Raw genomic sequence first — 281648 nt, forward strand, 5'->3', positions numbered from 1 at the left:
CCTCCATATTTACTTAGGCTCTGTATGTATGGAGGAACAGGAAAGTATAGCCATCACATCATGACCCATCATAAAGGTCTGTGATCTGTTAATTTAGGTTCAGTTTCCGACACCCGAAGTCAGTACAGAGAGAACAGAGTTGGACAAGTAAGGTATTAAAATGTAATACCCAATCATGGAGGGTTCTCCAGAACTTGTGCTGCCCTTCTTAGGGACAATCTGAGGTTTACATCCACACCCTCCTAGAAAATGTGCTCTTAAACTCATACTTTACAACAAGTTTGTTGAGGAAAAAGGGACTTTTAAGTCCAACTCGCCAATCACCCATAGGGACGCCCCTGGTGCTCAGGGTAATGCCCCAGCCCATCCTGGAATGCCCACATTGGGGAGGAGTGTACGGAAACTATCATTACTTTGAGGCTGGGGAACCCCACATTTGTGAGGATTGTGTCTAACAGTTAGGGACAGTTGGCAGATGGCTGACGTCATAGCGCACGTGGATGTGCTGACTAGGCCTTGGGCAACACACTTCATGACATCACCACATGCACCTCAGCGTTAGAGGCCTACTCAGCAAAAGAGGGCGGGAGAGGATAAAAAGCGATGGAGGAAGGCGAAAAGAAGAAGATGGAAGAGCGCATCGGATGAAGGGATGCAATGGAGGTGAGACCAGTGAGCAGTGAGGTGATGCAAATCCAATTTCCCTGACAAACTCGAGTGACTTGCAGATTCACACATCTCTGGTATTAGCCCCTTAATGCACCAAGATGTGTAAATCATTTATGAATAATGAGTTCCACCATCTGAATTCTCCATAACGGATGTACTGTATTCTTCATGATGGTCAGACTGGGAATACCTGTGATCCTGTGTAATCAGTGTCAGGGACCTCACTGATATACGTAGTGTAGCATGGCTAAAGGGTGTGTAGTCGACGGGAGGTATGTGCCACATAAGTGCCTTGTTGCTGTAATGTAGCCCGGAGTATTTCTTTGTTGTATATAACCATGTATATATGTGTGTTCCAGGACCTGTGGTGATGTCAGACCACATGGCTAATCATGTGATGGGTTACTGGGTGTGGTTAGCTCTGTATTAGACAGGCTAATGCTTAACACAGGGGACATGTGTGGAGGTGAAACCCTCCTGAGTGTGTTAACGCTACAGGACTGAGCCTGGTGGACTGGACACTTTGTTATGCTTTTCCTGAACTTAAGGGTATTTTGTTTGCTGTTATTTTTCCATGTGGTTTATGCCGTAATAAACCCTGTGAACTTTAAAGGAACGTGCCTCCTGAGTGTCAGCCGTCGCACCTGAGTGAGTGGAATCCCTACAATTGGTGGTAGACGTGCGGGCAGCGTTCCCAGCGGAGACGAAAGTCTGTTATTGAATGTCCTGGGTCAAGTCTGTTGTAAGCCAGCCGGGGAAAATGGAGGAACTGCTGAAACACTTGGTCCAGTTGCAATCACAGCAGGAGCAATGGCAGCAGGTACAGCAGGAGACCAACAGGCTGTTGATGCAGCAGATACAACAGAGCCAGCAGGAGCAACGGCAGCAGATGCAACAGAGCCAGCAGGAGCAACGGGAGCAGATGCAGCTTCTGGCAACCGCCATCCAGGGCAAGATGAGTGCCCCAACCCCAGGTCTGGCTGATGACACCCACGTCCGGAAGACGGTAAGACGCGCATTGCAGAAAATGACCCCCGGGGATGATGTTGAGGCCTTCCTGACAGTATTTGAGAGGGTCGCTGAGAGGGAAAAACTCCCGCCAGAGCAGTGGGCAGAGGTACTGGCGCCATACCTGACGGGAGAACCCCAGAAGGTGTACTATGATTTGACCTTGCAGGATGCCAAAGAGTATCATAAATTGAAAGTCGAGATTCTCGCACGTTTGGGGGTGACACTGACTGTCAGGGCACAGCGAGTTCACAGCTGGGCCTATCACCGGGACAAACCGCCTCGCTCTCAAATGTTTGATCTATTGCACCTGGTCCAGAAATGGCTGCAGCCAGAGTCATGTACACCTGCACAGATGGTGGAACGAGTGATGATGGATCGGTTTGTGCATTCCCTCCCGAGGTCCATACAGACTTGGGTTGCCCAGGGTGATCCCCAGAATGCCGACGAACTGATCGGACTGGTCGATAGATACCAAGGGATGGAAGGCTCCTTTGGGAGGCAGCCCGTGCCGTACTGGGGGTCCCAGAAAGCTGCTGAGTCCCAAAAAGGAGTGGCGCATCCAAGGTCACAAAGGGTGGGGGAGGTGGTGCCCAAGGTCCCTACAGGTGATATTATTTGCTGGAGATGCCACAGGCCAGGACATATAGCTGCCCGTTGTTCCCAGACCACTGAGCAGATGGACTGCAGCATGGGACGCCGTTGTTCATACTATGCATATCCAGCCTGCAGTGTGAACTCTCCGCCCAACGAGGGACCTCAAGCATGTCCCGTAAGGGTGAACGGTCGAGCAGCAATGGCGCTGTTAGACTCAGGGAGCTTAGTGACCCTGGTGAGGGCCACTTTCCCTCTCCACCTGCTCCCGGGAAAGAAGGTCGGCGTGCGGTGCATACATGGTGATGCCAAGGACTACCCTTTGGCCAGGGTGGACATTGAAACGGCATGTGGCACTGAGTCCCACATAGTCGGCGTCGTGCAGGACTTATTGCACCCTATAATTATTGGCCGGGATTTCTGTCTGTTTTGGGATTTGTGGGAAAAGGTTCTGAGCTCCCTAGCAAGAGTAGGGAACCAGTGAACCCTGGAAGGGTGTCACCACACCCAGAGACAGATAGGTTTCCTTTTTGTGTGCTGGTTGGGGATGAGGAGGAAGTATCCCCTGCATCTGACACTATGGAGTTAGAGGTAACCGGTGAAAATTTTGGAACTGCCCAACATAGGGACCCCACTCTGAGGGAAGCCTTTAATAATGTCACAGTTATTGACGGGGTGGTACAGGAGCCGGGGGCAGACACAAGGTTTCCCCATTTTCTGATGAGTGGGGAGTTGTTGTACCGGGTCACGAAAATAAGGGAGGAGTTGGTAGAGCAGTTGCTAGTGCTGGGTCCTTATAGACGGAAGGTGTTGGACATGGCCCATTCACACATCTTGGGTGGACACCTAGGGGTGGAAAAAACGCAGGAACGGGTTGTGCAGAGGTTCTATTGGCCTGGGTGTCACCGGGAAATAGTGAACTACTGCAGGTCCTGCCCTACATGTCAGCTAACTGCTCCCACTCCTCATTTCCAGAACCCCCTTGTGCCCCTGCCCATTATTGAGGTGCCGTTCGAGAGAATTGCCATGGACTTGGTCGGTCCCTTAGTTAAATCAGCCCGGGGCCATCAGTATATATTAGTCATCCTGGACTATGCCACACGCTATCCTGAGGCAATTCCTCTGAGAAATTCTTCCTCGAAGAGTATAGCCCGCGAGTTGGTCCATGTCTTTTCCCGGACAGGTCTGCCGAAGGAGATCCTGACTGACCAGGGGACACCTTTCATGAGCAAAGTGATGAGGGAGTTGTGCAAAGCCCTGAAAATCTCCCAGTTGAGGACCTCGGTGTACCATCCCCAGTCAGATGGCCTTGTTGAGAGATTTAACAAGACACTGAAGAGCATGCTGAGAAAAGCTATAGAGAAAGATGGTAGAGACTGGGATTGTCTCTTACCCTACCTGATGTTTTCCATTCGTGAAGTTCCACAGGCCTCCACAGGATTCTCACCGTTTGAGCTTCTATATGGCCGACATCCGCGAGGACTCCTGGATATAGCCAAGGAAACCTGGGAAGTCGAAGTCACGCCCCACAGAAGCGTCATTGAGCATGTGGCCCTGATGAAGCAGAGGATTGCAAAGGTGATGCCTATTGTGAAAGAACACCTACTCCAGGCACAAGAAGCTCAGGCCAGAGTCTACAACCAGTCTGCAAGAGTGAGGCAGTTCAATCCGGGAGACCGAGTTCTTGTGTTAGTTCCGACGGTGGAGAGCAAGTTCTTGGCCAAATGGCAAGGGCCATATGAGGTTGTCGAGAAACTTGATGAAGTAAATTATAAAATTCACCAACCAGGAAGACGGAAACCATTCCAAGTATACCATGTCAACCTTATCAAGCCGTGGCAAGATAGAGAGCCGACAGTATCTCCATCGTTGTTAAGCAACCCAGAAGGTGAGGTTGGAGCGGTTACTATAGCGGAGACGCTATCGAAGTCCCAGAAACAGCAGTGCCGGGAGTTACTCCAGAAAAACAGGGACCTGTTTTCAGAGTTGCCAGGACACATGAAGGTCATAGAGCACGAGGTCCTAACAGAGCCACATGTGCGGGTGAATGTGAAGCCCTATCATATTCCTGAGGCTCGTCGAGAAGTTATCTCCAAGGAAGTGGAGCGTATGTTGAAGCTTGGCGTCATCGAGGAATCCAAGAGCGGTTGGTCGAGCCCAATTGTCCTGGTCACAAAACCTGATGGAGAATGGAGGTTTTGCAACGACTATCGGAAGTTGAATGAGGTCTCCAAGTTTGACGCTTATCCCATGCCCCGTGTTGATGAGCTCATCGAAAGGCTTGGGCACGCCAGATATATATCCACCTTGGACTTGACAAAGGGGTATTGGCAGATCCCCATGGCACAGGAAGCCAAGGAGAAGACGGCCTTTTCGACACCTGATGGATGCTTCCAGTATGTCCGTATGCCGTTTGGCCTACAGGGAGCTCCGGCGACCTTCCAGAGGGCTATGGATAGAGTCCTTGCACCCCATAAGGCCTACGCTGCTGCGTACCTAGATAATATCGTCATCTTTAGCCCGGACTGGGAGAGTCATCTGGAGAAAGTCCAAGCGGTGTTTGATGCTCTAAGAGAGGCGGGGTTTACAATAAACCCGAAGAAGTGTGCCTCGGGTAAGGAAGAAGCTAAATACCTAGGCTATATTGTGGGTCGTGGAGAAATAAAGCCCCAAATCAGGAAAGTGGAGGCAATCCAAACATGGCCGAAACCACTCTCCAAAAAGCAGGTTAAAGCCTTTCTGGGAATCGTGGGATATTACAGGAGGTTCATCCCGAACTTCGCCACAGTGGCTGCGCCTCTGACGGATCTGCTAAAGGGGACAAAATCAGTGATGGTTAAATGGTCCGAAGAGACAGAGTCAGCCTTCCAAGAGTTGAAAGGGGCTCTATGTAAGCAGCCCGTTCTGATGGCCCCAGACTTTAATAAAGAATTTATTCTTCAGACAGATGCCTCAGATGTTGGGGTAGGAGCAGTCCTTTCCCAAGAGCTACATGGGGAGGAGCATCCTGTCCTCTATCTGAGTAGAAAGCTGTCCTCATCTGAGAAGAACTACTCAGTCGTGGAAAAAGAGTGTTTGGCCATAAAGTGGGCGGTGGATACGTTACGGTACTATCTGCTGGGTCGTAAATTCAGATTGATATCTGACCATGCCCCACTAAGGTGGATGAGGGAAACAAAGGGTAGAAATGCTAGGGTCACCCGTTGGTTCTTAGCCCTGCAGGACTTCAGTTTCCATGTGGAACATAGGGCCGGAAAGCTGCACGGTAATGCGGATGCCCTATCAAGAATCCCTTGTTTAGTGGGGAAAAGTGCCAAGCCCCACGGCTTTAGGCAGAGGGGGGAGGTATGTAGCATGGCTAAAGGGTGTGTAGTCGACGGGAGGTATGTGCCACATAAGTGCCTTGTTGCTGTAATGTAGCCCGGAGTATTTCTTTGTTGTATATAACCATGTATATATGTGTGTTCCAGGACCTGTGGTGATGTCAGACCACATGGCTAATCATGTGATGGGTTACTGGGTGTGGTTAGCTCTATACAAGACAGGCAAATGCTTAACACAGGGGACATGTGTGGAGGTGAAACCCTCCTGAGTGTGTTAACGCTACAGGACTGAGCCTGGTGGACTGGACACTTTGTTATGCTTTTCCTGAACTTAAGGGTATTTTGTTTGCTGTTATTTTTCCATGTGGTTTATGCCGTAATAAACCCTGTGAACTTTAAAGGAACGTGCCTCCTGAGTGTCAGCCGTCGCACCTGAGTGAGTGGAATCCCTACAGTAGCCATAATCCTGCTGACACTGTTCGGATCAGTGAGAACATAGACCATAGCAGCTAATCACAGCGGTTAACCCCTCAGATGCCACAGTCAATAGCGACTGCAGCTTCTAAAGAGTTCAACAGATGGAGAATTCTGCCTCTGTCAGCTGATCATCCTCCCACCCCACAGCGTAATCGATCAGCGTAATCGATGGGTGTCGATAAGTAGCTATGGCAACCAGAGAACTATCAAAGGCTTTCATCCGGGTGGGGATTCGAGTTTTACATAGAGCAACGCCCATTACTCCCGAAGTAATCAGTACATCCAAGCTCTGTGATACCTGAGTAATAACTGCGGCACCCCAGGGTCTTGGTCATCGCAGTGGTATTGCTTTCCTCTCGGGGAGAGTGATGCTACGTTTGGAGGCAAAGAAGGATAACTGCATCCAGGTATCACAAACATGCAACACATTTCACACTCCAGGCCACCAGGGGGAGCTCCTGCTCCTATTTATTAGGTCACTCCCCACATAGGTAAAACTGGTCGCCTGTAGGGAAAGTTAGTTAGTTGCTGGCTGAGCTCAGCTCAGTTAGTTGGTCCCTGACAGGGGTGGGATCCTGTCAGAGAACGAAGGAGAAAGGACATTGAGCTGTGCATGCCCTAAGAGCTGCAGCTCCTAGAAAGAGATATCGAAGGCAGAACTGTATTGCAGCGAGCGTGCATGGAAGTCGTAGCAAAGGAGAGGATATCAGAAGCGGACCAGCCCTACACAGGCTGCCTTCTTCTGAGGCGCAGAATCCCGGTAGCTGGAACACCGAGGGAGTAACGACCTTTATGATTTGCTCCAGAGACCAGCAGGACAGCTAATTGCAAGTTACCTGTCCGCCCTACACCCAGGAGGCACGGTGGCAACCTTTGGAGACCGGGGCGTGCTAGAGTCCCTATAAACAGCCTCTAGCCACCAGTCATACGGGTTTGTCCTATCCTATATGGGGACAGAGAGAGAGACATTACATCTGTGAGGACCTTATGTGAAGCCATAGGCAGTAAGGGACTACAACACCGCAGCGCAAGAGAAGGCTACTGATTTCCACCTGAATAAGGGAACTCCGGACTTGCCTCCAAACCGGCCGGACTCTGCCTGCCCTGTGATCTGGTGCCCTGGACTGTGGATGCTGAACTCTTCAGTAAAGGTAAAGAGACTGCAACCTTGTGTCCTCGTTCTTCTCTCCGCCTCTCACCATCCACCATCTACACACCGGGAAGCCCTGGGGATATACTTCACCTGTGGGAAGGTATACCATCTAGCTGCCATAACATCACCCCAGCGGACCCCTTAAAGCAGCGTCGGTCACCCTGACCGAATACCACAGGTGGCGTCACAAACATTCCCCTTAAAGACCTTTCCCTTTTACACGGACATCCCAGGGCCACGGACCGGGTCAGCCACCGTGACATCCCCCCTGTTAACCGTAGGACCCGGTACCGAGTACCCCATGGCCCCATGGACGCAGCTGTATGATGTCGTCATTATACTGAGACCTGTGTGATGTCATCACTATACTGAGACCTGTGTGATGTCATCATTATACTGAGCTCTGTGTGATGTCATCATTATACTGAGGCCTGTGTGATGTCATCATTATACTGAGGTCTGTGTGATGTCATCATTATACTGAGCCCTGTGTGATGTCATCATTATACTGAGGTCTGTGTGATGTCATCATTATACTGAGCCCTGTGTGATGTCATCATTATACTGAGGTCTGTGTGATGTCATCATTATACTGAGACCTGTGTGATGTCATCACTATACTGAGACCTGTGTGATGTCATCATTATACTGAGGTCTGTGTGATGTCATCATTATACTGAGGCCTGTGTGATGTCATCATTATACTGAGGTCTGTGTGATGTCATCATTATACTGAGCCCTGTGTGATGTCATCATTATACTGAGGTCTGTGTGATGTCATCATTATACTGAGCCCTGTGTGATGTCATCATTATACTGAGGTCTGTGTGATGTCATCATTATACTGAGACCTGTGTGATGTCATCACTATACTGAGACCTGTGTGATGTCATCATTATACTGAGCTCTGTGTGATGTCATCATTATACTGAGGCCTGTGTGATGTCATCATTATACTGAGACCTGTGTGATGTCATCATTATACTGAGCCCTGTGTGATGTCATCATTATACTGAGGCCTGTGTGATGTCATCATTATACTGATCCCTGTGTGATGTCATCATTATACCGAGACCTGTGTGATGTCATCATTATACTGATGCCTGTGTGATGTCATTATAATGAGACCTGTGTGATGTCATCATTATACTGAGCCCTGTGTGATGTCATCATTATACTGAGCCCTGTGTGATGTCATCATTATACTAAGGTCTGTGTGATGTCATCATTATACTGAGCCCTGTGTGATGTCATCGTTATACTGAGGTCTGTGTGATGTCATCATTATACTGAGCCCTGTGTGATGTCATCATTATACTGAGACCTGTGTGATGTCATTATAATGAGACCTGTGTGATGTCATCATTATACTGAGCCCTGTGTGATGTCATCATTATACTGATCCCTGCGTGATGTCATCATTATACTGAGACCTGTGTGATGTCATCATTATACTGATCCCTGTGTGATGTCATCATTATACTGAGCCCTGTGTGATGTCATCATTATACTGAGGTATGTGTGATGTCCTCATTATACTGATCCCTGTGTGATGCCATCATTATACTGAGCCCTGTGTGATGTCATCATTATACTGAGGTATGTGTGATGTCATCATTATACTGATGCCTGTGTGATGTCATCATTATAATGAGACCTGTGTGATGTCATCATTATAATGAGACCTGTGTGATGTCATCATTATACTGAGCCCTGTGTGATGTCATCATTATACCGAGACCTGTGTGATGTCATCATTATACTGATGCCTGTGTGATGTCATCATTATACTGATCCCTGTATGATGTCATCATTATACTGAGCCCTGTGTGATGTCATCATTATACTGATGCCTGTGTGATGTCATCATTATACTGATCCCTGTATGATGTCATCATTATACTGAGCCCTGTGTGATGTCATCATTATACTGAGCCCTGTATGATGTCATCATTATACTGATGCCTGTGTGATGTCATCATTATACTGATCCCTGTGTGATGTCATCATTATACTGATCCCTGTGTGATGTCATCATTATACTGAGGCCTGTGTGATGTCATCATTATACTGAGGCCTGTGTGATGTCATCATTATACTGAGGCCTGTGTGATGTCATCATTATACTGAGGCCTGTGTGATGTCATCATTATACTGAGACCTGTGTGATGTCATCATTATACTGAGACCTGTGTGATGTCATCATTATACTGAGGCCTGTGTGATGTCATCATTATACTGAGACCTGTGTGATGTCATCATTATACTGAGGCCTGTGTGATGTCATCATTATACTGAGGCCTGTGTGATGTCATCATTATACTGATCCCTGTGTGATGTCATCATTATACTGAGACCTGTGTGATGTCATCATTATACTGAGCCCTGTGTGATGTCATCATTATACTGAGGCCTGTGTGATGTCATCATTATACTGAGGCCTGTGTGATGTCATCATTATACTGATCCCTGTGTGATGTCATCATTATACTGAGCCCTGTGTGATGTCATCATTATACTGAGGTCTGTGTGATGTCATCATTATACTGAGGCCTGTGTGATGTCATCATTATACTGATCCCTGTGTGATGTCATCATTATACTGAGGCCTGTGTGGTGATGTCATTATACTGATCCCTGTGTGATGTCATCATTATACTGAGCCCTGTGTGATGTCATCATTATACTGAGACCTGTGTGATGTCATCTTTATACTGAGGCCTGTGTGATGTCATCATTATACTGAGACCTGTGTGATGTCATCATTATACTGATCCCTGTGTGATGTCATCATTATACTGAGGTCTGTGTGATGTCATCATTATACTGAGGTCTGTGTGATGTCATCATTATACTGAGACCTGTGTGATGTCATCATTATACTGAGCCCTGTGTGATGTCATCATTATACTGAGGCCTGTGTGATGTCATCATTATACTGATCCCTGTGTGATGTCATCATTATACTGAGGTCTGTGTGATGTCATCATTATACTGAGGCCTGTGTGATGTCATCATTATACTGATCCCTGTGTGATGTCATCATTATACTGAGCCCTGTGTGATGTCATCATTATACTGAGACCTCTGTGATGTCATCATTATACTGAGACCTGTGTGATGTCATCATTATACTGAGCCCTGTGTGATGTCATCATTATACTGAGACCTCTGTGATGTCATCATTATACTGAGACCTGTGTGATGTCATCATTATACTGAGCCCTGCGTCATGTCATCATTATACTAAGGCCTGTGTGATGTCATCATTATACTGAGCCCTGTGTGATGTCATTGGAGCGCCCCCAGGCGCAGGTAGTGGGGTACTCGGTACCGGGTCCCTCTGTGTCATTTCGGACGCTGTTCAGACCAGGTCGTTCGACAGACAGCGGTAATTCCGCTTTTGCCCACTATGCGCTCAGTGGCGTCGGCTAGATTTTATCTAGCTGGTCCGGGGTTAATTTAGATGGTGCTCGGATTGGAAGCTGGGCCATGCCCACTGCCTTTAAATTGTTCTTCTGAACATTGGGCGTCGCCGATTATAGCTTCTGTCTTGTGCGTTGTTATCTCGGTCTGGAGTGGTGAGCTAGTAGTTGGAGTATCGTTGCTGGTGGTGTATTTCCCTTTGTCTTATTTGCTCCTTCCTATATTTGTATTTGTTTTGCCCTTTGCATTTATAGTGTATTCCTGAGTGACTGCGGCGTGGTGTTTATTTTTCCGTTATCCTTGTCTGTGCTAACTGTGGGTATTGGAGTGTGGACTCTTCACTGGGTGGTGGGCGGTGGTATCAGCCTAGGGTTGAAACAGGAGATAGGGCGAGGGTGGAGGCCCAGACATGCACACCATTAGTGTAAACTCTGGGAGAGGGTCAGTCAGGGTTTCCCTAGTCTGAGGGAAATCGCAGGGGCCCGAGTTATTAGCTCTTGCCTACCTAAGTTTCCCGTGACACCTAGGTTTCCCGTGACACTCTGTCTCAGTTCTGGAGATGTCACGGTGGCCCGACCCGGTCCGTGGCCCTGCTAAGGGGCGTCCAATTAAAGGTATAGTTTGTCAAGTGTTCGTGACGCCACCTGTGGTATTCGGTCAGGGTGCCCGACGCTGCTGAGGGGTCCGCTGGGGTGATGGAATGGCAGCTAGATGGTATACCTTCCCACAGGTGAAGTACCTCTCAACTGTCGTGTATGTTTCTTATGTTCTCTCTCTCCGTCCCCCAGATGGTATGGATAGGACGCCCGTATGACAGGGTAGGCCTGGAGCTATTTTATAGGGACCCTAGTGATGCCCCTCTCCCACAATTTGCCTCAGTTGTCTTCATTAGGATAAAGGTTGGGCAGCCAACTTGGAATTAACTGTCCTACCGTAGTTCAGAGTAATGTGTAGAGCCAATTACTACCTCGGCGTTCCGGCCGCCGGCTACGCGCCTCAGAAGGATGTTGCCGATCTTAAGGCAGGACTCCTCCTGGTGTTATCTCCTTGCGCTGTGATCTCGTTTCTCACTTCTCCACAATATACTTCGCTTCGTGTCCTCTCTTAGGATGCTGCTGCAGTGGGGTGCAGGCGCAGCTCCGTAACGCTCTAACTCGTGCTAGGCCACTGTCAGGATCCCACCCCTGACAGGTCCTCCCTGGGTCTCCCCAGTCAGCTTTCTCCCTAACTTCCTATCCGACCCCCAGTTTTACCCGAGTGTGAGGAGTGGCCTAATACATAGAACCTTTTGCTCCCCCTGGTGGCCGGACTGTGAAGTGTAGTGTGTGACTGTGATACCTGGTCAGGTGAACTCTTTTAGTACCATCAGACGTAACATCACTCCTCCTGGTGGAAGAGCGACAGTACTGCAACGACCAGGACTCTGGGGCGCTGCACTATCATTATACTGAGCCCTGTGTGATGTCATCATTATACTGAGACCTCTGTGATGTCATCATTATACTGAGGCCCGTGTGATGTCATCATTATACTGAGGCCCGTGTGATGTCATCATTATACTGAGGCCTGTGTGATGTCATCATTATTCTGAGGCCTGTGTGATGTCTCCTGCAGTGTCTTGCAGTAGAGATGGTAGACAGACAGTAGAAGGTTCTGGTTGCATCAACGTTGGAATATCGGTGTGAAACCTATGAAGCCTGTAAAGAGCACCATGAACATAACCCGTTTTCCTTTTTCTTTACCGTCTGTTCACATGGAGCCATATTTAGCAGTATGTGAGCAGAACGATTCTTACTACGATCAGTCTGTCCCAAAGAGCCTGCAGACAGTCGGCAGCACATCCAGGGTTTTCATGGAGAGATGTGCTGCAGACAGCTAGGACTTTTTGGCCAGCATCAATGTTCTGGTCAACTTGTGAATGAGACCAAAGATGGTGAAGGATCGTTCTTAGTAACATTCATCCTGATTATAACATTTATAACTGAGCTGATGAGAACTGATCCAAAATTACTGGTGCCACCAGGTCCAGGAGGTCGATGACTACCAAATCTTGTGGCTCCTCCAATGACCTGTGGTAATGATGAATGTGAGATAAGAGCCTTGACAAGGTGATAATGACTTTATTACAGAGTATTATCACTCATTCTGAATATAATTGGCTTTTATAAAAATACTTTACAATCTCGGTAGCCAGCAATGTCCATGTTGGCCGAGACGTATTCTACTGGAGGCGAGTACTATTGACGTTCATACATTGGCCATGAAGCAAAGTCAGCCAGTCTTCAGCTTTTCCCTATGAACAGAATTCATTAGTGATAAGTTGGTTATTTGGCACAATTCTCTCTTTGTTTGGATGTTTAGGTGGACATCCACCTCCATTATAAAGCTGTGTGTTCCCTTTTTTCCGTCCTACACCTAACTGTAGATTTGCTGAAGGTTCTTTGTAGCCTTCAGGTTGAGTTACCGTTTTATGGCATTTTTACATCTATTTCAAACTTCAAATACTTTTGGGGTATGTTACAGCAAATGTGGCCATTTATATAAAAAATGTTGCAAAAAAATTAAGACTTGTTGAAAATCACGATTATCTTTTTGCGAATTTCCTTGGTTCTTGCCCCGTAGATTATTGGGTTGCACATGGGTGGAATAAGAATGTAGAGATTGGCAAAAATAATGTGAATGTGGATAGGAATGTTATGTCCAAACCGATGTGTGAAGAATGAGAAGAGAGCCGGGGTGTAAGAGATGAGGATGACACAGACGTGGGGGGCACATGTGCCTAAAGCCTTGTGACGAGCCTCCTTGGAGGACAATCGAAAGACCGCCCTAACTATGGCCGAATAGGACACCGTTATACATATGGTATCAACCGCTATCACCAGCAGTGCCACTGTCAGGCCATACACCTGATTTATGGTTGTATCGGTGCAAGCGATCTTCACCACAGCCATGTGTTCACAGTAGGTGTGGGAGATCACGTTGGTTCTGCAGTAGGACAACCTCCTGATCAGGAATGGTGCTGGAGCCATGAAGAAGGAGCCTCTAATTATTGCTAAAACCCCAATTTTGGCAATCACTGAGTTGGGAAGGATAGAAGTGTATCTGAGCGGATAGCAAATAGCAACATAGCGGTCAAACGCCATAGCCAGTAGGACCGTAGATTCCATCATGGAAAGGGCATGGATGAAGAAGAGCTGAACCAGGCATGCACGGAAGTCAATCAACTTGTCATCAAACCAGAAGATACTCAGGATTTTTGGAGTTGTGGTTGCTGATGCCACTAGGTCAATAATAGATAACATACAAAGGAACAGATACATTGGTTTATGAAAGGTCTCCTGGGGCAAAATGATGAGAAGCATGGCACTGTTCCCCAGAATCGTCACGATGTACATGAAAAACATGGGGATGGAGATCCAGATCTCGGCCACCTCGAGGCCGGGAATGCCAATCAGAATGAAGGTTGCGGGTTGGTGAAAAGATTCATTTTGTGTTGACATTGCTTGACGAGGTTCTGTAAATGCAGAAAACCAAGGGATACATTATATCACTGTATGACCTACAGTATAACAACTTCTTTTTAACATATTTATTAATGACCTTGTAGGGGGCATTCAGAGTAGAATTTCAATATTTGCAGATGACACTAAACTCTGCAGGGTAATCAATACAGGGGAGGACAATTTTATATTACAGGATGATTTATGTAAACTAGAAGCTTGGGCTGATAAATGGCAAATGAGCTTTAATGGGGATAAATGTAAGGTCATGCACTTGGGTAGAAGTAATAAGATGTATAACTATGTGCTTAATTCTAAAACTCTGGGCAAAACCATCAATGAAAAAGACCTGGGTGTATGGGTGGATGACAAAGTCATATTCAGTGGCCAGTGTCAGGCAGCTGCTACAAAGGCAAATAAAATAATGGGATGTATTAAAAGAGGCATAGATGCTCATGAGGAGAACATAATTTTACCTCTATACAAGTCACTAGTGCGACCACACTTAGAATACTGTGCACAGTTCTGGTCTCCGGTGTATAAGAAAGACATAGCTGAACTGGAGCGGGTGCAGAGAAGAGCGACCAAGGTTATTAGAGGACTGGGGGGTCTGCAATACCAAGATAGGTTATTACACTTGGAAAAACGAAGGCTAAGGGGTGATCTTATGTTAATGTATAAATATATGAGGGGACAGTACAAAGACCTTTCTGATGATCTTTTTAATCATAGACCGGTGACAGGGACAAGGGGGCATCCTCTACGTCTGGAGGAAAGAAGGTTTAAGCATAATAACAGACGCGGATTCTTTACTGTAAGAGCAGTGAGACTATGGAACTCTCTGCCGTATGATGTTGTAATGAGTGATTCATTACTTAAATTTAAGAGGGGACTGGATACCTTTCTGGAAAAGTATAATGTTACAGGGTATATACACTAGATTCCTTGATAAGGCGTTGATCCGGGGAACTAGTCTGATTGCCGTATGTGGAGTCGGGAAGGAATTTTTTTCCCCATGGTGGAGCTTACTCTTACCACATGGGTTTTTTTTGCCTTCCCCTGGATCAACATGTTAGGGCATGTTAGGTTAGGCTATGGGGTGAACTAGATGGACTTACAGTCTTCCTTCAACCTTAATAACTATGTAACTATGTAACTGCTCTCGTTCTCTGCCTCGTTTTGGATTCTGTGTGACTATTTCAGCCTGCTGTGGCCTGCAAACCAATGTCAGTGATAGTTCATGCTCCCAGGCTAGAGCAGCTGACCCCTTGATACCGTGTTTTTTCTTCTGCCCGTTTACTTTGTTCTTGTGACTTCCCTTTCCTGCCTCCCCGCTTGTCTTAGTGTTTGCTCCCCATTCTTGGACCTTTTGGTATGTGACCCATCTTGTCCTCTGACCTGCTTGACTGTCTCTCATCTCTGTTATTCCTGCTCCCGTCTGGCTCTGACTTCTGGCTTGTATTTGACCACGTGTATTGCTGTGACCTCTGGTACTTGTTCTCCTGACCATTTCTGACTCGGCCCGTCTAACCACTCTTTTGCCACCAGGTGGCGCTTATGCTGCTGCTCTGAGGTGTTGCGCTGTGTGTAACCTCTCTTCCCTCACCAGCATCCCCTTGTGGAGGTTGCGCTATACTGCACTGCAGCAGCATTACAATATGGAAGAAAATTGTCAGGCCTTCCATCCGCGCAGTAATATGGCACCCGTGAAGGAGCCACACTGAATCAGTTGTATGTTGACAATATAGACATCCTCGTGATGCAGCGTTCTGCTGCCAACAGTGGCACTAGATAGTATGGAGGTATACAAGAAGATCAAACAAATCAATTTTAGAACAAATCGAGCCAGAAATATCACTGGAGGCAAGGATCACCAAGCTACAACTTGCCTAATTTGGACACATCATATAAAGAGAGCAATCACTGGAGATGGACATCATGGTTGGAAGTACAGAAAGAACAAGGCGAAGAAGAAGACCAGCAACGCGATGGCTTGATACTGTCAAGATAACAACATAGAAGACCCTAGTGGACCTAGAAGACCCTAGTGGACCTATCTAGGCTTTCACAAGATTGATCTTTCTACAGTTGGTTCTTTCATCAAGGCTTGAGATGAAGTCAAAGGCCGTTAAAAAAAATACATAGCTGTGGAAGCAGAGGATGACCCCAGGGGCCAAGGTTCACACTACTGACAGCAAGTATTAGTTTACGTAGGATTTTAGCATTATACCTACCTGATATATAATGATTATTGATAATATTTAGGAGAAGGGAACCAGCAGAAAGGTTCAAGACTCTTCCCTCTTTAAGTCTGTGGCAACTTTAACCCCTTAAGTGCTGAGATATTGGGTCTTGCATACCTCCCAACATTTGTTCTCTTCTCAATCCCAAATGCCCAGGAAACCCTACAAAAAATCCCACTTTGGGAAACGTTTGGATGTGCCAGGTCTTGCTCTCTAGCTACGATTATACAGCAGTGAAGGGGCAAATTTAATTAAAAAGAAAAACTGAAATATCACATGGTCATAAGTCTTCAGCCCCTTTGCTCAGACACTCATATGTAAGTCCCATGCTGTCCATTTCCTTCTGATCCTCCTTGAGATGGTTCTACTCCCTTGGAGTCCAGCTGTGTGTAATTACACTGATAGGACTTGATTTGGAAAGGCGCACACCTGTCTATGTAAGACCTCACAACTCACAGTGCATGTCAGACCAAATGAGAATCATGAGGTCAAAGGAACTGGCCAAGGAGCTCAGAGACAGAATTGTGGCAAGGCACAGATCTGGCCAAGGTTACAACAGAATTTCTGCAGGACTCAAGGTTCCTAAGAGCACAGTGGCCTCCATAATTCTTAAATGGAAGAAGTTTGGGACCACCAGAAGTCTTCCTAGACCTGGCTGTCCAGCCAAACTGAGCAATCGTGGGAGAAGAGCCTTGGTGAGAGAGGTAAAAAAGAACACCACGATCACTGTGGCTGAGCTCCAGAGATGCAGTAGGGAGATGGGAGAAAGTTCCACAAAGTCAACTATCACTGCAGCCTCCACCAGTCGGGCCTTTATGGCAGAGTGGCCCGACGGAAGCCTCTCCTCAGTGCAAAACATATGAAAGCCGCATAGAGTTTGCTAAATAACACATGAAGGGCTCCCAAACTATGAGAAATAAGAAGATTCTCTGGTCTGATGAGATGAAGATAGACCTTTTTGGTGATAATTCTAAGCGGTATGTGTGGAGAAAACCAGGCACTGCTCATCCCCTGCCCAATACAATCCCTACAGTGAAGCATGGTGGTGGCAGCATCATGCTATGGGGGTGTTTTTCAGCTGCAGGGACAGGATGACTGGGTGTCATTGAAGGAAACATGAATGCGGCCAAGTACAGAGATATCCTGGATGGAAACCTCTTCCAGAGTGCTCTGGACCTCAGACTTGGCTGAAGGTTCACCTTCCAACAAGATAATGACCCTAAGCACACAGCTAAAATAGCAAAGGAGCGGCTTCAGAACAACTCTGTGACCATTCTTGACCGGCCGAGCCAGAGCCCTGACCTAAACCCAATGGAACATCTCTGGAGGGACCAGAAAATGGCGTCCACCAACGTTCACCATCCAACCTGACGGAACTGGAGAGGATCTGCAAGGAAGAATGGCCGAGGATCCCCAAATCCAGGGGGGGAAACTTGTTGCATCATTCCCAAGAAGACTCATGGCTGTACTAGCTCAAAAGGGGCTTCTACCCAATACTGAGCAAAGGGGCTGAAGACTTATGACCATGTGATAGTTCAGTTTTTCTTTTTTAACCTCTTTCTGGCCTCGGACGGGATAGTATGTCCGAGGCCAGATCCCCTGCTTTGATGTGGGCTCCGGCGGTGAGCCCGCATCAAAGCCGGGACATGTCAGCTGTTTTGTGCCCGCAATAGCGACGGGTGGAATCGCGATCCACCCACCACTATTAACTAGTTAAATGCCACTGTCAAACACTGACAGCGGCATTAAACTACCGCTTCCAGCCATCGGGCCGGAAATTAGCACATCGCCGACCCCCGTCACATGATCGGGGGTCAGCGATGCATCGGCATAGTAACCAGAGGTCTCCTTGAGACCTCTATGGTTGCTGATGCCAGCTTGCTGTGAGCGCCACCCTGTGGTCGGCGCTCATTGCAAGCCTGTAATTCAGCTACATAGCAGCAATCTGATGATCGCTGCTATGTAGTAGAGCTGATCGAGTTGTGCCAGCTTCTAGCCTCCCATGGAGACTATTGAAGCATGGCAAAAGTAAAAAAGATGTTTAAAAAAATATGAAAAAAATAAAAAAAACATATAGAATATAAAAGTTTAAATCACCCCCTTTCGCCCCATTTAAAATAAAACAATAAAAAAATCAAACCTACCCATATTTGGTATCTCCACGTTCAGAATCGTCCGATCTATCAATAAAAAAAAGCATTAACTTGATCGCTAAACAGCGTAGCGAGAAAAAAATTTGAACCGCCAGAATTAAGTTTTTTGGTCGCCGCAACATTGCATTAAAATGCAATAACGGGTGATCAAAAGAATGTGTCTGCACAAACGTGGAAACATTAAAAACGCCAGCTCGGCACGCAAAAAATAAGCCCTCACCCGACCCCAGATCATGAAAAATTGAGACTCTACAGGTATCGGAAAATTGCACATTTTTTTTGTTTTTTAGCAAAGTTTGAAATTTTTTTTCACCACTTAGATAAAAAATAACCTAGTCATGTTAGGTGTCTATGAACTCGTAGTGACCTGGAGAATCATAATCGCAGCTCAGTTTTAGCATTTAGTGAACCTAGCAAAAAAGCCAAACAAAAAACAAGTGTGGGACTGCACTTTTTTTGCAATTTCACTGCACTTGGAATTTTTTTCCCGTTTTCTAGTACACGACATGGTAAAACCAGTGAGGTCGTTCAAAAGTACAGCTCGTCCCACAAAAAATAAGCCCTTACATGGCCATACTGACTGAAAAGCAGAGGACGGGGCAGGGGGCGAGCAGAGGACGGGGCAGGGGGCGAGCAGAGGACGGGGCAGGGGGCGAGCAGAGGACGGGGCAGGGGCGAGCAGAGGACGGGGCAGGGGGCGAGAAGAGGACAGGGCAGGGGGCGAGGAGAGGAAGGGGCAGGGGGCGAGCAGAGAACGGGGCAGGGGGCGAGCAGAGGACGGGGCAGGGGGCGAGGAGAGGAAGGGGCAGGGGGCGAGCAGAGAACGGGGCAGGGGGCGAGCAGAGGACGGGGCAGGGGGCGAGCAGAGGACGGGGCAGGGGGCGAGCAGAGGACGGGGCAGAGGGCGAGCAGAGGACGGGGCAGGGGGCTGGGAGGCTGAGGTGACCCTAGAACAGGTGAGTATAATGGGTTTTTATTATTACTTTATCACCTTCCTGGCTCAATAAATTCTAGAAACATGCCGGCAGCCTTCTTCCATTTTGAAGACTTTGTGTGAATGGAATCCCAAATATTGCAGTGTGAGGCGTTTGTGAAGAGTTGGTGATCACTGGCCTCATCCCTGCTGTCACTCTCATTATTAGTAGTTTTATTAGTGATATTCTCTGGTATGGTTATTCTCCTTCCTTCGTGCTCTCCGCAGTGATGGGACTTCTCTCAGACGCTGATGACGTCCTCTGACCGGGCCTCGTCGTGTCATCATTCGTCGTGTGATTATTATTTTTATTTCTCCTTCGCGGACATTTCTCGGACCCTTCATGTGTTTCTCTGATTAGGGACCATCGTGTCATGGGAGGATCCATGGGGCCGGTCTCTGGTACTGAACACTACATGATAACGACCCTGCTCTCGTGTCCTCGGTGACCAGTGCTCCTAACGAGCTGTGTGGCCCCCGGGGGCCGCTCTGTAAGAGAACGCTTCTCCAAGAGATTACATAGGAAAGTCTATAGTCAATGAGAAAATCCATACAATCCATAAAATAGCCAGCAAGCTCTTACTCTACAGGACCCCCGGATAGGAGACCACCTGGATGTTACACCATCATCTTGGTATTAACTAAAACCTCTGTAGAGGGAGCCTGTCACATCGTACGTGACATCTGATTAAAGAGCAGGAGGAGAGGAGCAGATTCATAGACTTTCTTGGAGGAAAAGTGTCAGTAAAACTTTCATTTTATTCCTTGAAATCCCTGCCGTTTGTAGGCAGAAGTGTCCAGTGGGCGGTCCTACTCAGTGATTGACAGTCTTCCCGGTATGACTGTGCTTGCAGAGATAGCTGTCAATCACTAGTAGGACCGCCCACTGGACACTTCAGTATATAGACACCTGGGATTTTAATGAATAAAATACAATTATACTGAATCTTTTCCAATAAAGCTATATATGATTCTGCGCAGCTTCTCCTGCTCTGCATCGTGTTGCCCACAGATCAGACGCCATGTACAACGTAACAGGTTCACTTTATAATGAGCCAAACAATGCCATCAGACATTATTGAACGTCCTCCATGTTTGTGGTCAGTAAGAGCGGAAGAACATGAGGTGGATCATCTCGTCTGCTGGTAACCCGACCAATACCTCATATATTATTTAGATATTTGTTTTTTGCACTTCATTTTTTCAGGGTGCAGCCAGGTCCGGCATTTTTGGTCCTGTAACTAGGGTGTCTGTCCTCATGGGGTGCTCTTAGATAGTGCTGGGCAGTCCGCCTGATCTAATAGTATGGGGGGCACTGATAGGCTGTGAGCATTACCTGTGTGTAACCAGCGCCCTACACAATCACCCCTCCATGTATTGGTAGGTTGGGAGTGGGGGTCTCATCAGTATTTTGCTCCTGAGTTGCCGCCGTCTTTACTACATGGGTCTGCCGCATCCTGATGCACCAGTTCTCAGGCCTGGCAGGTGAGCACTGCTGCCCCTGTGTGCTGTGTTAATTCTTGAATTTTTAGAGGATTTTTAGTCCTCTTTTTGTGGCTTTGCTATCAAGTTTAGTGTGAGGACCTTTGACGCGGGTTGCGAGCTTCATATCTTGGCCAAATATCGACCTATAGTCTGGTGACTCTCAAGCTCCTCATCATGGAGGACATGACACTCATGTGAAGGTTAAGTCACTATCTCCAGGAGAACATCTCACATTGTTTTACAGAGTCTAGCTGGGAACAATGATAGATGGTTTTTGGTGGTTTCTGTGTCTGTTTATCAGATTTCAATCTGATTTTCTACAAAGAGATTGTAAGCAACAGAGACGACCTACCTCCACCATGGACGTCATGAAGGAGCAGAAACTTCAAGACAGCAGCAACACGTCCAGATCAGGCAGATGTTGAGCTCTTCTGCTCCTCGTCTGTCTGATATGTGGGGCATTTATCTCTCAGTCAACAATAAGCCAGAGAGATCCCAGAATTCATCTTGGTGTTTCCTCAGAAACTATCTAAACTCCCTAAGGCTCAGTGGAAGGACCCCTCAGGAGCGGAGCTTCAGGACAGCAGCGATCTCTTCACTGTATGAGCCTGGCAAATACCGGATATATTTAGAAGATTAATGAATTATTTGCGGAGATATTTAGATAAACAATTTGGTGAGAGATTCTGATGAAATGTAACATGGACTGAGGTGATAGCCGTGGGTGGGAATCCTGTCTTCCATGTCCACTCTACAAAAGACGGGGTCTGGATTTGGTGTGTGAGAGCAGCCATGTTTCTGCTACGGACACAGTCCGGCTTGCACACATAGAATAGCAAGGCTTGCAGTTGTCATGTTCTTTTGTACGATACAGTGGTTAGAGAATTGACCTCCATTTTCCCAGTACAGTGTCAATATGTTGTGCGGTTACTGCTACACTTCAGCCTACTTCTAGGGAACCACGTCATGGTCACCTCTGTCACCTCACTGAGCGTGCCCCCCGCCTCCCTGACTGTGTCTCTAGCCCGGACCCCAGCTTACGAAGCCTGGCAAGCACTATTTTGTCCCCTGTAGTCCCTTAGGGACCCATGAAAAGTTCCTGACTGTAGTTTTCCCCCAGACTGGCCTGCTCACAGTTGTCACCAATGGGATGCTATTGCTCCCTATTCCCTTCGCCCACACACACCCAGTCCTGAGCACCTTTTTCCCAGTATGTCCTTACTTCTTCCTTTCTCTCATTTCTTTCTAACTGCCTACACAAAACTGAAACTGACCCATATGTCCCAAATACCCCAACCATGGGCCGGCTCTACAGTTAACCCTAACATGCCTGGCTAGTAGGAACTGCAGCCTCCAGGAAGATAACACATAAACAAGTACATTTTCCATGCATTAAAATAATAGGAGTTTTCAGAGATGTAAAACGTCACCCTCTCCACCCTCACAGAATGAAAGGAGAAACAGATATTTTAGACTTGGCTGTCGCTTAATTATAAAGTGAAAATCTGCTGCCAAAAAATCTTATCAAGTTTTAAAATAAACCAAAATGTTTAATCCGGCATAAGATTCTGGTGAACGTTAAAATAAAATGGGAACTTGTGATCTGAGATGTAACATGTAGACCGCTGATCGCAGCCCACAGTCCTGCCGTAGAGCAACTGGTGAGGGAGCGTAACCCTTACGAGAGGCAATAGGCTCCCGGTGTCCAGACAGGAGTAGTCCATGTAAAGGCACAGGACATATCCGCTGCCCCGTCCCTGTTGACAGCCCACAATGCAGGCTGGAGAGGCGTAATACAAACTGTGCCACCCTAGGCTGCTGTCCATTGGCTCAGTGGACTTTGGATGCCACAATTTGTGGCTCTAGTACCCGTTTTTTGAGAGTCAGTCTCTTTTTTGCGTACCCCAGTAGGAGGATGTTGTGACACCTGGTTTCCCTAGTAACTTCTCGATCACCTGGTACCTTTCCACTAGGCCCACCAGGTTGTCTACATTCTGAGGGTCTGCTTGGGCAACCCAGGTCTGCACTTGTCTAAAAAGGGTGTTAATAAATCTGTCCATAACCATGCGCTCAACCATCTGGTGGGTGAGAACTTTGGCTGCAACCACTTCTGGACAAGATGTAGCAAGCCAAACATTTGAAAGCGAGGGGGGAGTTTGTGACAGAAATGAGGTGCTGGCCCCCCTTAGTGCCCTGACAGACAAAGTCACTTTCAAGCGTGCCAATATTTCTGTCTTTAATTTGGAATATTCCATTGCTGTTATGATCTGGTGGCCTAGGAGCAGCATGAGACATACTCTGGAGAAGGTGGTACCTGTACTGACTGCAGACCCTGAACTTAACACCACAACTAGAAGTAGCCATGGAATGTACCTAGTGCTCCCTGGACATCTCGACACAGCCGGAGGACTAATTATTCCTAAAGATAGAAAAGGGAAAACTATCTTGCCTCAGAGAAAATCCCCAAAGGATAGACAGCCCCCCACAAATATTGACTGTGAGAGGAGAGGGAAATAACATACGCAGAGTGAAAACAGAATTTAGCAAAGGAGGCCACTCTAGCTAAATAGAAAGGATAGGACAGAGTACTATGCGGTCAGTATTAAAACACTAGAAAATATCCACCACAGAAAATACAAAAATCTCCACATCTAACTAAAGACATGGCGGGTATATCTGCATCTCCAGAGATACCAGCTTGGCTGAGCAAATCCTTATACAGACCAAGCTGGACAAGACAAAACATGGAAAAGCACTGAACGATCAGGCCCACAGCATGTGGACTGCAAAAAACAAAAACAGAACTTATCTTTGATGAAATGAACAGCAAAGCAAGAGAGACCAGGCAGGGAAGTGAATCCTCCAGGAAACAATGGACAACTGGCACTGACTAAAGGGTAAAGCAAGACTAAATAGCCCAGTCAGAATTGCAATAAGTGGACACACCTGATGAATGCTGCGATCCAAAGACAACAGCGCTACCACTTATAACCACCGGAGGGAGCCCAAGAGCAGAATTCACAACACATTGTATCCTGTAAGGTGAGGCCATAATTAGCCTTTTGGGGCTCGCCAGTTAAATAGGGCGCAAGCACCTGTGCGCACTGTTCTGGCGGTAGCTTTTCCAGCTCTGCAACCTTTTTGAATACCGCCAAAAATGCCTCCCCATCATCCCCCTGGTCATCTTTTATATGGCACATCATCATCTGGACTTGGGGGTGGGCAGGTCACTCTGCCATGGACTGCATCTTCTAGGAGTTCCATCTTCCATGTAAGCATCTCCTGCTGCTGCCGCTTCTGCTGCACCAATAGTTTATTCAATTCCTATTGTGCTAGCTGTTGTTGCTGCTGGGCTTGCTGCTGTTGCTGAATTTGGACCAGGTACTTGATCAGCTCCTCCATTTTGTCCGACCTCTGTTCTATCCTTATTGCCGCCTTCACCCAGGACATGTAGTTTGTCCACATACTTGCTTCCTGGGGATCTTACCCATATTCTTCACCAATTGTGGTAGATTGGCTCACTCAGCTGCCTAGTGAAGTAATCAAATGAAAGCTTTTTGCTTAAATATTCAGCTGGTTCATTAAAGCATGGCTTATAAACCAGTCAAAAAATAGACATATTCAGTCTTGGTGGCCTAAACAAACAGCACTCATTACAGGGGGACCTCATATTATATGGGGGTGCTGTGGGGGATATTAAACTTGGGATGTGGGGACATTATACTGTATAGAAGTATGTGGGGACATCATACTGCATAGGGGGACATTACACTGGTGTCTGTGGTGACCATATTACTGTATATTGAGCACTTTTGGGTACACTAAACTGGGGTCTGTGGTGCCCATGATGTATTGTGGCTGTGGTGATCATACTATATATCTGACTGTGGGGGACATTACACTGGTGTCTGTGGTGACCATACTAGATAGTGGTTTGTGGGGGACATTATACTTTATAGGGGGCTGTGGTGACAATACTCTGTAGGGGCTATGGGGGACATTATACTGTATATCAGGGAATGTGGGGTTCATTATACTGTATCAAGGGCTAGGAGGCCACCACACTGAATAGGGACTGTGGGGGCCACAATACTGTATGGGATGCTATAGGAGCCATCGTACTATATATGGGGGGCTGACCATATATATAATGGGGGACTTTGGTAGACACCATACTGTATATTGAGGGGCTGTTGTGGATATCATACTTTATGGGTGGCCATCATACTGTGTTAGGGGATGTGTGAGGAGGCGGAACAGTTTGGAGAGGGTAGAATTGTGAGGACACAGTGTGAAGAGGAGGAACAGAATGGATATGGAGAGGGGGCAGCATGAAATGGGGGCACACAATGGAGAGAGGTTGGCATGTCCCTGCGACAGTGTGGAGATGTAGAGAGTGTAATGGGAAGCAGTAGAGAGCGGACAGCCATGCTATAGGCCATGGTTCACACGGGCGGATGGTGTGGTGATTACAGCTTATAAGGACCTACAGTGTTGAGGCCACATGCCATAGGCGGCTTATGTAGGGCATAGGGTGGACAGATATTTTTAGTTGGAGGGCATTATAATAATACTCTTATTTTTAAAAAGGGCACCATGTGAGCTTGTGCTGCAGAAAAATGGAGAAGATGGAAGTCCGCAGAGACGAGCTGTGGATGTGATAAGTCATCATGGACTCTGATCAAGATGGAGATGAAAAGAAAGAGACGAGTCCAATCTGAGAAGATGTCGTCTGTAAAGTACATGGCTGTAAATGTTTATTTGTGATACTGAGTCTGTCTCATCTGTGTGTTCTCAGTACTGTGGTTCCCGGACGGTCCTCGGTCTGATGGAGGATAGTAAAAATAATGATGAGCGCCAGCGTATGGCAATATACGAGAATATACAGATAAGGAGGATGTGCAGATAATCTTGGCTGCTGGTATCCCATAAATCCAGACAAAAAGTATATGCCATTATTCTATATTTGGTCAACGCGTTTTGAAGTACTACACAGACTTCTTCATCAGAATTAGAAAAGCAGCACTCACCACAATGCAGATACATTTATAGTGATAAACGTTCAAGTCTTGGAGCCAAATGACCACATGATGGACACCTGATAGACACATGATGGACACATGATGGACACCTGATGGACACATGATGAACACCTGATGGACCCATGATTGGACACCTGATGGACACCTGATGGACTCATGATGGACACCTGATGGACACCTGATGGACTCATGATGGATACCTAATGGACACATGATGGGCACATGGACACATGATGAACACCTGATGGACCCATGATTGGACACCTGATGGACTCATGATGGACACCTGATGGACTCATGATGGACACATGATGGACACCTGATGCACACATGATGGACTCATGATGGACACATGATGGACACATGATGGACACCTGATGCACACATGATGGACACATGATGGACCCATGATTTGACACCTGATGGACACCTGATGGACACCTGATGGACACATGATGGACACATGATTGGACACATGATTGGACACATGATGGACACCTGATGGGCATCTCATGGACACATGATGGACACCTGATGGACCCATGATTGGACACCTGATAGACTCATGATGGACACATGATGGACTCATGATGGACACCTAATGGATACATGATGATATAATAATATACAAAAAACATACAAACTATTGACGTCTAAATTATATATTCGATTTTACTTATTTATAGCTGAAGACAAAAAAAGATGCATTTAGAAAGTAAATGTATATATATATATAGAGAGAGAGATAGATAGATAAAATGAATTTGAATTTAAGATGTGAAAATGTTCTAATCTTATGTTGCACTGAACACAGCGCCATGTTAGATGAAATTAACACGAATAGTGGAGACACGTGCTGCAGAAAGTTAGGATTTTTAGACCAGTGTAAATTATCCGGTCAATTTGTAAATGAGCAATTTGCTTTTCAATTGTTTAGATGGACCAAAGATCGGAGATGAACATTCATTCAGACTATGATGGGTCCCTCTGAAAGCCGTTTACAAGTCAATCAGTATATTTGCAACTGTGCTGATAAGAATTGAGCCAAATTATTGGTCCTACCATGTCTATGAAGTCGATGACCACCAAGAAGGGCAAGTTTAAAATAATTCTTTAACCCAACTGCATCGTCGGGTCTGAAAAGTTTTCATTGATTCTTGTGACTGATTGAACCCAGAATTTCTCCAAACTTCTTAAAATAGAAATTTCCCATATCTTTATTGTTATGCTGACAGCGCAACTCACAGAAAAGAACTTAAAGTTAAAAAAATCACAGAAAAAAGGCAGCCATAGCTACCAACGCTAGGACACAATGTGAATGCCCTGCATGGTGCAGCAGGACCCCATAATAAAGGCGAGGCCTAGACCGGTGCATATACTGATATTACAACCACTCACACCGACCGTTCATGGAGGAATTTTCCACGTGTGCTGCCCTCGCCTGCATTGATTTTTGTGTCCTCGGGGTTTTCGGCCTTTTTCCTATGATGTTTTTTATGGTGCCATAAAGTAAAGGTGCCAGAAGCCAAACGTTGGAGCTCCACCATAGACCAGTGACAATAATAAATGTGAATTAAGAGTCTGGACAGGTTATAATGACTTTATTACAGCGTATTATGACTAATTCTGAATATAATTGACTTTTATAAAATACTTTGCAATCTCGGCAGCCAAACATGTCCATTTGATACAGCTTCTACTAGAGGCAAGCGCTATTGAAGTCCATACACTGGCCATGGAGCAGTCACCCGTTTAGGGACTTTTCCTTATGTACAGAATTAACTAGAGATAAGTTAGTTATTTGGCACAATTGTCTCTTTGTCTGAAGGTTTGGGTGGACATCCACCTCCATTATTAGACTGAGTGTCCCTTTTTCTGTCCCAAACCTCAATATAGAGTTGCTGAAGATTCCTACTAGTTGAGATATCATTTTATGGGAATTATTAGGTCTGTTACATCTTCATACTGCAAATACTCCTTTAAATTTAGCAGATAATGTGGCCATACTATATAAATTTCTGCAAAAAGTTAAGACTTTTGGAAATCACAATTATCCTTTGGCGTATTTCCTTGGTTCTTGCCCCGTAGATTAGTGGGTTGCACATGGGTGCAGCAAGAACGTAGAGGTTGGCAAAAATAATGTGAATGTGGATAGGAATGTTATGTCCAAATCGATGTGTAAAGAAAGAGAAGAGAGCCGGGACATTAGAGATGATGAGGACACAGACGTGGGGGAAACAGGTGCCTAAAGCCTTGTGACGAGCCTCCTTGGAGGACAATCGTAACACCGCCCTAACTATGGCCGAATAGGACACCGTTATAAATATAGCATCTACCACTATCACCAGCAGTGCCACAGTCAAGCCATACACCTGATTTATGGTTGTATCGGTGCAAGCGATCTTCACCACAGCCATGTGTTCACAGTAGGTGTTGGAGATCACGTTGGTTCTGCAGTAGGACAACCTCCTGATCAGGAATGGTGCTGGAGCCATGAGTATGGTGCCTCTAAATATTGCTGAAACCCCAATCTTGGCAATCACGGAGTTATGAAGGATAGAAGTGTATCTGAGGGGATCACAAATAGCAACATAGCGGTCAAACGCCATAGCCAAGATGACCGTAGATTCCATCATGGAAAGGGCATGGATGAAGAAGAGCTGAACCAGGCATGCATTGAATTCAATCTCCTTGTCATCAAACCAGAAGATGCTCAGGATTTTAGGAGTTGTGGTTACCGATGCCACTAGGTCAATAATCGACAACATACAGAGGAACAGATACATTGGTTTATGAAAGGTCTCATGGCACAAAATGATGAGAAGCATGGCACTGTTCCCCAGAATCGTCACGATGTACATGAAACATATGGGGATTGAGATCCAGATCTCGGCCACCTCGAGGCCGGGAATGCCAATCAGAATGAAGGTTGCGGGTTGGTGAAAAGATTCATTTTGTGTTGACATTGCTTGACGAGGTTCTGTAAATGAAGAAAACCAAGGGTTACATTATATCACTGTATGACCTACAGTATAACACCTGCTCTCCATACTTTTACCGTATGAAGTTAAGGCTGCTTTACGCTGTGGGAAGATTTCTGTTTCTAGAGTATATCTACCTTGCTGCTCGTGATCTGCAGGTTCAGTGCTCAGTGGGCATTCCCTATGCAACCTGACGACTTTCTGCCTGTTTGTTCCTCTCTCACACAGTGATATGGTTGTGGAATCGGTATAACGAGGCCTCTACAGGGCTCGAGGGCTCAGGGTCACACCACATACTACAAGCATTAGGTCTATGTAGGAAATGATGCATTTTACTGCTGCAGTTTATACTATACTGAGGAGAAGGGAATCCACAGAAAAGATCAAAACTGTTCCCTCTTCAGGTCTGTGGCAACATTGCCCCCTTACCAGCTGAGTCAATGGGTCTTGTATACCTCCCAATACAGGTCCTTCTCAAAAAATTAGCATATAGTGTTAAATTTCATTATTTACCATAATGTAATGATTACAATTAAACTTTCATATACTATAGATTCATTATCCACCAACTGAAATTTGTCAGGTCTTTTATTGTTTTAATACTGATGATTTTGGCATACAACTCCTGATAACCCAAAAAACCTGTCTCAATAAATTAGCATATCAAGAAAAGGTTCTCTAAACGACCTATTACCCTAATCTTCTGAATCAACTAATTAACTCTAAACACATGCAAAAGATACCTGAGGCTTTTAAAAACTCCCTGCCTGGTTCATTACTCAAAACCCCCATCATGGGTAAGGTAAGACTAGCGACCTGACAGATGTCAAGAAGGCCATCATTGACACCCTCAAGCAAGAGGGTAAGACCCAGAAAGAAATTTCTCAACAATTAGGCTGTTCCCAGAGTGCTGTATCAAGGCACCTCAATGGTAAGTCTGTTGGAAGGAAACAATGTGGCAGAAAACGCTGTACAACGAGAAGAGGTGACCGGACCCTGTGGAAGATTGTGGAGAAGGACCGATTCCAGACCTTGGGGAACCTGAGGAAGCAGTGGACTGAGTCTGGTGTGGAAACATCCAGAGCCACCGTGCACAGGCGTGTGCAGGAAATGGGCTACAGGTGCCGCATTCCCCAGGTAAACAGCGGCAGAAGCGCCTGACCTGGGCTACAGAGAAGCAGCACTGGACTGTTGCTAAGTGGTCCCAAGTACTTTTTTCTGATGAAAGCAAATTTTGCATGTCATTCGGAAATCAAGGTGCCAGAGTCTGGAGGAAGACTGGGGAGAAGAAAATGCCAAAATGCCTGAAGTCCAGTGTCAAGTACCCACAGTCAGTGATGGTGTGGGGTGCCATGTCAGCTGCTGGTGTTGGTCCACTGTGTTTCATCAAGGGCAGGGTCAATGCAGCTAGCTATCAGGAGATTTTGGAGCACTTCATGCTTCCATCGGCTGAAATGCTTTATGGAGATGAAGATTTCATTTTTCAGCACGACCTGGCACCTGCTCACAGTGCCAAAACCACTGGTAAATGGTTTACTGACCATGGTATTACTGTGCTCAATTGGCCTGCCAACTCTCCTGACCTGAACCCCATAGAGAATCTGTGGGATATTGTGAAGAGAAAGTTGAGAGACGCAAGACCCAACACTCTGGATGAGCTTAAGGCCGCTATTGAAGCATCCTGGGCCTCCATAACATCTCAGCAGTGTCACAGGCTGATTGCCTCCATGTCACGCCGCATTGAAGCAGTCATTTCTGCCAAAGGATTCCCGACCAAGTATTGAGTGCATAACTGAACATTATTATTTGATGGTTTTTTTGTTTGTTATTAAAAAACAGTTTTATTTGATTGGGCGGGTGAAATATGCTAATTTATTGAGACAGGTTTTTTGGGTTATCAGGAGTTGTATGCCAAAATCATCAGTATTAAAACAATAAAAGACCTGACAAATTTCAGTTGGTGGATAATGAATCTATAATATATGAAAGTTTAATTGTAATCATTACATTATGGTAAATAATGAAATTTAACACTATATGCTAATTTTTTGAGAAGGACCTTTATCTGCTCTCTTCTCAATCCCAAATGTCCAGGAAACCGCACAAAAAATGCCGGTTTAGTGAAACATTTGGATATGCCGAGTCTGGCTGTGTAGCTAATATTATACAGCAGCCGTGATAGTGAAGGGGGCTGGCTGGGCTACCTAATGAGCCTCATTACAAGTCACCGATGGAGAGAGAAGGTAGACATCTGTCTGTACCGAAATGAAAGCAGACAATGGGGTTAGGAACAGAAGAAGTCATCTGGAATCTGGAGAATGGGGCAGTCTCTGCAATCGGAGAACATTATGTAGTGGCTCTAGCAGACTCAGTCCAAATTGAAAATGACCCAAATAATGAAAAGTCTTTTATTTTGTACCAAGATCTCTCCAGACACCAAAAAATAATAAAAAGTAAATAAAGGGGTGAAAAGATAATAAACCGTGATGCTCACCAGTCTTAGGCCTGCCCTCACCGGTTCTGGTGCCACCGCTCCCTGCCTGGTCCTATGACCGCGTCAGATATTTTGATGTTTTCTAGACCTCATGTCGTCACATACAGGAATCTCGCCCCACATGAAGACCGGAAGGGGCGAGCGGACGACCTGGTGGGGAGCTGGGCTGGCAGAGGTGGGATTAGGACCGGTTAGTATAATGGTTTTTTTTATTTTATCACCTTCCTGACTCTGAATGAAATCCTGAAACATGCCGGCCGCCTTCTGCCATTGTGATGGATTTGTGTGAATCGAATCCTGAATATTTCAGTTTCAGGAGTCTGTAAAGAATCGGATTGTCATGAATCGCCTCTTCTGTGATTGGTGACTGTATTCTCACTCGCATTATTATTAGTTCTGTTAGTATTGTTCTCTTATATTATTATGGTTATTCTCATTCCTTTGTGATCTCCGCAGCCGTGTGATGGGACTTATCTCTCACTTTGTGGCTCCGACGTTCCTGCAGCTGATGACGTTTTCTGATTGGACCTCGCCGTGTCATTATTCGTTGTGTTACGCGCGGTCGTGTGGTTATTATTTTGCTATTATTATAATTTCTCGCTATTATCGGACGCTGTCTGACTTACTATGAGACGTGGTGCGGGCATTTCTTGGACTCTTCAGGTGTTTAGTGGAACCATCGTGTCATGGGAGAATCCTTGTACTGAACACTACATGATAACACGCTACTGATTTTTACTGGCTGGATCCGGGGGGCCGACGGAAGGTATATAACTATAAATATAACTATTTTTTATTTAAATTATTTTTTTAACAGGGATATGGTGCCCACATTGCTATATACTACGTGGGCTGTGTTAGATACTGCGTGGGCTGTGTTACATACTACATCTCTGTGCTTTATGAAATGTGGGCTGTGCTATATACTACGTGGCTGTGCAATATACTATGTGGCTGTGCAATATACTATGTGGCTGTTCAATATACTTCGCGGTTGTGCTCTATACTATGTGGCCTGGGTTATATACTGCATGGGAAGTGTTATGTACTACGTCTCTGTGCTATATACTACATGGCCTGTGTTATATACTACATGGCTGTGCTATATACTACGTGTCTGTGCAATATACTACGTGACTGTGCAATATATTACGTGGCTGGGCAATATACTACATGTCTGTGCTATATACTACGTGACTGTGCTATATACTACGTGGCTGGGCAATATACTACGTGGCTGAGCAATATACTAAGTGGCTGGGCAATATACTATGTGGCTGGGCAATATACTACGTGGCTGTGCAATATACTTTGTGTCTGTGCCATTTACTATGTGGGCTGTGCTATATACTACGTGGCTGGGCAATATACTACGTGGCTGTGCTATATACTACATGGCTGTGTTATATACTACTTGGGCTGTGCTATATGCTACGTAGCTGTGCTATATGCTACGTGGGCTGTGTTATATACTACGTGGGCTGTGTTATATACTACGTGGGCTGTGTTATATACTACGTGGCTGTGCTATATGCTACATGGGCTGTGTTATACGCTACTTGGTTGTGCTTTATTTCTCTGCTGTATCTGTGCATCATGAATCGTGGTATGTGTTAAAGAGGGGGGCCCACTGAGACTGTTTTGCCCGGGGCCCTCAAAAACCTGGAGCTGGCCCTGGCTTCACTGATTGGTCACGCCCCGCCGGCCGTGAACAATCACTGACAGTCGCAGTCCGCCTGCGAATTGGCGTGGAATTTGAACCACACTTCACTAATTGGTCGTGGCTGGCCGGCCGAATCCTTTGTATAAATTGCATTATTCTGAAAACTTCATAAATAAACTACATACATATTCTAGAATACCCGATGCGTTAGAATCGGGCTACCATCTAGTCAGTATATAAACACCAGGGATTTCAATGAATAAAATACAAGCTATACTGAATCTTTTCCAATAAAGCTATATATGATTCTGTGCAGCTTCTCCTGCTCTGCGTCATGTTGTCCACAGATCAGACCCCATGTACAACGTAACAGGTTCACATTATAATGAGCCAAACAATGCCATCAGACATTATTGAAAGTCCACCATGTTTGTGGTCAGTAAGAGGGAGCATTGATGGCAGAAGAACTTGAGGTGGTTCATCTCGTCTGGAAACTTCCATCCTCCTCACCATGTGGGAACACGACACGTGTTTTTACCCTTCTGTAGGAACCCTCCAGTTGTCCTATGCATCATCTAAAGAGTAAATCACTGTCTCCTGGAGAACATCTCGTATGGTTTTAAGGTGTCTCTAGTTGAGAACCACTAATGTTGAGGAAGATGATAGTTTTTGGTGGTTTATCTAATCGTGATTCCATTTCCTTTGCTGGGATAAAATAACACAGTGAGATTGAAAGCATAGAGTTGGGCACAATGATAGATAAAGATAGTTTTGGTGGTTTATGTGTCTATTTATCACCTTCCAATCTAAATCCTTTTCTAAAAGAAGATAATAAAGAGATTGTAGGCAATGAGACGACCTACCACCACCATGGACGTAATGAAGGAGCAGGAACGTCCAGACATCAGCGACACATCCGGATCAGGCAGATGTTGAGCTCTTCTGCTTCAGATCTGTCTGATGTTATTTATCTCCTAGTCCTCAGTAAGCTGGAGAGATCCCAGAACTCACCATGGTGTTTCCCCAGAAACGATCTATGCTCCCTAAGGCTCAGTGGAAGGACCACTCTATTCTAGGCTTCGGCTGCGCCTCTGAGACATCCCCCAGGAGCGGAGCTTCAGGACACCAGTGATCCCTCTAATGTATGATATTTAGTGACAGGAATGTTTAGAAGATGAATGAATTGTTTTCAAATATCTAGACATAAAATAGACATCAAATTTATGGACTTGACGCTACATTCTGGACCGGTCACTTGAGATGAAGGAAGGTCCAGTTATCTGGAGAGATTCTAGTGAGTCCCATTTTGATGAATGACAGATATTTTAGGATTGTCTTGCTCCTAATTATAAAGTTGAAATCTGCTGCCAAACATTTTTACCCATTTTTTTAAATAAACCAAAATATTTCATCCGGCGGAAGATTCTGATGAACGTTGAAATAAATCTGAACTTCCAATTTATAATCTTATTTTTTTTTCATCCTGGGAAGTCTTCCGTCAGGCACCAGTCCCGGACGGCGTGTCCTCCTGCAGTCATAGCTCCGCGCTTCATTCTCAGCCATTTTCAGCCTTTCTGTGTGTTTTCGGGCTGATACAAAGGATCAGACGGGATCAGTAAAGCAGCTCCGGGGCCGGAGGTCTCCGATAACGGTATCCAATCTCCATCAGGAGATATCCCAAGTCGTCAGTGACTTCACTTCATATGGAGATGATTCCGTAATAGATGAATAATAATCTTTTATGTAGCACCAACATACTCCACAGCGCAGCATCATTCTTCAGCAATGCAGAGTAATATGCCACCTATTAGGCTCTCCTAGGACAGGCAGAGAAAGACTAAGGGCCCGAGTCACATAAAATGGTATGGATTAGATATAAAATGAATTATCATATGTATATGGTAGTAAAAGCCATAAAAAGAAAAACATAAATGTCAGCGATGCGGTTCACCAGTTGCAGTAAAAACATAAGAAGCGATCAAAACATTGGATCTACCCCAAAGTGGGATCAATAAAAAGATCAGGGTGCTGCGCGAAAAACAAGCGGAGCTCCATCATCATAATCATCAAAATGTTACGGGTCTCCGTAAGTGGAGACTTTTTTTCACTACTTAACCCCCTCACCCCCATCCTGTTTTCACCATCGTCATCAGGCCAAATGTTTCAGTTCTGACCAGTGTCACTTTATGAGGTAATATGATATGGTAATTACTCTGGAACTCTTCAACTTTTCCCACTGATTCTGAGACTGTTTTTTCTTAACACAATGTACTTCATGTTAGTGGTAGATTTAGGTTCATATGATTCGTGTTTTTTTGTGAAAATATTGAAAATTTGACAAATATGTGGAAAAATTCACAATTTTTGAAATTTGAATTTTTCTGCCCTCAAAACAAACAGTCATCAAACACAAAATAATTAATAAATGACATTTACCACTTTAGGCCAGCACCACTTTTAAAACCTATTTTTCCCCTTAGGAAGTTAAAAGGGTGAAATATTTAGCAGTACCGTAGTTTTTCATTTTTCCAACAAAAGTGACTTTGAGGATCTCAGAAATCCCCCAATACAAGACCCCATTGTAATAAGTGTATTCAAATCCGCATTTAGGGCTGTCCCACACGTCCAGATAATTCCGGTACCGGAATAAATCGGTACCGGAGTTATCCGTGTCCGTGTGCCTGGGAACTCACGGAGGCCATACGTGCGGCACACGTGTGCCGCCCGTATGGCGAGTGGGTACCACACGGAGCGTGTGGTACCCACTCTGCATGGTGCTGAAGCTGCGATTCATATCCTCTCTGCAGTAGCGTTTGCTGCAGAGAAAATATGAAGAATAGTGTTAAAAATAAAGATTTAGGTGTCCGCCGCCCCCCCACCCCCTGTGCGCCCCCCCCGCTGGTCAGAAAATACTTACCCGGGTCCCCCGTCGGCTGTCGCTCCTTCCTGGTCTGGCCGCGGCTTCTCCTGCATGCGGTCACGTGGGCCCGATCATTTACAGTCATGAATATGTGGCTCCACCTCCCATAGGGGCGGAGCCGACTATTCATGATTGTAAATGATCGGCCCCACGTGACCGCATACAGTAGGAGGCGCGGCCAGACCAGGAAGGAGCGAGGGAGCGGGTAAGTATTTTCTGACCAGCGGGGGGGCGCACAGGGGGTGGGGGGGCGGCGGACACATGGATCTTTATTTTTAACACTATTCTTCATATTTTCTCTACAGCAAACGCTGCTACAGGGAAGATATGAATACCGGCTTCAGCACCATGTGGGGGGGACAGCGCTTACTGTAGCGCTGTCTCCTGCACGCACACGGACCCCAGACGGAGAATGTCCGTGTGAGGTCCGTGTTTTACGCGGACCCATTGACTCTATTGGGTCCGTGTAAAACGTGCGCTCCCACGAACACTGACATGTCTCCGTGTTTGGCACACGGAGACACGGTCCGCAAAAAATCAATGACATCTGAACAGATGCATTGATTTTTATGGGTCTACGTGTGTCAGTGTCTCCGGTACGTGAGGAAACTGTCACCTCATGTACCGGAGCCACTGACGTGTGAAACCGGCCTAAGAAAGATCGCTCACCCTTCAGGTGCTTCACAGGAATGATAGCAAAGTAGAAGAAAATAATGACATTTTTTTTTTTTCATTAAATGTTGCTTTAGCTCCAAATTTTAACTTTCACAAGGGTAATGGGAGAAATCAACCACCCAATTTGTTGTGCAATTTCTCTCGAGTACGCTGATACCCCACATCTACGGCAAAACAACTGTTTGGATGCTTGGTAGGGCTCGGAAGGGAAGTAGCGCTATTCGGCTTTTTAAGGGCAGATTTGGCCCAAATAGACTGTTGACGTCATGTCATATATGAAGAGCCGCTGAGGTAAAGAAGCAGCAGAAAACCTGCACAAGAGACCCCATTTGGAAAACTATGGGAAGGTGGAGAAGATGATGTAACACCTCTCTGAAGACCCCTCTCCTGCTCTGTGTAATTCCTGGTCCGGCCCTCTAATGCTCTGTGTAACTCCTGGCCCGGCCCTCTCCTGCTCTGTGTAATTCCTGGTCCGGCCCTCTAATGCTCTGTGTAACTCCTGGCCCGGCCCTCTCCTGCTCTGTGTAACTCCTGGTCCGGCCCTCTCCTGCTCTGTGTAACCCTTGACTCGGCCCTCTCCTGCTCTGTGTAACTCCTGGCCTGGTCCTCTCCTGCTCTATGTAACTATTGGCCCGGCCCTCTCCTGCTCTATGTAACCCTTGACTCGGCCCTCTCCTGCTCTGTGTAACTCCTGGTTCGGCCCTCTACTGCTCTGTGTAACTCCTGGTTTGGCCCTCTCCTGCTCTGTATAACTCCTGGCCCAGCCCTTTCCTGCTCTGTGTAACTCCTGGTCCGGCCCTCTCCTGCTCTGTATAACTACTGGCCTGGCCCTCTCCTGCTTTGTGTAACTCCTGGCCTGTGCCTCTCCTTCTCTGTGTAACTCCTGGTTCGGCCCTCTCCTGCTCTGTGTAACTCCTGGTTCAGCCCTCTCCTGCTCTGTGTAACTCCTGGTCCAGCCCTCTCCTGCTCTGAATAACTACTGGCCCGGCCCTCTCCTGCTTTGTGTAACTCCTGGTCTGTCCCTCTCCTGCTCTGTGTAACCCTTGACTCGGCCCTCTCCTGCTCTGTGTAACTCCTGGTTCGGCCCTTTCCTGCTCTGTGTAACTCCTGGCCCAGCCCTCTCCTGCTCTGTGTAACTCCTGACCTGGCCCTCGCCTGCTCTGCATAACTCCTGGCCCTCTCCTGCTCTGTGTGCCTCCTGACATGGCCCCTCCTGCTCTGTTTAACTCCTGGCCTGATCCTCTCCTGCTCTGTGCTGTTCCTGGTCCGGCCCTTCCTGCTGAGTGTAGCTTCTGACATGGCCCGCTTCTGTTCTGAGTAACTCCTGGCCCAGCCCTCTCCTAATCTGTGTAACACATGGCCTGGCCCTCACCTTCTCCGTGCTGCTCCTGGCCTGACCCTTGACTGCACTGCATAACTCCTGGCCTGGCCCTCCAAAGCTCTGAATAACTCTTGCGTGGCCCTCTCCTGCTTGGTGTAACTCCTGGTCTAGCCATCTACTGCTCTGTGAAACTCCTGGTCTGGCCCTCGACTGCTCTACATAATTTCTGGCCTGGCACTTGATTTATCTGCATAACTCCTGGGCCAGCCCTTGGCTGCTCTGAATAACTCCTGGCCTGGCCCTCTCCTGCTCTGTGTAACTCCTGGCTCTGCCCTCTCCTTCTCTGTGTAACTTATGGTCCAGCCCTCTCCTGCACTGTGTAACTCCTGGTCCGGCCCTCTCCTACTCTGTGTAACTCCTGGCCCGGCCCTCTTCTGCTCTGTGTAACTCTTGATCCGGCCCTCTCCTGCTTTGTGTAACTCCTGGTCTGGCCCTCTCGTGCTCTGTGTAACTCCTGGCCCGGCCTTCTCCTGCTCTGTATAAGTACTGGTCTTGCCCTATCCTGCTTTGTGTAACTCCTGGCCTAGCCCTCGTCTGCTCTGATTAATTCTTGGCCTTCTCCTGCTCTGTGTTAATCCTGGCCTGGCCCTCTCCTGCTCTGTGTAACTCCTGGTTCAGCCCTCTCCTGCTCTGTGTAACTCCTGGTCCAGCCCTCTCCTGCTTTGTGTAACTCCTGGCCCAGCCCTCGTCTGCTCTGTGTAACTCCTGGCTCTCTCCTGCTCTGTGTAACTCCTGGCCTGGCCCTTTCATGCTCTGTGTAACTCCTGGCCCAGCCCTCTCCTGCTCTGTGTAACTCCTAGCCTAGCCCTCTCCTGCTCTGTGTAACTCCTGGCCCTGGCCTCTCATGCTCTGTGTAACTCCTGGCCCGGCCCTCTCCTGCTTTGTGTAACTCCTGGCCGAGGCCTTACCTTCTCTGTGTCACTCCTGGTCCTCTCCTGCTCTATGTAACTCCTGCCACAACCTACTCTTGCTCAGCATGACTCGTCGCTGGGCCCTTGCTTACTCAGCGCTGCTTCTAACCCTGTCCCCGCCTGCTCAGCATTGCTCCTGGGAGGGATCTTGCGTTTCTGCAGTTTTAGATTAAATTTATGTATATGCAGCGCCCCAGAGTCTGGTCGTTGCAGTAACGTCGCTCTTCCATCAGGGGGAGTGATGGTACGTCTGATTGCACTAAAAGAGTTCACCTTGCCAGGTATCACAGTCATACATTACACTTCACTCTCCGGCCACCGGGGGGAACAAAAGGTCCTATCCACTAGGCCACTCCTCACACATGGGTAAAACTGGGGGTTGGATAGGAAGTCAGGGAGAAAGCAGATGGGAAGAGTTAGAGAGAGGTCCTGTCAGGGGTGGGATCCTGACAGCGGCCTAACACAGACAGATCATTACGGAGCCGTGCCTATACCTTATAGCGGCAGTCTCCTAAGAAAGGACACGAAGCGAAGTATATTGTGGAGAAGTGAGAAACGGGATCACAGCACAAGGCGATAGAACCAGAAGGAGTCGTGCCCCGAGATCGGCAACTCCGTCTGAGGCGCCTAGCCGGTGGCGAGCACCGAGGAAGTAATAGACTCTACGCATTACTTTGAACTACGGCAGGACAGTTAATTATAGGTTGGCTGTCTCACCTTTTACACCTAATGAAGACAACGGAGGCAATTGTGGGAGAGGGGCGTCTCTAGGGTCCCTATAAAATAACCCCAGGCCTACCCCGTCATACGCGTGCGTCCTATCCATATCATCTGGGGGACGGAGAGAAAGAACAGAAACAGACACGACAGTTGTGAGGACTATACCGTGGTGCTCAGCAGGGAAGTACTACAACACCCAGGTGCTGGTAGGAAGGCTACTGATTTCCACCTGCAAAGGAAACTCTGGATGTGCCTTCGGACCGGCCGGTCTCAGCCAGCCCTGTTAGCAGTGCTCTGGATTGTGGATGCCGAAGCCTTCAGCAAAGAGGTAAAGAGACTGCAACCCTGTGTCCTCGTTATTTACTGCAACCTACACCACCACCTTCACCTTTTATTGGGCGCCCCTTAGCAGGGCCACGGACCGGGTCAGGCCACCGTGACATTCCTAGAACCGAGAGACCCGGTACTGAGTACCCCGCTGCCCTGCGTTTGGGGGCCGCTCCATATATAACAAATGACTAAAGGGAATAATATAAATCTATATTTAGTGAGTTTTTTTCCTAATTTTGAATATTTTTTTTTTTTTAGCCCCATAGTGGATGTCTGTACTGCGATATACAGTATAGTAAGTTTATTACTTGTCCCAGAGGGGCCAAGGGGGGAGACAGAGACAATCGTTTGTTTTTCATGTTTTGTTCTTTCGTTCCGTTCTTGTTTGAGGATTCCAAACAGTTGATATTGTGTTTCTGCAATCTTTCATTAATGAGCATTTGCAAATGTTTAAGCTTGTTCAAAATAATGTTTTATTGTCATTGTTTGAGGATTTTTCATAAAATAATAAAAGTCTCCTCATCTGCTCTTACCCGACAATTACCTCCTTTCAAGTGTGAGCAGGTTGCAAGATGCAGTAATGGGTCGGAGACAGCCCGACAGTCTTCTCCTTACACAAGGACGAATCTCGTTGTGACTGCACTAAATTAGTGGCATGCCCAAAGACCAAACTGAGGACCAGGAGGCATTCATTACAGGTGGAAGAAAGGCGATTCCGGCAGATTAATAGAAAAGGGTTCTAGACTGTGGAACGCCGACCACCAGAGGAGGTAATGGCCGACACTATATCAGCTTTTATACAAGGGCCGCATGATTTCCTCAGTACACATAACATTGTGAGTAGGGTTGAGCGACTTTCATTTTTTTAAGATCGAGTAGGGTTTTGGGAAACCCGATTTTGTCCAGAGTCGAGTCGAGTGCAGTCGGCCGATTATCGCTAAAAGTCGGGGATCGACCGAAACACGAAACCCAATGCAAGTCAATGGGGAAGCATAGTCGGCAGTGAGTGGAGGCCAGGAAAACACCTACAGTGCCCATTTTAATGCCAAAAACATCCATTCTTGTTTCTGAAGCTTGTCAATCTTAATTAACTGTATAATAATAGTTGGGCATAGGGAATTGGGGGAAAGTTGTGGGGGGAGTAGGGCTGGCTCAAGTTTTTCGTGGGCCCAGGAAATGCGGACTACGTCACGGCGGTGTTGCAGGGAAAGGTAAGTATTTAAAAGTTGCAAGTGCTGTGATCCTGAGCAAGCAGGGGGGGGCCCACTCGTTCGCATTGCCACTGGCACAGGGCCCCTCAAAGTACGGCGGTGTGTTTGCATGGCGGGGGCGCCTCCCACCAGCAGCGACACTTTTGCGTACTCTGAGGGGCCCTGTGCCAGTGACGTCGCCAACGAGTATGCCCCCCCACCTGATGAAGGAACCTGCACTTTCATCTGCACCTTCCTCTTTGTCCCTGTGTAAGGTGGTATAACATGCGGGAAGGGGAACCTTACTTTCAGCAGGGTCAGATTCTGGCTGTGTAGAGTACAAGGGGAATGTAGTGGTCTAGGTCAATGTACCAGCAGACTCATTTAGCAGTGGCTGGGCAATGGGCAGGATGAGGAGGAAACAGATATAGGGCCAAAGAATAAAGTAGGCTACATGCAGTTCAAAATTGGTAACAGGACTAAACAGGCGGCATTGCTTTGTTCAGTGGAGTAGCAAACCCAAGAGCAGCAGACACTGTTTCAAGGGCCTAACCACACTAGTAGGCCAAATGCAGTTTAATATCTGATAGTATAGGGCGAAAGCCAGAATGTGGAAGCTCAGCTTTGTTCAGTTGAGGACAACACCAGGGAGGGGCAGACACCTTTAGTAGGCCGGAAAAGCCTATTGCATTTTTTAAAATGGTAATTTGGAGCAGAAGGTTGAAGCTCAGCTTTATTTAGTTGAGGGCAACACCAGGGAGGGGCAGAAGCCGTTAGTAGGCCCTAACCACCATTTTTTTTTTTTAAAACCACTTAATGAGAGCCGGAAGGTTGAAGCTCAGCTTTATTTAGTTGAGGACAACACCAGGCAGGGGCACACAGACAGACACCTTTAGTAGGCCGGAAAAGCCTATTGCATTTTTTAAAATGGTAATTTGGAGCAGAAGGTTGAAGCTCAGCTTTATTTAGTTGAGGGCAACACCAGGGAGGGGCAGAAGCCGTTAGTAGGCCCTAACCACCATTTTTTTTTTTAAAACCACTTAATGAGAGCCGGAAGGTTGAAGCTCAGCTTTATTTAGTTGAGGACAACACCAGGCAGGGGCACACAGACAGACACCTTTAGTAGGCCGGAAAAGCCTATTGCATTTTTTAAAATGGTAATTTGGAGCAGAAGGTTGAAGCTCAGCTTTATTTAGTTGAGGACAACACCAGGCAGGGGCACACAGACAGACACCTTTAGTAGGCCGGAAAAGCCTATTGCATTTTTTAAAATGGTAATTTGGAGCAGAAGGTTGAAGCTCAGCTTTATTTAGTTGAGGACAACACCAGGCAGGGGCACACAGACAGACACCTTTAGTAGGCCGGAAAAGCCTATTGCATTTTTTAAAATGGTAATTTGGAGCAGAAGGTTGAAGCTCAGCTTTATTTAGTTGAGGACAACACCAGGCAGGGGCACACAGACAGACACCTTTAGTAGGCCGGAAAAGCCTATTGCATTTTTTAAAATGGTAATTTGGAGCAGAAGGTTGAAGCTCAGCTTTATTTAGTTGAGGGCAACACCAGGGAGGGGCAGAAGCCGTTAGTAGGCCCTAACCACCCTTTTTTTTTTTTAAAACCACTTAATGAGAGCCGGAAGGTTGAAGCTCAGCTTTATTTAGTTGAGGACAACACCAGGCAGGGGCACACAGACAGACACCTTTAGTAGGCCGGAAAAGCCTATTGCATTTTTTAAAATGGTAATTTGGAGCAGAAGGTTGAAGCTCAGCTTTATTTAGTTGAGGACAACACCAGGCAGGGGCACACAGACAGACACCTTTAGTAGGCCGGAAAAGCCTATTGCATTTTTTAAAATGGTAATTTGGAGCAGAAGGTTGAAGCTCAGCTTTATTTAGTTGAGGGCAACACCAGGGAGGGGCAGAAGCCGTTAGTAGGCCCTAACCACCCTTTTTTTTTTTTAAAACCACTTAATGAGAGCCGGAAGGTTGAAGCTCAGCTTTATTTAGTTGAGGACAACACCAGGCAGGGGCACACAGACAGACACCTTTAGTAGGCCGGAAAAGCCTATTGCATTTTTTAAAATGGTAATTTGGAGCAGAAGGTTGAAGCTCAGCTTTATTTAGTTGAGGGCAACACCAGGGAGGGGCAGAAGCCGTTAGTAGGCCCTAACCACCATTTTTTTTTTTTTAAACCACTTAATGAGAGCCGGAAGGTTGAAGCTCAGCTTTATTTAGTTGAGGACAACACCAGGCAGGGGCACACAGACAGACACCTTTAGTAGGCCGGAAAAGCCTATTGCATTTTTTAAAATGGTAATTTGGAGCAGAAGGTTGAAGCTCAGCTTTATTTAGTTGAGGACAACACCAGGCAGGGGCACACAGACAGACACCTTTAGTAGGCCGGAAAAGCCTATTGCATTTTTTAAAATGGTAATTTGGAGCAGAAGGTTGAAGCTCAGCTTTATTTAGTTGAGGACAACACCAGGCAGGGGCACACAGACAGACACCTTTAGTAGGCCGGAAAAGCCTATTGCATTTTTTAAAATGGTAATTTGGAGCAGAAGGTTGAAGCTCAGCTTTATTTAGTTGAGGACAACACCAGGCAGGGGCACACAGACAGACACCTTTAGTAGGCCGGAAAAGCCTATTGCATTTTTTAAAATGGTAATTTGGAGCAGAAGGTTGAAGCTCAGCTTTATTTAGTTGAGGACAACACCAGGCAGGGGCACACAGACAGACACCTTTAGTAGGCCGGAAAAGCCTATTGCATTTTTTAAAATGGTAATTTGGAGCAGAAGGTTGAAGCTCAGCTTTATTTAGTTGAGGGCAACACCAGGGAGGGGCAGAAGCCGTTAGTAGGCCCTAACCACCATTTTTTTTTTTTAAAACCACTTAATGAGAGCCGGAAGGTTGAAGCTCAGCTTTATTTAGTTGAGGACAACACCAGGCAGGGGCACACAGACAGACACCTTTAGTAGGCCGGAAAAGCCTATTGCATTTTTTAAAATGGTAATTTGGAGCAGAAGGTTGAAGCTCAGCTTTATTTAGTTGAGGGCAACACCAGGCAGGGGCACACAGACAGACACCTTTAGTAGGCCGGAAAAGCCTATTGCATTTTTTAAAATGGTAATTTGGAGCAGAAGGTTGAAGCTCAGCTTTATTTAGTTGAGGGCAACACCAGGGAGGGGCAGAAGCCGTTAGTAGGCCCTAACCACCATTTTTTTTTTTTAAAACCACTTAATGAGAGCCGGAAGGTTGAAGCTCAGCTTTATTTAGTTGAGGGCAACACCAGGGAGGGGCAGAAGCCGTTAGTAGGCCCTAACCAAAGTTGAAGGCCAAATGCAGTTTAATTTCTGATACTATAGGCCGAAAGCCAGAAGGTGGAAGCTCCGATTTAGACAGTGGAGGACAATTTGAATTAGGGACTGCAGACAGACTTAGTAGGCTGTCCCCTGTGGACCATGCATCCACCACATTAACCCATTGCGCCGTAATGGACACGTAATCTTCCGTGGCCATGCCTACAGGTCCATGCGTCTGTTGTCAGGTGCACCTTTGTACTCACAGATTGCCAGAGTGCATGGACAATGCGGTCTTCTACATGCTGGTGGAGGGTTGGGATGGCTTTTCTCGCAAAAGAAGTGTCGACTGGTTAGCTTGTAGCGTGGTACAGCGTAGTCCATCATGGCCTTATTAATAGTAAATAAAATATATAACTAGGCTCTATGAACTTTTAAATAGGTTCCAGGGGTACACGGGCAGCATTGGTGTGGTCAGTGGAGGAGTATTGCAAGTAGGGGCTGCAGACAGGCTATCAAAGGCCTAAAATAACAAACAGTAGGCAGTCATGGCAGTTTTATATCGGTTACATGGATACACAGGCAGGCACTCCAGGCAGCATTGTGGTCAGTGGAGGAGTATTGCAAGTAGGGGCCGCAGACAGGCTATCAAAGGCCTAAAATAACAAACAATAGGCTCATTGCAGTTTTACAGCGGTTACATGGATACACGCGCAGGCAGCTTGGTGGTGAGTGGAGGAGTATTTAAAGTAGGGACCGCAGACAGGCTATCAAAGGCCTAAAATAACAAACAATAGGCTCATGGCAGTTTTACAGCGGTTACATGGATACACGGGCAGGCAGCTTGGTGGTCAGTGGAGGAGTATTTAAAGTAGGGACCGCAGACAGGCTTCAAAGGCCTAACATAAGAAAATGGGCTGGCTGTAGGCACTTTATAATTGGTTCCAGGGGTACACGGGCAGCAGTGGTCTGGTCAGTGGAGGACTAGTGGAAGGAGGGACCGCAGACAGGCTTCAAAGGCCTAAAATAACAAACAATAGGCTCATGGCAGTTTTACAGCGGTTACATGGATACACGGGCAGGCAGCTTGGTGGTCAGTGGAGGAGTATTTAAAGTAGGGACCGCAGACAGGCTTCAAAGGCCTAACATAAGAAAATGGGCTGGCTGTAGGCACTTTATAATTGGTTCCAGGGGTACACGGGCAGCAGTGGTCTGGTCAGTGGAGGACTAGTGGAAGGAGGGACCGCAGACAGGCTTCAAAGGCCTAAAATAACAAACAATAGGCTCATGGCAGTTTTACAGCGGTTACATGGATACACGGGCAGGCAGCTTGGTGGTCAGTGGAGGAGTATTTAAAGTAGGGACCGCAGACAGGCTTCAAAGGCCTAACATAAGAAAATGGGCTGGCTGTAGGCACTTTATAATTGGTTCCAGGGGTACACGGGCAGCAGTGGTCTGGTCAGTGGAGGACTAGTGGAAGGAGGGACCGCAGACAGGCTTCAAAGGCCTAACATAAAAAAATGGGCTGGCTGTAGGCACTTTATAATTGGTTCCAGGGGTACACGGGCAGCAGTGGTCTGGTCAGTGGAGGACTAGTGGAAGGAGGGACCGCAGACAGGCTTCAAAGGCCTAAAATAACAAACAATAGGCTCATGGCAGTTTTACAGCGGTTACATGGATACACGGGCAGGCAGCTTGGTGGTCAGTGGAGGAGTATTTAAAGTAGGGACCGCAGACAGGCTTCAAAGGCCTAACATAAGAAAATGGGCTGGCTGTAGGCACTTTATAATTGGTTCCAGGGGTACACGGGCAGCAGTGGTCTGGTCAGTGGAGGACTAGTGGAAGGAGGGACCGCAGACAGGCTTCAAAGGCCTAACATAAAAAAATGGGCTGGCTGTAGGCACTTTATAATTGGTTCCAGGGGTACACGGGCAGCAGTGGTCTGGCCAGTGGAGGACTAGTGGAAGGAGGGACCGCAGACAGGCTTCAAAGGCCTAACATAAAAAAATGGGCTGGCTGTAGGCACTTTATAATTGGTTCCAGGGGTACACGGGCAGCAGTGGTCTGGTCAGTGGAGGACTAGTGGAAGGAGGGACCGCAGACAGGCTTCAAAGGCCTAAAATAACAAACAATAGGCTCATGGCAGTTTTACAGCGGTTACATGGATACACGGGCAGGCAGCTTGGTGGTCAGTGGAGGAGTATTTAAAGTAGGGACCGCAGACAGGCTTCAAAGGCCTAACATAAGAAAATGGGCTGGCTGTAGGCACTTTATAATTGGTTCCAGGGGTACACGGGCAGCAGTGGTCTGGTGTCATGATCTCTGCAGGCAGAGATCATAGCAAGCCTATAGAGGGACAAGCTCTCGGAAGATGGAACTATACTGACCATGAACTAAGCCTGCCGCGCAACTAGAAATAGCCAGGTAGCATTTCCTATTTATCGCTAGATGCCCAGCTCTGGCCTAAGACCTAAATAGCTAGCAGAGGGAAATATAAGACCTGGCTCACCTCTAGAGAAATATTCCAAAGAAGACAGTAGCCCCCCACATATAATGACGGTGAGTTCAGATGAAACAACAAACGCAGCAGGAAAATAGTCTTAGCAAATTTGAGGTCCGCTTACTAGATAGCAGAAGACAGATAGTATACTTTCATGGTCAGCAGAAAAACACTAACAAAACACCATCCAGAGATTACCTTAAACTCTGGCATTAACTCATAACACCAGAGTAGCAATCCCTGATCAACGAGAGCTTTCCAGACACAGTAACAAAACTTCAGCTGTGAACTGGAACAAATAGGCAAAACAAAACATGGACAAAAGTCCAACTTATCTAGTAGTTGTCTAGAAGCAGGAACAAGCACTGAGAGGCATCAGATAACATTGTTGACCGGCAAGAAACCACCAGAGAAATGAGCTTAAATAGCGACACCCACTACTGATGGAACCAGGTGAAACAGGAAAGAGGATGACAAGTCCAATTCCACAAGCGGCCACCGGGGGAGCCCAGAATCAAAATTCACAACAGTACCCCCCCCTCAAGGAGGGGGCACCGAACCCTCACCAGATCCACCAGGGCGACCAGGATGAGCCCTATGGAAGGCACGAACAAGATCAGAAGCATGAACATCAGATGCATTGACCCAAGAATTATCCTCCTGGCCGTAACCCTTCCAGTTGACCAGATACTGGAGTCTCCGTCTGGAAACACGAGAGTCCAAAATTTTCTCCACAACGTACTCCAACTCACCCTCGACCAACACCGGAGCAGGAGGCTCAACTGAAGGTACAACAGGTACCTCATACCTGCGCAATAACGACCGATGAAAAACGTTATGAATGGAAAAGGACGCAGGGAGGTCCAAACGGAAAGAAACAGGATTAAGAATCTCCAATATTCTATAAGGGCCGATGAACCGAGGTTTAAACTTAGGAGAAGAGACCCTCATAGGGACAAAACGAGAAGACAACCACACCAAATCTCCAACACAAAGCCGAGAACCAACACGACGATGACGGTTGGCAAAACGCTGAGTCTTCTCCTGGGACAACTTCAAATTGTCCATAACCTGCCCCCAGATGTGATGCAATCTCTCCACCACCGCATCCACTCCAGGACAATCCGAGGATTCCACCTGACCGGAGGAAAATCGAGGGTGAAACCCCGAATTACAGAAAAACGGGGACACCAAGGTGGAAGAGCTGGCCCGATTATTGAGGGCGAACTCTGCCAATGGCAAAAAAGCAACCCAATCATCCTGGTCAGCAGAGACAAAACACCTCAGATATGTCTCAAGGGTCTGATTAGTCCGCTCGGTCTGGCCATTAGTCTGAGGGTGAAAAGCAGATGAAAAAGACAAATCTATGCCCATCCTAGCACAGAATGCCCGCCAAAATCTAGACACAAATTGAGTACCTCTGTCAGAAACAATATTCTCAGGAATACCGTGCAATCGGACAACATTCTGAAAAAACAGAGGAACCAACTCAGAAGAAGAAGGCAACTTGGGCAGAGGAACCAAATGGACCATTTTAGAGAAACGGTCACAGACCACCCAGATGACAGACATCTTCTGGGAAACAGGCAGATCTGAAATAAAATCCATCGAGATGTGTGTCCAAGGCCTCTTAGGAATAGGCAAGGGCAACAGCAGTCCGCTAGCCCGAGAACTACAAGACTTGGCCCGAGCACAAACGTCACATGACTGCACAAAGACTCGCACATCTCGTGACAGGGAAGGCCACCAGAAGGATCTTGCCACCAAATCCCTGGTACCAAAAATTCCGGGATGACCTGCCAATGCAGAAGAATGTACCTCAGAGATGACTCTGCTGGTCCAATCATCCGGAACAAACAGTCTATCAGGCGGACAACGATCCGGTCTATCCGCCTGAAACTCCTGCAAGGACCGCCGCAGATCAGGAGAAACGGCCGACAAAATTACTCCCTCCCTAAGGATACCTGTGGTTTCAGAATTACCAGGAGAGTCCGGGTCAAAACTCCTAGAAAGGGCATCTGCCTTAACATTCTTAGAACCCGGTAGGTATGACACCACAAAATTAAAGCGAGAAAAAAAATAAAGACCAGCGCGCCTGTCTAGGATTCAGGCGTCTGGCAGTCTCCAGATAAATCAAATTTTTGTGGTCAGTCAATACCACCACCTGATGCCTAGCCCCCTCGAGCCAATGGCGCCACTCCTCAAATGCCCACTTCATGGCCAAAAGCTCCCGATTCCCAACATCATAATTCCGCTCTGCGGGCGAAAATTTGCGAGAAAAGAAGGCACAAGGCCTAATGACGGAGCAGTCGGAACCTTTCTGCGACAACACTGCCCCAGCTCCGATCTCCGAAGCGTCAACCTCAACCTGAAAAGGCAGATTCACATCAGGCTGACGCAACACAGGGGCAGAGGCAAAACGGCGCTTAAGCTCCTGAAAGGCCTCTACAGCATGAGGGGACCAATTAGCAACATCAGCGCCTTGTCTGGTCAAATCAGTCAGTGGTTTAACGACATCCGAAAAACCAGCAATAAATCGGCGGTAAAAGTTGGCAAAGCCCAAAAATCTCTGAAGACCCTTAAGAGAGGAGGGCTGAGTCCAGTCACAAATAGCTTGCACCTTGACGGGATCCATCTCAATGGAAGAGGGAGAAAAAATATACCCCAAAAAGGAAATTTTCTGGACCCCAAAAACGCACTTAGACCCCTTCACACATAAAGAATTAGACCGCAGAACCTGAAAAACTCTCCTGACCTGCTGGACATGAGAGTCCCAGTCATCAGAAAAAAATCAGAATATCATCCAGATATATTATCATAAATTTATCCAGAAAATCGCGGAAAATATCATGCATAAAAGACTGGAAAACTGAAGGGGCATTAGAAAGACCAAAAGGCATGACCAAATACTCAAAGTGGCCCTCGGGCGTATTAAATGCGGTCTTCCACTCATCCCCCTGCCTGATCCGCACCAAATTATACGCCCCACGAAGATCAATTTTAGAGAACCACTTAGCACCCTCTATACGAGCAAACAAATCAGTAAGCAATGGCAATGGGTATTGATACTTAACAGTGATCTTATTCAGAAGCCGATAATCAATACATGGTCTCAAAGAGCCGTCTTTTTTTGAGACAAAGAAAAACCCGGCTCCCAAGGGAGAAGAAGATGGACGAATATGTCCCTTTTCCAAAGACTCCTTTATATATTCCCGCATTGCAGCATGTTCCGGCACAGACAGATTAAACAAACGACCCTTTGGATATTTACAACCCGGTATCAAATCTATGGCACAATCGCACTCACGGTGCGGAGGTAACGACCCAAGCTTGGGTTCGTCAAAGACGTCTTGATAATCAGAGAGGAACTCAGGGACTTCAGAGGGAATGGACGACGAAATAGAAACCAAAGGTAAGTCCCCATGAATACCCTTACATCCCCAGCTCAACACAGACATTGCTCTCCAGTCCAAGACTGGGTTGTGAGACTGCAACCATGGCAATCCCAGTACCAAATCGTCATGTAAATTATACAGCACCAGGAAACAAATAATCTCCTGGTGATCCGGATTGATACGCATGGTTACTTGTGTCCAGTATTGTGGTTTATTATTAGCCAATGGGGTGGAGTCAATCCCCTTCAGAGGAATAAGAGTCTCCAAAGGCTCTAAATCAAAACCACAACGATTGGCAAAGGACCAATCCATAAGACTCAGAGCGGCGCCAGAGTCAATATAGGCGTCCGTGGCAATGGATGACAAAGAGCAAATCAGGGTTACAGACAAAATAAACTTAGACTGAATGGTACCAATGGAAACAGACTTATCAAGCTTCTTTGTACGCCTAGAGCATGCTGATATAACATGAGTAGAATCCCCACAATAGAAACACAATCCATTCTTCCGTCTAAAATTCTGTCGCTCGCTCCTGGACAGAATTCTATCACACTGCATACTTTCTGGCGTCTTTTCCATAGACACCGCCAGATGGTGCACCGGTTTGCGCTCCCGCAGACGCCTATCAATCTGAATAGCCATTGTCATGGACTCATTCAGACCTGCAGGCACAGGGAACCCCACCATAACATCCTTAACGGCATCAGAGAGACCTTCTCTGAAAGTTGCCGCCAAGGCGCACTCATTCCACTGAGTAAGCACAGACCATTTACGGAATTTTTGGCAGAAAACTTCAGCTTCGTCTTGCCCCTGAGATAGTGCCATCAAAGTTTTTTCTGCCTGAAGTTCCAAATGAGGTTCCTCATAAAGCAAGCCCAAGGCCAGAAAAAACGCATCCACATCGCGTAACGCAGGATCCCCTGCTGGCAATGAGAAGGCCCAATCTTGAGGGTCACCCCTGAGCAAGGAAATCACAATCCTAACCTGCTGAGCAGGGTCTCCAGCTGAACGAGACTTCAGGGACAAATAAAGCTTACAATTATTTCGGAAATTCTGGAAGCTAGCTCTATTCCCTGTGAAGAACTCCGGCAAAGGAATTCTCGGCTCAGATACCGGAGCATGTACCACAAAATCTTGTAAATTTTGTACTTTCGTGATGAGATTATTCAAACCCGCAGTTACACTCTGGAGATCCATGATTGTCAGGTGCACACAGAGCATACAGAGATTAGGAGGAGAGAGAGAAAAAAGACTGCAGCAAGGCAGACTGGAGGAAAAAAAAAAAAAAAAAAAAATTCCAGCAGACTTCTTATAACTCTCCTTTCTCAACCTGGGTCTTTAACACTTTATTGGCCGGTCAAACTGTCATGATCTCTGCAGGCAGAGATCATAGCAAGCCTATAGAGGGACAAGCTCTCGGAAGATGGAACTATACTGACCATGAACTAAGCCTGCCGCGCAACTAGAAATAGCCAGGTAGCATTTCCTATTTATCGCTAGATGCCCAGCTCTGGCCTAAGACCTAAATAGCTAGCAGAGGGAAATATAAGACCTGGCTCACCTCTAGAGAAATATTCCAAAGAAGACAGTAGCCCCCCACATATAATGACGGTGAGTTCAGATGAAACAACAAACGCAGCAGGAAAATAGTCTTAGCAAATTTGAGGTCCGCTTACTAGATAGCAGAAGACAGATAGTATACTTTCATGGTCAGCAGAAAAACACTAACAAAACACCATCCAGAGATTACCTTAAACTCTGGCATTAACTCATAACACCAGAGTAGCAATCCCTGATCAACGAGAGCTTTCCAGACACAGTAACAAAACTTCAGCTGTGAACTGGAACAAATAGGCAAAACAAAACATGGACAAAAGTCCAACTTATCTAGTAGTTGTCTAGAAGCAGGAACAAGCACTGAGAGGCATCAGATAACATTGTTGACCGGCAAGAAACCACCAGAGAAATGAGCTTAAATAGCGACACCCACTACTGATGGAACCAGGTGAAACAGGAAAGAGGATGACAAGTCCAATTCCACAAGCGGCCACCGGGGGAGCCCAGAATCAAAATTCACAACAGTCTGGTCAGTGGAGGACTAGTGGAAGGAGGGACCGCAGACAGGCTTCAAAGGCCTAAAATAACAAACAATAGGCTCATGGCAGTTTTACAGCGGTTACATGGATACACGGGCAGGCAGCTTGGTGGTCAGTGGAGGAGTATTTAAAGTAGGGACCGCAGACAGGCTTCAAAGGCCTAACATAAGAAAATGGGCTGGCTGTAGGCACTTTATAATTGGTTCCAGGGGTACACGGGCAGCAGTGGTCTGGTCAGTGGAGGACTAGTGGAAGGAGGGACCGCAGACAGGCTTCAAAGGCCTAAAATAACAAACAATAGGCTCATGGCAGTTTTACAGCGGTTACATGGATACACGGGCAGGCAGCTTGGTGGTCAGTGGAGGAGTATTTAAAGTAGGGACCGCAGACAGGCTTCAAAGGCCTAACATAAGAAAATGGGCTGGCTGTAGGCACTTTATAATTGGTTCCAGGGGTACACGGGCAGCAGTGCTCTGGTCAGTGGAGGACTAGTGGAAGGAGGGACCGCAGACAGGCTTCAAAGGCCTAAAATAACAAACAATAGGCTCATGGCAGTTTTACAGCGGTTACATGGATACACGGGCAGGCAGCTTGGTGGTCAGTGGAGGAGTATTTAAAGTAGGGACCGCAGACAGGCTTCAAAGGCCTAACATAAGAAAATGGGCTGGCTGTAGGCACTTTATAATTGGTTCCAGGGGTACACGGGCAGCAGTGGTCTGGTCAGTGGAGGACTAGTGGAAGGAGGGACCGCAGACAGGCTTCAAAGGCCTAACATAAAAAAATGGGCTGGCTGTAGGCACTTTATAATTGGTTCCAGGGGTACACGGGCAGCAGTGGTCTGGTCAGTGGAGGACTAGTGGAAGGAGGGACCGCAGACAGGCTTCAAAGGCCTAAAATAACAAACAATAGGCTCATGGCAGTTTTACAGCGGTTACATGGATACACGGGCAGGCAGCTTGGTGGTCAGTGGAGGAGTATTTAAAGTAGGGACCGCAGACAGGCTTCAAAGGCCTAACATAAGAAAATGGGCTGGCTGTGGGCACTTTATAATTGGTTCCAGGGGTACACGGGCAGCAGTGGTCTGGTCAGTGGAGGACTAGTGGAAGGAGGGACCGCAGACAGGCTTCAAAGGCCTAACATAAAAAAATGGGCTGGCTGTAGGCACTTTATAATTGGTTCCAGGGGTACACGGGCAGCAGTGGTCTGGCCAGTGGAGGACTAGTGGAAGGAGGGACCGCAGACAGGCTTCAAAGGCCTAACATAAAAAAATGGGCTGGCTGTAGGCACTTTATAATTGGTTCCAGGGGTACACGGGCAGCAGTGGTCTGGTCAGTGGAGGACTAGTGGAAGGAGGGACCGCAGACAGGCTTCAAAGGCCTAAAATAACAAACAATAGGCTCATGGCAGTTTTACAGCGGTTACATGGATACACGGGCAGCTTGGTGGTGAGTGGAGGAGTAGTGCAAGGAGTGTCTGTCCCAGTACTCCCAAAATATAAATAGATGTTAATGTCTCGCAAAACAACCAAAACAAAAAAAAAGGTGGCATACTTAGGTACAGGGGTGGGCTCATCTGCTGAGTTTCTGACATAGTAATTTGGCAGTAACTATTTAATGGTGCCAATATAGGACACAGACACAGACTACTTTAAGTTGCATCGTAGATGTCTACAAATTTGTATTGTCAGTGCCAGACATTGAATGATGTCAGCGAATAGACTAAAGATTGGTGGAGCTGTGCGACATAATTTTGCATGTGGTAGAGCACATTTTGAGCTGGGGTAGGGGGGAACTCTCTAGAGGCCGGCGGGACCACCCCAGGGCCCCTCATGTTACAACGGTGTGTCTGACGTTGGGTGTGCACCACCACCGCCAGAGACACTACATTGTACTATGAGGGACCCAGTAGCAATGCCGTCAACCAAAAGCGAGCACACCCACCTCTTCAGACAAACAGCAGTCTCACGGGTGCTTGCGCCAAGTCGCGATACCACGGCCCCGTGTGGGGAGTTTGGCCATTTAGGGAGGTGTAAACATGTCGTATGCTGTACAATCAGCTGCAGCAAATTAGACATTAGAAAAGTAATTCACAGGCAAGAGCCTTTCATAGGAAAGCTAGGTGTCGGCCGGGCAAGGTGGGGCAAAAGATTTCGAAATCCAGTTGTGGTTCATTTTAATGAATGTTAGATCGTCAACATTTTGGGTAGCCAGACGAGTCCTTTTTTCGGTTAATATTGAACCTGCAGCACTGAATACTCTTTCTGATAGGACACTTGCTGCCGGGCAAGCAAGCTCCTGCAATGCATATTCTGCCAATTCTGGCCAGGTGTCTAATTTGGAGGCCCAGTAATCAAATGGGAATGACGGTTGAGGGAGAACATCGATAAGGGATGAAAAATAGTTAGTAACCATACTGGACAAATGTTGTCTCCTGTCACTTTCAATTGATGCAGCAGTACCTGTCCTGTCTGCGGTCATAGCAAAATCACTCCACAACCTGGTCAGAAAACCCCTCTGTCCAACGCCACTTCTGATGTGTGCACCCCTAACACTCCTAGTCTGCTGCCCCCTGGAGCTCGTGTGAGAACGATCACGTGCGCTGTGTGCTGGGAATGCCTGAAGCAAACGGTCAACAAGAGTTGATTGTTTGGTTGCTAATATTAGTTCCAAGTTCTCATGTGGCATAATATTTTGCAATTTGCCTTTATAGCGTGGATCAAGGAGGCAGGCCAACCAGTAATCGTCATCGTTCATCATTTTCGTAATGCGTGTGTCCCTTTTTAGGATACGTAAGGCATAATCCGCCATGTGGGCCAAAGTTCCAGTTGTAAAATCTCCGGTTGTGATTGGTTGAGGGGCAGTTGCAGGCAAATCTACGTCACTTGTGTCCCTCAAAAAACCAGAACCCGGCCGTGACACGCAACCAATTTCCTGTGCCCCCGGGAAAGGTTCGGCATTAAAAATATACTCATCCCCATCATCCTCCTCGTCCTCCACCTCCTCTTCGCCCGCTACCTCGTCCTGTACACTGCCCTGACCAGACAATGGCTGACTGTCATCAAGGCTTTCCTCTTCCTCTGGTGCAGACGCCTGCTCCTTTATGTGCGTCAAACTTTGCATCAGCAGACGCATTAGGGGGATGCTCATGCTTATTACGGCGTTGTCTGCACTAACCAGCCGTGTGCATTCCTCAAAACACTGAAGGACTTGACACATGTCTTGTATCTTAGACCACTGCACACCTGACAACTCCATGTCTGCCATCCTACTGCCTGCCCGTGTATCCTCCCACAAATAAATAACAGCACGCCTCTGTTCGCACAGTCTCTGAAGCATGTGCAGTGTTGAGTTCCACCTTGTTGCAACGTCTATGATTAGGCGATGCTGGGGAAGGTTCAAAGACCGCTGATAGGTCTGCATACGGCTGGCGTGTACAGGCGAACGTCGGATATGTGAGCAAAGTGCACGCACTTTGAGGAGCAGGTCGGAGAACCCAGGATAAGTTTTCAATAAGCACTGCACCACCAGGTTTAAGGTGTGAGCCAGGCAAGGAATGTGTTTCAGTTGGGAAAGGGAGATGGCAGCCATGAAATTCCTTCCGTTATCACTCACTACCTTGCCTGCCTCAAGATCTACTGTGCCCAGCCACGACTGTGTTTCTTGTTGCAAGAACTCGGACAGAACTTCCGCGGTGTGTCTGTTGTCGCCCAAGCACTTCATAGCCAATACAGCCTGCTGACGCTTGGCAGTAGCTGGCCCATAATGGGACAACTGGTGTGCAACAGTGTCATCTGCCGATGGAGTGGTTGGCAGACTGCGTTCTGTGGAAGAGCTGTAGCTTCTGCAGGAGGACGAGGAGGAGGAGGAGGAGGGGGTGCGAACGCCTACAGCCAACTGTTTCCTAGACCGTGGGCTAGGCACAACTGTCCCTAAATTGATGTCGCCTGTGGACCCTGCATCCACCACATTCACCCAGTGTGCCGTGATGGACACATAACGTCCCTGGCCATGCCTACTGGTCCATGCATCTGTAGTCAGGTGCACCTTTGTACTCACAGATTGCCTGAGTGCATGGACGATGCGCTGTTTAACATGCTGGTGCAGGGCTGGGATGGCTTTTCTGGAAAAAAAGTGTCGACTGGGTAGCTCGTATCGTGGTTCAGCGTACTCCATCAGGGCTTTGAAAGCTTCGCTTTCAACTAACCGGTAGGGCATCATCTCTAACGAGATTAGTCTAGCTATGTGGGCGTTAAAACACTGTGTACGCGGATGCGAGGATAAGTACTTCCTTTTTCTAACCAGAGTCTCATGTAGGGTGAGCTGGACTGGAGAGCTGGAGATCGTGGAACTTTCGGGTGTGCCGGTGTACATGGCAGACTGAGAGACGGTTGGAGACGGTATTGTTTCCGCCGGTGCCCTAGATGCAATATTTCCTCCTACAAAACTGGTGATTCCCTGACCCTGACTGCTTTTGGCTGGCAAAGAAACCTGCACAGATACTGCCGGTGGTGCGGAAAATGGTGGCCTTACAGTGACGGAAGGGATGTTGCGTTGCTGACTAGCTTCATTGGCCGAGGGTGCTACAACCTTGAGGGACGTTTGGTAGTTAGTCCAGGCTTGAAAATGCATGGTGGTTAAGTGTCTATGCATGCAACTAGTATTTAGACTTTTCAGATTCTGACCTCTGCTTAAGCTAGTTGAACATTTTTGACAGATGACTTTGCGCTGATCAGTTGGATGTTGTTTAAAAAAATGCCAGACTGCACTCTTCCTAGACTCGGATCCCTTTTCAGGGATTGCAGACTGAGCTTTAACCGGATGGCCACGCTGTCCTCCAACAGGTTTTGGCTTTGACACGCGTTTTGGGCCAGATACGGGCCCGGCAGATGGAACCTGTTGCGATGTTGATGCCTGCTGCGGCCCCTCCTCCACCTCCGCTTCTGAACTACTGCCGCCTGCACCCTGTTCCCCCAATGGCTGCCAATCGGGGTCAATAACTGGGTCATCTATTACCTCCTCTTCGAGCTCGTGTGCAACTTCGTCTGTGTCACTGTGTCGGTCGGTGGTATAGCGTTCGTGGCGGGGCAACATAGTCTCATCAGGGTCTGATTGTGGATCTGTACCCTGAGAGGGCAATGTGGTGGTCTGAGTCAAAGGAGCAGCATAGTACTCTGGCTGTGGCTGTGCATCAGTGCACTCCATGTCAGAATATACTTGTAATGGGCATGGCCTGTTAAATGTTTCACTTTCTAAGCCAGGGACGGTATGTGTAAAGAGCTCCATGGAGTGACCCGTTGTGTCGCCTGCTGCATCCTTCTCTCTTGTTGTAGTTTTTGCTGAGGAGGACAAGGAAGCGACTTGTCCCTGACCGTGAACATCCACAAGCGACGCGCTGCTTTTACATTTACCAGTTTCGGAAGAGGAGGCAAAAGAGCTAGAGGCTGAGTCTGCAATGTAAGCCAAAACTTGCTGTTGCTGCTCCGCCTTTAAAAGCGGTTTTCCTACTCCCAGAAAAGAGAGCGTTCGAGGCCTTGTGTAGCCTGACGACGAAACTGGCTCCACAGCTCCAGACTTAGGTGGAATATTTTTATCCCCACGACCACCTGATGCTCCACTACCACTACCATCATTACCAGCTGACAATGAACGCCCACGACGACCTCTTGCACCAGACTTCCTCATTGTTTTAAAATCTTAACCAAAGTAACTTTATTTGTTGCTGTCAAACAACTTACACGGTGAGCTATAACTTCAGTATGATTTCAATATCCCTTAACAGGTTGGTGAGACCACAAGGAAAATCAGGCACAATGTTACACACTCTGTTTTCTGTGGCACAAAATCACAGAGATGACACACACGCAGGACTGTCACTCAAGCACTAATGTCAATATTAATCTCCCACCTAATTTATTTTATTTTTTTTCTCAGGGAGACTTTAGAAACCAAATAATATTAAAAAAAAAAAAAAAAAAAAAAGGCTTTCTATGGCCCACAATTAGAGAGAGAGAGGTGGCACACCCAGGAGTCAAGACTGGCGCACAAGCTGAAAGGGCAATATTACTCTCCCACTGTTTTTTTAATTTTTTTTTTTATTTCAGGGAGACTTTAGAAACCAAATAATATAAAAAAAAAAAAAAAAAAAAAATAGGCTTTCTATAGCCCACTGAATGAGAGAGAGAGGTGGCACACCCAGGAGTCAAGACTGGCACACAAGCTGAAAGGGCAATATTACTCTCCCACTGTTTTTTTATGTTTTTTTTTTTTTTTTCAGGGAGACTTTAGAAACCAAATAATAAGAAAAAAAATAAATAAATAAATAGGCTTTCTATAGCCCACTGAATGAGAGATAGCACACACAGCAGTGGCACACAAGCCCTGACTGAGGCCAATATTTTTCTCCCACTGATTGATGTAGTGTTTTTGTGTTGAGGTAGATTTTAGAACACAAATCAAGGAAAAAAAAAAATGCTTTCTATGGCCCACTGAATGAGAGAGAGGTGGCACACCCAGGAGTCAAGACTGGCACACAAGCTGAAAGGGCAATATTACTCTCCCACTGTTTTTTTATGTATTTTCTGTTTTTTAAGGGAGACTTTAGAAACCCAATAATATTTAAAAAAAAAAATAAATAGGCTTTCTATGGCCCACTGAATGAGAGGGAGAGAGGTGGCACACCCAGGAGTCAAGACTGGCACACAAGCTGAAAGGGCAATATTACTCTCCCACTGTTTTTTTATGTATTTTTTTTTTTCAGGGAGACTTTAGAAACCCAATAATATTTAAAAAAATAAATAAATAGGCTTTCTATGGCCCACTGAATGAGAGGGAGAGAGGTGGCACACCCAGGAGTCAAGCCTGGCACACAAGCTGAAAGGGCAATATTACTCTCCCACTGTTTTTTTATGTATTTTTTGTTTTTTAAGGGAGACTTTAGAAACCCAATAATATTTAAAAAAAAAAATAAATAGGCTTTCTATGGCCCACTGAATGAGAGGGAGAGAGGTGGCACACCCAGGAGTCAAGACTGGCACACAAGCTGAAAGGGCAATATTACTCTCCCACTGTTTTTTTATGTATTTTTTGTTTTTTAAGGGAGACTTTAGAAACCCAATAATATTTTAAAAAAAAAATAAATAGGCTTTCTATGGCCCACTGAATGAGAGGGAGAGAGGTGGCACACCCAGGAGTCAAGACTGGCACACAAGCTGAAAGGGCAATATTACTCTCCCACTGTTTTTTTATGTTTTTTTTGTTTTTTAAGGGAGACTTTAGAAACCCAATAATATTTAAAAAAAAAAATAAATAGGCTTTCTATGGCCCACTGAATGAGAGGGAGAGAGGTGGCACACCCAGGAGTCAAGCCTGGCACACAAGCTGAAAGGGCAATATTACTCTCCCACTGTTTTTTTATGTATTTTTTGTTTTTTAAGGGAGACTTTAGAAACCCAATAATATTTTTAAAAAAAAATAAATAGGCTTTCTATGGCCCACTGAATGAGAGGGAGAGAGGTGGCACACCCAGGAGTCAAGACTGGCACACAAGCTGAAAGGGCAATATTACTCTCCCACTGTTTTTTTATGTATTTTTTGTTTTTTTAAGGGAGACTTTAGAAACCCAATAATATTTAAAAAAAAAAAAAATAGGCTTTCTATGGCCCACTGAATGAGAGGGAGAGAGGTGGCACACCCAGGAGTCAAGCCTGGCACACAAGCTGAAAGGGCAATATTACTCTCCCACTGTTTTTTTATGTATTTTTTGTTTTTTAAGGGAGACTTTAGAAACCCAATAATATTTTTTTAAAAAAATAAATAGGCTTTCTATGGCCCACTGAATGAGAGGGAGAGAGGTGGCACACCCAGGAGTCAAGACTGGCACACAAGCTGAAAGGGCAATATTACTCTCCCACTGTTTTTTTAGGTATTTTTTTTTTTTCAGGGAGACTTTAGAAACCAAATAATATTAAAAAAAATAAAAAAATAAATAGGCTTTCTATAGCCCACTGAATGAGAGATAGCACACACAGCAGTGGCACACAAGCCCTGACTGAGGCCAATATTTTTCTCCCACTGATTGATGTAGTGTTTTTGTGTTGAGGTAGAATTTAGAACACAAATCACGGAAAAAATAAATAGGCTTTCTATGGCCCACTCAGTGAGAGATGGCACACACAGGGATGGCACTGTAGCAGAAATGCCAATCTTAATCTCCCACAAAAAAAACAAAAAAAAAACAGGGACTGTCCTACAATTACTATCTCCCTGCAGTAATGTAAGCCAGGTATGGCAGGCAGCAATAGGAGTGGACTGATGCACAAATTAAATAAAAAGTGTGGACAAACAAAAAAGATAGCTGTGCAGAAAGGAAGGAACAAGAGGATATGTGCTTTGAAAAAAGCAGTTGGTTTCCACAGTGGCGTACACACAGCAATACAGCTATCACGGAGCCTTCTAGGGCAGCCCAATGAGCTACAGCGCTGAGGGGAAAAAAAAAAAAAAATAGCTTCCACAGTCCCTGCACACCGAAGGTGGTGTTGGACAGTGGAAATCGCTGCAGCACAAGCGGTTTGGTGGTTAGTGGACCCTGCCTAACGCTCTCCCTGCTTCTGACGAAGCGGCAGCAACCTGTCCCTAAGCTCAGATCAGCAGCAGTAAGATGGCGGTCGGCGGGAACGCCCCTTTATAGCCCCTGTGACGCCGCAGACAGCAAGCCAATCACTGCAATGCCCTTCTCTAAGATGGTGGGGACCAGGACCTATGTCATCACGCTGCCCACACTCTGCGTTCACCTTCATTGGCTGAGAAATGGCGCTTTTCGCGTCATTGAAACGCGACTTTGGCGCGAAAGTCGCGTACCGCATGGCCGACAAGCACAGGGGTCGGATCGGGTTTCATGAGACGCCGACTTAGCCAAAAGTCGGCGACTTTTGAAAATGATCGACCCGTTTCGCTCAACCCTAATTGTGAGTTATAGATAATATAGTGATAAAATGAACAATTGGTGGAGAAGGATTGATCTTGATGGACTGAGGTCTTTTTTCAAGCTATGTAACTATGTAACCAGTGGCATCGGTTTTCACTTTGTCTTGTGACAGCGATTTTAGCTTATTGTACATTATTTTATATCCCTGCATTTTGAAAGATAGGCAAAGTCTAATGTCACAACAGGATCTCATGCCGTGTAAGAAATCGGCATAATGGGGCAGATTGGACATGTGTGATCAGTAGTGTCTGCAGTAAGGTGCCGTCTTAGTGATGTTGGCTCTGTAGCTTGTACTTCTCGGGATCTCAGGAGGATTCAGCTGCTGATTATAATATTAGTAAAGTATTTTCTGACTTCTCATTTTCATTCCAATGTGTGCAGTGAGCAATACTAGATTTAGATTAGGAATTTTGGACTTTTTGCGCTAATATAATCTATCTATTGGATTTGTTTCGGCTGACATTGATAAGATGATGTCCAGAGTAAGAAGGGATCGCTTTGTTTCTTTTACATTATCTGTTTCAAGACATCTCTATATACACGTGGGCTCGTAATAAAATGGATGCGAACCCACAACAATATTTTTCAGTTAATTGAAAGTATAACTATGTTTCTTAGATACGTCTACGAAGCTCCACAGTCGAATGAGTCCATCCGACAACCAAAATCTAAAAATAGTCTGTGACTTGCCATGTTGGAAGCCATTAACACCAGTAATGTCTTTGACAAACAGACGGATAAGTATGTTCTGGGTCCACGCTTTACAGGCAGTCAATAGAATAGGATAATTACTAATGAGAATGTAGATGATTGAGTAATCCAGCCACCGACAATCCTCAAGGTTACAAAGTTCTACATTCGTGAAGCAGTTCACCTCTTGGGGAATTTGTGTTCTTGTTCTTGTAGTTTATGTACAGCTCATTGTAACAGTTTTTGGACCTTTTTTATATATTTATGACTAGAGGATTTTGGTAGGAATAGAGATATAAAATTATGGATGAAGGTGTAAATATGAGATGGGAATTGATGGCTGAAACTTGCAGACACTCCCTAATGATAATTCAACAACTCTCCTCACAGTGAGACCTTGAGCTTGATGGCTACTAGTTCTTACATGGGGTAATGAGTTTCACAGTATCCGAAATATAGAAAAATGTTGGGCTGATACACAGTGCCACTTTAGTGACTATTGGAACAATTTACAAACATCTACGACCATTTGCTGGCAATCTCTTCAGCAGCTCCTCCATCTGGTACAGTCTGTGTCACTTTTCATACAGACCACACTTACGGGACTTGTCACAACCCCTTTCCTGGTCACTTCTTGTAACAGCAACTTGTGCTCTCTTGAGACTTCGTCAGTCTCTGTCAGTCACAGTCCTCATACTCAGATACCGGTCACCAGCCATCTAGACTGGTGCAATGTTCTTCACACTCAGGTGCCAGCACTCAGATTTCTGTGTGCCATTCCTCACAGTCAGACTTTAGTAGAGTTAGTCTTCACGTCAGCAGGTCTTCATTCCTTCATTTTAGATTTTTCTCTTATGCATCATTAAGGGGCGGCCATCTTGCCCGAGCTTCTACTTTGCTTTGTAAACAGCAGTTCTGAGTTTTGATTTGTGGAAACCTGGAGTCCATTGACTGCCACAGGAGATTATTGCGAGAAAGTTGTGTTATTTGCAGAAGCCATTATGCAGGGATGGGTAGGAGGGGAGCTATAATATCACCTATTTATCAATGATTTATTATATGTTGTATGTTGTAATAAACAAAATAATAGAAAGAACGAGCAGTTGGCAAACCAAGGTTTCATGACATTCTCAGCCAGAAAGAATGAAATCTTTAACATAAAGGTAATTACCTCATTCCCATGAGCTGGCACAGTCCAGGTTTCTTCAACGTCTACAGAAGCACTTGTGGACAAATGTCAGAATCACACTGGTTACTAGGACAATTGCTCACTCATATTCATGGGTGGATTCACCATCCCATTAGTGTCCACTAGGATGTGATCTTTGCAACCCATAGAAATCACCTTTCTCAACAGATCACCCAAAAATTTGGTTTAGGTCTCAGTCTGCCCCGACACAGTCGCCTGTGGCCCACCATCCACTGGTGTCAGGAAGACTGCTGATGCCCTCTCATCTGGTTCTTATCCCAGTTCTTTGGTTATGGGCAAGACCCCAGGAGAAGATAATGCACCCACATTTGGGATAGTCCCAGTCCTCGACTTCTGCACATAGTTTGGTGGGAGGTCTTTCATGTAGTCAAAAACAACAGCATTAAACCACCATCAACATGTGAGGGATCAGTCCTATCAGACTCATCTGATCAGCTTCTATGAGGAGATAAGTTACAGATTGGACATGGGAAATGCAGTGGATGTTGACTATATGGACTTTTCAAGGCGTGCTATACGGGGCCACATAATAGGTTGGCATATAAAATTAGAGTAAAGGGACTAGAAGAAAATATGTGCAACTAGGTGAACAACTGTGATAAGAAAAAAAGCGTAGTTATCAATGAAAGAGACTCGGGTTGGGTCACAGTTAACAGTGGGGTACCAAAGGGTCAGTTTTGGGCCGTCTTCTTTAACATATTTATTAATTACCTTGTAGGGACATATAGAGTAGACGCTCAATATGTGCAGATGACTACTATTATTTATTATTAATTTTATTTCATGGTGCTGTACATGAGGAGAGGTTACATACAAAATACAGATATAAATTGCAATGAACAAACTAATAGTGACAGACAGGTACAGAGGGGAGAGGAGCCGGCCCTTGCGGGTTTTCAGATGATGCTTAACTCTGCAAGGTAAAATTACAAGGCTCCCCCAGACTGGTGTTCCACTGGTTAGGCCCAGTCCTTTTGTCTGCCCTTATTCACACTAAGGTGAACATTGACACATGGTAAGGTTTTTAATATTAGACAGTGTAGGACCGTCCCGATCAGTGTTACCTCGTCGTGGTGGGATGGCTTTTATGTTATTTTTTATCAAAAACAGTATTACTAAGAACGCTGTTATTTAGATACACTTTTTGCTTTTTACGTAGTTACAGCAGGGTTTTTATTCATTTTTTCTCTTGTAGGTTTTATAAGGTAAAAATACATATATCTCTGAACTAATCTCCCGATATCTTCCCTCACGTACTTTCAGGTCCTCCCAAGACCTACTTCTCTCCTCCACACTTATTCGCTCCTCACCCAACCGCCTCCAAGACTTCTCTCGAATATCCCCCATCCTCTGGAATTCTTTGCCCCAATACGGCCGACTATCAACCACATTCAGATCCTTCAGACGGAACCTGAAAACCCATCTCTTCAGGAAAGCCTACAGCCTGCACTGACCCCGCTGCCTCCTCCCAACTACTGAAGCTACCTCCTCACCAAAACCAGAGCTCCTACAACCCTCAACCTATTTTTTCCATCCCCACCATCCTGTAGAATGTAAGCCCCCAAGGGCAGGGTCCTCGCCCCTCTGTATCAGTCTGTCATTGGTAGTTTGCTTACTGTAAGTGATATCTGTTATTTGTATGTAACCTATTCTCATGTACAGCACCATGGAATCAATGGTGCTAGAGAAATAAATAATAATAATGACAAGTACTCCTGCCTGCACATTTTTTATGCATTTGCTCCTCATAATGGCTCCTTATTCACATCAGAAGTCCATATTCTGATAATACTTTTTATAATTCCCTATGCTATCATTTTAATGTTTTATTAGGAGTTTCCACATTTCCTCACGGATCAGGCTTGCTTTCAACCCATAGACAAGCGGGTTGAGTAAGGGTGGAACCAACAGGTAGATGTCAGAGAAGATAATGTGGATGTAAGGAGGAATCTTCTTGCCAAATCGATGTGATAAGAATGAGAATATGGCCATGCTGTAGAAGCTCAGAAACACACAGACGTGAGGAGTACAGGTGTGAAAAGCCTTCAGACGAGCGTCTTTAGATGGAAGAAGAAAAACAGCATTGAAAATCATGACATATGACAAGAAAATAAAGAGCAAATCACCACCAATGATAATGAAGGCCGATATCAGGCCAAATATACTATTCACCCGGATGTCGGTGGCGGCGAGCTTCACCACTGCCATGTGCTCACAATATGAATGTGCAATTACGTTGGTCTTGAACGCAGGAAACTTCTTTATCAGAATAGGACAAGGACCAACCATAACAACCGCCCTGACCAGAAGTGCGAAGACCAGCCAGAATATCACACTGCTGGTTATTATGGCGTGGTACCTGAGAGGCTTATATATGGCAACGTAACGGTCAAAAGCCATGGACACCACGAGCCCAGACTGAATGCTAGAGAAGGCGTGGGTGAAGAACATCTGGAGAAGACATCCATTAAAGCTGATGACTCTGTCATTGAACCAGAATATGGACAAGATTTTGGGAGCAATGCTGGTGCAAAGGAGACTGTCATTAAATGCCAACATGGAGAGGAATATAAACATCGGTTGGTGCAGTTTCGGAGACATGCGGATGATAGCCATTATCAGAAGGTTTCCGAGCAAAGCCAATATATAGATGATACAGAAAGGGATCGAGATCCAGAAATGCTTGTGTTCTAATCCTGGAATACCAACCAGTAGGAAGTCGGTGGGATAGAAGGTAGAATTCAATATCGTCATCTCCTGCAGGACGCGAGCTCAACACATCACTTTCTGCTCTGTGGTTCTTCATTAGTCACGGGTGGCCCTAGAAATGAGAGAAATCAGATGGATAAGTAGAAATAATTACCTGTGCTGTAATCACTGTTATATCTCTAGAACATAGGTTCTAACGCAAACCTTGCAACCATCTGGAAATCTTGTGAAATGTGAAATCAATGGACTTTCGTCAGACTCAATGTACTAGACCTGCTCCCATATGATATGGATTCTTTAGCTGCACAAAGTATGTTGTATTCTGCCTGTGACTATAACGGTGCACACATACAGTGGGGCAAAAAAGTATTTAGTCAGTCAGCAATAGTGCAAGTTCCACCACTTAAAAAGATGAGAGGCGTCTGTAATTTACATCATAGGTAGACCTCAACTATGGGCGACAAACTGAGAAAAAAAAATCCAGAAAATCACATTGTCTGTTTTTTTATCATTTTATTTGCATATTCTGGTGGAAAATAAGTATTTGGTCAGAAACAAACAAACAAGATTTCTGGCTCTCACAGACCTGTAACTTCTTCTTTAAGAGTCTCCTCTTTCCTCCACTCATTACCTGTAGTAATGGCACCTGTTTAAACTTGTTATCAGTATAAAAAGACACCTGTGCACACCCTCAAACAGTCTGACTCCAAACTCCACTATGGTGAAGACCAAAGAGCTGTCAAAGGACACCAGAAACAAAATTGTAGCCCTGCACCAGGCTGGGAAGACTGAATCTGCAATAGCCACCAGCTTGGAGTGAAGAAATCAACAGTGGGAGCAATAATTAGAAAATGGAAGACATTCAAGACCACTGATAATCTCCCTCGATCTGGGGCTCCACGCATAATCCCACCCCGTGGGGTCAGAATGATCACAAGAACGGTGAGCAAAAATCCCAGAACCACACGGGGGGACCTAGTGAATGAACTGCAGAGAGCTGGGACCAATGTAACAAGGCCTACCATAAGTAACACACTACGCCACCATGGACTCAGATCCTGCAGTGCCAGACGTGTCCCACTGCTTAAGCCAGTACATGTCCGGGCCCGTCTGAAGTTTGCTAGAGAGCATTTGGATGATCCAGAGGAGTTTTGGGAGAATGTCCTATGGTCTGATGAAACCAAACTGGAACTGTTTGGTAGAAACACAACTTGTCGTGTTTGGAGGAAAAAGAATACTGAGTTGCATCCATCAAACACCATACCTACTGTAAAGCATGGTGGTGGAAACATCATGCTTTGGGGCTGTTTCTCTGCAAAGGGGCCAGGACGACTGATCCGGGTACATGAAAGAATGAATGGGTCCATGTATCGTGAGATTTTGAGTGCAAACCTCCTTCCATCAGCAAGGGCATTGAAGATGAAACGTGGCTGGGTCTTTCAACATGACAATGATCCAAAGCACACCGTCAGGGCAACGAAGGAGTGGCTTCGTAATAAGCATTTCAAGGTCCTGGAGTGGCCTAGCCAGTCTCCAGATCTCAACCCTATAGAAAACCTTTGGAGGGAGTTGAAAGTCCGTGTTGCCAAGCGAAAAGCCAAAAACATCACTGCTCTAGAGGAGATCTGCATGGAGGAATGGGCCAACATACCAACAACAGTGTGTGGCAACCTTGTGAAGACTTACAGAAAACGTTTGACCTCTGTCATTGCCAACAAAGGATGTATTACAAAGTATTGAGATGAAATTTTGTTTCTGACCAAATACTTATTTTCCACCAGAATATGCAAATAAAATGATAAAAAAACAGACAATGTGATTTTCTGGATTTTTTTTTCTCAGTTTGTCTCCCATAGTTGAGGTCTACCTATGATGTAAATTACAGACGCCTCTCATCTTTTTAAGTGGTGGAACTTGCACTATTGCTGACTGACTAAATACTTTTTTGCCCCACTGTAGACCATGACATGAACAAATAATTACACTGCCAGCTCCAATCTAACAATTCACAGCATGTCTGGAGCCTTTTCAGGTAATACTATCTGTGGATGGAGCGTTTTTGCATTAAGGTAAAGAGCAAGTTCCACAATCTTGAAACTAAATATGTGAAAGGTCAAATTCAAAATCATTTTTGTATCAAGTACCACCTCATAGATGGTCCAAGAATCTCCATCAATGGAGAAAATAACAGTTCACCAATTTATCTGCAACTTGACAGATGATGGGAATGATCCCTCTAATCACTCAGCTGCAATGTTGGCTGTAAATGTGCGAGAGTTGTGGAGTTTTCGTGGTGAAATGCTCAGTTTCTTCGTATTGAAGTTACTTGGTGGCAATCACCTATTTTTTCTGATAAATTTCCAACCACTTAGGAAGCAGGAGTGAAACAATGTTTAGATTTCTCACCTTATATATTGAGCTCACGCTTCATCCATTGATTAATAGGAGGAAATCCCCGGTAAATGAAGACTACACAGACAAGAAGACAGAAAACCTTGCACATCTTTTAAACAAAATCATAATTTTTATTCTTCAATCCCATAACTTGAAAAGAAGAATCTAGAAGAGTGAGAATGTCAGAGACGATGGTCCCCCATAAAAGTATCAGTCACCGTCTCTTCATAGAGGCACCTAAGTGCTCCATACCCAGCAATGTTGGGGCTTCAGCTTTCAGTTATCCATTAATATGATGTCTAGTGTATATCGGTTTGAAAGGTTATAAATGTGAGATTAGTGGGAGTTTTACAGCCAATTTCCCACCACTACTGAGGACAAGGTGTCCAGTTTCTTGTATAAAGAAGTAGAAGAACCAGACGCTCTGGAGATGGAGAAAGTGTGAAGGAGAACAGAACTGATGGAAGGTCTGAAGAACGTCAGTGATGGGTAAAGCTGACAATGCACACCAGATAGTCGCCGACTGAATGTGTATTCTGTTAACAGCTACCTCTCCCGATTTCCCATGCACAGAGATGTTCTGCTTGGTAGAATGCTGCTGTGTTTTCCATGAAAGAGCTACTGCCGGTCTCCTCTGTGAGCCTCCTATCTACCGAAGAACAAAAACATAGGCCATTGAAATTCAACAGGCCAGATCCTTCTGTTCCCTAATATCGTCTGTTGGGGGAGACTCTGAAGACCCCCATACACATGGTTGGACATCTCTGCCGAAATCTGTTTGAACAGTTCATTCTTGAAAGCGTCCCATGTGTACATCGACCACTGATATGAGTTGGATCGATGTGAGTGGTGCTCATCTCAGGTGGTTGTGCTAACCATGCACAAGCCTTGACAAAGCATAAGAACTACCCTGGACCTCTGCTGCTCCGATCTACAGACACACAATGCTCAATACAGTCCGCGGCTTCCACAGCTCTGACATTGATGGGCTCCCAGAAATGTCCGAACCGTAGAAGCAGAGGACAGCTGCAGGACACAGAGCCACTGAGGTCCACCATGTGTGACTGACTGGTCAAGGGTGATCTCCTGTCTGTACACACCTGATAAAGGGACCACATTGTCCGATCTGGATCCAGCCTGTCTCCTCCTTGCACGGCCCAGTTGATGCCACCTTTCCTTGTTAAGAGAAGAGGCGTCTTGGTCCGAGCATTGCCAATATTTTCAAAGTAACAAAGTGACCCCCACAAAACATACACAAAAGCTGAAATAATAGGAGCGCCTCCTATTGCAGGAGGAATGAGGGTTCAGTCTATCGAGGTGATAGGGCTTCTTTACTGGAGCTATGGAGCAGTCACTTCAGGATGCGATCATGATACAGAAGGTTCACTCTCCACCATCCACGCTGCTGCCAGTGTATAGTATATACCCAGTGTGTGGTTATGTGCTGTTTATTACAGATACAGCAGTTCTGTAGACAGCTCAGGTCTCCTGCTCATCATGTCCGGGTATTCAGAGTCACCCCGATACGTGTAGACGGGCAGCACAGATAAGTGACATATATAGCAATGGTCTTATTATATGGGGCAGAGAACAATTCAGGCCTCAAGTTCTCCAGGATGCCGGTAAAACCACAACTAATGGATGAAACAGAAGAGTCATCCCATCTGTCTCCTAGTCCCACTGCTAACAGGTCAGGATGCAGAAGGTTCATGTTTCTGTGGTCACAAAGTCACGACATTTACATCTGTTTAGAGAAAGGACCTGAGGACAACATACAAGACCTCACAATCCAGGAACCATGGCTCCATACCACAGTCAGCTCGTACCCTGAGGCCCACAACATTAACCCTCGGCAACCTGACACATGATATCTGGGTTTACAGGACAGTTGCATGAAAAAAAACATCTGTGGCCATAATCGGGGAACTGCTATCGGAGGTCCACAAGGCGACCCACCCTCACCTCTCATATGGTGACCCGGTCCCTGCACCTGAGTTCCTCACTCCAGCCTTCTTCTGTGACAGACTCACCTGGTCTCTGTGCAGATCTGTTGTCCTGTCTAACAGCAAGACTTTATACCGGGCGAGGATCTGAGAGACGTCCCGACAGGATTCTCTGCAGAGCTCAGTACACAAAAACGGAGCAGAGGACAAGAACGCGGAGACCATTGAGGATTATTATAATATCTGCTCCTGGAGAAGATTGTTATAGAGGTCATTGTCTCTGTACATGGAGGAAAAGAGACAAAAGTGGATTGTTTTCAGATCAGGGGATCAGGGACAGGACGGGGTTTCGAGTGGGACCAGATAGGATAAAACAGACACTCCATTTGCAGATGAGTTTTATGGTGTTTACCCCTCATCAGTGCAAAGCAGGAGGTCTCTAAGATAAGTTTAAAGGGGAACGTCTCTCCTTGTGGAGAGCGCAATCCGGCATTAGGAGACTTATCAGCCATGTAATGCTCTTCTGGGAAATTAACTATGCAAATGTCCTCCTCAGAGAGGAAGAGAACAGGAGCTCTAGTGCCACCTATTGGAAGGAGCAATCCTAAAAGTCAATATCGACCCTCTAACGAGCCGGGTCACAAGTCATGATACTGAGGGCGAAATGTCACCAGTGTCCTCTCTGTAAGACAAGTGCGGTGGGGAACCGAACAAGATGAACTCCAGACAGCCTGACCCTCAGCTTTCTAGTTCAGCAGGACATGTACGGAGTCTAAACAGGTCCTATAACCCCTTCATGAGCCCAAACCCCTAGGACTGTTCCAGTAAACCCTTCAAAACCTAGAACAACAAGTGGATACGCACCCTATCCATATATCTATCAATAGATATATCTATCCAGTTATATGAATAGATAGATGTATGCATCCATAGATCTATCTATCTGTAGCTCTGTCTATCTGTAGCTCTGTCTATCCATCTCATCTGTCATCTATCTGTGTAATGGAGTGTGGGTTGGACAAATGTAAAATAGTCCATGAGCCAAGAACCAAATTTGACGATATCGGTACCAAGCGGAGTGACTAATTCTCTTTGGTATTTTTAGGTAGATGCATGTCTGTAGTTTATTTTTTGATATGATAGCCCTTACATATACGTAGCTTATTAACCCCTTCAGCCCTAGGCCTATTTGTACCCAAGTGCCTAAGCCAATCTGACCTGTGCCACTTCATGGGCTAATAACTTTGGAACGCTTTCACCTATCCAAGCCATTCTGAGATTGTTTTCTCGTGACATATTGTACTTCACGTCAGTGCTAAATGGGAGTCAATATATTTTACCTTTCTATATAAAAAAATGCTAAATATTCGGAAATTTTGGAAAAATCGGCAATTTTTTAACTTTGAAATTCTCTGCTTTTTACAAAAATACTGATACCCCCCATAATAGTTATTAATTTACACTCCCCACATGTTTACTTCATATTGGCATCATTTTGAAAATGAAACCTTATTGTTTTACGACGTAATAGGGCTTATAGTTTTATGCGCAATTTTTCACATTTACAGCAAAACCCACTTTTCAAAGGACCAAGTCACTTCTGAAGTCACTTTAAGGGGCTTACATAACAGAAACCACCCATAAATTACCCCATTTTGCAAACTACACCCCTCAAGCTGTTCAAAACTCATTTTTAAAAACTGTTAACCCTTTAGGTGTTCCACAGGAATTTTAGCATGAGCCAAGAACCAAATATGACGATATCGGTACCACCCGGAGTGACTAGATGTAGTATTTGTAACAAAATTTAATCCAAGTTATGTAAATACACACTGAACATGTCATGTGCATATATATATATATATATATATATATATATATATATATATATATATATATATATATATGTTACTCCATAATATCTTCAACATCGGACTCTGAATCTGACTGTTGTTCTACTGGCTCGTCTTCAGTACCCTTGTTCTGGCATGTCTGTAATCTGCACATGTCTGTGCACTTCAGGCCATTGCTGAGGCAAGTACACTGAGGAAGTTCACATGACCGCACACACTTGCAGGACAGTAGCTGTATAATAGCTTCTGGTGCTGGTGCCCCTTGCATCCACTTGACAACAAGCTTTCCGTCGTTATCTATCATCCAACCGCAGTCTGTTGGGTTTGCAACCCATGGCTGGCTCTGCAGACTTCTCCTCCAGATCGCAGCCTGGTAGTTTGCACGCAGTGCATGCATGAAAAGGCAGTCCTGGCAAGGAGGGAGTTGACTTGACTCTACCACTCCACGTCTGGCACAGAACAGCTGATAACGGAGCCTGTTTACCTCAGTTGTTTGGGTAGTTGGCAGGTACATGTGGCAGGTGATTTCCTGTAACTTCTCAAAAAGTTCGGTAGACACTTCCCATGAACGACCAACTTCCTGAAAGGCATCCTGGTATGTCTTGTTCATCTTCAACTGCTTGAGTGTCGTCATCTTCCCACGGCCAGCGAATGCACTGACGGTGTCACAGCCTGTAAATGCATGCATACCAATCAATGAATCACATACGCTGCCTCCCAATGTTCGGCTCAGAGTGGTGATATCCAGGAATCTTGTCCGGTTCTGTGTACCGCATTTCTGGAACAGGTGGGATGGGATTTTGTGGCACATGCCCAGACACAGGACCATGACATCAGTATCCTCCGAAGTGATGATGACCGACTTGTAACCAGATTCTGCTGCATGAAGAGCATGGAGAAGGAGGCGTGTGTCTGCTTCTTCTTGATTTGACTTAAGGTCAGCAGCCTCTTCCCACTGTTCTTTGGTGATCTTAAAGCAGAGCTGCTCACATGTGACATACAGCTCCTTCTCCTCAAGCTTCTCCCTGTGGTGTTTCGCCTTCCATTCTTCTACCAGAAACTTTATGAGACTTGCCTTGTTGGAGGAACTACTTAGAAGCTTTTTCCACTGCTGGATGTTGTGCCCATGTTGAATGTTCTTGAAATGGATCCCTGTGCCTTCATATCTGTTGACTCTTTCTGTATCTTTGATGGATGTCTCCTTGTAGACGTCAAAGACAATATCAATGCGCTTGCTCTTAGCACCCTCATGGATAGCGCGACTCATTGCTGTGCCTGCTAGCTGGCCAAATGTTGCATTGTTTCCCTTCAGTTTCTGAACCAGGCTCATCCCATCAATGATGGTTGCAGAGGGCTCGGGGATCACTTCTGCAGGACGAGCATTCCTCTCCAACTCCCTTGCGAGGGCAGCCTTGTTGGTCTTGCGGATAGACCCATCACCATTGGCAAGTGCCCATGGCAATGGACCCAGGGGATGAGTCAAGACATCACTCATTTGTAGCTTTCTGTTCTCAGCTACAAGTATCATCTGGCCAAATAGGTTTCTGTCAGCCTTCAAAATTACCTCCTTGCCAAGACCTTGTCTGCGTGTCTTCATTTGGATGTTAGAGAACGTTTTAAGTTTGTTCTTCGTCATCTTGTCATGAAACAATGTAGTTGGCTTATCGGTACCCAAACGCTCATCCTTGAATGTTTGATATGCATCCTCTCCTATACTGTATGCCCCTTGAAGGTCTTTGGCTACATCTGGTGGTGCTACAGTCGCTGTTGACAAACTGATAAGTTCACCATTATGCTCTTTGTTGAAGGGGTTCACCCAACCTGTCTCCAGCAGTTGAACGAAAGATTGGACATCGGCTTCATCTCTTCTAATCCTAGACACCTGTAGGTCTGAATGGCTGAAGTCAGTATATTGTTGGCCTACCAGGGCCCTCAGCTGCCTCAAGTACATACTGCGGTACTCTGATGTCAGGTAGAACCTGGAAACAGCTCCAACTTTGAGGCTGAAGCCTTTTGTGCCCCCTGGTGTCTGGGTGTCTTTGTTGATTGTCTCTTCAATGGTCTGGTCCACAGGAATTCGTCCAAAAGGATTCTTGCTACCGATCTGGACCGAAAAGCCACCTTGCATGAAGTATTCATGGACCTCTGGGTGTTCTATGGGCAGCCGAGACATTGTGGCATAGTAATAGGTTAGGTATCGGGCATAGTTGACCTTGTCATAGGCAAAACACCATGGTATCATCTGTCGGATTGCTCCTAGGTGAAGCATCCAGTTGCCTTCTCTTGAAGCTCGAACCAGGGCCAGCATGGTCTCGACCATGTATGTGTCAGTGTGTACGTGTATGTGTCAGTGTGTGTGCGTGTGTTGGGGCACCTCAGGGTGTCTTCAAATGTGACATAGCCCCCTAGATTTCTTCCAGTAAAATTTGCACTCCAAAAGTCATTTGGCGCTCCTTCCCTTCCGAGGCCTGCCGTTCCCCAATACTGCAGTGTACGACAACATATCGGGTGTTGTTGTGTTCGGGAGAGATTGGTGAACAAATAGTGGGGTGCATTTTTTGCTGGTACACCTCTTAAAAATAAAAAAATGAGCCTAAAATGACACCTTCATGTAAAAAATGCACTTTTTCCATTTTCTCAACCAAGTGTTTCCAACTACTGTGAAACACTGGTTGGGTCAAAGTGGTCACTATACCCCCTAAAAGATTCCTTGGGGGTGTAGTTTCCAAAATAGGGTCACTTTTTGGTGTTTCCACTGTGGGGGTACCTCAGGCAGCCTTCAAATGTGACATGGCCCCCTAGATTTCTTCCAGTGAATCCGCCACCCAAAAACCACATAGCGCTCCTTCCGTGTTGAGCTGTGCTGTGTGCCCATACTTTAGTTTACGAGTACATGTGGGGTGTTTCTATAAACTGCAGAATTAGGGTAACCAAGTTTGGGTTTGCCGTTAACCCTTGCTAGGTTGCAGGTAAAATTGGATTACAATGTAATATCTGGAAAAAAAATGAAATTTTGAAATTTCGCCTTCATTCTGCTAAAATTCCTGTGGAACACCTAAAGGGTTAACAGTTTTTAAAAATGAGTTTTGAACAGCTTGAGGGGTGTAGTTTGCAAAATGGGGTAATTTATGGGTGGTTTCTGTTATGTAAGCCCCTTAAAGTGACTTCAGAAGTGACTTGGTCCTTTGAAAAGTGGGTTTTGCTATAAATGTGAAAAATTGCGCATAAAACTATAAGCCCTATTACGTCGTAAAACAATAAGGTTTCATTTTCAAAATGATGCCAATATGAAGTAAACATGTGGGGAGTGTAAATTAATAACTATTATGGGGGGTATCAGTATTTTTGTAAAAAGCAGAGAATTTCAAAGTTAAAAAATTGCCGATTTTTCCAAAATTTCAGAATATTTAGCATTTTTTTATATAGAAAGGTAAAATATATTGACTCCCATTTAGCACTGACGTGAAGTACAATATGTCACGAGAAAACAATCTCAGAATGGCTTGGATAGGTGAAAGCGTTCCAAAGTTATTAGCCCATGAAGTGGCACAGGTCAGATTGGCTTAGGCACTTGGGTACAAATAGGCCTAGGGCTGAAGGGGTTAATAAGCTACGTATATGTAAGGGCTATCATATCAAAAAATAAACTACAGACATGCATCTACCTAAAAATACCAAAGAAAATTAGTCACTCCGGGTGGTACCGATATCTGGCCCGGCTCATGGACTAAAGGACTTTACCAATAACTTTTTCCATCTCCTGGACCACCAGAGACATTATCCATAATTTCTCCACTACAATCAATTACCAAGGGCTTTACCAGTAAACTCTTCACTGCTCTAGGCCACCAGGGTCTTTACCAGTAACTTCACCGGTCTCCTGGACCACCAGGAGCAATATCAGAAGCATTTTACTATTCTGGACCTCCATGGACTTTACCAGTCACTTCTCCAGTGTCCTTGGCCTACCAGGGACAATATCGGTAACATCTTCACTACTCTGAACCACCAGGGACTTTACCAGTAAATCCTTTAATGCTGTAGACCACCAGGGACATTATGAGAAAACCCTGCACTTCTCTAAGCCATAAATAACACCATTCGCTGGCTTAGATGAACCCAGATGTTGATGAGTGATGCCTTCACTACCCCGGGTCGTCAGATCTTGTGTTCCTGATTGATGGATTTGTGCACCACCAGAGTTTGATGCATCAACCGAAAAATTAAATTAGGTATTGGAAAATGTCAATACAGTAAAAAACTTTATTTTTTTTTTACAAATTTCAGATTTTCTTACCACTAAAATAATAAATAAAAGTAGACATATTTGGTACCGCCGTAATCGTACTGATGAGCAGAATCATACTGTGAGGTCATTTTCACCATACAACTTACTCTGTAATAACAATTCCTAAAAAACAATTTCAGAATCGTGGTGTTTTTTTTTCGCAATTTAACTGCGCTTGCATTTTTTTCCTGTTTTCCAGTCCATTGCTTGGAAAAAATGCATGGTGTAATATATAAGAGCAACTCATCCTGCAAAAAAACCTAATATGTCTAAGTACAGTAGATACAAAAATAGAAAAGTTCTGGCTGTAGTTAGAAGGAGAGAAAAAAACTAAAGTTCAGACACAGAAATTAGCCGCATCATGAAAGGGTTAAAGTTGACCAAAAAAAAACCAAACTTTGCAATTTACTGTGACCCAATTGTCCTCCATGGGGTTCACAATGTAACCTCTGCATGGTCCTGGTGGACCTGCACTTATGTGCTTGTATCGTCCAATATGTCGGCAGATCATCCAGACTGTTATGACCCCAATGGCGAGGGTCTCAGAGGAATAAGTAAGTCTGCGAAGTACAAAAATCCAGCTCATAGGGCAGTGGTAACTGGGTTGACCATATAACTACTCCTAACGCCAACACTAGAAGTAGCCGGGGAACATGCCTACGTTGGTCGCTAGATGTCTAACTAAGACATCTAACTACCCCTAGAAGAGGAAAACAAAGACCTCTCTTGCCTCCAGAGAAAGGACCCCAAAAGTAGGATACAAGCCCCCCACAAATAATAACGGTGAGGTAAGAGGAAATGACAAACATAGAAATGAACTAGGTTTAGCAAAGAGAGGCCCACTTACTAATAGCAGAATGTAGTAAGATAACTTATATGGTCAACAAAAACCCTATCAAAAATCCACGCTGGAAATTCAAGAACCCCCGAACCGTCTAACGGCCCGGGGGGAGAACACCAGCCTCCCTAGAGCTTCCAGCAAGGACAAGATACAGATTAAGTACAAGCTGGACAAAAATGCAAACAAAAACAAATAGCAAAAAGCAAGAAAGCAGACTTAGCTTAATCGAGCAGGAACCAGGATCAGTAGACAAGAGCACAACAGATTAGCTCTGATTACAACGTTGCCAGGCATTGAACTGAAGGTCCAGGGAGCTTATATAGCAACACCCCTGAACTAACGGCCCAGGTGAGCATACAAGGGATGACTGACATACCCAGAGTCAAATCACTAGTAACCACCAGAGGGAGCCAAAAAGCAAATTCACAACAGTACCCCCCCCCCTTAGTGAGGGGTCACCGAACCCTCACCAAGACCACCAGGGCGATCAGGATGAGCGGCGTGAAAGGCACGAACTAAATCGGCCGCATGCACATCAGAGGCGACCACCCAGGAATTATCCTCCTGACCATAGCCCTTCCACTTGACCAGGTACTGAAGCCTCCGCCTGGAGAGACGAGAATCTAAGATCTTCTCCACCACGTACTCCAACTCGCCCTCAACCAACACCGGAGCCGGAGGCTCAGCAGAAGGAACCACAGGCACAACGTACCGCCGCAACAAGGACCTATGAAATACGTTGTGAATGGCAAACGACACCGGAAGATCCAGGCGAAAGGACACAGGATTAATGATTTCCAATATCTTGTAAGGACCAATGAAGCGAGGCTTAAATTTGGGAGAGGAGACCTTCATAGGAACAAATCGAGAAGACAGCCATACCAAATCCCCAACACGAAGTCGGGGACCCACACCGCGGCGGCGGTTGGCAAAACGCTGAGCCTTCTCCTGTGACAACTTCAAGTTGTCCACCACATGACTCCAGATCTGCTGCAACCTATCCACCACTGAATCCACCCCAGGACAGTCAGAAGGCTCCACATGTCCCGAGGAAAAACGAGGATGGAAACCAGAGTTGCAGAAAAATGGCGAAACCAAGGTGGCGGAACTAGCCCGATTATTAAGGGAAAATTCAGCCAACGGCAAGAAGGTCACCCAATCATCCTGATCAGAAGAGACAAAACACCTCAAATAAGCCTCCAGAGTCTGATTAGTTCGCTCCGTTTGTCCATTAGTCTGTGGATGAAAAGCGGATGAAAACGACAAATCAATGCCCATCCTACCACAAAAGGATCGCCAGAACCTGGAAACAAACTGGGATCCTCTGTCCGACACAATATTCTCAGGAATGCCGTGTAAACGGACCACGTTCTGGAAGAACACAGGAACCAGATCGGAAGAGGAAGGCAGCTTAGGCAAAGGAACCAAATGGACCATCTTGGAGAAACGGTCACATATCACCCAGATGACAGACATGCCCTGAGACACCGGAAGATCAGAAATGAAATCCATAGAGATGTGTGTCCAAGGTCTCTTCGGGACAGGCAAGGGCAAGAGCAACCCGCTGGCACGAGAACAGCAAGGCTTAGCTCGAGCACAAGTCCCACAGGACTGCACAAAAGACCGCACATCCCTTGACAAGGAAAGCCACCAAAAGGACCTGGCGACCAGATCCCTGGTGCCAAAAATTCCCGGGTGACCTGCCAACACCGAGGAATGAACCTCGGAAATGACTCTGCTGGTCCACCTAGCAGGCACAAACAATCTGTCAGGTGGACAAGAGTCAGGCCTACCAGCCTGAAATCTCTGCAATACACGTCGCAGATCCGGAGAAATAGCTGACAAGATAACTCCTTCCTTAAGAATACCCACAGGTTCAGCGACTCCAGGAGCGTCGGGCACAAAGCTCCTAGACAGAGCATCAGCCTTCACATTCTTTGAACCTGGTAAATACGAGACCACAAAGTCAAAACGGGAGAAAAACAATGACCAGCGGGCCTGTCTAGGATTCAGGCGTTTAGCAGACTCGAGATACATCAGATTTTTGTGATCAGTCAAAACCACCACACGATGCTTAGCACCCTCGAGCCAATGACGCCACTCCTCAAATGCCCATTTCATGGCCAACAACTCCCGATTGCCCACATCATAATTTCGCTCTGCAGGCGAAAACTTCCTAGAGAAAAAGGCACAAGGTCTCATAGTAGAGCAACCAGGACCTCTCTGTGACAAAACGGCCCCTGCCCCAATCTCCGAAGCATCCACCTCAACCTGAAAGGGAAGTGAGACATCAGGCTGGCACAAAACAGGCGCCGAAGTAAACCGGCGTTTCAATTCCTGGAAAGCCTCCACGGCAGCAGGAGCCCAGTTAGCTACATCAGAGCCTTTCTTGGTCATATCCGTCAAAGGTTTAACAACGCTAGAAAAATTAGCGATAAAACGACGGTAAAAGTTAGCAAAACCCAAGAACTTCTGAAGACTCTTAACTGACGAGGGTTGAGTCCAATCATGAATAGCTCGGACCTTGACTGGGTCCATCTCCACAGCAGAAGGGGAAAAAATGAACCCCAAAAAGGGAACCTTCTGTACACCAAAGAGACACTTTGAGCCTTTAACAAACAAAGAATTTTCACGCAAAATCTTGAAAACCATCCTGACCTGTTCTACATGCGAGTCCCAATCATCAGAAAAAACCAGAATATCGTCCAGATAAACGATCAAAAATTTATCCAGATACTTCCGGAAAATGTCATGCATAAAGGACTGAAAAACTGAAGGCGCATTAGAGAGCCCAAAAGGCATCACCAAGTACTCAAAATGACCTTCGGGCGTATTGAATGCGGTTTTCCATTCATCTCCTTGCTTAATGCGCACAAGGTTGTACGCACCACGAAGATCTATCTTGGTGAACCACTTGGCACCTTTAATCCGGGCAAACAAGTCTGACAACAGCGGCAAAGGATACTGAAATTTGACAGTGATCTTATTTAAGAGCCGATAGTCAATACAAGGCCTCAAAGATCCGTCCTTTTTGGCCACAAAAAAGAATCCCGCACCAAGAGGGGAAGAAGAAGGACGGATATGCCCCTTCTCCAGAGACTCTCTAATATATGAACGCATAGCGGTATGTTCAGGTACCGACAGGTTAAATAATCTTCCCTTAGGAAACTTACTGCCTGGAATCAACTCTATTGCGCAGTCACACTCCCTATGAGGAGGCAGTGCACTGGACCTGGACTCGCTGAAAACATCCTGATAATCAGACAAATACTCCGGAACTTCCGAAGGCGTAGAAGAAGCAATAGACACGGGCAGGGAATCCCCATGATTTCCACGGCATCCCCAACTTGACACTGACATGGCCTTCCAATCCAAGACTGGATTATGGGTCTGCAACCATGGCAACCCCAAAACAACCAAATCATGCATTTTATGCAAAACAAGAAAACGTATAACCTCCCGATGTTCAGGAGTCATGCACATGGTAACCTGTGTCCAAAACTGCGGTTTATTTTCTGCCAACGGCGTAGCATCAATACCCCTAAGAGGGATAGGATGTTCTAATGGCTCAAGAATAGTGTTGAGCGATACTTTCCGATATCGGAAAGTATCGGTATCGGAAAGTATCGGCCGATACCGTCAAAATATCGGATCCAATCCGATACCGATACCCGATCCCAATGCAAGTCAATGGGACGAAAATATCGGAATTAAAATAAACCCTTTATAAACTTGTAGGTTCATTCTACATGAAGGAAAACAACTAAGAATAATGTAGGATGTATTGGGGGACGTGGCGGAGACATTAAAGGCACAGAGGTTTAGCCCAATGTAATAGAATAGCAGGATTTTGGTTTTTTTTTATGACGTTCGGCGGTAGAAAGATTTTGACTATGTTATTTTTTTTTTTATTTTGTCAGATATTGATGTTTCACTACTTCCACGCCCTTCACCTTCTTTTTTACTTCTCCCACACTTTCTTCTTCATTATCCTCATCATCAGCTTCTTTGACATCAACTTCTTCACCTTATTCATCTTCTTCTTCATCTTCTACCTATTATTTTTTTTGGGTTACATTGTTCATATTCTTTTTATTTTACTATTATCTTCATCATATTCTACTTCTTCATCATATTCTTATTTGTGACAGGCATTCCCATAGTTGTTATCTATAAAAGTTTGAAGATTACACCTTCCGTTCTGCCTGTCACAAAAGAGTTACATTTGTCCGCGTTCAGTTTGGCCTGCAGCATCAGGCTTTATCCAGGGGCACCACGAGGAGGAACGGACTCACCCCCATACACTGCTTAGTCTTCTTCTGCTTATAATTTAGATAATATTTTTTGCTCTGATATTTAGTGTTATGCTTAATGTTCTTCTGCTCTTTGTTCTGCAGCCTCTTGTTCTTCTGCTTCTCGGTCTTCCAGGTCGTCGTCGTCTCCAGGGTCGTCGTCTCCGGGGTCGTCGTCATCGGGGTGGTCTTCAGGGTCGTCGTCTCCGGGGTCGTCGTCATCGGGGTGGTCTTCGGGGTCATCGTCTCCAGGGTCGTCGTCATCACGGTGGTTGTCGTCTCTGGTGTCGTCGTCATCTTAGGGGTGGTCTTCCGGGTCATCGTGTTTAGTCTCTTGAACTTGGAAATGTAGCAGAAGGTACAAGAAGGCTGAGAAAATGCCGAGAACCAGCTGATGGAACTGGAACTCGGATGGCTACCCGAAGGTCCAAGAGCCAATGGAACTACCGAGGACCAGCTGACGTTACTGGAACCCGGTTACTAAGCAGGAGGTACCCGTGCCTGAAAGCACTACCAAGGACCACCTGACGTTGGTGGAACTCGGATACCCAGAGGGAGGCACCTAAGCCAAAGGCTCTGCCCGGAACCAGCTGACGGTACTGGAACCAGGATGGGGAGCAGAAGGTACAAGAGCAAAAGACACTGCCGAGAACCAGCTGACGGTGCTGGAACCCGGATGGGTAGCCGAAGGTCCAAGAGCCAATGGAACTACTGAGGACCAGCTGACGTTACTGGAACCCGGTTACTAAGCAGGAGGTACCCGTGCCTGAAAGCACTACCAAGGACCACCTGACGTTGGTGGAACTCGGATACCCAGAGGGAGGCACCTAAGCCAAAGGCTCTGCCCAGAACCAGCTGACGGTACTGGAACCAGGATGGGGAGCAGAAGGTACAAGAGCAAGTGTCTGCGTGGCTTTTGCAGGACACGATGCCGGCTGCACAGCAGGGGAACAGCTGGCGGTGCTGAACCCCACTGACACATTGGCTGGTGTTTTTCTCTGTGCAGCTAGCAGTACCGGGCCCCAACTGGCGGTGTTGGAGCCCGGGGTCAGCAGGAGGAGGAGATGGAGCAGAGTGTAGGCCGAAGCCTGCACTGGCGGCAGCTTTTGGGTCTGTTGTGCCTGCGTGGCAGTTGCAGGACACGTTGCCGGCTGCACAGCAGGGGAACAGCTGGCGGTGCTGAACCCCACTGACACATTGGCTGGTGTTTTTCTCTGTGCAGCTAGCAGTACCGGGCCCCAACTGGCGGTGTTGGAGCCCAGGGCTCTGCAGGGGGAGCAGAGTGTAGGCCGAAGCCTACTTGAACCAATTTCAAAGGTAACCTTTAACCCCCCCTCAGGGGTTACAAAGTAGAAGAGCCACAGCTTATGCAGCAGTAGTGCTGCACAAGTCAAAGGTTGCTCTTTTAATTTCGCTCCTTGCACACGCTGAATGAAACACGTATAACATTTAGCCCTTTAAACAGTCAAACTGTGTTGGAGGCGCGAGTTCCCTTTGTAATGAGACGCAGCACAGATGTCAAGAATCCCACCTTGGTGCTGGGTGCAGCCTCCTGAGCGTTGTTATTTGCTGTACAGGAGTCTGCGCTGTCGTGTGATCCCCTGGCCTAGCGCTGTTAGCGCTGCCCATGTTCTGGCATCATTTAATGTCGGCCGGTGCGGTTCGCGATGACCATGAATCCCAGCCCCGCAGTGTCTTAACATTGTTAAAACACTGCGGGGCTGGGATTCAGGGCCTGGCGCAGCACATATGTTCGCCTCTCACACTCGGGTCCTTACACCCGCTTCAGACTGTGCGGCGTCATCTGATCCCTTATCGCATGCCACGGCCATGAAGCCGCACAGTCCGCAGAAGGCGGAAGGAGATGAGGGACAGGCGAACTGATGCACTGATCATGCCCGTCAATCACACCCTCGCAGTCCAAATAAATAAGACACCGAGGGGCGTTGTGTGGGTCAGGGCGGCCGCAGAGGCGCAGCCAGCCAAACAATGATGCCAGAAGACGGGCAGCGCTACCAAGGGGGTTGCAGCGTGTCATTACAAAGGAAAGTCACACCACCGGGACGGTTAAATGGTCACACAGAGGACACATTTTAGACGTGATTTCAGTTCCACATGTGCGAGGAGAATACGTTTCTGAGCCACCTTGCACACATGCAGCATTACCGCTGTACAAGGTGGCCTTAAAAACGTACAAACGCCTGGGGGAGGGGGGACAGGTTCCCTTCAATTTCAGTTCTTGTGTCTGCGTGGCTTTTGCAGGACACGATGCCGGCTGCACAGCAGGGGAACAGCTGGCGGTGCTGAACCCCACTGACACATTGGCTGGTGTTTTTCTCTGTGCAGCTAGCAGTACCGGGCCCCAACTGGCGGTGTTAGAGCCCGGGGTCAGCAGGAGGAGGAGAGGGAGCAGAGTGTAGGCCGAAGCCTGCACTGGCGGCAGCTTTGGGTCTGTTGTGCCTGCGTGGCAGTTGCAGGACACATTGCCAGCTGCACAGCAGGGGAACAGCTGGCGGTGCTGAACCCCACTGACACATTGGCTGGTGTTTGGCTCTGTGCAGCTAGCAGTACCGGGCCCCAACTGGCGGTGTTGGAGCCTGGGCTCTGCAGGGGGAGCAGAGTGTAGGCCGAAGCCTACTTGAACCAATTTCAAAGGTAACCTTTAACCCCCCCTCAGGGGTTACAAAGTAGAAGAGCCACAGCTTATGCAGCAGTAGTGCTGCACAAGTCAAAGGTTGCTCTTTTAATTTTGCTCCTTGCACACGCTGAATGAAACACGTATAACATTTAGCCCTTTATACAGTCAAACTGTGTTGGAGGCGCGAGTTCCCTTTGTAATGAGACGCAGCACAGATGTCAAGAATCCCACCTTGGTGCTGGGTGCAGCCTCCTGAGCGTTGTTATTTGCTGTACAGGAGTCTGCGCTGTCGTGTTATCCCCTGGCCTAGCGCTGTTAGCGCTGCCCATGTTCTGGCATCATTTAATGTCGGCCGCTGCGGTTCGCGATGACCATGAATCCCAGCCCCGCAGTGTCTTTACATAGTTAAAACACTGCGGGGCTGGGATTCATGGCCTGGCGCAGCACATATGTTCGCCTCTCGCACTCGGGTCCTTACACCCGCTGCAGACTGTGCGGCGTCAGCTGATCCCTTATCGCATGCCACGGCCATGAAGCCGCACAGTCTGAGGAAGGCGGAAGGAGATGAGGGACAGGCGAAGAAATGTACCGTTCATGCCCATCAATCACACCCTCGCAGTCCAAATAAATAAGACAACGAGGGGCGTTGTGTGGGGCAAGGCGGCCGCAGAGGCGCAGGCAGCCAAACAATGATGCCAGAAGACGGGCAGCGCTACCAAGGAGCTTGTTGCGTGTCAATACAAAGGAAAATCACACCTGAGGGACGTTTTAATGATCGCAGAGGACTCATTTTTAGACGTGTTCACTTCAACATGGGCAAGGAGATTAAGTTTCTGAGCCACCTTGCACACATGCAGCATTACTGTCGTACAAGGTGGCTGTAAAACGTAAAAACGCCTGGGGGAGGGGGGACAGGTTTCCTTCAATTTCAGTTCTTGTGTCTGCGTGGCTGTTGCAGGACACGTTGCCGGCTACACAGCAGGGGAACAGCTGGCGGTGCTGAACCCCACTGACACATTGGCTGGTGTTTGGCTCTGTGCAGCTAGCACATCTGGGCCCCAACTGGCGGTGTTAGAGCCCAGGGTCAGCAGGAGGAGGAGAGGGAGCAGAGTGTAGGCCGAAGCCTGCACTGGAGCAAGTTGAAAGGGAAACTTTAACCCCCCCCCCAGGCGTTTGTAGCTGAAAGAGCCATCGTATACAGCACTAATGCTGGAAAAGGTAAACTTAGCTCTTTTAATTATGGTCCTTGCACATGCTGAACCTAACACTTATAAAAAGTGTCCCCTCCTACCGTGATACCGTCCGGTAGGTGGAACTTTCCTTTGTGATGTGACGCAGCACAGCCAACATTCTTACCCCCTTGGCGCCGTGCGCCGCCTCCTCAGCGTTGTTTGAATCAGTCCCGGAGCCTGCGCTGTTAGGTTAGCCCTTGGCCATGCACACATTTTGCGCTGCCCGTCTTCTGACATCATTTGGTGTCAGGCTGGCTGCGCCTGTGCGGCCGCGATGGCCGAGAGCCCGCCTCGTACTGTCTTCTGATTTAATCCCACTGGGGGCCAGAGATCCATGGACATGCGCAGTGCATATCTGAACCTCCACCTCTCACTCATCTCCCTATGGCTTCTTCTGACTGTGCGGTGTCACGGCCGTGGCATGCTATTAGGGATCAGCTGACACCGCACAGTCTGAATAAGCCGTAGGGAGATGAGTGAGAGGTGGAGGTTCAGATATGCACTGCGCATGTCCATGGATCTCAGGCCCCCAGTGGGATGAAATCAGAAGACAGTACGAGGCGGGCTCTCGGCCAGCGCGGCCGCACAGGCGCAGCCAGCCTGACACCAAATGATGTCAGAAGACGGGCAGCGCAAAATGTGTGCATGGCCAAGGGCTAACCTAACAGCGCAGGCTCTGGGACTGATTCAAACAACGCTGAGGAGGCGGCGCACGGCGCCAAGGGGGTAAGAATGACGGCTGTGCTGCATCACATCACAAAGGAAAGTTCCACCTACCGAACGGTATCACGGTAGGAGGGGACACTTTTCATAAGTGTTAGGATCAGCATGTGCAAGGAGCACCACGAAAAGAGGCACTTTTTCCCTTTGCATCATTACTGCTGCACAAGGTGGCTCCTTCAGTAACAAACGCCTGGGGGGGGGGGGGACAGGTTCCCTTAAATTTAACTTGTTGTGCCTGCGTGGCGGTCGCAGTACACGTTGCCGTATACACAGCAGGGGAACAGCTGGCGGTGCTGAACCCCACTAACACATTGGCGAGGTGTTTGGCTCTGTGCGTACAGCACTTCTGGACGGCAACTAGCGGTGTTGGAGCCCAGGGACAGGTGGAGGAGGAGGAGGTAGGAGGAGGTAGGAGGGATTGCCACACACACAGCAGGGGAACAGCTGACGTTACTGAACCCCAATAACAGAGGAGGGACTGTTGACTGTGCGTACAGCACTTCTGGACGGCAACTGGCGGTGTTGGAGCCCAGGGACAGGTGGAGGAGGAGGAGGTGGAGGAGGTAGGAGGGATTGCCACACACACAGCAGGGGAACAGCTGACGCTACTGAACCCCAATAACAGAGGAGGGACTGTTGACTGTGCGTACAGCACTTCTGGACGGCAACTGGCGGTGTTGGAGCCCAGGGACAGGTGGAGGTGGAGGAGGTAGGAGGAGGTAGGAGGGATTGCCACACACACAGCAGGGGAACAGCTGACGTTACTGAACCCCAATAACAGAGGAGGGACTGTTGACTGTGCGTACAGCACTTCTGGACGGCAACTGGCGGTGTTGGAGCCCAGGGACAGGTGAAGGAGGAGGAGGTAGGAGGAGGTAGGAGGGATTGCCACACACACAGCAGGGGAACAGCTGACGTTACTGAACCCCAATAACAGAGGAGGGACTGTTGACTGTGCGTACAGCACTTCTGGATGGCAACTGGCGGTGTTGGAGCCCAGGGTCAGGTGGAGGAGGAGGAGGTGGAGGAGGTAGGAGGGATTGCCACACACACAGCAGGGGAACAGCTGACGTTACTGAACCCCAATAACAGAGGAGGGACTGTTGACTGTGCGTACAGCACTTCTGGACGGCAACTGGCGGTGTTGGAGCCCAGGGACAGGTGGAGGAGGAGGAGGTGGAGGAGGTAGGAGGGATTGCCACACACACAGCAGGGGAACAGCTGACGCTACTGAACCCCAATAACAGAGGAGGGACTGTTGACTGTGCGTACAGCACTTCTGGACGGCAACTGGCGGTGTTGGAGCCCAGGGACAGGTGGAGGTGGAGGAGGTAGGAGGAGATAGGAGGGATTGCCACACACACAGCAGGGGAACAGCTGACGTTACTGAACCCCAATAACAGAGGAGGGACTGTTGACTGTGCGTACAGCACTTCTGGACGGCAACTGGCGGTGTTGGAGCCCAGGGTCAGGTGGAGGAGGAGGAGGTGGAGGAGGTAGGAGGGATTGCCACACACACAGCAGGGGAACAGCTGACGTTACTGAACCCCAATAACAGAGGAGGGACTGTTGACTGTGCGTACAGCACTTCTGGATGGCAACTGGCGGTGTTGGAGCCCAGGGACAGGTGGAGGAGGAGGAGGTAGGAGGAGGTAGGAGGGATTGCCAAACACACAGCAGGGGAACAGCTGACGTTACTGAACCCCAATAACAGAGGAGGGACTGTTGACTGTGCGTACAGCACTTCTGGACGGCAACTGGCGGTGTTGGAGCCCAGGGTCAGGTGGAGGAGGAGGAGGTGGAGGAGGTAGGAGGGATTGCCACACACACAGCAGGGGAACAGCTGACGTTACTGAACCCCAATAACAGAGGAGGGACTGTTGACTGTGCGTACAGCACTTCTTGACGGCAACTGGCGGTGTTGGAGCCCAGGGACAGGTGGAGGAGGAGGAGGTAGGAGGAGGTAGGAGGGATTGCCACACACACAGCAGGGGAACAGCTGACGTTACTGAACCCCAATAACAGAGGAGGGACTGTTGACTGTGCGTACAGCACTTCTGGATGGCAACTGGCGGTGTTGGAGCCCAGGGACAGGTGGAGGAGGAGGAGGTAGGAGGAGGTAGGAGGGATTGCCACACACACAGCAGGGGAACAGCTGACGTTACTGAACCCCAATAACAGAGGAGGGACTGTTGACTGTGCGTACAGCACTTCTGGACGGCAACTGGCGGTGTTGGAGCCCAGGGTAAGGTGGAGGAGGAGGAGGTGGAGGAGGTAGGAGGGATTGCCACACACACAGCAGGGGAACAGCTGACGTTACTGAACCCCAATAACAGAGGAGGGACTGTTGACTGTGCGTACAGCACTTCTGGACGGCAACTGGCGGTGTTGGAGCCCAGGGACAGGTGAAGGAGGAGGAGGTAGGAGGAGGTAGGAGGGATTGCCACACACACAGCAGGGGAACAGCTGACGTTACTGAACCCCAATAACAGAGGAGGGACTGTTGACTGTGCGTACAGCACTTCTGGATGGCAACTGGCGGTGTTGGAGCCCAGGGTCAGGTGGAGGAGGAGGAGGTGGAGGAGGTAGGAGGGATTGCCACACACACAGCAGGGGAACAGCTGACGTTACTGAACCCCAATAACAGAGGAGGGACTGTTGACTGTGCGTACAGCACTTCTGGACGGCAACTGGCGGTGTTGGAGCCCAGGGACAGGTGGAGGAGGAGGAGGTAGGAGGAGGTAGGAGGGATTGCCACACACACAGCAGGGGAACAGCTGACGTTACTGAACCCCAATAACAGAGGAGGGACTGTTGACTGTGCGTACAGCACTTCTGGATGGCAACTGGCGGTGTTGGAGCCCAGGGACAGGTGGAGGAGGAGGAGGTAGGAGGAGGTAGGAGGGATTGCCACACACACAGCAGGGGAACAGCTGACGTTACTGAACCCCAATAACAGAGGAGGGACTGTTGACTGTGCGTACAGCACTTCTGGACGGCAACTGGCGGTGTTGGAGCCCAGGGTCAGGTGGAGGAGGAGGAGGTGGAGGAGGTAGGAGGGATTGCCACACACACAGCAGGGGAACAGCTGACGTTACTGAACCCCAATAACAGAGGAGGGACTGTTGACTGTGCGTACAGCACTTCTGGACGGCAACTGGCGGTGTTGGAGCCCAGGGACAGGTGAAGGAGGAGGAGGTAGGAGGAGGTAGGAGGGATTGCCACACACACAGCAGGGGAACAGCTGACGTTACTGAACCCCAATAACAGAGGAGGGACTGTTGACTGTGCGTACAGCACTTCTGGATGGCAACTGGCGGTGTTGGAGCCCAGGGTCAGGTGGAGGAGGAGGAGGTGGAGGAGGTAGGAGGGATTGCCACACACACAGCAGGGGAACAGCTGACGTTACTGAACCCCAATAACAGAGGAGGGACTGTTGACTGTGCGTACAGCACTTCTGGACGGCAACTGGCGGTGTTGGAGCCCAGGGTCAGGTGGAGGAGGAGGAGGTGGAGGAGGTAGGAGGGATTGCCACACACACAGCAGGGGAACAGCTGACGTTACTGAACCCCAATAACAGAGGAGGGACTGTTGACTGTGCGTACAGCACTTCTGGATGGCAACTGGCGGTGTTGGAGCCCAGGGACAGGTGGAGGAGGAGGAGGTAGGAGGAGGTAGGAGGGATTGCCACACACACAGCAGGGGAACAGCTGACGTTACTGAACCCCAATAACAGAGGAGGGACTGTTGACTGTGCGTACAGCACTTCTGGATGGCAACTGGCGGTGTTGGAGCCCAGGGACAGGTGGAGGAGGAGGAGGTAGGAGGAGGTAGGAGGGATTGCCACACACACAGCAGGGGAACAGCTGACGTTACTGAACCCCAATAACAGAGGAGGGACTGTTGACTGTGCGTACAGCACTTCTGGACGGCAACTGGCGGTGTTGGAGCCCAGGGTAAGGTGGAGGAGGAGGAGGTGGAGGAGGTAGGAGGGATTGCCACACACACAGCAGGGGAACAGCTGACGTTACTGAACCCCAATAACAGAGGAGGGACTGTTGACTGTGCGTACAGCACTTCTGGACGGCAACTGGCGGTGTTGGAGCCCAGGGACAGGTGAAGGAGGAGGAGGTAGGAGGAGGTAGGAGGGATTGCCACACACACAGCAGGGGAACAGCTGACGTTACTGAACCCCAATAACAGAGGAGGGACTGTTGACTGTGCGTACAGCACTTCTGGATGGCAACTGGCGGTGTTGGAGCCCAGGGTCAGGTGGAGGAGGAGGAGGTGGAGGAGGTAGGAGGGATTGCCACACACACAGCAGGGGAACAGCTGACGTTACTGAACCCCAATAACAGAGGAGGGACTGTTGACTGTGCGTACAGCACTTCTGGACGGCAACTGGCGGTGTTGGAGCCCAGGGACAGGTGAAGGAGGAGGAGGTAGGAGGAGGTAGGAGGGATTGCCACACACACAGCAGGGGAACAGCTGACGTTACTGAACCCCAATAACAGAGGAGGGACTGTTGACTGTGCGTACAGCACTTCTGGATGGCAACTGGCGGTGTTGGAGCCCAGGGACAGGTGGAGGAGGAGGAGGTGGAGGAGGTAGGAGGGATTGCCACACACACAGCAGGGGAACAGCTGACGTTACTGAACCCCAATAACAGAGGAGGGACTGTTGACTGTGCGTACAGCACTTCTGGACGGCAACTGGCGGTGTTGGAGCCCAGGGTCAGGTGGAGGAGGAGGAGGTGGAGGAGGTAGGAGGGATTGCCACACACACAGCAGGGGAACAGCTGACGTTACTGAACCCCAATAACAGAGGAGGGACTGTTGACTGTGCGTACAGCACTTCTGGATGGCAACTGGCGGTGTTGGAGCCCAGGGACAGGTGGAGGAGGAGGAGGTAGGAGGAGGTAGGAGGGATTGCCACACACACAGCAGGGGAACAGCTGACGTTACTGAACCCCAATAACAGAGGAGGGACTGTTGACTGTGCGTACAGCACTTCTGGATGGCAACTGGCGGTGTTGGAGCCCAGGGACAGGTGGAGGAGGAGGAGGTAGGAGGGATTGCCACACACACAGCAGGGGAACAGCTGACGTTACTGAACCCCAATAACAGAGGAGGGACTGTTGACTGTGCGTACAGCACTTCTGGATGGCAACTGGCGGTGTTGGAGCCCAGGGACAGGTGGAGGAGGAGGAGGTAGGAGGAGGTAGGAGGGATTGCCACACACACAGCAGGGGAACAGCTGACGTTACTGAACCCCAATAACAGAGGAGGGACTGTTGACTGTGCGTACAGCACTTCTGGACGGCAACTGGCGGTGTTGGAGCCCAGGGTCAGGTGGAGGAGGAGGAGGTGGAGGAGGTAGGAGGGATTGCCACACACACAGCAGGGGAACAGCTGACGTTACTGAACCCCAATAACAGAGGAGGGACTGTTGACTGTGCGTACAGCACTTCTGGACGGCAACTGGCGGTGTTGGAGCCCAGGGTCAGGTGGAGGAGGAGGAGGTGGAGGAGGTAGGAGGGATTGCCACACACACAGCAGGGGAACAGCTGACGTTACTGAACCCCAATAACAGAGGAGGGACTGTTGACTGTGCGTACAGCACTTCTGGACGGCAACTGGCGGTGTTGGAGCCCAGGGTCAGGTGGAGGAGGAGGAGGTGGAGGAGGTAGGAGGGATTGCCACACACACAGCAGGGGAACAGCTGACGTTACTGAACCCCAATAACAGAGGAGGGACTGTTGACTGTGCGTACAGCACTTCTGGACGGCAACTGGCGGTGTTGGAGCCCAGGGACAGGTGGAGGAGGAGGAGGTAGGAGGGATTGCCACACACACAGCAGGGGAACAGCTGACGTTTCTGAACCCCAATAACAGAGGAGGGACTGTTGACTGTGCGTACAGCACTTCTGGACGGCAACTGGCGGTGTTGGAGCCCAGGGACAGGTGGAGGAGGAGGAGGTGGAGGAGGTAGGAGGGATTGCCACACACACAGCTGGGGAACAGCTGACGTTACTGAACCCCAATAACAGAGGAGCGACTGTTGACTGTGCGTACAGCACTTCTGGACGGCAACTGGCGGTGTTGGAGCCCAGGGACAGGTGGAGGAGGAGGAGGTAGGAGGAGGTAGGAGGGATTGCCACACACACAGCAGGGGAACAGCTGACGTTACTGAACCCCAATAACAGAGGAGGGACTGTTGACTGTGCGTACAGCACTTCTGGATGGCAACTGGCGGTGTTGGAGCCCAGGGACAGGTGGAGGAGGAGGAGGTAGGAGGAGGTAGGAGGGATTGCCAAACACACAGCAGGGGAACAGCTGACGTTACTGAACCCCAATAACAGAGGAGGGACTGTTGACTGTGCGTACAGCACTTCTGGACGGCAACTGGCGGTGTTGGAGCCCAGGGTCAGGTGGAGGAGGAGGAGGTGGAGGAGGTAGGAGGGATTGCCACACACACAGCAGGGGAACAGCTGACGTTACTGAACCCCAATAACAGAGGAGGGACTGTTGACTGTGCGTACAGCACTTCTTGACGGCAACTGGCGGTGTTGGAGCCCAGGGACAGGTGGAGGAGGAGGAGGTAGGAGGAGGTAGGAGGGATTGCCACACACACAGCAGGGGAACAGCTGACGTTACTGAACCCCAATAACAGAGGAGGGACTGTTGACTGTGCGTACAGCACTTCTGGACGGCAACTGGCGGTGTTGGAGCCCAGGGACAGGTGGAGGAGGAGGAGGTAGGAGGAGGTAGGAGGGATTGCCACACACACAGCAGGGGAACAGCTGACGTTACTGAACCCCAATAACAGAGGAGGGACTGTTGACTGTGCGTACAGCACTTCTGGACGGCAACTGGCGGTGTTGGAGCCCAGGGACAGGTGGAGGAGGAGGAGGTAGGAGGAGGTAGGAGGGATTGCCACACACACAGCAGGGGAACAGCTGACGTTACTGAACCCCAATAACAGAGGAGGGACTGTTGACTGTGCGTACAGCACTTCTGGACGGCAACTGGCGGTGTTGGAGCCCAGGGACAGGTGGAGGAGGAGGAGGTAGGAGGAGGTAGGAGGGATTGCCACACACACAGCAGGGGAACAGCTGACGTTACTGAACCCCAATAACAGAGGAGGGACTGTTGACTGTGCGTACAGCACTTCTGGACGGCAACTGGCGGTGTTGGAGCCCAGGGACAGGTGGAGGAGGAGGAGGTAGGAGGAGGTAGGAGGGATTGCCACACACACAGCAGGGGAACAGCTGACGTTACTGAACCCCAATAACAGAGGAGGGACTGTTGACTGTGCGTACAGCACTTCTGGACGGCAACTGGCGGTGTTGGAGCCCAGGGACAGGTGGAGGAGGAGGAGGTAGGAGGAGGTAGGAGGGATTGCCACACATACAGCAGGGGAACAGCTGACGTTACTGAACCCCAATAACAGAGGAGGGACTGTTGACTGTGCGTACAGCACTTCTGGACGGCAACTGGCGGTGTTGGAGCCCAGGGACAGGTGGAGGAGGAGGAGGTAGGAGGAGGTAGGAGGGATTGCCACACACACAGCAGGGGAACAGCTGACGTTACTGAACCCCAATAACAGAGGAGGGACTGTTGACTGTGCGTACAGCACTTCTGGATGGCAACTGGCGGTGTTGGAGCCCAGGGACAGGTGGAGGAGGAGGAGGTAGGAGGAGGTAGGAGGGATTGCCACACACACAGCAGGGGAACAGCTGACGTTACTGAACCCCAATAACAGAGGAGGGACTGTTGACTGTGCGTACAGCACTTCTGGACGGCAACTGGCGGTGTTGGAGCCCAGGGTCAGGTGGAGGAGGAGGAGGTGGAGGAGGTAGGAGGGATTGCCACACACACAGCAGGGGAACAGCTGACGTTACTGAACCCCAATAACAGAGGAGGGACTGTTGACTGTGCGTACAGCACTTCTGGACGGCAACTGGCGGTGTTGGAGCCCAGGGTCAGGTGGAGGAGGAGGAGGTGGAGGAGGTAGGAGGGATTGCCACACACACAGCAGGGGAACAGCTGACGTTACTGAACCCCAATAACAGAGGAGGGACTGTTGACTGTGCGTACAGCACTTCTGGATGGCAACTGGCGGTGTTGGAGCCCAGGGACAGGTGGAGGAGGAGGAGGTAGGAGGAGGTAGGAGGGATTGCCACACACACAGCAGGGGAACAGCTGACGTTACTGAACCCCAATAACAGAGGAGGGACTGTTGACTGTGCGTACAGCACTTCTGGATGGCAACTGGCGGTGTTGGAGCCCAGGGACAGGTGGAGGAGGAGGAGGTAGGAGGAGGTAGGAGGGATTGCCACACACACAGCAGGGGAACAGCTGACGTTACTGAACCCCAATAACAGAGGAGGGACTGTTGACTGTGCGTACAGCACTTCTGGACGGCAACTGGCGGTGTTGGAGCCCAGGGACAGGTGGAGGTGGAGGAGGTAGGAGGAGATAGGAGGGATTGCCACACACACAGCAGGGGAACAGCTGACGTTACTGAACCCCAATAACAGAGGAGGGACTGTTGACTGTGCGTACAGCACTTCTGGACGGCAACTGGCGGTGTTGGAGCCCAGGGTCAGGTGGAGGAGGAGGAGGTGGAGGAGGTAGGAGGGATTGCCACACACACAGCAGGGGAACAGCTGACGTTACTGAACCCCAATAACAGAGGAGGGACTGTTGACTGTGCGTACAGCACTTCTGGATGGCAACTGGCGGTGTTGGAGCCCAGGGACAGGTGGAGGAGGAGGAGGTAGGAGGAGGTAGGAGGGATTGCCAAACACACAGCAGGGGAACAGCTGACGTTACTGAACCCCAATAACAGAGGAGGGACTGTTGACTGTGCGTACAGCACTTCTGGACGGCAACTGGCGGTGTTGGAGCCCAGGGTCAGGTGGAGGAGGAGGAGGTGGAGGAGGTAGGAGGGATTGCCACACACACAGCAGGGGAACAGCTGACGTTACTGAACCCCAATAACAGAGGAGGGACTGTTGACTGTGCGTACAGCACTTCTTGACGGCAACTGGCGGTGTTGGAGCCCAGGGACAGGTGGAGGAGGAGGAGGTAGGAGGAGGTAGGAGGGATTGCCACACACACAGCAGGGGAACAGCTGACGTTACTGAACCCCAATAACAGAGGAGGGACTGTTGACTGTGCGTACAGCACTTCTGGATGGCAACTGGCGGTGTTGGAGCCCAGGGACAGGTGGAGGAGGAGGAGGTAGGAGGAGGTAGGAGGGATTGCCACACACACAGCAGGGGAACAGCTGACGTTACTGAACCCCAATAACAGAGGAGGGACTGTTGACTGTGCGTACAGCACTTCTGGACGGCAACTGGCGGTGTTGGAGCCCAGGGTAAGGTGGAGGAGGAGGAGGTGGAGGAGGTAGGAGGGATTGCCACACACACAGCAGGGGAACAGCTGACGTTACTGAACCCCAATAACAGAGGAGGGACTGTTGACTGTGCGTACAGCACTTCTGGACGGCAACTGGCGGTGTTGGAGCCCAGGGACAGGTGAAGGAGGAGGAGGTAGGAGGAGGTAGGAGGGATTGCCACACACACAGCAGGGGAACAGCTGACGTTACTGAACCCCAATAACAGAGGAGGGACTGTTGACTGTGCGTACAGCACTTCTGGATGGCAACTGGCGGTGTTGGAGCCCAGGGTCAGGTGGAGGAGGAGGAGGTGGAGGAGGTAGGAGGGATTGCCACACACACAGCAGGGGAACAGCTGACGTTACTGAACCCCAATAACAGAGGAGGGACTGTTGACTGTGCGTACAGCACTTCTGGACGGCAACTGGCGGTGTTGGAGCCCAGGGACAGGTGGAGGAGGAGGAGGTAGGAGGAGGTAGGAGGGATTGCCACACACACAGCAGGGGAACAGCTGACGTTACTGAACCCCAATAACAGAGGAGGGACTGTTGACTGTGCGTACAGCACTTCTGGATGGCAACTGGCGGTGTTGGAGCCCAGGGACAGGTGGAGGAGGAGGAGGTAGGAGGAGGTAGGAGGGATTGCCACACACACAGCAGGGGAACAGCTGACGTTACTGAACCCCAATAACAGAGGAGGGACTGTTGACTGTGCGTACAGCACTTCTGGACGGCAACTGGCGGTGTTGGAGCCCAGGGTCAGGTGGAGGAGGAGGAGGTGGAGGAGGTAGGAGGGATTGCCACACACACAGCAGGGGAACAGCTGACGTTACTGAACCCCAATAACAGAGGAGGGACTGTTGACTGTGCGTACAGCACTTCTGGACGGCAACTGGCGGTGTTGGAGCCCAGGGACAGGTGAAGGAGGAGGAGGTAGGAGGAGGTAGGAGGGATTGCCACACACACAGCAGGGGAACAGCTGACGTTACTGAACCCCAATAACAGAGGAGGGACTGTTGACTGTGCGTACAGCACTTCTGGATGGCAACTGGCGGTGTTGGAGCCCAGGGTCAGGTGGAGGAGGAGGAGGTGGAGGAGGTAGGAGGGATTGCCACACACACAGCAGGGGAACAGCTGACGTTACTGAACCCCAATAACAGAGGAGGGACTGTTGACTGTGCGTACAGCACTTCTGGACGGCAACTGGCGGTGTTGGAGCCCAGGGTCAGGTGGAGGAGGAGGAGGTGGAGGAGGTAGGAGGGATTGCCACACACACAGCAGGGGAACAGCTGACGTTACTGAACCCCAATAACAGAGGAGGGACTGTTGACTGTGCGTACAGCACTTCTGGATGGCAACTGGCGGTGTTGGAGCCCAGGGACAGGTGGAGGAGGAGGAGGTAGGAGGAGGTAGGAGGGATTGCCACACACACAGCAGGGGAACAGCTGACGTTACTGAACCCCAATAACAGAGGAGGGACTGTTGACTGTGCGTACAGCACTTCTGGATGGCAACTGGCGGTGTTGGAGCCCAGGGACAGGTGGAGGAGGAGGAGGTAGGAGGGATTGCCACACACACAGCAGGGGAACAGCTGATGTTACTGAACCCCAATAACAGAGGAGGGACTGTTGACTGTGCGTACAGCACTTCTGGATGGCAACTGGCGGTGTTGGAGCCCAGGGACAGGTGGAGGAGGAGGAGGTAGGAGGAGGTAGGAGGGATTGCCACACACACAGCAGGGGAACAGCTGACGTTACTGAACCCCAATAACAGAGGAGGGACTGTTGACTGTGCGTACAGCACTTCTGGACGGCAACTGGCGGTGTTGGAGCCCAGGGTCAGGTGGAGGAGGAGGAGGTGGAGGAGGTAGGAGGGATTGCCACACACACAGCAGGGGAACAGCTGACGTTACTGAACCCCAATAACAGAGGAGGGACTGTTGACTGTGCGTACAGCACTTCTGGACGGCAACTGGCGGTGTTGGAGCCCAGGGTCAGGTGGAGGAGGAGGAGGTGGAGGAGGTAGGAGGGATTGCCACACACACAGCAGGGGAACAGCTGACGTTACTGAACCCCAATAACAGAGGAGGGACTGTTGACTGTGCGTACAGCACTTCTGGACGGCAACTGGCGGTGTTGGAGCCCAGGGTCAGGTGGAGGAGGAGGAGGTGGAGGAGGTAGGAGGGATTGCCACACACACAGCAGGGGAACAGCTGACGTTACTGAACCCCAATAACAGAGGAGGGACTGTTGACTGTGCGTACAGCACTTCTGGACGGCAACTGGCGGTGTTGGAGCCCAGGGACAGGTGGAGGAGGAGGAGGTAGGAGGGATTGCCACACACACAGCAGGGGAACAGCTGACGTTTCTGAACCCCAATAACAGAGGAGGGACTGTTGACTGTGCGTACAGCACTTCTGGACGGCAACTGGCGGTGTTGGAGCCCAGGGACAAGTGGAGGAGGAGGAGGTGGAGGAGGTAGGAGGGATTGCCACACACACAGCTGGGGAACAGCTGACGTTACTGAACCCCAATAACAGAGGAGCGACTGTTGACTGTGCGTACAGCACTTCTGGACGGCAACTGGCGGTGTTGGAGCCCAGGGACAGGTGGAGGAGGAGGAGGTAGGAGGAGGTAGGAGGGATTGCCACACACACAGCAGGGGAACAGCTGACGTTACTGAACCCCAATAACAGAGGAGGGACTGTTGACTGTGCGTGCAGCACTTCTGGACGGCAACTGGCGGTGTTGGAGCCCAGGGACAGGTGGAGGAGGAGAAGGTAGGAGGAGGTAGGAGGGATTGCCACACACACAGCAGGGGAACAGCTGACGTTACTGAACCCCAATAACAGAGGAGGGACTGTTGACTGTGCGTACAGCACTTCTGGACGGCAACTGGCGGTGTTGGAGCCCAGGGACAGGTGGAGGAGGAGGAGGTAGGAGGAGGTAGGAGGGATTGCCACACACACAGCAGGGGAACAGCTGACGTTACTGAACCCCAATAACAGAGGAGGGACTGTTGACTGTGCGTACAGCACTTCTGGACGGCAACTGGCGGTGTTGGAGCCCAGGGACAGGTGGAGGAGGAGGAGGTAGGAGGAGGTAGGAGGGATTGCCACACACACAGCAGGGGAACAGCTGACGTTACTGAACCCCAATAACAGAGGAGGGACTGTTGACTGTGCGTACAGCACTTCTGGACGGCAACTGGCGGTGTTGGAGCCCAGGGACAGGTGGAGGAGGAGGAGGTAGGAGGAGGTAGGAGGGATTGCCACACACACAGCAGGGGAACAGCTGACGTTACTGAACCCCAATAACAGAGGAGGGACTGTTGACTGTGCGTACAGCACTTCTGGACGGCAACTGGCGGTGTTGGAGCCCAGGGACAGGTGGAGGAGGAGGAGGTAGGAGGAGGTAGGAGGGATTGCCACACACACAGCAGGGGAACAGCTGACGTTACTGAACCCCAATAACAGAGGAGGGACTGTTGACTGTGCGTACAGCACTTCTGGACGGCAACTGGCGGTGTTGGAGCCCAGGGACAGGTGGAGGAGGAGGAGGTAGGAGGAGGTAGGAGGGATTGCCACACACACAGCAGGGGAACAGCTGACGTTACTGAACCCCAATAACAGAGGAGGGACTGTTGACTGTGCGTACAGCACTTCTGGACGGCAACTGGCGGTGTTGGAGCCCAGGGACAGGTGGAGGAGGAGGAGGTAGGAGGAGGTAGGAGGGATTGCCACACACACAGCAGGGGAACAGCTGACGTTACTGAACCCCAATAACAGAGGAGGGACTGTTGACTGTGCGTACAGCACTTCTGGACGGCAACTGGCGGTGTTGGAGCCCAGGGACAGGTGGAGGAGGAGGAGGTAGGAGGAGGTAGGAGGGATTGCCACACATACAGCAGGGGAACAGCTGACGTTACTGAACCCCAATAACAGAGGAGGGACTGTTGACTGTGCGTACAGCACTTCTGGACGGCAACTGGCGGTGTTGGAGCCCAGGGACAGGTGGAGGAGGAGGAGGTAGGAGGAGGTAGGAGGGATTGCCACACACACAGCAGGGGAACAGCTGACGTTACTGAACCCCAATAACAGAGGAGGGACTGTTGACTGTGCGTACAGCACTTCTGGATGGCAACTGGCGGTGTTGGAGCCCAGGGACAGGTGGAGGAGGAGGAGGTAGGAGGAGGTAGGAGGGATTGCCACACACACAGCAGGGGAACAGCTGACGTTACTGAACCCCAATAACAGAGGAGGGACTGTTGACTGTGCGTACAGCACTTCTGGACGGCAACTGGTGGTGTTGGAGCCCAGGGTCAGGTGGAGGAGGAGGAGGTGGAGGAGGTAGGAGGGATTGCCACACACACAGCAGGGGAACAGCTGACGTTACTGAACCCCAATAACAGAGGAGGGACTGTTGACTGTGCGTACAGCACTTCTGGACGGCAACTGGCGGTGTTGGAGCCCAGGGACAGGTGAAGGAGGAGGAGGTAGGAGGAGGTAGGAGGGATTGCCACACACACAGCAGGGGAACAGCTGACGTTACTGAACCCCAATAACAGAGGAGGGACTGTTGACTGTGCGTACAGCACTTCTCGACGGCAACTGGCGGTGTTGGAGCCCAGGGTCAGGTGGAGGAGGAGGAGGTGGAGGAGGTAGGAGGGATTGCCACACACACAGCAGGGGAACAGCTGACGTTACTGAACCCCAATAACAGAGGAGGGACTGTTGACTGTGCGTACAGCACTTCTGGACGGCAACTGGCGGTGTTGGAGCCCAGGGTCAGGTGGAGGAGGAGGAGGTGGAGGAGGTAGGAGGGATTGCCACACACACAGCAGGGGAACAGCTGACGTTACTGAACCCCAATAACAGAGGAGGGACTGTTGACTGTGCGTACAGCACTTCTGGACGGCAACTGGCGGTGTTGGAGCCCAGGGTCAGGTGGAGGAGGAGGAGGTGGAGGAGGTAGGAGGGATTGCCACACACACAGCAGGGGAACAGCTGACGTTACTGAACCCCAATAACAGAGGAGGGACTGTTGACTGTGCGTACAGCACTTCTGGATGGCAACTGGCGGTGTTGGAGCCCAGGGACAGGTGGAGGAGGAGGAGGTAGGAGGAGGTAGGAGGGATTGCCACACACACAGCAGGGGAACAGCTGACGTTACTGAACCCCAATAACAGAGGAGGGACTGTTGACTGTGCGTACAGCACTTCTGGATGGCAACTGGCGGTGTTGGAGCCCAGGGACAGGTGGAGGAGGAGGAGGTAGGAGGAGGTAGGAGGGATTGCCACACACACAGCAGGGGAACAGCTGACGTTACTGAACCCCAATAACAGAGGAGGGACTGTTGACTGTGCGTACAGCACTTCTGGACGGCAACTGGCGGTGTTGGAGCCCAGGGTCAGGTGGAGGAGGAGGAGGTGGAGGAGGTAGGAGGGATTGCCACACACACAGCAGGGGAACAGCTGACGTTACTGAACCCCAATAACAGAGGAGGGACTGTTGACTGTGCGTACAGCACTTCTGGACGGCAACTGGCGGTGTTGGAGCCCAGGGACAGGTGGAGGAGGAGGAGGTAGGAGGAGGTAGGAGGGATTGCCACACACACAGCAGGGGAACAGCTGACATTACTGAACCCCAATAACAGAGGAGGGACTGTTGACTGTGCGTACAGCACTTCTGGACGGCAACTGGCGGTGTTGGAGCCCAGGGTCAGGTGGAGGATGAGGAGGTGGAGGAGGTAGGAGGGATTGCCACACACACAGCAGGGGAACAGCTGACGTTACTGAACCCCAATAACAGAGGAGGGACTGTTGACTGTGCATACAGCACTTCTGGACGGCAACTGGCGGTGTTGGAGCCCAGGGACAGGTGGAGGAGGAGGAGGTAGGAGGGATTGCCACACACACAGCAGGGGAACAGCTGACGTTACTGAACCCCAATAACAGAGGAGGGACTGTTGACTGTGCGTACAGCACTTCTGGACGGCAACTGGCGGTGTTGGAGCCCAGGGACAGGTGGAGGAGGAGGAGGTGGAGGAGGTAGGAGGGATTGCCACACACACAGCTGGGGAACAGCTGACGTTACTGAACCCCAATAACAGAGGAGCGACTGTTGACTGTGCGTACAGCACTTCTGGACGGCAACTGGCGGTGTTGGAGCCCAGGGACAGGTGGAGGAGGAGGAGGTAGGAGGAGGTAGGAGGGATTGCCACACACACAGCAGGGGAACAGCTGACGTTACTGAACCCCAATAACAGAGGAGGGACTGTTGACTGTGCGTACAGCACTTCTGGACGGCAACTGGCGGTGTTGGAGCCCAGGGACAGGTGGAGGAGGAGGAGGAGGTAGGAGGGATTGCCACACACACAGCAGGGGAACAGCTGACGTTACTGAACCCCAATAACAGAGGAGGGACTGTTGACTGTGCGTACAGCACTTCTGGACGGCAACTGGCGGTGTTGGAGCCCAGGGACAGGTGGAGGAGGAGGAGGTAGGAGGGATTGCCACACACACAGCAGGGGAACAGCTGACGTTACTGAACCCCAATAACAGAGGAGGGACTGTTGACTGTGCGTACAGCACTTCTGGACGGCAACTGGCGGTGTTGGAGCCCAGGGTCAGGTGGAGGAGGAGGAGGTGGAGGAGGTAGGAGGGATTGCCACACACACAGCAGGGGAACAGCTGACGTTACTGAACCCCAATAACAGAGGAGGGACTGTTGACTGTGCGTACAGCACTTCTGGATGGCAACTGGCGGTGTTGGAGCCCAGGGACAGGTGGAGGAGGAGGAGGTAGGAGGAGGTAGGAGGGATTGCCACACACACAGCAGGGGAACAGCTGACGTTACTGAACCCCAATAACAGAGGAGGGACTGTTGACTGTGCGTACAGCACTTCTGGACGGCAACTGGCGGTGTTGGAGCCCAGGGACAGGTGGAGGAGGAGGAGGTAGGAGGAGGGAGGAGGGATTGCCACACACACAGCAGGGGAACAGCTGACGTTACTGAACCCCAATAACAGAGGAGGGACTGTTGACTGTGCGTACAGCACTTCTGGACGGCAACTGGCGGTGTTGGAGCCCAGGGACAGGTGGAGGAGGAGGAGGTGGAGGAGGTAGGAGGGATTGCCACACACACAGCAGGGGAACAGCTGACGTTACTGAACCCCAATAACAGAGGAGGGACTGTTGACTGTGCGTACAGCACTTCTGGACGGCAACTGGCGGTGTTGGAGCCCAGGGACAGGTGGAGGAGGTGGAGGAGGTAGGAGGAGGTAGGAGGGATTGCCACACACACAGCAGGGGAACAGCTGACGTTACTGAACCCCAATAACAGAGGAGCGACTGTTGGGACTGTGCGGACAGCACTTCTGGACGGCAACTAGCGGTGTTGGAGCCCAGGGACAGGTGGAAAAGCAGAGGAACACAATGTAGGCCGAAGCCTGAGAAAGTCGAAAGGGAACCTTTAACCCCCCCCAAGGCGTTTGTAGCTGAAAGAGCCAGCTTGTGCAGCACAAAAGATGCAAAAGGAAAAGGTGGCTCTTTTCATCACGCTCCTTGCAAACACAGAACTAAACACTTATAAAATGTGTCCCCTGAAACCGTGAAACCGTCCCGGAGGTGGGACTTTCCTTCGTAATATGACGCAGCACAGCCGTCATTCCTACCCCCCCGGCGCCGTGCCCCGGCTCCTCAGCGTTGTTTGATTCCGTCCCGGAGCCTGCGCTGTCATGTTATCCCGTGGCCAGGCACACTTAGCGCTGCCCGTCTTCTGGCATCATTTGGTGTCAGGATGGCTGCGCCTGTGCGGCCGCGCTGGACGAGAGCCCGCCTCGCAGTGTCTTCTGATTTTATCCCACTGGGGGCCTGGGATCCATGGCCATGCGCAGTGCATATCCTCGCCTCTCACTCCCCTCCCTACGGCTTCTTAAGACTGTGCGGTGTCACGACCGTGGCATGCTATTAGGGACCAGCTGACACCGCACAGTCTGAAGAAGCCATAGGGAGATGAGTGAGAGGTGGAGGTTCAGATATGCACTGCGCATGTCCATGGATCCCAGGCCCCCAGTGGGATTAAATCAGAAGACACTGCGAGGCGGGCTCTCGGCCAGCGCGGCCGCACAGGCGCAGCCATCCTGACACCAAATGATGCCAGCCAGAAGACGGGCAGCGCTAAGTGTGCCTGGCCACGGGATAACATAACAGCGCAGGCTCCGGGACGGAATCAAACAACGCTGAGGAGCGGGTGCGCGGCGCCGGGGGGGTAGGAATGACGGCTGTGCTGCGTCACATTACGAAGGAAAGTCCCACCTCCGGGACGGTGTTACGGTATCAGTGGACACATTTTATAAGTGTTAAGTTCTGCGTGTGCAAGGAGCTAAACCAAAATAGCTACCTTTTCCTTGTGCAGCATTACTGCTGCACAAGGTGGCTCTTTCAGTAACAAACGCCTTGGGGGGGGGGAACAGATTCCCTTACATTTCAGTTGTTGTGTCAGCGTGGCGGTCGCATGACACATTGCCAGCTACACAGCTGGGGATCAGCTGACGTTACTGAAACCCAAGAACACTGGGTCGTATGTTTTGACTGTGCAGACGGCACTTCTGAGCCTCAACTGGCGGTGTTGGAGCCCAGGAATTACAGTTCAGGTGGTAGAAAGATGAACACAACAGGAGACCTGGATAACGTATACAGTGACCTAATTATTTAATCAGGAGGAGGAGTGGCAAATTCCTGCGAGATCCAGGCCTTGTTCATTTTCAGGAAAGTAAGCCGGTCAACGTTATCGGAGGATAGTCGCATGCGACGGTCAGTTAGTACACCACCTGCAGCACTAAAGACACGTTCCGATAATACACTGGCCGCAGGGCAAGACAGCACCTCCAATGCATACTGGCTTAGCTCTGGCCATGTATCCAGCTTTGAGACCCAAAACTTGAAAGGGGAAGAGCCGTCTGGGAGTACAGCAAGAGGGCAAGACATGTAGTCTGTCACCATCTGACGGAACCGTTGCCTCCTGCTGACTGGAGCCGTCTGTGATGGTGTAGACTTTTGTGGGGGGCACAGAAAACTGTGCCACAGTTGGGCCATACTGGTCTTGCCTTGGGCAGAGGCACTGCTTCTGCTCCCTCTTTGTGCAGAGCATCCACCACTGCCTGGACGCACTGAGCTGCTTTGGAATGCGCTAGCAGCACTTCTCTCAGTTGGACTGGAGAAGATGATGGAATTGACCAGTGTGTCTTGGTACTCCCGCATTTTTCACTCCCGGTTCAACGGTGTGATGAGGCTTTCTACGTTGTCCCGGTAGCGAGGATCGAGGAGGGTGAACACCCAATAATCAGACATGCTGAGAATGTGGGCGATGCGGCGGTCGTTTCTCAGGCACTGCAGCATGTAATCCACCATGTGCTGCAGACTGCCAACTGCCCAAGAAACGCTGTCCCCTGCTGGAGGCGTGATCTCTGCCCGCTCGTCATCACCCCACCCTCGCTGTACACACTGAGTACTGGACAATTCGGTAACTCCCTCCTCTGGACGGATGTCTTCCTCCTCCATTGACTCCTCCTCATCCTCCTCACAAACTGTCCCCCTGCCTACGCGTTTGTGAGGAACCACGTGGCGCTGACTGTCCAGAAGATGATGGAAATGGTGAATCCTCATCCTCCACCTCTTCCACAACATCATCCCTTAGCGCTTGCAGTGATTTTTCAAGCAGGCAGATAAGGGGGACAGTCATGCTGACTAGTGCATCATCTGCACTCGCCATCCGCGTGGAATAATCAAAGGGACGCAAAACCTGGCAGACGTCATTCATAGTGGCCCACTCTGTGGTTGTGAAGTCTGTACGGCGCTGACTGCGACTTTTTTGCGCCTGAAGCAGCTGGTACTCCATTACAGCTTGCTGCTGCTCACACAACCGCTCCAACATATGTAACGTGGAATTCCACCTGGTAGGTAGGTCACATATGATGCGATGTTCCGGCAGGCGGTGTCGGCGCTGCAGAGCCGCAATGCGCGCTTTTGCCGTGCTGGAACGCCGCAAGTGAGCACACTCTAGGCGGACCTTGTGCAGCAGTGCATCAAGATCCGGATAGTCCCTCAAAAAGCTCTGCACGACCAAATTGAGCACATGTGCCAGACATGGGATGTGAGTGAGGTTGCCGAGGCCCAGAGCTGCCACCAGATTTCGGCCATTATCACACACTACCATGCCTGGCTGGAGATTCGCTGGCACAAACCACACATCGCTCTCCTGCTTGATGGCATTCCAGAGCTCCTGCGCTGTGTGGCTACGATTCCCCCCAAAAATTAATTTCAACACGGCCTGTTGACGTTTGGCCATGGCTGTGCTCATGTCGGTCGTAACAGGTACACGTTCATCACGGGTCCATGTGGAGGTGGACTGTGACGGCTCCTGCAGCGATGATTCTGAGGAACTGGTGTAAGAGGAGGAGTCAATGCGTACAGAATGGATTCCTGCAATCCTTGGAGTGGGCAGGACACGTCCTGCGCCACTCGCACGGTCTGTACCCGGCTCAACGACATTACCCAATGGGCAGTGAGGGAAAGGTATCGCCCCTGTCCATGTTGACTGGTCCACGCATCGGTGGTGAGGTGGACCTTGCTACTGACGGCGTTCAGTAGCGCGTGTTTTATGTGTCCCTCCACATGCTTGTGCAGGGCAGGGACGGCTTGCCTGCTGAAGTAAAAGCGGCTGGGCACATTGTACTGTGGGACTGCCAATGACATCAAGTCACGGAAGCTGTCAGTCTCCACCAGCCTGAATGACAGCATTTCCAGTGACAGAAGTTTGGCAATGCCTGCAGTCAGAGCCTGTGCTCGTGGGTGGTTTGACGAGAAAGGCCGCCTTTTCTCCCATGCCTGTACTACCGATGTGTTGTGAATTTGCTTTTTGCTCCCTCTAGTGGTTACTAGTTTTTTGACTCTGGTTTTTCTGTCATTCCTTTTATCCGCACCTGGGTCGTTAGTTAGGGGTGTTGCTATATAAGCTCCCTGGACCTTCAGTTCTATGCCTGGCAACGTAGTTATCAGAGCTAGTCTGCTGTGCTCTTGTCTACTGATCCTGGTTCCAGTTATATCAGCTAAGTCTGCCTTTTGCTTTTTGCTATTTGTTTTGGTTTTGTATTTTTGTCCAGCTTGTTCCTAATCTATATCCTGACCTTTGCTGGAAGCTCTAGGGGGGCTGGTGTTCTCCCCCCGGACCGTTAGACGGTTCGGGGGTTCTTGAATTTCCAGGGTGGATTTTGATAGGGTTTTTGTTGACCATATAAGTTACCTTTCTTTATTCTGCTATCAGTAAGCGGGCCTCTCTGTGCTAAACCTGGTTCATTTCTGTGTTTGTCATTTCCTCTTACCTCACCGTCATTATTTGTGGGGGGCTTCTATCCAGCTTTGGGGTCCCCTTCTCTGGAGGCAAGAAAGGTCTTTGTTTTCCTCTACTAGGGGTAGCTAGATTCTCCGGCTGGCGCGTGTCATCTAGAATCAACGTAGGAATGATCCCCGGCTACTTCTAGTGTTGGCGTTAGGAGTAGATATATGGTCAACCCAGTTACCACTGCCCTATGAGCTGGATTTTTGTATTCTGCAGACTTCCACGTTCCTCTGAGACCCTCGCCATTGGGGTCATAACAGTTTGCCAGGCCAGTATTAAATGTTTAATGCATTGCAGAAGAGGGATTATAAGAAAGAAGATTCTGAGTTTTTTTTTTTTTTTTTTCTTCTTCCCCTTTACCTCAGAGTGGCTATGCTTGCTGCAGACATGAATGTCCAGACCTTGGTTACAAGTGTGGACCAGCTGGCTACTCGTGTGCAGGGCATACAAGACTATGTTATCAGAAATCCTAGGTCAGAACCTAAAATACCGATTCCTGAACTGTTTTCCGGAGACAGGTTTAAGTTTAGGAATTTCGTGAATAATTGTAAATTGTTTTTGTCCCTGAGACCCTGTTCATCTGGAGATTCTGCTCAGCAAGTAAAAATTGTTATTTCGTTCTTACGGGGCGACCCTCAGGATTGGGCTTTTTCGCTGGCGCCAGGAGATCCGGCATTGGCTGATCTTGATGCGTTTTTTCTGGCGCTCGGTTTACTTTATGAGGAACCCAATCTTGAGATTCAGGCAGAAAAGGCCTTGCTGGCTATGTCTCAGGGGCAGGACGAGGCTGAAGTGTATTGCCAAAAATTTCGGAAATGGTCCGTGCTGACACATTGGAACGAGTGTGCACTGGCCGCTAATTTTAGAAATGGCCTATCTGAAGCCATTAAGAATGTTATGGTGGGTTTTTCCATTCCCACAGGTCTGAATGACACTATGGCACTGGCTATTCAAATTGACCGGCGGTTGCGGGAGCGCAAAACCGCAAATTCCCTCATGGTGTTGTCTGAACAGACACCTAATTCGGTGCAATGTGATAGAAAAACCGCAAATTCCCTCATGGTGTTGTCTGAACAGACACCTGATTTAATGCAATGTGATAGAATCCTGACTAGAAATGAGCGGAAAATTCATAGACGCCGGAATGGCTTGTGCTACTACTGTGGTGATTCTACACATGTTATCTCAGCATGCTCTAAACGTATAGCTAAGGTTGTTAGTCCTGTCACCGTTGGTAATTTGCAACCTAAATTTATTCTGTCTGTAACTTTGATTTGCTCACTGTCATCTTATCCTGTCATGGCGTTTGTAGATTCAGGTGCTGCCCTGAGTCTCATGGATCTCTCATTTGCTAAGCACTGTGGTTTTACTCTTGAACCATTAGAAAATCCTATTCCTCTTAGGGGTATTGATGCTACACCATTGGCAGCAAATAAACCGCAGTATTGGACACAGGTTACCATGTGCATGACTCCTGAACACCGCGAGGTGATACGTTTCCTGGTTTTACATAAAATGCATGATTTGGTTGTTTTAGGGCTGCCATGGTTACAGACCCATAATCCAGTCCTGGACTGGAAGGCTATGTCAGTCTCAAGTTGGGGCTGTCGTGGTATTCATGAGGATTCCCTGCCTGTGTCTATTGCTTCTTCTACGCCTTCGGAAGTTCCGGAGTACTTGTCTGATTATCAGGATGTCTTCAGCGAGTCTGAGTCCAGTGCACTGCCTCCTCATAGGGAATGTGACTGTGCAATAGATTTGATTCCAGGCAGTAAGTTTCCTAAGGGAAGACTGTTTAATCTGTCGATACCTGAACATACCGCTATGCGTTCATATATCAAGGAGTCTCTGGAGAAAGGACATATTCGTCCGTCTTCTTCCCCTCTTGGTGCGGGATTCTTTTTTGTGGCAAAAAAGGACGGATCTTTGAGACCTTGTATTGATTATCGGCTTTTAAATAAGATCACTGTCAAGTTTCAGTATCCTTTACCGCTGTTGTCTGACTTGTTTGCCCGGATTAAGGGTGCCAAGTGGTTCACCAAGATAGACCTTCGTGGTGCGTACAACCTTGTGCGCATTAAGCAAGGTGATGAATGGAAAACCGCATTCAACACGCCCGAAGGTCATTTTGAGTACTTGGTGATGCCTTTTGGGCTCTCCAATGCGCCTTCAGTTTTTCAGTCCTTTATGCATGACATTTTCCGGAACTATCTGGATAAATTTTTGATTGTTTATCTGGATGATATTTTGGTTTTTTCTGATAATTGGGATTCGCATGTGGAGCAGGTCAGGTTGGTCTTTAAAATTTTGCGTGAAAATTCTTTGTTTGTCAAGGGCTCAAAGTGTCTCTTTGGTGTACAGAAGGTTCCCTTTTTGGGGTTCATTTTTTCCCCTTCTGCTGTGGAGATGGACCCAGTCAAGGTCCGAGCTATTCTTGATTGGACTCAGCCCTCGTCAGTTAAGAGTCTTCAGAAGTTCTTGGGTTTTGCTAACTTCTACCGTCGTTTTATCGCTAATTTTTCTAGCATTGTGAAACCTTTGACGGATATGACCAAGAAGGGCTCCGATGTAGCTAACTGGGCTCCTGCTGCCGTGGAGGCTTTCCAGGAGTTGAAACGCCGGTTTACTTCGGCGCCTGTTTTGTGCCAGCCTGACGTCTCACTTCCCTTTCAGGTTGAGGTGGATGCTTCGGAGATTGGGGCAGGGGCCGTTTTGTCGCAGAGAGGCCCTGGTTGCTCTGTTATGAAACCTTGTGCCTTTTTCTCTAGGAAGTTTTCGCCTGCCGAGCGAAATTATGATGTGGGCAATCGGGAGTTGTTGGCCATGAAATGGGCATTTGAGGAGTGGCGTCATTGGCTCGAGGGTGCTAAGCATCGTGTGGTGGTCTTGACTGATCACAAAAATCTGATGTATCTCGAGTCTGCTAAACGCCTTAATCCGAGACAGGCCCGCTGGTCATTGTTTTTCTCCCGCTTTGATTTTGTTGTCTCGTATTTACCAGGTTCAAAGAATGTGAAGGCCGATGCTCTTTCTAGGAGCTTTGTGCCTGATGCTCCTGGAGTCGCTGATCCTGTTGGTATTCTTAAAGATGGAGTTATCTTGTCAGCTATTTCTCCGGATCTGCGACGTGTGTTGCAGAGATTTCAGGCTGATAGGCCTGAGTCTTGTCCACCTGACAGACTGTTTGTCCCGGATAAGTGGACCAGCAGAGTCATTTCCGAGGTTCATTCCTCGGTGTTGGCAGGTCACCCGGGAATTTTTGGCACCAGAGATCTGGTGGCCAGGTCCTTTTGGTGGCCTTCCTTGTCAAGGGATGTGCGGTCATTTGTGCAGTCCTGTGGGACTTGTGCTCGAGCTAAGCCTTGCTGTTCTCGTGCCAGCGGTTTGCTCTTGCCCTTGCCTGTCCCGAAGAGACCTTGGACACATATCTCCATGGATTTCATTTCTGATCTTCCGATATCTCAGGGCATGTCCGTTATCTGGGTGATATGTGATCGCTTTTCCAAGATGGTCCATTTGGTTCCTTTGCCTAAGCTGCCTTCCTCTTCCGATCTGGTTCCTGTGTTTTTTCAGAACGTGGTTCGTTTGCACGGCATCCCTGAGAATATTGTGTCAGACAGAGGATCCCAGTTCGTTTCCAGGTTCTGGCGATCCTTTTGTAGTAGGATGGGCATTGATTTGTCGTTTTCGTCTGCTTTCCATCCTCAGACTAATGGACAGACGGAGCGAACTAATCAGACTTTGGAGGCTTATTTGAGGTGTTTTGTCTCTGCTGATCAGGACGATTGGGTGACATTCTTGCCGTTGGCTGAGTTTGCCCTTAATAATCGGGCTAGTTCCGCCACCTTGGTTTCGCCTTTTTTCTGCAACTCTGGTTTCCATCCTCGTTTTTCTTCGGGTCATGTGGAGCCTTCTGACTGTCCTGGGGTGGATTCTGTGGTGGATAGGTTGCAGCAGATCTGGAATCATGTGGTGGACAACTTGAAGTTGTCACAGGAGAAGGCTCAGCGCTTTGCCAACCGCCGCCGCGGTGTGGGTCCCCGACTACGCGTTGGGGATTTGGTATGGCTTTCTTCCCGCTTTGTTCCTATGAAGGTCTCCTCTCCCAAATTTAAACCTCGTTTTATTGGGCCTTACAAGATATTGGAAATCCTTAATCCTGTATCTTTTCGTCTGGATCTTCCTGTGTCGTTTGCTATTCACAATGTATTTCATAGGTCCTTGTTGCGGCGGTACATTGTGCCTGTAGTTCCTTCTGCTGAGCCTCCTGCTCCGGTGTTGGTTGAGGGCGAGTTGGAGTACGTGGTGGAGAAGATCTTGGATTCTCGCCTCTCCAGGCGGAGGCTTCAGTACCTGGTCAAGTGGAAGGGCTATGGTCAGGAGGATAATTCCTGGGTGGTCGCCTCTGATGTTCATGCGGCCGATTTAGTTCGTGCCTTTCATGCCGCTCATCCTGATCGCCCTGGTGGTCGTGGTGAGGGTTCGGTGACCCCTCACTAAGGGGGGGGTACTGTTGTGAATTTGCTTTTTGCTCCCTCTAGTGGTTACTAGTTTTTTGACTCTGGTTTTTCTGTCATTCCTTTTATCCGCACCTGGGTCGTTAGTTAGGGGTGTTGCTATATAAGCTCCCTGGACCTTCAGTTCTATGCCTGGCAACGTAGTTATCAGAGCTAGTCTGCTGTGCTCTTGTCTACTGATCCTGGTTCCAGTTATATCAGCTAAGTCTGCCTTTTGCTTTTTGCTATTTGTTTTGGTTTTGTATTTTTGTCCAGCTTGTTCCTAATCTATATCCTGACCTTTGCTGGAAGCTCTAGGGGGGCTGGTGTTCTCCCCCCGGACCGTTAGACGGTTCGGGGGTTCTTGAATTTCCAGGGTGGATTTTGATAGGGTTTTTGTTGACCATATAAGTTACCTTTCTTTATTCTGCTATTAGTAAGCGGGCCTCTCTGTGCTAAACCTGGTTCATTTCTGTGTTTGTCATTTCCTCTTACCTCACCGTCATTATTTGTGGGGGGCTTCTATCCAGCTTTGGGGTTCCCTTCTCTGGAGGCAAGAAAGGTCTTTGTTTTCCTCTACTAGGGGTAGCTAGATTCTCCGGCTGGCGCGTGTCATCTAGAATCAACGTAGGAATGATCCCCGGCTACTTCTAGTGTTGGCGTTAGGAGTAGATATATGGTCAACCCAGTTACCACTGCCCTATGAGCTGGATTTTTGTATTCTGCAGACTTCCACGTTCCTCTGAGACCCTCGCCATTGGGGTCATAACACCGATGGCTGTAGACTGGGCTGGGAGTGTGTGGATGACTGGGGAAGTGGTGCTGCGGGTGGAATTACAGCGGGTCTCTGGACAACAGGGCCAGAGGTTCTTCCACGGCGATCCTGGGAGGAAGCCAAACCAGCTGCGTGTGAGCTAGAGGAAGAGGCAACACGAGCTGAAGAGGTGGTAGCTGCCGCTGTTGGTTGGCCTACCTCTTCAGTGTGTTTTTCTAACTCCGCCGGGTGCCTGTTGCGCACATGTTTCCACATGTTGGAGGTATTGAGGTTGCTGACATTTTTCCCTCTTTTGACTTTTTGATGACACAGCTTGCATCTGACATAGCAAATGTCATCTGCAACTGTGTCAAAAAAGGACCAGGCACTGCAAGTCTTGGGAGCGCCCTTTTTGGCTTTTGGAAGAGACATGCTCCTAACGGGTGCCAAAGCGGAGGCTGCAGGATCCGCAGTCTTCCCCCTCCCTCTCCCTCTTTGGGCCGTACGGGGAATCTCTTCCTCAGAGCTGCTCCCACCACCTTCCTGTCCCTCACGCCAAGATGGGTCAAGGACCTCATCATCTACACTACCCTCTGCCCCCAACTGCTCCTCCTGGGTAGTCTCAGCAGCAGAGCACGCACCAGTAAGTGGCACCTGAGTGTCATCATCAGCTGATGCGGCCTGCGATGTGGTGACCGGAGCCACTGGCCCACCCGCCTCTTCAGAGGAAGACAGAAAAAGCTGTTGGGCATCACTGCACCCTGCCTCTTCTTCCATTTCTCCAATGCTGCTTGGCTGGCCCCCTGTTTCCAAGCCAAGAGATTCAGAGAACAGAAGTAGAGACGGCTCCTGTCCTGGGCTCTCTGTCTGCCTGGGCAATTTGGCAGGTGGTGAAGAGACAGATGGCTGCTCTCCAGTGCTCTGTGTCTGAGAGGATGTGGCACTAATGGAAGTTGATGCATTAGCTGCCATCCATCCGACAACAGCTTCAATTTGTTCTTGACGCAGCAGCGGTGTACGGCGCTCTGACACAAAGCTGCGCATGAACGACTGTTGCCTGGTGAAAGTGGGTGCTGATGAGTCACCGGTGCCCGCAGCAGGCACAGAATCCCCACGTCCCCTCCCTGCTCCGCGCCCACGCCCACGCCCACGTGCCTTACTCACTGCCTTCTTCATCTTGGTTGACTGATAAAGATAAGCAGAAAAGTACTAACGGATTTGTGTGCTTATTCCTGAGCAACTCCTCCTATAACAGGTATAAGAAACACTAATTTTCTAAAGTGTGGACTAGACTTTAATATGAGCTAATGTGGCCTACACAAATGTAAAGTGGTGTAACTGGTGTGTTTGGTGAACTTTATTATTTATTTATTTTTTGGGGGCTGAACTGACAACAGATAGAGCTGCAGTCACACGGAGACCGTGCAGACAGACGTAAACAGCGCTGCAAGGCCCAAAAACCCTCCTCTACGTTATCCTATGTAGTGTTTTTCCACAAGTTAGCTGGAGACGGGTGGAAAGACACTAATAGGATTTTTTTAAATAAATTAGCAGCAACCTACACTACTTGAAAAAAAAAGAAAATTGATTTGGCGGTATGACGCAGTGAAGAACCCTGAGCTGGAGACAACCAGGCTACGGCTGCTCACAGACTACAGGGCGAGCTGCAGTCACACGGAGACCGTGCAGACAGCCGTAAACGGCGCTGCAAGGCCCAAAAACCCTCCTCTACGTTATCCTATGTAGTGTTTTTCCACAAATTAGCTGGAGACGGGTGGAAAGACACTAATAGGATTTTTTTGAATAAATTAGCAGCAGACTACACTACTTGAAAAAAAAAAAAAGAACAGTATGAGGCAATGAACCACCCTCCCTGAACTGAATACAACCAGCTATGGATGGCCTATGTGGCTGCACTCAGACTAGAGAGTGGGCTGCACTCACACACACACACAGAGAGACCTTGCAGATCGCTGTGAAAACAGCGCTACAAGGCAAAAGGAAGGTGATTAGTAGGTGAACACAGCGGTTGCTAAATTAGCCTTTGGAAAGCACAAAGAAGCAAATCGCTATCTCTAAACTGTCCCTCAGTCAGCAAACAGCGTCCTGTCACTAACTGAATTCACAGCAGAGTGATCGCAAAATGGCGCCAGCGACTTTTAAACTGCAGCATGACATCATTTCAGCAGCCAATCACAGCCTTGCCAGTAGTTTCATGCCCTCCATGCTAAACAGGATGTGCCCACACTTGGAATCATTCTCATTGGCTGAATTTCTGCATTTTGAATCTTGGAACTTCCGATTCCGGTATCCGATACGCGGCAAGTATCGGAATCCCGGTATCGGAATTCCGATACCGCAAGTATCGGCCGATACCCGATACTTGCGGTATCGGAATGCTCAACACTACTCAAGAACAAAACCACAGCGCTTGGCAAATGACAAATACATAAGACTCAGGGCAGCACCTGAATCTACAAACGCCATGACAGGATAAGACGACAGTGAACAAATCAAAGTTACAGATAGAATAAATTTAGGTTGAAAATTACCAACGGTGACAGGACTAACAACCTTAGACATTTAGAGCATGCTGAGATAACATGTGTAGAATCACCACAGTAGTAACACAAGTAGTGTTGAGCGATACCGTCCGATACTTGAAAGTATCGGTATCGGAAAGTATCGGCCGATACCGGCAAAGTATCGGATCCAATCCGATACCGATACCCGATACCAATACAAGTCAATGGGACTCAAGTATCGGACGGTATTCCTGATGGTTCCCAGGGTCTGAAGGAGAGGAAACTCTCCTTCAGGCCCTGGGAACCATATTAATGTGTAAAAGAAAGAATTAAAATAAAAAATATTGCTATACTCACCTGTCCGACGCAGCCGGGACCTCAGCGAGGGAACCGGCAGCGTTGTTTGTTTAAAATTCGCGCTTTTACTTGGTTACGTGAGGTCCCGGCTTGTGATTGGTCAGGGCGGCCATGTTGCCGGGACGCGGACCAATCACAGCAAGCCGTGACGAAATTACGTCACGGCTTGCTGTGATTGGTCCGCGTCCCGGCAACATGGCCGCCATTAACCAATCACAAGCCGTGACGTCACGGGAGGCTGGACATGCGCGTATTTTGAAAAGCGCGCGTGTCCAGCCTCCAGTGATGTCCCGGCTTATGATTGGTCACGGCGCCATGTTGCCGGGACGCGGACCAATCACAGCAAGCCGTGACGAAATTACGTCACGGCTTGCTGTGATTGGTCCGCGTCCCGGCAACATGGCCGCCATTAACCAATCACAAGCCGTGACGTCACGGGAGGCTGGACACGCGCGTATTTTAAAAAGCGCGCGTGTCCAGCCTCCAGTGACGTCCCGGCTTGTGATTGGTTAATGGCGGCCATGTTGCCGGGACGTCACTGGAGGCTGGACACGCGCGCTTTTCAAAATACGCGCATGTCCAGCCTCCCGTGACGTCCCGGCTTGTGATTGGTTAATGGCGGCCATGTTGCCGGGACGTCACTGGAGGCTGGACACGCGCGCTTTTCAAAATACGCGCAGGTCCAGCCTCCCGTGACGTCCCGGCTTGTGATTGGTTAATGGCGGCCATGTTGCCGGGACGTCACTGGAGGCTGGACACGCGCGCTTTTCAAAATACGCGCATGTCCAGCCTCCCGTGACGTCCCGGCTTGTGATTGGTTAATGGCGGCCATGTTGCCGGGACGTCACTGGAGGCTGGACACGCGCGCTTTTCAAAATACGCGCATGTCCAGCCTCCCGTGACGTCACGGCTTGTGATTGGTTAATGGCGGCCATGTTGCCGGGACGCGGACCAATCACAGCAAGCCGTGACGTAATTTCGTCACGGCTTGCTGTGATTGGTCCGCGTCCCGGCAACATGGCCGCCCTGACCAATCACAAGCCGGGACTTCACGTAACCAAGTAAAAGCGCGAAATTTAAACAAACAACGCTGCCGGTTCCCTCGCTGAGGTCCCGGCTGCGTCGGACAGGTGAGTATAGCGATATTTTTTATTTTAATTCTCTTTTTTACACATTATTACATTAATGTTGTTGCGATACCCGATACCCGATACCACAAAAGTATCGGATCTCGGTATCGGAAATTCCGATACAGCAAGTATCGGCCGATACCCGATACTTGCAGTATCGGAATGCTCAACACTAAACACAAGCCATTCTGGCGTCTATGAATTTTCCGCTCATTTCTAGTCAGGATTCTATCACATTGCATTAAATCAGGTGCCTGTTCAGACAACACCATAAGGGAATTTGCGGTTTTGCGCTCCCGCAACCGCCGGTCGATTTGAATAGCCAGGGCCATGGAATCATTAAGACCTGTGGGAATAGGAAAACCCACCATCACATTCTTAATGGCTTCAGAAAGGCCATTTCTAAAATTTGCGGCCAGTGCACACTCGTTCCACTGAGTCAGCACGGACCATTTCCGAACTTTTTGGCAATACACTTCAGCCTCGTCCGGGCCCTGAGACATAGCCAGCAAGGTTTTTTCTGCCTGAATCTCAAGATTGGGTTCCTCATAAAGCAAACCGAGCGCCAGAAAAAACGCATCAACATCCGCCAATGCCGGATCTCCTGGCGCCAGCGAGAAGGCCCAATCCTGAGGGTCGCCCCGTAAAAAAGAAATAACAATTTTCACTTGCTGAGCGGAGTCTCCAGATGAACAGGGTCTCAGGGACAAAAACAATTTACAGTTATTCCTGAAATTTCTAAACTTAAATCGGTCTCCGAAAAATAATTCAGGAATCGGTATCTTAGGTTCTGACATAGGATTTCTGATAACATAATCTTGTATGCCCTGCACACGAGCAGCAAGCTGGTCCACACTTGTAATCAAGGTCTGGACATTCATGTCTGCAGCAAACACAAGCCACTCAGAGGTAAAGGGGAAAAGAAAAAAAAAATGAGAAAAAGAAAAAAAAACTCAGAATTTTCTTTCTTATAATCCCGCTTCTGCAATGCATTTAACATTTAATACTGGCCTGGCAAACTGTTATGACCCCAATGGCGAGGGTCTCAGAGGAATAAGTAAGTCTGCGAAGTACAAAAATCCAGCTCATAGGGCAGTGGTAACTGGGTTGACCATATAACTACTCCTAACGCCAACACTAGAAGTAGCCGGGGAACATGCCTACGTTGGTCGCTAGATGTCTCGCGCCAGCCGGAGAACTAACTACCTCTAGAAGAGGAAAACAAAGACCTCTCTTGCCTCCAGAGAAAGGACCCCAAAAGTAGGATACAAGCCCCCCACAAATAATAACGGTGAGGTAAGAGGAAATGACAAACATAGAAATGAACTAGGTTTAGCAAAGAGAGGCCCACTTACTAATAGCAGAATGTAGTAAGATAACTTATATGGTCAACAAAAACCCTATCAAAAATCCACGCTGGAAATTCAAGAACCCCCGAACCGTCTAACGGCCCGGGGGGAGAACACCAGCTCCCTAGAGCTTCCAGCAAGGACAAGATACAGATTAAGTACAAGCTGGACAAAAATGCAAACAAAAACAAATAGCAAAAAGCAAGAAAGCAGACTTAGCTTAATCGAGCAGGAACCAGGATCAGTAGACAAGAGCACAACAGATTAGCTCTGATTACAACGTTGCCAGGTATTGAACTGAAGGTCCAGGGAGCTTATATAGCAACACCCCTGAACTAACGGCCCAGGTGAGCATACAAGGGATGACTGACATACCCAGAGTCAAATCACTAGTAACCACCAGAGGGAGCCAAAAAGCAAATTCACAACACCAGACCGTCAGGAAAAGGAGCGCTGTATGGCACCACCGTTTGTCCAAACTTTTTTTTGTTTCATATTTTTGGTTGTGCTTTTTTGGGTCGATCCCTTGTATGTTCTATATGATTTATCTGTAAATTTGTATTTATTTGTTTCATGCGACTAATGACGTCGGCTAATTGGGGGTTGGAGTTGGAGCTTCGCGTCAGTCCTGTCCATTGTAAAATGCTAGTTTTCCTCTTTAGGAAGTGAAACGCATTGTCAGTAAGGTCTCCCCTTCTTCATCTCCTGGTCACCTCGTTTTCCGGACTCGGCGGCGCCCAATAACGCGGCTTTTTCTCGTTGCCTTTCTCATCCAGCTGCCACGTCCCCTTTACCTTCCAAGCTTCATGCCGAGTTGTTTTTGCCATTTGCTCCATCAGACCAGATGAGCGGCCACCACGAGTCTCCGGGTCTGACGTACTGGCCGCCCACTTCACACATGGAGCGCCGCTGCGTCTTCTCTTTCCAATCCTAATGAATTGGCCCCATTATGAGTAATGTGTAAGCATGTGTGGTGGACATACAGGGGGGAACGTTTGATACACTGACCATTTTTCCCACCTGCAAAGATTGGAGAGGTCTGTATTTTTTATCATGGTACAGACTGGCAGAATCTAAAAATAAAATCCAATCATATTGTAAGATTGTTACATAATTAATTTGCATTTTATTGTATGAAATAAATATTTGATCACCGACCAACCAGCAGGAATTCTGCTCTCACAGACCTGTTAGTGTTTCTGTAAGGGTATGTGTCCACGTTCAGGATTGCATGAGGATTTGGTCAGGATTTTATGCAGGTAAAATCCTGACCAAATCTGCACCTGAGGTCACTGGCAGGTCACTTGTGTTTTTCATGCGTTTTTTGATGCGTTTTTTTCATGCGGATTTGTGTGTGTTTTTGTAAGCTCAATAAAGATATACCAAAAAAAAGGGTGATGTCATATCTTGTCCAACCTCTTCATTTACATACTCCATTAAAGAATAATGTTTACACACACAGACACATGATAGATAACAGATAGACCGATAGATATAGATGATAGATAATAGATAGATGTATCGTATTTATCTATCGTATCTATTATCTATCTATAAATATATCTATCGATAGATATAGTGTATCTATAGATAGCTAGATAGATAGGTCAATAGATAGATAATAGATAGATAATACCAAGCCCGATGTTTAGTATATCTATGTATCTTTATTCTGTTTGTCTGTCTGTCTGTCACGGAAATCCCAAGTCGCTGATTGGTCGCAACAAAACAGCCACGACCAATCATCGACGGGCACAGCCCAGCGGTGAAGTGGCCGCTCCCTACTCCCCTCCAGTCAGCGCTCACACAGGGTAAATGGCAACGTTAACGGACCGCATTATGCCGTGGTGTAACGCACTCCGTTACCGCTGCTATTAACCCTGTGTGACCAACGTTTTTACTATTGATGCTGCCTATGCAGCAGCAATTGTAAAAAGATCTAATGTTAAAAATAATAATTAAAAAAAAACCCATTATATACTCCCCGTCCGTCGGCCCCTGGATCCAGCTGAGGGCTTTCCCGGTCCTCGCGACGCTCCGGTGACTGCTCCATGCATTGCGGTCTCGCGAGATGATGACGTAGCGGTCTCGCGAGACCGCTACGTCATCATCTCGCGAGACTGCAATGCACCCCTGAAACCGGAGTGTCGCGAGGAGCATCGGTAAACACCTCACCTGGATCTGGGGGCTGACGGAGGGTGAGTATATAACTATTTTTTATTTTAATTCTTTTTTTTAACAGAGATATGGTGTCCACATTGCTATATATTACGTGGGCTGTGTTAGATACTGCGGGGGGCTGTGTTATATACTACATCTCTGTGCTATATACTATGTGCGCTGTGCTATATCCTACGTGGCTGTGGTATATATTACGTGGCTGGGCAATATACTACATCGCTGTGCTCTATACTACGTGGCCTGTGTTATATACTGCATGGGCAGTGTTATATACTATGTCTCTGTGCTATATACTACGTGGCTGGGCATTATACTACGTGTTTGTGCTATATACTACGTGGCTGGGCAATATACTACGTGGCTGCTATATCTACTGTGTTGGCTGTGCTATATACTATGTGGGCTGTGTTATATACTACATCGCTGTGCTCTATACTATGTGGCTGTTATATACTACGTGGCTGCTATATACTACGTGGCTGTGCTATCTACTGCATGGGCTGTGCTATATACTACGTGGGCTGTGTTATATACTACCTCGCTGTGCTATATACTACATGGCTGTGCTATATACTACGTGGCTGTGCTATATACTACGCGGCCGGCCGCGACCAATCAGCGATATTGGTGTGGAATTTAACCCCCACTCACAGCGCGACGTACATACATACAATCATATTCTAGAATACCCAATGCGTTAGAATCGAGCCACCATCTAGTATATATATATATATATATATATATAATCATCTAAGGGTCTATTTGTCTGTAACGGAAATCCAGCGTCGCTGATTGGTCGCGGGCGGCTGGTGCGACCAATCAGCGACAGGTGCAATCAGGCCGTGAATTGGTGCGGGATTTAAACCACGCTTCGCTGATTGCTCGCGCCCGGCCGGCCGCGACCAATCAGCGATATTGCAGTGGGATTTAAACACCACTTCGTAAATAAAGTACATACATATTCTAGAATACCCGATGTGTTCGAATTGGGCCACCATCTAGTAGATATATAATAGCAAGGCCGATGTTTATGAATGAACGTTTAATTTTAAAAAAAATGGGAAAAAAAAATGGCGCACGCAATTTTCTGCGCCAGAGGGGGAAAGCCGACGGCCAGGGGCCAATATTTGTAGCCTGGAAAGGGGGTAATACCCATGGCCCCCCCAAGCTATGAATATCAGCTCGCAGCTGTCTGCGTAGCCTTTACTGGCTATTAAAATAGGGGGACCCAAAAAAAAAATTGACGTGGGGTCCCCCTATAATTTATAGCCAGAAAGGCTACGCAGACAGCTGCGGGCTAATATTCATAGCCTAGAGAGGGGCCATTGATATTGCCCCCCCCGTTTACAAATACCAGTCCGCAGCCGCCCCAGAAATGGCGCATCTGTAAGATGCGCCAACTCTGGCACTTAGCCCCTCTCTTCCCACTCCCGTGTAGCGGTGGGATATGGGGTAATAAGGGGTTAATGTCACCTTGCTATTGTAAGGTGACATTAAGCCGGGTTAATAATGGAGAGGCGTCAATAAGACGCCTATCCATTATTAATCCTAGAGTAGTGAAAGAGTTAAAAAAGAAATAGACACAGCCAGAAAAAAGTATTTTATTATTCTTAATTTCATCATACTTACCATACTCGATCGCCTGCAAAAAATGTAAAATAATAAACCTTATACTACCTGTCCGATGCAGTCCAATTAATAATGAGTGTCCCACGACGATCTCCCCTATAGAACAATGACATCGGGTGATGTCACTGCTCTATAGGACCTCCAGTGACACACTGACAGGAGACAATGGCTCCTGCAGTGCATCACTGAGAGGTTACTTTAGTTCAGAGTCTCACTTTATGGCAATTGCTGGGTGGGAAAATTTCTCACACAGCAATGCCAAAAGTGAGACTAGGGAATATTTTCTCACAGGGGCGTAGGAATACAGTGTGAGGAATACATTGTGAAAGGATACCCTCCATCATTGTATTCCTGGAGCCCCTGGAGAGCGGTCACATCAGCTGATGCTGCTGCTCTCCACAGGACATCATCGTGGGACACTCGTTTTAATTGGATTTCTGTGGATGAGGGAGTATAGTGTTTGTTTATTATTTTAATATTTTTTACAGGTGACACTGGTTTCGGGGATCAAAGTGACAAGTGATGGTGAGTATGTACTCTATGTTTAATGTACTGTACGTCTGTATGTATGTTGTATGTATGTACTGTATGTATGAGTTGCATGGTGCATGTCGCATGTTGCATGTCGTCGCATGTCGCATGTTGCAGCATGTCGCATGTAGCATGTTGCATGTCGCATGTTGCATGCTGTCACATATCGCATGTTGCATGCTGTCGCATGTCAAATGTTGCAGCATGTTGCATGTTGTCGCATGTTGCATGTTTTTGCATGTTGCATGTCGCATCTTGTCGCATGTTGCATGTCGCTTGTTGCATGCTGTCACATATCGCATGTCACATGCTGTCGCATGTCAAATGTTGCAGCATGTTGCATGTTGTCGCATGTTGCATGTTTTTGCATGTTGCATGTCGCATGTTGTCGCATGTTGCATGTCGCATATTGCATGTTGTCGCATGTTGTCTGTCGCATGCTGTCGCATGTTGCATGTCGTTGCATGCCACATGTCCCTGCATGTCGCATGTTGTCGCATGTTGCATGTCGCATGTTGTTGCATGTCGCATGTTGTATGTTGAATGTCGCATGTTGTCGCATGTCCAATGTTGTCGAATGTTGCATGTTGTTGCATGTTGCATGTTGTCGCATGTTCCATGTCACATGTTGTTGCATGTCGCCGCATGTTGCATGTTGCATGTCGCATGTCGCTGCATGTCGCATGTTGTCGCATGTTGTATGTCGCATGTTGTCGCATGTCATCGCATGTTGCATGTCGCATGTTGTTGCATGTCGCATGTTGTATTTAGCATTTCGTCGCATGTTGTCGCATGTTGCATGTCACCGCATGTTGTATGGTGTTTGTTGTGTGTTGTATGTTGTGTGGTGTATGTGCACACAGTGTAGACGAGTTCAGCTCTGCTACATCTGGATGTCTGACATCCAGATGTTGCAGAGCCGGTAGATGATAACTCTCCAGTGATCACCTACACTACAGCGTTCTCACAATCAGCTGATCAGCTGTTTGCCAGAACCAGACTAGTGACCGGAGATAAGTCCGTGCACGGCAGTTCTCGCGATAACATAAGTGTAATAATCATAGGGGATAACTCAGGAGACTCTTTGCGTGGAACAAGACAACTACAGGACACAGTTTATAAGTGGTAAAGTCTATATTATCACACAGTGATTCAAACAGGTGCAGAGAGAAACTCAAGTCCACAATACTTGGAGTAAATAATAAACGCAGCTTAGCAGTCAATAGGAAACTTCAGAGGAAAATGCAATCACGCAGAAAGTCTATGAAGCACAGTTATTCTTGAGGATACTTGACACGAATAAGTCCTTGCTTAGTCCAAAACACAGATAGATATGCTTATAAGGCAGTTCAAGCAAAGTCTTATCTCAACCAGGGAGGCCTGGGTGATAATCTCAGGTTTAAGCAAAGCAGCAACAGCTTACATGTCCAGCAAATACAGATGAAGTAAACACGAGCAGCAGATGAAGGACGATTACTGGAAACTTGTGTATGCAGCAGGAACTCAGAGCAGAGTAGCAGGATCACCACACAGGTTCACAGGAGCAGGTATATAGCCAGGGAGTCACCAGAGGTCAGGAGCTGGATGCAAGGCAGAGTACTCTAGCATAGACTGAAGGCTGGGGTGAAGATTATAGCAGGAAGACACAGTGCACATAAGACCAAAGACACCATCTTGGAAAAGGGCAGTAATGCACAAAAGGTAATAAAAAATGTTCAGAGTCCTGACAATAAGTTATCGCGAGAACTGCAGTGGATGAGGGACTTCCGGCAGCGGGACAGGTGAGCCGGCATGGACATGCATAGTAAGCTGCTTGTACGCAGTTTCTACGCATGTGACTAATCATTAGATGCGATTTTATCGCATCTAATGATAGTCTATGGTAAATATACGGTGCGGCGAAGGAGCGTCGCCGCTTTGTAAACAAACATGCTGTGTTCTGATAAGACATGCTGCATGTCCGTTTGCACTGGTCTGCCGCCTCCGTGTTTTACCGCATAGTGCAGACGGGATTTCATGAAAACCCCTCCACTATGCTGTAACATCTGGACGCTGCATTTGACGCTGCGGCTCTACACAGCGTCAAACATGCAGCGTTTCCTGAATGTGGAAACATACCCTTAGAAGCCTTCTACTCTGCACTCATTACCTGTATTAATTGCTCCTGTTTGACCTTGTTACCTGTATAAAAGACACCTGTGCACACACTCAATGACACTCCAACCTCTCCACCATGGCCAAGACCAAAGAGCTGTCTAAGGACACCAGGGATAAAACTGTAGAGCTGCACAACGCTTGGATGGGCTACAGGACAATAGGCAGGCAGCTTGGGGAGAAGGCAACAACTGTTGACACAATTATTAGAAAATGGAAGCAACACACAATGACTGTCAATCTTCCTCGGTCTGGGGCTCCATGCAAGATCTCACCTCATAGGGTAAGGATGATTCTCAGAAAGGTCAGAAATCAGCCCACAACTACACGGGAGGACCTGGCCAATGACCTGAAGAGAGCTGGGATCACAGTCTCAAAAATGATCTTTAGTAACACACTGTGCTGTCATGGATTAAACTCCTGCAGGGCACGGAAGGTCCTCTGCTCACACCAGCACAAGTCCAGGCCCATCTGGAGTTCAAAAAATTATCTTTTATTAGTTAAATACATGTACAGTAAGCTGCACACACACTGCACTAATTGTATATGTCACTGCCAGCTGTATATCTACCTATTCTATGTGTATAACCCATATATCTGTATCTATGTGTGTAATCCATCTCTTCTATACTGTCGGGTCCTGGTGTCATTTTAGAGTTCGTGGCTGCTGAATTGCCGGCTTTTCTTCTATCTATATAATATATATACAGTACATGTGTGCGTCACTGACATCTATATACCTATTATATGTGTATATATGTATTGTATCTATTCTATTCTAACCTGTCAGTGTGATTTTACTGTATGCAGCAGATGAATTGCTGGTTTTTATTCTATTTATCTAATATATATAATTTTTCAAAAAAAGAGGCAGCACCCCATTTTTCCAATATAAAAACGTGCAGGGTTTAATTTACCCACATATTCAGGCAACGTTTCAGCTCCCAATGAGCTTTTCTCAAGGCTTTACATTGGAAAAATGGAGCGCTGCCTCTTTTTTTGAAATGTTATAAACTTGGATAATCGGTGGACTGGTTGTCTGGGGGCCTTGCACCCAAAGGTAAGTATTTTTGTGCTGTTCCCTTTTTTCATTTTTTATATATATATATATATATATATATATATATATATATATATATATATATATATGTATGTATGTGTGTGTGTTTTGAAGAATATTTCCTTTCAAAATGATGTGTAAATGACTAAGGCTGGGGTCACACTACCGTAGAATACGGACGAGTGCTATGGCGCTCGGGCTGACATCAGACAGGTGCAGTGAGTTGATTGGCCGTGAACTTGCACGACCTGTCAGATGGCACCGAGCAGAAGGATTTTCTCACACTCACGTAATAGGAGTTCACAGAGAGACACCGAGCACACGGTGCTGAGTGTCTACTGGATGACAGGCTGTATGGTCGCATCATGCATTCATGCAGCCTGCTATCTAGATGTAGCAGAGCTGGACTCGTCGTAGGACAAATGGATTAGCAGCATCTCGGCTGAAAGCTGAGGAATATTGTTGTTTGTTTTCTTTACCTCTTTTGCAGATGATGAGGGCATCAGGGGAATGGGTGAGGACTTTCAATTCTTAAATTTTGTAAAGATCGGACAGCACTTGCATGATCCGAGTGCTGTGTGATTTTTTTCTCGCACCCATTGACTTCTATTGCGGGATGCAATCTAATTTCTGATTACAATCACAGCATGCTGCAACTTTTTTTCCAGTCCGATCGTGATCTGATCCGAGCTGGAAAAAAAATGCAGATGAAGACACAATGATAGATTAACATTGGCCTGAATTCAATCTGATTTTTTATCTGATTGCATACGTCCGATTTCATCGCAAGTGGACATGAGTGTGACTCCGGCCTTCTGCAAATAAACTGACAAGTCTGCAGGTCTTTAACAAAGACACACGGCGCATGTGACAAAGCTGACATGTGCGCCTCTACTGAGTACAATGGGTGTGCGGATTTGAGGTCCTTAAAAAGCGGACGTGTAAAGAAGGCCTAAGACCAGGGCCATACCTTCAGTATTTGGTCAGTATTTTACATCAGTATTTGTAGCCAAAACCAGGAGTGGGTGATAAATACAGAAGTGGAGCATATGTTTCTATTATACTTTTCCTATGATTGTTCCTCTTCTAGTTTTGGTTACAAATACTGATGTAAAATCCTGACCGTGTGAACGTGGCCTAACACGTATCCCCAGATGAGGCGCTGTTTCTCAATATCAAATTCACAGGGATACAGACAATTCCTATAAAGTTGTAACCTGCTGTCACTGAAGGGGTTGTCTTATCTTCTTGAAGGGGTAAAATTGCAAAGTCCTTGTTGAAGCAAGAAACCTTACAATTTTCCACTTATTGGAAATCCTCACATTTCTCAGGAATGGAGAAATGTTTAATGTTATAGTTTGCACTCATTGCCTAGGTTGTTGGCCACCGCTGCCGTCTGTCGGAAGCTGGCTGGATCCCGTGCCCCTGCGCCCCTCCGACACTGCATGGACAAAGCTGTCTGTGCTCGCAGGATCGGAGTGCACACAGTTCAGGCTACGGGTGAGACCCTGCTGCCGGCCTGAACTGTCAATCTTCAGGGACCACTGCCCCCTGTAACCAGACGATACAACCCCTTTAAGGTCGTTCATTAGAAATTGTCTCAGGCAGAGTTTGGTGCACTCTAAGCTTAGGCTGAAGGAAATAAAATAATAAAAGTTTCATACTGCTACTAAATTTACAGCACAAACCACAGATAATTTTGTGCAGAAGTGCGAACAACATGGTGATGATTAATGTATTTTACAGATGAAAGAATCAATTTGATACAAGTAACAATTTGATTTAAAATGATTACCCCCAAAATAATCCATGGACATGACCTCAGGTGTAAGGACTGCCACAGTCTGTATAAAAGTCAAGGCAGGAAATGTAGCAACCAGATTTGGATTCATTTGGACAGTGAGCAGACGTCACAGCTCACAGCTGGGGGAATTATTTTTTGTATAAATTATTAATTGTCACTTTGTGTGTAGTTAAGCTTTCCTGCAGCCCTGAAGGTCTCTCCACAGGGGCCGCTCTGCCCTCTCCTCAGGAGCTGCTCTGCCCTCTCCAAAAGGGGCCGTTCCTCTCTCAACACAGGGACTGCTCTGGACTGTCCACAGGGGCCACTCTGCCCTCTCAAAAAGGGGCTGCTCTGCTTTCTCCACAGGGTCTGCTCTGCACTGTCCACAGGGGCAGCTTTGCCCTCTCCTCATGAGCCGCTCTGCCTTCTCCTCTGTTCAGGAGCCACTCTATCCTCTCCAAAAGGGGCGCTCTGCTCTCTCCTCAGTGGCTGCTCAGCCCTCTCCTAAAGGAGCCACTCTACCCTCTCTACCCTCTCCTCAGGAGCCACTCCACCCTTTCCACAGGAGCCTCACTGCCCTCTCCACAAGGGCCGCTCTGCCCTTTCCACAAGCCGCCACTTTTCCCTCTCGAAAAGGGGGCGCTCATCCTTGTCCATAGGAGGTGCTCTACTTTCTCCATACGGGGACGTTTTGCCCTGTCCACATTCTGGTCCTCCCTGTTCATCGAGCTGTTCTATTTTGTCTGGTAAATAGGGTAGCTTTGAGGATTGTGACTCCATTAGCACCAGATAAGGCAGAGGGGCCAGGCACGGTCATGTGTTTTCTGGGCCTAGAAAGTGATTCCATTGTTATGGATTACAGGCCCCCACAACATATGTTGCCTGATTGGAGAGCGATGGTGGCTAGAGATAAGAAGGTGCAGATTAGCGCAGTTCAGTCATCTTCCCTAGCCATATTATACCTATGGGCAGTTTCTCCAGTGGTCCGGTGGCTGCTACAGCTGGTGTTAAATCCCCTGTACATTTTGTCAGAATCACTAGGGATATCTGGACGGATTTGGAGATTTGTAATTCATTCTTAGCCAATTTCAATGGACACTGGTTGTGGATGGAGAGATGGCGTTGAACGACTGTTTGCAACTCTTCACGGATGGGGACGTGGCAGCGGCCTGGGTTGTGATGGGGCGCTGGTTTGTAGTTGTTGGAGCCTTTCCCATTCTAGTAGCATTTGAGATTTAGGTGACAGATTTTAGGAATATGAAGGTTTGTTTTTTCAATGCGATAATTTGTCACTTGTTCAACCTAATTATACGCCTACAGCGAAGTCACCTCCTGTATTATTTGGTGCCGGTATACTGTACCAATTTTACTATAACCTCCTTAGCTCTGTAGCTACAATTTACTAATTATTAGGCAGAATAATATTTTCCGTATCACTTACTTATTGTCACTTTTGGTTGTTTCATGGAGTTAAGCCTTCCCTCACCTCTGAAGGTCTCTCCCGCACTTTCCACATCTCCACAAGGGCTACTCTGCACTTTCCACATCTCCACAGGGGCTTCTCTCCACTTTCCACATCTTCACAGGGGCCTCTCTCCACTTTCCACATTTCCGCAAGGGCCATTCTGCACTTTCCACATCTCCACAAGGGCCTCTCTCCACTTTTGACATCTCCACTGGGGCCTCTCTGCACTTTCGACATCTCCACAAGGGCCTCTCTCCACTTTCCACATCTCTACTGGGGCCTCTCTGCACTTTCCACATTTCCACTGGGGCCTCTCTCCACTTTCCACATTTCCGCAAGGGCGATTCTGCACTTTCCACATCTCCACAAGGGCCTCTCTGCACTTTCCACATCTCCACAGGAGCCTCTCTGCACTTTCCACATCTCCACAGGGGCCTCTCTACACTGTCCACAACTCCACAAGGGCCTCTCTGCACTCTCCACATCTACACAAAGGGTGCTCTACACTCTCCACATCTCCACAGGAGCCTCTCTGCACTTTCCACATCTCCACAGGGGCCTCTCTACACTCTCCACAACTCCACAAGGGCCTCTCTGCACTCTCCACATCTACACAATGGCCTCTCTGCACTCTCCATATCTACACAAAGGCCACTCTGCACTCTCCACATCTCCATCAGGTTGGTCCAACTCATTTCTTCCCCCGGGGAACAGGGGACGCATGCAGCCCTAACTGTTCTGGACCCGGTAAGCTGGTACCCACAGCCCAGTCTTCCTCCTTACACTTGCAATCCCGACCATTCCTTACATCTCTCCGACCTTTCGGTCTGGCTCCTGTGGGAGCGGTAATATGATTTTACCATTGAGACACTGATGAAATTTGCACTGACTCTGCGACCATTGAGCTGAAATTCCACTTTATAAGGAACCTGTCAGCAGGATTCCCCACCCCCTCAAACTATTTATACGCACATGTAACTCTTTCAAGCACTAGTCCAGTGATACCTTTAACCTTTACATGACTGGTCCATTTCTCCTTCACTGAATGTTAGAATCAGTGTGCTTTGTGGCTTCAGGCAAAGGAGTTGTCAGTCAAGCAAAAGGAGGCAGTGCTGGCCGGGAAATAGAGCCGGAGTGACAGAGGCTTCAAGTCTTCAAATAGCTCTTCAGCCTTGTTTGCATATCAATTCAAACACTGATTTCTCAGTAACAAATGAACAGACCGGCCACTTAAAGGTATTTCTGACTTGTCTTTGAAAGAGCTTCATGAGTATATACAGTGAGGAGCAAAAGGGTAATAATGTTTAAACGTCTGACTTCCAGGCTCCATATCTCACCATCCACTACTGCCTTGATCATCTTTTCTATCTCATACATATATTTCACTTGCGGCTATTTAGCAATTGATTAGTTCTGCAGATTCTGTTCATCTCACTGTTTTGCTCCTGGTGGGGAATAATCTTTTTCTTCCTGAATACTACAAATCACAACCTGTCCTCACATTCCCTATTAGATCAGTGTGTTATTAGGATGATTCCCAAGTGAAAGGTCACTGGTTTGAATTGAGGAGACGCCACGAAGACGATTTCCTAAGAAAAGAGAAACATCCTCATCCAGCTCATCGATATCGGTCTCTCGGCCAAGAAAATTACCAAATTGCATCGTGTGAGCGCCATGACAGCTGGAAGAATACGAGATGAAGTCCGTCCATCTATTCAGAAGCCAAGAGGTGGCCGTCCAGGCAAAATATCGGAGTCATCAAGTCGACTCATCCCAAAGTCTATCAGTTCTGGGTGACATCATGGCGCTGGAGGCGGCCCGTATGCTCCATAATAGTGCGATCACAGACGTCTGTGCAAGCCCCAGGCGTTGTACTGTGGGGGAAATAAGTATTTGGTCCCTTGCTGATTTTGTAAGTTTGCCCAATGACAAAGACATGAACTGTCTATAATTTTAAGGGTCGGTTAATTTTAACACTGAGAGATAGAATATCAAAAATAAAATCCAGAAAATCACATTGTATAAATTATATACATTTATTTGCATTTGTCTGTAAGAAATAAGTATTTGATTCCCTACCAACCATTAAGAGTTCTGGCTCCTACAGACCAGTTAGACTCCTAATCAACTCGTCACCTGCATTACAGACAGCTGTCTTACATAGTCACCTTTATAAAAGACTCCTGTCCACAGACTCCATTAATCAATCAGACTCTAACCTCTACAACATGGGCAAGACCAAAGAGCTTTATAAGGATGTCAGGGACAAGATCACAGACCTGCACAAAGCTGGAATGGGCTACAAAATCATAAGTAAGACGCTGGGTGAGGAGGAGACAACTGCTGGTGCAATAGTAAGAAAGTGGAAGAAATACAAAATGACTGTCAATCGACATCGATCTGGGGCACCGTCCAAAGTCTCACCTCGTGGGGTATCTGTCATGGGGAGACTAGGTGGGTGAGAGCTAATAACCCGGGCCCCTGCAATTTCCCTCAGACTAGGGAAATGCTGACTGACCCTCTACCTGAAGTTTACACTGAAGGTGTGCATGTCCAGGCCTCGAACCTCACCCTGCCTCCTGTTACAACCCTAAGCTGAAAACCTCCGCCCTCCACCCAGTGAATGTAATACACCAATACCCACAGTTAGCACAGACAAGGATAAAGGAAAATATACACCACGCCGCAGTCACTCAGGAATACACTATAAATGTGAAGGGCAAAATAAACACAAATATAGGAAGGAGTAAATAAGACAAAGGAAAATACACCACCAGCAACGATACTCCAACGACCAGCTCTCCACTCCAGACCGAGATAACAACGCAAGACAGAAGCTATAATCGGCGACGTCCAATGATCCGTAGAACTATTTAAAGGCCATGGGCATGGCCCAGCTTCCAATCCGAGGATCAGGTAAATTAACCCTGGAACAGCTGGACAAAACCTAGCCGACGCCAATGAGCAAATAGTGGTCAAAAGCGGAATTACCGCTGTCTGTCGAACGACCTGGTCTGAACAGCGTCTGACATGACAGTATCCTTGATCATGAGGAAGGTGAGAGATCAGCCTAAACTACACGGGGGGATCTTGTTATTGATCTCAAGGCAGCTGGGACCACAGTCACCAAGAAAACCATTGGTAACACATTATGCCGTAAAGGTTTAAAATCCTGCAGAGCCTGCAAGGTCCCCCTGCTCAAGAAGGCACATGTGCAGGCCCCTTTAAAGTCTGACAATGAACACCTGGATGATTCTGTGAGTGATTGGGAGAAGGTGCTGTGGTCAGATGAGAAACAAATTGAGGTCTTAGGCATTAACTCAACTCGCTGTGTTTGGAGGAAGAGAAATGCTGCCTATGACCCAAAGAACACCATCCCCACTGTCAAGCATGGAGGGGGAAACATTATTTGTTTTGGGGGTGATTCTCTGCTAAGGGCACAGGACTACTTCACCACATCAATGGGAAAATCGATGGAGCCATGTACCGTAACATCCTGAGTGACAACCTCCTTCCCTCCGTCAGACATTAAAAATGGGCCGTGGCTGAGTCTTCCAGCAAGACAATGACCCAAAACATACAGCCAAGGCAACAAAGGAGTGGCTCAGAAAGAAGCACATTAAGGTCATGGAGTGGCCTAGCCAGTCTCCAGACCTTGATCCCATAGAAATCTTATGGAGGGAGTTGAAGCTCGTCCTACTTTTCAGAATCAATTTGGAGAGATTTTTTTTACGCAGATGTGAGTGAAGCGTAATACTGACTAATGTACAGGAGAGCGGCAATCAGCATGTGAAATAGCCATGTCCCCTTGTAGAACTAAGTAAAAAAATGAAATCAAAATTGTAAAAAAAAACCCCCCACACAAAACGAACATAAAGAAAATATAAACAAAAAACATGCAGATATTTGATATGGCCATGTTATCTAGTATAGAAAACACTATAAAAATGTCACTTTTTTCATTATATTAACACACAACATGGAATAATAAGAGATAAAAGTGTGAATGTAAAAAAGTAGTATAGCTGAATCACTATCTCTTTCACAGCTCAGCCAGCAGAAAAATAAAAAAAATTATGGAGCTCAGAATATGGAGAAAAACATAATTTCAGTGAGTAAAAGTAAATCACATAAGAAGATATAAATGTGGCATCACTGTGATTGCACCGACCCAAAGAATGAAGTCATCTTATTACTTATACCGCAAGAGGAACAGAGAGAAAATATAATAAAATACAGGCAATGTTTGTACTTCTGTTTATTTGTTCCATCACCCTCCCAAAAATCAGTACAAAGACTCTTGCAGACGTCCTTAGAACTCAGTCCGAGCACTGACCACAATGTACAGACTGGTCGCGGGTCTCCTGACCAGGACGCAACAGCCTTCTACATGCCTATGACTCCGGGTCAGGAGACCAGTGACCAGTTAATGCATTGTGGCCAGTGCTCGGCCAAAGGCTTGGTTCTCATTCGTCCTGTGCTCCATGCCGAGCCAATGGGGCCCAAAATGACTCAAACTGGCTCATTATAGTGGGTGGTTCTATTAGGGGTTAAGTTTCCGTGGAGCACTAGTCTGGGAGTATCACTGCATTCAGGAGAAATTGAAAAACAAATTGTGGGATCCATTTTTTGCCCACTACCAATTGTGAAAATGAAAAATCTGCAGATAATATAACATTTTAGTAGGAGAAATTAAATTTTTCATTTCCACGACCCAATGTTACAAAACCTTTGTGAGGACTTGTGGGTTCAAAATACTCACTGCTGACCCAGATGAATTTCTTGACTGATATGGTTTCCAAAATAGAGTCATAGAGAGATTTTTCGCTGCCACCAGGATTTTTCATTTTGCGCACCAATGTTATACAATTTTGCTAGTCAAAAATGGTCACTACACCCCAAAACGAATTTCATGAGGGGTGTAGATTCCAAACTGCTGTCACTTATGGGGGGTTTATGCTGTTAACTAAAGCGACATTGCTTAAGCAATTTACTCCAGACAAAATATTGCTGCATCTGGAAGATATTGTGTAATAATGTGGGGGGTTATTTTTTCCTATTACATCATTATGAAAATGAAAAATTAGAGCTAAAGCAATGTTTTAGTGAAAAAAAATATAATTTTTCATTTTGTTATTCCACTTTGAGCTAATTTCTGTAAAACACTGAAGGGTTCACAAACATTTTGACAACAGTTTTGAATACGATGGGCCTAGTTTTTAAAATGGTATCACTTTGGGGAGTTTTCCATTAAATAGACCCCTCCACGTCACTTCAAACTTAAATAGGTTGATAAAAAAATAGAATTTGCAAATTTTATTGGAAAAATGTAAATTTCCAGCTAAACTTTTAACTCTTCTAACATCTGAACAAAATAAAATGCTGGATAAATGACCCGATGTAAAGTAGACATGTGGGAAAAGTTATTTGTTGACCGCTATGGTTGGTTTGACTATCTGCTATAAGGGTACCGAAAAACAAAGTTTGAAAATTGCGAAAGTTTCCAAATTTTCACCTAATTTCCGATAATTTCATAAATGAACGCAGACTAAATTGACATAAATTTAGCACTGATGTAAAGTACAATGTGTCACGAAAAAACAATTTGAGCATCACTGAGAAATATAGAAGTTCCAGAGTAATTACCACATATTGTGGAACAAATCAACATTGATAAATGGGGCTCGGTTTTTAAGGGATTTAGAACTTTCTCCTTTTTGTTGCACTTTCAATGAGATGAGATTATTAATAGATTTTCATCTGTTTTCTTCCCTCCTGGAGCTGTCTATTCAATCATACATTGACAGTAATGAATTGCTAAATATCATCACAGCTTGCCCCTTTACTTTATCCTGCATCATGTTATTGTTCCCTTCTATTTTATGTCTTCTGAATAAAGATTGTTGCATTATTTATAGTAGTAAAGTCTCCGTGTTGTAGGATTGTATCCGCATTTTTGGGAAGACTCAATATTATTAGCCCTTTTCTTCTTTTGGTAGTGAAGAAGAGGCTAGGGGTGTTCGGTGGAGAAGGTGAAAGCTAAGTAGTAATATTTTTTTTTTCACCCCATATTTAATAGACTTTGGATCTGGAAAGACCTCAGACTATAATAAGACCCACTTGATGCACTCATTGCTGATCGTAGTTATCGACATGGTGGACGAAGACCCGTAGAACAACTGAACAGAGACGGACGTTTTATGACCCACAATAATGGTCCAGTTAGCCAAACACATACCAAGAAACCTTCCATTATTATGACTGCTTTATGTATCAGTTGGGATATAGGAAGATGAGACACTGTCCACGCAATGGATATCAGTTATATCTCCGAAATATGGTAATGACATATCTGATCCACCAAATACAAGGCCAATTATTGACTGTACAATGTTGGGCTCAGACACTGGCGACACAAAACACTCGGTCAATCTTTTGACGGATCTTCTTAGTCCTCATCCCATAAATGATGGGATTCAACATTGGTGGCACCAAAAGATAAATATTGGCAATACTGATGTGGATCTGTGGCGGAATGTTATGTCCAAATCGGTGAGTGACAAAGGTGAATGTAGCTGTGGTGTAGAACACCAAGATGACAAGAATGTGCGATGTGCAAGTGCTGAGGGCTTTCAGACCGGCCTGCTTGGTGGGGAGGTTGAGGGCTGTATGGAGGATCAAGGTGTATGAAGTGATCGTCAGTAGTAGATCGCAAGCACCTATCAATGAGGCTATGGTCAAGCTGTAGGACTTGGTCATGGATGAGTCTCCGCACGTCAGCTTAATAACTGCCATGAACTCGCAGTATGTGTGAGAGATGATATTGGTTTGGCAGAAAATTGAGCTTTTTACAATGAATGGATGAGGTAAAAAAAATATCAAAGCCCGAAACACCACAGAAATCCCAACAGCGAGAATGACTTTACTGCTCAAAATAACTGAGTGCCTCAGAGGGTTACAGATAGCCACAAATCGGTCAAATGCCATTGCCAAGAAAAATCCGGACTCCATGGCCGTAAAAGAGTGGATGATGAACATCTGAGTCAAACAAGCCTCAAAACAGATTTCACGTATATTAAACCAGAAGATGCACAACATTTTAGGAAGGGTGGAAGACGACAGAACAATATCAGTCATGGACAACATGGACAGAAAGAGGAACATGGGCTCATGAAGACTCTTCTCAGATCTGATGATTAGTAAGAGGATAATGTTCCCAAAGAAGGCAATCAAGTACATACAAAAGAAGGGGATGGAAATCCAGCACTGGACGTCCTCCAGACCCGGGATCCCAAGTAAGATGAAGACGTAAGGATGGGAGTCATTTATAGGAAGCATTGTGGACACGGGCAGGCATAGTCCTTAAAAAAAAATAATTGAGAGGTCAAATATTACAATGTGTCTCCAATGTATCAACCTCTACTAATCATCTGAATTGCCCATGTGCTCATGAAAAGGAGGATGTCAAAGGCTCCAGCCATTCTGAGAACCTCACTACCAAAAACTTGTCCTAAAGGAGACAGTCTATACAAGGGAGTATGACTTACCGGGCACTGGATGTGCTGAGGAATCCACTTCATACAAACCAGACTAGGTCAACATAGTGTAGAAGTCATCACACTGACACCAACTTTGATGCACAACTGCAAACTCCAACAAAATGCTCGGAAGGATCCTGAAACAAGGGGAGAACTTCCAGATGCCGAAGAGTTCAGCAAGTCTCCAGGGTGCCAACACTAGCCTCCCGGAAAGATCTGTAAGTGTGTCTGGATGCTTGGAATCTCAGCCTCACAGTTGGGGTTGGGAATGGTGTTAAAGCTAACTTGTCAAAATGTGACATGTTTATGAGACCGATTTAGAAATATTGTCAAATGTGCCTTCATGATGGACTTTAGTCCTTAGATATGACAGCATAGAAAATAAGACATGTAGGATAGCTACGGAGACACCATCACGTGTTTCTCAACGCAAGCAGTGAATAGCCAGACCTTTCCCCGGGAAGGAACAACCACGGGAAGGGCAGCATCCAATAAAGGAAAACCACCTATGCCAAAACATGGTATCCATCCACAGACAGCTGTTTCGGGGTGTTTGCCCCTCATCAGTGTGGAGTAGGAATCTGGCTATTAGGAGCAGTGCCTAGTAAAAGGCTGTGAAGGAACAGATGATTGGCCTCGGGGAGACCAAAACATCCAACACCGCGGAGACACCATCACGTGTTTCTCAACGCAGTGATCCAGAACACTGCCCCCATCCCTACTCCACACTGATGAGGGGCAAACACCCCGAAACAGCTGTCTGTGGATGGATACCATGCTTGTCATAGGTGGTTTTCCTGTATTGGATGTTTTCCTTTATTGGATGCTGCCCTTCCCGTGGTTGTTCCTTCCCGGGGAAAGGTCTGGCTATTCACTGCTTGCGTTGAGAAACACGTGATGGTGTCTCCGCAGCTATCCTACATGCATTTGCATATTTCCCACAAGGGATGGGGGCAGTGTTCTGGATCACTGCGTTGAGAAACACGTGATGGTGTCTCCGCGGTGTTGGATGTTTTGGTCTCCCCGAGGCCAATCATCTGTTCCTTCATAGAAAATAAGACAGTCACAATTCTCTATCCTAATTGCTCCCCCAGTTTATTTGCTTTGGTCATGGCTGTGACCTTTACTGCTGTTCTCTAGTATGTGGTAGCATTTACCAAATATTAGAGGTCAGCAGCCAGAAGCTGCAGACTCACAGAAGATTGGGGAATCACAATATACCGGACAAGACAAAGAATAAGAAACATGGAGCTATAGAATAGGACCAGAAAAAGAAAAAAGTCCTCAGCACTCTCAAGAGTTGATCCCTGAAGTAGGGTTTGGGCCACATGAAGTGTTAGGAATCCACTTGGACCATAAACAATGGAGCAGAGAATAGTGATGACACCAAAACAGGAGGAGAAACATTTCAAAATGTTTTCTGGAGCCTTTTGGATTGTTTCTATGGTTTCTGTCACCATTCTTTGCTATGTTGGTTGTGACCGGGCATAGATTTGAGACACATTTACAACCTGTTAGAACTTGTGGTTAAGAATTCACACGGTGACTGAATGACTCGGGAGGTCCAGTTGATGGGTGTTGGATGCAGAATATCTGGAAGAAGTTCTAACACTCTGATTCAAGTGTGTTAAAATTTAGGAGACAACCAGAAACTGAAAAATGAGTCACGCAACAGGCAAAGATGGAAAAAAAATTGCAACTGGAGTCAATGTACAATGAGTCACATCGACAACTCGGCCTCCGAGGACAGAAGTGTATTTTCAGCACAGTCTAGTAAATCATGAGTCTGCCCCGGTCTGGTCATCTTCTTCTGATGGTCACTCTGGCAGCCTCTTTGTCTGTCAAGTGCGGTATCTTCCTCACAGCCTAAGCCCCTCATCATGTGATAACCTGTGTCATGACGCCATGTCGTATAATTGCATCATAACTGTGTGAGGCTTATCAGCAATGAAGAAGTCATGAGGAAGACATCGCACCTGACAGAAGAATATCTGCAGAATACGATAGGACTGTACGGAGGGCAGGATGGGGCAGTATCATTTTTCAATTTTTTAACCCCTTCCCGGCCCTTTATAATATAGCAACATGGTGGACAGCTGCCAATTTGATGGATCCACAAAAAGTGAACTACAAAAAATTTAGATTTGGGCAAAATGCTTTCAATGGATTTGTTCATGGCTATTTTGCTCCCCTCCAGTGATGCCCATAGACTATGAGCAGAAATGAACAAATTGATTCATTGCAAATTAAAGATGTTGCAGAGAATTTGAGCAATTTGCAATTTGATTTGTTTGAATCGTCCAAATATGCCTACCCTTACCGGAAACAGATGATTGAGTGCATTCGATAAGTTTGATATGACCTCAGATGCGGCTACGTGAGCTTCCCCATAATGCCCTGCAGGTATCACATGGTATAGCGCAGCCATTCAGGAGGGACTATGAAAACGTGTAAAAGCAGAGGCAGGGAAGGCAGCAGCCACTTTATGGTGCATCTGAACAGTGAGAGGATGTGACAGCTCATAGTTTTGGCATCGAGTTAGGGAGAGACAACCATAATCCCCTGAAGAAACTGTACAGATAGTGTGTAACAGCACCGCAGTGAAGAAGAGCTACCGTCCACATGGTCAGATATGGTGAGGTCACATTGACATTGCTGTTTGTGCTGAAGAGCTTGAGAAGTGTTGAGTGCAGTCCTAGGAGACCTCAGAATGTTGGACACATTGTGAGCTGGCGACTCGCTCCTCTCTAGCTCTCTATGGCGGTCTGTGCAGCCAGCTAATGGAGGGTAGCCTCGCGTTAGGCTGCCCCAGAATGCTCGACCATCGCTGGCTTCAAGAACAGAGCCCTGGAGAACTTACCACTGACACACTGGCTGCCATTAACTGTGCTTGAACTACGGAAGTCTCACATGTTATATGGCTCCTATCTCACTTATAACCTCACATATATTCATATCCCACACACGATCCCATAGGAAACTCACAAATGGGTCACTAACAACCTCAGCTGGCCCCAAGGTACTGGGGCCCCTGAGTGAAGCCTCCGCTGCAGGTAATCGCGCTGGGAGCAATCAAGGAAAGGACACTAGTTCTAATTAGTCTTAGTACCATGAGGTCCGCTGGGTGAAGAGTCAGTCTAGAGATATGCCAGGACAACTCTCATCAGCATGTTGTTTGATGTCGGTCACCTTCACGTTCATACTTTCTACTATTTCTAGAAACATCCACTTTATCCCCCATAGCTCCTCATCCTAAGGTTAAAGTGAATGAAGACCCAGCAGTGAAAAGTGTTTTGATTTATTTTTTCAATGCATAAACATCCAACATTTATATTAGATGATTTCATTATTTTATCATGGAGGATCAGAGCTCTCTATGCATTTACTGATACAAAGGTCCAAACCCGCTGCATAAATTGTAAGATCTGTAAGATACGCAGTACAGTACTGCCTGCAGCCAATAGAGGGAGCTCAGTGCATGGATACGCTATAAGTAGGGGGCTCCTCAGCTCCCCCTTGTGGTGGCTGTAGACAACCAGAATTTTACCATGTACCTCTACACCTAGCAGAAGATCTGAAGCTCGGTCTCAGGAATGGAATCTTATGGAGCAGGCTGTTTCCATTCACTCTAATGGGGGACGGGCGGCTGGGGGGATAAAGGGTCTGAGTTAACATTTACCTAACCACTGATTTCCACCAGGTAGGTAATAACTTTCTGACTGATGGAGATCCTACCACTCAGACCATCACTGATACGGAGAGCTGTGCTCTGACATGCCTCCTCTGGATGGAGCAGATATCGAGCACACGAGCCCCTACTCCATCTATTGTCTATGTTAGATGACGCCGAGCGCTGTACTCCCCGATCTCCCATAGACAATGGAAGGAGAGGTGGGGCGCAGGCTCATCCATCACTCCATTCCCAAGGGCCAATTCAGAGCCTCATTTTATGGATTGATGGGAACCCAATAGTCGGACACAGCCGATTAAAAAGTTATTAATAAGGATGAGCAGATTGATTCACAGAGGGTCGAGTTTGAGTAGAGATGAGCAAATATTTCAAAGTTCGGTTCAGATTACGATCGCTGATTTTGCGATTTTTGCCAGATTACTTGTTGAATATTCATCAAACATATCCAAGCGCCATTGTAATCAATGGGAGGCAAAAACAAACGCATGCACAACACCTCAAAACAGGCCAAAAAGATGCAAAAACACATCAAATGAGGGACAGACACCAGGAAAGTGGCCTCAATTCACCTATAGTGCAAATTGTAGCATGGCACGGCAGCAATCAGCCAGGCATGAGGTATCGGGGTCTGGGACAGCATCTACAGCTTTCAGTTGAGGTGGGTGAGGGATCATTGTAGGCCTGCTGTGCTGGGAGCCCTGATACCACAGTCATACGGCCCGAAGAAGAGACGAAGAATGCAGGCAGGCACACTAGAGCCACAGGTGCAGATGGGACTGGCTGAGGAACAGGAAAGCACTGGCAGGTGCAGACTGGACCAGCTGTCAGACAGATGAGCACTGGCAGGTGCAAGCTGGACTGGCCGATGAACAGGATAGCACTGGAAAGGGCAGACTGGACAGGGTGTTAGAAAGATGGGCACTGACAGTTGCAGGCTGAACCTTGTGTTGAACAGATGGGCGCTGGTAGATACAGGTTGGATCATGTTTTAGACAGAGGAGTACTGGCAGGTGCAGACTGACCAGGTTTTGAACAGATGGGCACTGGCAGGTGCAGGCTGGACCGGGTGTCAGACAGATGAGCTTGCAGGTGTGAGCTGGATCGGCAGTTAGATGAGCATTGGCAGATGCAGGCTGGACTGGCTGTCTGACAGATGAACCATGGCAGGTGCAGGCTGGTCTGCCTGAGGAACAGGGCAGCAATGGCAGGTGTGGACTGGATAGGGTGTTGAACAGATGGGAACATGGTGTTAGACAGGAGCACTGGCAGGTGCAGACTATGCCGGGTCTTAGACAGAGGAGCACTGACAGGTGCAGGCTAATGGACAGAAGAGTACAGACAGGTATGAGCAGATGGGTGCAGGGTAGACAAGTAGATGGGCGGACCTGGGGAACCTGACAACTAGCAAGCAGGCAAGGCAAACTAACAACATTGCTCAGGCACCTCCATATTGGCGGAGGAGCCTTAAATAGAAGGTGAAGGTGTTGCCCTGCAGGGGACACCATAGTGCAACACGCCCAGTCACTTTAAGAGGGAGGTAGTGTACATGTCCTAAGCATAGTGCCCGGGTACCTGCAAGCGGTGCACACACCACGGGCCTGGGCAAACTTGGAGGAGGAAGGAAGCCTGGGACAGGAGACTCTGCTGGGAAAGTGAGGCATAAGGCAGAGGCGCCGGCGCTACAGAGACCCAATCAGGAGTCTCCACATTTCCAAAAATTAGGGCCTGACACCACCAAAGTGGCATCAATTTCACCAGAGTAGAAATAGTATAATAGGGACCGACACCTTTTCCACTACAACCAACAAAAAAAATAATGTCAACATCTGCAACAGCAACAGCATACTTTTAAATGTCAACAACAGAAAAATGCGGCAGCACTCACCCAATTGTGGTCCAGTTCTTTATTTAGAACATGAGTAAATACAGCTTTTCGGTCCGATGGAGTGCAGTTGGATGGGAGGTGAGCAGGTGAATGACGACAGCTGTTTCGCGCTGATCCAAGCGCTTCTACAGGCCTGTAGAAGCGCTTGGATCAGCGCGAAACAGCTGTCGTCATTCACCTGCTCACCTCCCATCCAACTGCACTCCATCGGACCGAAAAGCTGTATTTACTCATGTTCTAAATAAAGAACTGGACCACAATTGGGTGAGTGCTGCCGCATTTTTCTGTTGTTGATCTTCTGGATTGCTTCTATTTTCTCATGCGAGCACCTCCTATATTTCATTCAGCTTGTCACCACTCACCGCTGTCGACCTTCGGTCTGCACACACAGGCTGTGCAGCTTACTTTTTTCTTTTTGTATCATACTTTTAAATGTGTTTAAATTGATTTGCATGTGGTGATTCCCAATAAATAGAATTTTTTATATTGCACTTTATTTGCATATGCTTTTCATTCAGTTTTTTGGGACTACTTGGATTATATGCATTAGGTGACCCCAGTGTAATTTGTATTTATAGATGGTGCCCGCTCACACATGGTAATTAGGAGCATAGTATTAGCAACAAAAAGTTTACTCTGCACCAGCTCTGCAAATAGCTGAATTTCAGCAGCAGTAAATGACAAGGTGGGATATGGTGTGCTGAATCACGTTAGCAACTGAAAAAATAAGATTTAGAACGCTATACTCGTGCATGGAGCACAATGGAAGTAGCGCACAACACACTTGAAGGACATGTGCCCTGCCGGCTTTGTCTGTGGACCTCAGTAATGGCACAAGAAACGAAAATCTGCTGGAAGGTCAATTTCACAACCACACAGGACACTAGCTAGCTACACTATCTGACTTAGAAACAACCGCCTCCTCCTGTAGAGTGGAATCCCTTATGCATAGCTCTCAACCGTCCCTCATACTGCGGGACTGTCCCGATTTTGAGGCTGTGCCTGGCAGTCCCACACCGGACACTACGTCTCCAGCACAGCCAGCAGGAGAAGCAGCTGACACACCCCCTTGTATTAGGCCATGACCCCTCCATATCTTCTTCCGGGACGGTGGTTCAGAGAGTGTGTGTGTGTGTAGTGGAGCCAGTAGATAGTGGTGTTGTCTGAGTGCATGCAGAGTTCGCAGAGCTGGGCTACATTGCAATGTGCAGGATCTGTGAGGCAGCAGTGTGGACAGTGACAGGTGGTGAAATCTTTGCCTGCATTGTAAGCAGAGCTGCTGGGACACATCTACAGCCCCAACTGTACACTGACATCGTTATGTGTGGTCCTGTGGCATCATGTGGGGCCATTATACAGTATGCAGCATCATGTGGGGCCATTATACAGTATTGAGCATCATGTGTGGCCATTATACAGTATGGAGCACAGTGTGGCCATTATACAGTATGGCGCATCATGTGTGGCCATTATACAGTATGGCGCACTGAGTGGATATTATACAGTACGTAGCATCATGTGGAGCCATTATACAGTATTGAGCATCATCTGTGGCCATTATACAGTATGGAGCACTGTGGGGCCATTATACAGTATGGAGCACTGTGTGGCCATTATACAGTATGGCGCATTATGTGTGGCCATTATACTGTACGCAGCATCATGTGTGGCCATTATACAGTACTAGACTGTGGCCCGATTCTAAAGCATCGGGTATTCTAGAATATGCATGTCCCCGTAGTATGTGATTCGCGGCAGACTGTGCCCGTCGCTGATTGGTCGAGGCAACCTTTATGACATCATCGTCGCCATGGCAACCATTATGACATCTACGTCGATACTGTACCTGTTGCTGATTGGTCGAGGCCTGGCGGCCTCGACCAATCAGAGACGCGGGATTTCCATTATGACATCATCGTCGCCATGCTGTGCCCGTCGCTGATTGGTCGAGGCCTGGCGGCCTCGACCAATCAGAGACGCGGGATTTCCAGGACAGACAGACAGAAAGACAGACAGACAGAAAAACCCTTAGACAATTATATATATAGATGGAGCACTGTTTGGCCATTATACAGTATGGAGTATCATGTGTGGCCATTATACAGTATTGAGCTTCATGTGGGGCCATTATACACTATTGAGCATCATGTGTGGCCATTATACAGTATGGAGCACTGTGTGGCCATTATACAGTATGGAGCATCATGTGGGGCCATTATACAGTATGGAGCACTGTGTGGCCATTATACAGTATGGCGCATTATGTGTGGCCATTATACTGTACGCAGCATCATGTGTGGCCATTATACAGTACTAGACTGTGGCCCGATTCTAAAGCATCGGGTATTCTAGAATATGCATGTCCCCGTAGTATGTGATTCGCGGCAGACTGTGCCCGTCGCTGATTGGTCGAGGCAACCTTTATGACATCATCGTCGCCATGGCAACCATTATGACATCTACGTCGATACTGTGCCTGTTGCTGATTGGTCGAGGCCTGGCGGCCTCGACCAATCAGAGACGCGGGATTTCCATTATGACATCATCGTCGCCGTGCTGTGCCCGTCGCTGATTGGTCGAGGCCGCCAGGCCTCGACCAATCAGAGATGCGGGATTTCCAGGACAGACAGACAGACAGAAAGACAGACAGACAGACAGACAGACAGACGGAAAAACCCTTAGACAATTATATATATAGATGGAGCATCGTGTGTGGCCATTATACAGTATGGAGCACTGTGTGGCTATTATACAGTATTGAGCATCTTGTTTTGCCATTATAAAGTATGGAGCATCATGTGTGGTCATTATACAGTATGGAGCATCATATGTGGCCATTATACAGTATGGAGCACTGTGTGGCCATTATACAGTATGTCCCCGTAGTATATGGACAATGATGATTCCAGAATTTACGGCAGACTGTGCCCGTCGCTGATTGGTCGAGGCAACCTTTATGACATCATCGTCGCCATGGCAACCATTATGACATCTACGTCGATACTGTGCCCGTCGCTGATTGGTCGAGGCGAATTCACGGCAGACTGTGCCCGTCACTGATTGGTCGAGGCAACCTTTATGACATCATCGTCGCCATGCTGTGCCCGTCTCTGATTGGTCGAGGCCTGGCGGCCTCGACCAATCAGAGACGCGGGATTTCCAGGACAGACAGACAGACAGACAGACAGACAGAAAGACAGACAGACGGAAAAACCCTTAGACAATTATATATATAGATGGAGCATCGTGTGTGGCCATTATACAGTATGGAGCACTGTGTGGCTATTATACAGTATTGAGCATCTTGTTTTGCCATTATAAAGTATGGAGCATCATGTGTGGTCATTATACAGTATGGAGCATCATATGTGGCCATTATACAGTATGGAGCACTGTGTGGCCATTATACAGTATGGAGCATCATGTGGGGCCATTATACAGTGTGGAGCACTGTGTGGCCATTATACAGTATGGAGCATTGTGTGTGGCCATTATACAGTATGGAGCACTGTGTGGCCATTATACAGTATGGAGCATCATGTGGTGCCATTATACAGTATGGAGCACTGTATGGCCATTACGCAGTATTGAGCATCATGTGTGGCCATTAAACAGTATGGAGCACTGTGTGGCCATATTTGTTTCTGCTTATAATTATTGTTTATGAAACAGTGTGATCAGCAGTGCTAAATGGGTGTGATTGGGGTGTGGATATGGGTGTGACTAGTTGTGAAATAGGTGTGGTCAGGGAGTGGCCTAAAATTTGCCGTGGTGTGCTGCGCGCGCCGCTACGTTTGTCCCTCTTTGCCTTCTTCAAAAGTTGAGAGGTATGCTTATGGAGAGCAAGGAAGAACTGTGCTAGTGAGCATGCAAGAAAGTGGAGCACAGGAGAGAGACACCAGGGGAGAATAGCAGCGTTTGGGCTACCTCCCTGGCCGAGTGCCGATTCCGGTAGCGGGAAGACCGAGGTTGTGTCGGACTCTAGGCACAGCAGAAACCGGCAGGACAGCTGGATTACATATCACCTGTCTGCCCTAATACCCAGGAGGCACAGTGGAACATAGAGCCTGGGTCGTGATAGAGACCCTGTAAAAAGGCTTGAGCCACCTGTCATACGGGTTAGTGTCCTAACCTTCATGGAGGACAGAGAGAACTATGAAGACCCTGCCAGAAGCCATAGGCAGTAAGGGACTACAACATCACCGTGATAATAGGAAGGCTTCTAACTCCACCTGGTAAAGGGGACTCTGAATTCGCTTCCAAGGTGGCCGGACCCTGCCTATACCTGTGATCTGGTGCCCTGGACTGCAGTTGCCTGAAGCCTTCAGTGAACCAGATAAAGAGACTGCAAACCTGTGTCCTCCATTCTTTACTGCACCACTCAACATGCTCATCTACACACCGGGAGCCCTGGGGACCTATCTCACCTGTGGGAAGTTATACCATCTAGCTGCCATAACATCACCCAAGAGGACCCCTTTAAGCAGCGTCGGTCCCCACTGACTGAATATCACAGGTGGCGTCACGAACACAAACTTTATTCCAAATCCCCTTTAAAGAGCTTTCCTTTTATTTGGGCACCCAGGGCCATGGACCGGGTCGCAGCCACTGTGACATCCCCTTTAAGTACCGGACCCGGCACCAGGTACCCCACGGCCCTGGCGGGCGACTCACATTAACATCCAATAGGGCGGCTGAGCTGTCCATCACGATACTGGATGGCAGAACTGTTATTAACTGCGGCAAGACACAATGATAGGAGGAATCGTGAGAGTTTAAAGGGTTGTCCCAGACCAGTATAAGATTTGTGAGGGTCCACCACTCTCACAGTCAGCTGAAACTGCTCCGGAAGCAGCCCGGACTAAGGCTGGTGCATACTGCGCTTTTGGACACTTGCGTGTACATGCTCATGTGTGCACTGTCAGGATTAATCCCAAAGCATCTGTCCATCATAGGGACCCACTATAAAGCGATGCTACTGCATGGTATACCTCTCTGGCTTCCCCAGAGGGGATCACATATACCTGGAAGGGGCCCAGGATGGGGGTCATTAGTGCAGAATTGGGGGACATTACCCCTATAACAGTGTCCGCCGCAGATCTCCCATGGGCGGATGGTGTGACGGTTATAGCTGATAATGGCAGTGTGGCGGGTGTCGCTCATTACAGCGGACAGTGTGGAGCCCATATATTATAGGAGACTTATTTAGGTCAGAACATGGACAGATACATTTTTATTCAGGAGCATTTTAATAACAATTATTTCAGGTATTTGATGAGTTGACGTCTTTATTCGTATCGTTTTGGGCTACATGACATTTTTTTTTATTGCTTTATTTTTTTATTTTTTGGGGTAGCAGAGTGAACTAAAACCAGAAATTCATACATGTTTTTTATTTATTTTTTCACATCATTCACCGTGCGGTAAAAGTGATCAGGAAACGTTATTCTTCAGGTTATTGTGATCGCAGTGATATCAGACTTATATAAGGGTTTTTGAGTCTGTTGTGAACTAAAATCTATTTTTTGCAAACAATAATTTGTTTTTCCATCATCGTACTCTGATAGCTGTAACGTTTTTATTTTTTTGCTATCGACTTTTTTTTGGAGACAAGATGGCGTTTCTATTGTTGTGTGATTAATTGATTACTTTTCATGTCTTGTGTGTCAGTATGATGAAAAAGCTTTATTTTTGTTGTGGTTTTTTTTATTCATTTTTTTATGGTGTCACCAAACGGGTTAAATAATGACAGTTTATTATATTAGTTTGTTCCAGATGCGACAATATCCAATATGTGTCTTTTTTTACATCACTTTTGTTTTTACAGAAAAAGTGTTTTTACTTGGAATACACTTTTCCATTTTTTTTCATACTTTCACTTTTATTTTTCACATTTTTATAATACTTTTTTTTTTACTTTTTTACCTTGTCCCAGGCTATAATAGATCTGTAAATCACACACAGGCCAGAGGATCTTACAGGCCATCATGGTACATGGGCGACTCTGCTGCCATGATGGGTCACGATGGAGACTATCGGCATGACATGAAGAGAAGGTAGCGCCCTCCCTCTGTGAGCCGATCGATGCCGCTGTCGCTTTTGGCAGGAGCATCACAGGGTTTAAATGTCCGCGATTGGCGCTGGCACCGATCGTGGACGTGTATCACTGCTTCCACTAGTATGGGATCTGACAGACGAAGCAGTAAAGCAAAAAGGGAACCACCTGCATCATAGGTAGCTAGTAAGTGGGGGTGAGGAGCGCGTGATCAAGGTGCACAATCCCTGCTATATAGAAAGATCTCAGTGAAGCACGCAAGAAGCTGCATCGGTCACTCAAGTGGCACACCGATTCCTTCATGGCCATCATGATAAAAATAGGGTGAGGATACCCTCCACTGAGCTGTGAGGTGCGGCCATACCAGAGGGTGTCTGTAACCTGATCCCTGGGTGTGAAGAGGTCTGCCAGAAGCTGCAGGAAGACTGGAGCATGAGTGTGAGGGACATGGTACCGGTGAGTAGGAGTGAGCACCAGGATCACCATTAGTAGGTAGTACAGGAAATGGCGACATAGTGGTCATCTCATCTGCGGACTCCAGCATAGATCCTTCCCCAACCACCCCGCACCTCTTTGGCCCTTGGACAGATGCAGGGCCCCGTATTAGATTGTAGATGCCATGATGAGGAGCCGAACATTGCTACAGAGCAGACAGAGGGGATCACACAAATCCCATGTAGCTCAGCCTTAGAGACTCGCTTACCTAGGACACAAATCACAGGAATTAACCCCTCAGATTACACAATACATATAAATATGGAATTAATAAGACATCGGTCACTGGGGGCCCCTGTAAGGAACCGTTAATAAGCCAACACATCTTCTAATGAGGAGTCTTGGGGGCCCTGTCTCTTGGGGAGAATAATACCATATAATAGTCCTTTGCCTGTCCCCTCCATCTCTCTCACATACTGTGGACACAACAGTGAGTATGAGGTGGGATGGAGGCTTGTGAGAACTGCGATGTCTGGAGGGGAAAGAGGAGTCAGGAAAAGAACAGGATCCTGGAAGGAATGAAGACGTCTGAAGGAGTCAGCAGGGTCAAGAGCCAAGTGTGCATGTGTAGAGCTGTCTAAGATTGATGGACACCATGAATGAGAACCTGTCATGTCAAAAAACTCTGTCAACCTGCAGATACGGGGTTATTCTCTATAGCATTCTAAAGCTGCACTGAGAGCCCGGCTGCCAGAACAAAATGAACTCTATTCCTCCTGGCAGCCTCCGGTTATCAGTCATGGAGATGCAGCGGTGCAGGTTCAGTCATCGCTCAGTAAATACAGTTGTGCTCTAAAGTTTACATACCCCGGTAGAATTTTTGCTTTCTTGGCCTTTTTTCAGAGAAAATGAATGATAACACCAAAACTTTTTCTCCACTCATGGTTAGTGGTTGGGTGACGCCATTTATTGTCAGACTACTGTGTTTTCTCTTTATAAATCATAATGACAACCCAAAACATTCAGTGACCAAAAGTTCACATCCCCTGGTGATTTTGACCTGATAACATGCACAGAAGTGGCCGCAAATGGGTGTGAATGGCTACTAAAGGTAACATCCTCACCTGTGACCTGTTTGCCTGTAATCAGTGTGTGCATAAAAGCTGAGTGAGTTTCTGGGATCCAGACAGACTCTTGCATCTTTCATCCAGCCACTGATGATTCTGGATTGTGAACCATGGGTAAAGCAAAAGAATTGTCAATGGATCTACGGGAAAAGGTAGTTGAACTGTATAAAACAGGAAAGGGATACAAAAAGATATCCAAGGAATTGATAATGCCGGTCAGCAACGTTCACACTGTGATTAACAAATGGAAAATCAGGGGCTCTGTAAGAACAAAACCACGGTCAGGTAGACCAACAAAAATGTCGTCCACAACTGCCAGGAAAATTGTTTGGGATGCAAAGAAAAACCCACAAATAACATCAGCTGAAATACAGGACTCTCTGAAAACTAGCGGTGTGGCTGGATCAAGATGCACAATAAGGAGGCACTTGAAGAAAAATTGGCTGCATGGTCGAGTCGCCAGAAGAAAGCCATTACTGCGCACATGCCACAAAGTATCTCACCTACAATACACAAAACAGCACAGAGACAAGCCTCAAAACTTCTGGAACAAGGTAATTTGGAGTGATGAGACCAAAATTCTACTTTTTGGCCACAACCATGAAAGATACATTTGGAGAGAGGTCAACAAGGCCTATGATGAAAGGAACACCATTCCTACTGTAAAGCACGGAGGTGGATCGCTGATGTTTTGGGGATGTGTGAGCTACTAAGGCACAGGTGTTATGAATTGTATTTCTTGGCTCCCTCTTGTGATCACTAGCGGTATTACACTTGGATTGCCTTTCTCCAGGTTTGTCCCCACCTGGGTCGTTAGGCCTTGGGTGTTCCTATTTAGACTTCCTGGAAATTCAGTCTAGTGCCTGGAATCGATGTAATCAGTCTATGTCTTTTGGCTCCTGTCTCCTGGTCTCCTGTTTTTTGCAAGATAAGCTAAGTCCTGCCTTCTTATTTTGTTAATCCGTATTACTGCTATTTTGTTCCAGCTTGTTACAATGTGATTCTTGATTTTTGCTGGAAGCTCTAGGGGGCTGATATTCTCCCCCCACACCGTTAGTCGGTGCGGGGGTTCTTGGATATTCAGCGTGGATATTTTGGTAGGGTTTTTGCTGACCGTATAAGTCCTCTTTCTATTTTCTGCTATTAATTAGTGGGCCTCACTTTGCTAAATCTAGTTCATACTTACGTTTGTCTTTTCTTCTTACCTCACCGTTATTATTTGTTGGGGGCTTGTATCATACCTTTTGGGGTCCCTTCTCTGGAGGCAAGTGAGGTCTTATTTTCTCTGAAAGGGTTAGTTAGTTCTCCGGCTGGTGCGAGACGTCTAGAATCAACGTAGGCACGTTCCCCGGCTACTGTTAGTTGTTGTGTTAGGATTAGATATTCGGTCAGCCTAGTTACCACCTCCCTATGAGCTAGATTTTGTGTTTGCGGACTTAGCTGGAACTTCTGAGATCCTCTACCACTAGGATCACAACAGTATTCCAGGCCATTAATGCATTGCTGAAGTGGGATTAAAAGAAAAGAAGTTCTGATTTTTTTTTTGATTTTTTTTTCTTCTTCCCCTTTTTCTCTGAGTGGCTTGAAGCTCTGCTGCAGACATGAATGTTCAGACTCTGATTACTAGTGTGGATCAGCTTGCTGCTCGTGTGCAGGGCATTCAGGATTTTGTTATTAGCAGTCCTATGTCAGAGCCTAAGATACCTATTCCTGAGCTTTTCTCTGGTGATCGATTTAAATTTAGGAATTTTAGGAATAATTGTAAATTGTTTCTATCTTTGAGACCGCGTTTGTCTGGAGACTCAGCTCAACAAGTAAAAATTGTTATCTCTTTCTTGCGTGGCGACCTGTCATGATTCTCAATGGCGAGAGAACATAGCCCAGCATATATGAGAACTAGCTCTTGGAAGATGGAAACTATACTGACCATGAACTAAACCTGCCGCACAACTAGAAGTGGCCGGGTAGCATGCCTACGTTTTTTTATCCCTAGATGCCCAGCGCCAGCCGGAGAACTACCTAATCCTAGCAGAGGAAAAGACAGTCCTGGCTCACCTCTAGAGAAATTTTCCCAAAAGGCAGACAGAGGCCCCCACATATATTGGCGGTGATTTTAGATGAAATGACAAACGTAGTATGAAAATAGGTTTAGCAAAAATCGAGGTCCGCTTACTAGATAGCAAGAAGACAGAAAGGGCACTTTCATGGTCAGCAGAAAACCCTATCAAAACACCATCCAGAAATTACTTTAAGACTCTAGCATTAACTCATAACACCAGAGTGGCAATTTCCGCTCACAAGAGCTTTCCAGACACAGTAACGAAACAGCAGCTGTGAACAGGAACAAAATGCAAAAACACACAAGGACAAAAGTCCAACTTAGCTGGGAGTTGTCTAGTAGCAGGAACATGCACAGAAAGGCTTCTGATTACATTGTTGACCGGCATGAAACTGACAGAGGAGCAAGGTTATATAGCGACTCCCACATCCTGATAGGAGCAGGTGAACAGAGGGGATGATGCACACAAGTACAATTCCACAAGTGGCCACCGGGGGAGCCCAGAATCCAATTTCACAACAGTACCCCCCCCCTCAAGGAGGGGGCACCGAACCCTCACCAGAACCACCAGGGCGATCAGGATGAGCCCTATGAAAGGCACGGACAAGATCGGAGGCATGAACATCAGAGGCAGTGACCCAAGAATTATCCTCCTGACCGTATCCCTTCCATTTGACCAGATACTGGAGTTTCCGTCTGGAAACACGAGAGTCCAAGATCTTTTCCACAACGTACTCCAACTCACCCTCAACCAACACCGGAGCAGGAGGCTCAACGGAAGGCACAGCCGGTACCTCATACCTGCGCAACAATGACCGATGAAAAACATTATGAATCGAAAAGGATGCAGGGAGGTCCAAACGGAAGGACACAGGGTTAAGAATCTCCAATATCTTGTACGGGCCGATGAACCGAGGCTTAAACTTAGGAGAAGAAACCCTCATAGGGACAAAACGAGAAGACAACCACACCAAGTCCCCAACACAAAGCCGAGGACCAACACGACGACGGCGGTTGGCAAAAAGCTGAGTCTTCTCCTGGGACAACTTCAAATTGTCCACCACCTGCCCCCAAATCTGATGCAACCTCTCCACCACAGCATCCACTCCAGGACAATCCGAAGATTCCACTTGACCGGAGGAAAATCGAGGATGAAACCCCGAATTACAGAAAAACGGGGACACCAAGGTGGCAGAGCTGGCCCGATTATTGAGGGCGAACTCCGCCAAAGGCAAAAAAGCAACCCAATCATCCTGATCCGCAGACACAAAACACCTCAAATATGTCTCCAAGGTCTGATTAGTCCGCTCGGTCTGGCCATTAGTCTGAGGATGGAAAGCAGACGAAAAAGACAAATCTATGCCCATCCTAGCACAGAATGCCCGCCAAAATCTAGACACGAATTGGGTCCCTCTGTCAGAAACGATATTCTCCGGAATACCATGCAAACGAACAACATTTTGAAAAAACAGAGGAACCAACTCGGAAGAAGAAGGCAACTTAGGCAAGGGAACCAGATGGACCATCTTAGAGAAACGGTCACACACCACCCAGATGACAGACATCTTATGAGAAACAGGCAGATCCGAAATAAAATCCATCGAGATGTGCGTCCAAGGCCTCTTCGGGATAGGCAAGGGTAACAACAATCCACTAGCCCGAGAACAACAAGGCTTGGCCCGAGCACAAACGTCACAAGACTGCACAAAGTCTCGCACATCTCGTGACAGGGAAGGCCACCAGAAGGACCTTGCCACCAAATCCCTGGTACCAAAGATTCCAGGATGACCTGCCAACGCAGAAGAATGAACCTCAGAGATGACTCTACTGGTCCAATCATCAGGAACAAACAGTCTACCAGGTGGGCAACGATCAGGTCTATCCGCCTGAAACTCCTGCAAGGCCCGCCGCAGGTCTGGAGAAACGGCAGACAATATCACTCCATCTTTAAGGATACCTGTGGGCTCAGAATTACCAGGGGAGTCAGGCTCAAAACTCCTAGAAAGGGCATCTGCCTTAACATTCTTAGAACCCGGTAGGTAAGACACCACAAAATTAAACCGAGAGAAAAACAACGACCAGCGCGCCTGTCTAGGATTCAGGCGCCTGGCAGACTCAAGGTAAATTAAATTTTTGTGGTCAGTCAATACCACCACCTGATGTCTGGCCCCCTCAAGCCAGTGACGCCACTCCTCAAAAGCCCACTTCATGGCCAAAAGCTCCCGATTCCCAATATCATAATTCCGCTCGGCGGGCGAAAATTTACGGGAAAAAAAAGCACAAGGTCTCATCACGGAGCAGTCGGAACTTCTCTGCGACAACACCGCCCCAGCTCCGATTTCAGAAGCGTCGACCTCAACCTGAAAAGGAAGAGCAACATCAGGCTGACGCAACACTGGGGCGGAAGAAAAGCGGCGCTTGAGCTCCCGAAAGGCCTCCACAGCATCAGGGGACCAATCAGCAACATCAGCACCCTTCTTAGTCAAATCAGTCAATGGTTTTACAACATCAGAAAAACCAGCAATAAATCGACGATAAAAGTTAGCAAAGCCCAAAAATTTCTGAAGACTCTTAAGAGAAGAGGGTTGCGTCCAATCACCAATAGCCTGAACCTTGACAGGATCCATCTCGATGGAAGAGGGGGAAAAAATGTATCCCAAGAAGGAAATCTTTTGAACCCCAAAAACACACTTAGAACCCTTCACACACAAGGAATTAGACCGCAAAACCTGAAAAACCCTCCTGACCTGCTGGACATGAGAGTCCCAGTCATCCGAAAAAATCAGAATATCATCCAGATACACAATCATAAATTTATCCAAATAATCGCGGAAAATGTCATGCATAAAGGACTGGAAGACTGAAGGGGCATTTGAAAGACCAAAAGGCATCACCAAATACTCAAAATGGCCCTCGGGCGTATTAAATGCGGTTTTCCACTCATCCCCCTGCTTGATTCGCACCAAATTATACGCCCCACGGAGATCAATCTTAGAGAACCACTTGGCCCCCTTTATACGAGCAAACAAATCAGTAAGCAGTGGTAACGGATATTGATATTTAACCGTGATTTTATTCAAAAGTCGATAATCAATACACGGCCTCAAAGAGCCGTCTTTCTTAGACACAAAGAAAAAACCGGCTCCTAAGGGAGATGACGAAGGACGAATATGTCCCTTTTCCAAGGACTCCTTTATATATTCTCGCATAGCCGCGTGTTCAGGCACAGACAGATTAAATAAACGACCCTTAGGGTATTTACTACCCGGGATCAAGTCTATGGCACAATCGCACTCCCGGTGCGGAGGTAGTGAACCAACCTTGGGTTCTTCAAAAACGTCACGAAAGTCAGACAAGAATTCAGGAATCTCAGAGGGAATAGATGATGAAATGGAAACCAAAGGTACGTCCCCATGAGTTCCTTTACATCCCCAGCTTAACACAGACATAGCTCTCCAGTCGAGGACTGGGTTATGAGATTGCAGCCATGGCAATCCCAGCACCAAAACATCATGTAGATTATACAGCACCAGAAAGCGAATAACCTCCTGGTGATCCGGATTAACACGCATAGTCACTTGTGTCCAGTATTGTGGTTTATTACTAGCCAATGGGGTGGAGTCAATCCCTTTCAGAGGTATCGGAGCCTCCAATGGCTCCAAATCATACCCACAGCGTTTGGCAAAGGACCAATCCATAAGACTCAAAGCAGCGCCAGAGTCGACATAGGCGTCCGCGGTAATAGATGACAAAGAACAAATCAGGGTCACAGATAGAATAAACTTAGACTGTAAAGTGCTAATTGAAACAGACTTGTCAGGCTTCTTAGTACGCTTAAAGCATGCTGATATAACATGAGTTGAATCACCACAATAGAAGCACAACCCATTTTTTCGTCTAAAATTCTGCCGCTCGCTTCTGGACAGAATTCTATCACATTGCATATTTTCTGGCGTTTTCTCAGTAGACACCGCCAAATGGTGCACAGGTTTGCGCTCCCGCAGACGCCTATCGATCTGAATAGCCATCGTCATGGACTCATTCAGACTCGCAGGCACAGGGAACCCCACCATAACATCCTTAATGGCATCAGAGAGACCTTCTCTGAAAATCGCCGCCAGGGCGCACTCATTCCACTGAGTAAGCACAGACCATTTGCGGAATTTTTGGCAGTATATTTCAGCTTCATCTTGCCCCTGAGACAAGGACATCAAGGCCTTTTCCGCCTGAAGCTCTAAATGAGGTTCCTCATAAAGCAACCCCAAGGCCAGAAAAAACGCATCCACATTGAGCAACGCAGGATCCCCTGGTGCCAATGCAAAAGCCCAGTCTTGAGGGTCGCCCCGGAGCAAGGAAATTACAATCCTGACCTGCTGTGCAGGGTCTCCGGCAGAGCGAGACTTCAGGGACAAAAACAATTTGCAATTATTTTTAAAATTTTGAAAGTGAGATCTATTCCCCGAGAAGAATTCAGGCAAAGGAATTCTAGGCTCAGACATAGGTGCATGAACAACAAAATCTTGCAAATTTTGTACCTTTGTGGCGAGATTATTCAAACCTGTAGCTACACTCTGAAGATCCATTTGAAACAGGTGAACACAGAGCCATTCAAGGATTAGAAGGAGAGAAAGAGAGGAAGGCTGCAGTATAGGCAGACTAGCAAGTGATTCAATTAAGAGCACACTCAGAACTAGAGGAAAAAAAAAAAAAAAAAAAAATTGTAGCAGACTTCTTTTTTCTCTCCTTTCTCAGCCAGTAATTTAACCCTTTTTTTTTTTGGCCGGTCAAACTGTCATGATTCTCAATGGCGAGAGAACATAGCCCAGCATATATGAGAACTAGCTCTTGGAAGATGGAAACTATACTGACCATGAACTAAACCTGCCGCACAACTAGAAGTGGCCGGGTAGCATGCCTACGTTTTTTTATCCCTAGATGCCCAGCGCCAGCCGGAGAACTACCTAATCCTAGCAGAGGAAAAGACAGTCCTGGCTCACCTCTAGAGAAATTTTCCCAAAAGGCAGACAGAGGCCCCCACATATATTGGCGGTGATTTTAGATGAAATGACAAACGTAGTATGAAAATAGGTTTAGCAAAAATCGAGGTCCGCTTACTAGATAGCAAGAAGACAGAAAGGGCACTTTCATGGTCAGCAGAAAACCCTATCAAAACACCATCCAGAAATTACTTTAAGACTCTAGCATTAACTCATAACACCAGAGTGGCAATTTCCGCTCACAAGAGCTTTCCAGACACAGTAACGAAACAGCAGCTGTGAACAGGAACAAAATGCAAAAACACACAAGGACAAAAGTCCAACTTAGCTGGGAGTTGTCTAGTAGCAGGAACATGCACAGAAAGGCTTCTGATTACATTGTTGACCGGCATGAAACTGACAGAGGAGCAAGGTTATATAGCGACTCCCACATCCTGATAGGAGCAGGTGAACAGAGGGGATGATGCACACAAGTACAATTCCACAAGTGGCCACCGGGGGAGCCCAGAATCCAATTTCACAACAGCGACCCTCAGGATTGGGCTTTTTCATTGGCGCCAGGAGATCCGGCATTGGCAAATATTGATGCGTTTTTTCCGGCGCTTGGATTACTTTATGAGGAGCCCAATCTTGAAATTCAGGCAGAAAAAGCGTTGCTGGCTATCTCTCAGGGCCACGATGAGGCTGAAGTGTATTGCCAAAAATTTCGCAAATGGTCCGTGCTCACTCAATGGAATGAGTGTGCTCTGGCCGCAAATTTCAGAAATGGCCTTTCTGAAGCCATTAAGAATGTGATGGTGGGTTTTACCATTCCTACAAGTCTGAGTGATTCTATGGCTCTGGCCATTCAGATTGATCGGCGTTTGCGGGAGCGCAAATCTGCTAATCCTCTGGCAGTGCTGTCTGAACAGACACCTGACTCAATGTTATGTGATAGAATTCAGACTAGAGCTGAACGACGAAATCATAGACGTCAGAATGGGTTATGTTTTTACTGTGGTGATTCTACACATGTTATCTCAGCATGCTCTAAGTGCCTAACAAAGATGATTAGTCCTGTCACCATTGGTAATTTGAATCCTAAGTTTATTCTGTCTGTAACTCTAATTTGCTCATTGTCTTCTTACCCTGTTATGGCGTTTGTGGATTCAGGTGCTGCCCTGAGTCTTATGGACTTGTCGTTTGCTAAGCGCTGTGGTTTTGTCCTGGAGCCTTTAAAAAATTCCATTCCTCTTAGAGGAATTGATGCTACGCCATTGGCGGAGAATAAGCCGCAGTATTGGACACAAGTGACCATGTGCATGACTCCTGAACATCGGGAGGTGATTCGTTTTCTTGTTCTTGTGTTCTGCATAAAATGCATGATTTGGTTGTTTTAGGTCTGCCATGGTTACAGACCCATAATCCAGTCTTAGATTGGAAGGCTATGTCTGTGTCAAGTTGGGGCTGTCAGGGAATTCATTGCGATTCCCCGTCAGTGTCTATTGCTTCTTCTACTCCTTCTGAAGTTCCTGAGTATTTGTGTGACTATCAGGATGTATTCAGCGAGTCCAGGTCCAGTGCTCTTCCTCCTCATAGGGACTGTGACTGCGCTATAGATTTGATTCCTGGTAGTAAATTTCCTAAGGGACGATTATTTAATTTGTCAGTACCTGAGCATGCCGCGATGCGTTCTTATGTCAAGGAGTCTTTAGAGAAGGGACATATTCGTCCATCCTCTTCCCCTCTTGGTGCGGGATTCTTTTTTGTAGCCAAAAAAGACGGGTCTTTGAGACCTTGTATAGACTATCGGCTTCTGAATAAAATCACTGTTAAATTTCAGTACCCTCTGCCACTATTGTCGGACTTGTTTGCCCGGATTAAGGGTGCCAAGTGGTTCACCAAGATAGATCTTCGTGGTGCGTACAACCTTGTGCGCATTAAGCAGGGAGATGAATGGAAAACTGCGTTCAATACGCCCGAAGGTCATTTTGAGTACTTGGTGATGCCTTTTGGGCTCTCTAATGCTCCTTCAGTGTTTCAGTCTTTTATGCATGACATCTTCCGGAAGTATCTAGATAAATTTATGATTGTTTATCTGGATGATATTCTGGTTTTTTCTGATGATTGGGATTCTCATGTAAAGCAGGTCAGGATGGTGTTTCAGGTTTTGCGTGATAATGCTTTGTTTGTGAAGGGCTCAAAGTGTCTCTTTGGAGTGCAGAAGGTTTCCTTTCTGGGTTTCATTTTCTCCCCTTCCACAGTGGAGATGGACCCAGTCAAGGTCCGAGCTATTCATGATTGGACCCAACCCACGTCCGTTAAGAGTCTTCAGAAGTTCTTGGGTTTTGCTAATTTCTACCATCGTTTTATTGCTAATTTCTCTAGCGTTGTTAAACCTTTGACGGATATGACCAAGAAAGGTTCTGATGTGGCTAATTGGGCTCCGGCAGCCGTAGAGGCTTTCCGGGAGCTGAAGCGCCGGTTGACTTCGGCGCCTGTTTTGTGCCAGCCTGATGTTTCACTTCCCTTTCAGGTTGAAGTGGACGCTTCTGAGATCGGTGCAGGGGCTGTTTTGTCGCAGAAAGGCTCTGGTTGTTCTGTGATGAGACCTTGTGCTTTTTTTTCTAGGAAATTTTCGCCTGCGGAGCGGAACTATGATGTGGGTAATCGGGAGTTGTTGGCCATGAAGTGGGCATTTGAGGAGTGGCGTCATTGGCTCGAGGGAGCTAAGCATCGTGTGGTGGTCTTGACTGATCACAAAAATTTGATGTATCTCGAGTCTGCTAAGCGCCTGAATCCTAGACAGGCTCGTTGGTCGTTGTTTTTCTCCCGTTTTGACTTTGTGGTCTCATACCTGCCTGGTTCGAAGAATGTGAAGGCGGATGCTCTTTCTAGGAGTTTTGTGCCTGACTCTCCGGGAGTCTCAGAGCCAGCTGGTATTCTTAAAGAGGGAGTAATTTTGTCGGCCATTTCTCCTGATTTGCGACGTGTGTTGCAGAGATTTCAGGCTGGTAGACCTGACTCTTGCCCACCTGATAGACTGTTTGTTCCTGACAAATGGACCAGCAGAGCTATCTCTGAGGTTCATTCCTCGGTGTTGGCAGGGCATCCTGGGTTTTTTGGTACCAGAGATTTGGTAGCTAGGTCCTTTTGGTGGCCTTCCTTGTCGCGGGATGTGCGTTCTTTTGTGCAGTCCTGTGGGATTTGTGCTCGGGCTAAGCCTTGCTGTTCTCGTGCCAGCGGGTTGCTTTTGCCCTTGCCAGTCCCGAAGAGGCCCTGGACACACATTTCCATGGATTTTATTTCAGATCTCCCGGTGTCTCAAGGTATGTCTGTCATCTGGGTGGTGTGTGATCGCTTTTCCAAGATAGTCCATTTGGTGCCCTTGCCTAAGTTGCCTTCCTCTTCCGATCTGGTTCCTTTGTTCTTTCAGAATGTGGTTCGTTTGCATGGCATTCCTGAGAATATCGTGTCTGACAGAGGATCCCAGTTTGTGTCTAGGTTCTGGCGATCTTTTTGTGCTAAGATGGGCATTGATTTGTCGTTCTCATCTGCCTTTCATCCTCAGACTAATGGCCAAACGGAGCGAACTAATCAGACGCTGGAGGCTTATTTGAGATGTTTTGTTTCTGCGGATCAAGATGATTGGGTGACCTTCTTGCCATTGGCTGAGTTTGCCCTCAATAATCGGGCTAGTTCCGCTACTTTGGTTTCGCCATTTTTCTGCAACTCTGGTTTTCATCCTCGTTTTTCCTCGGGTCATGTTGAATCTTCTGACTGTCCTGGGGTGGATTCCATGGTGGATAGATTGCAGCGGATTTGGAGTCATGTGGTGGACAACTTGAAATTGTCACAGGAGAAGGCTCAGCGTTTTGCCAACCGCCGCCGCGGTGTGGGTCCCCGACTTCGTGTTGGGGATTTGGTTTGGTTGTCTTCTCGGTATGTCCCTCTTAAGGTTTCCTCTCCTAAGTTTAAGCCTCGCTTTATTGGTCCTTATAAAATTTTGGAAATCCTTAATCCGGTTTCTTTTCGTTTGGATCTTCCGGTGTCGTTTGAAATTCACAATGTGTTTCATAGGTCTTTGTTGCGGCGGTACGTTGTGCCTGTGGTTCCTGCTGTTGACCCTCCTGCTCTGGTCTTGGTTGAGGGCGAGTTGGAGTACGTGGTGGAGAAGATCTTGCATTCTCGTCTCTCTAGACGGAGGCTTCAGTATCTGGTCAAATGGAAGGGCTATGGTCAGGAGGATAATTCCTGGGTGGTCGCCTCTGATGTTCATGCGGCCGATTTGGTTCGTGCTTTTCACGCGGCTCATCCTGATCGCCCTGGTGGTCGTGGTGAGGGTTCGGTGACCCCTCCTTAAAGGGGGGGGTACTGTTATGAATTGTATTTCTTGGCTCCCTCTTGTGATCACTAGCGGTATTACACTTGGATTGCCTTTCTCCAGGTTTGTCCCCACCTGGGTCGTTAGGCCTTGGGTGTTCCTATTTAGACTTCCTGGAAATTCAGTCTAGTGCCTGGAATCGATGTAATCAGTCTATGTCTTTTGGCTCCTGTCTCCTGGTCTCCTGTTTTTTGCAAGATAAGCTAAGTCCTGCCTTCTTATTTTGTTAATCCGTATTACTGCTATTTTGTTCCAGCTTGTTACAATGTGATTCTTGATTTTTGCTGGAAGCTCTAGGGGGCTGATATTCTCCCCCCACACCGTTAGTCGGTGCGGGGGTTCTTGGATATTCAGCGTGGATATTTTGGTAGGGTTTTTGCTGACCGTATAAGTCCTCTTTCTATTTTCTGCTATTAATTAGTGGGCCTCACTTTGCTAAATCTAGTTCATACTTATGTTTGTCTTTTCTTCTTACCTCACCGTTATTATTTGTTGGGGGCTTGTATCATACCTTTTGGGGTCCCTTCTCTGGAGGCAAGTGAGGTCTTATTTTCTCTGAAAGGGTTAGTTAGTTCTCCGGCTGGTGCGAGACGTCTAGAATCAACGTAGGCACGTTCCCCGGCTACTGTTAGTTGTTGTGTTAGGATTAGATATTCGGTCAGCCTAGTTACCACCTCCCTATGAGCTTGATTTTGTGTTTGAGGACTTAGCTGGAACTTCAGAGATCCTCTACCACTAGGATCACAACACACAGGGAACTTGGTCAAAGTTGAAGGAAAGATGAATGCAGCACGTTATCAGCAAATACTGGAGGCAAATTTGCACTCATCAGCCTGGAAGCTGTGCATGGGACGTACTTGGAAGCTACAACATGACAACGATCCAAAACACAAGGCCAAGTCGACCTGTTATTATCTACAGCAGAACAAAGTGAAGGTTCTGGAGTGGCCATCTCAGTCTCCTGACCTCAGTATCATTGAGCCACTCTATGGAGATCTCAAGCGCGCAGATCATACTAGACAGCCCAGGAATTTACAGGAACTGGAGGCTTTATGCCACGAAGAGTGGGCAGCTTTACCATCTGAGAAAATAAAGACCCTCATCCACAACTACCACAAAAGACTTCAAGCTGTCATTGATGTTAGAGGGGGCAATACACGGTATTAAGAAATGGGGTATGAAAACTTTTGATCAAGGTCATTTGGATGTTTTGGGTTGTCATTATGATTTAAAAAGAGAAAACACAGTAGTCTGATAATAAATGGCTTCACCCAACCACTAACCATGAGTGGAGGAAAAGTTTTGGTGTTATCATTCATATTCTCTGAAAAAAGGCCAAGAAAGCAAAAATTCTGCCGGGGTATGTAAACTTTCGATCACAATTGTAGTGTGTGGCTGCTGTAACCACAGACTGGCACTGACTGACAGCTCCCTCAGCAGTGCATCATTACAGGGCTGTCAGTCAGTGCCAGGGCGTGGTTACAGCCTCCTATGTACTGAGCAGTGAGTGAACCCAAACCAGCCGCATCTCAATGACTGAAAGCTTAAGGCTGCCAGGAGAAATAAAGTTAATTTCCTCCCAATAGCCGAGCGCTCCGTGCAGCAGCCATCCAGTATTAGAACACTATTAACCCCATATCTGCAGGTTAATAGTGTTTTTTGATATGACAGGTTCCCTTTATATCGAAATGACAGGATGAGAAATGACTGCATATGATCAGACTTTATATTATAGTTTGTGGGTCAGATTTCTAGTGCTGTCGTAAGTTTCTTAGGTAAATGAGCTGGACAGGACAGTGAAGTCATTTGGAGAAGGACCATGAACATTCAATAGTTATTGTTTTATTCCCTTCCCTACAATGCCCCTGTCTGGATGGGGAGGTGGCCATGTGCAGATCTATGAATGCACAGACCAGGCCTGGGCGATAAAAGTGACACAACCTAGGAGCTCCACACGCTGCTATAATCCATGGTCCAGCTCATCCAGCACTAGGAGACACGCTCTTGGCCACTCTGGCTAATTGCACAGGGTTTCAATCTTTACTCTAAGAATCTAACTCTGTTGTTACCTATTACATACAGCCATGCTACCTATTTCATTACACGGACTAAGATAGTGGCAGAGTTAATAGTAATGCCTTGGTGGTCTAGGTTGGTGATGGGGTTATTACTAGTGTTTGTGATGGTTTATGGTGGTATTTGTGGTGGTGACATTATATCCAGTGGTTGGACATCTGGGTTGTTGACCTCTGCACTATAATGTCCATAATGATGGTACTTACAATTGTTCCCTCTGCCAGATAGGGCCCTAAATACTCAGCTCAAAAAAATCCAACCATCTGACAAGTTTTTGGTTCCTAATAATGGGCAATAAAAAGAGAAGGAAAATTGTAGAACCTAAACCATTATGTAGAAAAAGTCTGCCAGGAGGATTGTGATTGATTAAGATGCCTGTGACCCCCACAATATTAACTCTTTGCTGCACATTCCATGTCTTTTCATGGTTTGTCTTCACATTGCCTCTATTTGCCTCTTAGTGGTTTAATTCCCCTAGGTAACAACCACTGTTCCACATGGATAACACCAGCTCCCACATCCCATCCACGTTCTTCCTCATTGGAATCCCTGGTCTAGAAGATGGACGTTTATGGACATCTTTCATCTTCTGTGTCCTCTATATCTTGGCCATTCTTGGAAACTCCTCCATAACCTACATAATCTGCATTGATAAGAGCCTCCATGGACCTATGTACATCTTCCTGGCCATGCTGGCGGTCAATGACCTAGCCTTCCCCAGCTCCACTGTGCCAAAGATGCTGGAAATCTTCTGGAGGAATGATAGCCGCATTGATGCTTCTGCTTGTCTCATCCAGATGTTTTTTGTCCATTTTTTATCAGTGGTGGAGTCGGGAATCTTAATCGCCATGGCTTATGACTGATACATTGCCATCTGTTCCCCGCTCAGATACTCGTCCATCCTCACTTATACTGCTCTGAAGAGAATTGTCGCTTCTGTTCTGATCAGGGCATTCATCTTTGTCTTGCCCATTCCCATCATGGTTGGCTGGTTGTACTATTGCGGAAAAGACGTAGTGTTGCACTCGTACTGTGAGCACATTGCCGTGGTGGAAATCATGTGCGGAGATACACAACTTGCATATCTTTATGGCTTCATAGTGGCGCTGTTCCTCGCCAGTTTGGACGTACTACTTATTGTTTTGTCCTATGTAATGATCCTAAGAGCCGTATACAAGATGCCGTCACAAGACGCTCGGCAGAAGACGACTGAAACTTGTAGCTCCCACGTCTGTGTGATTATCATTATCTATTCCTCAGCTTTTTTCTCTTTTGTGACATACACATTTGGGAAAAGTGATGTTATCCGTACAGCTCATATCTTCCTGGCCAATGCTTACATCTTATTTCCAGCTTTCTGTAACCCAATCATCTACGGAGTGAGGACCCAGCCAATCCGAGAGCACTTCCTAAAGATTATGTGCCAAAACAAAAAAAAACAAGCAATAAATAGGAACGAGTAGACATGGATGGATTGATTCATGGTACGTGGTCAGTAGTCTCATGACTTCGCACCTGTCCAGCTAAGGAAACAATGGACAGTAAGAGATTCCAGCGGACAAAGACTACTGTCCCGGCTGATGGATCGGAGTCCCACGCAGATCCGCCCATCTCTAGTCTTGGGTATACGTCAGTGGTATGATACTCAAAAAACACACTGGAAATAAATAATCAAAAAATCACCATTAAAATTCAATTTTATTATTGTTAAACACCAAACAAGGACAAAACACAAAAGCTATATTAAAATCAGGGGAGCAGGTGGACACACACAGCACTAATACCAATCAGTACGTGCCAGAAGTGTTGGTTCCACAATGTGGAGTACCAGGAGCCCAAGGAAGCCATTCCCATACAGGACCAACCAATATTCCACGTAATGGATTTTATAACTGATGATTGTGATCATGCTCCCTACTCTCACAGAGATCCACAATGTAGACATGAGCAACAAAAAGAAAATCATAATAAAATATCAATAATTTATCCCAATAGTAAATTGCCAGTGGCAAAGAGTAATATACAATAAAGTCAATATATTACAAATAAATGCATAAATAGCAGTCATATTCCCCAAATCATCCATAAGGGTACTCCCAATACGTGCATAGTGCATAGTGTATTAGTAATACCAACCAGTGCTCATGTGCTGGTGCCGCCACCCTGCACCCCAGCGCGCGTTTCACACGTTGCTTCGTCGCTCCCTTGATATTTTATTATGATTTTCTTTTTGTTGCTCATGTCTACATTGTGGATCTCTGTGAGAGTAGGGAGCATGATCACAATCATCAGTTATAAAATCCATTACGTGGAATATTAGTTGGTCCTGTATGGGAATGGCTTCCTGGGGCTCCTGGTACTCCACATTGTGGAACCAAAACGTCTGGCACGTACTGATTGGTATTAGTGCTGTGTGTGTCCACCTGCTCCCCTGATTTTAATATAGCTTTTGTGTTTTGTCCTTGTTTGGTGTTTAGCAATAATAAAATAATTTAATTTTAATGGTGATTTTAGGATTATTTATTTCAAGTGTTTTTTTTGAGTCTCGTGTTTATGTATCTACTTGAAGTTTACATTATAAGATTACTTACAAATATTTAGGGCATTTCTTTCTCCTTATTTGTTGGATTAATACGTCAGTGGTATGTCCTAACTTCAAGTCATTGGCTCACACATTACTGATATGTCCTGGATTCACGTCGCTGGTCCACACATTCCGGATATGTCCTCAGTACATTTTACTGGTATGTCCTGGATACCTGTCCCTGGTATGTAATGGGTACATGTATCTGGTATGTCCTGGCACATATTGCTGCCTAACACATTCTTGGTATGTCCTTGGTACACCTGACTGGTATGTAATGGGTACATGTATCTGGTATGTCCTGGGAACATTGCTGGCCTACACATTCTGGGTATGTCCTTGGTGCACCTGATTGGTATGTCCTGGGTGCACATCGTTGGCCCACACATTGAACCTTCACACAATGCAAGATCGAGACCTGACTCTTCCCATATGGAGATGGAAGAACTACCTCAAATTACACAATGAACGTTATATTTAAAAAAGTGACCCTAGAATGTAAGAGATGCTTCAAAGCGTGTACGAACAGAACGTGGTGAAGTCACTTGTAGCAACGTTACCGACCATTTTGCAGAAGCGCTTTGGTAAGTTTTTGTACAGTTTTGATTGATGCCAAATTTCTGGTGTATATTCTAGGGACCCTGTCAGGGGGTAAGCGACTACACCCCTATGCTAAGCTCCACCTACTCATAGAAGAATGCCGGAATGGGCATAAAAACATAAAAAGTAAAAGTCTTGTGCATTTTTTTTCCAAATATCTTGGACTCTCAACCAGGAGCCACTTTTATAGGAGACCAATTTAATACAATGCCAAACTCTTAACAGGGTTGTCCATGGTTATAAAAACATAGCAGTTGTCTTCCAGTCATAGCACCATGCCTGATCATGGGTTCATCTTGCATTGCTGCTCGGCCTCATAGAAGTGGATAGGACTGAGCTGCAATCCCAAACACAACCCTGTTGAGGCGTTGTAGTGGGAAAATAGGAAAACTTTTCTGAGGAAACATCCAAATGGGACATATCTGCTGCAAAATCTCCTCAGCGCTGGTTGGATCTTCTCCTTAGCGCATGGATACTGTGACAGTGATACACTGTAGACAATAGTATATCCGGCACCTGCGAAGGCACCTAACTACGAGCCATCCATCACCAGGATAGGCCGGCAATGCTAGGTCAGAGGAGGTCCGCTTCTCCACCCACATCATCCAGCTGGTAGAAGGGGCAACGACAAGTGAATAGCACTAAGCTACAATACCAAATACAACAACTACTAAAATGATGGCGCTGTGCCAGATATAGAATGAACGAGACGCAGTGCTCCTAATAGCTGATCACTGGAGGTGCCGAGAATCAGAACCTCACAGATCTAGTATCGATGGTCAGGAAAGTAGCACTCCGGCACTTTAATCCATCTGTAACCTGCACCCAATAACTACAGTTCAGCCAGTATTACTGTAGTTAGTTGTTACGTTCTATCTGAATATTCATGGCTTCCTTCTCTTCTGTTGGGGCTTGTTGTGATCTCATAGTGACGCCTATTAATTGCCCGCTTTTCTATTCTGTCTGGGGATCACCAGATCTTCATGTATGAAATCAGCACATGGACTGCACCATAGGACTGCACCATACCTAACACTCACAGACAGACTACTATCACAGTTACTGACGATGATTAGACAGACTCCAGAACTTCCTATATGACGCCATCACATGGACTGTACCAGACAGGCTCTCCGTAATGGAAGATAGCAACTTGTATCACAAGTACTAATAATGATTTGACAGGCTCCTGAACTTCCAGTATGATGTCATCACATGGAATGTACCGCACAGGATCTCAACAGAGAAAATCAGAAACTCCTATTACAGTTACTGATGATTATTGTACAGGCTGCAGCACTTCTTATATGATGTAATCACATGGGCTGTACCACACAGTCTTTCCACAGAGGATGATAGCAACTCCGTTTACAGTTACTGATGCAGATTAGACAGGGCGCAGCACTTCCAGGATGATGGACATTGTCACATGGACTTTGTCACTCAGGAACGTCACATGGGTGAATAGCAACTCCTACAACAGTTCATGAGGATGATTTGACAGGCTGCTAAACTTCCAGTATTATGTGTCCTGGAAACCCCTCTGTAGGAGAGTTTTGGGGGAACAGCAAGGTGTCTCTCGTGTTTGCCAGGTTTGACCAAATGAAGACGTTGACCAGTCAGAGATGAAGTACACACAGGGGGTTGTGTACAAAGCCTGTCTGCTGGGCCCTATGACAAACATGTGTTTTATTACCAATTTATAAAAAGGAAGTGAATAGTGGTAACACCATACAGTGGCATCTAATAGTTTGTGCACCCCTGGTCAAAATTACTGTTATTGTGAACATTTAGGCAAGTTGAAGATTAAATGATCTCTAAAAGGGATAACATTAAAGATGACACATTTCCTTTGTATTTTAGGCAATAAAATATATGTGTTTTCATGTTTTACTTTTTAAAAGTTACAAAAATGAAAATGGACCTATGCAAAATGTTTCCAGTTCTGTGAGATTCCAGGGTCGTCTTGTATCCTCTGCTGTTTTGAGGTCTAGCTACAGATTGTCAATGTACAGATCAGGGGACTGTGAGGGCCATTGTAAAACCTTCACCTTGCACCTTTGAGGTCGTCTATTGTGGAATGTGACGTGTATAGGATCATTCTCCATTTGTAGCAGCCGGCCTCTTCCTCTTCCTCTTTTCACCTTCAGCTTTTTTACAGATGGTATTATGTTTGCATCAAGAATTTGTTGAAATATCATTGAATCCATTCTTCCCTTTACCCGTGAAATGTTGCCCTTGCCATTGGCTGCAACATAACCCCAAAGCATGACTGATCCACCCCCATGCTGTATGGTTGGCGAGATATTCTTTTCCTGACATTCTGTGCCCTATTTTCTCCACACATACCTTTCATCATTGTGATCTAATTTCTATTTTCATCTCATCGGTCCACAGGATTTGTTTCCAAAGTGCATCAGGCTTGTTTCATTTTATGATGAAGTCGAAGGATAGGTTTTCTTCTGATGACTCTTCTATGAAGGCTGTCATGGTTCTCAATGGCAAGGGAACGTCAGAGAACTTAAATAACAGACTAGCTCTTGGGTGATGGAATCTCGAGCTGACCGTGAGCTAAACCTACCACACAACTAACAGTGGCCGGGTGACGTACCTACGTTTTATCCCTAGACGCCCAGCGCCAGCCGGAGAACTAACTAACCCTAATAGAGGAAAAAACAGACCTGGCTTACCTCTAGGGAAATTCCCCCAAAAAGGAGACAGAAGCCCCCCACATATATTGACGGTGAGTTCAGAGGAAAAGACATACGCAGTATGAAGGTAGGTTCAGCAAAGCGAGGTCCGCTTACTAGATAGTAAGAAGATACAATAGGGAACTTCACGGTCAGCTGAAAACCCTATTAAAATACCATCCAGAAATTACTTTAAGACTCATGTGTCAACTCATGACACCGGAGTGGTAATTTCGGCCCACAAGAGCTTCCAGCTACAGAAACATAACATAACTGTGAACTGGAACAAAAATGCAAACAAACTTAGGACTAAGAGTCCAACTTAGCTGATAGTAGTCTAGAAGCAGGAACATGCAACAGAAAGGCTCTGGTTACATTGATGGCCGGCACTAGAATAACTGAGCAGCAAGGCTAAATAGGATACTCCCACATCCTGATGGAAACAGGTGAACAGAGAAAGTGAAGCACACAAGTCCAGTACCACCAGCGACCACCGGGGGAGCCCAAAAACCAAATTCACAACAGTACCCCCCCTCAAGGAGGGGGCACCGAACCCTCACAAGAACCACCAGGGCGATCAGGATGAGCCCTATGAAAGGCACGGACCAAATCAGAGGCATGAACATCAGAGGCTGTCACCCAAGAATTATCCTCCTGACCGTAGCCCTTCCACTTGACCAGATACTGAAGTTTCCGTCTGGAAACACGGGAGTCCAAGATCTTCTCCACAATGTACTCCAATTCACCCTCAACCAACACCGGAGCGGGAGGCTCAACGGAAGGCACAACCGGTACCTCATACCTGCGCAATAATGACCGATGGAAGACATTATGGATAGAAAAAGATGCCGGGAGGTCCAATCGAAAGGACACAGGGTTAAGAATCTCCAAAATCTTATACGGGCCGATGAACCGAGGCTTAAACTTAGGAGAAGAAACCCTCATAGGGACAAAACGAGAAGACAACCACACCAAGTCCCCAACACGAAGACGAGGACCAACACGACGACGGCGGTTAGCAAAATGCCGAGTCTTCTCCTGGGACAACTCCAAATTGTCCACCACCTGTCCCCAAATCTGATGCAACCTATCCACCACAGTATCCACTCCAGGACAATCCGAAGACTCCACCTGACCAGAAGAAAAGCGAGGATGAAACCCCGAATTGCAAAAGAAAGGAGAAACCAAAGTGGCAGAACTAGCCCGATTATTGAGGGCAAACTCCGCCAACGGCAAAAAGGCAACCCAGTCATCCTGATCCGCAGACACAAAACACCTCAAATAAGTCTCCAAGGTCTGATTAGTTCGCTCAGTCTGGCCATTAGTCTGAGGATGGAACGCAGACGAAAAAGACAAATCAATGCCCATCCGAGCACAGAACGCCCGCCAAAATCTAGACACGAACTGGGTCCCCCTGTCAGAAACTATATTCTCCGGAATACCATGCAAGCGAACCACATTTTGAAAAAACAGAGGAACCAACTCGGAAGAGGACGGCAACTTAGGCAAGGGCACCAAATGAACCATCTTTGAAAAACGGTCACACACCACCCAGATGACAGACATTTTCTGAGAAACAGGGAGATCAGAAATAAAATCCATAGAGATGGGAGTCCAAGGCCTCTTTGGAATAGGCAAAGATAACAACAATCCGCTAGCCCGAGAACAACAAGGTTTGGCCCGAGCACAAACATCACAAGACTGCACAAAAACTCGTACATCTCGAGACAGAGAAGGCCACCAGAAGGACCTAGCCACCAAATCCCTGGTACCAAAGATCCCGGGATGACCTGCCAACGCAGAAGAATGAACCTCCGAGATGACTCTACTGGTCCAATCATCAGGAACAAACAGTCTACCAGGCGGGCAACGATCAGGTCTATCCGCCTGAAACTCCTGCAAAGCCCGTCGCAGGTCTGGGGAAACAGCAGATAATATCACCCCATCCTTAAGGATACCTGTAGGTTCAGAATCACCAGGGAAATCAGGCTCAAAACTCCTAGAAAGGGCATCCGCCTTCACATTTTTAGAACCTGGTAAGTATGAGACCACAAAATTAAACCGAGAGAAAAACAACGACCAGCGCGCCTGTCTAGGATTCAGGCGCCTGGCAGACTCAAGATAAATCAAATTCTTGTGATCGGTCAATACCACCACCTGATGTCTAGCCCCCTCAAGCCAATGACGCCACTCCTCAAAAGCCCACTTCATAGCCAAAAGCTTCCGATTACCAATATCATAATTTCGCTCGGCGGGCGAAAATTTTCGAGAAAAGAACGCACAAGGTCTCATCACGGAGCAATCGGAACTTTTCTGCGACAAGACCACCCCAGCTCCGATCTCGGAAGCATCGACCTCAACCTGAAAAGGAAGAGTAACATCAGGCTGACGCAACACAGGGGCGGAAGAAAAGCGGCGCTTAAGCTCCCGAAAGGCCTCCACAGTAGCAGGGGACCAATCAGCAACATCAGCACCCTTTTTGGTCAAATCAGTCAAAGGTTTAGCAACATCAGAAAAACCAGTTATAAATCGACGATAAAAATTAGCAAAGCCCAAAAATTTCTGAAGGCTCTTAAGCGAAGAAGGTTGCGTCCAATCACAAATAGCCCGAACCTTGACAGGATTCATCTCAATGGAAGAGGGGGAAAAAATGTACCCCAAAAAAGAAATCTTTTGAACCCCAAAAATACACTTAGAACCCTTCACACACAAGGAATTAGCCCGCAAAACCTGAAAAACCCTCCTGACCTGTTGGACATGAGAATCCCAGTCATCCGAAAAAATCAAAATATCATCCAGATACACGATCATGAATTTATCCAAATATTCCCGGAAAATGTCATGCATAAAGGACTGAAAGACTGAAGGGGCATTTGAAAGACCAAAAGGCATTACTAAATACTCAAAATGGCCCTCGGGCGTATTAAATGCGGTTTTCCACTCATCCCCCTGCTTAATTCGCACCAAATTATACGCCCCACGGAGATCAATCTTAGAGAACCACTTAGCCCCCTCTATTCGAGCAAACAAATCAGTCAGCAGTGGCAGAGGATACTGATAGCTGACTGTAATTTTATTCAAGAGTCGATAATCAATACACGGCCTCAAAGAGCCATCTTTTTTAGATACAAAGAAAAAACCGGCTCCTAAGGGAGATGAAGAAGGACGAATATGTCCCTTTTCCAGGGACTCCTTAATATATTCTCGCATAGCAGCATGTTCAGGTACAGATAGATTAAATAAACGACCCTTTGGAAATTTACTGCCCGGAATCAGATCTATGGTACAATCGCAATCTCTGTGAGGAGGTAGTGAACCAAGCTTAGGCTCCTCAAAAACATCACGATAATCAGATAAAAATTCCGGAATCTCAGAGGGAATAGATGACGAAATGGAAACCAAAGGTACGTCCCCATGGGCCCCCTGACATCCCCAACTTAACACAGACATTGCTTTCCAGTCAAGAACTGGGTTATGAGATTGTAACCATGGCAATCCGAGCACCAAAACATCATGTAGATTGTACAACACAAGGAAGCGAATCGTCTCCTGATGGTCTGGAGTCATACGCATAGTCACTTGTGTCCAGTATTGTGGTTTATTACTAGCCAATGGTGTAGAGTCAATACCCTTCAGAGGTATAGGAACTTCCAGAGGCTCTAGATCAAACCCACAGCGCCTGGCAAAGGACCAATCCATGAGACTCAAAGCGGCGCCAGAGTCGACATAGGCATCCGCGGTAATTGACGATAATGAACAAATCAAGGTCACAGACAAAATAAACTTAGACTGTAAAGTGCCAATTGAAATAGACTTATCAACCTTTTTTGTACGTTTAGAGCATGCTGATATAACATGAGTTGAATCACCACAATAGAAGCACAACCCATTTTTTCGCCTAAAATTCTGCCGTTCGCTTCTGGACAGAATTCTATCACATTGCATTTTTTCTGGAGCCTTCTCAGAAGACACCGCCAAATGGTGCACAGGTTTGCGCTCCCGCAAACGCCGATCAATCTGAATAGCCATTGTCATGGACTCATTCAGACCTGTAGGTGCAGGGAACCCCACCATAACATCTTTAATGGCATCAGAGAGACCCTCTCTGAAATTCGCCGCCAGGGCGCACTCATTCCACTGAGTAAGCACAGACCATTTACGAAATTTTTGGCAGTATATTTCAGCTTCATCTTGCTCTTGAGATAGGGCCATCAAGGTTTTTTCAGCCTGAATCTCTAAATTAGGTTCCTCATAAAGCAACCCCAAAGCCAGAAAAAACGCATCCACATTGAGCAACGCAGGATCCCCGGGTACCAACGCAAATGCCCAATCCTGAGGGTCACCCCGCAGCAAGGAAATTACTATCCTAACCTGCTGTGCGGGATCTCCAGCGGAGCGAGATCTCAGGGAAAGAAATAATTTACAATTATATTTGAAATTCAGGAAACGAGATCTATCCCCGGAGAAAAATTCTGGTATAGGAATTCTAGGTTCAGATATAGGAGCATGAATAACAAAATCCTGTAAATTTTGAACCTTCGTAGCAAGATTATTCAAACCTGTAGCCAAACTCTGAGGATCCATTTTAATCAGGTGAGATCAGAGCCATTCAAGGATTAGAAGGAGAGAGAGAGGCAAAGGCTGCAATTAGAGCAGAAATGCAACTGAGTAAACTATAGAGCAAGCTCAGAAGAGAAAAAAAAAAATCTGCAGACTTCTTTTTCTCTCCTTTCTTCTGCCAACGGTTTTAACCCTTGGCCGGCCATACTGTCATGGTTCCCAATGGCAAGGGAACGTCAGAGAACTTAAATAACAGACTAGCTCTTGGGTGATGGAATCTCGAGCTGACCGTGAGCTAAACCTACCACACAACTAACAGTGGCCGGGTGACGTACCTACGTTTTATCCCTAGACGCCCAGCGCCAGCCGGAGAACTAACTAACCCTAATAGAGGAAAAAACAGACCTGGCTTACCTCTAGGGAAATTCCCCCAAAAAGGAGACAGAAGCCCCCCACATATATTGACGGTGAGTTCAGAGGAAAAGACATACGCAGTATGAAGGTAGGTTCAGCAAAGCGAGGTCCGCTTACTAGATAGTAAGAAGATACAATAGGGAACTTCACGGTCAGCTGAAAACCCTATTAAAATACCATCCAGAAATTACTTTAAGACTCATGTGTCAACTCATGACACCGGAGTGGTAATTTCGGCCCACAAGAGCTTCCAGCTACAGAAACATAACATAACTGTGAACTGGAACAAAAATGCAAACAAACTTAGGACTGAGTCCAACTTAGCTGATAGTAGTCTAGAAGCAGGAACATGCAACAGAAAGGCTCTGGTTACATTGATGGCCGGCACTAGAATAACTGAGCAGCAAGGCTAAATAGGATACTCCCATATCCTGATGGAAACAGGTGAACAGAGAAAGTGAAGCACACAAGTCCAGTACCACCAGTGACCACCGGGGGAGCCCAAAAACCAAATTCACAACAGAAGGCCTTATTTGTGCAGGTGCCTCTGAACAGTAGAACAATGTACCACAACTCCAGAATCTGCTAAATCTTTCTAATGGTCTTTTGCAGTCAAGCGAGGGTTCTGATTTGCCTCTTTAGCAATCCTTTAAGCCCTCACTTAAATTTTGCTTGGTCTTCCAGACCTCAGCTTGACCTCCACTATTCCTGGTAATGGCCATTTCTTAATTACATTTTGAACTGAGGAAAGGGCAACTTGGAAATGTTTTGCTCTCTCCTTATAGCCTTCTCCTGCTTTGTGGTCCTCTACAATTTTCATTTTCAGAGTGTTAGGCAGCTGCTTAGAAGACTACATGGCTGCTGTTTTTTGGCACAAGGTCAGAGGAGGCTGTTTTTTATAAAGCTGGGTAATTTGCATCACCTGGCCTTTCCTAACGATGATCGTATACAAAACATAACCCTAACAGGCTAATTAGGGTCTGAAACCTTGGTCAAAGTTATATGAGCTCACAAACCTCCAAGGATAGCCAAACTTTTGCATTGGCCCATTTTCCTTTTTGTAATTTTTAAAATGTAAAAAATTGCAATATATATTTTGGTGCCTGAAATACAAAGTAAATGTGTCATCTGACTTTAGGCCTTTTAGATCATTTCATCTTCAACTTGATTAACTGCTCACAATAACAGCAAATTTGACCAGGGTTGTCCAAACGTTTACATACCACCCCAGTAATCCGGATACCACAATGGTATTGCCTGCCTCCCGAGGAGGGTGATGTCATGCCTGGAAGCGAAAAGGAATTCCTTTAGCAGGTAACAATAGCATACGAACACTTTCCTGACTCCAGGCCAGAAGGGGGAGCTCTAGATCCGGTTTCAGGGTAGCTTCCCTATAAGTTCTGGTCTGGAGGAGGAGTTAGAGGTCAGTCTGTGTGAGACAGTGAAGGGCAAGGAAGCATGTGAGGAGAGGGAAATTGGGAGTGGAGCTGCGATTGTGCTCACTCCCAGGATTGAGAGCAAGAAACCGGACACCGGAGTCCAAGGTTGTGTGGGAACTGTATGCCCCACAGCAGAAACCGGGGGCAGGAGATTGCAGGTCTCCTGGCCACAACAGACACCCGAAGGCACAGCAGCATAGAGAGCCCGGAGTCACCATGAGAGGGATATGTGTAAAAAGACTGGAGCCGCCTGCCATGTGTGTAGAGTTCCACCTAAGGGACAGATTGAGAGAGGGACTTGAGGAAAGCTAAAGCATCAAGAACCTAGATTTCAGCACAGAAAGGAAGGCTTCCAACCCCACCTGGCTAGGGGGATTCCGAACAGCTTCCAGGCTGCCTGGATTTCAAAGATCACCTGTAACCTGTGCCCTGGACTGCAATTTCACCAGTAAAAGGTAATGAGACTGCAAATTCTGTGTCCTCCAATTCTTTCCTACACCTCAACATCTACAACCCGTCATAGACTGTCCTGGTAGCCCTGGTGTCTCCGCTCCACCTGTGGGCAGCCAAACCAACTAACCTGCAGTACCATCGGCCCCAGCGGATCCCTTTAAGCAGTGTCGGCCATCCCTGGCCGAGTACCACAGGTGGCGTCACGAACTTTAGACTTTATTTTCTAATACTCTTTATTTCCCCTTTAATTGGATGCCCAGGGCCACGGACCGGGTCACCGCTGCCGTGACACATCCCTTTAAGAACCGGCCCAGTTCCGAGTACCCCATGGTCCTAGCAGGTGCTCCAGTATAATGTCAACATAATAATAGCAAGCATATAAGGGTATTAGGTCAACACTCCGATAACTTACACCTACAGTGGCTTGTGAAAGTATTAACCCCCCCTTGGCTTTTTAACTTTTTTGTTACAATACAACCTGGGTGTAAATATTTTTTAATTCGATTTGTGTGTGATGCACAAATATTCTAAGTTGGTGAAGTGAATTGAGAAAAATATATGTTAAATGTATGTATCAAATAACTAAAAATTGGCATTTGCACATGTATTAACATGTAATTCTTTGAAGCCCCTAAAAAATTGTGGTGGAAGCAATTATCTTCACAAGTCACATGCTTAGTGAACATAGAGGCCACAGAGGCTGCAACACCATTAAACATGAAGCACCACTAACTAAACACCACCATGAACACCAAGGAGATCTCCAAACGACACCATGAAGACCAAGGAGATCTCCAAAAAAGTCAGGGACAAAGTTTGTGGCCCACTCTTCCATAAGATTTACCACGACCCCCAGGAAGAAGCTACGTTGCGAAACGCGCGTCGGGGTTTCCCTGTCCACTGCAATCCACTTCCCAGCAGGTATTTATGTAGTCCAACTTTGCTGCTATGTTACATCTCCATAGGTTTTTTTACTGGCTTACTTGACTTCTAGATCTGCACATGCATAAGACACTTTATTCCATCTAGGAGCCTGACTATTTAAGTCCTTATTTAATTCCAGGTTTGCACATGCAGTGACACTTTATACTCACCTATTGCAGCAATAAGTGCACGGACACTTTACCTTTCATAATAAGCCCCTTTTTTGTTATTTAATTATCTCTATACTATTATGTGAGCTTTAGCGACACCTGCTGGTGTGCATAGTGTATTTATCCTTTATATTATCTTTTTTGGATGTATAACTACTTTTTATGTGTTGGATTGCTTTGGTTTACTTTGCCTTGCCCTCCTGTCTCTGAGTATCATACATACCGTATTTTCCGGCGTATAAGACGACTTTTTAACCCCCGAAAATCTTCTTAAAAGTCGGGGGTCGTCTTATACGCCGGGAATCGACTTGTACGCCGGTGTATATGGTGGGTGGGGAGGGGGAGTGATCCTGATGACGAGGGGGCGTCTCACAGGAAAGTGAGTAATCCCCATTACCTTATCCTAGCGGTGCAGCGTGGGGGTGTCAGTGCTGGGAGCGGCGGCAGCTGCTGTGTTCTGGTGCGGCGGCTCCTCTTCTGTGTGGGGCCTCTGTGCTGTGAGGTGGCGGCGGCAGCGGCGTATCTTTATCCAGTTGGGGCTCCTCCGGCATCTCCTTAGCCCTGGAGGCCCCGCCGCAACTCCATCGGTGCAATGTGGTGGCCTCCGGGAAAATGGCCGCTGCTCAGATTCAGATCTCGTGTCCCGAGATTTCGGGACGAGATCTGAATCTGAGCAGCGGCCATTTTCCCGGAGGCCACCGCATCGCACCTATTGAGCTGCCTCCGGGAAAATGGCCGCTGCATTGCACCGATGGAGTTGCGGCGGGGCCTCCAGGGCTAAGGAGATGCCGGAGGAGCCCCAACTGGATAAAGATATGCCGCCGCCACCGCCACCGCACAGCACAGAGGCCCCACACAGAAGAGGAGCCGCCGCACCAGAGCACAGCAGCCGCCGCACCAGAGCACAGCAGCCGCCGCCGCCACTCCCAGCACTGAGACCCCCACGCCGCACCGCTACGATAAGGTAATGGGGGATACTCACTTTCCTGTGAGACGCCCCCTCGTCATCAGGATCACTCCCCCCCCCCCAAAAGGCACATATTCACCGGCCCTATAAGACGACATAGGGTGTATAAGAAGACCCCCGACTTTTAAGAAGATTTTATATTTTAACTGGTAAAGTTGGGGGGTCGTCTTATACGCCCAGTCGTCTTATACGCCGGAAAATACGGTATTTATTATTATTTTTGTTCTTTTTATGTTTTAAAATATATTAATAAAGTATTTCATATTTTACGCATTTTGAGTGGTACTTCCCTTCTTTTGGATACACTCTTCCATAAGGGCCATATGGCCCTTATGGAAGAGTGGGCAGAAAAAGCCTTTGCTTACACATAAAAATGTAAGGCTCTCATTTTGAGTTTGACAAGTCATATGGGAGACTCCCCATATGTATGGAGGAAGTTTCTGTGGTCAGATGAGACCAAAATTGATCTTTTTGGCCACCAAGGAAAACATCATGTCTGGCGCCAAACCAACACAGCTCATCACTAGTGTTGAGCATTCCGATGCTGCAAGTATCGGGTATCGGCCGATACTTGCTGTATCGGAATTCCGATACCGGGATTCCGATACTCTTGTGGTATCGGGTATCGGGTATCGCAACAACATTAATGTTAAAATGTGTAAAAGAGAGAATTAAAATAAAAAATATCGCTATACTCACCTGTCCGACGCAGCCGGGACTTCAGCGAGGGAACCGGCAGCGTTGTTTGTTTAAAATTCGCGCTATTACTTGGTTACGTGAATTCCCGGCTTGTGATTGGTCAGGTCGGCCACGTTGCCGGGACGCGGACCAATCACAGCAAGCCGTGACGAAATTACGTCACGGCTTGCTGTGATTGGTCCGCGTCCCGGCAATATGGCCGCCCTGACCAATCACAAGCCGTGACGTCACGGGAGGCTGGACACGCGCCCATTTTAAAATGAGCGCGTCCAGCCTCCCGGCTTGTGATTGGTTGACCGCGGCGCAACCAATCACAAGCCGTGACGTCACGGGAGGCTGGACACGCGCCCATTTTAAAATGAGCGCGTCCAGCCTCCCGGCTTGTGATTGGTTGACCGCGGCGCAACCAATCACAAGCCGTGACGTCACGGGAGGCTGGACACGCGCCCATTTTAAAATGAGCGCGTCCAGCCTCCCGGCTTGTGATTGGTTGACCGCGGCGCAACCAATCACAAGCCGTGACGTCACGGGAGGCTGGACACGCGCCCATTTTAAAATGAGCGCGTGTCCAGCCTCCCGTGACGTCACGGCTTGTGATTGGTCAGGGCGGCCATATTGCCGGGACGCGGACCAATCACAGCAAGCCGTGACGTAATTTCGTCACGGCTTGCTGTGATTGGTCCGCGTCCCGGCAACATGGCCGACCTGACCAATCACAAGCCGGGAATTCACGTAACCAAGTAATAGCGCGAATTTTAAACAAACAACGCTGCCGGTTCCCTCGCTGAAGTCCCGGCTGCGTCGGAGAGGTGAGTATAGCGATATTTTTTATTTTAATTCTCTCTTTTACACATTTATATGGTTCCCAGGGCCTGAAGGAGAGTTTCCTCTCCTTCAGACCCTGGGAACCATCAGGAATACCGTCCGATACATGAGTCCCATTGACTTGTATTGGTATCGGGTATCGGTATCGGATTGGATCCGATACTTTGCCGGTATCGGCCGATACTTTCCGATACCGATACTTTCAAGTATCGGACGGTATCGCTCAACACTACTCATCACTCCAAGAACACCATCCCCACAGTGAAACATGGTGGTGGCAGCATCATGCTGTGAGGATGTTTTTTGGGAAAAGGGACAGGGAAAATGGTCCAAGTGGAGAGAAAGATATGTGGTGCAAAATTCAGGGATATCCTTGAGAAAATCTGTTTCAGTCTGTCTGTGATTTGAGACTGTGAATAAGGATGTTTCAGGGCGCTTCCTTCAGAGGATCCGTAACCCAATTTTGAATAAGAGGGTTATATAGCCAAAGAACCAAGTATCTCTGATGTTGAAACAGATTATATTTTATTGGCTAAGTAAATGCAACATTTTATAAAAGACACTAAAAACTTATTAAAAAAATAAGTTTTAATACGTTTTTACTGTCTTTTATAAAATTTTGCATTTTACTTAGCCAATAAAATATGATCTGATTCAACATCAGGGATACTTGGTTCTTTGGCTATATAACCCTCTTATTCCAAATTGGGTTAAGGATCATCTGAAGGAAGCGCCCTGAAACATCCTTATTCACAATATCCATGTGGAGGACATTTTTTTCTGGGAGCGGAAAATCATCTCCATGCTATTACAGACAGGCAGCATACCAGTGGAAGGATCACCCTTGTTTGCAAACTGGTTTGTTTTACCAGTGTTGTGCCTCCTTGCACAACCCTACCAGGTGCGCAAGATTCAAGTTGCACTTTCTCATCACGTAAGATTGACTCATCTACTACGCTTAGATAGCGCTCTCTCTCTCTTTCCCAGGACCTCATTCACACATGTTATTTGAGACTGGGATGGAGGTTCACCTTCCAACATGACAATTTATTTTTATTTATTTTACTCATTTATATAACGTCATTAATTCCACAGCGCGTTACAAACATTATTGGCACTGTCCCCATTGGGGCTCACAATCTAAGTTCCCTATCAATATGTCTTTGGAGTGTAGGAGGAAACCGGAGCAACCGGAGGAAACCCACGCAAACACGGGGAGAGCATACAAACTCCTTGCAGACCCAAATCATACTGCTAAAGCAACTGTCACAGGGATACCGTGACAGAGACAGACCAAAATATCACAGCGTCTGCTTTCATGAACTCCTGCACTAGTTAAAAGCACTTCGCCATCTATTAAACAGTGCAGGATTTCTCCTTGCTGACATCTGTAATCTGTTAATCTGTACAGTTGAAGCTCTTGTAGCTTTCCTACCTGGATCATCTCTGCTATTCAGTGTTGGCCACTCCCCTATGCTATATATGCTTGCCTCTGGCACTTTGGAATCGCAAGTGTTAGTTCTTACTGCCTGGTTCTGGAGTTGGAGGAATAGGTCATGGTTGGAGTTGACGTTTGGAGAATTATTCAGAAGATTGTTGCTTGGAGTTTTCTTTGTGTGCACATCCTAATCCTCCCCTATTTAGTTTCACCTTTCTTTAACTCCTTTGTGTTCCACTCTTTTGTTTTGTGAATGTATTTTGTATGATTGCTATTTTCATTTATCCTTGTCCATCTTCCCTTGTTTGTCTGGTCCTATACTCTTCAGCTTCCAACCTCCCTGGGTTGGAGAGACATACAAGGGTTGATATAGGAGCATAGCAAGGCATGTCATTGCTTTCTTGAGTAATCCGGTGGACAGGGATAGACTAGGGCACCCCTAATTTTAGGGACCTGGTTAGCGCTTACAGTCAAAAAGCACTGCGTGACAGTAACATTCAAGTAGTTTAAAGGGGTTGTCCATTATCAGGACAATCACTTCGTAAACTAAATTTTTGGCCCAGATAAAATGATAAAACCTATACTCACCTCTCGTGCCGGCTCTATTCCAGTGGTGTCGGCACTCGCGGTCTCAAGGCTGTGATGCGGTGAAATTACATGTGATGCCCCGTGCCCAATCAGCACTAGCATCACTGTCTCTGCCTTCAGGCAAAGTGAATATGAAGAGGAAGTCTGAGATCAGGGAAGCCAGAGTTGATTTGGCACCAGCATCACGTGTCACAACATCGCATCACAGCCCCGGGGAGAGTGAGTGCCGACACAGCGGCAACAGCGTCAGCACGGGAGGTAAGTATAGGCTTTATTATTTTATCAGGGCTGAACATTTAGTTTAATGGGAATCTGTCACCTCAAATTGGCGGGACATGTAAATGCCTTTTTTCTGGTCCGATGGGCGGCGTTTCGTCTTTATTTCTCCACCCCATTCGTCCCTGTTGTCCGCAATATGTTCGAGAATTAGAGTACTTGTCCTCCATAGTTCACGCGTGCGCAATGCAATCTTCGCTCGCGCACACGCAGTATGCTTGGCCCAACTGCAGGCAAAGCCAAAAAGCATTACTGCGCATGCGCCCGAGCACTATGTCCCGGAAGTATTTCGCTGTATTCTGGTGTTGCGCAGTAATGCTTTTCGGCTGAAGAAGGGGACTAGTCAAAGCCCAGACCATATTTCAGTTGAGAATCTGTGGTCGGACTTGAAGTTTGCTGTTCACCAGAGGAAACATCTAAAGTGAAGAAGCTGGAGCAGTTTTTCCTTGAGGAATGGACAAAAATTACTGCGGCAAGATGTGGAAAGCTCATAGAGACTTATCCAAAGCGTCTTGTAATTGCCACAAAAGGAGGCTCTACACAGTACTGACTTTATGGGGGTGAATAGTTATGCACACTGAAGTTTTCATTTATTTCACAATAAATAAGAAAACCAAATGTTCACAGTTGTCGGCCTGTTCTTTACAAGATCTGATGAGATCTGATGCAAACCCTCAAAAAAAACGTGACATTCCAGGTTGTAATGAAGCAAAGCAAGAAAAATGCCAAGGGAATGAATACTTCCGAAAGCCACTGTATATGTATGGAACCAATGTTTAAAACAGTTTTCCAAATTTGCAAAACCTACACTCTGTCCACTTATCTTTACAGACAAAACCTAATGCTAGGCAAAAATGAAAACAAAGTGATTCAGCTGAACATAAATTGGTTTAAATGGTAATAAAAGCAAGCAATAAAATATCTACTATATAACTGTCTAAGGGTCACTTCCGTCTTTCTGTCTGTCTGTCTGGCACGGAAATCCCAAGTCGCTGATTGGTCGCGGCAAAACAGCCACGACCAATCAGCGACGGGCAAAGTCCGACGGCAAAAGGGCCGCTCCTTCCTCCCCGCAGTCAGTGCCCACTCCATACTCCCCTCCAGTCAGCGCTCACACAGGGTTAATGGCAGCATTAACAACCGCATTACGCCGCGGTGTAACGCACTCCGTTACCGCTGCTATTAACCCTGTGTGACCAACTTTTTACTATTGATGCTGCCTATGCCTCATCAATAGTAAAGATCTAATGTTAAAAATAATTTAAAAATAATTAAAAAATCATTATATACTCACCTTCTGTCGCCCCCCCGATCCAGCCCAGGCCTTTCGCGCTCCTCACGACGCTCCGGTCCATGCATTGCGGTCTCGCGAGATGACGTAGCGGTCTCGCGAGACCGCTATGTCATCATCTCGGGAGACCGCAATGCACTCTTCAGACCGGAGCGCCCGAGGAGCATCGGTAACCGCTTCCGGGGGCCAATGGAAGGTGAGTATATAACTATTTTTTATTTGAATTCTTTTTTTTAACAGGTTATGATGCCCAGATTGCTATATACTACGTGGCTGTGCAATATGCTACGTGTGTTGTGCAATATGCTACGTGGGCTGTGCAATATACTACGTGGGCTGTGCAATATACTACGTGGGCTGTGCAATATACTACGTGGCTGTGCAATATACTACGTGGGCTGTGCAATATACTATGTGGCTGTGCAATATACTACATGGGCTTGGCAATATACTACGTGGGCTGGGCAATATACTACGTGGGCTGTGCAATATACTACGTGGGCTGTGCAATATACTACGTGAGCTGTGCTATATACTGCGTGGGCTGTGCAATGTACTATGTGGGCTGTGCAATGTACTATGTGGGCTGTGCTATATATTATACGTGGGCTGTGCAATGTACTGCATGGGCTGTGCAATGTACTACGTGGGCTGTGCTATATATTATACGTGGGCTGTGCAATGTACTGCATGGGCTGTGCAATGTACTACGTGGGCTGTGCAATGTACTACGTGGGCTGTGCAATGTACTACGTGGGCTGTGCAATATACTATGTGGGCTGTGCAATATACTACATGGCTGTGCTATATACTACATGTGTGGCTGTGTGGGCTGTGCTATATACTGCGTGGACTGTGCAATATACTACGTGGGCTGTGCAATATACTGCGTGGGCTGTGCAGTGTACTATGTGGGCTGTGCAATGTACTACGTGGGCTGTGCAATGTACTACATGGGCTGTGCAATGTACTATGTGGGCTGTGCAATGTACTGCGTGGGCTGTGCAATATACTACGTGGGCTGTGCAGTGTACTACGTGGGCTGTGCAATGTACTGCGTGGGCTGTGCAATGTACTACGTGGGCTGTGCAATGTACTACGTGGGCTGTGCAATGTACTATGTGGGCTGTGCAATATACTACGTGGGCTGTGCAATGTACTATGTGGGCTGTGCAATGTACTACGTGGGCTGTGCAATGTACTGCGTGGGCTGTGCAATGTACTACGTGGGCTGTGCAATGTACTACGTGGGCTGTGCAATGTACTATGTGGGCTGTGCAATATACTACGTGGGCTGTGCAATGTACTGCGTGGGCTGTGCAATGTACTACGTGGGCTGTGCAATGTACTACGTGGGCTGTGCAATGTACTATGTGGGCTGTGCAATATACTACGTGGGCTGTGCAATGTACTACGTGGGCTGTGCAATGTACTACGTGGGCTGTGCAATGTACTACGTGGGCTGTGCAATGTACTATGTGGGCTGTGCAATGTACTGCGTGGGCTGTGCAATATACTGTGTGGGCTGTGCAGTGTACTACGTGGGCTGTGCAATGTACTACGTGGGCTGTGCAATGTACTATGTGGGCTGTGCAATGTACTGCGTGGGCTGTGCAATATACTGTGTGGGCTGTGCAATGTACTACGTGGGCTGTGCAATGTACTATGTGGGCTGTGCAATGTACTATGTGGGCTGTGCAATGTACTGCGTGGGCTGTGCAATGTACTGCGTGGGCTGTGCAATGTACTACGTGGGCTGTGCAATGTACTACGTGGGCTGTGCAATGTACTATGTGGGCTGTGCAATGTACTGCGTGGGCTGTGCAATATACTGTGTGGGCTGTGCAATATACTACGTGGGCTGTGCAATGTACTGCTTGGGCTGTGCAATGTACTACGTGGGCTGTGCAATGTACTATGTGGGCTGTGTGCAGCGCCCCAGAGTCCTGGTCATTGCAGTAATGTTGTTCTTCCACCAGGGGGAGTGATATTACGTCTAGAGGCAATAAAGGAGATCTGTTCAGGTATCACAACCACACAACACACTTCACACTCCAGCCACCAGGGGGAGCAAAGGTTCTATCTATTAGGGCACTCCTCACAGTTAGGTAAAACTGGGGGTTGGAGGGAAAGTTAGAGAGTTCCTGGCTGGAGACTGAGAGAGAAAGGTCTCCAGACCGAGCTGTCTGGAGCAAGGTCCAGCCAGATCCAGACTGCGGTCTGAGGAGGACGAGGGTCCACGGAGCTGCGCCTGCCCCACATGCGGCAGCATCCAAAGACAGAGACATTGAAAGGAAGCGTGTGGTAGTGAGTGAGAAACGAAGGCATAGCAACAAGTGGATACCAGAGAGGATAGTAGACGAGAGGAGCTGCATCCTTCTGGTGCGAGATCCGGTGGCCAGAATACCGAGGGAGTAAAGTGCTCTACGCCATTGCTTCAGAGACCGGCAGGACAGTCAATTCTACGTTGGCTGCCCGACCTTAATACCTAAGAAGACACGGTGGCAAATTGTGGGGGTCGGGGCGTCTCTAGGGTCCCTATAAACAAGCCTCAGGCCATCAGTCATACGGGTTTTGTTCTATCTGACCACGGGGAACAGAGAGAGAAGACTAATAACAGTGAGGACCTCATTAGAGCTTAAGCAAGTGAGGACCTACTGTGTTACTGTGCACATAGGAAGGCTATTGCATTCCACCTGGATAAGGGAACTCTGGGTTTGCCTTCAGACCGGCCGGACTCTGCCTGCCCTGTGATCTGGTGCCCTGGACTGAGGACACTGAAGCCTTCAGTAAAGGTAAAGAGACTGCAACCTTGTGTCCTCGTTATTTACCGCGCCTTCACCATCCACCATCACCACCTACACACTGGGAAGCCCTGGGGACACACTTCACCTGTGGGAAGGTATACCATCTAGCTGACATCACCCCAGCGGACCCCTAAGTAGCGTCGGTCACCCTGACCGAATACCACAGGTGGCGTCACGAACTATCCCTTTAGAGACCTTTCCCAAAACCATAAAAACTACTCCTTTCTTTATTGGACGTCCCTCAAAGGGCCACGGACCGGGTCGGGCCACCGTGACATCCCCTGAACCGAAGGACCCGGTGCCGAGTACCCCATTGCCCTAATGTGGGGGCGATCCATGTGCAATGTACTCCGTGGGCTGTGCAATGCAGCTCTGGAAGTGACTGGAGGATAAAACACAATGTGAGTGCAGCTCTGGAGGTGACTGGAGGATAAGACATGATGTGACCGTAGAATAGTGAGTGCAGCTCTGGAGGTGAGTGGAGGATAAGACACAATATGACTGCAGCTCTGCAGGTGACTGGAGTATAATAGATGATGTAACCACAGAATAGTGAGTGCAGCTCTGGAGGAGACTGTAGGACAGGTGCCCACAATCAGTCACACCCTGCTAGGAGCAGCACCTGTCTTGTGAGCTCCAGCATGAGGCCCAGAGTCTGCCTCTCTTCTCCCCAGGGAGAGGCAGGCTTCCTGGGAGGCCGGCATGGCTTCCCAGGCTTCTGTTCCCCGGTCTGTGCCGGCGGGGGACAGAGAGCAGCAGCAGAAGCAGCAACCGGCCCAAGAGGGACTGAGGAGGTCAGGACGGGTGAAGAAAACCATACCCACGCTGCTCACTCGCTGTCACAAATACTCTTGCTGTACCTGACTCAGCTCTGGAGACGTTACTGTTTACCACCCTACGTTGTATGTCCAGATTTCCAAATAAACAAGTCTGGATTGTATAATTCCTGGTGTGCATCATCTCTCCAGGCGCTGAGCAGCATTGGTCCTGTCTGCCTCACATCGAGGACAACTGAAGGTACGAATCTCTCTCACAGCACCTATTAGTCAACCACACCTCCATTTGCCTCATGTGGGGACAGAACAGTCGTAGCTGTCCCCACTCTTGTGAATGGGTGAGATGAGGCCTTGGTTCCAAGTACGAGGTAAGTAGCCGGCACTCAGCACAATATTGAACAGTTTAACCATTGCTGCCTGTATTTCCGGTGGGCTGTATTTCAGCATTTCTGGTGGGATTTCATCCAGGCCACTGGCTTTTCTACACCTTATGGAAGAGATTCGCTCTGTAATTTCCTGTAATGTGATTGGTGTATCCAGTGGGTTTTGGAAATGTTTGACTTTTTCCTTCATAGCTTTTAGTCACAGCCCCCACAAATAGTAAAAGATCAGCCTCCCCTTCTTCAGGCAGGCTACAGACAGGTAAGACACAGGTCTCCCTGTCATGATGAGCCTTCAACATATTACTTTCTGACGCTTTGCATGCTCATCTAGTGTCACCACATAATTAACATCATTCAGCCGCTTGTGTACAGTGTATGGTCCCTCCCATGCGGCCTGCAATTTATTCTGTAACATAGGGACCAACACCCAAACCTTCTGCCCCTCCTCGTAGGCCCTCAGTCTGGCATTACGGTCGTACCAGACCTTCTGGTTGATTTGGGCCTGGGTCACGTTCTCATGGGCCAGGTTGCTCAGTTTTTGCATTCTCTCTCTGAGCCGCAGTACATATTCGACCACTGAGACTCCCATAGTTCTGGGGTCGCCCTCCCGACAGTCCTTAATCAAATCAAGTGGCCCCCTGACCCTCCTCCCGTAAACCAGTTCAGAAAGAAGAGAGAAAGCCAGACCACTATATGAAGGGCACACCACCAATACATTGTAAAAAGGAAAATGCTTTATTGACAACATGAATAAAAACATTTAAAGAACAATCAAACAACCCGCATGAACCCTGCTTCCACACCTTGTGCAGGAAATCATATATCTAAAAATATATAGATAGAAACCATATATTAATAGATCAATATATAGTATGGTCACATGTAAACAGTTATATCTAGCCTCGATTAATCCTGAAATAGTACTCAAGGTGGAGGACTAGAAAACAGGCACTCTGTGACAGAAGAATCCCCAAATATACGTATAGAGTGTGGAATCCACAGGATATATTGACTGGGGGAAAAACAACACGCGAGAAGGTAACCTGTCACAATGTGGCACACTGCACCCTACCCCAATCACATAGGCACCCTGGTCACAGCTATAATGATGTATAAGCCACTGGCTGATGAGCGGCCATCACACTGTCATGAGCGGTGAGATGAATGCAAAATCACTGCTTCAAATGGACACACAATAAAGTCCTGGAGTGAGACGTGAAGCACTGGTGGCAAAAGCATGAAAGTAGCAGCTCACGGCTCTCCCAATGAGCAATTGCCTGTGTGTGAAGGGTATATGAAAATCCCCCCACAAGAATGGGAAAAAGGCAAATGCCTATCTGTGTGCTGTAGGATGGTTCCCCGGATTCAAGAAAGAATCCGCTCTCATATCTACCAGGGAGAAATCAAAAGTCCATCCAGGAGGCCAGTATGGAGGAAGCAGGGCATAGAGGCGGGTAACCCAACGCGTGTCGCCGTTACAAGAACTGCTTCGTCAAGGGAAGCGTGAACAGTGTTGTCAGTCAGGCTTTTCCATGGTCATGGTCCCGTTCACCCACCTGGTACCCAAATGCAAGTTTCCTGGAAAAACTCAAGCAAAAAATAAAAATAATGGAGGGAAAAAAAAAAAAAGGGGTCACATACTGCAAGCGGATATGGAAGCATGTATTCATACGGTATAAGAGGATACGCGGTCAAAGTTGATGAAGGAGAACAATAAATCCTAGGAAATAGTCCAAAGCATTCCACCAGTATTTTGATTTTGAACATTTGTTTTAATGTCCTGTTAAAATGCTCCCAGAGTCCGTTGGTTTGGGGAGAATCCGCTGCATGCGCAGATTGGGATCACTTGTTCCCAGCCGTTGTAAGTCCATTTGTAAAGTACAGTCCATAGGCTCCTCAGCACTGGCATTGCTGACATTTCCATCAGGCATCTCCAGTGCAAGAGCTGGCATTGCTGGGTCTCTCTGAGATGGGCTCTCTCCTTGGCCAGATGTTCCAGCACTTTGCTCTATGTCCTGCTCAACCATATCAGCCGCTCCCTGGATCTGTCGGCCGTCTCTATTCCTCTCTGCTCACAGAGGTCGGTCAGAGCCTCTTTTCTCTGCTTCTTGTACTGGGCTGCCATATCGATGAACAGCCTTCGCCAAATAAAAGATAGAAAAGAAAAACAGGGAGGGGAAACTGTTTGCAAGTATGTCTAAGTAAGCATTGAGCTGAACCTTGAAGAACTGGTGCGCCCCTCGCAAGGATACCAATTCTTTAGTACAGGGAATAATTGCTTAAACCATACACTAATGCTCTAATAGAAATAATTCTATCCCACCGCTGCCACCAATTTGTGACGTACTCACTTTTTTATCAGTACGTAACTTGAGTTGCGCCTGCAAGGGTTAATCTATCTCCCCTCTCTCAGTCCAGCATTCAACCTCTGTTCTATGCTGTAATGGGAGCATAATTCACACCCCGACCCAGACCACGCACCCCTCTCATACACGCTGCCACCACTCACCGAACACACGGGTGATGAGTCCCGGAAATATTACTACTACTGTCTGCCAATCTGCAGGATCACACACTCTAAGGCTATGGATGCTATAGAGCATACAATGTTCAGACTTAGTAAAGTTTTAAGCTTTAATAGAAAACGTACAGTGCTTACAATAAAAGATATAAAAATATGGAAATAAAAAGTGACATACAAATATGCAAAACAGTTAATAAAATAAAGGGATAAAACTTTCAGAAATATCGAACTTTGCATTCTGGCATTCAGCCCCTGAAGGATGGAGAAATATGGAATGGATCACATCAGCTTTCCAGGCTGCGCCCACATGTGAACATCTTTCTTTGTGTGTAGGCCTAATTTATAGAGTCAACTTGAAGGTCAAATTTCTAGACCAGCCTCTCAGGTTAATATTATAATTGCTGGTTTGTGACTGAACCATGGCCACTCCACCAATGAATATATTATTTTCTCTGAAACTCTTTGTGTAAGCTTTGTCATGCAGTGACCTATGCTGAAGCTAGGGGGTGCTGTGTGTGCTCCTCAGGATATACATGGAGGCGTATCTGTAATGGTGATAATGAGATAGTGACTGACATTATTGTATATGGCCGGTATGTGTCGCAGAGGGGGTCTGCGCTGTAAGCCAGTAATGTTACATAGTTACATAGTTACATAGTTATTAAGGTTGAAGGAAGACTGTAAGTGCATCTAGTTCACCCCATAGCCTAACCTAACATGCCCTAACATGTTGATCCAGGGGAAGGCAAAAAAAACCCATGTGGTAAGAGTAAGCTCCACCATGGGGAAAAAAATTCCTTCCCGACCCCACATACGGCAATCAGACTAGTTCCCTGGATCAACGCCCTATCAAGGAATCTAATATATATACCCTGTAATATTATACTTTTCCAGAAAGGTATCCAGTCCCCTCTTAAATGTAATTAATGAATCACTCATTACAACATCATACGGCAGAGAGTTCCATAGTCTCACTGCTCTTACAGTAAAGAATCCGCGTCTGTTATTATGCTTAAACCTTCTTTCCTCCAGACGTAGAGGATGCCTCCTTGTCCCTGTCTCAGGTCTATGATTAAAAAGATCATCAGAAAGGACTTTGTACTGTCCCCTCATATATTTATACATTAACATAAGATCACCCCTTAGTCTTCGTTTTTCCAAACTAAATAGCCCCAAGTGTAATAACCTATCTTGGTATTGCAGACCCCCCAGTCCTCTAATAACCTTGGTCGCTCTTCTCTGCACCCGCTCCAGTTCAGCTATGTCTTTCTTATACACCGGAGACCAGAACTGTGCACAGTATTCTAAGTGTGGTCGCACTAGTGACTTGTATAGAGGTAAAATTATGTTCTCCTCATGAGCATCTATGCCTCTTTTAATACATCCCATTATTTTATTTGCCTTTGTAGCAGCTGCCTGACACTGGCCACTGAATATGAGTTTGTCATCCACCCATATACCCAGGTCTTTTTCATTGATGGTTTTGCCCAGAGTTTTAGAATTAAGCACATAGTTATACATCTTATTACTTCTACCCAAGTGCATGACCTTACATTTATCCCCATTAAAGCTCATTTGCCATTTATCAGCCCAAGCTTCTAGTTTACATAAATCATCCTGTAATATAAAATTGTCCTCCCCTGTATTGATTACCCTGCAGAGTTTAGTGTCATCTGCAAATATTGAAATTCTACTCTGAATGCCCCCTACAAGGTCATTAATAAATATGTTAAAAAGAAGAGGGCCCAATACTGACCCCTGTGGTACCCCACTGCTAACCGCGACCCAGTCCGAGTGTGCTCCATTAATAACCACCCTTTGTTTCCTATCCCTGAGCCAGCTCTCAACCCACTTACACATATTTTCCCCTATCCCCATTACTCTCATTTTATGTAACAACCTTTTGTGTGGCACCGTATCAAAAGCTTTGGAAAAGTCCATATACACTACATCCACTGGGTTCCCTTGGTCCAGTCCTGAACTTACCTCTTCATAGAAGCTGATCAAATTAGTCTGACATGAGCGGTCCCTAGTAAACCCGTGCTGATACTGGGTCATGAGGTTATTCCTCTTCAGATACTCCAGCATAGCATCCCTTAGAATGCCCTCCAGGATTTTACCCACAGTAGAGGTTAAGCTTACTGGCCTATAATTACCGAGTTCAGTTTTTGCACCTTTTTTGAATATTGGCCCCACATTTGCTATACGCCAGTCCTGTGGTACAGACCCTGTTATTATGGAGTCTTTAAAGATTAAAAATAACGGTCTATCAATGACTGTACTTAGTTCCTGCAGTACTCGGGGGTGGATCCCATCCGGGCCCGGAGATTTGTCAATTTTAGTTATTTTTAGACGCCGCTGTACTTCCTGCTGGGTTAAGCAGGTGACATTTAATGGGGAATTTTTATCACTAGTCATATGTTATGACCCCAATGGCGAGGGTCTCAGAGGAACGTGGAAGTCTGCAGAATACAAAAATCCAGCTCATAGGGCAGTGGTAACTGGGTTGACCATATATCTACTCCTAACGCCAACACTAGAAGTAGCCGGGGATCATTCCTACGTTGATTCTAGATGACACGCTCCAGCCGGAGAATCTAGCTACCCCTAGTAGAGGAAAACAAAGACCTTTCTTGCCTCCAGAGAAGGGGACCCCAAAGCTGGATAGAAGCCCCCCACAAATAATGACGGTGAGGTAAGAAGAAATGACAAACACAGAAATGAACCAGGTTTAGCACAGAGAGGCCCGCTTACTGATAGCAGAATAAAGAAAGGTAACTTATATGGTCAAAAAAAACCCTATCAAAATCCACACTGGAAATTCAAGAACCCCCGAACCGTCTAACGGTCCGGGGGGAGAACACCAGCCCCTAGAGCTTCCAGCAAAGGTCAGGATATAGATTTGGAACAAGCTGGACAAAAATACAAAACCAAAACAAATAGCAAAAAGCAAAAGGCAGACTTAGCTGATATAACTGGAACCAGGATCAGTAGACAAGAGCACAGCAGACTAGCTCTGATAACTACGTTGCCAGGCATTGAACTGAAGGTCCAGGGAGCTTATATAGCAACACCCCTAACTAACGACCCAGGTGCGGATAAAAGGAATGACAGAAAAACCAGAGTCAAAAAACTAGTAACCACTAGAGGGAGCAAAAAGCAAATTCACAACAGTACCCCCCCCTTAGTGAGGGGTCACCGAACCCTCACCACGACCACCAGGGCGATCAGGATGAGCGGCATGAAAGGCACGAACTAAATCGGCCGCATGAACATCAGAGGCGACCACCCAGAAATTATCCTCCTGACCATAGCCCTTCCACTTGACCAGGTACTGAAGCCTCCGCCTGGAGAGGCGAGAATCCAAGATCTTCTCCACCACGTACTCCAACTCGCCCTCAACCAACACCGGAGCAGGAGGCTCAGCAGAAGGAACTACAGGCACAATGTACCGCCGCAACAAGGACCTATGAAATACATTGTGAATAGCAAACGACACAGGAAGATCCAGACGAAAAGATACAGGATTAAGGATTTCCAATATCTTGTAAGGCCCAATAAAACGAGGTTTAAATTTGGGAGAGGAGACCTTCATAGGAACAAAGCGGGAAGAAAGCCACACCAAATCCCCAACGCGTAGTCGGGGACCCACACCGCGGCGGCGGTTGGCAAAGCGCTGAGCCTTCTCCTGTGACAACTTCAAGTTGTCCACCACATGATTCCAGATCCGCTGCAACCTATCCACCACAGAATCCACCCCAGGACAGTCAGAAGGCTCCACATGACCCGAAGAAAAGCGAGGATGGAAACCAGAGTTGCAGAAAAAAGGCGAAACCAAGGTGGCGGAACTAGCCCGATTATTAAGGGCAAACTCAGCCAACGGCAAGAATGTCACCCAATCGTCCTGATCAGCAGAGACAAAACACCTCAAATAAGCCTCCAAAGTCTGATTGGTTCGCTCCGTCTGTCCATTAGTCTGAGGATGGAAAGCAGACGAAAACGACAAATCAATGCCCATCCTACTACAAAAGGATCGCCAGAACCTGGAAACGAACTGGGATCCTCTGTCTGACACAATATTCTCAGGGATGCCGTGCAAACGAACCACGTTCTGGAAAAACACAGGAACCAGATCGGAAGAGGAAGGCAGCTTAGGCAAAGGAACCAAATGGACCATCTTGGAGAAGCGATCACATATCACCCAGATAACGGACATGCCCTGAGATAGCGGAAGATCAGAAATGAAATCCATGGAGATATGTGTCCAAGGTCTCTTCGGGACAGGCAAGGGCAAGAGCAAACCGCTGGCACGAGAACAGCAAGGCTTAGCTCGAGCACAAGTCCCACAGGACTGCACAAATGACCGCACATCCCTTGACAAGGAAGGCCACCAAAAGGACCTGGCCACCAGATCTCTGGTGCCAAAAATTCCCGGGTGACCTGCCAACACCGAGGAATGAACCTCGGAAATGACTCTGCTGGTCCACTTATCCGGGACAAACAGTCTGTCAGGTGGACAAGACTCAGGCCTATCAGCCTGAAATCTCTGCAACACACGTCGCAGATCCGGAGAAATAGCTGACAAGATAACTCCATCTTTAAGAATACCAACAGGATCAGCGACTCCAGGAGCATCAGGCACAAAGCTCCTAGAAAGAGCATCGGCCTTCACATTCTTTGAACCTGGTAAATACGAGACAACAAAATCAAAGCGGGAGAAAAACAATGACCAGCGGGCCTGTCTCGGATTAAGGCGTTTAGCAGACTCGAGATACATCAGATTTTTGTGATCAGTCAAGACCACCACACGATGCTTAGCACCCTCGAGCCAATGACGCCACTCCTCAAATGCCCATTTCATGGCCAACAACTCCCGATTGCCCACATCATAATTTCGCTCGGCAGGCGAAAACTTCCTAGAGAAAAAGGCACAAGGTTTCATAACAGAGCAACCAGGGCCTCTCTGCGACAAAACGGCCCCTGCCCCAATCTCCGAAGCATCCACCTCAACCTGAAAGGGAAGTGAGACGTCAGGCTGGCACAAAACAGGCGCCGAAGTAAACCGGCGTTTCAACTCCTGGAAAGCCTCCACGGCAGCAGGAGCCCAGTTAGCTACATCGGAGCCCTTCTTGGTCATATCCGTCAAAGGTTTCACAATGCTAGAAAAATTAGCGATAAAACGACGGTAGAAGTTAGCGAAGCCCAAGAACTTCTGAAGACTCTTAACTGACGAGGGCTGAGTCCAATCAAGAATAGCTCGGACCTTGACTGGGTCCATCTCCACAGCAGAAGGGGAAAAAATGAACCCCAAAAAGGGAACCTTCTGTACACCAAAGAGACACTTTGAGCCCTTGACAAACAAAGAATTTTCACGCAAAATTTCAAAGACCAACCTGACCTGCTCCACATGCGAATCCCAATCATCAGAAAAAACCAAAATATCATCCAGATAAACAATCAAAAATTTATCCAGATACTTCCGGAAAATGTCATGCATAAAGGACTGAAAAACTGAAGGCGCATTGGAGAGCCCAAAAGGCATCACCAAGTACTCAAAATGACCTTCGGGCGTATTGAATGCGGTTTTCCATTCATCACCTTGCTTAATGCGCACAAGGTTGTACGCACCACGAAGGTCTATCTTGGTGAACCACTTGGCACCCTTAATCCGGGCAAACAAGTCAGACAACAGCGGTAAAGGATACTGAAATTTGACAGTGATCTTATTTAAAAGCCGATAATCAATACAAGGTCTCAAAGATCCGTCCTTTTTTGCCACAAAAAAGAATCCCGCACCAAGAGGGGAAGAAGACGGACGAATATGTCCTTTTTCCAGAGACTCCTTGATATATGAACGCATAGCGGTATGTTCAGGTACCGACAGATTAAACAGTCTTCCCTTAGGAAATTTACTGCCTGGGATCAAATCTATAGCACAGTCACAGTCCCTATGAGGAGGCAGTGCACTGGACTCAGACTCACTGAAGACATCCTGATAATCAGACAAATACTCCGGAACTTCCGAAGGCGTAGAAGAAGCCATAGACACAGGCAGGGAATCCTCATGAATACCACGACAGCCCCAACTTGAGACTGACATAGCCTTCCAGTCCAGGACTGGATTATGGGTCTGTAACCATGGCAGCCCTAAAACGACCAAATCATGCATTTTATGTAAAACCAGGAAACGTATCACCTCGCGGTGTTCAGGAGTCATGCACATGGTAACCTGAGTCCAATACTGCGGTTTATTTGCTGCCAATGGCGTAGCATCAATACCCCTAAGAGGAATAGGATTTTCTAATGGTTCAAGAGTAAAACCACAGCGCTTAGCAAATGAGAGATCCATGAGACTCAGGGCAGCACCTGAATCTACAAACGCCATGACAGGATAAGATGACAGTGAGCAAATCAAAGTTACAGACAGAATAAATTTAGGTTGCAAATTACCAACGGTGATAGGACTAATAACCTTAGCTATACGTTTAGAGCATGCTGAGATAACATGTGTAGAATCACCACAGTAGTAGCACAAGCCATTCCGGCGTCTATGAATTTTCCGCTCATTTCTAGTCAGGATTCTATCACATTGCATTAAATCAGGTGTCTGTTCAGACAACACCATGAGGGAATTTGCGGTTTTTCTATCACATTGCACCGAATTAGGTGTCTGTTCAGACAACACCATGAGGGAATTTGCGGTTTTGCGCTCCCGCAACCGCCGGTCAATTTGAATAGCCAATGCCATAGTATCATTCAGACCTGTGGGAATGGGAAAACCCACCATAACATTCTTAATGGCTTCAGAAAGGCCATTTCTAAAATTAGCGGCCAGTGCACACTCGTTCCAATGTGTCAGCACGGACCATTTCCGAAATTTTTGGCAATACACTTCAGCCTCGTCCTGCCCCTGAGACATAGACAGCAAGGCCTTTTCTGCCTGAATCTCAAGATTGGGTTCCTCATAAAGTAAACCGAGCGCCAGAAAAAACGCATCAAGATCAGCCAATGCCGGATCTCCTGGCGCCAGCGAAAAAGCCCAATCCTGAGGGTCGCCCCGTAAGAACGAAATAACAATTTTTACTTGCTGAGCAGAATCTCCTGATGAACAGGGTCTCAGGGACAAAAACAATTTACAATTATTCACGAAATTCCTAAACTTAAACCTGTCTCCGGAAAACAGTTCAGGAATCGGTATTTTAGGTTCTGACCTAGGATTACTGATAACATAGTCTTGTATGCCCTGCACACGAGTAGCCAGCTGGTCCACACTTGTAATCAAGGTCTGGACATTCATGTCTGCAGCAAGCATAGCCACTCTGAGGTAAAGGGGAAGAAGGAAAAAAAAAAAAAACTCAGAATCTTCTTTCTTATAATCCCTCTTCTGCAATGCATTAAACATTTAATACTGGCCTGGCAAACTGTTATGACCCCAATGGCGAGGGTCTCAGAGGAACGTGGAAGTCTGCAGAATACAAAAATCCAGCTCATAGGGCAGTGGTAACTGGGTTGACCATATATCTACTCCTAACGCCAACACTAGAAGTAGCCGGGGATCATTCCTACGTTGATTCTAGATGACACGCGCCAGCCGGAGAATCTAGCTACCCCTAGTAGAGGAAAACAAAGACCTTTCTTGCCTCCAGAGAAGGGGACCCCAAAGCTGGATAGAAGCCCCCCACAAATAATGACGGTGAGGTAAGAAGAAATGACAAACACAGAAATGAACCAGGTTTAGCACAGAGAGGCCCGCTTACTGATAGCAGAATAAAGAAAGGTAACTTATATGGTCAAAAAAAACCCTATCAAAATCCACACTGGAAATTCAAGAACCCCCGAACCGTCTAACGGTCCGGGGGGAGAACACCAGCCCCCTAGAGCTTCCAGCAAAGGTCAGGATATAGATTTGGAACAAGCTGGACAAAAATACAAAACCAAAACAAATAGCAAAAAGCAAAAGGCAGACTTAGCTGATATAACTGGAACCAGGATCAGTAGACAAGAGCACAGCAGACTAGCTCTGATAACTACGTTGCCAGGCATTGAACTGAAGGTCCAGGGAGCTTATATAGCAACACCCCTAACTAACGACCCAGGTGCGGATAAAAGGAATGACAGAAAAACCAGAGTCAAAAAACTAGTAACCACTAGAGGGAGCAAAAAGCAAATTCACAACATCATATTGTCGCCATGGGATTTTCTTTTGTAAATACTGATGAAAAAAAGTCATTTAGCATATTGGCTTTTTCCTCATCCTCATCCACCATTTCACCCAGACTATTTTTAAGGGGGCCAACACTGTCATTTTTTATTTTCTTACTATTTATGTAGTTAAAGAATATTTTGGGCTTATTTTTACTCTCTCTGGCAATGAGTCTCTCTGTCTCAATCTTTGCTGCCTTGATTTGCTTTTTACAGAATTTATTTAATTTTCTGTATTTATTTAATGCCTCCTCACTACCTACTTCCTTTAATTCTCTAAATGCTTTCTTTTTGTCCCTTATTGCGCCCCTTACAGCTCTATTTAGCCATATTGGTTTCCTCCTATTTCTAGTATGTTTATTCCCATACGGTATATACTGTGCACAGGTCCTATCCAGGAGGCTAATAAACGTCTCCCATTTTCTTTGTGTATTTTTATGTCTCAGGATATCGTCCCAGTTAATTGCACCAAGATCCTCTCTCATCCGTTGGAAATTTGCCCTCCTGAAGTTTAGTGTCCTTGTCACCCCTCTACTACACATCTTATTAAAGGAGACATGAAAACTTATTATTTTGTGATCACTATTCCCCCAGTGACCCCCAACCCTTATATTTGCTATGCGGTCTGGCCTGTTGGTTAATATTAGGTCTAGCAGTGCCCCCCTCCTTGTTTGGTCCTGAACCAGTTGTGAAAGGTAATTGTCTCTCATAGTTGTCAAAAACCGATTACCTTTGCTGGAACTGCAGGTTTCTGTTCCCCAATCTATTTCAGGGTAGTTGAAGTCCCCCATAATAATGACTTCTCCTTGAGTCGCAGCTTCATCTATTTGCTTTACGAGGATATTCTCCATTGCTTCCATTACTTTTGGAGATTTATAACAAACCCCTATCAGTAATTTATTATTTTTTCCCCCTCCCCTTATCTCCACCCACAGGGACTCTACATTTTCATTAGATTCACCTATATTATCACACCGGATGGGTTTTAAGGAAGATTTTACATACAGACACACCCCACCCCCTCGCTTATCTGTACGGTCATTTCTGAACAGGCTATAGCCCTGCAAGTTAACAGCCCAGTCATGGCTCTCATCCAGCCACGTCTCAGATATCCCCACCATGTCATCATTATGCTCCAACAACATTAGTTCTAATTCATCCATTTTGTTGGCGAGGCTTCTGGCATTAGTATACATGCACTTGATGTTCCTCTCTGTACCTCTATTCTTTCTTAAATTACTAACTGTTCTAACCCCACCCCCCATGCCACCGCCACCCCCAACTTCCTTATTTGTGCCCAGGTCTCTATCTGCACTATCTTCCCCTCCTATAAAATGAATACCCTCCCCCCCAATCCCTAGTTTAAACACTCCTCCAACCTTCTAGCCTTTTTCTCCCCCAGCACAGCGGCACCTTCCCCAGTGAGGTGCAGCCCGTCCCTAGCGTAGAGCCTGTAGCCAACTGAGAAGTCGGCCCAGTTCTGCAGGAACCCAAACCCCTCCTTCCTACACCAATTCTTGAGCCACTTATTAACCTCCCTAATCTCCCGTTGCCTCTCTGGCGTGGCACGTGGTACAGGCAGTATTTCTGAAAATACCACGTTGGAGGTCCTTGCTTTCAGCTTGCAGCCTAATTCCCTGAAATCATCTTTAAGGACCTTCCACCTACCTCTAACTGTCATTTGTGCCAATGTGCACCATGACCGCTGGGTCCTCACCAGCCCCTCCCAGTAATCTGTCCACCCGATCAGCGATGTGTCGGACTCGAGCGCCAGGTAGGCAGCACACCGTCCGACGATCCCTGTGACAGATTGCCCTATCTGTTCCCCTAATAATTGAGTCCCCCACTACCAGCACCTGTCTGGCCTGCCCTGCTCTCCTATTTCCCCCCTTACTGGAGCAGTCACTCCTCCGGCTTTCAGAGGACATGCCTGGCTGCAGCAGTGCTACCCCTGTACTGGCACCCCCCTCATCTGCCAACTTAGCAAACTTATTGGGGTGAGCCAGATCAGGACTAGCCTCCCTGGCACTCTTCCCTCTACCCCGCCTTCTATCTGTCACCCAGCTAACTGCCACACTGTCCTGCAGCTCCATCCTACCATCCCCCTCATCTATCCCATTGAGCGTCTGCTCTGTGAGCAGAAGACTCCTCTCCATATTGTCTATGGATCTCAGTGTTGCCAGCTGCACATTTAGATCCAGTATCTGGGTTTCCAAATGCACAATGTGCTCACATCTCGCACAGCAGTGTGCACCCTCCACCGGCTGGTCAAGGACTGCATACATGTGGCAAGATGTGCACTGGATGGCATTAACAATTGTGGAGCACATTTCCTAATGGGGATTGCACCAGACAGAAGCGTTAATTAAAAATAAATACAAAGTATTAATTAAAAAAAAAAAAAAAAAAAAAAAAACAGAAGCAATTCCTCCCTTGGAAACTCCCTGATTCCAAAGTCACTGAATCACAAGTCACACACTTACTGCCGTTCACACTTACGCTCAGGTCACACTCAGCTCGCTCACACTCGCTGTGCTGAAGATTTATAGATTTTTTTTTCTCTCTATCTCCCCTCAACAGCAATCCACCTTGCTGTTCAGATGCACTTCCATGTTGCACTTCCATGCACTTCCATGCACTTCCAGATGTTGTTCTGGGACCTGTAGTCCCACAAGTATTTGCATAGTTGTAAAGGGAGCCTTGCAGGGTTAGTTGGAGAGCTGGGCGGGTCTGACTAACCACACACACCTCACATCTATGGGAGTGGTTACAACTACATAATGTGACCATGGTGTGGTCACATGAGAGTGTGTAGGTCCTGGAAGACTTGTGTGTTGGGAGGTCCTAGATGTGGACCGGATCCCTGAATAGCGCACTGAGAGGCCATGGACCTGAAGACTTGTGTGCTGGGAGATCCTCTGAGTAGGATCGGATCCCTGAATAGCGCACTCAGAGGCCGAATGTGCAGAGTCGGTCGGCTACTGTGTTCGGGAGCTACCAACCTTTGGAGGCTGTGGACTGTTGAGAGTGCCCTGGTCACAAGGACAATGATCCCTGTTAGGCTGCTTCCCAGGAGTGTGGACTGACAAGGAGTCAGCGTGTGGAGCAGGAGTTCCAGAAAGGTAGCCCAGAGTTGGGGAACTGTGTGCACTGATGGGGGTCAGTAATGAACTGTGTGGTCTCCCACGGTTACTGGACGAAGTGAGGTCCAATGTCGTGTGTGCTATATGAGTAGAGACATTGAAATGGTGTACGGACACCCCCCAGGGACTAGTCAAGGAGGACTGGCGGGTGTAGAGTCTGAACTGTGAGTTAAAGCCGTATAAGAAGTATCAAAGTTAAAGCTGCAAATTAATGTCACCTGTTGGTGCCTATTGTGTTCCATGAAGTATATAATGAACTGTGCATGACCCGGTTTATAACTGCATAATAAACCGCATGGACTGTTTAATAGAGAAAATCATGGCTGTGTGACTGAATCCTATTGCTAAGCGAGTGTCCCCCAACACATGCAGTAAGCGCTATCTCACAGCTTTCTCATACATAGTGTCAGGCTGTAATTGACATCTCTCTTCAAAAGAGCCAGAAGGTGTTAATTGTTTCCACTTCCTGGTTCTTAGCAAGGCCCCCTGGTGAGATTGGAGACACGAGACTGCCTTCTCAGGATAACATAAGCTGTGACCCCTATGAGTCCTGCAGTCTCAGGACAGATGTTAAATTACTGCTAGTCATACTTCCATACCTATACATATTTCACTATAGTCATTTTAATATCTATGGGAAAACTTTCAAACTGGACTATACAGGCATTCTGATTTTCAGGGTAAGTACACCAGTCTACAAAGACCTGGGGTCTACAAAGCTGAAATACAACAAAATTGTGTAAAAAGGATGATTTTCTCAAGATTTATTTTTACATAATTATGTCCAAATGTAAAAAGTCATTGTGAGGGAAGACCAGGGCCGTAGTCATGGCCGAGGATATGGGGGCTTCTGTGCCCTGGCCTTCCATCACATCAAAACAATGTCAATTACTTTGCATACCTGTGGCTCCACTACTGCTATGCTGTAGGCTCCCATTAGGCGGTGTTAAAAAAAAATTGAGACACAATCCATTCCAAATTTCAAATAAACTACTTTACTATTTTCTTTACGCAGCACATCCGGATTCTTCACAGCATTTACAACAGGATTCACATTACTCATCTCTTCTTTCCCTGCACTTTCTTTGCTGTCACATAGCACACCCCCGGGTCGGACAGCGCCACACGGTTCCTCAGTGTCCTCCCAATTCAGCTCTGCTATGGTTAGTCCTTCCTTAGTCTGTTTCACACCAGACCAGAGAATTTCCATCCCTGAAGACAATTGCAACTTGGTGAGCGACCTGCCCTTGTGTACTGTACTACGTGGCAACCCAACGTACTCCTGTTCCAAGCTCACTGCTTCTGAGAGTTCCCTCAGCCATTTTGTACTGGTACTGAGGGCATCTGCCCAAGCTATAAGCTGCCACATCATGGAGCTACCTGTGTCCCCATCCTGTCACTGCTTCTTTCTTGATTCTCCTTTCCCGTTGTTGTACTGGCCACTGTTGCTCAGGCCCAATGCTGTGTGTGGATGGTGGGCTCCTCTCTTAACGAATGTTGCGTGGTCACTGCTATTGAATCAAATTATATGTGGATAAGTTGGTATAGTATTCAAACACTTTATTTCAAAAACCGACTAATACCTAAAAATACTTTATTAGAAAAATATTTAAAAATTGTAATAGACAAAAAACCCCGCAAACCTACACTAAATATAAAAGATTGGGCTCCTATTAATCCCTATAAATCCCTAGTCCACCCTTCCTATCAGTGGAGGTTGGCACCCTAGCTTGTATGCAAAATGGCGCCCCCACTCACCGGCGGCTCGTCCTGATATAATCTACTAAACCCTACTAAACAGCAGGACAGCAAGAAAAGGCCCGTATCCACAACACACGTGCCGCTGGAAAATGAAATGGAAAGGGGGGTGGTGAACAATAAGGGATAAATGTTAAATGTGACGGCCACAGCAATAGATAAATATAATTAATTGGCCTACACTACCAGAAAACTGGGGTAGCCCTTGTATCAACTCATGATCACAAAAACACTACAATCAAGATATAGAGTGCTAGTATGATATGCTGTGAAAGGCCTAGTATAGCTGACCCTCACAAACCCTAATCAATACTGTCCCTACCTGGCTGCGGAGGTTGGCACCCCTAAATAAACACGCCAGTGGCGCCCCCGCTCTCGTCGGCTGCTCCTCAGTAGCCCTGTCCACAGACTTGGGAAGGAGGGGGAGGGGGGAGGAGGGAGGGGGGGAAAGGAAAGGGGACAGTGAAAGATATGTAACCAAACTGGGTCAGGGGAGTATTTTGCTCTGTGTGTAATGAAGTTATAATTTTAAATAAAGTGCCGCATGGCAAATATTGTGCAAACCACTTATAGTTTATAAGTAGTATTATGTACAGCAGTCTCTTGCACAGGATTTTGTACAGATGCCCTCCAGCAGACTGCTTTCAATAGTATTAACTTAGCTGAGGTGCCGCATAACAAATACCATGCAGACCACTTCGAATTTGTCAAGGTAATCTTATGTACAACGGTCTATTGCACAGGATATTGCACAGATGCCCTCCAGCAAACTGCTTTCAAAGATAGTATTATATACAGCAGGTTATTGCACAGATTTATTGCACATGTGCCCTCCAGCATACTCCTTACAATCAACAGAGTAGCAGTATGTACGATAATTTATTATTGTACAGTTACCCTCTAAAATGTGTATGAAATGTATATCCACACAATCACTGCTATTGCCCTGGGCATTTAAGCCGGTGTGGACTGTCTGGGCACCCGGGCCCTTCTGTCCCAAATCAGGAAGTCTTCCCTATCTTAACTGCAGCTGACCCCTCCTACAATAAACTATGTATACTTTTGTTCCCCCGTATAGTGACCAGAAACGAGTACTACACTTTCCATATGTAACAAGTGCACGACATGTCAAATTATATACATTACATTATATACATAACAGCATTCTCAAAGGGAAAAGCCACACGCGCATACTTCACATTAATTAGAACCATATTAACACAAGAGGAGGGGGTGGGGTATTTCATGATCCCGGTACAATCCTTACATCATCAATCATAAAAACAATTTGTATTTCATTTATATTTTGGCAAATTAGTGTCTTCACCTCCCAGTGAAGACATCACTGATATAATCACATGTGATCAGACTTAAGACCACACTCCTTATGCAAAACAAGCTCCTCATCTATTACTGCTGACAACCAGCCTGTATATCATGTGTGAGAGATTGTCAGCTCAGCCCCCTGTAAATACAGTGTCTTCATAAGTCTTCATGTCTTAAGTGGCCTCTTTCCTGCCTTTATTGACACTCGGCAGCCTCCAGAAGCTTTCACCTCACTGTGTGCAGATGCGCTGACATTTGCCACTGCCATTTCTGAGCAAGCTCTTCACTGCTGTTGGACCGATCCTGTAGCTGAATCCTCTTTAGGAGACGGTCCTGGCACTTGCTGGGGCTCCATGAATCCTTTGCAGCAATTGAACTTCATTCTTTAAAGTTTTTGATTATCCAATAAATGGGTGATTTAGTGGCAATCCTATAAGCAGCAATGTCCTTGCCTGTAAATCCCTTTTGATGCAATTCAATGATAACTGTGCGTGTTTACTTGAAGGTACCTATGGTTAACAGAAAAAGACAATAATCTCAGGCACCAGCCCAATTAGAAAACACCCTGTCTGCTCTCATTATTAAATCAGCACGACAGAGTGATACCAGCTGCCTTGTCCTTGTTTACACTTTCTCCTGCGCTAATGAGAAGATCACTGAAATTATGTCAGCAGGTCATATTATGATTTTACTCAGTGAAAATGGAGGGTTTGCAGTTAAATTAATTTTCATGGCAAGGAATGACTTTAGCTGGTCCACCCCTTTTTTTCTTTCAAGGATTGTCTTTGCAACTTTTGCAGTTCATCTGATCCCTCTTCACAATCTAAAGTTAATGCAAATTGCCGCAAAAAAACTGAAGCAACAAAATTTGTGAAGAACAATACTTGTGTCCGTTTAAAACTTTTGGCCTCGACTGCACATCTTCTGCTTCACCTGGAGCATCTTCAGGGCCGAGTTTCTAATTTGGTTTGTCTTCACACCATAGATGATCGGGTTCAAGAATGCCGGGAACGCAATGTAGATATTTGCTAGGAAGATGTGAACATTTTGTGAAACTATCTTCTGTCCAAACCTGTAAGTCACAAAGGTGAATATTCCAGGTACATAGGCTGCAATGATGACACAAATGTGAGAGCCACACGTTCCCACTGCCTTGCGACGAGCGTTCCTGGATGGCAGCTGGAATATGGCCCGCAAAATCATCATATACGAAAGTCCAATAAACATCAGGTCAAAGCCGGTGATAGAAAGAGACAAGACAAGGCCATAAATACTGTTCACTCTTGTATCTCCACACGCCACATTCACTACAGCCATGTGATCGCAGTACGAGTGCAACACCACATCACCGACACAATACTGCAACCGCCCAACCAGAACTGGAATGGGGAAAATGGTGAGAAAGGCTCTGACCAGGATGGAAGCCGCAATTCTCTCCAGAACTATGAAGGTAAGAATCGACGTGTATCTAAGCGGGGAACAGATAGCGATGTAGCGGTCATAAGCCATGGCGGCCAAGATCCCCGACTCCACCACTGACAGGAAGTGAACAAAAAACATCTGAACAAGACAAGAAAAAGCATCAATGCGGCTATCACGCGTCCAGAAAATTCCCAGCATCTTTGGCACGGTGGAGCTTGAGAAGGCCAGGTCATTGATTGCCAACATGGCCAGGAAGAAGTACATGGGTCCATGGAGGCTCTTATGAGTCCAGATTATGTATGTTATTGAGAAGTTTCCAAGAATGGCCAAGATATAGACGACGCAGAAGAAAATGGATACCAAAATACCAAGATCTTCCAACCCAGAGATCCCGATAAGGAAGAATGCGGCTGGCATTTGGGTGCTGATATTGGAGATGAGAAGCATTGATTGCAATAAGTCAACTACTAGGAAAGACGAAACTTGTGGGAGATCATTTTCGGTATCTGAGGAAAAGGAGACAAGAAATATAAGGATTTATTGTGAAGCAGATTTTTGGAGCATAAACAACTGCAGGCTTGTGTTGTGGAGGGACTTTTCGATTGGTTTGTGGGTTTCTTTTTAATGTAATACTCAGTATTGTGGTGATAAAGGTAATGGTCATTTTGTGTCCTTAGTAAAACAGCTCATTCTCCCACGTTGAATTGTGGCGCCCCAGGGTCCTGGCCGTCACAGTGGTATTGCTTTCCTCTCGGGGAAAGTGATGCTATGTTTGGAGGCAAGAACGGATAACTGCATCCAGGTATCACAAACATGCAACGCATTTCATACTCCAGGCCACCAGGGGCAGCTTTTGCTGCTATTTATTAGGTCACTCCCCATATATATATAACTGGTAGTCTGTAGGGAAAGTAGTTAGTTGCTGGCTGAGCTCAGCTCAGTTAGTTCCAGACCGGAGTCTGAGGAGGACAGAGGGTCCATGGAGCTGTGCGTGCCCTCAGACCTGCAGCTCCCAGAAAGACATTGAAAGGTAGAATTGCATTGCAGTGAGCGTCAAGGAAGTTGAAGCAAAGGAGAGGATACCAGAAGGGGACCAGCCCCGCTCAGGCTGCCTCCTTCTGAGGCGCAGAATCCCGGTAGCCGGAACACCGAGGGAGTAAGGACCTCTACGCCTTATTTCAGAGACCGGCAGGACAGGTAATTGCAGGTTACCTGTCCGCACCTACACCCAGGAGGCACGGTGACACCTACAAAGCCAGGTTATCTAAGAGACCCTATAAACATGCTCAAGTCACCAGTCATACGGGTTTTGTCCTATCCTAAATGGGGGACAGAGAGAGCACATCTGCAAGACACTTATGTGAAGCCAGGCAGTACGGGACTACACCACCACAGCGCAAGAGAAGGCTATTGATTTCCACCTGGACAAGGGAACTCTGGACTTGCCTCCAAACCGGCCGGACTCTGCCTGCCCGGTGATCTGGTGCCCTGGACTGTGGATGCTGAACTCTTCAGTAAAGGTAAAGAGACTGCAGCATTGTGTCCTCGTTCTTCTCTCCGCCTCTCACCATCCACCATCTACACACTGGGAAGCCCTGGGGATATACTTCACCTGTGGGAAGGTATACCATCTAGCTGCCATAACATCACCCCAGCGGACCCCTTAAAGCAGCGTCGGTCACCCTGACCGAATACCACAGGTGGCGTCACGAACATAAACGTTATCCCTTTAAAGACCTTTCCCTTTTATACAGACGTCCCAGGGCCATGGATCGGGTCAGCCACTGTGACATCCCCCAGTGAACATCGGAACTGGTACCGAGTACCCCACGGTCCTCTCGGAGCGATCCAGAATGTTGGTGAGTATGTAGTAAAAATTGGAGAAAAAAACCCAAATGGGGTGAAATGGTGAAAAAGCTCAATTCCAGCACTGTTTTGGGGGGTTTTGTTTTTACACCGTTCATTGTGTGGTAAAAATAATTTGGGAATCTGATTTCCCAGATCAAAATAATTATGGCACTATCGAGACCGAGGCTCGCCGGAGACTAGTCAGACAGGCGGTCCCTTGTGGCTTCTCCACACCCACTGTTCTTGAGTGATACACGCATGCAGGGAAAGACTCGTCACTCCAGGGTGGAGGGTGGGGAGAATCTACCAAAGACCCGCCGGTCTGACTAGTCTGCCACGCGGCTCGTCCCCGGCAGATATTAAACTGCGGTATTTCAGAATCAAACATACCCGGCTGAGATCGTATAGCCGGTGCCTGATGCATGCTGCTCGTGGGTCAGCACATGTATCACCACCTAGATTTTAGTGATTACAATTTTTTACAGACTCTTGCTTTTTTTTCTACCAATGGAGCTGTGTGAGTTCTTACTTTCTTGCTTCCTCAGTTGCTCTTTTTGCGGATACCATTTTGGGTATATGCAATTTATTGTTCGCTTTTTATTATAATTTTTTAGGGAAGTGCGGCAACAAAGAAAAAGCAATTCTGGATTTTGTGATTTATTTTTGTCTTTTAAAAAATACACAAACTGAGCTTGGTTTGAGTTAGTACACATGCAGCACATAAACTCATGTTCACATTGGCCATAAAACCTAAAACCTACAAGAGAAAACATGAGCAAAACCCTGATGTAACTAAATAAGTAAAAAGCAAAGGTGCATTTAAATAACACAGACTTCTTAGTAATACTGTTTTGATCAAAAATAGCATAAAACAGTATTACTAAGAACTCTGTGTCTTTTAACAAACAGTTGAAACAACATTATATTTTCATCGATTGGTTTTTTATAGAGACAATGTTACCATTGTTTATTTTTCATATTTAATTTCTCTACTTTCCAAGGTGATTTAAACATTTTATATTGTTTATTTGCTTTTAAACTTTTTTTTTACTCCCCTTTTAGCTTGCGATGGTTCGATTCCGTGCACTAAATCCTGCAGTATTGCAGTGTTGGTGTAATTGTGGATCTCCTATAAAGCCTAGCCTCTGGTTAAGCCTCACAATAGGACAAAGATGGAGCCACTCGACCTGCTGAAGGTCGCCGGCTGCAATGGTGAACGAATGGTTAATGCACTGGAGACCTAACCCTAAGGCCTGAGACACTGGAATTTATCAATCCAAACTAGAACATGAATATCTGAGAAGAAAGGAGCGTGCAGGACTCCACAGATGAGTGACGAGACAGATACAGAGGAACACAGGGAGGTGAGAAGGAGCGATAAATGTGCTATTAAATGTCTGCTGGCAAATGCAAGACGTCTAGAATACAATGTGGTGGGCATTACGGAAACCTGGCTGGACGAAAGCCATGACTGGGTAATAAACGTAGAGAGGTACACTATGCTTAGAAAGGACAGGAAAGATAAAAAGGCAGAGGGGTGTGTATCTTCGTAAAATCCAAATTACAACCTGTGCTCAATGAAGACACTGGGGGGAATTACAGCAATGAAGCATCACTATGGGTAAATGTACGAGGGGACGGCAATAATGGAGTTTGCTACAAGCCTTCCAATATGGAGGAGCAGGTAGAGGATGAAATGCTGCAACAAATTAAAAAGGCAGCAAACAGTAATAGGGATCTATAATGGGAGATTTTAACTATTCAGACATTCAATGGGACATGGAATCTTCTGGTTGTGCTAAAAGCTGCGATTTCTTATCAACAGTTCAGGACAATAACCTCTCTCAGCTGGGAAATGAACCGACCAGGGGAGGTAATCTGCTGGATCTGGTCCTGTCACATAGACTATGAGAGGTAATCTGCTGGATCTGGTCCTGTCACATAGACTATGAGAGGTAATCTGCTGGATCTGGTCCTGTCACATAGACTATGAGAGGTAATCTGCTGGATCTGGTCCTGTCACATAGACTATGAGAGGTAATCTGCTGGATCTGGTCCTGTCACATAGACTATGAGAGGTAATCTGCTGGATCTGGTCCTGTCACATAGACTATGAGAGGTAATCTGCTGGATCTGGTCCTGTCACATAGACTATGAGAGGTAATCTGCTGAATCTGGTCCTGTCACATAGACTATGAGAGGTAATCTGCTGGATCTGGTCCTGTCACATAGACTACGAGAGGTAATCTGCTGGATCTGGTCCTGTCACATAGACTATGAGAGGTAATCTAGAGAAATAAGCCCAAAATGGAGGGTAAATTTCTAATTTTCTCCACCATGCTCTACACCACAGTGGGGAGAGTTTGCAGGGGAGAAATAAATCAACAGAATATACTTAGGACACTCCTAGACAACTAGATATATAGCAAGAAAGAACAATGGAGTACATGTCCATAGATAAATAAATACAACTTTATTTGAACACAAGTTCACAAAATACAAATATATATATACAGGTAAGTCAAGACAACCACAAACATATTCAAATTGAGAGAAACCGGGTAGCACAGACCAAAAACTAGTGTGGATCACAAGAGACGTCGTATACCGCCATAAAGTGCATAGTGCAAATGTACACGGGCATTAAACCAGGGGTATGGTGAGGAAATAAAGGACACTAAGTGAGCCCTGTACACAGGCTCAAAAACGTATCATAAACGTGGCAAATTCCCCTCCAAGTTCTTACCCAAATAATGGCGTCAGACAGGGATCCACACCGTTGCCCCAACGCGCGTTTCGCGTCGGCTTCGACCAGATCCAGTTTCAGATCTACAGGTCAGGGAGCATTTGGGAAGCAGTGACCATAACATGGTAAGTTTCAATGTAATTTTAAATCAAACATTCAAAATGAGAAATCCCAAAACCTGGAACTTTACGAAAGCTGATTTCAACTAATAAGGGAAGAGCATAATCATGTAGACTGGGAACATGTCATGGTAAAAGGGAATACCAACCATTAATGGGGAATATTTTAGGAAATGCTTCTAGAATCCTGCAGAAAACTTATACCCTCTGGTAATAAAATGCCCAGGAATAAAAAGAAACCATTATGGATGAATAAGACAGTATAACTTTTAATGAGACAAAAACAAAAGACATTCAAAAAATCTTGAAAGCTGAGAATACTGAAATAGCATTTGAAGAGTATAAAGATCTAAATAAGAAATGAAAAAAAAAGAAATCAAGCTGCAAAGTCATCTGCAGAGAAGCAAATCGCCAACGACATTAAAGTAAATTCCAAACATTTTTCTAAATTCATAAAAGCCAAAAAAAAAATAGATGGTATCGGCCCCTTTAAAGGCAACAATAACAAGGTAATCACAGAGGACAAAGAAAAGGCTGAGATATTAAACAGGCGCGTCTCATCCATGTTCACCAATGAACTGTCTGTTACAGGGATCACTCAAGAAGGCAAAAATCAAAGTTCACAACCTGATATAACTAGTTTAACACAAAAAGAAGTACATCTACATCTGAGCAATTTAAACAGTGACAAATCCCCTGGTCCAGACAGCATTCATCCCCGGATACTGAGGGAATTGAGCGCAATAATTGACAGACCACTGTATCTTATGTTCTTAGACTCTTGTAACGGTAGGAGGAGGCTCATGTGGTACCAATATTTAAGAAAGGTAAGGAGGTGGATCCAGGCAACTACCGTCCAGTATGTCTGACATCAGAAGTGTGACATATATGAGGGCATTATAAGAGATTAGCTGCAGAAATATATTGCTGATAATAATATAATAACTGACAACCAGCAAGGATTCATGAAGGATAAGTCTCGTTTAACTGACACGTTAAGTTTCTATGAGGAGATCTGGATGTTGGTCGTGTGGCTGAGGTTATTTACCTGGACTTCGCAAAGGCATTTCATACTGTACCACATAACAGCCTTATACTGAAGCTACAGAAGCTGGGACTGGGGGATACTATATGCAGATGGGTAAGGAATTGGCTAAGTGACCGGAAACAAAGAGTCGCCATAAATGGTACATTCTCTAAATGGGATATAGTCAGCAGTGGGGACCACAGGGATCTGTACTGGGAGCAGTGGGGACCACATGGATCTGTACTGGGAGCAGTGGGGACCGCAGGGATCTGTACTGAGAGCAGTGGGGATCATAGGGATCTATACTGGGAGCAGCGGGGACCGCAGGGATCTGTAGTGGGAGCAACGGGGACCGCAAGGATCTGTACTGAGAGCAGTGGGGACCGCAGGGATCTGTACTGGGAGCAGTGGGGACTATAGGAATCTATACTGGGAGCAGCGGGGACCGCAGGGATCTGTAGTGGGAGCAACGGGGACCACAGGGATCTGTACTGAGAGCAGTGGGGACCATAGGGATCTGTACTGGGAGCAGTGGGGACCACAGGGATCTGTAGTGGGAGCAGCAGGGACCGTAGGGATCTGTAGTGGGAGCAACGGGGACCCCAGGGATCTATACTGGGAGCAGGGGGACCGCAGGGATCTGTACTGGGAGCTGCGGGGACCACAGGGATCTGTAGTGGGAGCAACGGGGACCGCAAGGATCTGTACTGAGAGCAGTGGGGATCATAGGGATCTATACTGAGAGCAGTGGGGACCGCAGGGATCTGTAGTGGGAGCAGCAGGGACCGTAGGGATCTGTAGTGGGAGCAACGGGGACCCCAGGGATCTATACTGGGAGCAGGGGGACTGCAGGGATCTGTACTGGGAGCTGCGGGGACCACAGGGATCTGTAGTGGGAGCAACGGGGACCGCAAGGATCTGTAGTGGGAGCAACGGGGACCACAGGGATCTGTACTGAGAGCAGTAGGGATCATAGGGATCTGTACTGGGAGCAGTGGGGATAGCAGGAATCTGTAGTGGGAGCAACGGGGACCACAGGGATCTGTACTGAGAACAGTGGGGACTGTAGGGCTCTATACTGGGAGCAACGGGGACCGCAGGGATCTGTACTGAGAGCAGTGGGGACCATAGGGCTCTATACTGGGAGCAACGGGGATCGCAGGAATCTGTACCGAGAGCAGTGGGGGACTGTTGGCATCTGTACTGGGACCAATTCTTTTTAACCTCTTTATTAATGACCGTGTGGATGGATTGAGAGTAAAGTATCAGTCTTTTTCTTTGCTGATGACACCAAACTATGTAGGATATTAAAATCTGACCCCAACATTACAATATTGAAAAACGATCTGAATAAAATGTCTGATGGGCAAACACTTTTCAGAGGAGGTGTACTGTAGATAAATGTAGAGTAATCACCGAGCATGGTGTAACCCTACAGCTGCGTATATATTAGACTGGAGAATACTCAGGACCACAGGACAGGAGAAGGACCGCTGATTCTGGTCACAAGTAAGCTGAGCAGCAGCACTCAATGTCAGGCAGCAGCCGCAAAAGCAAACAAGATTTTAGGGTGTATAAAAAGAGAGAGAATCCCACGATCTCAATGTATTATTACCCCCTTTTAAATCACCGGTGAGGCCACATCTAGAATACGGGATCCAGTTTTGGGCTCCAAATTTTAAAAAGGATATTCAGAATTTAGAATCAGTTCAAAGACGGGTGTCATGCCCTCAGCTGCAGGCCGGGTCTCTCATGGACAGGGAGACTGGTGCCTATCACACAGCTCCACTGGTACTGCTCACTCTGTCCGTGGCTCCAGACGATCGGTGGCTCCTTTCTCTGCTAGGAACCTGCATCCCCTTGACAGGTCTGGAAATGCTCTTCAGAGGCGCGCCCCAGGGCACCTGTTCTCTATTAGGGCTGTCTGTGCTGATGTTCTGTGCATAAAAGGCATCCTCCCCTTAAGGGAGGTGCCTGGGCAATATGTTAATTGTTAGGATCGTTGCCTCCTGCTCAGGCCACACTCTGCTGTGCTCTACGATTGGAAGTCTGTGGCTTTGCACTATAATAATATCTCTGTCTCCACAGAATCCTCTGCTGGCAGTTCCCTATCCTGAATTCCTCTGGGAGCTATCCAGATACCACTACCGGCTGCCTCAGTCTTCCCAGAATCACACGGAACTCCCGGGTTTCTCGCCAGCATTCTACAGCCTCTGTTCTCCGGTCTGTACTGGTTGTCTCTCTGGTCCGGGATTCGCGGCATTAAGGCCTCCTGGTGCAGTGATGGGGGAATCCCTGTGTAGGGCTAAACATTGCGCGGGCTGCACTACGTGGTACAGTGTCGTGATCCAGAGGGTCCTCCCCTCAGGCACCTTCTCCCTTTCTGTTAAACTTCCTTTAATAAATATCTTTGGTTTTATGAAGCTCATTCTCCTGTCTCTTAAGTATCGGGTATACAGCTACCACTGCACCATCAGTGGTCTAATGAGTCCACTATACATCATCACTCCATGCGGGCGTAACAACATGCACCTATATTATTACACGGGATGGTGGCCTCTCCTACAATACACGGGATGGAGACCTCTCCTATAATACACGGGATGGAGGCTTCTCCCATATTACACGGGATGGAGGCTTCTCCTATATTACACAGGATGGAGGCCTCTCCTATATTACACGGGATGGAGGCTTCTCCTATATTACACGGGATGGAGACCTCTCCTACAATACACGGGATGGAGACCTCTCCTATAATACACGGGATGGAGGCTTCTCCTATAATACACAGGATGGAGGCCTCTCCTATACTACACGGGATGGAGGCTTCTCCTATATTACACGGGATGGAGGCCTCTCCTATAATACACGGGATGGAGGCCTCTCCTATAATACACGGGATGGAGGCCCCTCCTACAATACACGGGATGGAGGCCTCTCCTATAATACACGGGATGGAGGCCTCTCCTATAATACACAGGATGGTGGCCTCTCCTATTATACACGGGATGGAGGCCTCTCCTATATTACACGGGATGGAGGCCTCTCCTATATTATTACACGGGATGGAGGCCTCTCCTATAATACACGGGATGGAGGCCTCTCCTATATTATTACACGGGATGGAGGCCTCTCCTATAATACACGGGATGGAGGCCTCTCCTATATTACACGGGATGGATGCCTCTCTTATAATACACGGGATGGAGGCCTCTCTTATAATACACGGGATGGAGGCCCCTCCTATAATACATGGGATGGAGGCCTCTCCTATAATACACGGGATAGAGGCCTCTCCTATAATACACGGGATGGAGGCCTCTCCTATAATACACGGGATGGTGGCCTCTCCTATAATACACGGGATGGAGGCCTCTCCTATATTACACGGGATGGAGGCCTCTCATATAATACACGGGATGGAGGCCTCTCTTATAATACACGGGATGGAGGCCTCTCCTATAATACACGGGATGGAGGCCTCTCCTATATTGCACGAGATGGAGGCCTCTCCTATAATACACGGGATGGAGGCCTCTCCTACAATACACGGGATGGAGGCCTCTCCTATAATACACGGGATGGAGGCATCTCATATAATACACAGGATGGAGGCCTCTCCTATAATACACGGGATGGAGGCCTCTCCTATATTACACGGGATGGAGGCCTCTCCTATATAACATGGGACGGAGGCCTCTCCTATATTACACGGGATGGAGGCCTCTCCTATAATACACGGGATGGAGGCCTCTCCTATATTACACGAGATGGAGGCCTCTCCTATATTACACGGGATGGAGGCCTCTCCTATATTACAGGGGATGGAGACCTCTCCTATATTACACGGGATGGAGGCCTCTCCTATATTACACGGGATGGAGACCTCTCCTATATTACACGGGATGGACACCTCTCCTATATTACACGGGATGGAGGCCTCTCCTATAATACACGGGATGGACACCTCTCCTATATTACACGGGATGGAGGCCTCTCCTATATTACACGGGATGGACACCTCTCCTATATTACACGGGATGAAGGCCTCTCCTATATTACATGGGATGGAGACCTCTCCTATATTACACGGGATGGACACCTCTCCTATATTACACGGGATGAAGGCCTCTCCTATATTACACGGGATGGACACCTCTCCTATATTACACGGGATGGAGACCTCTCCTATATTACATGGGATGGACACCTCTCCTATATTACACGGGATGAAGGCCTCTCCTATATTACACGGGATGGAGACCTCTCCTATATTACACGGGATGGAGGCCTCTCCTATAATACACGGGATGGAGGCCTCTCCTATATTACACGGGATGGACACCTCTCCTATATTACACGGGATGGAGACCTCTCCTATATTACACGGGATGGAGGCCTCTCCTATAATACACGGGATGGAGGCCTCTCCTATATTACACGGGATGGTGACCTCTCATATGATGAAAGGTTGGAAAACTTGTGCTTGTTTAACTTAGTAAGAAGGCGCCTCAGCGGAGATCTCATTTCCATGTATAATGTATGTGCGGTCAGTACAGAGGACGGCACAGGACTTATTCCTTCCAAAGACCGTACAGAGGACCAGGGGCACTCATTACGGGTGATATAAAGGCGATTCCGACAGATAAATAGGAAAGGGTTCTTTACAGTTAGAGCAGTCAGATATAGGATGCCGACCACAAGGGGTAGTAATGGCCGACACTATAACAGCTTCTATACAAGGGCCGGATGATTTTCTTGATACACAGAACATTGGGGGTAATAATTTAGTCCCAAATGTACAATTGGTGGAGAAAGGTGGAACTTGATGGACCACGGTCTTTTGTCAACCTATTTAACTATGTAACTATAGTGGTGCAGTGACCCCCGTTACAGGTAGAGGGCGCTGTATGGTCTCCCCAGAATACGCATGGAGGCATATTGAGGCCATAGGAACACATGGCAATCGCAGGAATAACTGTGGTCATGAGTCAAAACCCGGAACTATTGTGAATGTATGTGTGTCGCAGAGGAAGACACTCTGCACTGTCTGCCTGAAGTAAGGATGTTCTGGGACCTGTAGTCCTACAAGTAAATTGAGTTGCTTAACAAGGGAGACTGACAGGGCTAGTTATGAGAGATGGGCGGGTCGAACTAGCCACACACACAACTCCCACCTATGGGAGTGGTTACAAGTATGTAATGTGACCAGGGTGTGGGTCACATGTCTCTGAGTGTGGACCTGAGTGATTCTGTGCTGGAAGGTCCTGGAAGCCTAGGTGTTGGAGGTGCTGCCTCCCTGAAGAGCATGCGGTGGGACTCTGGTACTGGTGGTGTGGGTGTTGGACGGTCCCAGCCGGGGACGCACGTCCTGAACAGCACCCGGACAGGTCACCTGTGTTGAGGACCTTGGACTGACGAGGAGTCAGCCTGTGGAGCAGGAGATCCTGGAAGGCAACCCTGGACAAGGGGATTGTAATATGCCTAAGAGAAGTTTATCTGCTACATGAACAGACTGGGGTCATGACATGTTCGTGGATGTATTGAAATGAACTTATGTGGTTTATGATGGTTAATAAACCTAAGAGACTGATTTATATGAGGAAACCGTGTCTGAGTGCTTGAATCCCGTGCCAAACGATTGTCCCCCAAGACATGTAGTAGGCGAAACGCTACACTGTGCAGATAATTGGAATGGTGCCTTAAAAATGACTATAACAAGGATCAACTTGCATCGACTCTGGAACAACAACTCTCATGACAAGGCATAGAAACTTTTTATCAGAACTTGAATGAAATAACAAGGAAATAAAGTATCTTATTAATGGAAGCAGAATAAACTCCAAAGGTTCTGGACATGGAGCCATCATGTGCCCCAGTAATAATGGATACAATTTAGCAATCACAGTAAAGGACATACGACCAAAGCAATTCCTCTATAAATTAATCAACTATGATCCTCTTCACAACCAATAACTTATAACCAATAGAGCAAATGAAGTAGCAACACGATCAAAATTATAAAACATATAAGTAGCTTCATTATAGATATTCCCAGAAAAATTCCAACAATAAATAGAAAGAAATTATATATTGTATGTGACTTTAAAGGACATGTTGTGCTTTCCCAGTGTAGAAGGATGAGTGATTTCCATAAAACATAGGAGGACTCAGCGTGCTATTAGGCTACGTTCACATTTGCGTTGTGCGCCGCAGCGTCGGCGCCGCAGCGCACAACGCAAACAAAAACGCGGCAAAACGCACGCTAAAACGCTGCGTTTTGCGCCGCATGCGTCGTTTTTGCCCGCAAGTTGGACGCAAAAAAAATGCAACTTGAAGCGTTTCTTGCGTCCAACGCTTGCGGCCATGCGGCGCAAAACGCAGCACAACGCATGTCCATGCGCCCCCATGTTAAGTATAGGGGCGCATGACGCATGCGGCGCCGCTGCGGCGCCCGACGCTGCGGCGCTGACCGCAAATGTGAACGTAGCCTTACAAGGTGACAAGTGTCCTATCCTGGAAGGAAGATTGGTGATAGCAAATACGAAGGCAGATCGGCATTTATATTACCTCTACAGCATGAAAGAACACAGGAGAGCTGCACACACATGGACACAATCACCATATCCACCGGTGGCAACAGACAACGATAAGACGACTAAAACACATGGCTGAAGCCAGCACAAATCCAAACACTACAAGGGATCAGATACTATCGAACTAAGATACAGAAGGAAGGCAGACAACAGGAGAAGATGCTCCCACTGAGTCCGTACTTCACTGTGTGCACGAGCTCAGGCAGGAGCACATCTCAGGGTTTATTGAGCGATCCTTGGGGGTCTCAGAACCAGGACCGTACTGATCTGCTAGCGATAAAAGGGACAAAAAATAATAAAATAAAATGTTGCCTTTGTTTAGTTACTCTTTAAATAAGGTGTGGAGACACAGCATTGAATTTTAATTAATCAGTTGACTATTTTTAGCAAGCCAGAAAGAATAGACTGTTATCTATATGTTGACTTTTGAATTTGTGTTTCTTTCCGATTGGTCAAGAAAACAGACTTTTGCTTGCATAAGGGTACTGTCACACAGTGCAATTTTGATCGCTACGACGGTACGATTCGTGACGTTCTAGCGATATCGTTACGATATCGCAGTGTCTGACACGCAGCAGCGATCAGGGACCCTGCTGAGAATCGTACGTCGTAGCAGATCGTTTGGAACTTTCTTTCGTCGCTGGATCTCCCGCTGTCATCGCTGGATCGGTGTGTGTGACAGCGATCCAGCGATGTGTTTGCTTGTAACCAGGGTAAACATCGGGTAACTAAGCGCAGGGCCGCGCTTAGTAACCCGATGTTTACCCTGGTTACCAGCGTAAACGTAAAAAAAAAAAACAGTACATACTCACATTCCGGTGTCTGTCCTCCGGCGACTCAGCTTCTCTGCACTGTGAGCGCCGGCCAGCCAGAAAGCGAGCACAGCGGTGACGTCACCGCTCTGCTTTCCGGCTATGGCGCTTACACAGTGCAGAGAAGCTGAGACGCCGGGGGACAGACACCGGAATGTAAGTATGTACTGTTTGGTTTTTTTACGTTTACGCTGGTAACCAGGGTAAACATCGGGTTACTAAGCGTGGCCCTGCGCTTAGTAACCCGATGTTTACCCTGGTTACCCAGGGACTTCGGCATCGCTCCAGCGCCGTGATTGCAACGTGTGACCGCAGTCTACGACGCTGGAGCGATAATCATACGACGCTGCGACGTCACGGATCGTGCCGTCGTAGCGATCAAAATGGCACTGTGTGACAGTACCCTAAGCCTGTAATATTGACATGTAAGTTGACATTTGATATAACATTGTGCTCTTATCCTTGATGACTAGTGATGTTTACTGATATGCTAAATATATATTGTCAATGCCAGATATTTTGTTGACTTTGAAAACAGAGGAGGAATAACTATGTAAATAGATTAAATAATCAAATAATGCTACTTGATCTCATCTCTATTCTTACCCTTAATGTAAATACTGAATGAAAGACACTTGTTAAATATAAAAATAGGCTACATGCCTCTCTATAGAGACACAGAGAGAAAGAGACAGTCAGAGATTCAGCCAAGACATCCAAAGGATCAGGGACAGGACAGCAGCCAAGACATCATGGCTCCATCATGATGGACACAGATTTATTAATCTAACTTCAATTTATTTTATTGGTATTTTATGTGACACCAACACAAACAATAAATTAGACAGACCCCAAAAGACTGCAGAGAAAGGTGGAAAGACAGACACCAAAAGACTGCAAGAAAGGTGGAGAGACAGACCCCAAAACACTGCAGAGAAAGGTGGGAGAGACAGACCCAAAAAGACTGCAGAGGAAGGTGGAGAGACAGACCCAAAAAGACTGCAGAGAAAGGGTGAGAGACAGACCCCAAAATACTGCAGAGAAAGGTGGGAGAGACAGACCCCAAAAGACTGCAGAGAAAGGTGGAGACAGACCCCAAAAGACTGCAGAGAAATCTGGGGAGACAGACTCCAATAGACTGCAGAGAAAGGTGGGAGACAGACCCCAAAAGACTGCAGAGAAAGGAGGAGAGACAGACCCCAAAAGACTGCAGAGAAAGGTGAAGAGACCCCAAAAGACTGCAGAGAAAGGAGGAGACAGACCCCAATAGACTGCAGAGAAAGGTGGAGAGACAGACCCCAAAAGACTGCAGAGAAAGGTGGAGAGACAGACCCCAAAAGGCTGCAGAGAAAAGAGGAGAGACAGACCCCAAAAGACTGCAGAGAAAGGAGGAGAGACAGACCCCAAAAGACTGCAGAGAAAGGAGGAGAGACAGACCCCAAAAGGCTGCAGAGAAAGGTGGAGAGACAGACCCCAAAAGACTGCAGAGAAAGGTGGAAAGACAGACACCAAAAGACTGCAGAGAAAGGAGGAGAGACAGACCCCAAAAGACTGCAGAGAAAGGTGGGAGACAGACCCCAAAAGACTGCAGAGAAAGGTGGAGAGACAGACCCCAAAAGACTGCAGATAAAGTTGGAGAGACAGACCCCAAAAGACTGCAGAGAAAGGAGGAGAGACAGACCCCAAAAGACTGGAGAGAAAGGTGGGAGAGACAGACCCCAAAAGACTGCAGAGAAAGGTGGAAGAGACAGACCCCAAAAGACTGCAGAGAAAGGAAGAGAGACAGACCCCAAAAGACTGCAGAGAATGGTGGAGAGACAGACCCCAAAAGACTGCAGAGAAAGGAGGGAGAGACAGACCCCAAAAGACTGCAGAGAAAGGTGGAGAGACAGACCCCAAAAGACTGGAGAGAAAGGTGGAGAGACAGACCCCAAAAGACTGCAGAGAATGGTGGAGAGACAGACCCCAAAAGACTGCAGAGAAAGGAGGGAGAGACAGACCCCAAAAGACTGCAGAGATAGGTGGAGAGACAGACCCCAAAAGACTGCAGAGAATGGTGGAGAGACAGACCCCAAAAGACTGGAGAGAAAGGTGGAGAGACAGACCCCAAAAGACTGCAGAGAATGGTGGAGAGACAGACCCCAAAAGACTGCAGAGAAAGGAGGGAGAGACAGACCCCAAAAGACTGCAGAGATAAGTGGAGAGACAGACCCCAAAAGACTGCAGAGAAAGGTGGGAGACACAGACCCCAAAAGACTGCAGAGAAAGGAGGAGAGACAGACCCCAAAAGACTGCAGAGAAAGGTGGGAGACAGACCCCAAAAGACTGCAGAGAAAGGAGGAGAGACTATAAAGTACTAACTCAGGGGCTGAATACAAATGCACTTCACAATTCTCAGATTTATATTTGTAGAATAATTAGTACACCCCTGCACCATTTCCTTTACATGTCACTAATACTTGTTACTTTGTATCACAGATAATCCCAATAAAAAACTTTAAGTTTCTGAGTGTAACATGAAAAAAATGTGGAAACATTCACAGGGAATTAAGACTTTTTCAAAGCCCTGTACATATTTATACAATGTAACAATGAAGGCGTCAGGTCTGTATACTGCTGCTGCACTCAGATACAATGTAACAATGAAGACGTCAGGGCTGTATACTGCTGCTGCGCTCAGATACAATGTAACAATGAAGACGTCAGGTCTGTATACTGCTGCTGCACTCAGATACAATGTAACAATGAAGACGTCAGGGCTGTATACTGCTGCTGCGCTCAGATACAATGTAACAATGAAGGCATCAGGTCTGTATACTGCTGCTGCGCTCAGATACAATGTAACAATGAAGGCATCAGGTCTGTATACTGCTGCTGCGCTCAGATACAATGTAACAATGAAGGCGTCAGGTCTGTATACGGCTGCTGCGCTCAGATACAATGTAACAATGAAGGCGTCAGGTCTGTATACTGCTGCTACGCTCAGATACAATGTAACAATGAAGGCGTCAGGGCTGTATACTGCTGCTGCGCTCAGATACAATGTAACAATGAAGGCGTCAGGTCTGTATACTGCTGCTACACTCAGATACAATGTAACAATGAAGGCGTCAGGTCTGTATACGGCTGCTACGCTCAGATACAATGTAACAATGAAGGCGTCAGGTCTGTATACTGCTGCTGCGCTCAGATACAATGTAACAATGAAGGCGTCAGGGCTGTATACGGCTGCTGCGCTCAGATACAATGTAACAATGAAGGCGTCAGGTCTGTATACTGCTGCTGCGCTCAGATGCAATGTAACAATGAAGGCGTCAGGTCTGTATACTGCTGCTGCGCTCAGATACAATGTAACAATGCAGGCGTCAGGTCTATATACGGCTGCTGCGCTCAGATACAATGTAACAATGAAGGCGTCAGGTCTGTATACTGCTGCTGCGCTCAGATACAATGTAACAATGAAGGCGTCAGGGCTGTATACTGCTGCCGCGCTCAGCTACAATGTAACAATGAAGGCGTCAGGTCTGTATACTGCTGCTGCGCTCAGATACAATGTAACAATGCAGGCGTCAGGTCTGTATACGGCTGCTGCGCTCAGATACAATCTAACAATGAAGGCGTCAGGTCTGTATACGGCTGCTGCGCTCAGATACAATGTAACAATGAAGACGTCAGGTCTGTATACAGCTGCTGCGCTCAGATACAATGTAACAATGAAGGCGTCAGGGCTGTATGCTGCTGCTGCTGTGCTCAGATACAATGTAACAATGAAGGCGTCAGGTCTGTATACTGCTGCTGCTGTGCTCAGATACAATGTAACAATGAAGGCGTCAGGGCTGTATACGGCTGCTGCGCTCAGATACAATGTAACAATGAAGGCGTCAGGTCTGTATACTGCTGCTACGCTCAGATACAATGTAACAATGAAGGCGTCAGGGCTGTATACTGCTGCTGCGCTCAGATACAATGTAACAATGAAGGCGTCAGGTCTGTATACTGCTGCTGCGCTCAGATACAATGTAACAATGAAGGCGTCAGGTCTGTATACTGCTGCTGCGCTCAGATACAATGTAACAATGCAGGCGTCAGGTCTGTATACGGCTGCTGCGCTCAGATACAATGTAACAATGAAGGCGTCAGGTCTGTATACTGCTGCTGCGCTCAGATACAATGTAACAATGAAGGCGTCAGGGCTGTATACTGCTGCTGCGCTCAGATACAATGTAACAATGAAGGCGTCAGGTCTGTATACTGCTGCTGCGCTCAGATACAATGTAACAATGCAGGCGTCAGGTCTGTATACGGCTGCTGCGCTCAGATACAATGTAACAATGAAGGCGTCAGGTCTGTATACTGCTGCTGCGCTCAGATACAATGTAACAATGAAGGCGTCAGGTCTGTATACTGCTGCTGCGCTCAGCTACAATGTAACAATGAAGGCGTCAGGTCTGTATACGGCTGCTGCGCTCAGATACAATATAACAATGAAGGCGCAGGGCTGTATACTGCTGCTGCGCTCAGATACAATGTAACAATGAAGGCGTCAGGGCTGTATACGGCTGTTGCGCTCAGATACAATGTAACAATTAAGGCGTCAGGTCTGTATACAGCTGCTGCGCTCAGATACAATGTAACAATGAAGGCGTCAGGGCTGTATACTGCTGCTGCTCTCAGATACAATGTAACAATGAAGGCGTCAGGTCTGTATACTGCTGCTGCGCTCAGATACAATGTAACAATGAAGGCGTCAGGGCTGTATACCGCTGCTGCGCTCAGATACAATGTAACAATGAAGGTGTCAGGGCTGTATACTGCTGCTGCGCTCAGATACAATGTAACAATGAAGGCGTCAGGTCTGTATACGGCTGCTGCATTCAGATACAATGTAACAATGAAGGCGTCAGGGCTGTATACTGCTGCTGCGCTCAGATACAATGTAACAATGAAGGCGTCAGGGCTGTATACTGCTGCTGCGCTCAGATACAATGTGACAATGAAGGCGTCAGGTCTGTATACTGCTGCTGCGCTCAGATACAATGTAACAATGAAGGCGTCAGGTCTGTATACTGCTGCTGCGCTCAGATACAATGTAACAATGAAGGCGTCAGGGCTGTATACTGCTGCTGCGCTCAGCTACAATGTAACAATGAAGGCGTCAGGGCTGTATACTGCTGCTGCGCTCAGATACAATGTAACAATGCAGGCGTCAGGGCTGTATACAAATGCTGCGCTCAGATACAATGTAACAATGAAGGCGTCAGGGCTGTATACTGCTGCTGCGCTCAGCTACAATGTAACAATTAAGGCGTCAGGGCTGTATACTGCTGCTGCTCTCAGATACAATGTAACAATGAAGGCGTCAGGTCTGTATACTGCTGCTGCATTCAGATACAATGTAACAATGAAGGCGTCATTTCTGTATACTGCTGCTGCGCTCAGATACAATGTAACAATGAAGGCGTCAGGGCTGTATACTGCTGCTGCGCTCAGATACAATGTAACAATGAAGGCGTCAGGGCTGTATACTGCTGCTGCGCTCAGCTACAATCTAACAATGAAGGCATCAGGGCTGTATACTGCTGCTGCGCTCAGATACAATGTAACAATGAAGGCGTCAGGTCTGTATACGGCTGCTGCGCTCAGATACAATGTAACAATGAAGGCGTCAGGTCTGTATACTGCTGCTGCGCTCAGCTACAATCTAACAATGAAGGCGTCAGGTCTGTATACTGCTGCTGCATTGAGATGCAATGTAACAATGAAGGCGTCAGGTCTGTATACTGCTGCTGCGCTCAGATACAATGTAACAATGAAGGTGTCAGGTCTGTATACGGCTGCTGCGCTCAGATACAATGTAACAATGAAGGCGTCAGGTCTGTATACTGCTGCCGCGCTCAGATACAATGTAACAATGAAGGCGTCAGGTCTGTATACGGCTGCTGCGCTCAGATACAATGTAAGAATGAAGGCGTCAGGTCTGTATACTGCTGCTGCGCTCAGATACAATGTAACAATGAAGGCGTCAGGTCTGTATACTGCTGCTGCGCTCAGCTACAATGTAACAATGAAGGCGTCAGGTCTGTATACTGCTGCTGCGCTCAGATACAATCTAACAATGAAGGCGTCAGGTCTGTATACTGCTGCTGCGCTCAGATACGAGGTAACAATGAAGGCGTCAGGGCTGTATACCGCTGCTGAGCTCAGATACAATGTAACAATGAAGGCGTCAGGGCTGTATACTGCTGCTGCGCTCAGATACAATGTAACAATGAAGGCATCGGCTGTATACCGCTGCTGCGCTCAGATACAATGTAACAATGAAGGCGTCAGGTCTGTATACTGCTGCTGCGCTCAGATACAATGTAACAATGAAGGTGTCAGGTCTGTATACTGCTGCTGCGCTCAGATACAATGTAACAATGAAGGCATCGGCTGTATACCGCTGCTGCGCTCAGATACAATGTAACAATGAAGGCGTCAGGTCTGTATATGGCTGCTGAGCTCAGATACAATGTAACAATGAAGGCGTCAGGGCTGTATACTGCTGCTGCGCTCAGATACAATGTAACAATGAAGGCGTCAGGTCTGTATACGGCTGCTGCGCTCAGATACAATGTAACAATGAAGGCGTCAGGTCTGTATACTGCTGCTGCGCTCAGATACAATGTAACAATGAAGGCGTCAGGTCTGTATACTGCTGCTGCGCTCAGCTACAATGTAACAATGAAGGCGTCAGGTCTGTATACGGCTGCTGCGCTCAGATACAATATAACAATGAAGGCGTCAGGTCTGTATACGGCTGCTGCGCTCAGATACAATGTAACAATGAAGGCGTCAGGGCTGTATACTGCTGCTGCGCTCAGATACAATGTAACAATGCAGGCGTCAGGTCTGTATACTGCTGCTGCGCTCAGCTACAATGTAACAATGAAGGCGTCAGGGCTGTATACTGCTGCTGCGCTCAGATACAATGTAACAATGAAGGCGTCAGGTCTGTATACTGCTGCTGCTCTCAGATACAATGTAACAATGAAGGCGTCAGGGCTGTATACTGCTGCTACGCGCAGATACAATGTAACAATGAAGGCGTCAGGTCTGTATACTGCTGCTGCGCTCAGCTACAATGTAACAATGAAGGCGTCAGGTCTGTATACTGCTGCTGCGCTCAGATACAATCTAACAATGAAGGCGTCAGGTCTGTATACTGCTGCTGTGCTCAGATACAATGTAACAATGAAGGCGTCAGGTCTGTATACAGCTGCTGCGCTCAGATACGAGGTAACAATGAAGGCGTCAGGGCTGTATACCGCTGCTGAGCTCAGATACAATGTAACAATGAAGGCGTCAGGGCTGTATACTGCTGCTGCGCTCAGATACAATGTAAGAATGAAGGCATCGGCTGTATACCGCTGCTGCGCTCAGATACAATGTAACAATGAAGGCGTCAGGTCTGTATACTGCTGCTGCGCTCAGATACAATGTAACAATGAAGGTGTCAGGTCTGTATACTGCTGCTGCGCTCAGATACAATGTAACAATGAAGGCATCGGCTGTATACCGCTGCTGCGCTCAGATACAATGTAACAATGAAGGCGTCAGGTCTGTATATGGCTGCTGAGCTCAGATACAATGTAACAATGAAGGCGTCAGGGCTGTATACTGCTGCTGCGCTCAGATACAATGTAACAATGAAGGCGTCAGGTCTGTATACGGCTGCTGCGCTCAGATACAATGTAACAATGAAGACGTCAGGTCTGTATACTGCTGCTGCGCTCAGATACAATGTAACAATGAAGGCGTCAGGTCTGTATACTGCTGCTGCGCTCAGATACAATGTAACAATGAAGGCGTCAGGTCTGTATACGGCTGCTGCGCTCAGATACAATGTAACAATGAAGGCGTCAGGTCTGTATACTGCTGCTGCGCTCAGATACAATCTAACAATGAAGGCGTCAGGTCTGCATACTGCTGCTGCGCTCAGATACAATGTAACAATGAAGGCGTCAGGTCTGTATACAGCTGCTGCGCTCAGATACGAGGTAACAATGAAGGCGTCAGGGCTGTATACCGCTGCTGAGCTCAGATACAATGTAACAATGAAGGCGTCAGGGCTGTATACTGCTGCTGCGCTCAGATACAATGTAAGAATGAAGGCATCGGCTGTATACCGCTGCTGCGCTCAGATACAATGTAACAATGAAGGCGTCAGGTCTGTATACTGCTGCTGCGCTCAGATACAATGTAACAATGAAGGTGTCAGGTCTGTATACTGCTGCTGCGCTCAGATACAATGTAACAATGAAGGCATCGGCTGTATACCGCTGCTGCGCTCAGATACAATGTAACAATGAAGGCGTCAGGTCTGTATATGGCTGCTGAGCTCAGATACAATGTAACAATGAAGGCGTCAGGGCTGTATACTGCTGCTGCGCTCAGATACAATGTAACAATGAAGGCGTCAGGTCTGTATACGGCTGCTGCGCTCAGATACAATGTAACAATGAAGGCGTCAGGTCTGTATACTGCTGCTGCGCTCAGATACAATGTAACAATGAAGGCGTCAGGTCTGTATACTGCTGCTGCGCTCAGCTACAATGTAACAATGAAGGCGTCAGGTCTGTATACGGCTGCTGCGCTCAGATACAATATAACAATGAAGGCGTCAGGTCTGTATACGGCTGCTGCGCTCAGATACAATGTAACAATGAAGGCGTCAGGGCTGTATACTGCTGCTGCGCTCAGATACAATGTAACAATGCAGGCGTCAGGTCTGTATACTGCTGCTGCGCTCAGCTACAATGTAACAATGAAGGCGTCAGGGCTGTATACTGCTGCTGCGCTCAGATACAATGTAACAATGAAGGCGTCAGGTCTGTATACTGCTGCTGCTCTCAGATACAATGTAACAATGAAGGCGTCAGGGCTGTATACTGCTGCTACGCGCAGATACAATGTAACAATGAAGGCGTCAGGTCTGTATACTGCTGCTGCGCTCAGATACAATGTAACAATGAAGGCGTCAGGTCTGTATACTGCTGCTGCGCTCAGATACAATGTAACAATGAAGGCGTCAGGTCTGTATACGGCTGCTGCATTCAGATACAATGTAACAATGAAGGTGTCAGGTCTGTATACTGCTGCTGCGCTCAGATACAATGTAACAATGCAGGCGTCAGGGCTGTATACTGCTGCTGCGCTCAGATACAATGTAACAATGAAGGCGTCAGGTCTGTATACTGCTGCTGCGCTCAGATACAATGTAACAATGAAGGCGTCAGGTCTGTATACTGCTGCTGTGTTCAGATACAATGTAACAATGAAGGCGTCAGGTCTGTATACTGCTGCTGCGCTCAGATACAATGTATCAGTCAGACCTGGTGACACTGAAGCTGCCGGACCCTGCGAGGTATAACAGGGCATCATCCCCGGAGCCGACGTCTCCCCGATAACTCACCCCAATATCCATATAATGTTCCCAGGAGTGTAATCCCCCCCGTCACAGGTCAGGCAGGTACCCCAGTAATATGGCCGCCCCCTCCCATAGTCACCTATACAATGGGCGCCTGTACTCACCGCTGTGCTATCTGCACACAGTATGGAGGAGAGATGCCGGAGACCTGCAGAGGATATATATATACAGAGTCGGGGATCCCTGGAGAGATGCCAGGGAAAGAAGAAAATGTAACATGTCTACAAACAAGGATTTACCAGACGCAGCAGCAACCGAGGAGTCGCAGGCACCGAACACGCGGGGATTGCAGAACTCCAGGGGCCCAGAGTCAGACAGCAGAGATATGGCACCAGCACCATCCACTGACCACTCCGCACAGCGAGATGGAAAACACCAAATACTGGATCCAGGGTACCAAACTACCAGACTCAGGGCCCCAAGTAACTGAAGATATGTAAAGGGATCTAAGGACTGGTACTCACCCCTACCCCTTTTAAGAACAGACATGGTTCTTATTGTACTCTTGATATATGGTAATTGCTGTTATGTCCTATATGCTGCTATGTACATATGTTTATATATTGTCTTTCTTGTATATGTGTTAGGTCTTTCAATTTGCTAAATGTATATATTTGCTATTTGGTGTTCCTGTTAAATCGGGAAAGCGTAGTACTGAAGTTTGCCCACTAAATGGAGTACCTTAGAATAGTGTCCATAGTACTAGATAGGAGTTCCACATAGTTAAGAACTAGTTAATGTAGGAGGGGTCAGCAGCAGCTAAGAGAGGGAGCACTTCCTCATTCGAGCCAGAAGGTCCAGGGTGCCCAGACAGTCCACACAGGCTTAAGTGCCCGGGATGATAGCAGCGACCACACAGTGTTCACTAATGGAGAAGCCCAGCCATCCACAGCATCGGGCCTGATCAGCAGAAGGCCAGTACAGAAGCAAGCAAGGAGACTAAAGACAGAAACAGTGACAAGACAGGGATGCAGGTAGCTCCAGTATGTGGCAGCTTAAAGCATGGGCAGATGCCCTCAGAACTGGAGCGAAACAGCAGAGGGAAATCTCAGATGCAGTGAGCTTGGACCAGGAGTGCGCTTGGTAATCACAAAGTACAGTACAGATGGGCAGTTCACTTGCCAAGTGGCCACTAACTTCGGAGGCTGATAATTTCCTGTCTGGTGTAAAACAGACTAAGGAATGTCTATCCATAGCAGAGCTGAATTGGGAGGATGCTGAGGAACCGTGCAGTACGGTTCGACCCAGGTATGTGCTGTCTGACAGAGAGGAAAGTGCAGGGAAAGAGGAAGAAATGTGCAATGTGAAAACTGCTGTAAATGCTGTGAAGAATGTGGATGTGCTGCGTAGAGAAACTAGTAAAGTTGTTATTTGAGAGTTGAAAAGGACTGTGTCTCAATCTGTACAAAACCGTTTAAATGGAGCCTCCCAGATAATGGGCCCAAAATGGTATTTTTGCCTCCTAAAGGCACAAAGCAGGTTCTGGTTATTATCAATACTGACTGTGAATGTAGGTCCGGAGGCCTAATAATCGGTGCATGAGATTTCACTGAGAGACAAAACGTGAAGAATTTAATGAAAATTGTCAAAATGATTGTGGTCCTGAAAGTTTTTCAGAATTCTTCCATATAGAAATAATCCTAGAACCTGATAGAGAGAACACAGGCGCCCGGGACATCATGTGAGAAAGGAGCTTGTAGAGGTTTTCAGGAATGGGTTTTCCTGTTTGTCTGAATGGACTCAATGAAGTGTTTGCTTGAGGCAGAGAGCGAGGAGCTGAGGGAGGTGGTGATGTCCTGTCATGGCCTGGATTGTGACCGGACCCAGCAAGAAGAGACAGCAGCTCATCAGTCCAGATGAGTGTGAGAATGTGACTCTACAACCAGCTGTGGTCTGCATCCACGAGACCGTGCAGAGAAAGGTCCTCTGCAACTGACACAGGATGGAGGAAAACCAGCGCCTAGAGAACCTCTGTCTGTCAATCACTCTGCCTGTCCGGCCTCGCTGTCCTGGACAATAGACTGTCCTAGAAGGACTCACAGACAAAATACACTGCTGAAAATGAGGATACGATTATAGACGAGTGCACTGAGCATGTGACGGCTGAAAGCACAAATCTCCAGGTCACCATCTTCCTCTAGCAGTGACGTAGCTGGGCAATAAAATACAAAGGCATATAGAAGAAAAAGTGCAAAAGAACAATACTAAATCATACGGGCAACATGTCCAACATAGCAAATACAGCCTCACTGGCAAAAGGGTGGTTCGAGCCCACCTTCACTGCCTTACACAGTTGTACCTAAAAAGCCGATAACAAAGTACCCAAAACACACCACTAAAAAAGTCAAATAAATATTGTAATTTTTATTAAAGATTCAATACATGTAATAGCAAAAACATGAATCAAAAAATGAAGACATGAATTATGTATGAGGAAACAATCAAAAAAGGAAAGTACTCAAGTACAATGAGTGGTGGAGTGGAACAGTAACAGACTATAGGGTAGCAAGGTAATGATACTGTAACAAGGTGGCACGGGGTGGTAGTCGTGGACGAGTCCACTACAGCAAAGTCAGTCCACACTCCGGCCCCTTGCACATAAAATGTCAGTTTCAATCCCAGCCCCGGGTCACAGTGGGTTACCTCAGTCCTGCAGTTGTTCTCCACAATGGCACAATGTCCTCCGGATGAACCACGTTTCACACTGTATAGGGCCCGATAGTGGCAACTTGTATATTAATAATACAGGTGTAGAAATGAACAAAAGATGAGTGATTCCTATTCTGTCCCTAGACACAGCAACGGCTGCAGCAGCAAAGTCCATGACTCAGCAAGCGCTCCAGAGCCAAAGTCTCTGGTGGGGCACCAACACAGTCCTTGTGCCCTGTTCCACTGCCTGGCAGTCCTTGGCAGCTGAAAGTCCCCAGCCGGAGATTCCTTCTGTCCCACATGGGGATCCACATATACTCCAAACGGGAGTCCTCACTGTTCCAGACGGGAACACACTTATGCCCCAGATGGGGGTCACTTCTGTCCCAGACGGTGACACACCTGTGCCCCAGACAAGGGCTCCTTCTGTCCCAGATGGGGACGCACATATGCCCCAGATGGGTGGGAGTCAGAACAGTGTTGTATGTATGTGTTACCTGCTAAAGGGATCCCTCTCACCTCCAGGCATGGCATCACCCTCCCAGTGAGGAAGGCAATACCACTGTAACAACCGGCTTCCTGGGGTGTTGCATAACGCAGACCATAACAGTCAATAGAACAGCCATAAAACAACCAAAAGGTATAAGAAATTTATAACTTACCCATAGTGTTATGTTAGACGACCGTCCAAGGTACCACAGATGCCCCGACGCGCGTTTCACGGATGTGCTTTATCAGGGGGAGTGTGTCTCATCTTACCTCGTCTGATCTTTTATATCATGTGGCCAGAAAAAACAGTGAATCCTGTGCTGTCATATCACCACCGTCCCCGGGCCCCAGCTGCATTGTATTCGGGCATTCAGCTGCGGTGGGTGTGGAGGAAATGCCTCCGTGACATCGTTTACAGTTACACATTCCGGTAGTTGAAAGATGCCTTTGGCAATGCAAGGACATCAGGTGTGAGGTGTGGTGCGCATGCAGGTCTCCATTTTCAAGAAGTACAATGTCCGCGACCATTTTGGGAAGTATATATTTGCAACCAGCAAAGACATGAGGCGCGGTGTGGTGCACATGCATGATCAGTTCAGCATTTTTCAGAAGTACAATGTCTGCGGCGATTTTGGAGTGGATATACTGTATTTATTGCCAGCGTGCTGTCAAGGTGGGAAAACGGAGGAAACAGATACATAGGTAGCAAGAGCCCATGGAATGGGGGATAAATACATATGAAAGCTACCTTATATAAAAAGAGGGAGACAGAAAGGGGATAAGTAAAAGAGACATCACCAATATAAAGTGCGGGTGCTAGTAAAGTGCAAACAAATTGGGAATAAAATAGTTATCCACTAGACAAGAGTAATTACATTGACCACTAAACACGAAAATGTCAGTAAGAAGTATGTATAAGTAAAACATACAATTCAACAATAATAAAGTGCACAGTGCAAGTCCTCTCCGCCACTGGAAGCAGAGAAGGAAAGTTCTACCTGTAGCATGGGTTGGGAAGGGTGAACAACCATTAATCAGTGTTCCCCAAAATGCGTATACGGGAGGGACATAGGAAAGGCAGCAGGACATAAAGTTAGCCATGTGTGCCAGACTTCCAACAGGCAAGACTTCCCTGTTCCAGGAGGATGACTCTCCATCTTCTCCTCCTGCTCCTCCTCTTCACGCCATCCATGCCAAACAGACGAGAACCTGGTGTTCATAGTGCCCTCTGTAGCGCAGGCAACCGTCTACTGTTCCTCCACCCCATTATCACTCAAAACGCCCTGAGGAGAAGAGATGAGGCTGGGCTGGGTAGTATCACCCCCTTTGTACTTTCTTTCTCCATCTCCACCTGCTTCTCATGCAAAGTCTCCTCTTTAAGTCTACGTTCACATTAGCGTTCGGCGCCGCAGCGTCGGGAGCCGCAGCGTCGCCGCATGCGTCATGCGCCCCTATATTTAACATGGGGGCGCATTGACATGCGTTGTGCTGCGTTTTGCGACGCATGCGTTTTTTTGGCCGCAAGCGTTGGGCGCAGAGAACGCAGCAAGTTGCATTTTTTTTGCGTCCAACTTTCGGCGAAAAAGGACGCATGCGTCGCAAAATGCAGCATTTTAGCGTGCGCTTTGTTGCGTTTTTGTTTGCGTTGTGCGTTGCGTCGCCGATGCAGCGGCGCACAACGCAAATGTGAACGTAGCCTGAGAGCAGTGAGTATTTGAGTAGGCACAGAAGTGAGATGAGTACACTGATTATGGCATCATCGCCGCTCACCATCTTGGTCGAGTCCTCAAAGTTTTGGAGAACCACACCAGATGTCAGACATCCATGCCCACTCATTAGCTCTTATGTGCTGAGGCTGATTGTAATACTGACAGGCATGCTGTCACTGATATTCAACTACTACCCTCTTCTGCTCATAAACCTTGTCAACATATCTAATGTTGAGCTCCAGTGGGTGGTTGTCATAAACCGGGGTTGTTTGGTTGCCCCAGTTCTTTCTTCAGGGATTTATTTACATCCCACTTCCCAGTTCCGGTTTGGAACTTGCAGCTCTCTCACGCCCCCCTTACCCTCAGGTCAGTCAGGGAACCGCACCTAGGATAATTAGTCACCAGAAAGGCTGCCTTGCTATGTACTGGCTATTGGGCACACTGCAGCGAGGGCGAGATAACTACTCCAAGTCAGGCAGGAATTCTAATTATCAAACGCCGTCCGTCACTGCCAGTTTTTCCCAAAAGCTCAGGATGCTTCGCTGCCACCAGCTCCTATTACCATGATTAATAGCGGGTTAGGAGCCAACCCAATTAGTAGCATAATTTACTTCAGAGGATGTTGCGGTATGTTTTATAGCAAGGAAAATGAAGCTAGTAAATATTATAACTTTTACTCCAAAAAGAAATAGGCAGTCTGTACAAAAGTTTAAAAAGATATTACAAACATGAGACAATTATAGAATGTACAGAATGATTACAAAACAAAAGGGATTACCTATGAAAAAGCACTTACAGTTCTCTCATATCATGGCTGGCAGTGTGACTGGAGGAAGGGCGACACATCCCAATGCATCAGAGCAGATTGCAGAGTTTCTGTTAGCTGACTTCCTGGGCAAAAGAGACTCCTAAAATGAGGCTGAATCTCTTATACCCTCTGCTCGTGACATCACTGAGTGTGCTGCGCCCTGGATTGCCCTCCCCTTTCTGGAAGCTATGTCAACTCTTCTATTACTCATACCTCTTGGGGAAAGGCTCGTGGAAGGATGTTGAACATATTATTGGTATTGTTTTGAGATTAGCATTCTATTAAGTCTAAACATGACTTGGCTATGTGACTCGGGTAAGCAGTAATGCATTTCTCAAATTCTGATAGTACGGGAAATTAGAAAACGCACTGGTGTGTTGCTCTACTGATGCACATTCCAAAAATGTAAGATTCACACCTATACCACTACTTGAGGTCGAGTTATTCCATCTTGAATAACTCTCATACACAAATGGAAGCACATGGCTGCAAACAAAGAGCTGCTTTCTGCTAACCAACACGTTCTTGAGGGAAGGGGGATGAGTGGTTTTGAGTGGTTTAGAATTGCACAGGCAGACTGAGGAGAGCTATCTAGGCAGTGAGAAGAAGGAGGGGCTCTGTGGGGAACCACAGCTGCAGCGTGTCTTACACAGACCTAATGGATGTAGCAGAGCTGGATATATTCATGACGTGGTCAGGTCGCAAACCACTCAGTGAGCTGGCACTTGCAAGCACTGCTGCAGCACTGCCAGATGCTGTAGGTGACTTGCAGAAATGGGCGCACACGCTGCATACCTCCACAAGTAGCTCAGTCAAATCTGGGTAGGTTTCATATTTCAGGGGTAGGGGCAATTGAACACTGTGCTGGGACAATGCTGATAATGCTTGCAAATGTGCAGAACAGGTGCAGGGTGAGATGCATCCATAACTTCATCCTGGATGGGGGAATGGCAAGCACGTAGCAGAGGGGAAGAGGCAGTGGTGTCACCCACAGACACTGATTGTGGATACGGGCGTTTAGCCCAACTAGTCGGCTGCATGGATACATCTGCCTGAGCATGCTGGTGGTGGTCAGGCTGGTAGTAGTCAGGCCCCTGCTGATCTTGGTATGGCATAGGTTGCAAATTACCATTTTCTTATCATCAATACTTTCTCTAAAAAAGCACCAGATTGGGGAACACCTAACCCTTGCCCTGGGCCCTTTATGCTTTTGGGTGAACTGGGGAACAGTTGCCCACCTTTTCCCTCTGGCCACCCCACTGTCTCTTCCTGCCTGTTGCAGCCCTGCAGATCCCTCCTCTTTTACACTGCTGTCCTAATTCTGCATGGCACCTTCCTAGGTTGGGTAAGTGACTTCATCGTTCACCACTTTGACTTCCTCTTCCGCACTCTGGACTTCTTCTGACCGTAGCTGCTCAAATATTTGGGCATCAGTACACATGATCTCCTCATGTCCCTCTTGAAACGTACAGGGTGAGAGGCCAGAATCAATAAATGGAACTGTAAAGAGCTCCTTAGAGTGACAAAGTGTGGGATCACTTGTCTGCTGGGATTCACCATGGTGGGAGGAAGGAGGATCAGGGTGAGGATTATGTGCTCCAGACTCTTGGCTAGTTATACTGGACCATGTGGAAGACAGGGTGGTGCTGGAAAACATACTGGAAGCATTATCTGCCATCCAACCGTACACCTGTTTGCACTGTTCTGGCTTCAAGAGTGGTGTTCCGCGCCTCTCTGAAAAATGGGACAGCAAGCTAGGTCTCGTGGATGAGTGTGTTTGTTGTGCTCCAGCAGCAGGCACAGTTTCACCTGTCCCATGACCTTGGCTTTTGCGTGCACCATCGGCAGTACATCCATATCCCTGTCCCTTACTGCACACCTTCTACATTTGAAATTAGGTATGCAGCTAAAAGGGGTATAAATAAGGACTATAATAGAATAGGTGTAGCTCTGATAAAGAGGTTTTAGGTTTCAGCAGCAAGGACTGTAAGGTCATAAACCCTGACTATAGGCCTGTAGCGCACTACTCTCCCTTTACAGAAGATAGCCCTACACTATATACAGCTAACAGCAGTATTTATATTGAATAGAATAGATGGAGACCTGAAAACAGAACTATTTGGTTAAGGAAAACCGGGGATAGACTAGAGAAGGAGTGGGAGGTCAAATATGTCCCACAAGGGCAAAGACATGATTGTAATCATATAATACAGAGTTTGATGGCTTGGTAAATCAATCAATATTATTTAGTATATGGGAAAAGAGACCCAACTAGAAGCCAAGCAAAACTGTAATCAAATCTCCATGCTTACCAATAATAGAGAGTGACCACCACGGCGTCCCAGGAGCCCCTTGATGCGCGTTTCGCGATCCAGCTTTTTCACAAGCTTCTAATTGCGTCTCTTTTCCCATATACTAAATAATATTGATTGATTTACCAAGCCATCAAACTCTGTATTATATGATTACAATCATGTCTGTTCCCCTGTGGGACATATTTGACCTCATGTCGCTCAAACACCAGGGATACTTGATTGAGTACCGAGCGTGCCCGACCACCCCAATTCCCGATCGAGTAGTGTGGAGCACGCTCCCTCATCACTAATAAAAAACTTCACTTCATATTTTCTATAAAACAGACAAAGGAATTTTACATTTTCTCTCTGGCTAATCTCTACCAGTCATAAATCTGCCCTTCACTGCATTCCTGTGCATCCTAGCTGATTGGCCTCACATCTGCTAGCCATTAGGCTTTTCCTTAACTACCTGTTTCCAAGGGTGGAGGTCAGCAGCTACAAAGGGTTATGTGACGGTGTCTTGTAGATTGCAATCTCTTCCTCCCATTTCTGGATAGGTTTGTAAGCATTTTAATTGTTTTCTATGACAAGTTGCAGTGTGGCCAGCACTGGTATAGGTGGCATTGTTATTGTGGCTGGCACTGATTATTATTATTGTTATTATTTATTTATGGGTAGTATTGTAGTAGGCACTGGTATAGGTGGCATTGTTATTGTGACTGGCACTGGCATGGGTGGCATTGTGGCCAGTAGGGTTGAGCGACTTTTACTTTTTTAGGATCGAGTCGGGTTTCGCGAAACCCAACTTTGTCAAAAGTCGGGTCGAGTGAAATCGGCCGATTATCGCGAAAAGTCGGGGATCGACCGAAACACGAAACCCAATGTAAGTCAATGGGGAATTAAAGTCGGCAGTGAGTGGAGGACAGGAAAACACCAACAGTGCCCATTTTAATGTCAAAAACATCAATTCTTGTCACTTAAGCTTGTGAATCTTAGTTTACCTTATAATAATAGTTAGGCATTGAAAATTGGGGGTCATTTGGCTAAAGTTGTGGGGAGGGGGGTAGGGCTGGCTCAAGTTTTTTGTGGGCCCAGGAAACGCGGACTATGTCACGGCGGTGGAGCCGGGAGAGGTAAGTGTTAAAACTTTGCAAGTGCTGTGATACTGAGCAAGCAGGGGGGGCCCACTTGTTCGCATTGGCACTGGCACAGGGCCCCTCAAAGTACGGCGGTGTGTTTGAGAGCGGGGGCGCCTCCCACCGGCAGAGACACTTTTTACTATGAGGGGCCCTGTGCCAGTGACGTCGCCAACGAGTATGCTCCCGTACCTGATGAAGGAACCTGCACTTTCATCTGCACCTTCCTCTTTGTCCCCGTATAAGGTGGTATAGTATGCAGGAAGGGGAACCTGATTTTCAGCAGGGTCAGATTCTGGCTGTGTAGAGTGCAAGGGGAATGTAGTGGTCTGGGTCAATGAACCAGCAGACTCATCTAGCAGTGGCTGGGCAATGGGCAGGATGAGGAGGAAACACAGATATAGTCCCAAAGAATAAAGTAGGCTAAATGCAGTTCAAAATTGGTAACAGGAGTAAACAGGCGGCACTGCTTTGTTCATTGGAGAACACCAAGCAGCGGCAGACACCGTTAGTAGACCCAACCAAACAAGTAGGCCAAATGCAGGTTAATATCTGATATAGGCCGAAAGCCTGAAAATTGAAGCTCAGCTATATTCAGTGGAGGAGACAAGCAAGGAGCGGCAGACACCGTTACTAGGGCCCAACCAAGCAAGTAGGCCAAATGCAGTTTAAAATTTCCTATAGGCCGAAAGCCTGAATATTGAAGCTCTGCTTTGTTCAGTGGAGGAGACAAGGAGCGGCAGACACCGTTACTAGGGCCCAACCAAACTAGTAGTCCAAATGCAGTTTAATATCTGATGTAGGCCGAAAGCCTGAAAATTGAAGCTCAGCTTTGTTCAGTGGAGGAGAAAAGCAAGGAGCGGCAGACACCATTACTAGGGCCCAACCAAACTAGTAGGCCAAATGCAGTTTAAAATTTCCTATAGGCCGAAAGCCTGAAGACTGAAGCTCAGCTTTGTTCAGTGGAGGAGAAAAGCAAGGAGCTGCAGACACCGTTACTAGGGCCCAACCAAACTAGTAGGCCAAATGCAGTTTCATGTGTTATGTAGGCCGAAAGCCTGAAGATTGAAGCTCAGCTTTGTTCAGTGGAGGAGAACACCAAGCAGCGGCAGACACCGTTAGTAGGGCCCAACCAAACAAGTAGGCCAAATGCAGTTTAATATCTGACATCGGATGAAAACTGAGGCTCAGCTTTGTTGAGTGGAGGACAACTGTAATGGGAGGCAGACACAGTTAGTAGGCATAAATAAGAAAGTAGGCAAAATGCAGTTTAAAATTGGTTAGTGGAGTACACAGGCGCCATAGCTTTGTTCAGCGGAGGACAACTGTAATAAGTGGCTCACACAGACAGAGTAGGGCAACAATTAATAAAGGTGGCTAATTGCAGTTCAAAATTTGTAATAGGAGTACACAGTCGGCATAGCGTGGTTCAGCGGAGGAGGACAAGTGTAATTAGTGGCTCTGACACACTGAGTAGGCGTAAAATAAAAAAGAAGGCTATATACAGTTCACAATTGGTAAGAGGAGTACACAGGCGGCCTTGCTGGGTTCAGCGGTTGAGGACAACTGTTGTGAGAGTCTGACACAGTTACTAGGACAAAATAAATAAGTTGGCTAAATGCTGTTCTACATTGGTAAGAGGAGTACACAGGCGGCATAACTTGGTTCAGGGAAGGAGGAGGACAACTGTAATAAGTGGCTCAGACAGACTAAGTAGTCCTAAAATAAAACAGTTGGCTGAATGCAGTTCCAGATTGGTAACAGGAGTACACAGGCGGCCTAGCTTGTTTCGGGGGGGGGGACAGTTGTAATGTGTGGCGCCGACAGACAGACAGAGGCCTAACCTAAAAAAAAGGTGTCTAAATGCAGTTCAAAACTGCTAGCAGGACTAAGCAGGCGGCCTAGCTTGTTTCAGCGTGGGAGGACAACTGTTAGGAGAGGCTGACACAGTTACTAGGCACAAATAAGTAAGTAGGCTACATGCAGTTCACAATTGGTAACAGGAGTACAGAGGTGGCATAGCTTTGTTCAGCGGAGGTCAACTGTTAGAAGTGGCTGACACAGTTAGTAGGCCAAAATATTAAAGTGGGCTAAATGTCAGCCAAGGAATTGGTCATAAATAAACTGGTGGCATAGCGAGGTACAGGGGTGGGCTCCTCTGCAGAGTTGCAGACAGCGGTAGTTGGCGCAAAGTATTAAGGGGTCTAAATGGAGGCCAGGGCCCCTGTATATTTTAACTATCATCTATCATTTCAATAAATTTTTATTGGCAGTGCCATTTAAGGATTTATCAGCACAGACTACACAGTGGTGGGGTAGAGAAAGGTAAGTTTTGCAAGTGTTAGAGCACAGTTCGAGCTGGGGGGGAACACCCTCTCGTGGGCGGCGGTACTGGCCCAGGGCCCCTCATATTACGACGGGGTGTCTGACGTTGGTTGTGCACCACCTGTTGTGAATTCTGCTCTTGGGCTCCCCCCCGGTGGTTGTTGGTGGTAGTGCAGTTGTCTTGGGGTTGTAATCCAGGGCAGGTGTTTCTGCTGATTGCAGCTCTATTAGGTATTTAGGTGTGCAGGATCCATGAGTCAATGCCAGTTGTCCATTGTACTTGGAGGGATTGCAGCTCTCTCTCTGGCTCCTCATGCCCTGCTGCCAATCCAGCTAAGATAAGTGTCTGGTTTTTTGTCTCTGTGCACACATGCAGTGTGCTTTGCAATTCAGTGCAATTCATCGTGTTTTTGTCCAGCTTAGACTTTGTTTGGATTTTTCAGTCATGCCGGATTCTCAGGAGATGCAGATATACTTTCTATGTCTTTAGTTAGATGTAGTATATTTGTATTATCTGCTGTGGATATTTTTAGGATTTTAATACTGACCGCTTAGAATTCTGTCCTATCCTTTTCTGTTTAGCTAGAAGTGCCTCTTTTGCTAAATCCTGTTTTTCTGCCTGCGTGTGTCTTTCCTCTTATACTCACAGTCAATATTTGTGGGGGGCTGCCTATCCTTTGGGGTTCTGCTCTGAGGCAAGATAGAATTCCCATTTCCATCTATAGGGGTATTTAGTCCTCCGGCTGTGTCGAGGTGTCTAGGATGTGTTAGGTACATCCCACGGCTACTTCTAGTTGCGGTGTTAGTTTAGGGTTTGCGGTCAGTACAGGTACCACCTACTCCTGAGAAAGTCTCTCATGCGGCTCCAAGGTCACCGGATCATAACAGTACAACTGGCCAACAATGAGTTAAATGCATCTCAGAAGAAGGGAAGAAAGAGCCATTTTTTTTCTGTAGCCGGCTTTGTCTTTTCTTCCCTCTTTTCCTCTGGGTGACTGAGGAGTCTTGTGCTAGCATGGATGTTCAGGGATTAGTCTCTCGTATAGACCAGCTTGCTGCTAGGGTACAGGGTATTTCTGATTATATTGTTCAGACTCCGCTGTTAGAGCCTAGGATTCCTACTCCTGATTTGTTTTTTGGGGACAGGTCCAAATTTTTGAGTTTTAAAAACAATTGTAAACTGTTTTTTGCTCTGAAGCCTCGTTCCTCTGGTGATCCCATTCAGCAGGTTAAAATTGTCATCTCCCTGCTGCGTGGCGACCCTCAGGATTGGGCATTTTCCCTGGAATCTGGGAATCCGGCCTTGCATAATTTAGATGCCTTTTTTCAGGCTCTAGGATTATTATATGATGAACCAAATTCTGTGGATCAAGCGGAGAAGACCTTGTTGGCCCTGTCTCAGGGTCAAGAAGCGGCAGAATTGTATTGTCAGAAATTTAGAAAATGGTCTGTGCTGACTAAATGGAATGAGGATGCTTTGGCGGCAATTTTCAGAAAGGGTCTTTCTGAATCTGTTAAAGATGTTATGGTGGGGTTTCCCACGCCTGTTGGTCTGAGTGATTCTATGTCTCTGGCCATTCAGATTGATCGGCGCTTGCGGGAGCGCAGAACTGTGTGCTCTGTGGCGTCGTCCTCAGAGCGGATGCCTGAGCCTATGCAGTGTGATAGGATTCTGTCTAGAACGGAACAACAAGGATTCAGATGTCAGAATAGGTTGTGTTTTTATTGTGGCGATGCTTCTCATGTCATTTCAGTCTGCCCTAAGCGTACAAAGAGAATCGTTAGTTCAGTTACCATCGGAACTGTACAACCTAAATTTCTGTTATCTGGGACCTTAATCTGCTCATTGTCGTCATTTTCTGTCATGGCGTTTGTGGATTCGGGCGCCGCTTTGAACTTAATGGACTTTGAATTTGCCAGGCGTTGTGGTTTCCCCTTGCAGTCTTTGCAGAACCCTATTCTTTTAAGGGGCATTGATGCTACACCTTTGGCTAAAAATAAACCCCAGTTTTGGACACAGGTGACCATGTGTATGGCGCCAGCCCATCAGGAAGATTGTCGTTTTCTGGTGTTGCATAATTTGCATAATGCTATTGTGCTGGGTTTTCCATGGTTGCAGATACATAATCCTGTGTTGGATTGGAAGTCTATGTCTGTGACTAGTTGGGGTTGTCAGGGGGTTCATAATGACGTTCCTGTGATGTCAATCTCCTCTTCCTCCTCTTCTGAAGTTCCAGAGTTTTTGTCTGATTTTCAGGATGTATTCGATGAGCCCAAGTCCAGTTCCCTTCCACCGCATAGGGACTGTGATTGTGCGATTGACTTGGTTCCAGGCTGTAAGCTTCCTAAGGGCCGACTTTTCAACCTGTCTATGCCTGAACATACCGCCATGCAGAGTTATGTTAAGGAGTCTTTGGAGAAAGGGCATATTCGGCCATCTTCTTCACCGTTGGGAGCGGGATTTTTTTTTGTTGCTAAGAAGGATGGCTCCTTGAGACCCTGTATTGATTATTGCCTCTTGAATAAGATCTCGGTCAAGTTTCAATACCCTTTACCTTTGCTTTCCGATTTGTTTGCCAGGATTAAGGGGGCTAGTTGGTTTACTAAAATTGACCTTCGGGGGGCATATAATCTTGTTCGTATTAAGCAGGGTGACGAATGGAAAACTGCGTTTAATACGCCCGAAGGCCATTTTGAATACCTTGTGATGCCATTCGGGCTCTCTAATGCTCCATCTGTTTTTCAGTCCTTCATGCATGATATCTTCCGGAATTATCTTGATAAATTCATGATTGTATATTTGGATGACATCTTAATTTTTTCCGATGATTGGGAGTCTCATGTGAAACAGGTCAGGATGATATTTCAGATCCTTCGTGATAATGCGTTATTTGTGAAGGGGTCTAAGTGTCTCTTTGGAGTGCAGAAGGTTTCTTTTTTGGGCTTTATTTTTTCTCCCTCATCTATGGAGATGGATCCGGTTAAGGTTCAGGCCATTCATGATTGGATCCAGCCCACATCCGTGAAGAGCCTTCAGAAATTTTTGGGCTTTGCTAATTTTTATCGCCGTTTCATTGCTAACTTCTCCAGTGTGGTTAAACCCCTGACCGATTTGACGAAGAAAGGCGCTGATGTAACGAATTGGTCCCCTGTGGCTGTCTCTGCCTTTCAGGAGCTTAAATGCCGATTTACTTCTGCCCCGGTGTTGCGTCAGCCAGATGTTTCTCTTCCATTTCAGGTTGAGGTTGACGCTGCTGAGATTGGGGCAGGGGCCGTTTTGTCTCAGAGGAATTCTGATGGTTCCTTGATGAAACCGTGTGCCTTCTTTTCCCGTAAGTTTTCGCCTGCTGAACGCAATTATGATGTCGGCAATCGGGAGTTGTTGGCTATGAAGTGGGCGTTTGAGGAATGGCGACATTGGCTTGAGGGAGCCAAGCACCGTATTGTGGTCTTGACCGATCATAAAAATCTCATTTACCTCGAATCTGCCAAACGGCTGAATCCTAGACAGGCTCGATGGTCCCTGTTTTTCTCCCGTTTTGATTTCGTGGTCTCGTATCTTCCGGGTTCTAAGAATGTTAAGGCTGATGGCCTCTCTAGGAGTTTTTTGCCTGATTCTCCTGAGGTATTGGAGCCGGTCGGCATTCTGAAGGAAGGGGTGGTCCTTTCTGCCATTTCCCCTGATTTGCGACGAGTACTGTAGGAATTTCAGGCTGACAAACCTGATCGCTGTCCAGTGGGGAAACTGTTTGTTCCTGATAGATGGACTAGTAGAGTGATTTCTGAGGTTTATTGTTCTGTGTTGGCTGGCCATCCTGGTATTTTTGGTACCAGAGATTTGGTTGGTAGGTCCTTTTGGTGGCCTTCTTTGTCGCGTGATGTGCGTTCTTTTGTGCAGTCCTGTGGGACTTGTGCGTGGGCCAAGCCTTGTTGTTCCCGTGCTAGTGGGTTGCTTTTGCCTTTGACGGTCCCTGAGAGGCCCTGGACGCATATTTCTATGGATTTTATTTCAGATCTTCTGGTTTCCCAGAGGATGTCGGTTATCTGGGTGGTTTGTGACCGGTTTTCTAAGATGGTTCATTTGGAGCCTTTGCCTAAATTGCCTTCCTCTTCTGATTTGGTTCCATTGTTTTTTCAGCATGTGGTTCGTTTGCACGGTATTCCGGAGAATATTGTGTCCGACAGAGGTTCCCAGTTTGTTTCTAGGTTTTGGCGGGCCTTTTGTGCTAGGCTGGGCATTGATTTGTCTTTTTCTTCCGCATTTCATCCTCAGACAAATGGCCAGACCGAGCGAACTAATCAGACTTTGGAAACTTATTTGAGATGCTTTGTGTCTGCTGATCAGGATGATTAGGTGGCTTTCTTGCCATTGGCCGAGTTTGCCCTTAATAATCGGGCTAGTTCGGCTACCTTGGTTTCGCCCTTCTTTTGTAATTTTGGTTTTCATCCTCGTTTTTCTTCGGGGCAAGTTGAACCTTCTGATTGTCCTGGTGTGGATTCTGTGGTTGACAGGTTGCAGCAGATTTGGGCTCATGTGGTGGACAATTTGGTGTTGTCTCAGGAGGAGGCTCAGCGTTTTGCTAACTGTCATCGGTGTGTTGGTTCCCGGCTTCGGGATGGGGATTTGGTCTGGTTGTCTTCCCGTCATGTTCCTATGAAGGTTTCTTCCCCTAAGTTTAAGCCTCGGTTTATTGGTCCTTACAGGATTTCTGAGATTATCAATCCTGTGTCCTTTCGTTTGGCCCTTCCGGCCTCTTTTGCCATCCATAATGTTTTCCATAGATCTTTATTACGGAAATATGTGGTGCCCGTTGTTCCCTCGGTTGATCCTCCTGCTCCTGTGTTGGTTGATGGGGAGTTGGAGTATGTGGTTGAGAAGATTTTGGATTCTCGCTTTTCGAGGCGGAGGCTTCAGTACCTTGTCAAATGGAAGGGTTATGGCCAGGAGGATAATTCTTGGGTTTTTGTCTCTGATGTCCATGCTGCTGATTTGGTCCGTGCCTTTCATCTGGCTCGTCCTGATCGGCCTGGGGGCTCTGGTGAGGGTTCGGTGACCCCTCTTCAAGGGGGGGTACTGTTGTGAATTCTGCTCTTGGGCTCCCTCCGGTGGTTGTTGGTGGTAGTGCAGTTGTCTTGGGGTTGTAATCCAGGGCAGGTGTTTCTGCTGATTGCAGCTCTATTAGGTATTTAGGTGTGCAGGATCCATGAGTCAATGCCAGTTGTCCATTGTACTTGGAGGGATTGCATCTCTCTGGTTCCTCATGCCCTGCTGCCAATCCAGCTAAGATAAGTGTCTGGTTTTTTGTCTCTGTGCACACATGCAGTGTGTTTTGCAATTCAGTGCAATTCATTGTGTTTTTGTCCAGCTTAGACTTTGTTTGGATTTTTCAGTCATGCTGGATTCTCAGGAGATGCAGATATACTTTCCATGTCTTTAGTTAGATGTAGTATATTTGTATTATCTGCTGTGGATATTTTTAGGATTTTAATACTGACCGCCTAGAATTCTGTCCTATCCTTTTCTGTTTAGCTAGAAGTGCCTCTTTTGCTAAATCCTGTTTTTCTGCCTGCGTGTGTTTTTCCTCTTATACTCACAGTCAATATTTGTGGGGGGCTGCCTATCCTCTGGGGTTCTGCTCTGAGGCAAGATAGAATTCCCATTTCCATCTATAGGGGTATTTAGTCTTCCGGCTGTGTCGAGGTGTCTAGGACGTGTTAGGTACATCCCACGGCTACTTCTAGTTGCGGTGTTAGTTTAGGGTTTGCGGTCAGTACAGGTACCACCTACTCCTGAGAAAGTCTCTCATGCGGCTCCAAGGTCACCGTATCATAATAACCACCACCATCAGAGACACTTCATTGTGCTATGAGGGACCCTGTGCCAGTGCCGTGGCCCAAGAGTGGGCCTACCCACCTGTCCAGGCAAACGGCACTCGCACGGGTGCTTGCGCCACGTTGTGACCACGGCCCTGTGGGGGCAGTCAGCCCATTTAGGGAGGTATAAAAATGGCCTATGGTGGACATTCAGCACCTGCAAATGGCGGAATTGGAGCAGTCAGTAAGAGGAGGCCAAAAACAAGAAATTTTTCTGGCAAGCTACGTGTCAGCAGGGGAAGGTGGGGCCAAATAATTTGAAATCCATGATTGGTTCATTTTAATGAAGGTTAGATCATCAACATTTCGGGGAGCCAGACGTGTCCTTTTTTCGGTCAGTATTGAACCAGCAGCACTGAACACTCTTTCTGAGAGCACACTAGCTGCTGGGCAAGCGAGCTCCTGTAAAGCATATTCTGCAATTCAGGCCAGATGTCTATTTTAGATGCCCAGTAATCAAAGGGGAATGACGTGTGAGGGAGAACATCAATAAGGGAGGAAAAATAGTTAGTAACCATACTGGACAAATGCTGTCTCCTGTCACTTTGAATCGATGCAGCAGTACCTGTCGTGTCTGCGGTCATTGCGAAATCACTCCACAACCTGGTGAGAAATCCCCTCTGTCCAATGCCACTTCGGGTTTGTGCACCTCTGCCCTGTTGCCCCCTGCAGCTTGTGTGAGAACCATCACCGCCACTGTGTGCTGGGAATGCCTGAAACCAAACGGTCTACAAGAGTTGCTTGTTTGGTAGCCAATATTTGCTCAAGGTTCTCATGTGGCATGATATTTTGTAATTTGCCTTTGTATCGTGGATCCAGGAGGCAGGCCAACCAGTAATCGTCATCCGTCATCATTTTGATAATGTGGGGGTCCCCGTTTTAGGATACGCAAGGCATACTCTGCCATGTGGGCCATAGTTCCAGGTGTCAATTCACTGCTTGTGCTGGGTTGAGGAGCACTTTCTTGAAAATCTACATCACTTGTGGCCCGCAAAAACCCTGTATCTGACCTTGCAATGCCACCAGTTTCTATTTCCCCCTGAGAAGCATCCTCCTCCCATAAATATTCAGCCCCATCATCCTCCTCCTCCTCCTCTTCATCTGCCACCTCGTCCCGGAGACTTCCCTGACCAGACAATGGCTGACTGTCATCAAGGCTTCCCTCCTCCTCGGCCGCAGACGCCTGCTCCTTGATGTGCATCAAACTTTGCATCAGCAGACGCATTAGTAGGATGCTCATGCTTATGATGGCGTCATCTGCACTTACCAGCTGTGTGCATTCCTCAAAACACTGAAGGACTTGACAGAGGTCTTGGAGCTTCAACCACTGCACACCTGACAACTCTATGTCTGCCATCCAACTGCCTGCCCGTGTATGTGTATCCTCCCACAAATAAATTACAGCACACCTCTGTTCGCACAGACTCTGAAGCATGTGACGCTTACCACTAGCTGTTCCATAATAGGACACCACGGTTGCAACACTGGCAGCTGCTGATGGAGTGTTCGTGCGACTGAGCTCTGTGGACGAGCTTTCGCTTGTGGAAGAGGAGGAGGAGGAGGTGCAAATGCCTACAGCCAACTGTTTCCTAGACCGTGGGCTAGGCAGAACTGTGCCACTATGGCTGTCCCCTGTGGACCCTGCATCCACCACATTAACCCAGTGTGCAGTGATGGACATGTAACGTCCCTGGCCATGCCTACTGGTCCATGCATCAGTTGTTAGGTGCTCCTTTCTACTGACCGATTGCCTCAGTGCATGGACAATGCGTTCTTTCACATGTTGGTGGACTGCTGGGATGGCTTTTCTCGCAAAGAAGTGTCATCTGGGTAGGTCATAGCGTGGCACTGCGTAGGCCATCAGGGCTTTGAAAGCTTCGCTTTCAACCAACCGGTAGGGCATCATCTCTAACGAGATTATTCGAGCAATGTAGCCGTTCAAACCCTGTGTACGCGGATGAGAGGAAGAGTACTTTCTTTTCCTATCTAGAGTCTCTTGTAGGCTGAGCTGGACTGGAGAGCTGCATATGGTGGAACTAGCGGGGGTGGTGGTGGACATGGCAGATTGAGAGAGGCTTGGTGATGGTATTCTTGATGTTGGCCTACCTACAGTGTTTCCAACCAAGAACCTTGTGATTCCCTGACTGCTTTGGCCTTGCGACAATACCTCCACATTTGTTACTGGTGGTGCCATAACCGGTGGGCTTCTAGTGAGAGAAGCAAAGTTGCGTTGCTGACTAACTTCAATATGAGCAGGTGCATCAATGGTACGGGAAGTTTGGTAGTTAGTCCATGCTTCCAAGTGCCTGCTGGTTAGATGTCTACACATGCACGTTGTATTTAAACTTTGTAGATTCTTCCCTCTGCTAAAGGTCTTGGAGCATTTCTTACATATAACTTTGGACTGATCATTCGGATCTTGGTTAAAAAATTGCCACACTGCACTCGTCCTACTATGGAATACCTTTTCAGGCTTTGCTACTGTCACTGGATTGCAACGCTGTCCTACACCTGTTGTGTTTTTTGACACACGTTTTTGGCCTGATACGGGCCTGCCAGATGACAGCTTTTGCGATGTAGATGGATGCAGCAGATCATCCTCCTCCGCTTCTGAGCTACTGCCAGCGGCACCCTCTTCCCCCAATGGCTGCCAATCTGGGTCAACAACTGGGTCATCTATCACCTCCTCTTCTATGTCCTGTGCACCTTCCTCTGTGTCACCATGTAAGGTGCTATAGCGTTCGGGACGGGGCACCATAGTCTCATCAGGGTCAGATTCAGGCTCAGTACACTGCGAGGGCAAAGTAGTGATCCGAGTCAATGGAACAGCATAAAAATCTAGCTGTGGCTGTGCATCAGTGCACTCCATGTCCGATTCATCTTGTAATGGGCTGTTAACTATTTCCCTTTCTAAGGCTTCATTCACACTAGCGTAGGGCTCGGCCCGTCGCAGTGCGTCGGGCCGAGGTTACCGACACTAGCGTTGTATACGCTGCACAACGGGGGCAGCGGATGCATTTTTCCAGCGCATCTGCCGCCCCATTGTGAGGTGCGGGGAGGTGGGGGCGGAGTTCCGGCCGCGCATGCGCAGTCAGAAATGGCGGTCCGTCAGCAGCAAAAAACGTTACATTTAACGTTTTTTGCATCAGACGGTCCGCCACAACACGGCGCAACTGTCGCGCGACGGTTGCGACGTGCGGCAATGCGTCGCAAATGCATCGCTAATGTTAATCGATGGTGAAAAAACGCATCCTGCAAGCACTTTTGCAGGATGCGTTTTTTCGCCAAAATGACGCATTGCGACGTATTGCAAAAAACGCTAGTGTGAAAGTAGCCTTACCCAGGCACGGTATGTGTAAAGAGCTCCATGGAGTAACCTGTAGTGTCACCTGACACATCCTTCACTTTTGGTTTGGGTGAAGGACACAAGGAAGCAACTTTTTCTGGACCTGGAGCAGCCACTGACGACTCGCTGGTTTTAGATTTCGAAGCTTCTGAAGAGGAGGTGAAAGAGGTAGAGGCTGAGTCAGCAAGGAAAGCCAAAACTTTTTCCTGCTTCTCCGGCTTTAAAAGCTGTTTTCCTACTCCCAGGTAAGGGAGCCTTCGAGGCCTTGTGTAGCCAGACGATGACGCTGGCTCAACACCTCGAGCCTTAGGTGCTATCTTGCTTTTCCCAGTACCACCAGATGCTCCACTACCACCACCACCATCAGTACCAGCTGGCAATGACCGCCCACGGCCTCTTCCACCAGACTTCCTAATTTTTGCGGAAATGTTACCAATATAAAAACCGTTATATGCTACTGTTAAACAAGGTAGAAGATGTATATTAACTTTTGGAGAATTTATATCTCCCTTTTTTTGGCGGGAAGACTGCAGGAAAAAACAGGGCCTGTGTATTACACCACACAATGTACAAGGCAGAACGTGGCAGGCAGATATACGCCAAACAGAACGGACGCAGATGCACTTAGTGGCAATATAAATCTCCCTTTTTTTGTGTGGGACACTGCTGCAAAATTCAGGCCCACTGTATTACACTACACAGTATAGATGGCAGAAAGTGGCTGGAAGATATATAAAAAAAGGGACTGTACTACAATAACAATCTCTCTACAATGATCTCAGGACAAGTATGGCAGCAATAACAAGGACTGCTGCACACAAAAGTGTGGACAAAGAAACAAGATAACTGCAGAAAGAAGCAACAGGATTTTTGCTTTTAAAAAAGCAGTTGGTTTGCACAGCGGCGTACACACAGCAATGCAGCTATCAGGGAGCCTTATAAGCTACAGAGCTGATGCACAGAAATCTAGCCTCCACTGTCCCTGCAAAGAAAAGGTGGTGTTGGACAGTGGAAATCGCTACAGCACAAGCGGTTTGGGGGTTAATATACCCTCCCTAACTATATCCCTGCTTCTGACGAAGCTGCAGCAACCTCTCCCTATGCTGAGATCGGCAGAAGATGGCGGTCGGCATGCACGCCCCTTTATAGCCCCTGTGACGCCGCAGAAAGCAAGCCAATCACTGCAATGCCCTTCTCTAAGATGGTGGGAACCGAGACCTATGTCATCACGCTGCCCACACTCTGCGTCCTCCTTCATTGGCTTAAAAATGGTGCTGAAAGCGTCATGTGAAACGCGACTTTGGCGTGAAGATCGCCGACCTCATGGCCGATCCCACAGTGGGATCGGGTCGGGTTTCACGAAACCCGACTTTGCTGAAAGTCGGCGATTTTTGAATTTGTCCGATCCGTTTCGCTCAACCCTAGTGGCCAGCACTGGTATAGGTGGCATTGTTATTGTTGCTGACACTGATTATTATTATTGTTATTTATTTATGGGTAGTATTGTGGTAGGCACTGGTATAGGTGGCATGGTCATTGTGACTGGCACTGGTATGGGTAGCATTGTGGCCAGCACTGGGATGGGTGGCATTGTTATTGTGACTGGCACTGTTATGGGAGGTATTGTGGTAGGCACTGGTATTCATGGCACTGGTTAGCATTAGAAAGGTGGAACTGCCTCCATCACTGATATAGGTGGCATTGCAGTTTGCCATTTGTGATGTTGATGGAACACAGGACTGATCACTTGACGACACATGGCAGCACCAGGTGAATGACTTTCCTGAATGCCAGGCATATGATACAGCAACTAAATGTATTATGTTTTCAGGAGCTGCTTACCACAGCATGGTACGATATTGGCACCCTATGGCCCTATGTTGACACAATATGACACTGGGCACAGTACATCACTATTGTTCTCCAGATTCCATCCTGGTGTGAATAGTTGGTCACTCTTATCTTCTGGGCAGCTCAGAGGACGAGGTGAAGACCCAGCAGATGACAGTTGGTTCTACTGGAAATCAAGGTCCACTTGTCCAGAAGAAGACATTTTAGATGTTGGTGAGAATGGTGAAGGAGGCAGAAAAGTGCAGGCACCTAGACATGGTTGTGGTCCATATAGGAAGCAATGGTGAAATGAAAGCACTGGAGATGGTGAAAACAAGATGGACATAAGAGATCGATCCACAGAGAATGAACTGAAAAATGTGCAAGAGCCACAAGGTGCATCCACAAGACCCATCATGTGACTGGTGGATGGAGAATCGCCAAGACACGGACCTTGGCTGTCCAGGACTGTGCAGGTGAGATGGCACCAGAGATGAGAAGGTTCGAGGTGACCGAATCTGAATATTTTGTGCGTTGCTTTAAGACATTTTGTCGATTTGTACAGAGACTGGAAAGGGCTGAATAAAATCCACGCGGCTCATCGGTCCTGCTGCCACCACCTTCCCGTTCTGAAATCCCCACAGCTACCTTCACCCTCCTCTTCCTGTCGACCCCGCATGCCGATCGCCACTTTCAGGAGACATCTTTACTCTGCGCCCCATGTTCTGACGTATCCCCTGAGGTGCTGACATCAGAGGTCTACTCAGCGCTGGAAAGAGACAAAGAGGAAGTCATGTGCGGGGCTGAAGGTCAGAAGACCCTGGAGGGGAATGTGCAGAGGGCCAATATGGGTTAGAGGTAGAGGGCTTCAGTGGAGGGACATTTGCGGAGAGTTTTTGATTCCATGTTTACTATGCTTTGTGGTGGTGACTGGAGAGATGGGGTCCAATAGTAGCCTGGGGGTCCCTTCTTGGCCACAGCACAGGATTGGCTCTGGCTCCCTCTTTACGCGAATAGTGGGCAGTCCTAGTAAAAAATCAATCCTAGTGATTTTTGGCAGTGTTGCAGCGTGGATATGCTAGGGGGCACAGACGCCGCACGTGACACTGTAAGGAGGTGAAACACAAGAAGAGTCTGGGGGCGGTTACCTTCTCGGCTCTGAGCCTGGAACCATTGAGCTGTGCTGCAGGTTCCAGAGGGGGCAGACTTAGAGAATGGGACAGGAAGGAAGCGGGCAGAGAGCGGGAAAGGTACACGTGCAAGGGACAGAGCAGGGTGCAGCTGCGCTCCGGGAGAGAGAGAGCTCCCGGTCTGAGGACAAATAGAGGGAGACTGCCCAGAAAGACTGCATCTTGTGAGTACATGAAAGTGGACTCTGCTGTGACTGGAGAGGGGCGTTTTGAGACCCGTGTAGAGACATTGGCCCAAACAGAGACTTTGACCCCCTGGTCCCCACGGTATCAGTACAGAGACTGTGATTCCTGGTACAGAGACTTAACAGTGCAGAGCCCCTGATTCCTGGTACAGAGACTTAACAGTGCAGAGCCCCTGATTCCTGGTACAGAGACTTAACAGTGCAGAGCCCCTGATTCCTGGCTGTGCTGTAAAAGCTAAAGACTCAGAGCCTGTGCATACCACATTAACTCCCGAAACCCCAGGCAGCAGGCTCCTAGAGACTACTCAGCCCACGGACAACAGAGGGACGACAAGTGCCGCTGTTTCTCGGCGCCTACGTTGGAGAAGACGACCCTTCAAGCAAGTCCTCATCAGACTGATAAGTGTTCTTTTCTCAAGAAATCTTGCTTACTCCTGTTACATTATTTGACTCCCATATTTTTGCACTGTTTTATTGCTAGTTATTTTCCATTGCTTCCTCCCTGCGAGGAGAACCTGATTCCTGTTATTAAACCCCTCAACTGTTGGTCTGTGGTGACATACTCAGTACCTGCATACTATTACAACAGTGTAGGGTTAATGTTAGCCCCCCCGCGTAAACCTGAAAGAAATATAGCGGGGGTCTCATGGCCTCATGGACCCTGTCATTTAATATGACTTTCTGTCAGAAGAAAGGTCAAATAAAGGTCAGGTCAGTCATCTCTGAAAGTGTGACACTGGTTTTATCCAGTTTTTTCTGGTATGTTTGGCAGCTATTGTAACGGTTTTCTATTGGCTGTTAGCAGCTTTGCCGCTCTTTTTTTGAATATATAAACACCTGTTTTGTGGTATCTGGTCATTCTGTCAGCGGAAGAAGATAAAGAAGACACATACCCCAGGATGGAGAATCTCCTGCAACAGCTCCTGACTAGAGCCGACGGCGAGGATGGAGCGGACTGGCTGAGGCAGTGCCTGGCTATGAAACCTATCTTAGCACCTGCCGATGCTGTCCCTCATCCTCCAGAAGATACCCTTCGGTCGCCGTGTCAAACCTCTCCGGTCCTGCCGACACCCACCGCTTCAGGGAGGCGCAGGAGGCAAAGGACCCCATACTCTCCGAAGTCGCTGTCGCCGCCTGCTTCCAGCCGCAGTGTCCAAGAAGGAAGAAGGAAGTCACGGCGCCGCCCTCCTCAGAAGTCTCGCAGCCCAGCGCGAGACTTCCACCGCCAGCGTCATGACAGAGCGCCGACCGCCTCATCTGAAGTGGCCGGGATGTCTTCAACACACCGCAGCCGTAAAAGCGCTGTGGTGTCATTGGATTCTACAACAGCGGTGGCTTCTGCAGCTGCGGTCCAGACCACCGGTTCGGGAGGACCCCCTGTCGTCACACTCAGAAGAGGATGAAGAAACGCCGCTTACAGCAGCTTCCCATATGAGCTTGCCCAACATGGAGGGCTCGAGCTCCAGCTGCTGTATGGAGCAGAGAAACGACCAGCATTCATCGAGGGGTGAGACTTTCAATGTTCCTTTGTCTGTTCCACACTCACATTTAAAAGACATCATAAAGAAAGTGTTAGCTGAAACTTTAAGAGAAGCTATCCCCCCCCCCTGCTGTCACATCAGCTGTACACAGTGCTGCAATTTCTGACATTTCATCAGCTAACACCGCCCCTGTTAACTCTTTTAAAGAAGCGCTGACATGCGAGCTGTCTCCCTTAGGATTCCATTTAAGCCCTTCTGTTAAAGAGCTTATTTGGAATAATCATTTAGTCGATATTTTTTCTTTACTGCCTAGAAAGGACCAGCTTTCAAAATCGGAAAAGAATGATGAGAAAGCTGATTCAGATGAATTTAACCGCACCAACTTTAAATCTTTCAACAACTGGGTGCAAGCTTTTTCTATTTTTGCTGCAGTTTTGGGTGAAAAATCTCCCCATCTCTGCAACAAGTTATTTCAGCCCCCTTCTAGTTCAAGTAAACGCGGTGTTTGTTTCGCTTTCAACGATTCCTTTTGTAAGTGGAACAACAACTGTAGATTCCGCCATGAATGCTCGTTCTGTGGTAACTCACACCCTATGTCTCAATGTTTTAAGTAACAAGCAGGTCAACAGTCCTCAGGTAAGGAGCCTAATTCAAAAAGCACAGACGCCAGTGATTCTGGCAAACATGTCAGTATGCCTAAGCAAATATCCCGACCAGGAGACCAGTGAGCTGCTTTTTAATGGTTTTTCAGAATGATTTTTTATCCCACAATTTAAAGGGGCGGGCTGTTCTGTTGTTCCTAATTTACCCTCTTTAAAGGCTCACCCTGAGGCAGCTAGGGATAAAATTATTAATGAAATTCAGCTAGGCAGAGTTTCAGGCCCTTTTTTAACCCCGCAGTTTGTTAATTTCCATATATCACCATTGGGTATTGTACCCAAAAAAAAAAAAAAAATGATGAGGGCTCTTTCCGGCTAATTCACCACTTATCATATCCTCTGGGTTCATCCATGAACGATGACGTGGACAAGGCTTTATGCTCCGTGTCCTATTCATCTTTTGATTCTGCATTAGAAATCCTCAAGAAATTTGGTTTTAATGCTTTAATGTCCAAGTCAGATATTAAGTCTGCTTTTAGACTCCTTCCTGTTCACCCGTGCGGTTTTAATTCTTTAGGTTTTTATTTTGATGACTGTTTTTTTATCCAAATGTGTGAGCACTTCGGTGTTCCTATTGCTCACAGAAAAACAGTTGGTCCATCTAGATCTATCGAATTTCTGGGAATCACTCTTGATTATCAAAAAATGGAATCTGACTTCCTGATGAGAAAATTTTTAAACTGCGCATTGCGTTATCAAACTTTTTAGCCAAGAACAAGGTCACTCTTAAGGAAATTCATTCATTGTTAGGTCTATTGCATTTTGCGGTTTGCGTCATTCCTATAGGTCGGGCTTTTTGCAGAAGTTTATAGGATGCCACTTAAGGTGTATCTTCACCTCATTCGCATGTTAGTATCCGTTCTGACCTAAAGGAAGACGCTAGAATTTGGCTCTCCTTTTTGCCAGAGCATAACGGCAGATCTTTGTGGCAGTCATTTTTTGTCTCTGGCGATTCTTTTCCCTTTCTTTTCGCAGCGGATAGCCAGCGTGGCTTCAGTATTTTATTTGACTCCCATTGGATGTCCATCCTGTGGCCAATAAGTTGGGTGTCTAAGAAAGTAACTTCAAACGTAATGGTGTTGGAACTTTTTTCTATTTTTGCAGGAATATTAATTTGGAGATCACTAATGCAGAATTCCAGGATTTTACTCCTTTCCACTAACCAGGCAGTAGTTGCTTTTATTTATTTTTATTTATTTATTTTTTTTCTATCAACACGTTATCTTCTAAGATAAAGCAAAGTTGGGAAAGAGCAAATTTCTTTTCATAACTGACTCTTTACAAAATCGTCAGTGGTCGAATTTTTTCCTGCAGGTTCCCAACGTGGATTCGGAAGGACCCTCTTACCCCTTTCAATTTGGGACATGATTGCACTCTGATACAGTATTTTATAAAAAAAAAAAAAAAAAAATCGTTATCTAATAGATCATGGGCTGAGTATTCGGCTGCATGGCTGAATTGGAACAATTTTTGCAACCTACATTGTTTTGACCCAACAGTTTCTAATCCGGTAGCAGCACTAAAGTTTGCTGAATCTATAGTACAAAACGGTTTGTCTTACTATGCAATAGCGAAATGCCTAGCAGGAGTTTCATTTTTCCTTAAACTTTCTGGCAGTATTGCTTTAACTAATCTTTTTCCAGTAAAGCAGTTTTTAAAAGGCTTTAGGAAAACCAATTTTATACCTGACTCGAGACGACCTATTTCCCTGTCTTTATTGAAAGAATTGTGCTCCTGTCTCATCCACGTTTGTGTAAATTTTAAGGAAGCCTTATTATTTAGCTCTATTTTTTCTCTGTCCTTTTTTGGAGCACTTCGCGTTGGTGAGGTGGTTTCTGTTAAGAAATCGGAGCCTTCGGGACTCATGATTTCGGATGTCCAGATTCATGAGTAGTTTTTTTTTTTTTTTTTAATTTTATTTATAAGAAAATTAAAGACAGATTAATTAGGCAGGGGATCTAGGTTGAAAATTAACGCGATCCATGTCTCTATCATTTGCCCTGTTGATAACACGGCAAATTGGATTAAGGTCAGACCTATGGGACAGGGCCCATTATTCATTCATAGAGATTTTTCTCCTGTTACTGTCTTTCAATTTAATTTTGTCCTAAAGAAATGTTTACGCTTTTTGGGTAAAAAACACCTTAAAATCACATCTCATTCGTTTAGAATCGGAGCAGCTACGGAGGCCTCTAGGGCCGGGCTTTCCGATTCAGGGATAAAGGAATTGGGAAGATGGAACTCCAAAAGGTTCAAATTATATGTACGACATGATCTGTATGACTATTAATTATTGGTTTTCTTTCAGGTCCGCTAGTCATTTGGATAGTCGGACATTCTTTTATCTTCTGGGCCAGGAAGAGGGCCAGCCAACGATCTTATGCTGAAAATGTATCCTTTAATCCTTCTGATATTCAGGTCTGGTGGCATGGAGTTCGCGGCTTGAAATGGCATTGCCTGGTTGCTGAAGTGAAGAAATGGCTAATTAAATTTCCTTCCCCTGATTTAATTATATTTAATGTAGCTGGGAATGATCTCGGAAAATCAGGACTGTTGACTTATTATCGGCCATTCGATCCGATATTATTTATCTTAAGCAAATTCTGCCTGATTCAAACTTCGTTTTTTCAAGATTATTCCCAGACTTTTGTGGCACGACAATCAATTTTCTTTTTTAGACAAAATCCGGAGAAGGGTCAATAAATCCATGGAAAAATTTTTTCTTTTAATTTCAGGGTTTTCATTCCGGCATTTGGATTTGGAGGGTTTTTTACCGGGCCTTTATAGGCCTGATTTGGTTCATTTATCTGATATTGGCCTTGATATTTTTAATTTGGACTTACAAACTATCATTGAAAAATGGCTGTGTGGTTTGGGGGGGCCATGTCTCGCTGAGTCATGGCCTTGTGGGAAAATCACCCATGTCTGGGTGGATTGGTTTATTGGAAAAGTTTGGTACTTTGGTTTTATAATTTATGGAGTTTATTTATTGGTGATTAATTAATTTATGTAACCCTAAATAAACTACACGGCCATTTTTATCCACAATTAAAGCGTTTTGTGTTTTTATTGTATGAATGGGTTCTATGAGGCCATGTTAGCCCCCCCGTGTAAACCTGAAAGAAATATAGCGGGGGTCTCATGGCCTCATGGACCCTGTCATTTAATATGACTTTCTGTCAGAAGAAAGGTCAAATAAAGGTCAGGTCAGTCATCTCTGAAAGTGTGACACTGGTTTTATCCAGTTTTTTCTGGTATGTTTGGCAGCTATTGTAACGGTTTTCTATTGGCTGTTAGCAGCTTTGCCGCTCTTTTTTTGAATATATAAACACCTGTTTTGTGGTATCTGGTCATTCTGTCAGCGGAAGAAGATAAAGAAGACCCCACCCTCCCTCCCCTGAATTCTTGTAATTTTACTGTCGTGTAGTTTAATTGTGGGAAAATCACCCATGTCTGGGTGGATTGGTTTATTGGAAAAGTTTGGTACTTTGGTTTTATAATTTATGGAGTTTATTTATTGGTGATTAATTAATTTATGTAACCCTAAATAAACTACACGGCCATTTTTATCCACAATTAAAGCGTTTTGTGTTTTTATTGTATGAATGGGTTCTATGAGGCCATGTTCACCGTCAGCTTCCGCTGTGATACACTTTGCCACCTTCCAAGTGTTTTTCTTCTTTTCTCCTGGTTTCCCGGGAATGATGCACATGACATCAGGTGCGCGCTCCTCTCTCTGCGGACATTCTCTCAGCTCCTCTCTCTGCTGAGGAAACATTAATGAGCCGCCAGCCAGAGTGAAGACCCCGGGGCCCTGGCCTGAGTGTGACCGGCGCTGCGTTCCCCGTCACCGCAATCATCTCTCACTATCCGATTAACTCCTACACGACTCCAGGATCTGAACCTGCAGCTCAGAGGCATGGAGGCCATGATGTGCGCAGTAACCCTCCGGCTCCGGGGGACCTCGCTTCACATCACAGCGCGCACTGTCCACAGCAGCAGCTTCATGTCACAACACACACTGACCACGGTTGCAGCATCACGTCACAGCGCACACTATCCACAGCCGCAGCTTCACATCACAGTGCACTGTCCACAGCCGCAGCTTCACATCACAGCGCACACTGTTCACAGCCGCAGCTTCACATCACAGCGCACTGTCCAAAGCCGCAGCTTCACATCACAGGGCACACTGTCCACAGCTTCACATCACAGCGCACATTGTCCACAGCTGCAGCTTCACATCAGAGGGCACACTGTCCACAGCTGCAGCTTCACATCACAGCGTGCACTGTCCACAGCTGCAGCTTCACATCACAGGGCACATAGTCCACAGCCACATCACGTCACAGGGCACACTGTCCACAGCTCCACATCACAGCGCGCACTGTCCACAGCCGCAGCTTCACATCACAGGGTACTGTCCACAGCCGCAGCTTCACATCACAGCGCGCACTGTCCACAGCCGCAGCTTCACATCACAGAGTGCACTGTCCACAGCCGCAGCTTCACATCACAGGGCACATTGTCCACAGCCCCAGCTTCACATCACAGGGCACACTGTCCACAGCCGCAGCTTCACATCACAGCGCGCACTGTCCACAGCCACTGCTTCACATCACAGGATACTGTCCACAGCCGCAGCTTCACATCACAGCGCGCACTGTCCACAGCCGCAGCTTCACATAACAGGGCACACTGTCATGAATCCCAATGGCTAGGGATAGCACAGGACAAGCAAAGTACAAATAAATTACGGACGAGCTCTAGGGTGATGGAACCTGGGCTGACCGCTGCCCTACGCCTGACAAACGCAACTAGAGATAGCCAGGGAGCGTGCCTACGTTGGTTCTAGACGCTACGCACCAGCCTAAGAGCTAACTAGCACTGCAGAGAAAATAAAGACCTCACTTGCCTCCAGCGGAATGAACCCCAAAAGATATAGTTGCCCCCCACATGTATTGACGGTGAAATGAGAGGAAGGCACACACATAGAGATGATATATATAGTTTTAGCAAATTGAGGCCCGCTGTAAACTAGAAAGCAGAACGATACAAAAGGGGACTGAGCGGTCAGCAAAAAACCCTAATCAAAAAAACCATCCTGAGATTACAAGAACCCATGTGCCAACTCATGGCACATGGGGAGAACCTCAGTCCACTAGAGCTACCAGCTAGCATAAAGACATAATAAGCAAGCTGGACAAAAAAACCAAACAACTGAAAATCAGCACTTAGCTTATCCTGAAAGATCTGGGAGCAGGTAGGCAGGAACCAAACAGAGCACATCTGAATACATTGATAGCCGGCAAGGGAAATGACAGAAAGGCCAGGTAAAATAGGAAACACCCAGCCACTGATGGACAGGTGGAAACCAAAGGCCGCAACCCACCAAAGTCACCCAGTACCAGCAGTAACCACCAGAGGGAGCCCACAAACAGAATCCACAACAGTACCCCCCCCCTTGAGGAGGGGTCACCGAACCCTCACGAGAACCCCCAGGGCAATCAGGGTGAGCTCTATGGAAGGCGCGGACCAAATCAGTCGCATGAACATCGGAGGCGACCACCCAGGAATTATCCTCCTGACCATAACCCTTCCACTTAACCAAATACTGGAGTTTGCGTCTGGAAATACGAGAATCCAAGATCTTGTCAACAACATACTCCAATTCTCCCTCCACCAGCACCGGAGCAGGAGGCTCAACCGAAGGAACAACGGGCACCTCATACCTCCGCAACAACGACCGATGGAACACATTATGAATAGCAAACGATGCTGGGAGATCCAAACGAAAAGATACAGGGTTAAGAATCTCCGAGATCCTATAAGGACCGATGAACCGAGGCTTGAACTTAGGAGAAGAGACCTTCATAGGGACAAAACGAGAAGACAACCACACCAAATCCCCAACAAGAAGTCGGGGACCCACGCGGCGACGGCGATTAGCAAACTGCTGAGTCTTCTCCTGAGATAACTTCAAATTGTCCACCACCTGATTCCAAATCTGATGTAGCCTGTCCACCACCACGTCCACTCCAGGACAATCCGAAGGCTCCACCTGACCAGAGGAAAAATGAGGATGAAACCCCGAATTACAAAAAAAAGGAGAGACCAACGTGGCCGAACTAGCCCGATTATTAAGAGCAAATTCGGCCAGTGGCAAAAAAGCAACCCAGTCATCTTGATCAGCAGAAACAAAACACCTCAAATAAGTTTCCAAGGTCTGATTAGTTCGCTCCGTCTGGCCATTCGTCTGAGGATGGAATGCAGACGAGAAAGACAAATCAATGCCCATCTTGGCACAAAACGTCCGCCAAAATCTAGACACAAACTGGGATCCCCTGTCAGAAACGATATTCTCCGGAATCCCATGCAAACGAACCACGTTCTGAAAAAATAAAGGGACCAACTCAGAGGAGGAAGGCAACTTAGGCAAGGGCACCAAATGAACCATCTTAGAAAAGCGGTCACACACAACCCAGATAACGGACATTTTCTGTGAAACCGGGAGATCAGAAATAAAATCCATGGAAATGTGCGTCCAAGGCCTCTTCGGGATGGGCAAGGATAACAACAACCCACTGGCCCGAGAACAGCAAGGCTTAGCTCGAGCACACACTTCACAAGACTGCACAAAGGTACGCACATCCCTAGACAAGGAAGGCCACCAAAAAGACCTGGCCACCAAGTCTCTAGTACCAAATATTCCAGGATGACCAGCCAACACAGAAGAATGGACCTCGGAGATGACTCTACTGGTCCAATCATCCGGAACAAACAGTCTTTCTGGTGGACAACGATCCGGTTTATCCACCTGAAACTCCTGCAATGCACGTCGCAAGTCTGGGGATACGGCGGACAATATTACCCCATCCCTAAGGATACCAGTAGGCCCAGAGTCTCCAGGAGAGTCAGGCACAAAACTCCTGGAAAGAGCATCTGCCTTCACATTCTTTGAACCTGGCAGGTATGAAACCACGAAATTGAAACGAGAAAAAAACAACGACCAACGAGCCTGTCTAGGATTCAAACGCCTGGCAGACTCAAGGTAAATGAGATTCTTGTGATCAGTCAAGACCACCACACGATGTTTAGCACCCTCAAGCCAATGACGCCACTCCTCAAATGCCCACTTCATGGCCAAAAGCTCCCGATTACCCACATCATAATTGCGCTCGGCGGGCGAGAATTTTCTAGAGAAGAATGCACATGGCTTCATCACCGAGCCATTAGAACTTCTCTGTGACAAAACCGCCCCCGCTCCAATCTCGGAAGCATCAACCTCAACCTGGAAAGGAAGTGAAACATCTGGTTGACACAACACAGGAGCAGAAGAAAACTGGCGCTTAAGTTCCTGAAAGGCCTCCACGGCCGCAGGAGACCAATCAGCAACATCAGCACCCTTTTTAGTCAAATCAGTCAAAGGTTTAACAATACTGGAAAAATTAGCAATGAACCGACGATAAAAATTAGCAAACCCCAAGAACTTCTGAAGGCTCTTAACAGATGTAGGTTGTGTCCAGTCACAAATCGCCTGAACCTTGACGGGATCCATCTCAATAGTAGAAGGAGAAAAAATGTACCCCAAAAAAGAAATCTTCTGGACTCCGAAGAGACACTTTGAGCCCTTCACAAACAGAGAATTGGCCCGCAGAACCTGAAACACCTTCCTGACCTGTAGAACATGAGACTCCCAGTCATCAGAAAACACCAAAATATCATCCAAATACACAATCATAAACTTATCCAGATATTCACGGAAAATATTGTGCATAAAGGACTGAAAGACTGACGGGGCATTGGAGAGTCCAAAAGGCATTACCAAATACTCAAAATGGCCCTCAGGCGTATTAAATGCGGTTTTCCACTCATCACCCTGTTTTATCCACACCAGATTATACGCACCGCGAAGATCTATCTTAGTGAACCACCTAGCCCCCTTAATGCGAGCAAACAAATCAGTCAATAATGGCAATGGATACTGATACTTGACTGTAATCTTATTCAGAAGGCGATAATCTATACAAGGCCTCAGGGAACCATCTTTTTTTGCCACGAAAAAAAAACCTGCTCCCAGAGGGGACGAAGATGGACGAATATGTCCCTTTTCCAAGGACTCCTTAATATAATTCCGCATAGCAGTATGCTCTGGCAGTGACAGATTAAATAAACGACCCTTAGGGAACTTACTGCCAGGAATCAATTCTATAGCACAGTCACAATCTCTATGCGGAGGGAGCGAATTGAGCTTAGGCTCCTCAAAAACATCCCTATAGTCAGACAAAAACGCAGGGATCTCAGAAGGAGTAGATGAAGCGATTGAAATCGGAGGTGCATCATCATGAACCCCCTGACATCCCCAGCTTAACACAGACATTGTTTTCCAGTCCAGGACAGGATTATGAGTTTGTAACCATGGCAGACCAAGCACTAGTACATCATGTAAATTATAAAGTACAAGGAAGCGAATCACCTCCTGATGAACGGGAGTCATGCGCATGGTCACTTGTGTCCAATACTGCGGTTTATTCATAGCCAATGGTGTAGAGTCAATTCCCTTCAGAGGAATAGGAACTTGCAGAGGTTCCAGACTAAAACCGCAGCGTTTAGCAAATGACCAATCCATAAGACTCAGGGCAGCGCCCGAATCCACATAGGCATCGACGGAAATGGAAGACAGTGAAAAAATCAGAGTCACAGACAAAATGAACCTAGGCTGCAGAGTACCAATGGCAAAAGATTTATCAACCCTTTTTGTGCGTTTAGAGCATGCTGATATAACATGAGCTGAATCACCACAATAGAAACACAATCCATTTTTCCGCCTATAATTTTGCCGTTCACTTCTGGACTGAATTCTATCACATTGCATAGTCTCAGGTGCCTGTTCAGAAGACACCGCCAACTGGTGCACGGGTTTGCGCTCCCGTAAACGCCGATCAATCTGAATGGCCATAGCCATAGACTCATTCAGACCTGTAGGCGTAGGGAACCCCACCATAATATCCTTTATGGCCTCAGAAAGACCATTTCTGAAGTTTGCAGCCAGGGCGCACTCATTCCACCGAGTAAGCACCGACCATTTCCGAAACTTCTGACAATATATCTCCGCTTCCTCATGCCCCTGAGAGAGGGCTAATAAAGCCTTTTCAGCCTGAATCTCCAGGTTAGGTTCCTCATAGAGCAATCCCAATGCCAGAAAAAACGCATCCACACTGAGCAATGCAGGATCCCCTGGTGCCAATGCAAATGCCCAACTCTGAGGGTCGCCCCGCAGGAAAGATATTACAATCTTGACCTGTTGAGCAGGGTCTCCAGAGGAGCGAGATTTCAAAGAAAGAAACAATTTACAATTGTTCCTGAAATTCAGGAAGGTAGATCTATCTCCAGAAAAGAACTCTGGAATAGGAATTCTAGGTTCAGACATGGAAGTGTGAACAACAAAATCCTGTATGTTTTGAACTTTTGCCGCGAGATTACTCAGGCTGGAAGCCAAACTCTGGACATCCATGTTAAACAGCTAAGATCAGAGCCATTCAAGGGTTAAGAGGAGGTAAGAAGCAGCTAGACAGCAATTAAGGGCTAGGCAGCAAAACTCTGAAGGGAAAAAAAAAAAATTTTTTCCCTTAAACACTTCTCTTTCTCCTGCTTCAGCCCAAACAATTAACACTTTGTGGGCCGGCTATACTGTCATGAATCCCAATGGCTAGGGATAGCACAGGACAAGCAAAGTACAAATAAATTACGGACGAGCTCTAGGGTGATGGAACCTGGGCTGACCGCTGCCCTACGCCTGACAAACGCAACTAGAGATAGCCAGGGAGCGTGCCTACGTTGGTTCTAGACGCCACGCACCAGCCTAAGAGCTAACTAGCACTGCAGAGAAAATAAAGACCTCACTTGCCTCCAGCGGAATGAACCCCAAAAGATATAGTTGCCCCCCACATGTATTGACGGTGAAATGAGAGGAAGGCACACACATAGAGATGATATATATAGTTTTAGCAAATTGAGGCCCGCTGTAAACTAGAAAGCAGAACGATACAAAAGGGGACTGAGCGGTCAGCAAAAAACCCTAATCAAAAAAACCATCCTGAGATTACAAGAACCCATGTGCCAACTCATGGCACATGGGGAGAACCTCAGTCCACTAGAGCTACCAGCTAGCATAAAGACATAATAAGCAAGCTGGACAAAAAAACCAAACAACTGAAAATCAGCACTTAGCTTATCCTGAAAGATCTGGGAGCAGGTAGGCAGGAACCAAACAGAGCACATCTGAATACATTGATAGCCGGCAAGGGAAATGACAGAAAGGCCAGGTAAAATAGGAAACACCCAGCCACTGATGGACAGGTGGAAACCAAAGGCCACAACCCACCAAAGTCACCCAGTACCAGCAGTAACCACCAGAGGGAGCCCACAAACAGAATCCACAACAGCACACTGTCCACAGCCGCAGCTTCACATCACAGCGCGCACTGTCCACAGCCACAGCTTCACATCACAGGATACTGTCCACAGCCGCAGCTTCACATCACAGCGCACACTGTCCACAGCCGCAGCTTCACATCACAGCGCACTGTCCACAGCCGCATCACGCCACAGCGCACACTGTCCACAGCCGCAGCTTCACATCACAGCACACACTGTCCACAGCCGCAGCTTCACATCAGAGGGCACACTGTCCACAGCTGCAGCTTCACGTCACAGCGCACACTGTCCACAGCCGCAGCTTCACATCACAGTGCACACTGTCCACAGCCACAGCTTCACATCACAGCGCACACTGTCCACAGCTGCAGCTTCACATCACAGTGCACACTGTCCACAGCCACAACTTCACATCACAGGGCACACTGTCCACAGCCGCAGCTTCACATCACAGCGCACAGTCCACAGCCGCAGATTCACATTACAGCGCACACTGTCCACAGCTTCACATCACAGCGCACACTGTCCACAGCTTCACATCACAGCGCACTGTCCACAGCCGCAGCTTCACATCACAGCGCACTGTCCACAGCCGCAGCTTCACATCACAGCGCACTGTCCACAGACGCAGCTTCACATCACAGCGCTGTCCACAGCCACAGCTTCACATCACAGCGCTGTCCACAGCCGCAGCTTCACATCACAGTGCACACTGTCCATAGCCACAGCTTCATGTCACAGCGCACTGTCCACAGCCGCAGCTTCACATCACAGGGCACACTGTCCACAGCCGCAGCTTCACATCACAGCGCACACTGTCCACAGCCGCAGCTTCACATCACAGGGCACACTGTCCACAGCCGCAGCTTCACATCACAGCGCACACTGTCCACAGCCGCAGCTTCACATCACAGCGCACACTGTCCACAGCCACAGCTTCACATCACAGGGCACACTGTCCACCGCTGCAGCTTCACATCACAGCGCACAATGTCCACAGCCGCAGCTTCACATCACAGCGCACATTGTCCACAGCTGCAGCTTCACATCAGAGGGCACACTGTCCACAGCCGCAGCTTCACATCACAGCGCGCTGTCCACAGCTTCACATCACAGCGCGCACTGTCCACAGCCGCAGCTTCACATCACAGGGCACACTGTCCACAGCCGCAGCTTCACATCACAGCGCGCACTGTCCACAGTCGCAGCTTCACATCACAAGGCACATTGTCCACAGCCACATCACGTCACAGGGCACACTGTCCACAGCTTCACATCACAGCACACTGTCCACAGCTGCAGCTTCACATCACAGCGCACACTGTCCACAGCTGCAGCTTCACATCACAGCGTGCACTGTCCACAGCCGCAGCTTAACATCACAGGGCACTGTCCACAGCCGCAGCTTCACATCACAGCGCGCACTGTCCAGAGCCGCATCTTCACATCACAGCGCGCACTGTCCACAGCCGCAGCTTCACGGCACAGCGCACACTGTCGACAGCCGCAGCTTCACATCACAGCGCACTGTCCACAGCCGCAGCTTCACATCACAGCGCACTGTCCACAGCCACAGCTTCACATCACAGCGCACTGTCCACAGCCGCAGCTTCACGTCACAGCGCACACTGTCCATAGCTGCAGCTTCACATCACAGCGCACACTGTCCACAGCCGCAGCTTCACATCACAGCGCACACTGTCCACAGCCACAGCTTCATGTCACAGTGCACACTGTCCATAGCCGCAGCTTCATGTCACAGTGCACACTGACCACAGCCGCAGCTTCACATCACAGGGCACACTTTCCACAGCCGCATCACGTCACAGCTCACTGTCCACAGCCGCAGCTTCACATCAAAGCGCACACAGTCCACAGCCGCAACTTCACATCACAGTGCACACTGTCCACAGCCGCAGCTTCACATCACAGGGCACACTGTCCACAGCCGCAACTTCACATCACAGTGCACTGTTCACAGCCGCAGCTTCACATCACAGCGCACTGTCCACAGCCACAGCTTCACATCACAGGGCACACTGTCCACAGCCGCAGCTTCACATCACAGCGCACACTGTCCACAGCCGCAGCTTCACATCACAGTGCGCACTGTCCACAGCCGCAGCTTCACATCACAGCGCACTGTCCACAGCCGCAGCTTCACATCACAGGGCACACTGTCCACAGCCGCAGCTTCACGTCACAGCGCACACTGTCCACAGCCGCAGCTTCACATCACAGCGCTCTGTCCACAGCCGCAGCTTCACATCACAGCTCACTGTCCACAGCCGCAGCTTCACATCACAGCGCACTGTCCACAGCCACAGCTTCACGTCACAGCGCACACTGTCCATAGCTGCAGCTTCACATCACAGCGCACTGTCCACAGCCGCAGCTTCACATCACAGTGCACACTGTCCACAGCCGCAGCATCACATCACAGCGCGCACTGTCCACAGCCGCAGCTTCACATCACAGCGCACTGTCCACAGCCGCAGATTCACATTACAGCGCACACTGTCCACAGCTTCAAATCACAGCGCACACTGTCCACAGCTTCACATCACAGTGCACTGTCCACAGCCGCAGCTTCACATCACAGCGCACACTGTCCACAGCCGCAGCTTCACATCACAGCGCACTGTCCACAGCCGCAGCTTCACGTCACAGTGCACACTGTCCATAGCCACACCCTCACATCACAGCGCACACTGTCCACAGCTTCACATCACAGCGCACACTGTCCACAGCCGCAGCTTCACATCACAGCGCACACTGTCCACAGCCGCAGCTTCACATTACAGCGCACTGTCCACAGCCGCAGCTTCACATCACAGCGCACACTGTCCACAGCCGCATCACAGCGCACACTGTCCACAGCCGCAGCTTCACATCAGAGCACACTGTCCACAGCTTCACATCACAGTGTCCACAGCCGCAGCTTCACATCACAGCCCACTGTCAACAGCTTCACATCACAGCGCACACTGTCCACAGCTGCAGCTTCACATCACAGTGCACTGTCCACAGCTTCACATCACAGCGCACACTGTCCACAGCCGCAGCTTCACATCACAGCGCACTGTCCACAGCCGCAGCTTCACATCACAGCGCACTGTCCACAGCCGCAGCTTCACATCACAGTGCACTGTCCACAGCCACAGCTTCACATCTCAGCGCACTGTCCACAGCCACAGCTTCACATGACAGCGCATACTGTCCAGAGCCGCATCACGTCACAGCGCACACTGTCCACAGCCGCAGCTTCACATCACAGCTCACTGTCCACAGCTGCAGCTTCACATCACAGCACACACTATCCACGGCCGCAGCTTCACGTCACAGCACAGTCCACAGCTTCACATCACACACTATCCACAGCCGCACTTCACATCACAGCGCACACTGTCCACAGCTTCAAATCACAGCGCACACTGTCCACAGCTTCACATCACAGTGCCCTGTCCACAGCCGCAGCTTCACATCACAGCGCTCTGTCCACAGCCGCAGCTTCACATCACAGCTCACTGTCCACAGCCGCAGCTTCACATCACAGCGCACTGTCCACAGCCACAGCTTCACGTCACAGCGCACACTGTCCATAGCTGCAGCTTCACATCACAGCGCACTGTCCACAGCCGCAGCTTCACATCACAGTGCACACTGTCCACAGCCGCAGCATCACATCACAGCGCGCACTGTCCACAGCCGCAGCTTCACATCACAGCGCACACTGTCCACAGCCGCAGATTCACATTACAGCGCACACTGTCCACAGCTTCAAATCACAGCGCACACTGTCCACAGCTTCACATCACAGTGCACTGTCCACAGCCGCAGCTTCACATCACAGCGCACACTGTCCACAGCCGCAGCTTTACATCACAGCGCACTGTCCACAGCCGCAGCTTCACGTCACAGTGCACACTGTCCATAGCCACAGCCTCACATCACAGCGCACACTGTCCACAGCTTCACATCACAGCGCACACTGTCCACAGCCGCAGCTTCACATCACAGCGCACACTGTCCACAGCCGCAGCTTCACATTACAGCGCACTGTCCACAGCCGCAGCTTCACATCACAGCGCACATTGTCCACAGCCGCATCACATCACAGCGCACTGTCCACAGCCGCAGCTTCACATCAGAGCACACTGTCCACAGCTTCACATCACAGCGCAGTGTCCACAGCCGCAGCTTCACATCACAGCCCACTGTCCACAGCTTCACATCACAGCGCACGCTGTCCACAGCTGCAGCTTCACATCACAGCGCACTGTCCACAGCTTCACATCACAGCGCACACTGTCCACAGCCGCAGCTTCACATCACAGCGCACTGTCCACAGCCGCAGCTTCACATCACAGCGCACTGTCCACAGCCGCAGCTTCACATCACAGTGCACTGTCCACAGCCACAGCTTCACATCACAGCGCACTGTCCACAGCCGCAGCTTCACGACAGCGCATACTGTCCAGAGCCGCATCACGTCACAGCGCACACTGTCCACAGCCGCAGCTTCACATCACAGCTCACTGTCCACAGCCGCAGCTTCACATCACAGCACACACTATCCACGGCCGCAGCTTCACGTCACAGCACAGTCCACAGCTTCACATCACACAGTATCCACAGCCGCACTTCACATCACAGCGCACACTATCCACAGCCGCAGATTCATGTCACAGTGCACATTATCCACAGCCGCACTTGACATCACAGCGCACACTGTCCACAGCTGCACATCACAGCGCGCACTGTCCACAGCCGCAGCTTCACATCACAGGGCACACTGTCCACAACCACGTCACAGCGGACACTGTCCACAGCTTCACATCACAGTGCACTGTCCACAGCTGCAGCTTCACGTCACAGCGCACACTATCCACGGCCGCAGCTTCACATCACAGCACACACTGTCCACGGCCGCAGCTTCACATCACAGCGCGCACTATCCACAGCCGCAGCTTCATGTCACAGCACACTGTCCACAGCTGCAGCTTCACATCACACATTATATACAGCCGCAGATTCATGTCACAGCGCACACTATCCATACCAGCTTCAAGTCACAGCACACACTGTAAGTCACTCATCAGAATAAAGGATCTTTATGGCATCACAGCTCTCCAGACTGTGACATCATCAGTCCCCTGATAACCATTCCTGGTGTTCTGTGACATCACAGCTATCCACACTGTGACATCATCAGTCCCCTGATAACCATTCCCTGTGTTCTGTAACATCACAGGCTTCGTGCAAAACAGAACTTACCACTCATCACACCAGCACAACCCACCAGCACTGCCCACATGACTCCTCATCACACCATCACAACCCACGACTCATCACATCAGCATTACCCACATGATTCCTCATCACACCAGCACTGCCTGTTGTGAACTGTTTTTGGGCGCCCTCTTGTGGTCACAAGTGGTACTGTGTGAGTGCTGTCTTTGGGCTCCCTCTGGTGGCTCTTTGTGTCATTCTGCAGGTCTGTGGCTGGGATCAGCTGTCTCGTTATCTGCTGGTTGGTTTCCTATTTAGCTCACCTGGACTTTCAGTGGTTGCCTGCTGTCAATGTATTCAGTGCTATTTTGATCTCTCCTGACTACCTTCGTTATCAGTCTCTCCAAGAGAAGCTAAGTTTCTGTTTGTTCATTTTTTGATCATCAGTGTTCAATGTTTCTCGGTTTATTATCAGTCCTTGTCCAGCTTGCTAATATGTGATTTCCTCGCTTGCTGGTAGCTCTAGGGGGCTGAGTTTCTCCCCTCACACCGTTAGTTGGTGTGGGGGTTCTTGAATTCTCAGCGTGGATATTTTGTATAGGGTTTTCTACTGACCGCACAGTTTCCTATCTGTCTTCTGCTATCTAGTATTAGCGGGCCTCATTTGCTGAATCTGTTTCATTTCTACGTTTGTATTTTCCCCTTACCTCACCGTTATTATTTGTTGGGGGCTTTCTATATCTTTGGGGTATTTCTCTGAGGCAAGTGAGGTCTTACTTTCTTTCTCTCTAGGGGTAGCTAGTTTCTCAGGCTGCGTCGAGACGTCTAGGAATTCAGGCACGTTCACCGGCTACCTTTAGTGTGTTCGTTTAGGATCAGTATTGCGGTCAGTCCAGTTACCACCTCCCTAGAGCTCGTTCTATGTTCAGTAACTTAGCTAGTCAGTTCTGTGATCCTCAGCCACTAAGGATCATAACAGTACAGCAGGCCAAAAAGTGTTTAATGCATCGCAGAAGTGGGATAAGAGAAGTCCTGAGTGCATTTTTTTTTTCTCCCTTTGCTGCAGTCTGTCCAGCTTCTCTCATCCCCTTAATCTCTGGGTGGCTTTGAGTTCAGCTGCAGACATGGATATTCAGAGTCTGACTTCTAGTGTGGATCGTCTTGCTGCAAGGGTGCAAAGCATTCAGGATTTTGTTGTTCACAGTCCTATGTCTGAGCCAAAAGTACCTATTCCTGAGTTGTTTTTTGGAGATAGATCTAGGTTTCTGAATTTTAAGAATAATTGTAAATTATTTCTTTCTTTGAGACCTCGTTCCTCTGGTGATTCCGCTCAGCAAGTTAGAATTGTTATCTCCCTGTTACGTGGCGACCCTCAAGATTGGGCTTTCTCCCTGGCGCCAGGAGATCCTGCATTGCTGAATGTGGATGCGTTTTTTCTGGCGCTTGGATTGCTTTATGAGGAGCCTAATCTTGAGAATCAGGCAGAAAAAGCATTGCTGGCTCTCTCTCAGGGCCAGGATGAAGCTGAGGTGTATTGTCAAAAATTTCGGAAATGGTCGGTGCTTACTCAATGGAATGAGTGTGCCCTGGCTGCAAATTTCAGAGAAGGTCTTTCTGAAGCCATTAAGAATGTTATGGTGGGGTTCCCCACGCCTGCAAGTCTGAATGACTCAATGGCTTTGGCCATTCAGATTGATCGGCGTTTGCGGGAGCGCAAATCTGCGCACCATCTGGCGGTGTTTTCTGAACAGAGACCCGAGTCTATGCAATGTGACCGAATTCTGACCAGAATTGAGCGGCAAAATCATAGACGTCAAAATGGGTTGTGCTTTTACTGTGGTGATTCAACTCATGTTATCTCAGCATGCTCTAAGCGCGTAAAAAAAATTGCTAAATCTGTCACCGTTGGTACTATACAGCCTAAATTCATTTTGTCTGTTACTTTAATTTGTTCTTTGTCTTCCTATTCTGTTATGGCTTTTGTGGATTCAGGTGCTGCCCTGAACCTGATGATTTGTCGTTTGCCAGGCGCTGTGGTTTGGTCCTGGAGCCTTTAAAATTCCCTATTCCACTGAGGGGAATTGATGCTACACCATTGGCTGAGAATAAGCCTCAGTATTGGACTCAAGTGACCATGTGCATGACTCCTGTACATCAGGAGGTGATTCGCTTTCTTGTGCTGCATAATTTGCATGATGTTGTCGTTTTGGGTCTGCCATGGCTGCAGGCTCATAATCCAGTTCTGGATTGGAAAGCTATGTCTGTTTCAAGTTGGGGTTGCCAGGGGATTCATGGCGATGCTCCTTTGGTGTCAATTGCTTCTTCCACTCCTTCTGAGGTCCCTGAGTTTTTGTCGGACTACCAGGATGTATTTGATGAGCCCAGATCCGGTGCCCTACCTCCTCATAGGGATTGTGATTGTGCTATAAATTTGATTCCTGGTAGTAAGTTCCCTAAGGGACGACTTTTTAATTTGTCTGTACCAGAACATGCCGCGATGCGGAGTTATATAAAGGAGTCTTTAGAGAAGGGACATATTCGCCCATCCTCCTCCCCTCTTGGTGCAGGATTCTTTTTTGTGGCCAAGAAGGATGGTTCTCTGAGACCTTGTATAGATTATCGTCTTCTAAATAAAATCACGGTCAAATTTCAGTATCCTTTGCCATTATTATCTGATCTGTTTGCTCGGATTAAGGGGTCCAGTTGGTTCACCAAGATAGATCTTCGTGGTGCGTATAACCTTGTGCGTATTAAGCAGGGGGATGAATGGAAAACAGCATTTAATACGCCCGAAGGCCATTTTGAGTACTTGGTGATGGCTTTTGGACTCTCTAATGCTCCTTCTGTGTTCCAGTCCTTCATGCATGACATCTTCCGAGAATATCTGGATAAATTTATGATTGTGTATCTGGATGACATTTTGGTCTTTTCTGAGGACTGGGAGTCCCATGTGAAGCAGGTCAGGATGGTATTTCAGGTCCTGCGTGCTAATGCCTTATTTGTGAAGGGCTCAAAATGTCTCTTCGGAGTACAGAAGGTTTCCTTTTTGGGTTTTATTTTTTCTCCTTCTACTATTGAGATGGACCCAGTCAAGGTCCAGGCTATTCATGACTGGACTCAGCCTACATCTGTTAAGAGTCTTCAGAAGTTCTTGGGTTTTGCTAATTTTTACCGTCGCTTCATTGCTAATTTTTCTGCCGTGGTTAAACCCTTGACGGATTTGACCGAGAAGGGTTCTGATGTGACCAATTGGTCTCCTGCGGCCGTGGAAGCCTTTCGGGAGCTGAAGCGCCGGTTTTCTTCGGCTCCAGTTTTGTGTCAGCCTGATGTCTCTCTTCCTTTTCAGGTCAAGGTTGATGCTTCTGAGATTGGAGCAGGGGCTGTTTTGTTGCAGAGAAGCTCTGATTGCTCTGTGATGAAACCTTGTGCTTTCTTTTCAAGAAAGTTTTCGCCTGCCGAGCGGAATTATGATGTTGGTAATCGGGAGTTGTTGGCTATGAAGTGGGCATTTGAGGAGTGGCGACATTGGCTTGTGGGAGCTAAGCATCGTGTGGTGGTCTTGACTGATCACAAAAATCTGATTTATCTCGAGTCTGCCAAGCGGCTGAATCCTAGACAGGCTCGTTGGTCGTTGTTTTTCTCCCGTTTCGATTTCGTGGTCTCGTACCTGCCTGGTTCGAAGAACGTGAAGGCTGATGCTCTTTCTAGGAGTTTTGTGCCTGACTCTCCGGGAGTTTCAGAGCCGGCTGGTATCCTCAGAGAGAGAGTGATTTTGTCTGCCATTTCCCCAGATTTGCGACGAGTGCTGCAGAAATTTCAGGCGGATAGACCTGACCGTTGCCCACCAGAGAGACTGTTTGTCCCAGATAGATGGACCAGCAGAGTTATTTCCGTGGTTCATTCTTCGGTGTTGGCAGGCCATCCTGGGATTTTTGGTACCAGAGATTTGGTGGCTAGGTCCTTCTGGTGGCCTTCCTTGTCGCGGGATGTGCGTTCCTTTGTGCAGTCTTGTGGGATTTGTGCTCGGGCTAAGCCTTGCTGTTCTCGTGCCAGCGGTTTGCTTTTGCCTGTCCCGAAGAGGCCTTGGACGCACATTTCCATGGATTTTATTTCGGATCTTCCAGTCTCTCAGAGAATGTCTGTCATCTGGGTGGTGTGTGATCGTTTTTCCAAAATGGTCCATTTGGTGCCCTTGCCTAAGTTGCCTTCCTCCTCCGATTTGGTTCCTCTATTTTTTCAGAATGTGGTTCGCTTGCATGGCATCCCTGAAAATATTGTGTCTGACAGAGGATCCCAGTTTGTGTCCAGATTTTGGCGGATCTTTTGTGCTAAGATGGGCATTGATTTGTCTTTTTCGTCGGCCTTCCATCCTCAGACGAATGGCCAAACCGAGCGAACTAATCAGACCTTGGAAACTTATTTAAGATGTTTTGTTTCTGCTGATCAGGATGATTGGGTGACTTTTTTGCCATTGGCCGAGTTTGCCCTTAATAATCGGGCTAGTTCTGCTACTTTGGTTTCGCCTTTTTTTTGCAATTCTGGTTTTCATCCTCGTTTTTCCTCGGGTCAGGTCGAGCCTTCTGACTGTCCTGGGGTGGATTCTGTGGTGGATAGGTTGCAGCAGATTTGGAACTATGTGGTGGACAATTTGAAGTTGTCACAGGAGAAGGCTCAGCGCTTTGCCAACCGCCGTCGCGGTGTGGGTCCCCGACTTCGTGTTGGGGATTTGGTATGGCTGTCTTCTCGGTATGTTCCTATGAAGGTCTCCTCTCCTAAATTCAAGCCTCGCTTCATCGGTCCTTATAAGATTTTGGAAATTCTTAATCCGGTGTCATTTCGTTTGGACCTCCCAGCGTCGTTTGCCATTCATAACGTGTTCCATAGGTCTTTGTTGCGAAGGTATGTGGTGCCTGTGGTTCCTTCTGTTGAGCCCCCTGCCCCGGTGCTGGTTGAGGGCGAATTGGAGTACATGGTGGAGAAGATCTTGGATTCTCGTATTTCTAGACGGAGGCTTCAGTATTTGGTTAAGTGGAAGGGCTATGGTCAGGAGGATAATTCCTGGGTTGTCGCCTCTGATGTTCATGCGGCCGATTTGGTTCTTGCCTTCCATGTGGCTCATCCTGATCGCCCTGGGAGTTTTGATGAGGGTTCGGTGACCCCTCCTCAAGGGGGGGGGTACTGTTGTGAACTCTGTTTTTGGGCTCCCTCTTGTGGTCACAAGTGGTACTGTGTGAGTGCTGTCTTTGGGCTCCCTCTGGTGGCTCTTTGTGTCATTCTGCAGGTCTGTGGCTGGGATCAGCTGTCTCGTTATCTGCTGGTTGGTTTCCTATTTAGCTCACCTGGACTTTCAGTGGTTGCCTGCTGTCAATGTATTCAGTGCTATTTTGATCTCTCCTGACTACCTTCGTTATCAGTCTCTAGAAGAGAAGCTAAGTTTCTGTTTGCTCATTGTTTGATCATCAGTGTTCAATATGTTTCTCGGTTTATTATCAGTCCTTGTCCAGCTTGCTAATATGTGATTTCCTCGCTTGCTGGTAGCTCTAGGGGGCTGAGTTTCTCCCCTCACACCGTTAGTTGGTGTGGGGGTTCTTGAATTCTCAGCGTGGATATTTTGTATAGGGTTTTCTACTGACCGCACAGTTTCCTATCTGTCTTCTGCTATCTAGTATTAGCGAGCCTCATTTGCTGAATCTGTTTCATTTCTACGTTTGTATTTTCCCCTTACCTCACCGTTATTATTTGTTGGGGACTTTCTATATCTTTGGGGTATTTCTCTGAGGCAAGTGAGGTCTTACTTTCTTTCTCTCTAGGGATAGCTAGTTTCTCAGGCTGCGTCGAGACGTCTAGGAATTCAGGCACGTTCACCGGCTACCTTTAGTGTGTTCGTTTAGGATCATTATTGCGGTCAGTCCAGTTACCACCTCCCTAGAGCTCGTTCTATGTTCAGTAACTTAGCTAGTCAGTTCTGTGATCCTCAGCCACTAAGGATCATAACAGTACAGCAGGCCAAAAAGTGTTTAATGCATCGCAGAAGTGGGATAAGAGAAGTCCTGAGTGCATTTTTTTTTTCTCCCTTTGCTGCAGTCTGTCCAGCTTCTCTCATCCCCTTAATCTCTGGGTGGCTTTGAGTTCAGCTGCAGACATGGATATTCAGAGTCTGACTTCTAGTGTGGATCGTCTTGCTGCAAGGGTGCAAAGCATTCAGGATTTTGTTGTTCACAGTCCTATGTCTGAGCCAAAAGTACCTATTCCTGAGTTGTTTTTTGGAGATAGATCTAGGTTTCTGAATTTTAAGAATAATTGTAAATTATTTCTTTCTTTGAGACCTCGTTCCTCTGGTGATTCCGCTCAGCAAGTTAGAATTGTAATCTCCCTGTTACGTGGCGACCCTCAAGATTGGGCTTTCTCCCTGGCGCCAGGAGATCCTGCATTGCTGAATGTGGATGCGTTTTTTCTGGTGCTTGGATTGCTTTATGAGGAACCTAATCTTGAGAACCAGGCAGAAAAGGCCTTGCTGGCTCTCTCTCAGGGCCAGGATGAAGCTGAGGTGTATTGTCAAAAATTTCAGAAATGGTCGGTGCTTACTCAATGGAATGAGTGTGCCCTGGCTGCAAATTTCAGAGAAGGTCTTTCTGAAGCCACTAAGAATGTTATGGTGGGGTTCCCCATGCCTGCAAGTCTGAATGACTCAATGGCTTTGGCCATTCAGATTGATCGGCGTTTGCGGGAGCGCAAATCTGCGCACCATCTGGCGGTGTTTTCTGAACAGAGACCTGAGTCTATGCAATGTGACCGAATTCTGACCAGAATTGAGCGGCAAAATCATAGACGTCAAAATGGGTTGTGCTTTTACTGTGGTGATTCAACTCATGTTATCTCAGCATGCTCTAAGCGCGTAAAAAAAATTGCTAAATCTGTCACCGTTGGTACTATACAGCCTAAATTCATTTTGTCTGTTACTTTAATTTGTTCTTTGTCTTCCTATTCTGTTATGGCTTTTGTGGATTCAGGTGCTGCCCTGAACCTGATGGATTTGTCGTTTGCCAGGCGCTGTGGTTTGGTCCTGGAGCCTTTAAAATTCCCTATTCCACTGAGGGGAATTGATGCTACACCATTGGCTGAGAATAAGCCTCAGTATTGGACTCAAGTGACCATGTGCATGACTCCTGTACATCAGGAGGTGATTCGCTTTCTTGTGCTGCATAATTTGCATGATGTTGTCGTTTTAGGTCTGCCATGGCTGCAGGCTCATAATCCAGTTCTGGATTGGAAAGCTATGTCTGTTTCAAGTTGGGGTTGCCAGGGGATTCATGGCGATGCTCCTTTGGTATCAATTGCTTCTTCCACTCCTTCTGAGGTCCCTGAGTTTTTGTCGGACTACCAGGATGTATTTGATGAGCCCAGATCCGGTGCCCTACCTCCTCATAGGGATTGTGATTGTGCTATAAATTTGATTCCTGGTAGTAAGTTCCCTAAGGGACGACTTTTTAATTTGTCTGTACCAGAACATGCCGCGATGCGGAGTTATATAAAGGAGTCTTTAGAGAAGGGACATATTCGCCCGTCCTCCTCCCTTCTTGGTGCAGGATTCTTTTTTGTGGCCAAGAAGGATGGTTCTCTGAGACCTTGTATAGATTATCGTCTTCTAAATAAAATCACGGTCAAATTTCAGTATCCTTTGCCATTATTATCTGATCTGTTTGCTCGGATTAAGGGGTCCAGTTGGTTCACCAAGATAGATCTTCGTGGTGCGTATAACCTTGTGCGTATTAAGCAGGGGGATGAATGGAAAACAGCATTTAATACGCCCGAATGCCATTTTGAGTACTTGGTGATGCCTTTTGGACTCTCTAATGCTCCTTCTGTGTTCCAGTCCTTCATGCATGACATCTTCCGAGAATATCTGGATAAATTTATGATTGTGTATCTGGATGACATTTTGGTCTTTTCTGAGGACTGGGAGTCCCATGTGAAGCAGGTCAGGATGGTATTTCAGGTCCTGCGTGCTAATGCCTTATTTGTGAAGGGCTCAAAATGTCTCTTCGGAGTACAGAAGGTTTCCTTTTTGGGTTTTATTTTTTCTCCTTCTACTATTGAGATGGACCCAGTCAAGGTCCAGGCTATTCATGACTGGACTCAGCCTACATCTGTTAAGAGTCTTCAGAAGTTCTTGGGTTTTGCTAATTTTTACCGTCGCTTCATTGCTAATTTTTCTGCCGTGGTTAAACCCTTGACGGATTTGACCGAGAAGGGTTCTGATGTGACCAATTGGTCTCCTGCGGCCGTGGAAGCCTTTCGGGAGCTGAAGCGCCGGTTTTCTTCGGCTCCAGTTTTGTGTCAGCCTGATGTCTCTCTTCCTTTTCAGGTCAAGGTTGATGCTTCTGAGATTGGAGCAGGGGCTGTTTTGTTGCAGAGAAGCTCTGATTGCTCTGTGATGAAACCTTGTGCTTTCTTTTCAAGAAAGTTTTCGCCTGCCGAGCGGAATTATGATGTTGGTAATCGGGAGTTGTTGGCTATGAAGTGGGCATTTGAGGAGTGGCGACATTGGCTTGTGGGAGCTAAGCATCGTGTGGTGGTCTTGACTGATCACAAAAATCTGATTTATCTCGAGTCTGCCAAGCGGCTGAATCCTAGACAGGCTCGTTGGTCGTTGTTTTTCTCCCGTTTCGATTTCGTGGTCTCGTACCTGCCTGGTTCGAAGAACGTGAAGGCTGATGCTCTTTCTAGGAGTTTTGTGCCTGACTCTCCGGGAGTTTCAGAGCCGGCTGGTATCCTCAGAGAGGGAGTGATTTTGTCTGCCATTTCCCCAGATTTGCGACGAGTGCTGCAGAAATTTCAGGCGGATAGACCTGACCGTTGCCCACCAGAGAGACTGTTTGTCCCAGATAGATGGACCAGCAGAGTTATTTCCGTGGTTCATTCTTCGGTGTTGGCAGGCCATCCTGGGATTTTTGGTACCAGAGATTTGGTGGCTAGGTCCTTCTGGTGGCCTTCCTTGTCGCGGGATGTGCGTTCCTTTGTGCAGTCTTGTGGGATTTGTGCTCGGGCTAAGCCTTGCTGTTCTCGTGCCAGCGGTTTGCTTTTGCCTTTGCCTGTCCCGAAGAGGCCTTGGACGCACATTTCCATGGATTTTATTTCGGATCTTCCAGTCTCTCAGAGAATGTCTGTCATCTGGGTGGTGTGTGATCGTTTTTCCAAAATGGTCCATTTGGTGCCCTTGCCTAAGTTGCCTTCCTCCTCCGATTTGGTTCCTCTATTTTTTCAGAATGTGGTTCGCTTGCATGGCATCCCTGAAAATATTGTGTCTGACAGAGGATCCCAGTTTGTGTCCAGATTTTGGCGGATCTTTTGTGCTAAGATGGGCATTGATTTGTCTTTTTCGTCGGCCTTCCATCCTCAGACGAATGGCCAAACCGAGCGAACTAATCAGACCTTGGAAACTTATTTAAGATGTTTTGTTTCTGCTGATCAGGATGATTGGGTGACTTTTTTGCCATTGGCCGAGTTTGCCCTTAATAATCGGGCTAGTTCTGCTACTTTGGTTTCGCCTTTTTTTTGCAATTCTGGTTTTCATCCTCGTTTTTCCTCGGGTCAGGTCGAGCCTTCTGACTGTCCTGGGGTGGATTCTGTGGTGGATAGGTTGCAGCAGATTTGGAACTATGTGGTGGACAATTTGAAGTTGTCACAGGAGAAGGCTCAGCGCTTTGCCAACCGCCGTCGCGGTGTGGGTCCCCGACTTCGTGTTGGGGATTTGGTATGGCTGTCTTCTCGGTATGTTCTTATGAAGGTCTCCTCTCCTAAATTCAAGCCTCGCTTCATCGGTCCTTATAAGATTTTGGAAATTCTTAATCCGGTGTAATTTCGTTTGGACCTCCCAGCGTCGTTTGCCATTCATAACGTGTTCCATAGGTCTTTGTTGCGGAGGTATGTGGTGCCTGTGGTTCCTTCTGTTGAGCCCCCTGCCCCGGTGCTGGTTGAGGGCGAATTGGAGTACGTGGTGGAGAAGATCTTGGATTCTCGTATTTCTAGACGGAGGCTTCAGTATTTGGTTAAGTGGAAGGGCTATGGTCAGGAGGATAATTCCTGGGTTGTCGCCTCTGATGTTCATGCGGCCGATTTGGTTCATGCCTTCCATGTGGCTCATCCTGATCGCCCTGGGAGTTTTGATGAGGGTTCGGTGACCCCTCCTCAAGGGGGGGGTACTGTTGTGAACTCTGTTTTTGGGCTCCCTCTTGTGGTCACAAGTGGTACTGTGTGAGTGCTGTCTTTGGGCTCCCTCTGGTGGCTCTTTGTGTCATTCTGCAGGTCTGTGGCTGGGATCAGCTGTCTCGTTATCTGCTGGTTGGTTTCCTATTTAGCTCACCTGGACTTTCAGTGGTTGCCTGCTGTCAATGTATTCAGTGCTATTTTGATCTCTCCTGACTACCTTCGTTATCAGTCTCTCCAAGAGAAGCTAAGTTTCTGTTTGTTTATTTTTTGATCATCAGTGTTCAATATGTTTCTCGGTTTATTATCAGTCCTTGTCCAGCTTGCTAATATGTGATTTCCTCGCTTGCTGGTAGCTCTAGGGGGCTGAGTTTCTCCCCTCACACCGTTAGTTGGTGTGGGGGTTCTTGAATTCTCAGCGTGGATATTTTGCATAGGGTTTTCTACTGACCGCAGTTTCCTATCTGTCTTCTGCTATCTAGTATTAGCGGGCCTCATTTGCTGAATCTGTTTAATTTCTACGTTTGTATTTTCCCCTTACCTCACCGTTATTATTTGTTGGGGGCTTTCTATATCTTTGGGGTATTTCTCTGAGGCAAGTGAGGTCTTACTTTCTTTCTCTCTAGGGGTAGCTAGTTTCTCAGGCTGCGTCGAGACGTCTAGGAATTCAGGCACGTTCACCGGCTACCTTTAGTGTGTTCGTTTAGGATCAGTATTGCGGTCAGTCCAGTTACCACCTCCCTAGAGCTCGTTCTATGTTCAGTAACTTAGCTAGTCAGTTCTGTGATCCTCAGCCACTAAGGATCATAACACTGCCCACATGACTCATCACACCAGCACCACCCACATGACTTATCACACCAGCACTGCCCACATGACTCCTCATCACACCAGCACAACCCACATGACTCATCACATCAGCATTACCCACATGACTCATCACACCAGCACTGCCCACATGACTCATCACACCAGCACCACCCACATGACTTATCACACCAGCACTGCCCACATGATTCCTCATCACACCAGCACCACCCACATGACTCCTCATCACACCGAAACACCGCAAGGCTCATCATACCACACTGACTTTTTATCACACCAGCACAGCCTCATGATTCCTCATCACATCATACTGCCCACAATTCATCCCACTAGCACAGCCCACATGACTCATCACACCAGTACCACCCCCATGACTCATCACACCAGAACTGTCCACGACTCATCACACCAGCACAGCCCACATGACTCCACATCACTATGCTGCTCACAATTTATCCCACCATCACTGCTCACGACTCCTCACCACACAAGGCAGCCCACATGCCTCATCACACCAACACCGCTCATGACTCATCACACCAGCACTGCCCACATGACTACTCATTACACCAGCTCTGCCCACAACTCACCACACCAGCACCAGCCACATGACTCATCACACCAGCAGCACCCACATGACTCATCACACCAGCACCGCCCACATGACTACTCATCACAACAAATCTGCCCATGACTCCTCAGACCAACACTGCCCACATGACTCATCACACCTGCACCGCACATGACTCATCACACCAGTACCACTCAATGACTCATCACACCAACACAACCCACATGACTCATCACACCAGCACAACCCACATGACTCATCATCACACCAGCACAACCCACATGACTCATCACACTAGCACAGCCCACATGACTCATCACATCAGCACTGCCCACATGATGCCTCCTCACACCAGCACTGCCCATGAGTCCTCATCACAACAGCACCGCCCATGACTCATCACACCATCACAACCCATGACTCATCACATCAGCATTGCTCACATAACTCATCACACCAGCACTGCCCACATGACTCCTCATCACACCAGTACTGCCCACATGACTCCTCATCACACCAGCACAACACATGACTACTCATCACACCAGCACCACCCACATGACTCCTCATCACACCAGGACTGCCCACATGACTCCTCATCACACCAGCACTGCCCACATGACTCCTCATCACACCAGTACCACCCACATGACTCCTCATCACTAGAACGGTCCACAACTCATCACA

The 281648-nt window shown here is 47.3% G+C and overlaps 5 protein-coding genes and 1 pseudogene across 5 annotated transcripts; 1 reads left to right on the forward strand and 5 right to left on the reverse strand.

Annotated features, from left to right (window-relative positions):
* Positions 1-13211: 13211 nt before the first annotated feature.
* Positions 13212-14150, reverse strand: LOC143817860 (olfactory receptor 52P1-like). The gene has a single exon (XM_077299322.1). It carries the CDS (start codon positions 14148-14150, stop codon positions 13212-13214), a length of 939 nt encoding a protein of 312 aa, XP_077155437.1.
* Positions 14151-22494: 8344 nt separating this feature from the next.
* Positions 22495-29012, reverse strand: LOC143818648 (olfactory receptor 52P1-like). Its single transcript, XM_077299911.1, has 2 exons — positions 28095-29012; positions 22495-22512 (listed from the first exon to the last, which is right to left on the reverse strand). The coding sequence occupies exons 1-2, from the start codon at positions 29010-29012 to the stop codon at positions 22495-22497; spliced, it is 936 nt and encodes a 311-aa protein (XP_077156026.1).
* A 36285-nt stretch (positions 29013-65297) lies between these two features.
* Positions 65298-231175, reverse strand: LOC143817492 (olfactory receptor 52A1-like). The gene is made up of 2 exons (XM_077298955.1): positions 231021-231175; positions 65298-66300 (listed from the first exon to the last, which is right to left on the reverse strand). The coding sequence occupies exon 2, from the start codon at positions 66231-66233 to the stop codon at positions 65298-65300; it is 936 nt and encodes a 311-aa protein (XP_077155070.1). The 5' UTR covers positions 66234-66300; positions 231021-231175.
* Positions 135007-135945, reverse strand: LOC143817590 (olfactory receptor 52E8-like). Its single transcript, XM_077299082.1, has one exon. The coding sequence runs from the start codon at positions 135943-135945 to the stop codon at positions 135007-135009; it is 939 nt and encodes a 312-aa protein (XP_077155197.1).
* On the forward strand, positions 163331-164296 carry LOC143817591 (olfactory receptor 52R1-like; annotated as a pseudogene).
* LOC143817861 (olfactory receptor 52K1-like) lies at positions 204565-205539 on the reverse strand. Its single transcript, XM_077299323.1, has one exon. The coding sequence runs from the start codon at positions 205537-205539 to the stop codon at positions 204565-204567; it is 975 nt and encodes a 324-aa protein (XP_077155438.1).
* Positions 231176-281648: the final 50473 nt, after the last annotated feature.

The sequence above is a fragment of the Ranitomeya variabilis genome, chromosome 3, assembly GCF_051348905.1.
Source record: "Ranitomeya variabilis isolate aRanVar5 chromosome 3, aRanVar5.hap1, whole genome shotgun sequence".
In the NCBI taxonomy this organism is placed as follows: Eukaryota; Metazoa; Chordata; class Amphibia; order Anura; family Dendrobatidae; genus Ranitomeya; species Ranitomeya variabilis.

Coding starts and splice junctions, on each gene's coding strand:
- LOC143817860 (XM_077299322.1), bottom strand. CDS start 14,150: ATGTCAACACAAAATGAATCTTTTCACCAACCCGCAACCTTCATTCTG.
- LOC143818648 (XM_077299911.1), bottom strand. CDS start 29,012: ATGTCAACACAAAATGAATCTTTTCACCAACCCGCAACCTTCATTCTG.
- LOC143817492 (XM_077298955.1), bottom strand. CDS start 66,233: ATGACGATATTGAATTCTACCTTCTATCCCACCGACTTCCTACTGGTT.
- LOC143817590 (XM_077299082.1), bottom strand. CDS start 135,945: ATGCTTCCTATAAATGACTCCCATCCTTACGTCTTCATCTTACTTGGG.
- LOC143817861 (XM_077299323.1), bottom strand. CDS start 205,539: ATGCTTCTCATCTCCAATATCAGCACCCAAATGCCAGCCGCATTCTTC.